Genomic DNA, 288,358 nt, shown 5'->3' with positions numbered 1-288,358 from the left:
CTTTGTTCATGAGCCCATTGGGCAATAACAGGAGTTGCTGGGGAAAGAGGCTGACTGGTATCCATAGAACGGGTCATCTTATCCACTTGATTATTAAAATCTTCCTCTGCTGAAGTCACCCTCTGCTGTGCATTCACATGGGACACAAATATCTTCATGTTTTTAGCCCACTCAGAAATGTCTATCCACATACTTCTTCCCCAGACCTCTTTGTCACCAATTTTCCAATTATGGTCTTTCCAAGTCCCTGACCATCCAGCCAAACCATTAGCAACAGCCCATGAGTCAGTATACAAATGCACCTCTGGCCAGTTTTCCTTCCAAGCAAAATGAACAACCAGGTGCACTGCTCGAAGTTCTGCCCACTGGGAGGATTTCCCCTCACCACTGTCCTTCAAGGACACCCCAGAAAGGGGTTGTAATGCTGCAGTTGTCCACTTTCGGGTGGTACCTGCATATCGTGCTGAACCATCTGTAAACCAGGCCCGAGTTTTCTCTTCCTCAGTCAATTCACTGTAAGGAACTCCCCAAGAGGCCATAGCTCTGGTCTGGGAAAGAGAAGGTAATGTGGCAGCAGGAGTGGAAACCATGGGCATTTGTGCCACTTCTTCATGTAACTTACTTGTGCCTTCAGGACCTGCTCTGGCTCTATCTCGTATATACCATTTCCACTTTACAATAGAGTGCTGCTGTGCACGCCCAACTTTATGGCTTGGTGGGTCAGACAACACCCAACTCATGATAGGCAACTCAGGTCTCATGGTAACTTGGTGGCCCATGGTTAAGCGTTCAGTCTCTACTAAGGCCCAGTAGCAGGCCAAAAGCTGTTTCTCAAAAGGAGAGTAGTTATCTGCAGCAGATGGTAAGGCTTTGCTCCAAAATCCTAAGGGTCTGCGTTGTGATTCTCCTATAGGGGCCTGCCAAAGGCTCCAGACAGCATCTCTATTTGCCACTGACACTTCCAGCACCATTGGATCTGCTGGATCATATGGCCCAAGTGGCAGAGCAGCTTGTGCAGCAGCCTGGACCTGTCGCAGAGCCTCCTCTTGTTCAGGTCCCCACTCAAAATTAGCAGCTTTTCTGGTCACTCGATAAATGGGCCGGAGTAGCACACCCAAATGAAGAATATGTTGTTGCCAAAATCCAAAAAGGCCAACTAGGCATTGTGCCTCTTTTTTGGATGTGGGAGGGGCCAGATGCAGCAATTTATCCTTCACCTTAGAAGGGATATCTCGACATGCCCACACCACTGGACACCTAAAAATTTTACTGAGGTGGAAGGCCCCTGTATTTTTGTTGGATTTATCTCCCATCCTCTGACATGCAAATGCCTTACCAGTAAATCTAGAGTAGTTGCTACTTCTTGCTCACTAGGTCCAATCAACATGATATCATCAATATAATGGACCAGTGTGATGTCTTGTGGGAGGGAGAAACGATCAAGGTCTCTGCGAACAAGATTGTGACATAGGGCTGGAGAGTTGATATACCCCTGAGGTAGGACAGTGAAAGTATATTGCTGACCTTGCCAGCTGAAAGCAAACTGCTTCTGGTGGTCCTTACTAATAGCTATTGAGAAAAAAGCATTTGCCAGATCAATAGCTGCATACCAGGTACCAGGGGATGTATTGATTTGCTCAAGCAATGATACTACATCTGGAACAGTAGCTGCAATTGGAGTTACCACCTGGTTGAGTTTACGATAATCCACTGTCATTCTCCAAGACCCATCTGTTTTCTGCACAGGCCAAATAGGAGAGTTGAAAGGGGATGTGGTGGGAATCACCACCCCTGCATCTTTCAAGTCCTTAAGAGTGGCAGTAATCTCTGCAATCCCTCCAGGAATACGGTATTGCTTTTGATTTACTATTTTGCTTGGTAGGGGCAGTTCTAGTGGCTTCCACTTGGCCTTTCCCACCATAATAGCCCTCACTGCACGAGTTAGAGAACCAACGTGGGGATTCTGCCAGTTGCTCAGTATGTCTATGCCAATTATACATTCTGGAACTGGGGAAATAACTACAGGATGGGTCCGGGGGCCCACTGAACCCACTGTGAGACGGACCTGAGCTAAAACTCCATTGATCACCTGGCCTCCATAAGCCCCCACTCTGACTGGTGGTCCAGAGTGACGTTTTGGGTCCCCTGGAATTAATGTCACTTCTGAACCAGTGTCTAATAATCCCCAAAATATCTGATCATTTCCTTTTCCCCAATGCACAGTTACCCTGGTAAAAGGCCATCGGTCTCCTTGGGGAAGACTTAGAGGAAGGTTAACAGTATAAATTTCTGGCAGTGTAACAGGTTTCTCCCCCATAGGGACCTGGCCTCCCCTTCATTCAAGGGGCTCAGGGTCTGTAAACTGTTTCAAGTCTGGAAATTGGTTAAGGGGCCGTGACTCTGTGTTTTTGTAATTCAGGTTAGACTTCTGTTCCCTTGACCTAGAACTCTTTTGTTTATACAGCTCCAACAAGAATTTAGTAGACTGCCCTTCTATTGTATTTCTAGGCACCCCATGATTTACTAGCCAATGCCACAAATCTCTGCGTGTCATATAATTTTGATGCCTCCTTTGAGTTTGTTGTCTATTATAATACCCACGTCTACCCTGTCTTTGGTGATTAAGTGCTGCCACCTGGCTTCTGCCAACTCGGGATCCTGTCATCCCCATTGTGTTTAAGGATTCCAGCTCAGTGACAGCAGTTCCTACAGTAATATCTGACCTACAGAGAAGTGTAACCACAGAGCTCTTGAGGGATGATGGTGCTAGTCTCACAAATTTATTTCTCACTGTTCTGGTAAAAGGTGCATCCTCTGGACATTCCTGGGGTGTAAGAGCAGGCTTTGCATGATAAATTCACTCTAACATCCCAATCTCTCTAAGCCTCTGGATCCCCTCATCTACATTATACCAGGGCAGTTCTGGCATTTCAACCTCAGGTAATGTTGGCCACCTTTTGATCCATGTTTCAACCAACCACCCAAACAAGCTGTTAACACCTTTTCTAACTGCTCTAGCTATAACATTGAATGCAGAATCTCTGCTTAGTGGGCCCATATCAATAAATTCAGCCTGATCCAGCCTTATATTCCTCCCACCATTATCCCACACTCTTAAAATCCATTGCCACACATATTCCCCTGATTTCTGTCTATATAAATTGGAAAACTCACACAGTTCTTTTGGAGTATAATGTACCTCCTCATGTGTGATACTATGTACCTCACCTTTAGGGGCCTGTTGGGACTTTAGTCTAGTTATAGGTCTAGAAGAAATGAGGGGTGGTGGGGGTGGGTCATGAAAAGAATTAGAAATATCTTCCAAGCCATTTGCTTCAGGGCTTTCATTTGCAGTTTCATCTGGTGAAACAGGATTAATAACTCTAGGGCTAATCCCTTCAGGAGGAGGTTGGGTGGCCAATTCCTCAAGGCAGGTTGGAGGTGGGGCGGCTATGTCCTCAGGGCAGACTATTACAGGGTTATCTAAAGAAGGCTCAGCATGGTCTAGAGTTTCAACCTCACCCCCAACATCATTATCAATCCATATGTCACCATCCCATTTTTCAGGGTCCCACTCCTTTCCAATCAATGCCCTCACTTTAACGGCAGACACCATGCAAGACTGAGATTTCAGTTTACGTTGTAAAGTTGCTACTCTAACAATAAGATTCTGAGTCTGATTTTCAGAGATCTCAAGTCTACGGCTACAGGAAATAAGATTTTCCTTCATGATACTCATAGAAACCTCTACATCTTTCAGACGGCACTTAAGCTTCTCGTTTGAAGCCTTAAGCCCATCCCTTTCACCCTTTAATGTAGACAGTGTATCTAACAACAACCAACCAACATCTCTATAACTCTTATTTCTACAAAACTCTGTAAAGGTGTCAAAAACATTATCCCCCAGAGTCTGGCTTCGTACAAGCGAAGCATTAGGAGAATCGAACGATGACATTTTGACTATCTCCTTTGCCAACTCAGTCCATGGATTGGGAGTGTCATTCTGATTACGGGAATCAGAGTCCTTAGTGTCCCTGAGCCCAGTCAGAGTAGAAAACCATTCATAAAAACCCATTTTTAAGATTCTGTTCCTTAAGAACCACTCCCGGTACCAAGATGTATTAGTTAGGGTTCTCTAGAGAAACAGAATCAACAGGGAACACTTGCAAATATAAAATTTATGAAAGTGTCTCACGTGACCGTAGGAATGCAGAGTCCAAAATCCACAGGGCAGGCTGCGAAGCCGACGACTCCAATGGATGGCCTGGATGAACTCCACAGGAGAGGCTCACCAGCCAAAGCAGGAATGCAACCTGTCTCCTCTGAGTCCTCCTTAAAAGGCTTCCCATGATTGGATTTAGCATCACTAATTGCAGAAGACACTCCCCTTTGGCTGATTACAAATGGAATCAGCTGTGGATGTAGCTGACGTGATCATGACCTAATCCTATGAAATGTCCTCATTGCAACAGACAGGCCAGCACTTGCCCAATCAGATGAACAGGTACCACAACTTGGCCAAGTTGACACCTGTCCCTAACCATGACAGTATATATGAGATAGAGCCGGAGCAGGTCCTGAAGGCACAAGTAAGTTATATGAAGAAGTGGCTCAAATGCCCATGGTCTCCTCTCCTGCCACATTACCTTCTCTTTCCCAGAGCAGAGCTATGGCCTCTTGGGGAGTTCTTTACAGTGAATTGACTGAGGAAGAGAAAACTTGGACCTGGTTTACAGATAGTTCAGCACGATATGCAGGTACTACCCGAAAGTGGACAGCTGCAGCACTACAACCCCTTTCTGGGGTATCCTTGAAGAACAGTGGTGAGGAGAAATCCTCCCAGTGGGCAGAACTTTGAGCAGTGCACCTGGTTATTATTCATTTTGCTTGGAAGGAGAACTGGCCAGAGGTGCGTTTGTATACTGACTCATGGGCTGTTGCTAATGGTTTGGCTGGATGGTCAGGGACATGGAAAGACCATAATTGGAAAATTGGTGACAAAGAGGTCTGGGGAAGAAGTATGTGGATAGACCTTTCTGAGTGGACTAAAAACAATAACATATTTGCGTCCCATGTGAATGCGCACCAGAGGGTGATTTCAGCAGAGGAAGGTTTTAATAAGCAAATGGATAAGATGGCCTGTTCTGTGGATACCAGTCAGCCACTTTCCCCAGCAACTCCTGTCATTGCCCAATGGGCTCATGAACAAAGTGGTCATGGTGGTAGGGATGGAGGTTATGCATGGGCTCAGCAACATGAACTTCCACTCACCAAGGCTGACTTGGCTATAGCCACTGCTGAGTGCCCAATCTGCCAGCAGCAGAGACCCACACTCAGCCCCCTATATGGCACCATTCCCCGAGGTGACCAGCCAGCTACATGGTGTCAGGTTGATTACATTGGACCACTCCCTTCATGGAAGGGGCAGTGATTTGTTCTAACTGGAATAGACACATACTCTGGATATGGGTTTGCTTTCCCTGCACACAATGGTTCTGCCAAAACTACCATCCGTGGGCTTACAGAATGCCTTATCCATCATCATAGCATTCCACACAGCATTGCTTCTGATCAAGGAACACATTTCATAGCAAATGAAGTGCGGGAATGGGCACATGCTCATGGAATTCTCTGGTCTTACCATGTTCACCATCATCCAGAAGCAGCTGGATTGATAGAACGGTGGAATGGCCTTTTGAAAACTCAATTACAGTGCCAACTAGGTGGCAATACCTTGAAGGGCTGGGGTAATGTTCTCTAGGAAGCTGTGTATGCTCTGAATCAGCATCAGCTGTATGGTGCTGTTTCCCCCATAGCCATGGGTCCTGGAACCAAGGGGTGGAAATGGGAGTGGTACCACTCACTATTACCCCTAGTGATCCACTAGGAAAATTTTTGCTTCCCGTCCTTGCAACCCTGAGCTCTGCTGGTCTACAGATTTTAGTTCCAAAAGGGGTAGTGCTTCCACCAAGAGAAACAACAATGATTCCATTGAACTGGAATCTGGTCACTTTGGGCTACTCATGCCCCTGGATCAACAAGCCAGGAAGGGGATTGCATTATTGTCTGGGGTGATTGACGCTGATTATCAGGGGGCAGTAGGACTGCAACTACATAATGGAGGTAAAAAAAAGAGTTTTCTGGGGCGGGCCGCGGTGGCTCAGCGGGCAAAGTGCTTGCCTGCTATGCCGGAGGACCTCGGTTCGATTCCCGGCCCCAGCCCATGTAACAAAAACGGAGAAACAGAATACAAGAAAATGTTTAAAAATGTTTCCCTTTCTTCCTTCCTTCTATCCTTCCTTCCTTCTCTCTGTCTTTCCTTTAAAAAAAAAAAAAAAAAAAAGAGTTTTCTTGGAATACAGGAGATCCCCTAGGGTGTCTTTTAGTACTACCATGCCCTGTGATTAAAATCAATGGAAAACTGCAACAACCCAATCCAGGCAGGACTATCAATGGCTCTGAAACTTCCGGAATGAAAGTTTGGGTCACCCCAACAGGCTAAGAACCACGGCCAGCAGAAGTGTTTGCTGAGGGTAAAGGGAACATGGAATGGGTAGTGGAAGAAGGTAGTGATAAATATGAACTTTGATCATGTGATCAGTTACAGAAAGGAGGACTGTAGTGCTGTTTTTTTTTTCATGTTATCCTATTTAAGTTGTAAGATATCAAGTTTAAGAATGAATATTATCCAAGGATTTGCACCTTATTCTAGAGAGATTTAATGTGTTTCCAGTTATATGCAGGGCAGTTAGGTGAAAGAAAAAATGTGTTTTATTGTTTTTTATTTAAAAATTAGGTATGGTTTAAGGTGGTAGGTATAGCTGTCAAGTTGACGAGGGGTGAACTGTCATGATCAGTTACATGAGTTAACTTGGCCAAGTGGTGGTCCCTGCTTGTCTGGTTGGGCAAGTGCTGGCCTGTCTGTTGCAATGAGGACATTTCATAGAATTAAATCATGATCATGTCAGCTGCGTCCACAGCTGATTCCATTTGTAATTGGCCAAGGGGAGTGTCTTCTGCAATGAGTGATGCTCAGTCTAATCACTGGAAGCCTTTTTAAGGAGGATTCAGAAGAGACAGGTTCTCTTCCTGCTTTGGCTGGTGAGCCTCTCCTGTGGAGTTCATCCAGACCCTCCATCGGAATCGTCAGCTTCACAGTCTTCCCTGCGGATTTTGGACTCTAGTTCCCACGGTTATGTGAGACACTTTTATAAATTTTGTATTTGCAGGTGTTTTCTGTTGATTCTGTTTCTCTAGAGAACCCTAACTAAAACGTCCTTGTGTTTGATGACCTTGGCAGTCTAGGGGAGGTGTGTCCCTCAATTCGAATTCTTCTGTTGTTTTTCTCGCCGCAAGGCTGGGTTTTGTGGTGAGAGATTACAGAGTTTCAGGGCTGGGGCAATATTTTAAAGCTGGCTGCCACCCCTCAGATGGCTGGAAGCTGCTACCCAGGTGGGGAATCCATCCTATCAACCTTAAAACCCCAAGATAACAAACCAGGAGTTTCTACCACCCATCTTCTAAGCCCAGGTGGACTTCCAGCTTTTTGAGGGTGATTGCTTTAGCTCGCTGAGATCTCCACATTAATATTAAACACCACCTCTTTCCCACGTAACGATTCCCATGTCTGAGGGCACGCTTCTGCGTTGTTTCCCATGTGCTCATCAGACACCCCGGGACACTGGACATGGTTCCCACGATGTCACCTCACGACCCATGGGCCAAACAGCAGCTGGATGCTGGCTCACCTAAGAAAGGGTCCCAGCTTAGTTTCGTTCCATTTCAGCAACCAGGTTTGCATCCTGGGACTTAAAGGTGTCTGCAGAGTCACCACACTGGGGCCCCATGGCTCAAAGGGCTTTGCCTTGTGTAGATCAGCACAGCAGAATGCTACACACAAGCTCCTCTTCCCTGGTCTTACTCTCCGGATCAAAGCAGGCACCTTCTAGGTGCTTTCTGTCTTCCTTTTTCCTCCCAGAAGGAGACAGAGGATTTCATTCATCTTTTCATGATGCTTCATTTCACTGACCACCTTGGTTTTATTTGTCTGAGACAGAGACTCTTGGTTTACTGCCACTTTCTCCTTTAATTCTGAGACTCCATGGGTGCTTCCGGAGAGCCCAAGGAGGTTATGGAACATTTAATGCAGAGTCGATTTTCATGCACTTGAATCCTGATGTTGTTTTTGGACCTGGATATCGTGTGTGAGGCGTGGCTGTGGAATGGGAGAGGGTTTCAGTGTGGTCGTGGAGAAGGCGTCAGAATCAAAGGCTTAGGTGCGTAGCCTGTGTTTGCAGTCGCGGCTGAACCACGTGTGAAATGCAGCTTGTGTCTGCTCTCACCCGCTGAGCGCCTTCACAGACTTCTGTTTGAGAACGCGGTCCTGAACGGGCAATACGTTTCCTGTCCTTTGGAAGTGGAGGAGTATTCAGTTATACCAAGCTTAAAGCTGAAGATGGTATTCAAGCCGACTCCAGACCCGCGGAGTGGTGAAAATATGAGGTGGCTTCTGTTTTCTCATTCTCGGAGCCTTTCAGAGAGAGACAATGATAAGCCTTAAGATCAGTAGAAAGAAATTCTGACCAAAGCCTTGGGTTCTGTGGCTTCTTTTGGGGTGTCTCTCCCTAAAGCAGGGGGAAACTGAGTCAGGGCACTGCCAAGTTGCACTTTATCAGAGGAGGTGGTGGTTATGCAGACCCTCATTTGTTGGTTCGGTGTGAGGGCTTTGCAGCCATGGGCACCTCTGGCTTGAGTGGTGATGAGTCATATGTGTCCCCTGGAGCTCAGGGGGACAGCCTCACATTTGCTGGATGCTTAGAATACTAGTTTGGATTCATGGCCTGGGATAGAGGAAAAGGTATGCAATGACCAATCTCCATCAGTCGTCTCTTTTGTGCATGACTCTGTGCCCACCATCATAGGGGAAAAGGGAAGCACAGGAGATGGCACTTCTGTCGGTGAGTTCTCAGTCTCCGGGAGCAGGAACCTTGTGCAGTGATTGCCAGGATGCAGGGCAAAGTTGATAAGCCTTGTGAGCAAGGGCTGAGGGTCACAGAGGAAGCTATGAGTGTAACGTTTCTGATGTGTCTAGATATTGTCTTAAGAGCAAAATGTTTTTTTAAAAAAAACCTCAATATTTGTCAGCAGGATATGATGACACATCCATGCAAAGGTATATTACATCATCATTAAAAAGGAATAAGGTAGATTTATATTTAACAAAATTACCTCCAAGATATATTAGATGAAAAAGAAGGGTGTATGACAATGTATGGTCTCATGTCATATGTATGGAAAGGGATATGCGTGTGTGTATGCTTAAAATGTTTCTGGATGATTTACAAGAAACTGCAAACAATGATTTACCTCTGAGGAGTGGGACCGTTACTTTCCATTTTGTATTGTTCTGGACTATTTTATTCTTTTGAAAACCATGGACATGCGCTATATTTTTTTATTGAAAAAAAATAGTAGTTTATATCTTTTTTTTAAAAAACCTTTTCAATTTTTTGTTTGTTTTCCGGCTTATGAAAGCCTTCTGCACATTGTGGACCTGTCCAACCCCAAGAAAATCTGGAAATTTGTTGAAAAATTCAAGCAGGAACATAAGCGCAGTGTTTTGGTAAGTTCTGTAAACCCAAGTAGAAGATAAATCTCAGGTTTGTACATTTTTCATCTGCCCGGACATGCATGGCATGTATGTTTGTGTTTATACTGACATCTTAAAAAGGCTCTGCTATCATCAGCCCTGTTAATGTAATCCCATTTTTACTCATTTGATTCAAGATGTGACTAGCATGTTGCTTGGATTTGTGGGGAGAGGCAGTGGCTGCCCACTGAGCAGGTATTGTGGGAGAATGAGTGTGTTCCATTTTTCATTAAATGACTCTTTTTTTATATCTGTATTCCTGAGCTCTGTAGATTTGGGAATTGGTGTATTAAAATTAGAGGCTCGGAGAGAAAGATTTAAAACCTAGTCCAAAAGAATACCTGCTGCAGACAAACACATCTTTTAGAAATATGGTCGGTGTGAAACTGCATAGGGAGGTGGGCGGATTCAGGAGGGAATGGGTCTCTGCCCTTCCCAGACATTCCTTCCACTTAGAGCAAAACTGCTTTTCTAGCCAAATAATTTCCAATGTGCTGTCCTTATCAATGACTGGGCTGGAGCTATCGACCACTTGAGAAATGTAGTTCATCCAAATTGAGATGTGTTCTAAGTGTAAAATCCAGGGGATTTTAAAATTTTAGTGTTCAAAAATGATATAAGCTTACCTCCTTTATATATTTGATTAATATTATATTGATTCATATTGAAATGCTATTAATTCGGATAGCTTCAACTAAATGAAAAATACCATTAAATTTAATTTTACCTGTTTCCTTTTGCTTTTGTAATATGGCTACTAGAAAATTTTAAATGGCATACTTCTATTGGACAGCACTGTTCTAGGAGAACTCCCACAGAGCATTTTATTAGGAATTAGGTTACCTGGCCAAGTTTTCTTAATTAAAATCTCTGCACTAAGTGTTGAAAAAGGGATCAGACTGGCTACAGATATGAATTAAGCTGATCTGGATAAGACTAAGGTAAATCAGAACACAGGGTAAAGGATGATACTGTGAATATTTTGAAACTTCAACTTTCTGTGTGAGATTTAAGGGAGAGATGTTCATTTGATGCAAAATTTATATTTTGGGTAGCACATTACCTAATTTAACTGGTGTGGTAAGTTTATTTGAACTCCATAATGATATGAAATCTTGAATAGGGCGTGAGATTTTGTTGGTTTGTACAGGTTAGTGTGATGCCCAGATACATCCCACAGTAATTTGGGCAGAGAATAAAAAAGTATTTGCAAAGTCCCCTTGGGCCCTGGGAAGAGAGGAGGAAATATTCAACTTCTGCGTCTCGGGAATTCCCGATATTCTTGCAAGCAGTGGGGACAACCAATTCAGTAAGCTGAGCCCTTGATCTTGGGGTTTGACCCTATAAAATGTATTCCTGCAAAGGATAGGCAAAGCCTACTTGTAATTATGCCTAACAGTCATCCCGCCACCCCTCAGAGAACCTGTTTTGTTGCTCAGACGTGACCTCTCTCTCTAAGCCAACTCGGCAGGTGAACTCACTGCCCTCCCCCTCTACGTGGGACATGACTCCCAAGGGTGTAAATCTCCCTGACAACGTGGGACAGGACTCCTGGGATGAGCTGCAACCTGGCATCATGAGATAGAGAAAACCTTCTTGAACAAAAGGGGAAGGAGAGAAATGAGACAAAATAAAGTGTCACTGGCTGAGAGATTTCAAACAGAGTTGAGGGGTTATCTTGGAGGTTGTTCTTATACGTTATATAGATATCCCTTTTTAGTTTCTGGTGTATTGGAGTGGCTGGAGAGAAGTACCTGAAACTGTTGAACTGTGTTTCAGTGGCCTTGATTCCTGAAGATGATTGTATAACCTTTACAATGTGGTTGTGTGATTGTGAAAACCTTGTGTCTGATGCTTCTTTTTATCCAGGGTATGGGCAGGTGAGTAAAAAAATAGGCATAAATAAATAAATAAATAATGAGGGGATAAGGAGTCAAGAATTAGGTAGATTAAAATCCCAGTGGTCAATGAGAGGGATGAGTAAGCAGTATGGGATGTGAGAGTGTTTTCATTTTTCTTTTTAATTTATTTTTCTGGAGCAATGCGAATGCTCTAAAAATGATCATGGTGATGAACACGCAACTATGTGATGATACTGTGAGCCATTGATTGTGTGTTATGATTGGACTGTATCTGTGTGAAGATTTCTCAATAAAAATGTTTTTCTTAAAAATCTCTGCCCTGAGGTTTCTGCACAAAAGGCCTTTCCCTGGAAGGACTTTGGAGTGATGGGGCAGCCGAGCAGAGCAGTGGTCACCTTGGGATGTTGGGATACAGCGCCCAGGCTGCCGCTGGTGGTGCTGGAGGTGCGGGGTTTGGAGAAGGGTCCTTTGGCCCTGATATTCTTTCTTTTGACATAGGAACTCCAGTCTTCGGATCAACAGTGCAGGCTGCATGGTCATGAACAGAGAACACTCAGAAGATGAGCTTGAAAAAATTTTGATACCAATACTCTGGATAAGTATAAGCCGTTATCCTTGTTTCTTTTTTTTTTTTTTTTTAGCAAAATAAGCATAGACATAGATGAAATCCTTAATAGAGATTAATTTAACAAACAAACAAACAAATCAAAACAATCATCGATCAACTTTTTGGGTATAATTGCATTTGTTTTAAGTTTTTCCTAAACTTAAAACCCTGTTGCTTTTCATGTTTCTTTTAACATGTGTTAGTGCCAGAAATATCTAATATCATTAAAGCACTTTCTTTCTTAGAAAGCGCAAGGCTTGTATTAGAAAAAAGAGCAAGTTCATCTCAGGTGCAGCGTGCGTATACAAAAACTGCATCCCAGGATGCTCCCAGCCAGGGCTGGGGAAGGCACAACCACCAGCCAAGGAGATGGACCAAGAGCTGTGGAGAAGGACACTTGTGCTACAGCACATGACACAGGGCTCTGGCTCCTGCTTTTATGCCAGGGCAGTGGTTCTCAAACTGTGGTCCCCATTCAGGCACATCAGTATCACCTGGGAATGTCTTAGAAATGGGAATTCTAGGGACCCTCCCCGGAACTACTGAGTCAGGGAGTCTGGGAGGTGGCCCCAGCAATGTGTGTTTTAACAAGCCCTCCAGGGTGATTCTGATGCATGCCAAAGCTTGAAAACCAGTGGGCCAGGCTTTTAATGTGTTTGGATTGCCCCCTTTTAAAACAAGGGATCTGGAGTAAATTCTGTCTCTCTTTCATCTTGGAAATAAAAAACTAAGCTTCTCTGCGGTACCTAGACCCATAATAAAAGTCCTTCCTATATCTCCTAGTAATCTGAACTTTTTAGTGAGGTTCTTTAATTAAGTTTTGTCCTAAGGCACAAGATGTTTGGTGAGGACTCACGTGGGTGTTGGGGTCCTTGAGGACGTTCATTAAATAGCACCCATCTTCCCACCTAAGAAATGGTCAGATCGAGGATCAAGACAGTGGAACAGAAGATGAAAACTCAACTATCACTATGCAATTACTGATAAAGCTAGCTAAAGGGGAGGGCTCAGTGTGGGAGCCAAATGGGTTTCCTGATGTTGAACCCAAGAATTACTCACCCACCATGTGCCAGAGGCTGACCTAGGACAGACAACCGCTACCCTCCACAGGAGAAAGGAGGGAGCAGAGGTGAGCATGCCCGTTGAGTATTCCCACACTTCCCCAAGATGGAGGGAAAGGGGCCAAGGGAGGAGAGGATCACACCAATGGAACACTCTCCATGAGGAGGGAAACATCGAGAGAGGGGGAGAAATCTCTCCCCAGTAGTGAGATGGCGCTTTTTGCAAATACCTGGAGGTTTGCTGTGAAATGTTGCAGTTTTGTACAAAAACGTTCCATCTTCGACTTTGTTTCGTATGCGATATTACTGCTGAAAGTACCTGTTACAGCTTCCTTGGCTGCTCAAGCAAATACCATGCAGTGACTTAGCTCAAACAACAAGAATTTATTAGTTCAGGATTTCGAGGCTGAGAGAAGGTCCAAACCAAGGCGTCATCAAGGTGATGTTTTTTCAGTAAAGACTGGCGTCCTGGGGTCAGCTGCCGGTGATCCTGGGTGCTTGGCTTCTCTATCACATGGCAGTGCACATGACGGCTTCTTTTGGTCTCTCCCTTCTCTTCCAGGTTCCATTGAATTTCAGCTTCTTGCTTCCCATGACTTTTTCTTTCTCTGAATTGCCTCCACTTATAAAGGACTCCAATAATAGGATTAAGACTCATCCTTATTGGGTTGGGCTACACCTTAAGTGAAGTAACCTTATCCTACTTACAATGGATAAAGTTTTTAAGAATGTGTTTTTGGGGGGTTACATACAGCTCCAAACCCACCACACTGCCCAAAATACCAACATATTGGGCCATGTGGAGGTTTTGCTTAAACCCCTCCTGGATGGCAGAGACCCCTAGAGTGTGCCACAGCTGGGCTCCCAAATCCTGGTATAAAATTTGTTGGACTCAGTGCAAAATGCAAATGCAGGAGCACATGGGAAACAGCGCAGGAGCATACCCTCAGATGTGGGAATCTTTATATGGGAAAGAGGTAGCGTTTAATATTAATGTTGAGATCTCAGGGAGCTAAAGCAATCACCCTCAAGAAGCTGGAAGTCCACCTGGGCTTGGCAGAGCTGGGTGGTAGAAACTCTTGGTTTGTTATCTTGGGGTTTTGAGGTTGATGGGGTGAATCCCCCACCTGGACAGCAGCCACCTGAGAGGTAGTGGCCAACTTTAAACTGTTGCCCAGGCCCTGAACCTCTGTAAGTGCTCGCCGTAAAACCTAGAACCCCAGCCCAGCGGTGAGAAAAACAGCAGACAAATTCCAATTGAGGGACACGCTCAATCCAACACCTCCCCCAGACTGCCAGGTCATCAAAAACAAGGGAAACCTGAGAAACTCTCAGGGCCATGAGGAGTCCTGACCACTAACTGCAATGTGGGGTCCTGGATGGGATCCTGGGGCAGAAAAAGGACCTTAGGGGAAAAACCAAGGAAATGTGAATAAAGTACAGACTTGTTCATTACAGTGCATCAACACTGGCTCATTAGTTGTGACCAATATGTCAGACGAATGTAAGATGATATGGAGCCCTTGTTAGAAATCAAGAATTTCAAGACAGCGACAGTAGAGCGTTGAAGCAAGTGGGGGCCCTTTGACACACAGGGCCCTGTGGGAATGCACCGGTGAAGCTGGCCCAGATAACCATCCACCCACCCACTCACCAGCCACCAAAATCCCACTGGGCATTCGCTGCAGGGCACTGGTTAGTGCTTTACATGCATTTAAACTGCATGACCGTGCTATCCTGTTGCAACACAATTCTGCCTCTAACCAGAGTTAGGTCAAGTTCGCTGGTTAAGTGCACACTCCCCACAAAACTGTCCTCACTGCAGATGCCAGCCTCAAATTCACGGTTCCCAGGGCCACCCTCACTTAGGACCAACTGACTCCAACTGCAGGAGTTCCCACCCTGTGCTGGTTTAAAAGGATGCATGCCCCCTAGAAAAGCCATGTTTTAACCAAAATCCTATTTCATAAAGGTGGAAATAATCCCTATTCAATACCGTATGTTTGAAACGGTAATCAGATCATCTCCCTGATGATATGATTTAGTCAAGAGTAGTTGTTAAACTGGATTAGGTGACGACATGTCTCCACCCATTTGGGCGGGTCTTGATGGTTTATTGGAATCCTATAAAAGGGGAAATATTTTGGAGAATGAAAGAGATTCATAAAGAGCAGCACCACAAAGCAAAGAGTCCATGAGCCAGCGACCTTTGGAAATGAAGAAGGAAAACGCCTCCCAGGGAGCTTCATGAAACCAGAAGCCAGGAGAGAAAGCTAGCAGATGACACCGTGTTCGCCATGGGCCCTTCCAGCTGAGAGAGAAGCCCTGACTATGTTCACCATGTGCCTTCTCAAAGGAGAGAGAAACCCTGAACTTCATCGGCCTTCTTGAACCAAGGTATCTTTCCCTGGACGCCTTTGATTGGACATTTCTAAAGATTTGCTTTAATTGAACATTTTTTTGGCCTTAGAACTGTAAACTAGCAACTTATTAAATTCTCCTTTTTAAAAAGCCATCCTGGTGTCTGGTATGTTGCATTCTGGCAGCTAGCAAACTATGTTGCATTCTGGCAGCTAGCAAACTAGAACACACCCCCACTCCCGGATTCAGTAATCTGCTAGGACAATCCACAGAACTCAAGAAAGTGCTATTTCTTCCAATTACGGTTTTATTATAGCAAAAAGGGTACAGATCAGGATGAACCAAAAAACACGCACAGGGAGAGGTCTGGGAGGTCTCCGAAGCAAATCTTCTGCCACCTGCTCACCATGGGGGCAGATCTCATCACCCTTCTGGCACATTGTGGTGAATTACCAATGAGTAAGCTCCCCCGAGCCTCCATGTCCAGAGTTTATGTGGGGTTTTACACAGTGTCAGAGATAAACTGAGGCATTTAAAAAGAATGTTGGAAAACAAGTCTTTTTTTGAAAAGGTTTATTTAGGCAACAAACAAGTTGCAGATTGAGCAGTGGCAACTGAAGGTGGTAGGGAGCTCCTCCCAGGGCATGGAAAGCGGATGCTCCCTATAGGGCAAACACTTAGAAGCAAGCAAGAAAGGGTTCTGACTGGCTGGCATTAAGTTTCCATTTTACATGGTAGGTAGGGGTACAGTCTGACAAAGTGGGAAAGTGGGGAGCAGGTATACATTGATTAGTGTAGTATGCTTGTCTCTCCTGATAAGCTATCTCTCTTGGACCCCAGCTGGTTTATCACCAGGTGTTGCTTATTGGCAGTTTCGTAGGGTGCCTTGCATTGTTCCATTTTCTTGGGAAGCCGCTGTAGGGCCATTACTTTTTGTCTTCTGGGAAATCCTTTCTTGGAAAGGAATCCCTCCATGTAATTCCCAGTGCAGACAGCCATTTTCTTGTACCTAACAGAAAGTGTTGGATTGATTAAGTTGATTGAATCAATGCTTACTTGGTGGGACTCAGTCTCCAGCCATAAGGCAGGCTCAGAGGCCAAACTTTAATCACATGGCTGGTCATTCAGATGCGTCCAGTCCCTACCCTAAGACGCTACAGATGGAGTTGGCCCCACGTATGGCTCATTCATTAGTAGGGGCCATCAGATGTAGTCAGGGACCCACCAGGAATATCGAAGAGACTCCTATTACGGGGGAAGTTCCAGGGATGTAGAGGTTACCCCCAGGAGAGCGGGGAAAAGGCCAGACCTCTTTTTGGAGGCCAAATTCTTTATTCTCCTCCTACCTCCATATTATAGAGGAGGAAACCGAGACTGAGAGAGTTTGCATAATTTGCCCATGGTCAAGCAGGGGGAGCCAGGCTGTGTATCTAAGCCTGTCCACCTCTATAACCCATATTTACACCGGTTCAAATTCTACCAACCACTGACATTTCTTTCCTCAGATGCATCACTGTATCATCATGAAATAAGTGCTCAGGACACACTGCCAGGAGTGACCAGCCATGCCAAGGGAGCTTAAAGGTTTTAGCAGAGCCCAAAGGCTTTAGGTAGTGGAGCTTAAAAAGAGAGCAATCTGGGAATCTTTAAATTAACTGAAAACCTGGGCAGGTATGATCAACTCTAAAGGGTCTGCTGGGGTTATAATGGTATCTCTTCATTTTCATTTCCTCTTTGTGTTCGAAACATTTTATTGATCTTTCCAACCTGTCTGAGAAGCATAATAAATGTTGATCTTTGATATTTATTCATTATCTCCAGGGTGAAAGACACAGTCCAATATACAAAGAGGCACGCCAGCCACGGAGGGGGCAGCTAAATGTGTCTTCGCTTCACAGATGAGGCGATACAGAGAGGTTAAACTGTTGTCATTCTTAGGCGGTCCAGAGCCAAATGAAAAACTCAGACCTCTGTCTGAGCCCTAGGAAGCTGCTGGCTGCCTTTCTAATATGAAACATGTTTTCCCGGCCAGATTATGTAATATGGGATAGGTTGTTTTCTATTTTCTAAGATTCTGTTGGGCCCCTGGAAACCTTTCCAATCCCCCAGCCAAACCTCATAAGTAGGTTTCCAACACTTGGAGGACAGCAAAAACCCCAGTGCTTGCAGTGTCATCAGATCCTAAGGGTTTGGAAGCTGGCAGTTTAGTTAAATGTGAAAGACCTTCCATTCGAGCCCATCCCTGCACACGGTTCTTTGTTGACACATCATAGTACGTGCAGTAAAGTTTGGAAATGAGTCTCCTTAATTCTTTGTAGGGATGGGCTGTGACGTGCAGAGATCTTATCTCCTGACTTTTCATCCCTAGTGAGGAATGAAAACAAGCTGCTTCTGGGTGGATGTGTGCGTCGATGAAGCAATGGAGAACAGATCTTATGATTTTGCTTGATTGCTGTTCTCACCACTGTGTCTGGGATCTTCTCAAATCATATCCATTTTGCCTGTTGGAATTAGATGGCTTTAAGAGCCCGTGAGGAGCGGAGACAGATGGGAAGGGAGGGGAGGCTACGCTCAGTGTCCTGCTGGCAGCCTGCGCCCGCTCGAGCATTAGCAGATTGAAACTCTCACCCTTCCCTTAGCCATTCTCACACCCTGGGACGCAGGGCGATCCTCCCTTCTCCGGGGCAGCTGCATCGTCAGTTAATTGAATGTAATAAATGGAAGTTGATGGTTAGCTCTTTGGCGGAAGATTGGGGAGTTCACCTTGGGTCATTTTGGAAGGTCGTACACCAGCATAAAGTAAACGCTCTATCAGTCAACACTCTGTTCCTTAGAGCTCTCTGCTCACACCCAGTGATAACCGCTGTCCGACACAGGGACCCAAGGTCCAGAAGTACTTAAATAGCGGTAGTAACTGAACACTTTCCGTGTGCCGCAGGCTGTGCCATGTACTTTCTTTTGATTCCCTCATTCAATCGTCACAACTTTATAGATTGGACAGATGAAGAAACCAAGGGTTAGCAGTAGCCTGAAACCAGGATCTGTGTCTCACTTTCCTAAAGAAAAAACAACAACATCATAGCTGGTGCATGTTTAGTGTAGGGTTGTACGAGTCAGCTATTGCTATGTAACAAATAAATTGAGAATCTCAGAGGCTTTTGTTTTTTTTTCTGACACTTCTGTAGGTCAGCTGGGTGGACTGATCTCTAGCTGAGCTCAGCTGGGAGGCTCTAGGCAGCAGGTTGGGCCTGGGGTATGTTGGCGCTCATCCTCCAGGGACTGGCACGCTGGCCAGGGTACGTCCTCATGGGAATGGCAGAAGCCCAAGTGTGCAGGCACATTTCTAGCCTCTGCTTGCTTCGTGTCTGCTAACATCCGATGGACCAAAGCAAATCATATCACCAAGCCCAAAGTCAAAATTCGAGGAGGGGTAGTCTGCCTTGGAGGCAGGGAGGAGGGCATGGATGTTGTCGCATGATAATCAACCATCAGGGTCTATTTTATTACATTCTTATCCTTTAGAAATGAATCATCGGCCTTTGATATGCATGGTAACTATTTATTAACCAAAATATTTCATGGGCACAAGCAGTTGGCTTGTTCAGCCAACATTTATAGAGTGCCTACTGTATGCCAGGTGCAGTTCCATTATGAAGATTCAGAAGGTACAGTGACCCTAGTTTAGGGGGGAGTTAGACACCCAAGCCATTGCAGCAGTCATATGCTAAGTGCCCTCCTCATCCATGAAAGAGATTGGGTTACAAAGAGCGTTACTTCCGAGGTAGAGTATTTCCTTCTGCACCGAATGCGTCTAGTGCCAGATATTCGTATTTATCAATAATCTTTACCCTTAGCTTGACCAAACACCATGTGGCTCCTAAGACCTCCTTTCATCTCCCAAACCTTCATGATTCCCAAGGGGGCACAGTAGTCAGGAAATGGGAGTAATAAAGAAATATTAGCTAACATTGTTCTTTGTGTGTTTGTGTAAAATTTTTATTGTGCTAACATCTGTGCAAAATGAAATGTCCCATTTTGACCACATTCAAGTACACAATTCAGTAAATGTCAATCACATTGTTTTTGAGTTGTATGATATTAATATTGTTGTTGTGGTTTTTTAATATGGGCAGGCACCAAGAAATGAACCTGGCATAGCAGGCAAGAACTCTGCCACTGAGCCACCATTGCCCGCCCACTAATATTGTTTTAACATCCCAATTCTTTAACCAGCAATTGAAGCCCTTTGTCATTGAGCCCCACCCACTTGTCCCAAAATACTTCCCATTAGTTTCCTTACATGGCTCCTCTACAGTCAGCCCCATTATTTTTGGAACCTGTCTCTAGCATTGCTGCCACCGTGATTTTGTCCCTGCTGTTTCCTCTGCCTGGAATGCATTCCCAGCTGGTTGGCTCCTACTTGTCTTTGTGACTCAGCTCTGCACGCCCTCCCTCAGGACATCTTTCATGCACCTTTCCCCACCCGGAGCTCAATCAGGTCTCTCTCAACTCGGTTCCCTCAGTACCCTCTGTGAACTTCTATCATAGCACATTAGAAATCACCTCTTCATAGGTCGGTTTCTTAAATAGAGCATAGATCCTTGAGAGCAAACACTGCTTGGTGCTTAGTAGGAGTTCAATCCATGTTGGTTAAACTGAGCTGATGAGTGGATCAGTCCTCAGGCCAGCTCTCCAGGTATGTGACTGTGTGCAAATTGTGTAAACCTTCCTGAGGTCAGAATAATGATAACTTAGCTTCATAGGATAGGGGTAGGGATTAAAGAAAGAGTTGTAAGCTCAAGAGACATGATTTTTGTGTTCATACAAAAACATGTATGCCAGTGTTTATAGCCATTTATTTATAATTACCCCAAACTGGAAACTACCCAGATGTCCTTCAACTGGTGAATGGATAAACTGAGGTACAGTGGGATGTTGTTTGTCAGTAAAGGAGCAGAGTACTGATATTTCAACCAAGTGGATAAGTCATAAATGCATTGGCGAAAGTAAAGCCATACTCAGAAAGTTACATCTTATATGATTCCATTTCTAAGACATTCTGGGAAAAGCAAGCCTGGAGGGCCTAAGAACAGATGAGTGGTTGGCAGGAGGTGGAGGTGAGGGAGAGTGTGACTTACAAGGGAATATTTAACTAGGAGGGGGTATTTGGGGTAGTGGAACTATTCTGTATCTTGATTATGGGGTCCTACCACAATCTAATGCAGGGAGTTACAAAACGCCAGGCATTTGTCAAAACCCACAGAATGGGATACACAAAAAATGAATTTTACTGTACACAAAACATATTTATAAGAAAAAGAAATAGGAAAAGAAAGCATTGTAACTGTCTCAGCACAAGACAGGTAGTGAGACCATCCATTTCTTAGTGAGAAACAGATTATTTACTACTTGTTTCTTGCCACGCTCCATCTCTGATCAGTGAGCTCCAAGGGGTAGCTGCTGCATCCCCTTCAGCTCTGAGCACACAATAGGGGTCAAAGGGCAGAGGCACCTTCCATGCTGTGTGTGGGGTGGGGGGATCTGCCTGCTGCATGGATAGGGGAGGCCCAAAGGCTGGAGAAGAGGAAAATGGCAATCTTTAGGTCCAGAAGAACCTCCTGGCGTGAGGAACGCATCAGCAATGAGGGGGACCTGTGGCTCCAGAGAGCCAGCTTTCATGTTTCTTGAGCATCCACCTGGCTCTAGGCAAACGTGGGGAGTCGACAGTAGTCACAAAAGACTCACAGCCAGCCCTAGCCTGTGCTCCACACTGGGGGCCGGTGCTCCTTCCCACAGTGCTCTAGAGTCTTCTCTGCACCTCCTCTCCCCTGAGAAGCTGCTCAGGAAGAGAGAGGCAGAGAGAGAGACCCACCACCCAGTATAAGAGGTCTTTCGTTTGGTGTCCTCCCATCTTGGAGTCTGAGCCCAAAATGCCAGCACCCTCCCTTTTCATCAAGCACATAGGGGAACAGTTGAAAGAGTCTATTATCTGCTGATAATAGACTTGGGGTATTGCCAGAGACCCAGCAAGCCCAGTACGGTATCAGCAGCATTCCCACATTCTGGAATAGTCCAATTTCCCTTTTTTTCTCCCAAGCATATTCTCTTTCCATTATTTCACACTCCTTTCTTGGTCCCAGCTCACAGCTAAGCGGATCAACAGATCTCTGCTTATTTGAGCAGGCACTGTGTTAAGACTTTGTGTGTCCAGTAGGGAAGGAGGTATTTATCCAATATAACTTTTTCCTGATCATAAAATGAATGAATGTTCATTTTAGAAAACAAGGAAATAAATAAATATATATACGATAAACTCAAACTTACCTGTATTCCATTGTTAAAATATAACCGCTCTTCCGGGAAGATGGCCAATCAGTTTGCGATTAGCCCTGGTCCATGGAAAATTTAGAGAAGAGTCATGAGGGTGACTGAGGTGGCAATTTGGGAGTGCAGCTGACCTGGGAGAGCCTTCTGCACCACATGCAGCAGCCCTGGTTGCAGAGGCCGAAGAACTGAGAGGCAGAAAGCTGGAGCCTGGCATGGAGGCATGAGCTGCAGAGCCTGCGGAAGTGCACGCATGGGAGCCCGGGACTAGGAAGTAAGCCAGGCAGTGTTTCTTGGGCGTGCTACCATCACCAGTGCAGCCCCGTGACTGGTGACTCACCCCCCACACTGCACACGCCTGAACCCCATCGCCCTCTCCCATTCCCCACGCTCCAGGCGCCCCCACCCCACCAGCCCCCACTGCACATACCTGCCCCTCACCCCAACCCCAAATGCAGCCCAACCCACCTCTCCTACACCCCTCCCAAGCACTACCTCCCCCTCCCTGTTCCCTGCAGCCTGTTGCCAGCACATAAATATTGTGGGCACTAACCGCCATACCTAGGCTACTCCCGGCCCCTGCCCATAGTGTCGCACAGTCTCACCCCACCCTTACTGAGCTCAGCGCATCTGTTTCTGGCACCCCCAGGCCCATGCCCCCAATCAAGTCATTCAGCTCTGGGAACTGCACTTTAGAGCAGTCCTAGAATCACGCATGTGCATGGCCCTCAGCCTTGCTTCCCAGCTCTGAGAAAGTGCTGACCTGCGCAGATGGGTCACATCTGCCCCCAATCCATGAATGTGTGACACCAACCCGCTGCCACAGCTCTATGCATGTGCACAAAGGGTCCCCCAGACTGGTGCACCCACACAGCTACATCCTCCCTGGCTGCTGGGTGGCCACGTTCACAAGCATCAGCATAACATCCCCAACCTGCACCTATACCTGTCCTGAAGCAAATCACCACACTGAGTGCTCCACTCCGTGCTCTGCTCCCTGCTGTACAATCATCCTACAAACACAAGGCCTTAGACTACAGAAAGAAATCAACTCCCAAAGTAAATCAATCAAAATATTTACATGTAACAAAGACAGCAGAAGATCACTAAGCATATCACAATACAGACAGATATAGCCCTGCCAAATGACCAAATTAAAACACCAGAGGAGACACAGACATTATAACAACTAATTAAAGATGTTCATATAACTCTATTTAATAAAATAAGTGGGATAGCAGATGACATAAAGGAGATCAAGCAGACAGTAGAAGAGCACAAAGAGAGATTTAAAAGAATAAATAGAAAAAAAGTAGAAATCACAGAGATTAAAGACCTGTTGACCAAATAAAAAATATAGTAGAGGCACACAACACCAGATTTGAAGAGCCAGAAGAAAGAATAAGTGATATAGAGGACAGGATAATTGACTTCAAAGACTCAAAATAGCAAACGGCAAAAAAGATAGAAAAAATTGAATGGGAACTCAGGGAAATGATAGACAAAGCAAAGTGCATAAATATAAGAATCATTGGTGTCCCAGAGGGAGAAGAGAGCAGTAAAGGGCTTGGAAGAATAGTTAAGGATATGATGGGGGGAAAACTTCTTAACCCTCATAAAGGATATAAATATATAACTAAAAGAAGCACAAAGAACTCCAAACAGAATAAATCTGAATAGGCCTTTCCCAAGGCACATACTAATCAGTCTGTCAAATGTTGAAGAGAAGCAGAAAATCCTGAAAGTGGCAAGAGAAAGACAATCTACTACATACAAGGGAAATAAAATAAGACTAAGTTCAGAATATTCAAATAGCACCCTGGGGGTGAGAAGGCAGTGGTATGATATATTCAAGATCCTGAAAGAGAAAGACTTCTAGCTAAGAATTCTGTACCCAGCCAAACTGTCCTTCAAAATTGAGGGAGAGATTAAAGTTTCCATAGACAAAGAAGTCCTGAAAGAATTTGTCAACAAGAGACTGTCCCTACAAAAGATACTAAAAGGAGTTCTGCTAGCTGAAAAAAAAAAAAAAAAAGACAGGAGAGGGAGGTCTGGAGGAGGGCACAGAATTGAAGAGTATCACTAAGGGTAATTTAAATAATGCAAAGAGAAAGAGGGAAAAGAATATATAGATATGACAAATAAAATAAAGATAAGATGGTGGAATCAAGAAACACGTTTTCAGTAATAACTTTGAATGTTAACCAACTAAACTTACCAGTCAAAAGATGGATTGGCAGAATGGATTAAGAAACATAATCCAGTTATTTGCTGCTTACAAGAGACTCATCCTAGACACAAGGACACAAGCAGAGTGAAAGTGAAAGAATGGAAAAAGATGTTCTACACAAGTTGTAACCAAAAGAAAGCAGGAGTAGCTATACTAATATCGGACAAAATAGACTTTATATGTAAAGACATTGTAAGAGACAAAGAAGGACACTATACACTAATTAAAGGATCAATTCACCAAGAAGATATAACAATCAGAAATGTTTATTCTCCCAAACAAGGAGCTCCAAAGTACATTGGTAAAACTGAAGGGAACGATAGATGTTTCAACAATAATAGAAGGTAACTTCAGTACACCTCTCCTCTCTATAGATAGAACAACCAGACAGAAGATCAACAAGGAAATTGAGAAGTTAAATAACTTGATAAATAAATTAGACCTAACAGACGTATATAGGTCATTGCACCCAAAGCACAAGGTTATACATTCTTCTCTAGTGCTCATGGAACATTCTCCAGGATAACTCATATGCTGGGGCACAAAACAGGTCTTTATAAATTTAAAAATATTTAAATTATTCAAAGCACTTTCTCTGATCACAGTGAGATGAAGCTGAGTCTCAATAGCCATCAAAGAATGAGAACATTCACAAATATGTGGAGATTAAATAATACACTTTTAAACAACCAGTGGGTCAAAGAAGAAATTGCTAGAGAAATCAGCAGCTATCTGGAGATGAATGAAAATAAGAATACAACTTATCAAAACTTATGGGATGTGACAAAGGCTGTGCTGAGAGGGAAATTTATTGCCCTAAATGCCTATATTAAAAAACAAGAAAGGGCAAAAATCAAGGCCGAAACAGCAAATCTGGAGGAACTTGAGAAAGAACAGCAAACTAACCCCAAAGCAAATAGGAGAAGAGAAATAACAAAGAATAAAGCTGAGATAAATAAATGGGAGAACAAAAGAACAATAGAAAGAATCAATAAAACCAAAAGTTGGTTCTTTTAGAAAATAAATAAAATTGATGGGCCACTAGCAAGACTGACAAAGAAAAAAAGAGAGAGGATGCAAATAAACAGAATCAGAAATGAGAAGTGCTGCATTACCACAGAGCCTGAAGAAATAAAAGAAATCATAAGAGGATACTATGAGCAACTATACACCAACAAACTAGGCAACTTAGATGAAATGGACAAATTCCTAGAGATACACAAACAAGTACACTGACTCAAGAAGAAATAGATCTCAACAAACCAACCACAAGTGAAGAGATTCAATTAGTCATCAAAAATTTTCCTACAAAAAAAGCCCAGGGCTAGATGGCTTCACAGGGGAATTTTATCTAACATTCCATAAAGAACTAACACCAATCCTGGTCAAACTTTTCCAAAAAATTGAGGAAAAAGGAACTCTACCTAACTTATTTTATAAAGCTAGTATCATTTTAATACCAAAATTGCATAAAGATGCTATAAGAAAGGAAAACTACAGGCCAATCTCCCTAATGAACATAGATGCAAGAATTCTCAATAAAATATTAGCAAATCGAATCCAACAGCACATTAAAAGAATTATACACCATGACCAAGTGGGGTTTATACCAAGAATACAAAGATGATTCAACACAAGAAAATCAATTAATGTAATACAGCACATTAACAAATCAAAAGGGAAAAATTACATGATCATCTCAATTGATGCTGAGAAAGTATTTGACAAAATTCAGCATGCTTTTCTGATAAAAAGATTACAAAAGATAGGAATCAAAGGTAACCACCTCAATATGATAAAGGGAATATATGAGAAACCAACAGCCAGCATCATACTCAATGGAGCGAGACTGAAAGCTTTCCCCCTAAGATCAGTATAAGATAAGGATGCCCACTGTCACCACTATTGTTCAACATTGTGGTAGAAGTTCTTGCTAGAGCAATCAGGCAGGACAAAGAAATAAAAGGCATCCAAATTGGAAAAGAAGAAGTAAAACTCTCATTATCTGCAGATGATAAGAAACTATACTTGGAAGATCCTGAGAAATCTACAGCAAAGTTACTTGAGTAATAAACAAATCCAGCAAGGTGGCAAGATATAAAATCAGTGTGCAAAAATCAGTAACATTTCTATACACAAGCAATGAGCTAGCTGAGGAGTAAGTTAAGGAAAAAATTCCATTCAAAATAGCAACTAAAAGAATTAAATACTTAGGAATGAACTTAACTAGGGATGTAAAGGAATTGTACACAGGAAACTATATAACATTGCTAAAGTCAAAGGAGATCTACATAGGTAGAAAGACATTCCCCGCTCATGGATAAGTAGGCTAAATATAGTTAAAATGTCAGTTCTCCCCAAATTGATCTAGAGGTTCGACACAGTACCAATCAAAATCCCAAAAACCTACTTTGAAGATTTTGAAAAGCTCACTACCAAATTCACCTGGAAGGGAAAGAGACAACAAATAGCTAAAAGCATCCTAAAAAAGAAGAACGAAGTGGGAGGATTAATACTCCCTGACTTTAAAACCTATTATAAAGTCACAGTGGTCAAAACGGCATGGTACTGGCACAAAGACAGAAACATTGACCAGTGGAATTGAATTGAGAGTGCAGAAATAGACCACCAAATCTATGGTCAACTGATTTTTGACAAGGCCCCCAAACACTCTGAACTGGGACAAAATATTTTTTTCAGTAATTGGGCATGGAAGAACTGCATATCAATAGTCAAGAGAATGAAAGAGGACCCCTATCTTACATCCTACACAAAAATTAACTCAAAATGGATCAAACACCTAAATATAAGAACTAGCACCATAAAGCTTCTAGAAGAAAATGTAGGGAAACATCTTCAAGACCTAGTAATAGGAGGTAGCTTCCTAAACTTTACACCCATAGCACAAGCAACAAAAGAAAAAATAGATAAATGGGAACTCCTGAAAATCAAATGCTTCTGCACTTCAAAAGACTTTGTCAAAGAGGTGAAGAGGCAGCCAACTCAATGGGAGAAAATATTTGGAAATGGCAAGGGTTTGATTTCCTGTACATACAAAGAAATCATACAGCTCAACAACAAAAGAACAAACAATCCAATTATAAAATGGGCAAAAGATATGAATAGGCATTTTTCTGAAGAGCGAATACAGATGGCTCAAAAGCACATGAAGAGATGCTCATTTTCACTGGCTATAAGGGAAATGTAGATCAAGACTACAATGAGATACCACCTCACACCTATAAGAATGACTGCTATTAAACAAACAGGAAACTATAGATGTTGGAGAGGATTTGGAGAAACTGGGCACTGCTGGTGGGAATGTATAATGGTGCAGCCACTATGGAAAACTGTTTGGCAGTTCCTTAGGAAACTAATATCAAGTTGTCCTATGACCCAGCAATAGCACTACTTGGTATATACCCAGAAGAGCTAAAAGCAGCGACACAAACAGCCGTTTGCACACTGACATTCATAGCAGCATTATTCACAGTCGCCAAAAGATGGAAACAAACCAAATGCCCATCAACAGATGAGTGGATCAACAAAATGTACTATATACATATGGAATATTGTGCAGCAGTAAAACAAAATGACATTCTGAAGCACATGACGAGATGGATGAGCCTTGAGGACATAATGCTGAGCGAAATTAGCCAGACACAAAAGGACAGATACTGTATAATTCCACTTTTATGACCAGCATAAAGGTATAATAAGAGGCTGTGGTAGTTAGATTCAGTTGTCAACTTGGCCAGGTGAATGTGCCTAGTTCTGTTACTGTGGACATGAGCCAATGGTACGTGAACCTCATCTGTTGCTGATTACGTCTGCAGTCGGCTAGGAGGTGTGCCTGCTGCAATGAATGATATTTGAGTTAATTGGCTGGTGCTTAAATGAGAGAGCTCAACATAGCACAGCCCAAGCAGCTCAGCATACCTCATCTCAGCACTCGCAGCTCAGCCCAGGTCTTTGGAGATGCAGAAGGAAGTCACCCCAGGGAAAGTTGTTGGAACCCAGAGGCCTGGAGAGAAGGCCAGCAGAGACCATCCTGTGCCTTCCCAAGTAAGAAAGAACCTCAGTTGAAAGTTAGCTGCCTTTCCTCTGAAGAACTAACAAAATGAATCCCCTTTTATTAAAAGTAAATCCGTCTCTGGTGTGTTGCATTCCGGCCCCTAGCAAACTAGAACAGAGGCTTATAATACAGAATATAGGAGACTTAGAGATACATAGAAGCTAGAAACGGGTGAACCGTTAGCTAATGAAGTTTGAACTCCAGTGTAAGGGAATAGATAGAAGCGAAGGTGGTTCTCTAGTGGGTCTAGAAGTAATATTACCATATTGAAGATGAACAAGATGGAAAGGGGTTGTGTAGACCTACGTGTCCCACTGACTCACACTAGAAATATGAATGAGTTCTCATAAGAATTACTTCAAAGATAGGGTTCTTGTATAAAGAGTGTTTAAGTCCAGGGTACAGGGGGAAAACTGCTATTGCCTGCTATGAGCTATGTTCAAAAGGAAACCATCAGCACTACCACAGCAACAGCAGAGGTAAATAATTGGGCGAGGGACAAGAGTTAAAGGAGGTTTAGATTTCCTATTTGGTGAGGGTGTGTTCATTGGTTTTCTGTCTCTTGGGAACAATGAAATTATCTAAAATTGAGAATGTTGATGGACTATGGACTTTGAGCCTTCTACATGATGCCCCATGAATGCAAGTGGCTGAAGGATGCACTGACGGAGAAGTAGATTGGCGAACGATGATGTATATTTATGAATGAAGGCTGTGCTGCTACAAAAAGAACAATGTCGTGAGGCATGCAACGATGTGAATGAACATGTGGGACATTGGTGAGACAAAATAAGACAGAAACAAAAAAACAACAATGGTATGGTCACCTTAAGAAAATGTTTATAAGAAAACAGGGACCTAGCTTGTAAGCTTTTAGAGCAGACACATTAAGTCTGGAGTTATGATTATTATTTTTGGATTTTTGAGAGGCTGTTTTACATATATAACCTGGTATTTAGAGATAGAACAAAGCCGATCAGGTTGGTGTTAAATCAATTCAGAACATAGGGGTAAGGAAGACAGTGTCTATATTTTAGAACCACATATACTCTTTCAGACCTATAGAAGAAAGGTTTATTTGGTCTGGAACTGAAATTTTCTGTAGTGCATAATCTAATTCAACCTATCTGTATAGCTCATTTGAACAACTGCAACACAAGAGGCACAGAATAAAAAAGAGTCCTTTAATCCTGTCTAGACTATTGTAATGCCTGGATACAACCTAGAGTATATCAAGCAGATAAAAAGTATTGGCAAAGTCCCCTGAGGGAAAGGAGAAAGAATATGGAACTATTAAACCTTACTATCAGGGAATCCCCTGATAGTATGTCAAACTTAGGGACACCCAAATCAATAGGCCATGCCCTCAATCAGGAGGCTTAATCTTGTGAAGTTTATGTAGGTGGCAAAGAAGCATGGACTACCTATAGGCTTGCCTAAGAACTACTTCTGGAGGACCTCTGTTGTTGCTCAGATGTGGCATCAGTCTGTCTAAGCCCAACTCTGCAAGTGAAATCATTGCCGTCCCCGTTATGTGGGACATGACATCCATGAGTGAAAGTCTCCTTGGCGATGTGGGAGATGACTCCCAGGGATGAATTCAGACCTGGCACCATAGGATCAACAATTACATCTTGACCAAAGGGGAGATAAGAAGTGTAATTAATAAAGTATCACTGGCAGAAAGAGTTCAAATAGTCGAGAGGCTACTCTGGAGGTGGCTCTTACGCAAGCTTCTGGTAGACCTTGCTACCTATCATAACCTGTCAACCCCCAATGTAGGCCATTCCAGCCAATCCTAAAGAATACCTAGGGCAATATATAAGATTTCAAAAAGCTTCCAGGCACTAGAGTAATTTTCCAGAAACCTACAACCTTCAGATGGGTCCCTGGTCCAGATAAGTCCTGAAACCTAGTCCAGCCTCTCCAGAACATCAGATAGTTCCATCTCCCTACCCCATACTGGTGACAGACCCTTCCAATATCAAAAATTTAGAATTGCTATAGCCCAAACAACCCCAAAGAGAGGTATGGAAAGATCAAAGGTGATGAAGTAATTATGACATAAAGACAGGACTTAACAAATGAAGATGAATGCTGAATCATTAAATTGATACTGCTTTTAATCTCCAGTATTTTAGAGCAGCTAGAAGAAAAAAATCTAAAATTGTGGAATTGTAACCCGTGTCTGAAATATGTTCTACAACTAATTGTGGTGCTGTGCTTTGAAAATCATAGCTTTATATATATATACATATATATATATATATATGCTATTGTTCACAAAAAAAGAAGGGGAAAAAAGTCGATAGTGATGATTAAAAATATTTAAGCCCTCTAACCTCCTATATCCTGGAGCAGCTAGAAGGAAAAATATGAGAGGCTCGTATGGTAGCCCATGACAAATCTATCCTGTAACCACTTTTTTGAAGAGTGCTTTGAAAACCATTGCTTTTTTATTTCTTTGCCTTGTATATATGTTATACTATACAATAAAAAAGGTTTAAAAAAGAAATAAATTGGGCGGGCCATGGTGGCTCAGCAGGCAGAGTCCTTACCTTCCATGCCGGAGACCCAGATTCGATTCCTGGTGCCTGCCCATGCCAAAAAAAAAATAAAAATAAAAATAAAATTAAATAACCATTCCCTCTCTCTCTAAGCCAACTAGGCATGTGAACTCACTGCCCTCCCCTCTATGCAGGACATGATTCCTGGGGGTGTAAATCTTCTTGACAACATGGAACAGGACTGCTAGGATGAGCTGGGACCTGCATCATGCGATTGAGAAAGACTTCTTGACCAAAAGGGGGAAGAGAGAAATGAGACAAAATAAAGTCAGTGGTTGAGAGATTTCAAACAGAGTCAAGAGGTTATCCTGGAGGTTATTTGTATGCATTATATAGATATCCCTTTTTAGTTTATGGTGTATTGAAATTGCTGGAGAGCAGTACCTGAAACTGTTGAGCTGTGTTCCAGTAGCGTTGATTCTTGAAGAGGACTGTATAACTATATAGCTTTTACAATGTGAGTGTGTGATTGTGAAAACCTTGTATCTGATGCTCCTTTTATTCAGGGTATGGGCAGATAAGCAAAAAAAAATGGATGAAAAATAAATAGATAATAAGGGGGATAAGGAGTAAAATAAATGGGGTAGATGGAAATACTAGTGGTCAATGAGAGGGTGGTGGAAGGGGCATGGGATGTACGAGTTTTTTTCTTCTCTCTTTTTATTTCTTTTTCTGGAGCAATGCAAATGTTCTAAAAATGATCATGGTGATGAATACACAACTATATGATGATATTGTGAGCCACTGATTGTAACCATGTATGGATTGTATGTGTATGAAGATTTGTCAGTTAAAAAAAATGTAAAAAAAAAAAAAAAAGAATAAACAAGAGCGTTTTGAAGAAAAACAAAAAAAGAATAACCACTCAACATTTTGGTCTATTTACTCTAAGCCCTTTTTTACGCATTTCTCTTCCTCCCAGTTGAAATCATACTATGTGTGTAGATATATGTATCATCCGAAATCCTGCGTTTTTCCTTTTAACATTAAATTATAAATGTTTTCTCCTATCAATAGACATTGTTTAAAATGCTGTTTAGATCACTGAATATTATATTATACGAATATTGTATTTTTTTTTTTTTTTTTTTTAGAGAGAGGGAGGAAGGGAAGGAAAGACAGAGAGAAGGAAGGAAGGATGGAAGAAAGGGAAACATCTTTAAACATTTTCTTGTTTTATTATATTTTGTTTGTTTGTTTGTTTTTTACATGGGCTGGGGCCGGGAATCGAACCGGGGTCCTCCGGCATGGCAGGCAAGCACTCTTGCCCGCTGAGCCACCGCGGCCCGCCCACGAATATTGTATTTTTAATCTCTTATTGTGGCATATTTAGGTTGTTTCCAAATTCTCACTGTTACAAATGATTCCATGATAAGCATTTTGGTGCATACATTTTTGAGTGCATCCTTGGGTTATTTCCTTATGATGGAATCCTAATAATGAAACCACAGAGGCCTAGTCTAGGCGTGTTTTTTAAGACCTTTGACACATATTACCAAATTGCTAGAAAAATTGCAGGAATTTATATTCCCAGCAGCCATTTAAGTGCTTATTTCTCCACTTCCTCAACAAACTCTGGGTACTTTCATTCTTTTGAACCTTTGCAAAACTGTTAGATGAACTATTATGGCATCTTGTTTTTCTTTGCATTTCTTCGGTTACTGGTGACATTGAACTTTGCAGTCGTGGTTGTTTATTGCACATTTCTATTTCTTTTGTGAATTTCCTGTCCATTTCCTTTTCCCATTTTTCTGTTGAGGTGGTCATCTTTTAAATTGTTGATTTATAAGCCTTCTATGGCACATTTATCACACACGCCTTCCCCCACCCCCAGTTTAGCAAACTTCTAATTTTTTTTCAGGTGTTGGCTGCACAAAAGCTTATATTTTTTGAAGCCACCTGTCTATATTTATTATTAAGACTGATTTCTTCACTTTTATGGGAGAAAATGCCTTATTATTCTAAATATTTACTTTATGATAACGTTTTCCCATATTTAGCTTTTTAATCCATCTGGAAGTTATTTTGACATAAGGCAGGCATAGAGCCTTTCCTTCTTCCTTTCTTATTTGTGAGTAAGCAGTGCCCGGCACCATTTATTGAGTAATCTTCCCTTTCTTTTGGACTTTTGATGCCATCTTTATCATATACTAACTTCTCATGAAGTTGCTTCTCTTTCTGGCCTCTAATCTGTTCAATGGGCCTGAATATTAATGACCATTTGAGAAGGACACTCTTCTAATTATTCACAGTACATTTTAATATCTCTAGGACAAGCCCCCCCACCCCCCCATCACTCTTCTCAATCTTAAGACATTTTAACCCAAAATGCTGATGGGATGAGGAATGGGACAGATCTCAGAAAACAGAGGAGGCTAGTGGGCACTGGTGTCCCTCAAACCACAAGTAGGAGTCCCTCTAGGAGGTCCCTTGGTCCCCAGAAGGACTGGTCAGCCCCCGATGAGATGCTGGCTCTTACATGGCAGTGGGGAGCTCCATCTGGCTCCCCTAAGGAGAGAGGACTTACAATAAGTCCCAAAAGAGATTATTTGCCCGGTGGCTTTTGGTCGTCTCCCAGTCATCAAGGCACAAAAATCCCCCCAAGAGTTGCTACCCTTGGGTCTTGTGTACCTTACCACCCTCCTCCCTGTCCCCAGCCTCTCCCCCTTCCCCCAGCCTCCCCCCTCCCTGGAAGCCATTCCCAGAGCCAGGTCTGACCTGCTGCAGCCCCTCAGGGCAGTGCCAAGCTGTGTGGGCTCTGCAGTTGCTGCTGCCCTTGGCCTCTCAGCCAACGAGCCCTAGCTCCACACCCAAGACACAGTAAATGGGGGACTTCGGCCTGGCCTGTGAGCCCAGCTCCTCTTCTGCAGTGTGGCGAGTGCTTTAGAAGGACTGCCTCTCACGGCGGTTCTGACCAAGCCCTCACTGGGGGAACTAAAAGAACAGATGCCCAATTAAACGCCATCATTGCGAGTCCACCTTTGGGCTCCCCTTCACGGATTCTCAGATGGAGCAGAATTCAGTCATCTCACACCAGAAGCGCTGGCAGCCATCTGCTCAGCCTCCCTGAGGCCGAGACCTTGGGAGAACAGGGAAGTAGGAGCATTTTCTCTGCTGTGAGAGTGATCTGCCCAAAAGACTGGGACCTGGGGGCACCATGCGACTTTGTAGGTGACCAGCGCCCTCCCTGCTCACCTGGTCAGCTATGACCATTCCCATCGCAAAAGAAAAAATATATATATATATAAAAAAAAAGAAACTGCATAGACCCCACCTTAGGGGTCCAGCTTCCCAGGCCACAGGACAGGACTTCAGTTCTGAAATGAGGAGATTGCTGGGCAAGGTGGAAACAGGTGGTCACCTGTCACACACATGTGCGTGCGCACACACACACACACACACAGCTCCACTGTTCTCCTCTCTGGACATCTGAGCATCTTCAAAGAGTTCTCCAGGCCGGCCTCATCCCTCAGTTCCCATGCCCCCTGCAACCCATCTGTTCTGGTTTTCTCCCCGCCCACTGGCCACTCTATTACTGAGGTCATCAGTGACTGTCACATTGCCCAATCCAGAGGCCATGCCTCTGGTCTCATCTTCCCTGACATCTCAGCAGCATCTGGCACAGTTGTTCGCACTCATCTGGGTATCCACCTCAGCAGGGTGGCTCCATCCTGCTTTAAATTTGGGGGCTCCCCTGGGCCCAATCCTGGGCTCTCTCCATTAGGATCTCCTCCCGGCCTGAGGCCCCAGATGCCACCTTGTGCCAGGACTTCCAGCGGCCTCCACCCAGTCCCATTCTCTCTTTTGAGTTCCAAGGCCTTATCACAAATACTTCAAACTCAGCAGGCCCAAGATTGAACCCATCATCTTCCCTCACCCCTGGGCCCCTTCTCTAATCTTCCCCACCCCTACCCCAGTAGGCGATGTTACGGTCCCTTCCCCCTTTCTCATCCTTCCACACCTCCCATATCTACTCCATCTTCACACCATTGCCTTGGCCTCCGTAGAGTCCCATAGCCCTCTTCCCCGTCATAAAAAGTGGACAGAGAATCCTTAAAAACACAGCTTTGTTTTCATGCTGCTGCAAATCGTTCCTGGGCTCCATAAAAGCTCAGGGTTTTAGGCAGGACCCTCAAGGCCTATGCTGGCTTGAAGCTGTGTGTACCCCAGAAAAGGCCATGTTCTTTTATATGTTATTTTGGGGGGGTTGCATGGTCTGGGAATCGAACCCAGGTCTCCCACATGGAAGGCAGGCTTTCTAACCACAAGGCCATGTTCCTCTAATCCATTCTTGTGGGTGCAGACCTATTATGGGGAAGACCTTTGGTTTAGGTTATTTCAATTGAGATGTGACCCGCCCAATTTAAGGTGGGTCTTAATCCTTTACTGGGAGTCCTTTATCAGGGGATAAAAGGCAGAAAAAGTTGAGAGAGCTCAGAGAGAAACTCCCAGAGAAGTTTGGAGAGGGCTTAGAGAGAAAACTCCAGGAGAAGCTGAGAGTGGAAAGCCACAGAGAAGCTCAGAGAGGACCTAACAGAAGCTCAGAGAGGAGGTCACTGGAATCAGAAGCTGAAAGTAAGGAAACCTGGGAGGGAAGGATCAGCAAATGCTGACCATATGCCTTGCTATCTGACAGAGGAACCCCAGATGCCAGCAGTCTGTCTTCAGAGAAGGTATCTTCCTCTTGATGCCTTAATTTGGCCATTTTCATGGTGGCCTTCAAACTAAATTTGTAAGCTAATAAGTCCCCATTGTGAAAACCAAACCCATTTCTGGTATATTGCATTCCAGCAGCTTAGCAAACCAAAGCAAGGCCCCTCCTCACCTTACCCCGATCTGGGCCTTGCTGGTTGGGCCTCAGCCTTCCTGGTTTGTCTCTATTTCCCTTCAGCCCCTCTTTGTACAGGCTGTGCCTGGAGGACACTCCTTCCCTTCCCCCTCCCTCTGACAGCTTCTCTTGTGGCTGAAATGCTGCTTCATCTCTAAGCTGGGCCCAGAATTGGTATAGTTAACCACATCAGGGCCTGTTTCACACCCGTTCATGCTTTATAAACTCTGATAAAGGACTCCAGTAGAGGATTAACTCATCTCAGCTGCTTCCCCAGAGCTGAACCCAGGCTCTGACATTCAGCAGGCCCCTGACAGATATTTGTCAAATGAATGGGGCTGGATGAGGGGATGAATTGAGGTTGAGGGGGGTGGGGAGAACACACTCCCTACTGTCAGGGCCCCAGGCCAGAAAGCCCCATGAGACCCCTGAGGACTGGATGTCCTTCCCTCTGGGACCCTGTTCTGCTGGCTGCCTGAGTCTTTGAGAAAGCCTTGATGTATTGGGAAAGGCTACTTGAGGTGTTTCTGCTACTCTCCAAATGGTACAGGCCAGCACAGAAGTCTGCTTCTTTAAAAGCAATACCAAGGATGGTTCAGTGGTAGAATGTTCCCCTTCCATGCAGAAAACCTGGGTTCAGGATGACCCAGGTTCAATTCCCGGCCATGCATGACCACCCCCCCCCCCCCCCCAAAAAAAAAAAAGCGACACCAGTAACTTCCCAGGGCTAGAGCAATGATTATTTTCTCAGGCAGACAGCACAACAGTGAAAGCACCTAACTGATTGGCTGGTCACCAAAGTGGCTTTAATTCAAGGCAGCTTTGAAGGTTTCTTAATCGCAACCCCTATCAGCTTCCCTCTGCTAAAACTGCAAATTGTAATATATTTTTTCTCATCAAACAACAATTAGTGCTTATTAAAATGTATCCTCTCCAAAACATTGTATAATTTCAGGAGCACTGTGAGTGTACTATTTGGAGGACAGAAAGGTGGTTTTTGCAATGCTTTAAATGTACCGCCAGCTTTCAGCATTACCCCAGCTTGACGCAGTTTTACATCCCTTCTTAATTAGCTTAGAGAGAAAGTTTTACTTCAAGTCCTATACCCATATACTAAAAGTCCTTGCTGCCATATTTGGAAGTCCAACGTAAATTCTCCTCCCAAATCACTTTCTCATAATGAACCTCCATCGACATAATGAGTTCCTTGGAAGGAAGGCATCATCTAAATTAAAAATACTCATGAGTCATAATAATAATGAATTATTTTCCTTGTTACTGGGAGCAGGACTCACCATGGCCAAATATTCCAGTAACTGAAGGTGCCTTCCATACACCTGGGTGTGCCCTCCCCTGAGAGCCCTCACTTGAAAATCTCTCTTTTTTTTTTAAGTCAGAACTCTGAATTCTCCAAACGTCCCTGATCTTCGCTAGGAATCCTTTGGGGAGAGGGACTTAATGAACTGATTTACACTAAGATGAGAATGACTGCCAGCACTGATCAGCCATTTCCTGCCATCCCTGGCCTGTATCTTCCCAGGGACATTTTTATTTTAAAAGGTAGCGGATAAACACAAAAGAACTGATGGACTTTCCAGCTAAGAAAAGCCAAGCGTCTGTGGGATTGTTTGGTTATAAGGAGCAGGAACCCATTTAAGCTGACTTACACACAAATAACTTCTTAACAGGCTACGCTGGCTCCCTCCCGTTACCCAGTGGCAGAAGCGCAGCTGGGCTTAGGAAGGGTCAGGGACGGGGAGGCAGGAGGGTGTCGGGAGCTGGAATAAACTTTGTTTCTTCTGGACTGTTGTCCACAGCCTCTCACCACAACTGCTTTACCCCTCTCCGCCTGCAGGCTCTCTGCTCCCATGCATACAGACCTGAAACGGCTGGGCCCTGAGTCCGCACCCCCTCACTTCAGGGGCCCTGTTTCCATGCTCTGATGGCGAGGGAGCACTTGGCACCCCTTGCTCTGTCTACTCTTCCCACAGGGTCCAGGCCACGTGGACAGGCCCGGGGCCTGGCACGGGGTAACAACTGAGTTACATGGTGATCGTTTTTCAAAAGGGGGCACAGGCCTGCCCCTAAGTAGGCACAGGGCACATCCCCCCAAAGTCCACCTGCCCAGGCCAGGGAAGTTGATGGGGTTTGGGATAAGAGGGTGCCCTTGGCTTGCAGATTAACGGGGGGCATTAGTATGGAGCTGTATGAGCTGAGCGTGGAACTTCTGGCAAGGATCGTCCCAAGGGAAACACAACTTGCAGATGGTGGGGCAAAGGCCAATGTCCTTGGCCTTGCCATTGGTTGGGACTCAGCCAGACCTGGTGATTAAGGAAAAAAGAGACAGGCTCTCTATTTTCCACTCTTGGCGGACTTGCTGCGTGCCTTTGGAGAAGTCACGGAGCCTCTGGGATTCTCTCACTTCCTTTCTTTTACTAGCAGATTATTACAAAAGGATAGATCACATTGTATATTATATATCTAGTCATATTTTTCTGTCATTGCTATTTTAGCAGGTTGTTTTTCTGTTTCTCTTCACTGACCTTAAAAAACATAGACAGAAAACCTAGAATGAGCTGAGAATTAACATCAAGAGACTGAGAGAACCTTCTCGACCAAAAGGGGGAAGAGTAAAATGAGACAAAGTGTCAATGGCTGAGAGATTCCAAACAGAGTCGAGAGGTTATCCTGGAGGTTATTCTTACGCATTAAGTAGATATCACCTTGTTGTTCAAGATGTAGCGGAGAGGCTGGAGGGAACTGCCTGAAAATGTAGAGCTGTGTTCCAGTAGCCATGTTTCTTGATGATGATTGAACAATGATATAGCTCTCACAATGAGACTCTGTGAATGTGAAAACCTTATGTCTGATGCTCCTTTTTGCTACTATATCAACAGAAGAGTAGAACACATGGAATAAAAATAAATAATAGGGGGAACAAATGTTAAAATAAATTCAGTTTGAAATAGTGGTAAATGAAAGCGAGGGGTAAGGGGTATGGTACGTATAGTTTTTTTTTCTCTATTATCATTTTATTTCTTTTCTGTTGTCTTTTTATTTCTTTTTCTAAATCGATGCAAATGTACTCAGAAATGATGAATATGCAACTATGTGATGATGTTAAGAATTGCTGATTGTATATGTAGAATGGAATGATATCTAAATGTTTTGCTTGTTAATTTTTTTTAATTAATAAAAAAAGTTAAAAAAAAAAAACACAACATAGATAGGACGCTCAGAAGGCCAACTTGGAGGTTGGAGGATTATAACTTATTTGTAGCCAGAAAGAGAGCTGTTTCAGTTCCTTTTTGGGGAGAAGAAATGCTTGCTGGGTGTGAATAGTTATGTGTGTTCTTTGGAATAATACAGCGGTGACCTGGGAGGCAAAGAGCGTCCCGAAACGTGATGCTTCAGATCTGCTCCTTTGGGAGGAAGTGGGTTAGGGGAGAAGACAGAGAAGAACTCCTTTCGTGGCACGGGGAAGCAGGAGATTTAAAAAAGATAGAAAAGCACCTGGAAAGCCTGTGGCTGGAAACCAGGCTCTTTCTCTAGGTTTTTTTTTAAAGCATGTATCATCTGAAAGAGAGGATTTGGCTGGGATGAGCTGCCCAGGCACTCTTCCCACAGGGATCAGCGATGTTGACACTGGTTCGGGTGCATTCTCCTGGAGAAGGAGCACCTGGGGGTGGAGGCCAGGCCAGCTAGGTATATAATACACAATGTGATATATCCTATAGCAACAATCTGCTAGTAAAAGAACTGAAATGAGAGAATCGCAGAGCCTCAGTGACTTATCCAAAGTTCACACAGCAAGTCCATAAAGAGTGGAAAACAGAGAGCCCGTCTCTTTTTCTTGAATCACCAGGCCTGGCCGACATATTTATGAAACCCGCCCTGGCAGGCTGATGGGGCAGGTCGCTTTTGGCAGGAGCCCTTTCTGCGTCTCGCAAATTCCATCAGGGACAAAGCCACCAGCGGTGAACACAGAGAAAGTGTGCAAGGCTCCTAGATGGAGCCTTCCAGCTGTTTGAGGCCCAGTGTTCGTGGGACTTTAAAACCCCACGGACAGGAACAAGGCAGGGCCCTCCAAAAACGAGCTGGACCATGTACAGCTGAGAGGGCTGTTTGGGGTGAAAGTCTCGACTCGGACTGGCAAGTGATGATACCACGAGGGAGGGACAGCCATGGCACGCCAATACCTTCTGTGCATTTTCATCTCACTACATGCCCTGTGGTCCTAGGAGTGGGCTCCACAGCTATTTTCTCTGTTCCATACATAAAGGAATGAGGCTGGAAGTGCCACGTTTCGCTCCTCGCAGGTGCCCAGTGAGAAGGCGGCAGAGCTGGGCTCCAGGCCCCCGGCCTTCCCTCAGCAAGGCTGCTTCTGCCAGCGCGGACACTGTGGCCACCTCTCCAGAAAATGCAGGGACCAGAAAGCCCAAAAAGAAAAGAGCCTGGGGCCCTACATTTTGAATCCCTTCCTTGGTGGCCCCTTGCTTTGGGGAAAGGATTTTTTTTTTAAATAGCTTTTCTAGTTTTCTCTTACAAAAGGTGATGGGTACTCATTGTTAAAAAGATAAACCACAATAGCATATGGAGAAAATAGAAATGATAATTCTACCATTCAGAGATAAGAATTTTTGACATTTTCATATACCAAATCTTCCTGGGCATTTTCTCTCCATTTTGACTCATTTCCCCTCACAAAAATGGGATTGTGATTTCCATGCTGCGCTGTCACTCCTCATTCCATATTTTGTAGATATCTTTCCACATCAAATACATTGTGACAATATTTTTTTTGTTCCATTAAAAATGATATATGCATATTTTATGACCGTGGAAATAATCATAAAACAATATGTCGTTGTAAAAGTATTCAAATACAAACAGTATAGAAATGGGAAATATAGAATCCTGCTCTCAAGACATAGCAGTATTCCTAAGTTTCATATTTCATGTTCTTATTTTCCTGTACACAGATGGGGCATAATTAATGCGTGTGTGTGTCTATTTTTGACAACGCATGTGGGCTTATATAGTGCTCTGCAGTTTGCTCCTTCCCTCCGGTGGAACCTCTTTTTCGCCCAGTGCCATCCTTCTCCCAGACGCCGGGTCCTCCAGGCCTGGGGAAAGGACAATCTGACGGGCCTGCAGACCCCCTGGGAGGTCCCCTGACTCCTGCAGCACCGGGGAGCTCGCTTGGCCAACCCTCCTGGGTGCTCTGGGCTTCCGCAGTTCACATATCCTCACGACTGCCCTGACGCCTGCATTGGAGAAGGAAGCTGACCCTGATGGGGTGGGCTGATCTGCAGGATGTTTTGCTCCTGGTGGGATGATGCTAGAGGCCCCAGGCGGGTTGCCCAGGTGTCTGAAGGTGAGGCCGTTCCTTCCTCATGCACCTCGTCGGCCTACCAGTCTTCTGTTGAGCAGCACAAAGCAAAATAGGGATGGCCAGCCCAGAGGGTTTAGAGTAGAAAGCCAGACTGGAAGAGGCCAGGCTGGGAGGCGGCCAGGGCACGCAGGCTGCAGGGGACTCAGGGCTCAGACTGGGGTCCTAGGAGGAGAGGCCTGCCGAGGCCCTTGGACCCAGGAAGCACCTGGAGGCAGCCCTCTCCGGGCCCCTGCCCCTCCCCCCTGCTCCCCTCCTGCCTCTTCCCCTGGCTGCTGCTTGCCCAGAGTCCTGGGGAGGAGCCCAAACCAAACCAGGAGCCCTACAAAGACCCAGCCCTCACTGAGTCTGCAAAGCCTTGGGAAAGGGAGACTTCTGGGGAGCCAGAGGCAGCTGCATGTGCATGCGTGCATTGTGTGTGTGTATGCGTGCGTGTGAGTGTGTGTGTGTGTGTGTGTGTGTGTGTGTGTGTGCGCGCGTGCATGCATTCCCTGGGGCCCGTCCTGCTCAAATGGGAAGGAAAAGACCTGCTGTCTCCTAACGGCTCAAAAAGAGCATAAACCACAAAAAATTAGGAAGAAAACTATTTAGGGTGCTGTCTCTCTAACTGTGGTCAGCCGAGTGTCCCCCGCCCCCAAATATGTCTGTGTCCTACTCCCCAGAGCCTGTGACTATGTGGCCTTTCATAACAAAGGAGGTTGCAGATGGGATTCAGGATCTGGGTGTTGGGGAGGGAATCCTGGACTCGGGAGGAGAGCGGGTCACAATCAGAGAAGGGGATGTGGCGGAGAAGGGGAGGCCAGCGAGCTGGGGCCGCAAGCCAAGCAAAGCTGGCAGCCTCTGGAAGCTGGAGAAGCCAAGGAGCAGATTCTCCCCTAGAGCCTCCAGAAGGAACCAGCTCTGCTGACGTCTTGATTTTGGCCTCATAAGACCCATTTCTGGCTTCTGATTTCCAGAGCTGTACAGTAATAAATCTGTGTTGTTTCAAGCCACTGAGTGTGGTAACCGGTTATAACGTCAATAGGAAACAATCACACTGCTCCAAAGGTAGAGAAGACAACTGGGAGGGGATCGAGCTCTGGTTTGCAAATGTCTGTTCCATCTATTGCAGGTAACAGTCTCCTCAGAGGAAGGCTGGTTTAGAAATTGAACATCAATGACCCACAGTCAGAAATGATGGTGATTAGTGAGACTCTCGTCTAGGCATAAAGTAAGGTAGGAAAGGTGACTTTCCTAGGATGCATCTTATTATTGTCCCACCTGGGAACCTTCCCAAGGAAGTCTGCCTCTGGGATCCCCATCAGTTTGGACCTGAACATTCTCCCTGGCTGAGTGGGGACATCTCTGCTGCATGAGGGCACAGCTCAGCCCGGGCCTTTGGCATGCTCTGGGGAGAAGCTGAAAAGCTGCTGCCTCTCTTCTGGGTGTTTCTTGGACACTCACAGAGAACGGTGGCCGCTGATGACCACACGGAACAGGAGCCCAGCCGGGGAATCCAGCCCTCTGCACAGCCCGGAGGGAAGGAGGGGCTGGGGGGTGGTCAGCCATCTGTCCTCTGCCTGTCCCTGGCTCACTGGCTAGAGAGATGCCACGGGAGCAATGCTCGCTTCCTTGTGGCCTGCACGTTGACTCTGAGGAACCAAAAGGCAGAGGAGTCCAGATGCTACCCCAGATGCTAACAGAAAGGGCAGTCCTATTGCTCCAGGCCATACCTCAGCTTACCAGTTTTTAAATTTTAACGCCTGATGTGTGAACTCCACAGTGGTGGGTCCTGCTCTCCCATTCTCCTGGTTGGACACCCTCCTGGCATCTCAGGCCACCAGGGCCCATCAGCCACCCTGACTTCCGTGGCATGCTTTGCCCCCAGATGGCAGCCCAACCCACTCCCATCCCTGTGTCCTGGCTACACTCCACCAACCCCCAGACCTAATCCTGGTGGATTACTTCTCGTGATTTAAAATCCTGGCATGGGAAAGAGCCATACTTCTTTTTTTTTTTTTTACCAATTTCCCCAGGGACGCTGACACCATACAATCCCTCATTGTATACGAGACTCAGATGGATTTCTTGGCAAAGTATCATCATACTGCCCTAGGATAGGGCAATCAACAGGCCAAATATAGTTGGGGTCTGATTTTAGGGAGGGGATATTTGATGATTTATATTATCTATAAGTGATGTATTCATCATCAACGCATCTCCAATGTTGGCTACACTCTATCTAAGGTAGGAGTTCAAGTTGAACATTTATTGCACACCCACTTGGTGCCAGGCCTGTGCCTGGTGTCCAAAGTACAACAGCAAATGGACAGATGCCACCCCTGCCCTCACTGAGCTTACAACTAGCAAAGAATAGTCATGCCAGTGACTTGAAAACAATGAAGAGCTGGGGGGCTGGGAAGACCCCAGCCACTGTGTCGTGGTCTGTCTCTTCATTCTCACCATGCTTTGTTTGTTGCCTGCTCTTGCCTCCTATGGCAGGGGCAGGATGTAACACTGAGTTATGACAGAATTGACTGGGCAAAAGCCTGTTTCAGGATGTTGGTGAAATCACGGGGACATACTGATCCCAGAGTCCTGGACAAAAACATGGCAAGGGCACCAGAAGCCTGCGTGCCAGCTCCCTTGCCTCAGCCCCAGCAGCACCTTTCTGTCCCTACTTTCCCAGAGGCAGCAGGTGGTTCTGACTGAGCGATGGTCCGAGGGCACTGAGCCATCCAATTCTCTTCAAGGCATGCTGGCTGGGTTGGCACTCCAGGTTCGGGACAGTCTTTAATTTTCACAGTGCTACCTTTCTTCCAAAACTACCTGAGCAGCTACAGGATCCCATCTCCCCAGGAATGTCCTAAAACCTAGTGTAATGAAGACTAACAGATTTCTTCATTTCCATTTAAGCTGGGACACGTTGGGACTAGAAAGGGAGATGCCTTGTCCTTAGAGATAGAGCTTCTGACTCCAGTTTGCCTTCTGCAAAGCCACAGGAGGGGATGGTGCCAGGGTGGGGGCGGGGACATGGGGCTGGGGGGAGCAGGTGGGAAGCCCAATGGGGGCCCCTCCCTCCATTTGTCCCCTTACCTGGACAGCGTCCGAGTCACCGAGGGAACTGGTGAATGCCACCATTCTCACGTCACAGTTGAATGAACAGTGGCGGAGGGGACCAATGGGAGAACTACTGGGGACTTGGGGTCAGGTGCTCCCCAGCTCAGCACCACCCTGGCCTGTGAAAATAATGAGCGCGCCACGGGAAATGGCCATCAGTAGGGAGGCCACCTGGATTATTTGGACGCTCATCCATGTAGCAGTGAAGGTGCGTATGTTCTCTTCCTGACTCTGCCCCGAACCAAGCCCGGGACCCTGACCCCTCACTCTGGCTCTCCACAGCTCTTTTTCCCTCCCCAAACAAGGGGACTGGAAGCAGCGGCAGCAAGAGCACTCAGGGGTGCACAGACAGTTCAGTGGTAGAATTCTCACCTACCATGCAGGAGACCTGGGTTCAATTCCTTTGTGTACTCCAAAAAAAAAAAAAAAAAAAGAGCACTCACCCACTGTCACGGTCACTCAGGTGTCAGACTCTGCTTTCAGTGCCATCCTTGCAGCCCGTTTCCAGATGGGGGAGCAGCGAAGTGTGTCCTGGGCGTGCTTGAGGAAGAAGGCTTTCCCCTGCATTTCTGGACAACCGCTCTCAAGGCCAGAATGGAACTATTTATTAGAAGCCTTCCACTGCGTGTCTCTCTCCTTGGAATGCATCCTAAGAAGTAATAAAAGAAATGAAAAACAAGGCTCTCCCCACAGCACTGGGATGGGGGATGATACTAATAAATGACGGGACATCTGCACAGAAGAATACTGCTCAGCCCTTAAAACCGCCTGCAGCATGTCGTTAAATGAGTGATCAGGTTCCAGTGTAGGAAACGCCTTACAATTTATCTTGTGCACGCACACGCACACACACCTAGGCTGGTGGTCTGCAGTCTCCCCCGGGCCCGGCTTGGGGACTTGGCAGGAATCAGCCTCCAGAGGCCCAGCTCTGAGGAGTCGCCACCTTGCGTCCTAAGCGCACAGGTGACATGCGCAGCTGGGCTCGCCAGAGAGTTGGGCAGGGGTGCCCGGAGTGTGTCTCTTCCGACCCAGGTGGGACACGTGTTCAGTTCTGCCTCCAAGGAGAGGTCCTGGGAAGCCCCCGACAACTCTGACACAATCAGCTTGAGGTTTACAGCACCTGCGTTTATCAGGCACATCACCTGGATTTAACACCTGGGCTCAGGTGTGGCTCTGCCACCTGTGCCCACAGGTTAAAGGGAGCCGACCCGGCCTCTTGGGTGCAGAGGCCCCGCCTGTGAACACCCACCATCTCCAAGGGGTGGGACAGAGGGTTTCAAATTCCTTCTTTCCAGTCATCAAGATTTCCTAATTTATGCAGCAAGCAAGTATTAGCTGTTGAGAGGAAGAAAGTTTATTTTTAATTTAAAAAATGAGGGCCTTCGATGACACGATGCCTTCCCTCTATGCACTCAGCAAGGCTCTTAGATGTTTTATTCTGGTTTATCTTCTTTCCTTAGCTTCACAAGGGAAACTGTTTGGGTTTCCAGTGTGCTCTCAGTTTAGAGACAGTGTGTTCCCTGAGGTCTGTGGGAAAACAAGGTTTAGCGGGCAGCAAGGTCACGTGGCCTCGCCTCCCCCGGGTAGGGGTGGGGGGCGAGGCTCTGCCCAGGGGTGGGGGAGGGGCGAGAGTCGGCGACGATGGCCAGGAGGTGCAGGAGCTGCAGGGGGAGGGAAAGGCACCAGCGCGGGGCAGAGGAAGTAAGAAAACTCTTTCCTATCTCTCCGCAGAGAGGAGACGTGGCTCCTCCTTAAAAAAGAAGAAAATGCTACAACCGTCCAGGAGGGGGATTCGTGTTAGAGCTTGCTAGCCCAGGCAGGAAGTCAGGAGGCGGGGGCCCCAGTATCAGCTCCCAGGTTCTTACGATTTAAGGGGTGGGGGCTCAGCAGAGGCTGCGCGGGTGTCCTGCGCTGGATGGGGACGGGGCTTCCCCGGAAGCCAGCACTGAGGCTCTGGGGGGCAGCACCCGGCACCCAGCAGGCAAAGGACACCCTAGGGGCTTGATGACAAGGTTCTCCGAAACGTGGACATTTAGAGAGGGCGGTTTGTGGTCCCATTCCCTGTTGTGACACATGGAGCTGGTATTAAAAGAAGCTCACCATCCCGAATTCCTCTATTCCCAGTGCTGTCCTGACCGCCGACCCTCCCTCCTGCAGAGGTGGGGTTTCCACCCAGGACGAAGGGCAGCCTGGGTGCTGCAGCCCAGGGTGTGATCACTGTGCCATGGCTCACCCCCTCCCCAGCAGCCACCTCCTCCTTTCTGGTCACACAGCCCACACCCTCTTTTCCTAACCGTGGGGCTGGGGGCAGCATGGGCCCTCCCCACTGTGAATCTGAGTGGACGGGGCTGTCCCTCCTTTTCCGTGGCTACCAGGGGCTCGTTGGAAGGACTGGCCCCTTCACGTGCTGGGATTCACTGAGTCAGGACCCTTTACCTGGTGGGGTTTGTGATGTGCTCGGACCCTGAGTCTGCACTCCCTCAACCCCATATTTCTGCTTCCCTTGCCCCCCATTTATCTTGGGTGCAGAAATCCTGTGATCTTCATGATCCCCATAGGTTGAAGCTCTGGGCAAGGCAGGGTGGGTCTTACCTTAAAGGGGAAAGAAGGTCTCTGAAACTTGCAAAGTCTTTGGGGAATACGGGCTGATAAGAGCAGCCACGTGAGGGCCAGAAGCCCAACTTGGCTTGCTTGCCTTTTTTTCTTTTCCTTTTTCTTTTTTATTGATATATGCTATATATCCACATACTACGTAATCATCCAAAAGTGTATAGTCAATTTTTCACAGTATCATTGTGTAACTGTGCATTTATCATCATAATCGACTTTTCTTTGTGAAAAATAATGTACATACAAAAAGGTAATAAATTTCAAAGCACAACACAGTTAGTCGTAGAACAGATTGCAGAGTTTGGTATGGGTTACAATTCCACAATTTTAGGTTTCTATTTCTAGCTGCTCTAAGGTGCTGGGGGCTAAAAGAATATCAGTATAATGATTCAGCAGTCATACTCATTTGTTAAACCCTACATTCTCTGTGTAATTCCATCATCACCTTTGATCTTTGCCCCATTTCTTAGGGGTATTTGAGCTATGGCCATTCTAACTTATTCATGTTGGAAGGGTCTGTCACTAACATGGGGTAGGGAGATGGAACTATCTGATGTTCTGGAGAAACTGGGCCCTCTAGGTTTCAGGACTGATCTGGTCAAGGGACCCATCTGGAGGTTGTAGGTTTCTGGAAAGTTACCCGACTGCATGGAACCTTTGTAGAATGTTATATAATGCCCTAGTTGTTCTTTCAGCTTGGCAGGATTGCTTGCCTATTTTTGGAAGCATTTATGTGTTACTGGTTCGCGCTCTATCCAGGTAGGAGTCCCAGAGAACAAGCTGGGATGAGGAGGCAGGCGTGAGAGTAGACGTCACTGGGGCCTTCTCTTCCATTCTCTTCCCCCCTGACTGCTTGGGTTGCCGAGCCTCTTCCGCTCCTTCCCACATGTGCCCATCACCAGCCCTGGGTGCCTCTTGCCCGTACCTGAGTGCACCACACTCTCAGCTCCCCCCACCTGAACCTGCATGCTCAGCCACCTGGAGAAGACCTATCCAAACCCCTGGGAAGGCTTAGGCGTCCTCTCCTTGTCCCAATGTGCAGCCCTGATTTGTACGCAGTCCTGGAGGTTGGGGACTCTGCAACACCTCCAGCCCACCCACCCACCCCCAGACTGACAGGACAGACGGGCCCAGCAGCCACAGTTATAGGCTGGCTCCCTGCTGCTCACGCCTGGCTATTTTTTCCTCTCTCTTTCAGACCAGACACCCCTCTCTACACTTAACCCTTGCTAGAACACGCCTCTCTCTGGCTGAAGAGGAGAAACTAAAGGAAATGCTGGAACAGCTGGCTCGGAGCGCAGCAGCCCGTGGGGCCAGACTGCAGAAGGAGAGGGAGGCGGAGAGGACCAGGGGCCGGGAAGTGGTGGCCGCTTGGGCTTCCCCTAACGCCACTGCCACAGTGAGACACCTACAAAAAATGGGGACTTTTATTTAAAAATAACCACTGTGAATAAGTCCACCTTGACCCCCTGCCGCAGGCGCTCTTCCTCTCCAAGTCTCACCTATTTCAGAATGCGGTTCCCTAAAGCTTCTAAGTTGGCCAACACTGTTGACTCGAGGAGGGGAAGGCACATGCTGTCTGCGGGCTCTCTGTCCTCTCTTCCCACTCCTGCAGGTCCAGAGGCTGACCAGTGTCCCTCTGCGTGCCGGGAGGTGGCTCTGCGCTGCCTGGGCCACACCTGTCCCCAGGAACAAAGCAGCATTGAGGGACAGTGAAAATTTACATCTGCTCAAGATTTAGGAGTAGCTTAAATAATGGACCTGGCATTTTTAGGCTACATTTTGAGAACACTTCTAAATCACAACACTTAGAAGTGACTCCAGGAAAAGCTGTAACCAGATAGGGCAGATTTGGAACACAGCTACATCTGTTGTTGATGCTAAAGGTGAAATGACTATAACTTGTCCCTCATAGCCGAGGAAACCCCGACAGCTCGGCCAGGCACGCAGGGCTGTTTCTCTTTGAGGTTTGTCAGCCGAATGCGCCCCCTAAGGAGGGGATTTTTCGGGTGCACCTGCCTAAAAGTTCAGGGCCCCTCAGGGACAGAGAGCTCCCTACACGCTCCACCCAAGGGGATGGTGGCCTTGGCATGGACGGCCACCCCAGCTACGCCACTCACCACCAGTCTGTGCAAATGGGCAGACCACTTGCTTTCTTTTCACATACTCTGTCATCCATAAAATGGATCTCATGTTTTAGAGGCTGTATATGCCTAGAAGTCCTCTTTCCCCTTATTGGGAAAGTTTGTTAACCACAGCCAAAGCTGAGATAGGTGAGAAGTCCTGTTTGTTGTGCTCAGAGCCCGAGTGAAGAGCTACCCACCTCTGTCCCCAGGTGGCAGCTCCCCTTGGGGGCCACGGGGTCACTGCAGGGGTGGCCCAGAGCTTACCCGGCCCCCCCACGGACTGGCCAGAACCCCGAGCATGGTTCCCACATTACAGCTTGCAATGAGGTACGGGACCACAGCCACAGGAAGGTTTTCACAGAGATTTATTTTCAACCGCGGAGGCAGCTCTGCGTGGAGCTCTTCCATGGAGAACGGCTACACGTGCATTTCAGTTAGAGAAGCACAGGGGACAGTCAACAGAGAAGAAACATTCACGACATCCAGCAGCATCTGAACGTACAAGTGGAGACAGGCGTTCTACCTCAGGAGGGAGCTTTTGCTGACTGCCACCTCGGCACACCTGGGAGGGCCAATGCCACGGCTGGCTGGTCTGCCTGGGGAAATCCAGTGGCAGGGAACGAGGCAGAGGCCGGAACTGTGCAGCTAGAACCACCTCTGAGAAATCTGTCCCAGCGTCAAGACTATGACAGTCTCAGCCTGACTCCTTGGAGAAAGAAAGTGACACACCAGTCGCCAGCAGTTTCGGACGTGGCCACAGCCTTTGAGGGACTCTGCAGAATAGCAGAGTCTTGTCCCTGGGGACAGACACGGTGGCATGTGCTAAAGCATGGGCTGGCACCCTCCCTGTCGTCCACTTAAGGAACAGTTTTCATACTCTTCACATAAAGGTTTTCTTTAGCAAAGGGACAGTACACTGAAAAACAAGTCATTTAAAAGCAAGACCAACAGCATAAAACACAAACAGAGTACTCGACCCAGGGCTGCCACCCTTGCAAAGCATTAAAGTGTGTAAGTCAAACACTTTCTTCGCACCATGTCCCCTTTTCATTAGTTATAGCTTACCCTCTCATGCTCCCTGGAGAGCTGAGAAAAAAGGAGGGGAAGAGATGGGAGGTCAGTTCTAGGTCTAATCTTTGAACCAAGCTACAGTTCCCCGATACGGCCTTTCCGAGAAAGATACACTTTTTGACTCATAAAGGTGAACATTTGAGGTATCTGTTTTTAATGAGATAGTCCATAATTAACTTCTACCTTCATCATCGTTTTTGCAACCAAACCTTTTCGAGGTTCTAGATGGAAAAAATCCAGAAGGCAGTTCGCTTGATATGACAGATGCTCTCCTTTATCCGAGTTAGGTGGGCCATGTGGAGGGCCAGTCCCTAGGGTCGGTTCAGGTTGGTCCAATGATGAACAACACTCACGCAATCATGGAATTTCAGGAGAGGAAGGGACCTTAAGAACGGGCATTTAGTTCAACCCTTATTTAAAGTTTTAATCTTCTTAACATCTCCTGTCCAGAAAATTCCCTGGCAGGGTAAATGCAAGGATCTCCTGCCAGTTTTGAACGGATCTAATTTTTAGACAGTACATTCACGTATTAGACCTGGATGTATTGTCATGTAAGAGGTGTCTCTGTGGAAAGGTTGGAGTTTAAAGGCAAAATACAAACTAAGAGTCCTGAGGGGTGCTTAGACATATAGCTCTGGGTTATAGAGCCAAGCTGAAGTTTCCACATCAACAGAGACACTACTAAACTAAGTTATAGATGTATGGTTCTTGGGTACTAAAAGCAAAAAGCAAATGGATATAATAGTAGGAAACAGAAATGGCAAGGGCCCTGCTGTGGGCTGCGGGGCTGCTCTGGCCTCTGCAGAGCCAGGCCTGACTGGCAGGTGGTAGCCCAAGCCCTTTCTCTGGAACCAAGCTGAGAAAAAGCTCTTGGGTCCACTTGGTGACTGCCACTGGGATGAGGGTTTATCACATGGTTGCAAGAACTACCCAAGCCCAGGAAGGAAGTGGAGGGCGGCAGCTGCCTGTGCAGACCCCCAGTTAGTGTCATGCCACAGCTGTCTAGAACAATCTCCTCTGCCAAGGTTCGAGGTCTTTCCTTCTCCAAAGTGGAGCAGCTGAGTCCAGCCACTCTGTCCAATCCTGGATTTCTCTCTAAGTTCTTTCCAGTCAAGGTATGGCATGCGGTAGTCTCCAGCTAAGCACCACCCCTCCAGTGAAGGGCTATGTGCTCAGGAAGTTCAAAAATCAGTTACCTCAGGTTGTTTTCAGGTAATGGTTCTAGGCATTTCCATTTGATATTGGCACAGGCTGCAGGAAAACTGACCCTGAAATGCTGGGTGATGAGACTCTGAGGCCATGGCACACTACACCTTAGAGCAAGGGAGAGTGGGTGCCAGGACCACAGCTGGGGCCCCCGATATTCTTTGGTGACTCCTCAGCACCCCAGCTGCTTCCAGATCCTGGGTCTCTGCGGACGCTGCCTGTGCAGCTGGGGATGTCTTTTCCTTCCCTCCCCTCCTTCCACGCCTTCCTCCTCACCCTGTAACACCCAGCTCAGGAGTCCTACCTCTGCGGACCCTCCTGCCCTCCAGCTGGGCTAGGGGCACCCTGTCTAGCTTCCAGAGAAGGACCGAAGTGCCCCAGCACACTTCCATCGCTTCCTTCACCCCAGGGCCCTGCAATGATCCTCTGGCCAGGCCAGGGAAGGGGCCTTGGAGACCTCAGAACCTCTTAAGTTCAAAGCCTGGTGCACGGTGAGCACCAGAGCCCGGTGGCTAGAATCTCAAGCCTTAGCCAGAGAACTTGATGTTCAAAATGGATTTATTGTCTGTATTTTCCAATCAAGTTCCTAGCTATTCACTTGCACATCAAGAAAAAAATTCAACTTAAACTTATTTTAAAGGAAGGGAAAAATAAAAATGTTTTGACAAAATCCTTTAACATATAAATCTTAGCGAACAAGGTCATTTGCACACAATCAAATTACTATGGAAAGCCAAAGTCAAATGAATTTCATCCAATGAATATTTCTGCCCAGGAAATTTGATACATAGTTTAGAGTTATTCTTTCACTTAAAAGCCAAAATTAAGGACACACTGATTAATGTTAAGCAAAAATAAATTATGCTTTTTAAGCCTGAAGCTCAGAAAACACAATGGTAATGCCCCTTCTGTAAGTAAGGCAAATGCTGTGGGCCCAGAGACCCCCTGAAGGGTGGCCTGCAGACACACCATGGGCAGTCATGGTGCCCCTGGATCTTCACTTAAATCCTGCCACCGGGGTGGTTTGTGAAGGACAGTGAGCAGCTTCTGCTGATGAAGACCTGGCAACAGCTGCCTGATCGCATGGCACCTACTGCGTACCCACAAGGCCAGGGTCCAAAGAAGTGACAAATACACTTGCAAAGAGAGGAAGAAACCTGGTTCTGCGAGACGGCCGTCTCCAGGCTCTGGAAGTCACGCCTCTCGCTCATGCCATTACCAGTTGATGATCAGAAACAACCAGCCCTTGGGAATTCTCCTCTCAGGTCCTTTCGTTTACCCCTCAGTGATCTCTACCCGCCTAGGATGATGGAAGTGTTTTGTGCTTAGAACATTCTGGATCTCTCAAGATCCCTTCCAGTCTTGTGATTCGATGATTCTTGGAACAAGTGAAACAATCAAGTGAGAAACACATTCTAAAAACTGACATGGTTGATTGACTATAAAAGGAGGTAAGATCCTAAGTCTTACTTTAAGACTGCTTTTGCTACAGTGGAAATTTATACCCAGGAAACTGAAGGCTCCAGTGACAGCATTCCTTGAAGAAAAACAGCATGATTGGTTTTGTTCTGCTAAGCAGAGAACAACAATTATGTGTCTGATACGTGCAATTTCGCCACTTTCTCAGCATAGCCACTGAAGGCATGACTTGCCAGAGCTGCTACAGGGTTAAGTTATAGAGCAAAAACATACATACGTAAAGTGCAAATCCAACAGGGTAAAACAAGAACACTGATGAGTTAACCTGGAGAGAAGGAAAGCCAAGTGCTGGTGCCAGTTTCCACTCCTAATGAATGAAGCCTCCAGTTCCATAAAATGCTTGGAAGACAACGAACACTTTTAGCAAACATTTCTCTGTGAATCGCAAAAATGGTGAAGACATCTAATGTAAAACTCAAGAATTCACAGTATTACAAATACACACTTGGTTTGCGGGACTCTTTTCACAAACTTCAAGCCCCCAGGAGAGCTGGGGAGAAGGGAAATGGCAGGCCCGTGGACACCTTGGGCAAGGAAACAGCCGTGCTGGGAAGGTGGTGGCAGGAGCGGGACACAGGTTTTCAGACCAGAGTGACCATGTGCATGCAAGTGACCCAGGGGGACACCAGCTCCCCGAGGAAGGTCTGAGCTCGGGGCCTGCCAGGTGCCTGGTCTACAGGCCAGCCTCCGCGGGTCAGGAAGGGAAAACAGAGCAGCCATTTCTGCTCATTTCCAACATATCATGTCTCTGTTTTTAACCTAATACTCAAGTGGCTACAGTTCCTAGTAATAAACCACACAAGAGATAAATTTGAGTATTTTAAATGCAATTCCCTTTTTAACGCTCTCTCACAGAGCAATCATGCAGAGAAGACAAAAGGCGTTCTAACAGCTCTAACTGATGGCACGCAAGAGTCGTGTGAAAGGGGTCTGCGTGCTGACAAGTGGTAATGGCGCTGTGCAAGTACCCGGCTGTGCCCTCCTGACCCTATGTCCTAGAGTTCCGGTCACCTGGGCCAACCGGGGCTGACACGGAAGGCAGTGGCCCATACCCCACACGAAGTCCAGGCCGTCAGTGTCAGGGGCAGTGCCCGAGTGCGGCTTATAGTGCTTCCCCCGCAGGAAAAAAAAAAAAACAGGGAGGATTTCAATTTCATTCTAATACTACCAATGAAAATGTGCTGTGACGTCACAGTGGGGTCTTGAATCGGGAGGGTCAAGCATCTGGCCCGCTCTCCTGCTTGGCTTCCTTTACCTTGGGGCTCCCAGATTAACGCCCCGACCTGGGCCCCCTCCAGGCGAGGGGTTGAGAGGGGCAGGGGGCACGTAAAGTGCTGAAAATGGGGCAGCCACGCGTTTGCCACTAAATATTGTTTAATCTTATTTTTACAGATGAAAATAGGCTTTTAAAAAGGAGCTTGGTATCCCAAGTTGTCATGACACATGGAACATTTCACTTTATCCAGTTTGATTGGCTTCCCTTAGAAACAGAGTTCTCAGGCTCATTTTCTCACACCCTCTCTTACGTGCAGGACAGCAACGCGGCGTCAGCCCTGGGAGTCTGTCAGTACCTTTAGGACTCAGATTATGTTTTAGTAGGCAGCTGGGCAAAGCGTTCTGAGAACTACATTTGGACACAAACGTCTGACTATTTGGTTTTTAAAGGAAGAAATTCCGGTCATGAGAAATGAGCATGATGACAATCTCACAGTAACAGATACGGTCAAGTTCAGAGGTGAGGTCACGTGGACATCTTAAAGAGCCGTTGCTTGTGAAGCATGTAGGGTTTTGTTTGTGTTTACTATTATGGGTGACGGGGAGCTGAGACATACAAGACCCAGGAGGCTCCAGCCGAGTTCTACATGACCCCCTAGACACGCCGGCCGAAGCTCTGAGTTATAAGAATCTAGTTCTGTGATGACAGCGGGCGGCAGCAGCTTTCTCTCACATTTTTAAATGCAGGAAAGACAGAAAACGGAGGGAGAGACATCGGGCTGGAAAATCCACACAAACAGTTTTCCAAATCTCTCCACCTAAAAACACAATGTAAAGACATTTACTCCGGTAAACAGCGGACGGAGGTGAGAGGAGATGCAGAGAGAAGAGGACAGAGTGACACTGACCACGTGATACATGCTGAAGTGGAGAAAACATGGCAACGACTTTATAATGACCCAAAGACCCTGAACAGATGCTTCCCTCATTTCCCCGACACAAAAAGCAACAAGTAAAATGAAGTGTTGACAAATACAAAAATTAAACACCCTACGCAGATTTTTCAGTATACTCAGTACGACGTAGTGCAGTCAGACTATTTGTATGAACCGTTTGTTAAAAAAATACCTTCTTTGATATTGTATGAATAGATTGAAAGAGTCCCCTTGCAAATGTTCATTCACTAGTTCCCCACTGTACATGTGGGGGATATGAAAATTCATGTAGATTCTTTAGTTTCTCTCTTATTTTTCACATATCTGTTTTACGTTTCCAGTAGTGATTGGATTAGAATCGCCATTTCTTTAGTAAATACTATCTTCTGATTCCTGGGCATGTCATCAAGACACTACTGGAGTCATATCCCACAACTGTGAAAAAGAAAGAGAGGATATGATGAGCTAAAAATAAATTGAACTGAGGCTAAACAGTCTAGAATTGAAATATTCAAGTAAACTGTTTCAGTAAAAGTTAACGAGATACTGAACTAAAATGATTTCTGATCTGTAAAGTAAAAGGAAACAAAATACTTTTCCATCAAAAAAGTCTACATAAAGCGCAAAGCCATGACAACGGTAGCTGGAAATTTTGATCCTGCAAATGGAGAATAAAGAAAGATTAGATCCATCTAAGGGGGAAGGAACCTAACATATGGGTCTCAGGCCTGTGCTGCATCCAGTCTACATATCTCATTTTATCTTCCAAGCGGTTCTACAAGATTGTTTCATTTCACAAGCAGAGGAACCGAGGTCCCAGAGTTTCCTTTAAACCTGCTCAAAGTCAGAGAGGTCTGGCAGCTTTCTAAGGGGGTGACTTTAACCATCTCATCCTGCTGCTGCCTCCAAGGCTGGGCGCAGCGCTGGGTGCACGGGGGTGGGGCGTGTGTCTGCATTGCTCAGGGGACGGCGCAGGTGCAGGCCTCTGTCCGGGGCCTCGGCGGTGGCAGCAGTCCCCTGGGGCCCCGTAGTTCTCACAGAGGCCCTGGACTAATTGGTCTCCCTGGGAAAAGAGCTTGTTTATTACTGGAGTCCCACCTTTCATTCAATTCTCTGTTCAACTGCCATGTCCGTCAGGATGCCTTCTCCAGCAGCACCATCTCCCTCCACTCAACTCTCAGAATATTTGTCTGTATTACTCTTTTGGACGTTGGCACATGTGGCCTATTACTGTTTCCAAGAGTATGCGCCCAGCAGACGGGCTGGTCCTTGCAGGTAACACCCTCTCCGAAATGCTAGCTGCTAACCTCTTGACAAGTCCCGCACGTAACTCTGGGTGCTTCATCACATTTACACAGAGGCCAAGATGGAAAGCCAGGTCCTACCTTAATGACCTTGTCAGTCCCCGATGTCAGCAGCCGGCCCCTGGTGGCGTCGAAGTGCACGTGCACGATGCTGTGTTTGCTGTCGTGGAAGGTGGCCGTGGGCGCACGCCTGGGACGGGCAAAGGAGGAACAACGAGTTCCAGAGGACACCCGGCAGTGACACAGGAAGGGAGATTTAGGGAGTTATTATGCTCTAATACTTGGCCGAAGAAGCTAAAACTGCATCACTGTTAGAAATGCTCAACACATCTACCTTTATTCCCTGACAACCTGCTGTGGATTTAAAAAAAAAAGAAAAGGTGAGAAGGTAAAAGGCATTTGTTGCTCCAATGGAGTCCGTGAAGTTCCCGTGACAAAATTTCTATCCATATTCTCAATAAATCTTAAAAATAAACACCCACAAGATTTTTGTTAAGTTTGATTCTAGAAGAGCTTGCCAGTATAATATTCCACTTCTGCCTGTTTAATTAAAAAACAAAAACATGCTTGTTAAAATGCCTAAGATACTACTAACTAACTGTCCTTCTAAGCAGAAGCTATTCATTCTTTTTCCCCTATTCACTGGTGTAACTGCAGACAAGTTTCCCTTGTAGTATTCTAGAACTGAACAAGTAAAACAAAATATAAACCCACAGTTATTTGTTTTGGATTTTCTAATCCAGGCTTTTTTTTTTTAATAATAAGGCTTGTCAACTCTTATGGGATCCAGAGACACTGCCAATGCCTCCATGAAGATAAGCCAGGAGAAATGGTGACATGGTAAATGGGGACAGAAATAAGGTAAAGGAGGTAGCTGTTCACTAATCAGTTTTCAGGGGCCCCACACCTCTGCAGTGAGCTCTCTGAAGACGGTGGTTTTCTTTCTTTTCTATAGCTAAATCTGTAGGATGGATTTTCAGTATACTGGAGATAATCACTTAAAAATTTTTTAGCATTAAAGACTTAGGCTTAATTTGCAAGTCACTTAGACTCTGGGTCTGAGTTTATCTGTAGAAAGAAGAATTAAATGAGAATATCTCTAAGGCCTCTTCACTCTAATTCAATGAGAGAAGAGCTCCCTTATTAATTTCATCATGTATATTGAGTGGGAAATAAGGAACATAAATGCTTACTTCATGCACGGGCATTCTGATTTATATTTGACAGGAGTAAACAAGAATTCAAAACATAAATTAGGGTTATTTATACTACAAGAGGATTATCTGTTTTATTAATTTCCTAAGAATGTCCATTAAATGTCAGCCACCTCTGATGCATTTTAAAAAATTGTTTTATTTACATGTAGCTTTTATGACACCCATTTAATACTTAACATGATTTTACTATACATAAGGTGCTGGGGTTGGGCGGGAATTGGAGGTTTGGGAGAAGTTTCCTGTGAGACCCTTCTGCAGTAACTAAGAGGGAAACTTGTTCCAGAACATTCCATCTACCTCTGGAGGTGGTTTCCCACTAGCCAACATTGCAGAAATAACCCAGCCCTGCCCCACTTTCTAAAGCATTTCGAGGGGCAGTACTCTAGGCTCCAGGGTGCTAGGCAGGACCAACAAAGCAGCTGGGCAACTGATTTGCCTCACAGGTCAGAGGGCTTAGTTCTTCCAGGAAAATGAAACCTGGAGGCTGTGGGTGAATAAAGAGACCAGCTGGGGCGAGAAAGTGAACTTGGGGCAATTGTGAGTGAATCAGCAGAGAGAAGGTGTGTTCTATGAGCACCTACTGTCAAGCACACACCTGTGTTTTCACCCCTGGGACTGCGGAGAGCACCGAGAGGAGTCTTTAAGCATACTCCCTCTCCTCCTGTCCCAGGAGGTAACGAACCCCTTGTGGAAGAGGGGGGCCTTTACCAATTGCAGAAATGAGGCCCATATCAGATGTGCCTTAACGCTGAGTGCCGCTGTGGGATTCGGTTCTCTCCCTAGCCCAAGAACTCTGCAGACTGCCGAAAACTCACTGTTCGTCTGTGATGGCCTCGTGGCAGCTGTCACAGACTCTCACTGCGAACTCGAAGCCCATGAGCGGGATGGAGGAGCGCTTGGAGCTGCACTTGCCGCACACAGCCTTCCCGCACTTGCGGCAGTGGTGCTAGGGGAGGAGAGAAAACAGGCATTCACCATGGCTCCCACACTGCAGCCTCCCGGGGTAGACTCAGCACCATCAACTTAGGATGAAGAGGATAAACAAGAGTATCCCAGGAAGTTAAGAGGGAAACAGCAGGAGTGTGCTCTCCTGTACTCTGTTTATTCAGAATGTGGATTGTTAGGAAAGAAACCTGACTCTGCTACCTCCCAATGCCCCTGCCTTTCCCCACGTTTGGTCCTCTCCGATTATCATCTCTAGGACTTCAGAGGAACCTCCCAGCCAGCCAGGTTATTCAGGGTTACTGAGGAAGTGCCATCTCCCGAGAGCATACTGCCGGGGAAGGAGAACACAGAGGGAACCTGTTTCAATCCAAAGCCCCCACTCTGGCTAAGCTCTACCTACAGTACCTACCACCATTTGATCTCCTCGGGGAAAACCCAATCACACCAGGAATCTGACTGAAAATGCTAAATAACTACAACTGAGGTGGAGGAGGAAAAGTGAAACAGGGAGAAATAAATACCAAGTATCACCTCATGGTTCGGCACCAATATGAGTTAAGCACAACGGATCTTAAGGCAGATTTCAGTAGGTGCCACTTGAGTTCTCAAGTTGCATCCCTTCCCTGCTGACTGGGGACAAGCCCACTACCGTTTCGTCAGCTGAGTCCAGTAGAGTGAACCACAGTAGATAAAAGGAGTGAAACTGGTATGTGGTCAGGACCCCTGGGTAATGATGTGTACCCTCCACAGTGTACCCCCCAGGGGCATTATTTCTTCTAGGATCATAAAGTTATTTCTACATTATTACATTTTGATTAAGCAACCACATCACCCACCTGTCTCAGGCCTATTTTCTTACTGTCCCACATCTGCTTGAAGTTCCAGAAGAAAGGCTGATCACACTTTTGGCAGGAATCACTGTCCAACCATTCAGGGGTCTTATCAAATAAAGCACACAATGGGTCACAGTGAGACGTTGGGAAGAGCAAACATGAAAACATTAATAATAGTTACTTAAATAAGTAAATGTGCGTAGGCCTGAGAAGGGGAAGTACAGAGTGCTACAGCAAGTGGTATACCAGGAAAGGGGGCTGGAGTACAGGGGGGAGAGGCTGGAGGGGAAGGCAGGTGCCCCAACACACAGGACTGGAGAACTGCCATGAAGATCTATGCCTTTATCTCATATTCTCTTTTCAAAAGCAATTCTATTTCCTCTGCTTATGTACAATTATATATAATGCACATTACACACACGCACAGCCACCTGGAAGGCCCCCATGCTGGTGTGTAGCCAGGGAAGCCACTTGCTCCTTGTTCACTCATGGGAGGGCCCAGCAGGGTTTGGGGTTCTGCTCCTTGCCTCAGGGTCATACAATATTTTAGCTTTGTTTGCTACTTCCCAAATCCATCATGAGCACTCTAAATCATGTCAAAAAGGATTTTTAAAAACTACTCTTTTAAAAATCTGGATAGAATATACATGTAGTGGCCTCCACACATGTGTACGATGAACTCTGGGGGAGTTCATTGTTTGGCAGAGGGAGTTATCTCTTTCTGCATATTGTAGAACTGAAGGAATTCTGAAAATATTATCCAGTCTAGGATTTCCCAAAAGTGAATTAATTAAAGGGAACACTAAGACTCACAGGCTGCTGACTTTGACAGAGGCCTGAGAGCATGTAAGTTTGAGAAATGCTGTAAACAACAACCCCCTCTTGGGAGATTCACAATGAAGAGTAGCATATGAAAAGTTCTAGAAGTCCCGTGACAGCGTCCTTTCTCTGTCGATGTAATCTGTGGTGGTCTGGAGGTGTGTGTGTTCCAGGAAAGCATGTTCTTAAACCTAACCCATTCCTGTGGGCATGAACCATTATAAGCAGGACCTTTTGATGAGGTCACTTCAGTAAAGGTGTAGCCCAAATTAATCAGGGTGGGTCTTAAACCTATCACTAGAGTTCTTTATAAGAGAATGAAATTCAGACAAAGAAGAAGAACAAAAGCCACAGGAAGCAAGAAACTGAAAATCAACAGATCCCGAAGAGAAGGGAGAGACCAAGAGACAGTGCCACGTGGCCTTTCCACATGACAAGCCAAGGACCATGGACACAGGCAGCCAGCTCCAGAATGCCATGGTCTGGGGAAAAAGCACCACCTTGATGTCGCCTTGATTTGGACTTTTTTCTAGCCTCAAACCACGAGCAAATCAATTCCCATTGTTTACTTTGACCCATTTCATGGTGTTTGCTTGAGCAGGCTAGGAAATTAAAATACAGAAGTCCTTTTCTGAGGAATATCTGTGATGGACCAGATTTTATAATCAGATTGGGTTAATCAAGAACTTCTAATGGCCAGAAAAACTGGAATTGGCCCACTAAGCACTTCACATGCTGAAAAAAAAAACATGCTCTTCAGAGAAATGAGGAGACGGCATTAATGTTTGCTTATGGGACAATTTCTCAAATATCAGTATATTACAATTAAAAATGAGGTAGTAATAAATATTTACTGACCCAGAAAATGTTCAGTATGTAATACACTGGGAAAAAGTACTGGGTTATTAAATGGTACACACAACATAAAGTTAGAAAATGTTTGCAAAACAACTGGCAAGAGCTTAATATCTAGAATATACAAAGAACTTGTGCAAATCAGTAAGAAAATGACAAGAAACAGGTGAAAAATGAGCAAAAGATATAAGAGATACGAACATGCAATTCACAGACAGGGAAGCGTGAATGACAAGAAGCTCAAATTCACTGTTAACCAGAGAATACAAATAAAAACGAAATCCTATTTACCCCCATCCCCAGCAGAGCAAAAACCAGGAAGAGGACGGAAGGGGTGAGGGGTGCCAGGAAACTCTCTGTCCTCTGTGCAATGGGCACAGCTGACCAGAAAGCAAAATGGCTGTAATATTTACTAACACTGAGAATGCACCTTTGACTGGCCCCACTGCTGTGACTGCAGGCCCGTGAAATTCTCAGGCAGGTCTGTGAGGGGATGTGGGCACTGGCTGCGGTGGTGGCGGTTGTGGCAACCTAAGTGCCCTCTGCTCACAGAAGAAGAAAAATGTGACAACTATGTACTATGGCACCCAGTGCAGAGGTAGGAAGCACCCCAGCACCCCGAGAAGCAGACAGTAGGATGCGTCGAGCTCAAAAAGGGCCCCGTGGGAAAAGGCGGAAACAGAAAGAGAATCGTGGCACCACAGCGCTGATGTAAAACTGGATACACACATACATATTTTCCAAAGAAGCTACATGTTCAGGATACATATCAAAGGCATCACAGGAGGTATCTATGGGAAGGTAAGTGGGAGAATGGGTCAGAAAAGGGGAAAAAATAAACCAGCATGTGGCATGATTCCACACATATGTGTATATGCAGAGAGAGCCTTGTGGAGGCGTATATGCCAACAGGCTAAGGGTAATATTCTGGGGGAGCGGCGGTGGTGGTATTGTAAGTACTTGACATGTTTCCTTCTTTGTTTTTACAAAGAACACGTATTAATATATATGAGCTGGAGAAAATGGCTTTTATGAAGTGAGTAGACCCAGATTTAAGCTCATGGGAGTCACCACGGTCCTCCCTCCGCCAGCGGAAGTCCTGCCCCGTCGGGACCCGAGGGCGCCCACACTGCTCAGCGGGCACCCGGGAACTCTCCGCCCTCCCACACTCCTGCCTTGATTCCTGGTCTGAAAATGCCAAGACGCTGCTGGTCAGAGCACGTAAGGCCCTGCTGACCTAACTGTGATGCCCCTTCACAAGCGCTCAGCCCTCGCAGGATGTCAGTGGGCTCTGCCGTCTGCTGCAGGCCGGAGTGTCCCCCTGCCTGCTGGGCCTCCGTGGGCACGACTGCACCTCCGGCCCCTCGGAGGGCACGGCCCAGCACGAGCCACTCCAGACACCCATTCACCAAACTGACCCCAGGAGATTGATGTTTATAAAACCTGACACTTGTGAAATGGATAGCGCCATTTCCATGGCTTATTTAAGGCTCCGCATCATTCAAGAAGCTATGAAATCCAGAAACAAATCCGGCATGCCCATCTGTCTGCATGCCAGAGGCATCAGTTAAGCAAGTCAGCACCACTGGCTTCACCTCTGGAAACCACCCAGTGATTTTCCTTTGGGGGCACTGTCCACAACAGGGTGGAGGCTGCCTGCACTGAGAAAAGACCCAGCCGTTCCCCAGTTCCTGGTCTGGTCAGGTGAACCTGGAAGGAGCCAGGCAGACCAGGTGTGACGGCCCCGACTCCCAGCAGGCTGCTCTGCAGAACTCCTCTCAGCACTAAGCCCGTGTTTGGCAAGGAAGGTCTGGCAGCACAACTACAACACGTCATAACTTATCTCCCTGCCTCTCTAATGATGGTGCCATGTGGTACACTGCAAAAGCAATATTCTACAATTCCCCACTTCCTAACAGTAATGATCATTTTAATTAGTTACTAATAGAACTCCCGTGGATTTATGATTTGGGCAAATAAAGCTTTAATCTTCTTAAGCATTTAATTACTGACATTTGAAAAGCATTACTTCGTTGGTAATAGCAACTATTCTGTTGAAATGAGATTGGGGTGAGGACATGGGAAGAAGTTGGGGAATGACTTTTATCTCTTTAAAGTGTTGCCTTCCTACCTAATTCTTGCCACCTGCAAAGAAATAAATTAGAAGAACGTACACTGTTCAAAGGGAGAGTCTACCAATAATAATCCTAGGGAAATGGTTAATTCAAAGTGCTGTGAGAAGGAACACTCAATAGAATATCAGTTATGATCCTCAAAGACTAAAAAGAAAACTTCATTAAAACATGTGACGATAAAACTTAAATATATACCAAAAAAACCTGACAAAGCACATATTTATGTCTGAAGAACTGCTGAGAACATACTTGTAAGCACAAAAGTAATTATTTCAAACATGTGCAATGACACCAAACTAAGGATTCTCAGTCAAATAATGCACCTCACATACTGGCTACTACTTCCTACAAAGGCATAAAACACATGACTTTTCTGCTTTTGTAGGACACTTTCCACCAGAGGGTCAATGGCCTGAAAATAGGCGGTTCCTTTTACTTGCCTATACTTCTGGTGCGAGTAGAGTAACACTGAAAGTCTAAACGGCCGAGTGTCTCAGTCAAAATTCTTATGAAATCATTTCATTTATAACATGCCACTTTGTGAGGGGTGAACAAAAAGAAAGAAAGAAAGAAAGAAACTCCTTTTATGCTATCATTTTTTATTCTGCCTAACACTTATTTCATGACTTAATCATAAAAAAAGTAAGAAAGAGGCAGGAGTGAGGGGAAGTGGAGCTGGAATTGCAGAGCCGAGCCTTGGAGCTGGGGAAGGAGGGACACCCATCCCCTGCCCCAGCCTTGGGGGGACACCTACCTCCTGCCTCTCCACGTCCATGTTCCACACTACGATCCCTCCGTCCCCGCCACACGAGATGAGCTGCCGCGTGTGCTGCGCATACGACAGGGCCTGGACTTTGTCGCTGTCAAAGAGAGCACGGGTCAGCAGCAGTGCAGGAGGGCAAAGGAAATCCAGCAGCATCAACCAGGGCACACACTGCCGCAACCGCCAAGAATCGATCCTACACCGCGGATGTAATTTTCATCATGCGAACAGTCAGCAGAGCATCCAAGATTTAAAATAAGCCAACACGCTGCTTTCTTGTGTTGAGGCCCCAGGAAGAGGCAGTCTTTGTCAGTTTGCAACACGTAAGGGGAAAAGCTGACTGCTTGACCGGCTGTAACATTTCACTGGTTCCTCCCCTGCTTAATTGAATCGTTGACACACGTGCATTTTGTATTTGTTCAAGAGTGATGACTTTACCTTTACAAAAATCATCCTTGAAGAGTTTTGGAGGCCATCCTCTGAGATGCTGCCCACTGGAATTACCTGCGAGAGCCAGGTAAACTGAGTTGCCAAAAGGGTGATTGGAGCCCCAAGCATGCTTTTCTGTTTCTTGATTCCCAGAGTAAATCCAAAGCAGCAAGAGACTTTAAGTCTGCTGCCCTCTATTTCTATTCCCTCTTTACTGCTTTTGCACTTTATTTTTCCTTTTTTTAGTTTGTGCATGGTTGACAAGTTATTCCTTCTGGGGGCAACAAAGATGGGGAATGCAGTTTTATGTTCTGACAGTTTGGTAATCTTTAAACAAAGGATTACAGAGATCTGTTCTCTGTTGTGTGTGAGAGAACAGGGAATCTGGTTTCTTGTTCCTTTTGTTTTTATATTTGTCTATTTTAAGCTCAGCTCAATTAAGAATTTTGCACCCATGGGGAAGGAGAACAGCTCTTTGACATATGGACTGCTGGCGTTTTTGTGTCTCTGTGTTTACTCTTGACCTGTGGCCGACATTGAAGAACTGAAGCTATTAAGCTCTGTGTGTCTGTAATTCAGAAAGGCCTTTACATTTTCTTATGGGATGGATGCTTTCTTATTTCCAGAAGGTATTAGAAAATTAGATTATAGTACCTCCTACATTTAAAGAATTTGTTCTGACTTGGCTTGTAGAGATAAACAGGTGACTATATAAATGAAATATTTCAAAATTTCACAGAAATTAAGGCAATTGTACCTCTAATACTTTCAATGTGCTAGACTTAAAAATAAAATACTTCTTAGAGAAACTGCTAAGTTACTCAGAGACATTTAAGAATCCAAGTTCACAAAATTAAGGTAAGTTTGGCAAATGAGACTAGTATACTAGGTTTTAAAAAATGGCTATGTGTTTTCTCTGATTTGTCAGTGTTTAAGCACAGTACAAGTCTACATTTTATTTTACTTGGGCTTGTTTCTCTTAACCTTATACAGGATAATTAGTCAATCAGCTAATTTTACTACTCCATTATGCATTATATTAAGATTATGAAAAATATAGATTTGCACTCAACTAAACTGAATATCTGACAAACATTTTATATAAACAGTAATTATCTTTTTTAGCTTATCAACTCAAAGGTAACTTCCAAGATCTCAGGGTAACTTAAAACTTACTAATATTTACTTGTGCTAATGACATATAATTATTGAAGACCTGCATAATTTCTAAGTAAGTCAGAATACTGAAACTTTGATTTCAAAGCATAACGTTGTTTATATACATTTCCTTCTTATTTTTATATGCTACACTAAGGGTATAACTTTCAGTCATGTCAATGAACATGCTATTTTACCACTTTAATGAGATGTATCAGTGATTAATTTGCTATAGAAATTTGCGTTATGTGTGTTCGAGAGCTTTGCTAGTCTGATAAAATGTTTAATATGAGAAGTCAACTATTCTCCCTGGTCCCTTGCCAATTTTCTCTGTGAAATACATTTTAGTAACTTTGCTTAGTTACTATAATTAAAATAGGTTAATTAGGTCAGGCACAATAATGACAAAGAAATACACCTGTGTACGTGCTTTTGTTTTTGAAAGCAAGAGTATATTTGTCTTAAAATCATGGTTCTCAAACTTTCTGGTCTCAGGACCCCTTCCTATATACTCTTAAATGGCTAGAGTATGTATTGTTTCTGTTATTTTTGTAATTATCCTCTAAGTTTGAAATTATTTCAAAATAAAAAGCTTAAAAAAAACTTATTTGAGGACACCAAAGAGCTTTAGTATAACTAAGTAATAACTATCAATATTTACTGTGTTTGGAAGGAAAACAGAGAAATTTTAAAGATACAGATTCATTTGAAAATAGCAACAATGAACCCATTGCAATTTAACATAAATAACATATACTTCATGAAAAATAAGTATTTTCCAAAACAAAAATTTTTAAATGAGAAAAATGGCCTTGTTTTGCATTTTTGCAAATCTTTCTTATGTCTGACTGAAGAGACCCAGATACTCTTCTCTCTTTATTGTGTTGTGGCAACACACCTCACGTAGCCTCTGGAAAATTCCACTGTATGCGTCAGAGAGACTGAGACAGAAAAAGGCAATCGTAAAGTCAGTTTGTTCCAGAATATGAAAGAGAAGAAATGAAGGACAAAATTTTGAAATACGAATTTTATTTGCTTTGGTTTATAATCCTTGAATCTGAAAAGAGGCTATGAAATGCATTAAAATTTTGGCAGAATTCCTTTAGTTTTGATGGGCTTCTTTTCTTGGTTTACTGATTAATGCCTTTCACTGCAATATGAAAAGATATGCACAATCGTCTGTGGATCTGCATTGCTAGCAGGGATTCTATCTTACCAGAAGTATTTTCAGTGCTTTATGCTGATTTTTATTAAAATCTTCGATTATTTAAGGAAACAAAAAAGAACATAGACTCCTCACTTATGAAAGAACTAAATTCCTTACAACTGTGTTACTTTCCAGGTTTGTTTTAAAATATTTGATTGTTAGCAACCAAAAGTATCAAATATTTTGAATAAATTTAACGGAGGACACAAAAAACATATACACAGAAAACTACAAGAAATTGCTAAAAGAAATCATGGAAGACCTAAATAAATGGAAAGGCATATCTTGTTCATGGACTGGAACTAAATATGGTTAAAATATCAATTTTACCCAAACTGATTCACAGATTCAGTGCAATATCAACTAAAATCCTAACAACTTACTTTGCAGAAATAGGAAATCCAATAACCAAATTTATTTGGAAGGGCAGCTTACCCTGAATAGCTAAATATATCGTGAGAAAGAAAAATGAAGTGGGAGGTCTCACAGTATCTGACTTTAAAGCATATTATAAACCTACAGTGGTCAAAGCAGCATGGTGCTGGCATAAAGACAGACAAACTGACCAATGGAATTAAAGTAAGTGTTCAGAAAGAGACCCTCTGATCTACGGACTTTGATAAGGTGCTCAAGCCAACCCACGTGGGACAGGGCAGCCTCTTCAGTAAATGGAATTTGGAGAACCGGATATCCATATAGAAAAGAAGGACCCATATCTCATACCCTATACAAATATTAACTCAAATGGATCAAAGACCTAAACATTAGAGCTAAACCCATAAAACTTCCAGAAGAAAATGTAGGGAAATATCTAACAAATCTTGTGGTAGGAGGTAGTTTCCTAGACCTTACACCCAAAGCATGAGCAATTTAAAAAGAAATAAATGGGATTTCCTCAAAATTAAACACTTTGGGCATCAAAGAACTTTGTCAGGAAAGTAAAAAGCAGCCTATGCAATGGGAGACAATATTTGGAAACCATATCTCAGATAATGGTTTAATATATAGAATATATATAGAAATTCTACAACTTGACAACAAAAAGACAGACAACCCAATTTTAAAACGGGCAAAAGATAGGACAGACACTTTTCAGAAGGGGAAAATACAAATGGCTAAAAGGCACATGAAAGATGTTCAACTTCACTGGCTATTAGGGAAATGCAAATTAAAACCACAATGAGATCATCTCACACCTTCTAGAATGGGTATTATAAAAACAAAACAAAACAGAAAATGACAAGTGCTGGAGAGGATGTGGAGAGAGAAGAGCTTTCTTCTCGCTGTTGGTGGGAATGTAGAATGTGTAACTGCTTTGGAAGATAGCATGGTGGTTCTTCAGAAAGCTAAGTATAGAATTGCCATATGATCCAGCAATCCCATTACTAGGTATATAGTCAGAGGAACTGAAGGCAAGATACAAATGGACATTTACATACATTATTCACAACTGTAATATGTGGCATTATTCACAATTGCCAAGATATGGAAACAGTCCAAATGTCCATCAATGGACAAGTGGCTAAACAATCTGTGGTATATACATACAATGGAATATTATGCAGTTGTAAGACAGAATGAAGTTATGAAGCATGTAACAACATGGATGAACCTTGAGGATATTATGCTGAGTGAAATTAACCAGAAACGAAAGGACAAATGCTGTATATCCCCACTAATCTGAACTAACGTCAGTGAGTGAACGTGGAGAGTTAAGTTTAAGCATACATATTATCAGGAGAAAGAAAGAGGGTAGAGATTGAGCACTGGCTGCTGAAGGAGTGCAGAATGTACAACAGGACTGATTGTAAAGATCCAGAAATGGATAGCACAGTACCATCTGATCATAGCACAATAATGTAAGTACACTAAATAAAGCTGAATTTAAGTATGGTTGAGGAAGAAGGGCTAGGGACACATATAAAAACAGAAGGAAAGAGAGGAAAAAGACTGAGACGGTATAATTTAGGAATGCCTAAAGCAGACAATGATGGTGATTACATGTATAAATATAAGAATGTTTTTTCATGAGGGAGAACAAATGAATGTCGACATTGCAAGGTGTTGAAAATGGGCGGTATACAGGAAAAAATATAATGAATGTAAGCTATGGTCTGTAGTTAACAGTAACATTGTAATATGCTCCTGCTCAATGCAACAAAGGTATTAGGCCAAAATTAATGTCAATAAGCAGGGGATATGGGGTACGGGTATAAGATTTTTTGTGGAAGAAAAGGAAATGTCCTCATATAGATTGTGGTTGCAAAGCCATGGCTATACGATTATATTGAGAACCATTGATTTTTTAGTTAGGTTGGAATGCATGATGTGTGAATAAAACTGCTTATAAGTGAAAAGAGAGATACAAGTGCTGGTGAAAATGTAGCGAAAGTGAAGCGCCTATTCACATTGATAGGGAAGCAGAACAGTGGAGCCCCTCTGGGGGCAGTGTTGGGGTTCCACAGGCAGCTGGGGTGGGGGTTGTCATATGATCCTGCAACCCTGTTGCTAGGTATATACTGGGAGGAATTAAGAGTGGGGACAGGAATGGACATTTGTGCACTGGTGTTTATGGTGGCAGAGATTTGCAATGGAGGGAGGCAGAGGAATGGAAGAGGTAACTGTGGTATGTATTCATACAATGGACGACTTAGTAGCTACAAGAAGGAATGAAGTTCTGAGGTACACAACTACATGAATGAACCCTGAGGACAGTATGTTGAATGAAATGTCAGAAACAAAAATACAAATATTATCATGCCTCATTCATACGGACTAACTATGATATACAAACACAGAGAACTGGAATTCGTGAGCATGCATTACCAGCTTGGGGTCAAAGGTTCTTCATTACAAGCTCTTACAGCAGTCAAATCTATTCTGGAGTCGTAACTATTACTCCTAAATTCTGAGATGCTGAGCTATTTGTATATAACCTGGCTCTCTGGAGCTTTGGGTACTTATGTGATACCTGAGACTCAGTTAGAGGTCTGAAGCTATGAAAGCCAGCATTATTCCATACAGCAACTGTGTGTTTAAAAAGTTGAAAAAGTGATCAAACTTCGTCTAGAGAGATGATGAAGCTGATCTGGATAGAAGTAAGACATATCAGAATACAGGGAAAAGGATGATATGGTCTATATTTTAAAACTTCTGTGTGAGACCAAAGGGAGATGTGTTTATTTGTGTAAAATTTTCATTTTGGGTAGCCCATTATCTAATTTATCTTGAATGATCAGTTTATTTGAACACCATAATTACATGGAATCTTGAATAGGGAGTGAGATCTTGTTGATTTGTACAGGTTAGGGTGATGCCCTGATACATCCCAGAGTAATCTGGGCAGAAGATAAAAAAGTATTTGCCAAGTCCCCTTGAAGGACTGGAGAATAAATGTGAAAATATTAAATTTCCCCACCTGGGGGCCAATTGTGTGGCCTCTCTCTCTCTATGCTACTCTGCATGTGAACTACTGCTCTCCCCTTTATGTGGGACTTGACTCCCAGGGGTATAAATCTCCCTGGCAACGTGGGACAAAACTCCAGGGATGAGCCAGGACCTGACATCATTGGAACGAGAAAGCCTTGACCAAAAGGGGAAGAGGGAAATGAGACAAAATAAAGTGCCAGTGGCTGAGAGATTTAAAACGGAGTCGAGAGGTTCTCCTGGAGATTATTCTTACATATTATACAGATATCCCTTTTTAGTTCATGGTATATTGGAGTGGCAGGAGGAAAGTACCTGGAACTGTTGAACTGTGTTCTTGAAGAGGACCGTATAACTATATAGCTTTTACAGTATGACCATGTGACTGTGAAAACCCTGTGGCTTATGCTCTCTTTATCCAAGATATAGAGAGATGTGTAAAAAAAAAAAAAAAAAGATAATGGCGTAGGGGGGAGGGTTAAGGGGTAAAAAAAGAACTTGGGTGGACTTAGAAATCCTAGTGGTCACTGAGAGGGAGTGGTAAGGGGTATGGGATGTATGGGTTTTTTCTTTTTTCTTTTTATTTCTTTTTCTGGAGTGATGCAAATGTTCTAAAAATGATCATGGTGATGAATACACAACTATGTGATGATGTTGTGAGCCACTGATTATATACTTTGGATGGACTGTATGGTGCATTAAGATCTCAATTAAAAATACTTTAAAAATATTTGATTGTTACTTTGCATATATAGAGAGCCAGGTATTTAGTTTCTTGGGCCCTTTGCTCATATCATAATCAAGTACCTAAATCTCCTCTAACAAGTCTTTGGATCTTGCCTTTCCAGACTGAACCCTGTATTTTGAAAAATAAAGTAACACTTCTTTTACATCTGTAACTAGAGAGGTCCTGGAAAATTGCGAAGGTTTGTTCCTTTATCTTATAAAAAGAGAGATGCTATAAGTAATTAGACCTGTTTGATATATTACTCTTATAAGAGCTTCATGGAAGTGCTGTCAGATCAAAGAAATTAGCAGTCTTCTCCAGGTTAAGTCCATACAGGTGAAATGCTGTACAAATACTGCAGAAATTGTATGTTTTATGAGAAGACCCTGGTGATTTGTTGATACCTTAGTTCTATTCTGCTTTTACCTTTAGAGAAAATACTCATCAGAATTCTTTAGGAAATAGGTAGGTAGGATATCCCAATAAAGGATTTTATTCTCCTCCATTCTGATACTATGGATCACAGTAAAAATGAACCATTAAGCCATTAAGTCTCTATAAATCACAGAAAACTTGCCTTACATTGATGTTTGCTTGCAGGTGATGCTAAATGCTCCAGGCCAGAATATGTGATGTCAACAAAGGATAGCTTCCGATTTTCTTGGAGAAGGACTGTAGGTACCCAAAGTTTTAAAATATTGGTATTTCAAAGAGCAGAATTTTAGGCACAGGCTTCTGGGCTGAAATCTCTTAGGCCGTTTTCAAACTGTGCCAATGGACTGAATCAGGACTTCCTAGGATTTCTGGACTCTTTTTAGTCTGGAAGCAGATGGCTTCATGAAAGCAGACTACTAAATCAAGATCCTGAAGAACGAGAACTAATTACATAAAATTGAATGCACTGAAGAGGGAACTTTTATTGTGGGTATTTTTTTTGGAATATTGTGATATTGTTTTAATTGTTTTATTTTCTGGATATATGAGGAAGGCTTTGACTTCTTAAGCTATCTCTAACCTACAATTAAGTAGATTCTGCTCTTATAAGCTAAATTGAAACATTTAAAAATGATACCCAATTCTCACTGATTCTCCCAGAATTCAAAAACTGCTACTTTCAAAACCATTAACTTTTCCTAGCCATATAGTTATTTGTGTAGAGTCACTTAGAATCTACATTCTGTACAACCAATCCCCTACCTGGAAAGTCCTATCTGAGAATGATGGCCCTTGGAACTGATGTCTAGCCACGTGAAAGAACCAAGGCAGACCTGAGACATGGGGCCAGTGCCTACGAAGCCCCCCCACCCCACAGAAAAGCTGGCTGGGTATCTGGTTTGCAGGTCCTGGCCTTACAGAAAGTGAAGAAGGTACCAGGCTAAGAACCTGGCAAATGTTGGAAACCTTGAGGAATTCAATCCAGTTTATAAGCACCCATAGCTGAAATACGGTGGAAGGCTTTGGGGTTTGGTTACCTGGCCATGGGGTAGCAAATAGAGGCTTTCTCAAAACTCCAATCCATTTGTTGTTGAGTACTGAATGGCTCTTGGTTTGCAAAGCAGACCCAAGAAGGCCTGCATGTTGATTCACTCTCCTGCATGATGCAGATGATTAGATCAAACCTAGTCTGTGTGTGATCGGAATAATCTCTGAGGTTACTATGGTCACAGGAGAGGAGCAGGAAGGGCTGTCAGGAGAAATTGTGAGACGCAGAAATGGGTGTCTTTTCGATGGACTGTCAGGTGTCATCTAGGGCACTCTACTGGGTTATGTGATTCTATAGGGGGCTGCACCTTTCAGTATCTTTAACTGAGCTATTTTATAATTCTGTAATTTGTAAACATGCTATTATTACAAATGACTCTTGCAACTAACCCCCAACTCCTGCTCCACCCATGGAAGAAGCTAGTTTTATATCCACTTACAAATTCATTTTAGCGTTCCTGATTGCCTATCGATATATTTGATCTCTGGTTTTCCTTTGAACTGGGTATAACATCTTATTGGTTCTCTTATTAATTAACGACTAGTATAAAGTCTTTGAGTATCCACTTAAAAAAAAAGTCAGTTGTTTTCTCACTATCCTTCCTGTTTATTTCATACTGTTTAAAGTATAGAGTGCCATCATCCCGACACTGAAGGGCAAGAAGGAAAATCCATCTAGTTGTACAGACTCGTAACCCTGAGATTTGAATGACATTTCATTTGTTAAGGCATCTTGATACACATCAATGATCTTGTAAAATTCAAATAAGCCACAGAAGGAAGTGCTTAGCCACTCACAGCTGGCAGCAACATTCAGCAACAAATACATAATTTATGGGACTTCAATACTGTTAATATTTCAACATACAAAGCGGAATTCAGTGATGAATGCTGAATTCCAAGCTTTGTAATAAAGCTGCTCGGGGCCTTCTTGATTTAAAGACTCAAAATATAACCACCTTGTAGTTAAATCTGGGCAAGGGAACATTCCCAGGTTCACAGACTAAAGGTTATAAAGAATGAAAAGATGCCTCTTACTTTTGTTTCATCTGCTGTAGCATTTATAACAGAAAGCATTTCAAAACCGGTTATTATTTCATGGATGAGTGCTCTGTGTACTACACTGCAAATGATCTTACAAGTGCACAAAAACCCCACTTTTCATAACCACCAGGATTTGCCATCTACAAAGACTGCATTTAGTGACATTGCCTCAAGGCCTTTCTTACAAGTCCTGGAGACATGTCTGATCAGGACTGGCTACAGAATTTGAGGAGCCCAACGTAAAACAAAAATATGGGTCCCCTTGCTCAAAAACTATTAAGAATTTCTAGATGGTGACAGCTGAGCATTGAATCAGGCAGGGGGGTGAGGGGGGTGGGGGGTGCTTGCCAGGCTCAGGGTCCTTTGCAACAGCACAGGTCACCTGCCCAGGAGGCTGGTCCAGTGTCTGGTGCTTCTCAATGGAGAAGGGCCAGAAGCCTTTCTCTTCTTTGTTAAAACATCTTCCCACGTGTCAGTTTAGGTCTTTAGTCCCCAGAGAGAAAGAGGGGGATCTTCAATGGATGTCATCTTTCATTTCTCTGATGAAAAGTCCCAGGTTACTTGGTGAAAATCTAATCAGCTCTGTATCTGCTATTGGACAAATTACTTGCTCTCTTGTATTCAGAGTTGCCTCATAAATCTCCCAAATTTTCACAGACAAAGAAAGCTCCTGTTGTGCAATCCACACACGTGAGGTCTCCTGGATACCTGACACCCACTGGCATCGATGCCCAAGGGACCCTAGAAGGGACATGCTTGTCCAGGATCCCAGACCACCGCCTGACTGCAGCCTGACTCAGGGCCCTGTCTGAACACTGGTTTGAGCACCAGAGACCCTGGGGCCAGCTACGATCAAGCACAGCTCTGCCTCTGCGATTCCCTGAGCCCGCTGTGAGTGCACTCTCTGGGCCAACCTCCCAAGTCCTCTGAGCTGTGAGAACCTCTTCATCTTCTGAGATCTATATCAAACTCCCCCACAAAAGCTTCCCAATTTCCAGTAAAACTTACAAGTTGCCCCATCTTTCCCTTGTTTCATACTCTGAATGCAGCTCCATAAGGATTGGAATCATGTTTCCTTACCACTGTTTGTGTCCTAAGGGCCTAATCCAAAGCCTGGGATATAGATGGAGCTCAGCCAGCACCCACTGAAGGAATTACAAATGCAGGCATTTAGGTGTATGTGGCAACTTTTCCACAAGAAATGCTATTAGAGAGAAACAGCTCTCATATGCAAACGCCTGATTTCTGAACCATTACATTTTTATTAGCAAAAATCCTTTGAAGAACAACTGCCATTTATTGGGCCCTTGCTTCTGTGTTGATTATTTTTCATGTGCTATATTATTTGTGTTCTTTGACAGCCTTGGTGGGGGTGGGGCTTCTTTCCAATAGTACCCTTATTTTAGAGATAAGGATCACAGAGGTTAAGTGTCCAAACCAAAGGCCACAGAGCCACTAGCAAAAGGACTGGCTCAAACACAGCTGGCCTGTGTGCCCACCCAATGGCCACTCTATACCGCCCTTCTCTCTTAACAATACGATGAGCCTAGATTCCACGCTCTACAGAAACTCTCATTTCTAATACTGTGATCCATTATGTGCTCAGCTCAATAGCTGGAAATAGGAAAGACCTCTCTTCCTTTCTACCCTACTAGGTCTCTAGTACTGCAGTGAGAAACATACCCAAGTCTCACAGATTTGCAAGGAGAGAAAGATTTCACTCAGCCTCCCTAAAACATGGAAGCTGAAGGCAAGGACTCTACTTTTTCCATATGTAAATGGCTCAATATAAGGATCAAAAGCCCAAATCCCTTCAATGTATGTTCGTTCACTAAGATGCTTTTACCAAAAGGTTTTAAGAAAGCTTACAACAAAAGTCTTATACATGACCAGTGTAGTAAGATAGAAGCCAAGGCCTGGGGTTCTGGAGTGGGGAGGCAAATATGCAAGCCGTGAGTGCCAGGTGCTGGCTGGGATGGAGCCCATGCAGCCCCGAGTCCAGCCTTGGTGGGGTGGGGTGCGGTGGGGAACCCATTGCAGGGACAGCAACAAATCTCCACCTGTGCTTTACACCAAGTTAGCATTACATCAAATTATCAGAAAGTCTTAAAAGCCTAACTAAGCACATCAATTAAGCTACTAGAAAGAAAAATTATGTCATCAAGTTGATAGTATTATATAAGCATAAAAAATAATCTAAAAAGCCCAAATACTACCATTTCACTTGCCAAGATGGGCATGGGACAATAAAGGTTCAGGTTAATGTTTCCCTACTATCCATCAACTAGTAACTGATAACTTTAAAAGTATTTAACTAGTCCCCGGGACTGGAAACCTTTCATACCTTTCTTCGAACAGAGTAGCATGTAATTACATTCCACTTGCTACAGGGAATAAAAACACCAACATGCAGCAAATGCAGATAATACTGCATGGGGCTTTTCCCCTTGAACTTGAAAACATTTTCAGCCACCAACTTCACCTTCTCTACTGCTAAAGCTTTCTCTGCTTTGACAGCATCTCTGCACACCAAATCCAACCAGTTACATACACACAGAAGTTCTGCTGCTGAAGGCTGGAATAAAGACGTGAAGCTGCCTCTCAGTGCCACAGGTGGATACCTGTGAGCCCATGAGAGGTGGTCTCCACCTGTTATGGTCCCTGATTTGGGGCTCTCACCACCATTAGTCATGCTGGGAGATAGAAGGGAAATTAGGACATGTGGGAGGCTATGTGGCAGCCTCTGGCCTCAAGCAGAAACTCTGTGGCTCCTAAAGCAGAAAAGCACTGGGGACATCACAGAACCTGGTGGAAGCCAGGGGTCATTCAATATCCATCTCGGTATCCAGGAGCCAGCAGAGCACCAGGGTGCAGAGAAGGCTCTGAGCGGCGTCTGGTGAACTGAGCTCAGGTTGGGGAGACCTAATTCACCAGCTGGGGTCTCTGAGGATAATATCAAAATATGCTCATCCAAAAAATGATATCTGACCTTCCCCTTTCAGAGGGTTACTGTAAACTTAACCTGAATATGTGTGTGTGTTTGGAAAGCTCTTTGACAAAATATTAGCACTAATGAGATCTAAGCATCCCTGAACCCCGACCTGGCCACCTACCTCCAGGGTGGAGGAGCAGTTGCTGCTGCTGGTTCCTGTACCTTTCTTCCTTTCCTTAGGAATGCAGCTCGCATGACTTCACACCCTGGAGTTCAAATCCACTCTCACAGTGACACCAATCGAAGCTGAGGATGTTCTCCCTGCTGTGTGGTCCTGGACAACCCTTCCCAGGCGGACCCAGGATAAAGAGTCCCTTGTAAGGCTCATTCCATTGCAGAACTTGAATGAAAGCAGAGCCAAGGCCTTCTGCCATTGTAACTGCGTGGAGCCCATTCTGGCGGGCTAACCCTGCTCTCACCAGCCTGCCTGCCTGCCTACCTGAGCAAGTTCTAAGGGTTTGAGCCATCAGGATGGACAGCAAGTATGGTCTGCTCCATTTTCTAAAGGGACAGGGATGTATTTCTTGGGACCTGGAAGACCTATTTGTGTTTTATTTTTCTGGGACTGAGAGATCATATTTAAACATCATAGCCTTTTGTGCCCTTACAACTGCAGGTGTGTGTCTCCCAGGACGTTTTACAAGAGGCCAAGGACTCAACACAGCTGAGCACATTCCTTCACCCTGTGGGTGAAAGCCATGAAAACATGCAAGGGCATGTGGTCCTCATTAACCTCTGTGCAGAAGTGAAGCTGCTAATGTTAAGCTGGAGGTGTCCAATAAATATTACTGAATTTTATTCAAAACTGGCACTTGATTCCTCTGGCTTTCTCTCAGCTCCCCAAAATCTATCCTTAAGGAGGAACAGCCTGATGAGAATCAAGAAGGGGACTCAAAAATATTTGTTGAAGTATAAAATGTGCTGTTTAAGGTTATTATTTCTCCCATTTTCCTTATGCTGCCTGGAAGTGTGAAGCCATGCTTGAACTCAATCTTTGAAATTGTGTAGGCCTCTATGGCTTTATTTTAAGCTTGTTTCCCAAATTTTATTCTTATATTGACCCTTGTTCTAATTCTTACCTTTTATTTATTTGCTGCCATAAAATCTTATGGTTTTTATAAGCCCTCTCAGATCCTCTGTGGAATATAATGGGATAGAAATGAACAAACCCACTTAGGTACAAGATATAAATCAAAGTGGCTGTTATTTGCAACCTGCCATGCTCCTTCCATGCTAGGACCCTGCCACAGAGGCTGGACCACCTTCCTTTGTTCTCTTTTCTCAGAGTTCTTTATAGAAGTACCAGCAGCCTTACTTGTGTCCTTGGAGCTCGATGGCTGTTCCTTTTCTCCCGCCAATGTCCCACATGATGACAGAGTGGTCTGAGCTGCCCGAGAACAGCACTCTCTGGACGGGATCCCAACAAAGAGCAGTCACGCCACCTGAGGGGACAGACACCGCTGGCTTCAGTCACTGAGGAGCAATATTATGCACAGAATAAAAGGAAGGCAAAGGAGCTGGGATCCAGGGCAGTTCCCGGCAGACAATAAATTTTTGGTGAAAGAATAAAATGAATGAGTCTTCAAAGAGAAAAACATCGACACCAAGGAATTAAACTCCCACTCTCTAAAGCATTTTTTACAAAATTTAATGTACCATAAAATCAATTACCATAAAGACCAAAGGGAAATGAAAAAGACAATTAATTGACCTTCGAACAAAAGAAGAATGGAAAATATTGCACTGTTTGGAAATATTAACTGGATTTTCTTAACTGCTGCCTACCTCCTGACCCAACAGCAAAAGATGAGAAGCAATTCAATTTTTTTATTCTTCAACATCAGGTAAATGAGACTACAATATCATAACTTAAATTTTATTTTCTCTCTTTGGGAATTTTAACTGACAGATTCTGGGCTAACTGCTTACATCCTGAAATGTCAGTTTCCTCAACGGTAAAATGGGGTGATGGTAATACTACAACCACAATTGTTAATAACAACAGTATCGTCAACCTAGCCCTTACCTGTGAGCTGCAGCATGCAGGACACGTGTTGGTTCTAGCACTACCCTTACGCAGTGGCCATGAAACATTATGACGGGTTGTCTTCTGCGGAAGTCCCCTTATAAATAGACTCCTTGTGTACTGAGAACAGTAGTAATTCTTCCCATACAAGATGGTCAGAAAGCCTACAAATACTTAAGAATGTCAGAAATGTCTCACTTTTTACATTAATGAAAAATACTGTATTCTGCAAAGAACATAAAATAGCTTACTTGCTGGACTCTGACAGCTTTCTGAGTTAGATTACTAAAAACTTTTAGGGATGTTATAATTGTCTTAGTTTTTTTTTTAGACTTAAAAGGGAAAAAAATCCACCACCATTCTGGATGATGTTTAATTGCTTCTCCCTCTACTCACATACCATCTTGCCTGTGTGTGCGCTCCTGTGGGCGGAAGAATAAATACCACTTTCCCGTGAACACGTGGTTCAGTGCCGGCCCTGCCTCCCGCAGCTCCCTTCTCCTCTCCCTCACCCCCACCCCGACCCCGTGCCTGGTGCAGACAGGCACTCAGCAACAGCTGCTAATGAGTGAAGGAGCAGATGAATGGAAACACAAAAACCTTATTTTATTTTCTTGGTCTACAAATCTTATTTGATACTCTTTCTTATGGCAGACTTGGCCTCCCTTAAAGCCAAATATTTTCTCCCTTTGCACAACTCACTTTCTAGCCCTCATACTAAATCCCATGGTTAGAGCTTCTTCTTCCTCTTTTATTTTTTTTTTTTAAAAAAACAACGCTTCATTATTTGAGAATGCAAAATTTCAAGACACACATTTTATGCTACAACACATATTATTTATTCCCACACAGTACTTCAATGGCTAGCTTTGTCAGATACCTGCAGAAGAGTCAGCTAACTGTCCACCTGAACTCACTCCCTTTCCACATGTGTACTCTTATGCAGCAGCTATGAAACATTATGACGGGTTGTCTTCTGTGGCAGCCCCGTTATAAATGAGACTCCTTGTGTACTGAGAACAGTAGTAATTCTGGAAGGCTGCTGCCTGTAGGGACCACATTTTCCAGGGGGGTGCGTGACCTGTCCTTGGCAGCAGATTGTATGTGGAAGTGACATGCCCCCAGAATGCCTTTTCTGCTCTCTCCTTACACTTCCTCCAAATGGACTAAGACCTGAGAGCATGGGGCAGCCACACTCTGGAAGGAGCCTAGGTTCCTGAATCTCACGTGGAAAAGGGCTGTACACCAGGACACCCTTACCGGGCTATCACCTGTGCAAGTACTAACCTGCTCCTGAGGTAACTGAAATGCAGGGGATTATTTGTTAGACGGGTCAGCATTGCCTTAACTATTACAATGCAATATATATATTTTAAATGCGATGGTGCTGAGATAAACTCACATACCATATAATCATCCAAAGTGTGTAACCAGTGGTTCACAGTATCATCATGTAGTTCTGCATTCATCACCACAATCTATTTTTGAACACTTTCATTACTCCAAAAAAAAAAATACGTATAAGAATAAAAATAAAGATATAAAAAAGAACACCCAAACATCCCATACCACTTAACCCCCCTATTATTTATTTATTTTTTGTCCTTATTTTCTTACTCATCTGTCCATACACTGGATAAAGGGAGTGTCAGCCACAAAGTTTTCACAATCACATGTCACACTGTAAAAGCTATTCAGTTATGCAATGGTTATATAGTTATACAACGGAATATAGTTCAACAGTTTCAGGTTATTTCCTATTAGCTATTCTAATACACTAAAAATTAAAAAGGGATGTCTATATAATGCAATGTATTTAATGGAATATTATGATGATGCTGTTCCAAGAGGAAGGTAAGATCACCAAGAATTATGAGCTTGGATTGCTAATATCGATGCCTAATATTTAAACAGAGTTGGAGAGAACCCTGATTAGAAAAGTGTCGAATCAGCATCCAAAGCAACCCACTAACTGAATAGGCTTTTCCTCCAGAATATATCTAGAATCTGACTACTTCTCATCACCTCTGTTGCTACCATCCTTGTATGAGCCACTGTCAAAAATCTTGCCTGGAAAATTAAAAAATATGACATTTATTTTTCTGGAAAGACTATGGGGGACACAGGTACTCTCACACGTACAGTGTTGATGGGAATGCAAACTGGTAGAATGGGGATAGCCATATCTAACCAAACTATATATGCACTTGGCTCCTGACCCATGATCTCACTCCTAGAAATTTATCCTGATGATATAAGCACCCCCCCCCCCATAACACAGAAATACATATGCACAAGGCTATTTATTTCAGCGTGGTTCAAAACTGCAAAATATTGGGAATAATCAATGCTCATTTAAAAGTGAGTGAATAAATGACAGTACTTCCACACAGTAAAGAACTATGCAGCTATGACAAAGAACAAGGAAGCTTTCTATGAACAGATATGAAGTGATTTCCAGGGTACATTATGAAGAGAGAGAGGCAAAGAACAAAGGAACAAGTACATTATGTCATCTTTCACGTAAGAACAAAGAGTGAATAATAAATCCGTGAGATCGGGTGACTACAGCAGTTGGGTGGGAAGGGGGAAGGATGGGGAGTAGGAATGGCAGACAAGGGACAAAGAGTGACACTTTCCTGAGTACACTTTTTTGTTTGGTTCTGACTTTTGGAACCATGTTAATATTTTACATACTTGTAAATAATTAAAAGCCACAAGGATTTTTTTGGTGCTGGGGGGAAGGGGAGGATAGTAGCCTCCAAATGGAATACAAAACCAAATAACAATAAGAAACAAAAAACCTAGCTGCACTACAAATAAGTGATATAAACACAGCAGCACGGGGAGAGGGAGAACTGACGTAATATTGGAAAATGGTATGTTGACTGTATCCTCTATAGCTAAATATAAAATGATCTGTACACAAACAGTACTCCAGTTAGTTGGTCTACGTTAGCAAATCTGAAACTATTCTGTGTATATCCTAGGATTGAGCAACAAGTAAATACATCGAGGACAATGAGCACTGCGTTTCCCACTACTATAGACAGCAGCTACATGCGAGGAAAGAGAGAAGGTTGGAAGGATCGCTTGGATGTCACGCTGGTGCTAGAGTTGGAAGTGTCAGTATGAAACCATGGTTTCCAATGTACACATAAATAGGTTATGTCTGTCTGAATATCCGCTCTAGCTCTGTCTGCTGAGTTAGGAGCATTGCTAGAACAATGATCCCTATTAACAACTGTGCACATCTAATGTCCAGATTTTGGTTTCTAAATATTATTCTTGAATAAAAAGAAATCAGGGTTCTTGAGGTGGCTGACATCAGGGCTAGGGCAGGGACTGTGCAAGATGCTCAAACAATGATGGAGCCTTCTCAAAAGAACACAGAAACCAGCATGCAAGGGTGTCCAAGGGCCAAATCTAGGACGGTTTGAGCAAAAAAAATAATAGTAATAGACCCGCATCCATAAAAATCAGTAAGAACCTATGAGCCCATGCTAATATACCAATTACATAAATAAATAAATGGAGAAATGAAAGCCTTCCCTTAGAGAAGAATTCCAACCACCAAATGTAGAAGGGATAAAAATAACAGAAAAGTCATTACTTGGAAAACATCACAGTTGTAATTGTTTCTGATAAGAATCATCAATGGATGCTAAAACTATTGGGAGGGAATATGAGTAGAAATAAGATATTTACATACTTTCAAAGTATGTCCCTATAAAAACTAACTACCTACGAAGGTTAGAGACATGCCAGATAGCACCTTAACCAAATGGTCCAAGTTACCACCAGTTACCACCAGGATAACACCCTCCAGATGAAAGGGAACGGGGATGTGATAACCAAAAGCAAGGTGTAACCCTGGGTTGGATTTTGAGCCAGACAAAAGGCTTTAGCGGAACAATTAGAGAACGAGGAATAGGGTCTGTAGATTAGATAAGAGGATTATATCAATGTTGATATCCTGATTTTGGTATTTATACCGTAGTTTTGAAAGATGCTAACATTTGAAGAATCCGGGTGAAGATTATACAGTTCACTCTATAATTTTTGCAATGTTTTCTAAGAGTAAAATTATTTCAAATTAAAATGGAAAAAAAAAAACTGCCTAAGACAATTATAATATCTTCCTATATGATTTCCCTGTTTTCAGTCCTGCTCCTGTTAGCTGGTTCCTATTCAGCAGCCAATGTGATCACTGACACCACAAAGCATTGGGGATATCATGTCCCCCCACAAAAGGCATGTTTCTGTGGGTCCAGGCTCTGACAGCCTCTGCCCTCACTGCGGGGCTTTGCCTCCTTCCCAGGCCCCACCTCACTCATTCTGCTCTAGCTACACTGGCCTTCTTGCATTCCCTGACCAGGCCAGGCTCATTCCCACTTTGGGGGTCTCTGCACTGTTAGCTCTGCCTGTAGTTCTCATTCCCCAGATCACCACTGGCTCATTCTCTCACTTCATCCCTTTCCCTGCTCAAATGTAGTAGGTCACCTCCTTAGAGAGACCTCCTGTGACCATCCTCATCACTCTCCTCCTTACTCTGCTTTATTTTTCTCCAGGGCACAAGAATATTATTACTTATTTGTTGTCTAACACCCCTGTTCTAGTTTGCTAGCTGCCAGAATGCAATAAACCAGAAACGAATGGCTTTTAAAACGGGAATTTAATAAGTTGCTAGTTTACAGTTCTAAGGCTGAGAAAATGTCCCAATTACAAGTCTATAGAAATGTCCAAAGGCATCCAGGCAAAGAGACCTTGATTCAAGAAGGCCGATGAAGGTCAGGGTTTCTCTCTCAGCTGAGAAGGCATATGGTAAACACAGTCAGAGTTTCTCTCATCTGGAAGGGCACACGGTGAACACAGCGTCACCCACTAGCTTCTCTCTTGGCTTCCTGTTTCATGAAGCTCCCTGGGAGGCATTTTCCTTCTTCATCTCCAAAGGTCGCTGGCTCGTGGACTCTCTGCTTCATGGTGCTGCAGCATTCTCTGCTCTCTCCAAATCTCTTTCATTCTCCAAAATGCTTCCTCTTTTATAGGACTCAGAAACTATTCAAGATCCACCCAAATGGGTGGAGACATGTCGTCACCTAATCCAGTCTAACAACTACTCCTGATTAAATCACATCTCCAGGGAAATGATCTGATTACAGTTTCAAACATACAGTATTGAATAGGGATTATTCTGCCTTTATGAAATGGGATTTAGATTAAAACATGGCTTTTCTAGGGGACATACATCTTTTCAAACCAGCACAACCCCAATAGAACACAAGTTCAATGAGGGTCAGGGCTTTGGCTTGTTTCCCATAGTATCCTGAGCACCAAGAACTGTGCCTGGCTTACAGGAGGCACTCAACAAGCATGAACAAACATGCCCGAATGAATGAGAGAGAGTAAAACGGATGCCCCTTGCCTTGTTCTTATCGTGAGATCAGTCCTACGACAGCTCTTTTCCCAGGCTTATGGCCTGCAACTCTTCTACCACTCACACCTTTTAAGGACAGGGAATGCTCACCTCAAGGAGAAGCTCTGAAATGGTCTTGAGTGACTTAGTGTCTAAGGGTCAGATACGAGAAAGGTGATATATGTATGATTTCCCATATTTAACATGTAGAACTTGGGTACCTCTGGTTCTTTAAAGCATTATGTCAGATTTAAAAATGGTGAGCACTGCTGGACAGAATTAGTTGTCTTAATTGGAGGGCTTGTTCATCCTGCCAGGATACAAATGAAAATACTTAAATGGTGATAGGCACCTTTACATTCCCCCCACCAGGACAGACCCCATCCACAAACACTGTCCATGAGAAGCAGCCCCTCTGGTCTTCTCTGCTGGCAGCCATGGGATGCAGGCATGTGATCGGGCCAGTGCATGGGCTCTGGAGCCAGGAGCTAAGCTCACATCCCTTGTGAGGCATGTGACTTGGGCAAGTTGTTTAACTTCTTTGTGCCTCACATATAAAATGGAGATGGTAACAGAATTAAATGGGTTACCACACATGAGCACGTGGAGCAGTGTCTGGCACAAGGAAAGCACGCGATAAATGTTAGCTGTGATTACACTGCATGGGATCTCTACACATCTCTCCAACAGTGTCCTTTGCCAAGTCAGCCTTCAATTAGGCATGCTGTCCCAGCCATCATGAAATGAATTAGGTTTTAGAAATAAAACTGATCTCTAGCTTTCCCACAGCAAATCAGGCTATAAGGGGTTAGACTGTAAAGGGGAATTCCTAGTAACAAAGAGAGTTGGGAAGAAAACAACCAGGTAAATAAATAGAGAGTGAGGGTATATTCATCAGACCTCCCAAGACTCAGAGTGTTACACCTATTCAAGTAAGAGTGGAGGAGATGGAAGGAGAAACTCCAATAGGATGGGATGAGGGAGAGAAGCAAGCCCCATCCCAGCTCTGTAAACGTTCTAACAATGAAGTCTATTAAAGGCTGAAGGTTGGTTTACAAATGGTAAACTATAACATTCAATTCAAATCAATTCAACAAGCCCTTTCAGCATCTCCCACGTGGAAGGGACTGTGCTAGGCTGTGTGGATAGAGTGAAATAAAACTCAGACCCTATGCCATCACAAACGTACAACAATCAGATGATGGGATTATTTGGAGAGTAAGAAGACAATGCACGTTGTTTGGTCATGGGACATAAGGCTACGCCCTCTGCCTGGAGGGCCCATCCTACCTTGTATCACCCAAGTGACTTTGTCTCTCTTCAAGGTGCAGCTCGGGCATCACCTCCTCCAGAAAGCCTTGCCCAACATGCCCATACTAGGCAGGTGCCCCTTCTTGGCATGTCTATCATTACACTCACCCCAGTATACTGAATTTTGTTGGTTTAGAAATCTGTTCCTGTGGTAGGCTTTGGGTTCTGCATCTTTGTACTTTCAGCAGGAGCACAGATCGGTGAAAAGGAGAGTGCTGACCCAAACAGCCTCTTCCTGTCTTAGCAGGCAGGGCTTTCCTGGTGAACAGGAGTCCTCTCTTCCCCGCACTTGTGGCAGCAGGGAAGGACATCCAGTGAGCCTGCATTCTGAACCATGCAGACACACATGCTTCCCACCCTGGTCCCACGCTGAGGGTGTCCTCTCGTCTTCAGTTACTAGGCCATTCCATGAAAGATGGGGGCTATACCAGCCGTGGTTTTCCAATGTCCAGGATATTTTAAACGACAAAAATTATTTCTCCCATTTCATTTCCAATCTGTCCATTTTCTACTCCCCCACAATGTTGCATTTTATGTTTCTCCATGTCTTTGACCTCCACAATGTTCTCCAGAGCAATTTAAAACATAAATGAATTAATTAATAAAAAGACTTTTATAATTATAACGTTTATCTACATTATAATAAAAATGTGTAAGTTATAGAAAATAAGAAAAAAATCAATAATCCAAATCAGTGGAAACATGTAAAAGTTTTAGCCCTCTGATAGCTTCTTCTTAGACTCAGTTTGCTTATTTTCTTGACATTTATGCATATATAATTTTGTCATTTTTTTCACTTTACAGCACAACAAATACATTTTCACCTCACTAGATAATCTCATAAACGTATTTTTAATGGCTGCATAATATCCCATCACATTGCTTAACTCTCAATTTTTTTGTGAGATTGTTATCAATTTTTAACCATTATAAATTTTGCTAAGGTAAATACTTCTATGCAAAAAACTATGCTCATATTTCAGATTTGCTTAGAAAAGATTCCCCAAAGTGAAAGTGAATCAGAACACAGATATTTTTAGGAATTTATAATACATGGCATCAAAATGATTACTGGGCTATTTTTTGGAGAATTTTAGTACATACCTTGCAAAGGCTTAGGACCATGTGGGGTATTACAAAATCAGAGTTGGAAACATCTGGTTTTGTCATTAGCAGGGTATGACTTGTTAACTCACCACGAGTGAGCATGCACCACAGCCATGGAAAGTTAAGAGGTATGGGCTAATACGTGGTAAAAGGAAAACAACTTAAATAAGCCCTCAGAGTGCTTAGTCTCTTGAACAAAATATCTGACTTTTTGGTTACTGTGTCTTACCCCACTTGAAGTGATGAAATTTTTATAAAGTGAAATGTGCTCATCTCTATAACCTTCTTCCTGTGATCCATAAATGTGTGTCCAGTTTTCTACTTGCCGTCTCCCTAGGATGTCTCTCGGACATGCTCAACTAAATGCTCTGGAATATCCTCTCCCAAACCTGCTCTACCTCCAGAATTCCTGATTTCAGTGAATGACATCACCTTCCACCCAAATGTTCAAGACCAAACACTCCAACCCCAGCAACAGCCAGGCACTGCTGACTCCTTTCTCCTAAATAATCCTGAATCTCACCTCTCCCCAGGCCCTGTCTCTCCTAGTCCTAACAGGCATACTCTTTTCCAGAGTCTCCAGCAACAGCCTCCCAAATGGTCTTCCACATCCATTCTTGTTCCATTTAACCCACCACTTGCAGCTGCCACAGTTCTTTGTTGAAATAAAAATCATGTCACTACCCTGCTTAAACTTCTCCACTAGCTTCCCATGGCTTCAGAACAATGCCTGAAGTTCTTAACATTGCCTGTAAGTCTCCCTATCTTACTAGCCACCTGAGCTGTGTGCATTTGCTCACGTTGTCCACTCTGGGCTTCATATCTGTTGTCCTTTAACCTGAACTGTTCCCATGACCTGGGTAACTCTTTCTCCTTAAGGTGAAAATTCAACACCACTTCCTTGGGAAGCAACCCTTTACCTATCTAGCTGAGAAGGGGCCCTTTCGTTATCTGCTTCCAAAGCAACCTCGGATCTGCACATGGCATCTGTAATATTTTGATTAATTATTGATATTTACTGGTTCGATGCTTGTATTCCATGCTGGACTAGTAACTTAGTAAGGGTACAGATGGTACTTCTTTTATTCACTTATGTATCCCAGCATCCATCATATATGGAGCTGATGCCTTATTTTTAAAAATTTAATATCCAACCATGTTAATTGGTTAGGACTGTGTTTTGTTTTCTTTTTTAATTAGAGAAGTTGTGGGTTTTCAGAAAAACCATCTATCAAATACAGGGTTCCTATATACCACTCTATTATTTGTTTTTGTGCTTTTTAAATTGATTTTTAAATTTTTTCTAAAATACCAATAAACACCAAACAAACGCAAACATTCTTAACTTTTGATCATTCCGTTCTATATATATAATCAGTAATTCACAATATTATCACATAGTTGCATATTCATCATCATGATCCTTTCTTGGAACATTTGCATCTATTCAGAAAAAGAAATAAAAAGAAAGCAGAAAAAAATGCTACATACCATACCCCTTCCCCTTCCCCTTCAGTGATCACTAGCATTTCAATCTAAATTAATTTTAACATTTTTGTTCCCATTATTTATTTTTAATCCATATGTTTTACTTGTCTGTTGATAAGGTAGATAAAAGGAGCATCAGACACAAGGTTTTCACAATCACACAGTCACATTGTGAAAGTTGTATCATTATACAGTCATCTTCAAGAACCATGGCTACTGGAACACAGCTCTACATTTTCAGGCACTTTCCTCCAGCCTCTCCATTACATCTTGAATAACAAGGTAATATCTATTTAATGCGTAAGAATAACCTCCAGGAAAACCTTTCAACTCTGTTTGCAATCTCTCAGGCACTGACACTTTATTTTGTCTCATTTCACTCTTCCTCCTTTTGGTCAAGAAGGTTTTCTCAATCCCTGGATGCTGAGTCTCAGCTTATTCTAGGATTTCTGTCCCACGTTGCCAGGAAGGTCCACACCTCTGGGAGTCACGTTCCATGTAGACAGGGGGAGGGTGGGAAGTTTGCTTGTTGTATTGGCTGGAGAGAGAGGCCACAGCTGAGCAAAAAAAGAGGTTCTCTTGGGGATACCACTCTATTATTAACACTTGTGTGGTGTCATATATTTGTCATAATTGATAAAACCACAACTTCATAACTGTACTATTAACTACAGTCCATAGTTTAACAGGATTCACTGTGTTGTGTAGCTCCATAGATTTTTTTTAAATTTTATTCTGATAACATATATACAACCTAAAATTCTGCCTTTTAACCACATTCAATTACATATAATTTGATGCTGTTAATTAGGTTCATAATCTTCTACTACTATCACCACCATCCATTACCAAAATTTTTCCACTACCCCAAAAAGAAACTATACATTTTAAGCCTTAATTCCCTATTCCTATTCCATCCCCTGGTAAACTATATTCTAGATCCTGACTTCATGAGTTTGGTTAATGTGATTAGTTCACATCAGTGAGATCGTACAAATCCATCCTTTCGTGTCTGGCTTATTTCACTCAACATAATGCCTTCAAGGTTCATCCATATTGTTGCATGTATCAGAACTTTACTTTTTATGGTTGAATAATACTCCACTATATGAATACACCATTTTATCTATGCATCTATTGGTTGATGGGCATTTGGGTTGCTTCCATCTTTTGACAATTGTGAATAATGTTGTATGGACATTGGTGTGCAAATATCTGTTTGAGTCCTTGCTTTCAATTTTTTGTTTGTGAGGAGTCTACATTTAGAAGTACAATTGCTGGGTCATATGGTAATTCTATATTCAACTTTCTGAGGAACTGCAAACTGACTACTACAGCAGCTGTACTATTTTACATTCCCACTATCACTGAACGAGGGTTCCTATTTCTCACATCCTAACACTTGTAATTTTGCTTTTTTTTAGTAGTAGTAGTCATTCTAGTGGTTGTGAAATGGTATCTCATTGTGGGTTTTTCGTTTTCTGCTTTATTATAAAGGGGATTTATTAAGTTGCAAGTTACAATTCTAAGGCAGTGAAAATGTCCAAATTAAGGCACTGACAAGAGGATACCCAGGAAAGGCAGCTGGCATCTGGGTTCCTTTATGACATGGGAAGGCACATGGTGACAACTGCTGTCCTTCTCTGCTGGCTTTTGGTTTCAAATGGCTCTCTCAGCCTCTGTTATTTCCTAGGGTGTTTTCCTTCTGCACCTCCAAATGTCTATGTCTGCATCTCCCAAATGTCCCTCTCTTAAAGGAATCCAATAAGCATATTAAGACCCACCTTGAACGGGTGGGGTCACATCTTTACGGAAAAAACTTAATCAAAAGGTTCCACCCAACAACAGGTCTGCCCACATAAGTTGAATTAAAAAAGCATGGTTTTCTGGGGTGCATACCAGTTGCAAACCAGCACATTCCATCCTCTGGACCCCAAAAAGACATGTTTTCCCTCTAAATGCAAAATACATCCATTCCATCACAATATTACAAAAGCCTTCAATCATTTCGTAACAATACAAATACAATACAAAATAAAAAACAGTAAAAATCTCATCAAAATCAGCCATGGGTGTGGTTTGTCCTAAGGCAAAATTCTCCTATTTGTAGACCTCTAAAACTCAGAACAAGTTATCTGCTTCCCATATACAAAGGAGGGAAAGTCAAAAGAGAAACATTCCCATTGCCACAGGGAGAAATTGGAAGGAAAACAGCAGTCACTGGACCCAACTAGTTCTGAAATCCAGCAGGACAAACTCCATTAGGTTTTAAGGTCTGAGAATCATTTATAGAATGATGTGTCCTCCTCCAGGCTTGAGAGAGAGGCAGTCCTTTCCAAGGGCTTACACAACAGTCCTGCTCTCTGTAAACACTGGGGTGAAGGTTGCAACATTGGGGAGTACCGAGGAGACCACCTATTCTTGACCTCACCCTCCTCCAGCACTTGGTGGCACCCAGACACTCCGCCATCTCTGGCACACACTCAGCCTCTTCAGAACAATGGAGTAGCAGCCAGGCTCTCCCCAACCCCTGGGGAATGTGCTTCGCCCTTTCTGAGGCCCGAGGTGACAACATTCTTCCTGAGCAAAGAAGCAAAAGGCCTACATTCTGTCTATAGGGCAAATCATCCTTTCTGCATGGATGGGGGCTGGTGGTGGTTTCCTGTCCCAAGATTTCTTGGCTCCAGACCTTAACTTCCATGGTTCTGTAATCATTGGGGTTTTGATTTGTATTTCCCTAACGATTATTGACTGAGCATTATTTCATGTGCTTTCTGGCCATTTGTATATCCTTTGGAGAAATGTCTATTCAAATCTTCTGCCTATTTTTTAAAAATGGGTTGTTTGACTTGTTGTTGAGTTGAAGTGTTTCTTTACATACTCTGGATATTAAGCCTTTAACAGACATGTGGTTTCCAAATATTTTCTACCATTTTGTAGGTTGTTTACTTTCATAGATAAAGTCTTTGAGGCACAAAAGTTTAAAATTTTGATGGGGTCCCATCTGTCTATTTTTTTGTTTTTGATTGTGCTCTGAGTATGATGTCTAAGACACCATCACTGGACACAAGGTCCGGAAGATGCTTTCTTCTAGGTGTTTTATAGTTCTGGCTCCTATATTTAGGTCTTTGATTTATTTTTACTTGACTTTTGTATATGGTGTGAGGTAGAATTCCTCCTTCATTCTCTTGCAAACAGAGATCCAGTTTTCCCAACAACAGTTGTTGAAAAGATTATTCTTTCCCAATAGAGTGGTCTTTGCCCCCTTGTCAAAAATCAGTTGTCCATAAATGTGAGGGCTGATTTCTGAACTCTCACTTTGATTCTACTGATCCATATGTCTCTCCTTGTGCCAGTACCATGCTGTTTGGATTACTATGGGTTTGTAATAACTTTGAAAATCGAGAAACATGTTTATCCTTGTTTCTCAAGATGTCCAATTTTATCCTTGTTTCTCAAGATGGCTTTGGCTACTTGGGGTCCCTTGCCCTTACATATAAAGTTGATGACTGGCTTTTCCATTCCTACAAAGAAATTTCTTAGAATTGTGTTGAATGTATAAATAGCTTTGAGTAGATTTATAATTTATTGAGACTTTTTTGTGACCTAAGATATAGTCAATCCTGGAGAACGAATTATGTGCACTAAGAATAACATGATTTCTGCTGTTGTGAGGTGAAATGTTCTATAAATGTTTGTTCTGCCTTTTGACTGGAGGTAAAATGTAAACATAAACGACTTTATATTAAAGTCACTCCTGATAATGCAGGATGTTCTGCCATTTTGCTATTTAGGCTTTGTAAATCTTACACTTTTTTTTTTTTTTGTCCCTCAATTCTTCCATTAATGCCTACTTTTGTATTTGAGTTTTTGTAATGTACCATATTGAATATCCCTTCTCATTTCTATCTGAGTATATTTTTCATATATTTTTCTTGTGCTTATCATCAATTTGAAGAACTCCCTTTAGCACTGCCTGTAGGGCACATCTAGTGGTGATGAACTTTCCCAGCTTTTGTTTACCTGGGCATGCCTTGATCTTTCCCACATTGTTGAAATAAAGCCAGGCCAGATATAAAATTCTTGGTTAGCAATTGTTTTCTTCCAGTGCGTTAAGTATTTCTACCCCCTGCACTCTTTCCTCCATGGTTTCTGATGAGAAATAGGCATTTAATCTAATTGGGACTACTTGCACATAACAGGTTGCTTTTTCCTTGCAGCTTCCTAAACTCTCTGCTTGTCCTTTGCATTTCACAGTTTGAACAGTATGTGATGGGGCATATTTTTCTTTAAATTTATCTTGCTTCATGTTTGTGCATATTCACGTCTTTTACTAAGTTCCAGAAGTTCTCTGTCATTATTTCTTTGAACATTCCTTCTGCTTCTTTCTCTTTCTTGAACTTCTGGGATTCTCACAGTCCATTTATTGGGATGCAGAGGTCTCTTAGGCTATTTTCACTTTTTGTAATTCTTTCTTACTTCTGCTCCTCAGCCTGACACATTGCAAATGTCTTGTCTTTTTGAGTCACTGATTCTTTCTTCTGTCAGCTCTAATCTGCCGTTGAACCCCTCCTGGGAAGTTTTCATTTTAACTTATTGTGGTCTTTAACTCCAGTAGTGCTGTTTGGTTCCTTTTTTTTTTTTTTTTTGAAGTGACCCTAACTTCAAGATTTTATTGTCATAACAAAAGATAAATCTTAGAAGTGGATCCTTGGCCCTTTCTATTCTTGTCTCCTTCCAGTTCAAAATATTTACATCTCTTAATAGCCAAAATTCTCTTAGATCTGCAGTTGGGCTCAACGCATTCAATTCTCAGTACAATCTTCTTTGTAGTTTTAACCTTCTTCTGGAAAATTGGCTTAGTCTGCCCACTGTAGCCACTCTGCTTCCTGTTGTAATGCTGCTTTTTCTGGCATAGAGAGAATTCTTGCCGTTCTTGTACTGTGTCACTTGGTAGGGTTGGCACTTGTTGCACTTACAGGAGGTCCAGCAGGTTTTAGGATGCTCACCATGTCTGCCAGAGTGCTAGCAGCCGAAAAAAGCTGTTTGGTTCCTTTTTAAAACTTCTATCTCTTTATTGAGATACTTATTATTCATTCATCGTCTTCCTGATATCTTTGAGTTCTTTCTCTGTATTTTCAATCACCTTCTTGAACATATTGAGTGTTTTCCTGATATCCTTTCTTTCTTTCTCTGTATTTTCCGTCATCTCCTTGAGCATACTGATGATCATTTTTTTAAAAAGTCTTTGTCCAGTATGTCCACAATCTGGTCTTCTTCCGGATTGATATATCCTGATTTTTATCTTCTTTTGGATGGGTCATCATTTCCTGTTTAATTACTTGTCTGTAATCTTTTGTTGCACACTGTACTTTTTAATATTTAAAATGTTAACTCTGGGATTTATTCCCTGATATGTGTGTCTTCGGTTTGTAACCAGCTGGTGATACGACAGAGATTTTCTTGAGTGTCGGGAGCTATTAAAACCAAGCAAATTTAAGCAAAAAGCACATTTAATTGTCTATGCAAATTGGCTCTGCTGGTCTCCATGAGGGTTCAGCCCCACCATCAGGAAGGTCAGCCCAAAAGTGAACATAAAGGACAGGGCGTTCCCTGTCATTTCTGGGCCTGTATCTTGTCCTGGGCTGGTGCATGCTAGTGGCCTCAGGAGTTGTCCTATTTGCAGGAGACTGAATGCCCCCTCTACTTCCCTCTCCTGGGTTTTCAATGCTGGACTTAAAGCAGGTAAGCCTTTGCCTCAGGTGGCTCACCTTAATTGTTTCTTGCAGGGTTTCCATTGTCTCAAGCTGCTTTTGCCTGGAGGATAAATTCAGGGTGGAGGGGGGCTCATACCAAAAGGAGCTTTCCAAGTCAGTCTTTTCCGGGGTGGGGGTGGAGGTGAGGAAGGCCAGCAATCCACAAGGAGAGCTCCGGTTGGTTCTGAACTGCCCTGAGAGGGGGCTGAGGGAGGGGTTAGGAAGGACATAAAAAGCTTCTTCCATGGCTCCCCAAAGCTTCATTTTCTTGATTCAGTGCCTGTGTAGCAAACACAGGTCTTTAGCTATCCTCCCCAGCTCTGAGGAAATGGACATCTCTCAGTCTCCTCAGCTGCTTTTGTTCAGGGTAGTGGGGAAATGGCTGCCCTCACATCTGGGCCCCCAGCAATCCAGTGATCAGGGATTGTACTGCACCCTCCAACCCCAGATCTTGGGAAAATAGATTTTGTTGTCCCTTTCTGGCAATAGCAAGCTATGCCAGGGCCCAGACCCAGCTACTGCCTGCTGGAAGAGTGGGGACTGGGTGACAGTTACACCACAGAGAGAGAAATTTATTAATTAGCAAGCTTTGGCAGGTCTATATTCCTCCTATTTCCAATATGTTCATGCTAATAAATAAATTCTTAGAAGTTAAAAAAAGATTTTATTAGTACTATCAATTTCCAATGGTCATACAGGAACTGTTGAAAAAGTGATCAGGCTTTGAGTAGAGATATGAATGCAGCTTATCTGGACAGGACAAAGGTGTATCAGAATACAGGGTAAAGTAACGTCCATATTTTAAAACTTCAACTTCTGTGTGAGACTAAAGGGAGAGACATTTATTTGGCACAAAATTTATATTTTGGATAGTGCATTTCCTAATTTAACTTGTATTTTCAGTTTAGTTGAACACTATGAGTACATGGAATCTTGAATAGATTTTGTTAGTTTGTCCAGGTTGGTGTGATGCCCCAATGTATCTCAGAGTAATTTGGGCAGTGAATAAAGAAGTATTTGCAAGGTCCCTTTGGGAGACTGGGGAGAAAGGAAGAAATAGTCAACTTCCTCATTTGGAGAATTTATGATAGGCAGCAGAGACAACCAAATCAATAGGCTTAGCTCTTGATATTGGGGTTGGCCCCTATGAAACTTATTCCTGCAAAGGACAGGCTAAGCTTACTTAAAATTAGGCCTAAGAGCCAACCCCAGAGAACCTATTTTGTTGCTCAGATGCGGCCTCTCTCTCTAAGCCAACTCTGCAGGTGGGACATGACTCCCAGGAGTGTAAATCTCCCTGGCAATATGGGACCCAGGTAGCCGGACCCAGTATCAAGGGATCGAGAAGGCCTTCTTGACAAAAGGGGGAAGAAAAAAATGAGACAAAATAAAGTTTCTGTAGCTGAGAGATTTCAAACAGAGTTGAGAGGTTATCCTGGAGGTTATTCCTATGCATTATATAGATATCCCTTTTTAGTTTATGGTGTATTGGAGTGACTAGAGGGAAGTACCCAAATCTGTTGAACTGTGTTCCAGTAGCCTTAACTCCTAAAGAGGACTGTATAACCACATAGCTTTTACAGTGTGACTGTGTGATTGTGAAACCCTTGTGAATGATGCTCCCTTTATCCAGGGTATGGACAGATAAGTAAAAAACTATGGATAAAAAATAAATAACTAAAAAGGGGGACAAAGGGTAAAATAAAGTGGGTAGACTGAAATACTAGTGATCAATAAGAGGTAAGGGGTATGGTATATATGAGTTTTTTCTTTTTATTTCTTTTTCTGGAGAGATGCAAATGTTCAAAAAAATGATCATGGTGATGAATACACAACTATGTGATGACACTGTGAGCCACTGATTGTACACCATGTGCGGAATGTATGTTTGTGAAGATTTCTTGATAAAAAATATTTTTAAAAAAATTCCAATGGTCAATATCTGATTTTTTTCTTCCTTCACTCAAGTCAGTTTATGGCTTTTGATGGAAATGCATCTAATTTCTGCAGAAATAAAAAACTATGCAGAAATAAAACCAGCAGAGGGAGCATAATATTATAAAACTAGTTACTAAATCCCTATGAAATAGTAAATGCCATGTTTTGGCCTCTGGATATGACTCTGGTTAGGCTCATTCCATTAGTAATCCAATAATTTTTATATGAGCTTCTCTACTATATCAGAGAGCAGGAAATGGAGTGATGGGCAGAATGGCTGTATGACTCTACACACACATACCAAGATATGTGTGTTTCTTAGTTTGCATACGGAGTGATGAGACCCCAAGATCACACTTTCATGGATCTGGATTTACTTTAAGGTCTTTGTTGGGGGCAGGGAAGTGAGAAGAGTAAATTAATCATTACAAAAATTCCTTTCCCAGATTTGTGTCTGGATGACTTTGGGATCGCCCAGTACAAAGAATGGGCCTACCACATAGGAAAAGTTTAAAATATTTTTGAATCAGTGTGGAATCTCTTAGATGTTGTGATTCTAGCTCTGAATGAATGAGTTGTGTTGTAGACAGATTAGCGGTGGACAGATTAGAATGATAACTACAACAAGTTAAATGTCTAACATCTACAATATTTGCCTTCATGTTAGTGGCCTTCCTGGGCCATGCTGTCCTGTCTACATCAGAGATATTTCACAATAAAACCAATCAGAACTCAAGGCCTCCCTTTAACCACCACATAGTGAAGGCCTTACTACTGAAGAGTCAAAATACCAGAAGCTGCCTTTGCCTAAACCAATCTGGGAACCTTCCAGTCTGTCACCATACCTCCTAAGCTCACCTCCTAAACACCTGGGAGCATCCACTCCTTGCTTTCCCAAGGCCAGTGCCACATTTCAAGGAACACAGTTTCTTAACTTACCAATTATACCCTCTACTGCCAGATCAATCTTCTAAAATGCGATCAGGGTAAGTTTCCTGCTTAAAACTCTTTCCTGGTTTCTCACTGACGTCTGGATAATATTCAAGTGATCCTTAGTGATCTCAACTGACTCGCCTCCTTTCTGGTTGCCTCCTCACCTCATACCCAATGCTTACTAGCACTTCCCAAGAGAGCATAGCATGCTCTGGCAAGCCATGTCTTGGAGCCGGCTGGTGTTCTCTGAGTTGCTCTTCTCCCTTCTTTTTCATGAACTCATCATTACCTACCCCCAAGGATCTTAGCTAAGAGACACCCCCCACTGACCCATACCCACCCTCTTCCAAGTGGGCTGCCCGCTCCTGTGTCCTCAGAGGGCTTGGCACTTGCTTCTGACTTGGCCCTTGTCTCCACACACTAGGATGAGTGTTTTGTTTTTCCACCTCCTTCTGGGCTGTGAGGAATGTGAGGACAAGGATGAAGTCTTTTATTTTTGAGAACATAGAACATAAAGAGAAGAGGGTTCAGAGCAGAACCCTGGGGACCCTACAAGATCACAGAGAAGATTGAGAACGAGCAGTGAGAGACCCAGAGCGAAAACGGAGAGAGAATGTACCACAGAAGTCAAAGGAGGGCAGCAACAAGCAAGAGGGAATGATTATGGGGTAAAATGCTGCTGAAAGGTTAAATAAGACAAGGTTTAAAATATATCTACTGTGTTTAGAAAATTTCGCAAGCTACTGGTCACACTGGGCAGGAACAGTTTCAGAGGGGTGAGAGAAATCTGACAAACTGCAGGCAGCTGGAAAGACAAGCCAAACTGCAGGGAGCAGGGAAACTGAAGAATTCGAAGCAGCTGGGAAAATGATATGCTTTTAAGAAACACTGCTCTTCAGAGAATAAGATGGAAATTAAACTGCTACAATGGGACATGAGATCGAGGGGTTTTTGTTGTTGCTTTTTTAAATTTTATTTTGTCTTGTTTTTAACAGAGAGTAGAGAGGAGAGAGTCAAGAGGGAAATGACGGAACAACTCTTGGTAAGCCATCCCTGGGGAGGAGTCCGGGAGCAAGGTGCTTTCCACTCTACTGCCAGAAGAATCTCTCAAAATTCCTTTAGTCTTTTCTCTCTAATGCCTTTAGAGGAAGGCCCAGGCTCTTGCACCTGCACTGACAGGGAGTGGGTAGAGAAGTTTGTTTGTTGGAAAAGGTATGTGGGATAAACATGAAATTTTTTAAAAAAGACAAAGAAAAGCATCTATTTTTGCTTCTATTTTTCTGTGAAGGAAGAAGCGGGAGCGGTGACAGGGAAGAAGGTTTGGGGGAGAGTAGCACAGGCCGGAAGGAGCGGGGCAGGTGAGGGGAGCAGGAGTCGCCAAGCACAGGGCCAACCACACGCCTTCCCAAGTCAGGGCTGGAAATGGCTTGCAGTAGGAACCATGGTGTGCAGCGGGATGTGGGGCAGACTAGCAGCCAGGAGCACACAGAGTGAGAGTGAGCCTGAATGTGAGAGGAGGGGCAGTGGGGGGCACATGCTGAGCCTGTAGGGACGCAGGTGGCTGAAGGGATGGACCACTAAATCCAGGCTTCACAGGGAAGGAAGGGGACATGGGGGTGGAGACGAGGGGGAGATGGAAGAATGAGAGTCAGAAGTCTCAGCCCGGGAAACGAGCCAGTAGTGCTAAAGTACAGATTAAGGGAAGTGAAAGATCAGGAGACTCAAGTGGACAAGGGAACAAAGGTGGTGGGCAGTTTTGGGGGCCTCCCAGGTCCAGATGTGGCTGGGATGCAGGTGGCTGAAAAGAGAAATCCAATCAGGAAAGGCCTGGGTTCTACTGGGCCTTCTATGTGTTCCTCCCAAAGGCATAAATAATCAGGATGATCTTTCATGAGTCTAGTTCCCTGGATTCAATTTTTTCTTTACTACATGTTTCTTCCCAACATTCTTTTTTAATTTCCTGTAGGAAATCCCTTATAATCTAGGTATTACCCGATTTGACACCCCATTTTTGCCTTACTTTTGTTCATCTATCATGTCCAAACTTTTAATGTTAACCCTGCTCTAAACTAAAACACGGGTTGGCAGCCTACAGAAGACATGTAAGTCTACATCCATGATGCATTTTGCGCAGAACCATAAAAACAGGCAGTGACTCATTTTCCAGGGTCAAGATTAAACTGAAAAAAATTAAAAACAGAAGGAAGGAAAGTTAAAGAGGACTGTCCACCCTTTTAGCCAGCCAACCTATTCACGATGAACATATTTTTCATTTGATTGCCCTGCAAATGGGACTCTGTTTTGCACATCTTCTCCCTCTAACGATGGCAAGAACAGACTGCAGCAGCTGCTCGTACAGCCTGCTGGGGGTCAAGCGGTTGCCACAGAGGGTTAGACAACGCCTCATTTATGCATGCCCACACTGGCTTCCTCCAGCGGAAAACAACAAACAACCAAATCACCAACATTTTCTAACAGGTCGGTTCTTCCTTGTTTGGATTGGTGTAGGAACATTTTTGACATTCTATCTTACTGAACCATTCTGAACTCAGTTACGGGTATCGTGTGTTATCTTTTGCACAGACTATACACTGCCATTTTCAAAACCTACAAGAAGTTGCTGCAGGTAACATCTCCCTGCCATATCAGCACAAGATGCTTTTGCTTTTCATCCTACCTGTATGTCCTCTGAATGTCGTGACCAGGGTGCAGCTGTCTTGTTCCAGCTTGAGGATCGTTACTTGACCCGAGTGGTCCCCCACAAACACATGCCGGGTTTCAACATCAAATCTGTCATGTAAGCATTAAGGATTATTTCCCCGAATGAATGGAGAGGTTTATCATTTAACTGTAACCAGAAGTGGGAAGTTCCCATGAGGAAAACTTAAACCTATACATGAAAGACACAAAAGTGAACTTAACAAATAGAAAGACAGACCGTATTATTGGATAGGAAGATACAACATGATAAAAAGATCAATTTAATGTAATCCCAATAAAAATATCAGCAGATTTTTTTTTCTAGAGCTAGATATGGTGATTCTGAAGTTCATACAGAAAAATAAATAAGCAGGTGTCCTCCTGCTGATGTTTTCATCGGATTTGGAGGAAATGTGATTAGGAAACAAGTAAAGGACCACGCCAAATGGTACATTACTGATTTTGCAGAGCTTTTGTGAGAACTGGAAGAATAATATCAATTTTTATATAACTCATTAACAATTTCAGATAAATTTTTTTTTTTTTTTGGCATGGGCAGGCACTGGGAATCGAACCCAGGTCTCCAGCATCAGATTAATTTTTTTAAGTTAAACAAATGGCTACCGTTTGCTTCCAACTACCCATTACAACTTGATGTACAAATGGGACACTAATTATCTGTACTTCCAAGTAAGCTGCAGTGAGGGCACCAAGAAAATTCCTATGTTTTAATTATAGTCCCAGCATTATTATGACTAATTACCTGGAGAGTTTTATAATCTGAATGCTTTAATATATTTTCCTAGCTATATTTGAAGGCTTGTAAAGATGGGTAGTAAATTAAACAACTTCACTCTTGGAACTACAGATTAAGACAGCACAAAGTGACTTAGTTTTCCTTTTGATATATTAATAAAAATTTATTCATGTATCTAAATAAATAAATAAGTAAAATAAAAACATAAGCAGGAAGAGTAAACTCTGAAAATAAGAAAAAAACATTTTTTTTTAACTATTGAGAGGGGGATGTTATCCCTATGAGATATTAAAACATATTGCAAAATCTCTAAAATTAAAAGTATTATATTGGTGCATGTATTAGCTAGGGTTCTCTAGAGAAACAGAATCAGCAGGAAATATCTGTAGATATAAAATTTATGAAAGTGGGGTGGGCCATGGTGGCTCAGCAGGTAAGAGTGCTTGCCTGCCATGCCTGAGGACCCAGGTTCGATTCCCGGTGCCTGCCCATGTTAAAAAAAAAAAAGAAAAAAAAATTTATAAAAGTGTCTCACATAACTGTGTGAATGCTGAATCCAAAATCTGTAGGGCAGGCTATGAAGCTGAGGACTCTGATAAATGGTCTGGATGAACTCCACAGGAGAAGCTCACTGTCCAAAGCAGGAAGAGAGCCTGCCTCTTCTGAATCCTCCTTAAAAGCCCCCAAGTGATTAGATTAAACATCACTCATTACAGAAGACACTTCCCTTGGGTGATTATGAATGCAATCAGCTGTGGATGCAGCTGACGTGATCATGATTTAATTCTATGAAATGTCCTCATAGCAATAGACAGGCCAGCACTTGCCTAACCAGACAAACAGCCACCACCACTTGGCCAAGTTGACACAAGAACCTGACCATGACAGTCCACCCCTTGTCAACCTGGCAGCTATACACATCACCTTAAACCATACTTAATCTCAAAAGAGAAAACAATAAAAGACACATTTTTTTCCCTCACTTAACAATAGCAATTGTTCCATGGATAATCGGAAACACATTACATCTCCCCAGAATAAGGTACAACTCCTTGAGTAATATTCATACTTAAACTAAACTTGATATCTTACAGCTTAAATACTATAAAATGAACAAAACAGCATTATAGTTTTTGTTTCTGTAACTTATCACGTGGTCGTACTTCATATTTGTCACTACTTTCTTTCACTACCCATTCCATATTCCCTTTACCCTCAGCAAGCACTTTAGCTGGCCGTGGTTCTTTGCCTGGTGGGGTGACCCAAACCTTCATTCCTTCATTCCTGAAGTTTCACATCCATTGGTAGTCCTGCCTGGATTGGCTTGTTGCAGTTTTCCATTGATTTTAATCACAGGGCATGGTAGTACTAAAAGATGCCCTAGGGGATCTTCTATATTCCAGGAAAACTCTTCTTTACCTCCACTGCGTAGCTACAGTCCTATTTCCCCAGGGTCAACACTCCACCCAGTGAAGTAATCCCTTTCTTGGCTTGCTGCTCCAGAGGTACGTGTAGCCCAAAGTGACCAGGTGGCAGTCTTAGATTCCAGTTCAATGGAATCACTGCTGTCTCTCCTGATGTAAGCTCTCCCCCTTCTGGAACTAAAACCTGTAGACCAGCAGAACTCAGGGTAGCAGGGACAGGAAGCAAAAATTTTCCTAGTGGATCACTAGGAGTAATAGTGAGTGGCACCACACCCATTTCCACCCCTTGGTTCCTGGACCCATGGATCCTGGCTATGGGAGAAACAGCACCATACAGTAGACACTGATTCAGAGCATACACAGCTTCCTGGAGAACATTACCCCAGCCCTGCAAGGTATTGCCACCTAGTCTGCATCATAACTAGGTTTTCAAAAGGCCATTCCAGGTGGTGCGATGCTGGCTCAGTGGCAGAATTCTCACCTGCCATGCCGGAGACCCAGGTTTGATTTCCAGTGCCTGCCCATGGGAAAAAAAAAAGGCCATTTCACCATTCTATCAATCCAGCTGCTTCTGGGTGATGGGGAACATGGTAAGACCAGAAAACTCCATGTACCCATTCCAGCACTTCATTTGCTGTGAAGTGTGTTCCTTGATCAGAAGTAATGCTATGTGGAATACCATGATGATGGATAAGGCATTCTGTAAGTCCACAGATGGTAGTTTTGGTAGAAGCACTGCATGCAGGGAAAACAAATCCATATCCAGAATCGTGTCTATTCCAGTTAGAACAAATTGCTGCCCCTTCCATGAAGGGAGTGGTCCAATGTAATCAATCTGCCACCATGTTGCCGGCTGGTCACCTCAGGGAGTGGTGCCATATCGGGGGCTGCACTCAAGCAGTGGCTGTAGCCAGGCCAGCTTTGGTGAGTGGAAGTACATGTTGCTGAGCCCATACATAACCTCCATCCCTACCACCATGACCACTTTGTTCATGAGCCCAATGGGCAATGACAGGAGTTGCTGGGGAAAAAAGCTGGCTGGTATCCACAGAATGGGTCATCTTATCTACTTGATTATTAAAACCTTCCTCTGCTGAAGTCACCCTCTGGTGTACATTCACATGGGACACAAATATCTTCGTGTTTTTAGCCCGCTCAGAAAGGTTTAACCACATACCTCTTCCCCAGACATCTCTGTCACGAATTTTCCAATTACTTTCTTTCCAATTCCCTGACCTTCCAGCCAAACCATTAGCAACAGCCCATGAGTCAGTATACAAATGCACCTCTGGCCAGTTCTCCTTTCGAGCAAAATGAACAACCAGGTGCATTGCTTGAAGTTCTGTCTGCTGGGAGGATTTTCCCTTAATACTGTCCTTTAGGGACACCACAGAAAGGGGCTGTAGTGCTGCAGCTGTCCACTTTCAGGTGTTACCTGCATATCATGCCAAACCATCTGTAAACCAGGCCCGAGTTTTCCCTTCCTCAGTCAATTCACTGTAAAGAACTCCCCAAGAGGCCATAGCTCTGGTCTAAGAAAGAGAAGGTAACATGGCAGGAGTGGAGACCATGGGCATTTAGGCTACTTCCTCATATAACTTATTTGTGCCTTCAGGACCTGCTCTGGCCCTATTTTGTATATACCATTTTCATTTTATGATGGAGTGCTTGTTGTGCACACCCAACTTTATGGCTTGGTGGGTCAGACAACACCCAGCTCATGATAGGCAACTCAGGTCTCATGGTAACTTGGAGGCCCATGGTTAAGCATTCAGTCTCTACTAAGGCCTAGTAGCAGGCCAAAAGCTGTTTCTCAAAACAGAGGGTAAGGCTTTGCTCCAAAACCCTAAGTGTCTGTGTTGCGATTCTCCCATAGGGAGAATGCTCCAGACAGCATCTCTATTTGCCACTGACACTTCCAGCACCATTGGATCTGCTGGATCATACGGTCCAAGTAGGAAAGCAGCTTGTACAGCAGCCTGGATCTGTCACAGAGCCTCCTCTTGTTCAGGTCCCCACTCAAAATTAGCAGCTTTTCTGGTCACTTGATAAATGGGCTGGAGCAGCACACCCAAATGAGGAATATGTTGTCGCCAAAATCCAAAGAGACCAACGAGGCGTTGTGCCTCTTTTTTGGTTATAGGAGGGGCCAGATATAGCAACTTATCCTTCACCTGAGAAGGGATATCTTGACAGGCCCCATACCACTGGACACCTAGAAATTTTACTGACGTGGACAGCCCCTGCATTTTGTTGGATTTATCTCCCATCCTCTAACATGCAAATGCCTTACCAATAAGTCTAGAGTAGTTGCTACTTCTTGCTCACTAGGTCCAATCAACATGATAACATCAATATAATGGACCAGTGTGATGTCTTGTGGGAGGGAGAAATAAGCAAGGTCCCTGTGGACAAGATTATGACATAGGGTTGGAAAGTTGATATACCCCTGAGATAGGACAGTGAAAGTGTATTGCTGACCTTGCCAGCTGAAAGTAAACTGTTTCTGGTGGTCCTCACTAATAGCTGTTGAGAAAAAAGCATTTGCCAGATCAATAGCTGCATACTAGGTACCAGGGGATGCACTGATTTGCTCAAGCAATGATACCACATCCAGAATAGCAGCTGCAATTGGAGTTAACACCTGGTTGAACTTATGATAATCCACTGTCATCCTCCAAGACCCATATGTTTGATGCACAGGCCAAACAGGAGACTTGAATGGGGATGTGGTGGGAATCACCACCCCTGCATCCTTCAAGTCCTTATGAGTGGGAGTAATCTCTGCAATCCCTCCAGGAATCTGGCATATTGCTTCTGATTTACTATTTTGCTAAGTAGGGGCAGTTCTAGTGGCTTCCACTTGGCCTTTCCTACCATAACAGCCCTTACTTCACAAGTTAAAGATTCAATGTGGCGATTCTGCCAGTTGCTCAATATGTCTATTCCAATTATACATTCTGGAACTCGGGAAATAACTACAAATGAGTCCGGGGGCCCACTGGACCCACTGTGAGATGGACCTGAGCTAAAGCTCCATTTATCACCTGACTTTCATAAGCTCCAACTTTGACTGGTGGACCAGAGAGATGTTTTGGGTCCCCTGGAATTAATATCACTTCTGAACCAGTGTCTAATAATCCTCAAAATATCTGATCATTTCCTTTTCCCCAATGCACAGTTACCCTGGTTGGGGAAAGCTTGGAGGAAGATTAACAGTATAAATTTGTGGCAGTATAACAGGGTCCTATCCCAAAGGGACTTGGCGTCCCCCTCATTCAAGGGGCTCTGGGTCTGTAAACTGTCTCAAGTCTGGAAATTGATTAAGGGGCCATGACTCTGTGTTTTTATAATTCAAGTTAGACTTCTGTTCACTTGACCTAGAACTCTTTTGTTTATATAGCTTGAACAAGAATTTAGTAGACTGCACTTCTATTGTATTTCTAGGCACCCCATGATTTACTAGCCAATGCCAGAAAACTCTGCAAGTCACATAATGTTGACTCCCGCTTTGAGTTTGCTGTCTATTATAATAGCCATGTCTACCCTATCTTTGGCAATTAAGTGCTGCCACCTGGCTTCTGCCAACTCGGGATCCTGTCATCCCCATTGTTTTTAAGGATTCCAGTTCAGTGATAGCAGTTCCCACAGTAATATCTGAACCTACAGAGAAGTGCAACTACAGAGTTCTTCAGGGATGATGGCGCTTGTCTCACAAATTTATTTCTCACTGTTTTGGTAAAAGGTGCTTCCTCTGGACATTCTTGTCGTATAAGAGCAGGCTTTCCATGATAAATCCACTCTAACATTCCAATCTCTCTTAGCCTCTGGATCCCCTCATCTACATTATACCAGGGCAGTTCTGGCATTTCAACCTCAGGTAATGTCAGCCACCTTTTGATCCATATTTCAGCCAAACATCCAAATAAATTCTTTTTTTTTTATTAATTAAAAAAATTAACTAACACAACATTTAGAAATCATTCCATTCTACATATACAATCAGTAATTCTTAATATCATCACATAGATGCATATTCATCATTTCTTAGTACATTTGCACCGATTTAGAAAAAGAAATAGGAAGACAACAGAAAAAGAAATAAAACGATAATAGAGAGAAAATAAATAAGTAAATAAATAATAAATAATAAAAAATAAATTAAAAAACTATACCTCAGATGCAGCTTCATTCAGTGTTTTAACATAATTACATTACAATTAGGTAGTATTGTGCTGTCCATTTCTGAGTTCTTGTATCCAGTCTTGTTGCACAGTCTGTATCCCTTCAGCTCCAATTACCCATTATCTTACTATTTCTATCTCCTGATGGTCTCTGTTACCAATGACATATTCCAAGTTTATTCTTGAATGTCGGTTCACATCAGTGTGACCATACAGTATTTGTCCTTTAGTTTTTGGCTAGTCTCACTCAGCATAATGTTCTCTAGGTCCATCCGTGTTATTATATGCTTCATAAGTTTATTCTGTCTTAAAGCTGCCTAATATTCCATTGTATGTACATACCACAGTTGTTTAGCCACTCGTCTGTTGATGGACATTTTGGCTGTTTCCATCTCTTTGCAATTGTAAATAATGCTCCTATAAACATTGGTGTGCAAATGTCCGTTTGTGTCTTTGCCCTTAAGTCCTTTGAGTAGATACCTAGCAATGGTATTGCTGGGTCGTATGGCAATTCTATATTCAGCTTTTTGAGGAACCGCCAAACTGCCTTCCACAGTGGTTGCACCATTTGACATTCCCACCAACAGTGGATAAGTGTGCCTCTTTCTCCGCATCCTCTCCAGCACTTGTCATTTTCTGTTTTGTTGATAATGGCCATTCTGGTGGGTGTGAGATGATATCTCATTGTGGTTTTGATTTGCATTTCTCTAATGGCCAGGGACATTGAGCATCTCTTCATGTGCCTTTTGGCCATTTGTATTTCCTCTTCTGAGAGGTGTCTGTTCAAGTCTTTTTCCCATTTTGTAATTGGATTGGCTGTCTTTTTGTTGTTGAGTTGAACAATATCTTTATAAATTCTGGATACTAGACCTTTATCTGATATGTCATTTTCAAATATTGTCTCCCATTGTGTAGGCTGTCTTTCTACTTTCTTGATGAAGTTCTTTGATGCACAAAAGTGTTTAATTTTGAGGAGTTCCCATTTATTTATTTCCTTCTTCAGTGCTCTTGCTTTAGGTTTAAGGTCCATAAAACCGCCTCCAATTGTAAGTTTCATAAGATATCTCCCTACATTTTCCTCTAACTGTTTTATGGTCTTAGACCTAATGTTTAGATCTTTGATCCATTTTGAGTTAACTTTTGTATAGGGTGTGAGATACGGGTCCTCTTTCATTCTTTTGCATATGGATATCCAGTTCTCTAGGCACCATTTATTGAAGAGACTGTTCTGTCCCAGGTGAGTTGGCTTGACTGCCTTATCAAAGATCAAATGTCCATAGATGAGAGGGTCTATATCTGAGCACTCTATTCGATTCTATTGGTCGATATATCTATCTTTATGCCAATACCATGCTGTTTTGACCACTGTGGCTTCATAATATGCCTTAAAGTCAGGCAGCGCAAGACCTCCAGCTTCGATTTTTTTCCTCAAGATGTTTTTAGCAATTCGGGGCACCCTGCCCTTCCAGATAAATTTGCTTATTGGTTTTTCTATTTCTGAAAAATAAGTTGTTGGGATTCTGATTGGTATTGCATTGAATCTGTAAATCAATTTAGGTAGGATTGACATCTTAACTATATTTAGTCTTCCAATCCATGAACACGGTATGTCCTTCCATCTATTTAGGTCTTCTGTGATTTCTTTTAGCAGTTTTTTGTAGTTTTCTTTATATAGGTTTTTTGTCTCTTTAGTTAAATTTATTCCTAGGTATTTTATTCTTTTAGTTGCAATTGTAAATGGGATTCGTTTCTTGATTTCCCCCTCAACTTGTTCATTACTAGTGTATAGAAATGCTACAGATTTTTGAATGTTGATCTTGTAACCTGCTACTCTGCTGTACTCATTTATTAGCTCTAGTAGTTTTGTTGTGGATTTTTCCGGGTTTTCGACGTATAGTATCATATCGTCTGCAAACAGTGATAGTTTTACTTCTTCCTTTCCAATTTTGATGCCTTGTATTTCTTTTTCTTGTCTAATTGCTCTGGCTAGAACCTCCAACACGATGTTGAATAACAGTGGTGATAATGGACATCCTTGTCTTGTTCCTGATCTTAGGGGGAAAGTTTTCAATTTTTCCCCATTGAGGATGATATTAGCTGTGGGTTTTTCATATATTCCCTCTATCATTTTAAGGAGGTTCCCTTGTATTCCTATCCTTTGAAGTGTTTTCAACAGGAAAGGATGTTGAATCTTGTCAAATGCCTTCTGTGCATCAATTGAGATGATCATGTGATTTTTCTGCTTTGATTTGTTGATATGGTGTATTACATTAATTGATTTTCTTATGTTGAACCATCCTTGCATACCTGGGATGAATCCTACTTGGTCATGATGTCTAATTCTTTTAATGCATTCCTGGATTCGATTTGCTAGAATTTCGTTGAGGATTTTTGCATCTATATTCATTAGAGAGATTGGTCTGTAGTTTTCTTTTTTTGTAATATCTTTGCCTGGTTTTGGTATGAGGGTGATGTTGGCTTCATAGAATGAATTAGGTAGCTTTCCCTCCACTTCAATTTTTTTGAAGAGTTTGAGCAGGGTTGGTAGTAATTCTTTCTGGAATGTTTGGTAGAATTCACATGTGAAGCCGTCTGGTCCTGGACTTTTCTTTTTCATCCAAATAAATTCTTAATGCCTTTTCTAATCTCTTGAGATATAACACTGAATGCAGAATCTCTGCTTAGTGGGCCTATATCAATAAATTCAGCCTCATCCAGCTTTATATTTCTCCCACCATTATCTCAAACCCTTAAAATCCATTGCCACACATAGTCCCCTGATTTCTGTCTATATTAACTGGAAAATTCACACAGTTCTTTGGGAGTATAACATACCTCCTCATGGGTGATACTTTGTACATCACCTTTTCGGGTCTGTTGCAACTTTAGTCTAGTTAAAGGTCTGGAAGAAATGAGGGTGGTGCTACTCCAACAATAAGATTCTGAGTCTGATTTTTCAAGATCTCAAGATCTACAGCTACAGGAAATAAGATTTTCCTTCAGGACACTCTTACAAACATTTTCATCTGTCAGACAGCACATAAACTTCTCATTTGAAGCCTTAAGCACACTCCTTTCACTCATTAATGTATACAGTGTATATAACAACAAACAGCCAACATCTCTATACCTTCTAGTTCCACAGAACTCCATAAAGGTATCAAAACATTATCCCCCAGAGCCTGGTTTCGTGACTTTGTACAAGTGAAGCATTAGAAGAATTCAATGGTGATATTTTGACTATCTCTTTTGTCAATTCACCCCATGGAATGGCAGTATCATTCTGGCTATGGGAATCAGAGTCCTTAGTGCCTTTGAGTCCAGTCAGAGTAGAAGACCAATCGTAAAAAACCCATTTTTTAAGATTCTGTTTCTTAAGAATCACTCCTGGTACCAAGCTGTATTTGTTAGGTTCTCTAGAGAAACAGAATCAGCAGGAAACATCTGTAGATATACAATTTACAAAAGTGCCTCATGGGAATGTAGGGTCCAAAATCTGTAGGGCAGGTTATAAAGCTGATGATTCCAATGAATGGTCTGGACGAACTCCACAGGAGAGGCTTGCCTGCCTAAGCAGGAAGAGAGTCTGTCTCTTCTGAATCCTCCTTAAAAGGCTTCCAGTGATTACATTAAGCATTACTCATTGCAGGAGACACTCCCCTTGGCTGATTACAAATGCAATCAACTGTGGATACAGCTGAAGTGATCATGATTTAATTCTATGAAATGTCCTCATAGCAACAGACAGGCCAACACTTGCCCAACCAGACCAAAGGGCACCACCACCTTGCCAAGTGACACATGAACCTGACCAGGACAATGCATAAATAGGCAAACAGACCAAAGAAACAGAATCAAAAGTCTAGAAATAGACCCAAAGGCATATAGAAATTTAGTACATGTCTGATAAAGGTAGTTCTTCACATCAGTAAGGAAATGATGGAGTTTTAAAAACTGAATGACGTTAGCACAAACTAGATAGCTATTTGAGAAAAAATTCTATTTGTATATCACATTATATGACAGGAAAATTTCAAAATTAATTAGGGATCTAAATGTAAAAAACGAAAGCATGTAAGCTCTGGATGGGAAAGTTCTTTTATAAGCTTTGAGTAGGAAAAGTTATGACTTAAAAAACAAATATCATATATAAAATTAAAAGACAAAGTGGAAAAACAAATACTTGCAACTTATGCCACAAAGAGCCCAAATCCTCAATATATAAAAGAGCAATCAAGAAGAATAAAGACCACAAACCTAATGGAAAGATGGGCAAAGCATACGGACAGCTCAAGAAGAAAAACACATGATCCTATGCAAAAAAGAGTTCACACAGCAGGCGTGAGCATGATCTCAGAAAGGCCTGCTTCCCTTCCAGGTGGCCTTTGGCTGGCATTCTGGGAACTTCGATTTGGGGAGGTTCCCATCATTAACTGGTAAGAGTGGCCCACGGGGTCTTAGCTGTCAGTATAAACAACACAGTCTAAGCTGAGCACTTGCCTTCCTTCTGGGGGCCGGGAGTTGTGGTCCATTCCAGGCAGAAGATGCCTACATGGATGGTCCCCAACCAAAACCCTAGGCTTTGAGTTGCTAAAGAGATTCCCTCATTGACATTTCATAGGTCACACCTCATAGCTGGGCGAATTAAGTGTGTCCTGAGACTCCACTGGGAGAGGACCTTGGAAGCTCGAGGCTGATTTCCCCTGGACTTTGCCCTATGTACCTTTCCCTTTGTTAATTGTGTTTAGAATCCTTGCACTGTGATAAATCACAGCCATGAATATGCCTATATGAGTTCTATGAGCTCCCTTAGTGAATCACCAAACCTAAGGGTGATTCAACACTGGTCCTTAAAAATATCAAATGATAATCAACCTCACTCATAATAAATGCAAACAAAAACTACACTAGGATAATATTTTTCTCCTACCGGATTGCAAAAACCAAAAGTTTGATAATGATTTTCCAAAGCAAAGCTCTAGGGAAACAGCTAATTTATATATATATATATATATTCCAAAGCAAAGCTGTAGGGAAACAGCTGATTTATATATATATATATTCTTTTCTTTCTTTCTTTTTTTTTTACATGGGCAGGCATCGGGAATCAAACCCGGGTCCTCTGGCATGGCAGGCAAGCATTCTTGCCTGCTGAGCCATCGTGCCCACCCTAATTTTTATATATTGCAGGTTGGAATGCTAAATAATGGCATAACCCTTATGAAAGTGAATATGCCAACAGCATATTTACATATGTGTTTGCCCGTATGCCTAGTAATCCTGCTTCTAGAGATATATTCCAGAGACACACCAACAAAAATATGAAATGACACATGCTTTACCCTGTATTATTTAATAACTAAAGTTTAAAAACAACCCAAAAGTCCATCCCTAGGGAACTTACTGAATTAACTATGGCAAATCCACACAATGGAACAATATAGAGCTGAAAACAAAAAAGAAGAATATTTCCATACACTGACATGGAGTAATTTCCAGGATATATTAATAAATGTGTGTGTGTGTGAGGGGAACAAGGGTACATAATAGTATATATGCTATACTATCTTTTTTGTAAGAAAGGAAGGAAAATATAAATATATACGTGTATGCTCATATTTAGAAAAGAAACAAAGAGGTTGCTATGGAGAGGGAGAAGCAAGGTATAGAAAGCAAAGATGGAAGTGTGGCATGTCTCTTGTTACACAACAGTTTCCACTTGGGAATCTTTTCTTTGTTTTACAAATTCAAAAAAATAAATAAAAAAGACCCCACTCCCCTGCAAGCTGAAAACAAAGTAAAATACATGAAACATGAACCACCCTGTATCAGAGATGTGACATCACCAGACAGTGAGTAGAATTATGTAAAGTGGCTTTAAAACAGAGCATTTTGCACAACTTTGGTGGAATATATACTAAGGAGAAAGAGAACTGCAAAGCAATCTGAAACTATTCATTAGTCTCACAGCTTTTATAATTATACTATTATTATTTTGAAACTATTTAATATACTGAAGGATAGAGCAAATAAGGAATTGTGTTAATGTTTAGAAACAAAGATTTTCAGGGTAAGATGAAAGAATCAAGTACAAAAGTAAAGTAAAAACTCTGTCACGGTAAGTTTGAATTAGAAATATGTGAACTTATGTTTTCTTTAGTTATCTCTGAATGTATTTCCTCATGAAAAGGAACAGCAATCCCAGGACTGGGACAGAGAGGGAACATGATGGATGAGTTTAGGACACGTGACAGAAAGGAAGGAAGATACCAAAGGCTAGTGGGGATGTATTCAAAGGACAAAGGAGCCAATCTGAAGGGGCTCTTATTGGCTGAGGATGGGATAATTTGAGCATTAAAAAAAAAGATTGCAATTTACCGAAATATACTGAATATACCATTTTAAAAAACAACTAAGAGTACACAATGCTGCTCAAAACCACCACCACCACAAAGGTCACTATTGAAGAGGAATCAGGGCACTTAATCTTCACTCTGAAAAGTAACAAAGAGAGAGAATTAAGAATGCATCCTGCTTTTTCTGTATGGATTATAGTTCAGGGTAGACAAATAGCCCTAGTTAATGAGAGAAAGGTCTATTTTATAGAAGAATTCTTACTAATACATGTAGAAAAAATGACGGGATTAGCAAGTGAGCCCTTTGCAGCCCCAAGGGAAGAACTGATTGAAGAAAGAGCATCATGGAAAGCTGACGGGGAACTGTGACTGCGGGAGCAGTTGTGGCCACCTGGACCGCCCACCACCTGGGCAGGGCACACCCCGACATCTCCAGCATCCTGGAGTGGGGCAATATAAAGCCCACCCCCACACAGGAAATGCTCTTACGAAGAAGCCGAATTGGAACTGAATTAAGATTTGAGAGACAACTTTTAATTGACAGGATACATAGAAAGGAGAAGGGGAGGTACTGGAAGAAGTTAAGTGACATCTTGGGGAGGGAAACAGAGAAGTTCAGAATGCAAATGTCTATAGGACAGCAGACCCAGTTCTTTCCATAAGTCAGTGGCATTAAAAAAAAAGAGAAAGAAGGGGGGGGTCACTGTTCTAGATTAAGAAAGACTTAGGAGATGTGACAACCCCAGGCAATGTGTGGCCCTTGCTTGGATACAAACCCACCGCCTAAAGGTGTTTTGAGACAATCAGTGATACTTGGAAATGGATTGCTTATTCAACAATATTAAAGCATGATTATGAATTTTAGGAGTGATAGTAGCATTGTGATTATTGAAAAGAAGTCTATATATTTTAAAAGTGGACAAAGTATGTAAAGGAAATGACACAAGGTCTGGATTTGTTTTTTTGTTTGTTTGTTTTTCTGGATTTGTCCAGCAAAGAGAAAGAGCTAGAAATAGAGAAAGCAAAAAGGGATAGGAGAATCCACAATGGATGTTAGTGATGGCTATGCAAGTGTCCATTATACTATGTTCTCCTGTTTGGTGCATGTTTCACCAATTTTCACAATAAAACATGAAAAAAAAATAAGTCTCAAGAACAAGAGAAAATAGCATTACAGTCTCCTAATAAGTTACCAGATATCTGTAAAACAATATTAACATTTGTAAGAAAAAAAGATCACCTTAAATTTCTCTTGATTATTTGAGGAACACATAATGAAAAAAAAAACAGACGCAATCTGATACCCAGCAGCCTTTACAACTGCAGGTATAATGGTATTCTCTTTTTTCTCTAAAAAAAAATATATGAAGCCAATAAAAGCTTTTGGAGGAGGGCTGAAATAAAATTATGGTACAATCTCAAATCCACAGTGACTGGCATGAAGTGTGACATGAAGAAATAGGAAAATTGAGGCAACCTTAATCGATTCTCAGAACTCTTTACCTGTAGGGGAATAAATCTAAGACATTACCCTGGGGAGGGAGGAGACATTCCAAAATAAAGGGTGATATCCTGGAAATACCTCTAACACAAATAAAACTGTAAAATATAGATTCCCAACTTATTTTGCTGAAACATGAAAAACGTGAACAAAATTTGGTCAAATAACCACACATTGACGGGAGGCTGGATAAAGTATTCTTGAATTTAAAGAACAACAACTCAAGTAGGCGAACAAAAGCATTTCCACTTCCTAACATTTACCTGACATGGTGCCTGTGGGAAATGTCTCAGTTGTGCTGTACCTAGTTGGGCAGAGGGCATGTTCAAGGATTTATAACAGGCACGTGCTGAGGCTGGTTCTGCCAATCAGGACCTTGAGCAAGGAACTCAACCTCTCACATCCCCTCTAAGCCCTGGTTTCCACCCTGTGAAAAGGGAGAATAACAGCTTAGAATAGGAAATGGAATAATGTATACAGAAGCACTTCGTAAACTCTCAGAGACTTTTCTCCTTTCTTCTCTCCTTTTTTCTCCTCCTCTTCCTAACACTGCTGTTATAGTCATTAGGATAATTGGTCACTTAATATTTGACACTTTGGGTCATTAACCAACACAATCAAAGAGTTGGGGGTTATTCAGAATGTGGTCATTTAATTTGTGAACTGGTCAGCCTTTTTGCCTTCCTTTATCTTCCTACTTGAATTTTGGTTGTTCCCATTATATAATCACTTCAGCAAGATGCTTGAAAGAAGCGAAAACTGCTGAATTTAATTTGATTAATTCTGTCACTTGTTGGCATGGATGAAAGAGCGGGTAGAGATGGAAGAGGATGAGTTGGTGGTCTGTGGAGGTCTCTTCTCTCTCTACACTATTAATTTCCACTACAAAGACAAATAGGGGTAATGATATTATTCTGAACATGTTACTGTGTTTCATTAGAGCCTCTTCTTTCCCTCATCATGAATAAAACTGTAAGTGTGCAGAAGGTGGCAGAAAGAAGGAAAGGAGAGTGGTGGATGGGGGAGTGCAAGAGAGTAAATGTGTCTAAGCCTTGACTCAAACATGAACCTCAATGCAGGAGGGGCTACCCATCAGCAATCTGCCTGCCGGCCAGTTCCCAGGAAAAACCTCCCGCCTGGGAGAAGCCATATGGCTCTAGGAAGAGACTTGTCAGGCCATCAGTGCTCAGTGTCAGGAAAACACTGGGGACGGACATGCTCCCAGGAGCCAGGAGCCCTGTGACCCCAAAATGGGAGCTAGAAAGGCAGAGGGCAGAGCTGGTGGAGGTCAGGGTCTGTCCATCTCAGCCTCAGGGCCCGCGGATGGTCATTTGCACCGAACTGGAGTCCAGCTGCTCACTGCACACACACAAAGGCCTCTGACCCCTGGTCACATGGCTCCGTGCTTGTTGAACCCCACGGTGTGGCTAAAGGCAAACAGCTAAAAATGAGGGTGACACTACGACAACTTCAAAAGTCTGTATATTTTGTTTTTGGGTTTTTAGTCTTAGATGTTTTAAAACTTAAGGTTCTTGAGGACAAGAGCTATGTTTCCTTCTCCCCTCTTTGGCTGATTAATACAAGTCCCTTTGGTGGTACAGAAGCCACCGGATTAAGAACAAATTATTGCTATTCATTCTGTCCTGGAGGGACAACGCAGCAGAATGGGGGCACTACAGGAGGTCGAGGCAGAGAACCTGGGTTCTGGTGGCGATTCTCCTCCTCACTAGCTGGGTGGCCTCCAATAGGGCACTTGGCCCTTCTGTGCTTGAGCTGGTTCAGCTGTACACTGAGGGGTCGGCCTGGAAGACTTCAGCTCTAATGCTGTAAAGAAACCATTAACCCCGTGGTAACAGATATCACAAATTTCCGCCCAAGCATTATGCTCATCTGAACCGGCTGAGCATAAACTGGGGAGAGGTTTAGAGGCTCTTTTCATTAAAAAGCTGGGCTGGCACCACTGTCCATTTCTCATCACCCTTGCTTCTGGTCTTCTTGGTCACTTGACATTTCTACAACCTTCCACCGTGGCCACTCTTTGTTCCTTTCCTCTGTCTTTTAGTGAAAATCGGAGGGATATTAGCTTATATGTGCCCAAAAGTACTGCCACATGCCTGCAAAGGAACAGCAAAACAGTCTGTCAGACTGCTGAGCATCAATGCACAAGCATTTTATAAATATGTTCTTTCCTGCTTTCGCTGACAAGAGATGTGTTTCCTTCCACATCCTTGCTAGTCGAATGTGGAGGTTCCAGGCTTTTTTACATGGAGAATTCCAGGGCCCTAGACTCCTGACAGTGGCAGCATCAGCCACAAGCACTTCTTATGTGCTGGAGTCATACAGGCCTGGCCTGCTGAGCTACCCTGCGTTCACAGTGATTCACACTGAGTTTGGGGTCCAGGTGACCTGGGAGATAGGAATGAATATCCTTCTACATACCTTGCAAAAGTCTCAGACCTGGAATCGAGCCTGTGGCACTATTATGCAGAGAACAGCTGACGTGCTCTGGTGCTGCTGTGGCAATCTCTCAACAAGTATTTGTCAGATGAACAGAAATCCTGCGGCTCTCCTTCCAGTCACCAATAAAACTGCTTCCACTCTTACTGTCTAGTATAAACTACTTCCCGTAAAAATCAAAGATGAGGCTTCAGACACCATTTCATCCCCACTCCTCACAGCTCTGTGATTCTTTCTGCCAGTTGAGGATCACAGCTGGGCTGAGTCCTGTCGGACGTCAGGTCTCGTGTCACAGCTGACCCACAGCCTGCCCCCCAGGGTCAATGGTTTCAGGTGACACCACCTCTCCTCACTGCACCTACATAGCACCTTTGATGACTCACGCCTCTGGAGCATCTGCGAACCTCTTAATCACACAGGGCAGCTCAGAAACAAAAACAAACACACGCTTTTCCAGTTTCACAGACCCAAAATTGCCCTGAAAGAAAGCAGTCAGCAGGCAAGCTCCCACCAAGGGGCTTCTATTCAGCAAAGGATACTGCAGGCCCGAGGCCACGGCGCCGGTGCGATGGCCTCCCAGGCGATGCCCACTCTCGGAGCAGTGCCAGGCGAACTGCTTGTCCTGCCCGGTGCTCAGCACCCACTCCAGCTCCAGGACAAACAGGATCATCGTCACTCTGCTCTGATGCGCTGAAAACCAAGAGACAAGCATAAGGCAGGCTGAGGGGCGTCCGAGAAGCATGGTCCACAGGGTACATCCCTCTCCTGTCCTCGCTCCAGGGCAAGCTGGAGAGTGATGACCGTGACACATGTGGGGCAGCACAAAGGAGCTCATCGTGGTGGTGAGCTCCCACAGACGGGCACATCAGAGTCTTTTATATGATTGTTAAAAACTATGTATCTCTGCCCACTGCTCTCTGCCACCCCACCCTGCAACTTTGCAAACAGTGCCCCAGAGAGCTTCCATTGCCTAGGGGTCTGGGCCACCTCCCTCAGATGAGTTAGGGCTGCTGGGCTGCAGTGTCAGATCCAGCCGACCACCTCCCTCAGGTAAGTTAGGGTTGCTGGGCTGCAGCGCCAGATCCAGCCAACCACTGCACAGCACATGAGGAGGGACGGGGGCCAGCTTACTTGAGCTTGAAAGGAAATAAAGCATTATTTTTCTTCTTTTTGGTGGGAGTTGAGCTTATACACCCATACCGAAGTTCTAACAATCAGTTTTCTTTGAAAAATCAAACACTTGGAAAGGAGTACAGGATTATTCCTAAGTGCATATAAACGAAAATGAACACCCTGACGCCCAAGTCTGCATCTATGAGAGCACACTTCCTCGACTGCTTATAGGCAAGGACAACAGCATTCCAGCATGGCACATCACACCTTTTCAGAGTAAGAGACTGACTGTGCCATCTAGTCCATCTCCCATTCTATAGATGGGGACTCTGAGGTAGAATAAGTTGAGTAGTTTGGCCAGGTCACATGGCTCCTCAGTTACCAAATAAAATTAGGTAGGACTTTTACTTTTTTACTACTACACAGTTGCAGGGTGCCATGGGGAGGGGTCCACAGCCACTGACCCGTGAGTGACTGACAAGAAGAAAGGAACACGGATGTGCCGCCCCATGAACCTCACTGAGCTCTGTTGGGCTGGCAGTCTGGTGGGACCCAAAGCACATACCAAGTTATGCATGTGAAGAGGTAGCAGCGAAGACATGAGTTCCCCATTCAGATCATGAAAATAGAGTCTGACAGTACAGTAAGGATGAATGTAACTCCACTGGCAATAACATCATCTGCCAGTTTCTGAGTGCCTAACAAGTGCCAAGTACTTTAAAAACACCCTCGCACTTGACCATCATAACCTCTGCAAAGTGGAAGCCTTCCTCATTTGACAGGCAACCCCAGCCTAGGCCAGATGGTCCTTCTGGACTGGTCACCATACATTACAGCCAGAACCACGTGGAAAACACAGCACAAGCATTCCACTGAAGGCCTGATGTCACAAAACCCAAAATTTAAAGCTTGGAGAATCTAAGGGGATATAGATGCAATAACAATACAACTGATCTACAGTAAATATCTGCCTTTCAGAGATCTCAGGTACCATTAAGGTCAATGCTGTGTCTTTAACCAAAACTTGTGTCTTCCTGGAGAAACTTCCAAAGATCTTGTCATGTTTGTGCCATCACACAAATGAACTCTGCACTGAGCCCAAGGCATCCAGGTCTATTTCAGGTAGAAATGGGGCTCCTTGACCCTGTTCCTCTTTCTCCTGAAGGAGGAAGTCCCAGAGGATAGCACAGTCCTAGAATACAAGGTGAGCTGCTTTCAGGTGCCAGAGGAAGAGACAGAGGCTCAGAAATATTAAATGAAGGTGACATAACCAAGTGACAATGCCAGCTGAAACCTATGTCTCTGATACCAAAGTTGTTTCTCTTTCTCTGTGTCCAACAGCCAATAAAACCTTAAAGAAAATTCTTCCTAAGGTAATGGAATACTTTTATTAATGGAGACCCTTAAAAGACATGCATTTGTAACTAGGCTCAGAAACTCATAGGAAATCTGGGCTTATGATCTGGCCATACTTCTTCCTAGCTGAATGACCCTGTGCAGATTAATAAACCTCTCTGAGCCTCAGTTTCCTGACCTGTAAAAGAGGAAATAACAGCATGTCTCACAGTTTTGCTGTGAGGAAGAGACAAGATAATCCCTTTAAACACTCAGCAAAGGGCTTGGCACAGGGTAAGCCCTCCATGATAAGCAAATTTTATTTAGTTATAACAGGCCTGGTGGGGGGAAGACAAAGACCCAAACCAAAGAAGAGACAGCCCAGACAAGAGACTGGACAATATCAAGGATGTGGAATTCGCTGGTTGGAGATCTGGGGGATACTGCTCCAGGGATTGGTAACAGCAAATTAAAAAACTGACCTGGGGGCGGTGCATTGGTGGCTCAGTGGTAGAATACTTACCTGCCATGCCAGAGAGCCAGGTTCAATTCCCAGAGCCTGCCCATGCCAGAAAAACTGGCCTGGAAAATAAATACAATAGCTACTTGAGATCTACTAGGCCTTTAATTTTGCTAAAGAAGAGACCTGGCAAGTTCTGTCAGAAGACAAATAAAACCACATAAGGAGCTGTGACTGAGGACGGATTTCTGACCAGGAAGAAGAAATCAAAGCCAGGCAATATATGGACAACATGGCCACATAATACTTGTTTGTGTTTGGTTTATGTGATATAAGAGGTCACAGAGTACAGAGGGAACACCACAGCCTCTCCCAGTTGAAATCACAGTTCCATCACTTACTGCTGGGTGACTGGATAAGCCATTTAGCCTCTCTGTGCCTTAGTTTTCACAACTGTAAAATGGGAATAAAATGGTATGAAAATAAGGACAAAAATACCTCACAGAGTTGTTGTAGGGAGTGAATGTGTTAACATACATACATATATAAAACAGTATTGGCACATAATAAGTACAACATAAGAGCTAGCTATAGTCATAATTACCTTTGAGTTTATTAAATCTAAGGAGAGCATGCTAGAAATAATAAGACACATATTGTAGATTCTGGGCAAGTGATTTTAAATTTCCTTAAAATGTTTTAAAATTACAAAGTGGCAAAATGAGAACTGAAGAAAAGATCAATCAAGAAAGAAGAATATTTTTATGGTTAGGTTTATGTGTCAACTCAGCCAACTGGTGGTACCTGTTTGTCTGGTTGGGCAAGTGCTGGTCTGTCTGTTGCAATGAGGACATTTCATAGAACTAAATCATGACCACATCAGGTGCATCCACAGCTGATTCCATTTGTAATCAGCCAAGGGGCGTGTCTTCTGCAATGAGTAATGCTTAATCTGATCACTGGAAGTTTTTTAGGGGGGAGACAGGCTCTCTTCCTGCTTCAGCTGGTGAGCCTCTCCTGTGGAGTTCATCCAGACCCTCCATCGGAATCGTCGGCTTCACAGCTTGTCCTGCGGATCTTGGACTCTGTATTCCATGGTTATGTGAGACACTTTTATAAATTTTATATTTGCAAGTGTTTCCTGTTGATTCTGTTTCTCTATAGAACCCTAATACAAATATAAAGTAAATAATAAAACCACCCCCCTTCTCCCCCCGAGGGTGCAGTGTGTGGAGAGGAATATTGTTACAGTTTTCTGTACATTTTTCCCACCTTCGCTTTTTTTTTTTTCTATGCTGTATGGCGGGGGTCACATTTCATTCTTTTTCCATGTGAGTATTCCCTTACTGCAGCACCATTTGTTGAATTTTTGTTTATTAGCGTTTTTATTTGTTTGTTTTTATTTATTTGTTTGTTTGTTTTCGGAAATGCATCGGCTAGGAATTGAACCCAGGTCTCCTGCATGGCAAGTGAGAATTTTACCACTGAACTACTTGTGCACCGCCCCCCCCACCCAACCTTCATTTTTAATGCACATGGACTCACACATGTCAATGTGGTTAAGCCTTCTAAGAAAAGCTGCACTAACATTCTTTAAATAATACTGTGAACTTGCTTCTTCATGTCAGTACTTATAAAACAGCACATATAGACCTAACACATTCTTTGGAAGGGTCATACTGCTTTGTAAACTATATTCAGGGGTTGGCAAACTATGGCCGTGGGTTAAATCTGGATGGCCATGTGTCTAAAAGTTGGAGTGGCTTTTACAGATGAACATATGCAATCAATTTGATGACAAGAAACATAAAGTTTGAACCCCAATTAAACAAAATGTTATTTCTTAAAATCCAATTCATTCTTCTCATTCGTAGTCCAGTAAAACAACAAAAAAAGTTGTTCTCAGATACTGTACTTTAAATTTCACCAATAAAAAGTGTGTAGAAAATTGTTTTCTCTCTTGTATAAATTACTACATAATTTCCTTGATTTTGTTTGTTGACCCACAGAGTTCAAAACATTTACTATTTGACTTGCATTATAAACCACAATTTATTTAACCACTTCCAATTTATGGACACTAGCATGTCTCCAACATTTTGCTATTACTAAAAATTACTACAGTATCCCCGACATGGGACATGGTTCCCAGGGGTGTAAGTATCCCTGGCCAGGTGGGACATGACTTGAGGGATGAGGCAGGCCCTGGCATCATGGGATTGAGAAAGCCTTCTTTAATAAAAGGGAAAGAGAAATGAAAAAATTTAGAAATGGACAGCACATTTCTGTGTCTGACTGTAGAACAATAATACAAGTACACTGAATGAAGATGAATCTGAGTATGGCTAAGGGAGAAGGGCTGGGTAGCATGTAGACACAAGAAAGAAAGAAAGAGGATAAAGACAGACAGTGTAGTTTAGGAATGCTTAGAGTGGACAATGATGGGGATTAAATGAACAAATATAAGAATGTTTTTGCATGAGAAGAGAACAAGTGAATGTTAACACTGCAAGGTGCTAAAAATGGCACGTATACAGGTAAAAATACAATCAGTGTGAGCTAGGGTCTACAGTCAACACTAACATTGTAATATACTTCCACTGAATGTAACAAAGGCATTATGCCAAAACTAAATGTCAACACATGGGGAATATGGGGGAGGGGTACGGATTATTTTGCTGAAGAAAAGGAAATGTCTGCATATAGATTATGTTAGCAAAGGCATGGATGTTTACTTAGGTTAGATTGTATGATGTGTGAGTAAAACTCTAATAATGGGCAAGAGGTCAGGTTCCAGGAAGATTGTGGAATAGGATAGGTCATGTTCACCCCTGCTCCAAGGAACAGCTATAGAAGTGACAGAAAAATGACTGGGAGAGCGACCCAGGGTGTCAGTGGCCTGTGAGGGCCTTCTACACCACACAGGGAAGTCTTGGTTGAAAAAGCAGAAGAATTGAGACGCAGAGAACTGGAGACCGTCCAGCTGGTGCAAACGTCCTAATGCGCCCCTTTCCAAACAGAAGCCCAGAGGCCTCGGGAGTGCAAGATGGGGAGATGGACACAAGGAAGGAAGTCATGCCCTGTTCCTTGAAAGTGCTATCCTAAATGCGTGCTGCCCCAGCCCTGTGACCTGTGACACTGTTCACACCCCACAAACCTGAACCCCATCACCAGCCCACCCACCGGCTCTATGCACCCCTGCCCCGACCCGCCTCCTCATACATCCCGCCTGACACCCCCGCCCCACGCAAGTGCACAAGCCTGTCCCAGCCTGACCCATGTCTCCTGCCTAAGTGCATAGTCTGGCCTTGGCCCTCCTGAGACCCACGAACCCACGTCCAGCCCCTCAACCCCCACCATCCCACCCCCGCCCTGGCAGGCAGTATCCTGCGCATCCAGGCTGCAGGCGCTCACCTTCATACCTGGGCCACATCTGCACTCAGCCCATACAGTCACTCAACCCTGCCCGGCCCCTCCTGGGCTCTGCGCACATGCACATCAGCATCTGTCCCCACAGACACATGCACGGATATGCACCCACTCACACCGTGAACCCTCAGCTCTGCGCAAACGCTGACCTGTGCATCCAGGTCACACCTGTCCCCAGCCCAAGCAGGCTCAGTCCTGCTCCACTGCCCCTGAGCTCTGCACACATGCACATGTGGGCCCTGCCCCCCAGACCCACATGCACCAGGACCCTGCCTCACAGACCCATATGCAGGACAGCCATATCCATCCCACCAAGCACCCATGTATCCATGCACTGACCTCTTGACCCCTTCACCCTACCCCACCCTTGTCCCTCCCCACAACACAAGTGTCCTTCTCCCACAAATGGCAGATCCTCTTGTGTGTATCAGTGCCACATAGACTCTGCCCTGCACAACTGTGCACCCCTACAACCCCTCACCCGGCACCTGTGCAGCTACACCAGGGTCCTGACATCACCCATCCCTGACATATCCTGCAACTTATGCAGCCTGTGCCCCAACCCTACACACTTGTGCATCTGCATCCTGACCCCACTGGACTCCACCCCAAATTCTGTGCCCTGTACCCCACACCCTGATACCCATGACCCACACACTCCACATGCCTACCTGCATCCTGCTCACACACTAGTCCCAGCACAACCACACAGCCCCACACCCTACCTCTGTGTCCCCAACGCTGCACCCTGCTCCTGTGCTCCAAGGCTTGACTGAGCTGCACCTCACCCCCACAGCCCCTACAATGCACATCACAACCCCACAGCCTGCACCCCACACTCACAGGCACCAGCATAGCACACCCAACCCATGCACATACCTGCACATAACCTGTTACCACACTGCTGTGCCCTCCCCACATTACGAATCCTGTTGCACACACATCCTGCAAATACAAAGCTTTAGATTACTGAAGGAAATAAAATTCCAAAGTAACCCTAACAAGATATTTACATGCCATGAAGACAACAGAAGATCACTAACCATATAAAGATGCAGAGAGATATAATCTAGTCTAATGACCAAATTAAAACACTGGAGGAGACACAGACTTTGGAAGAACTAATCAAAGATGTTCATATAACTACTAAATAAAATAAATGGGATGGCTAATTACATAAAGGAGATCAAGTAGACACTAGAAAAGCATAAAGAGGACTTTGAAACAATAACTAGAAAAATAGCCAGATATCAGAGATTAGAGATGCTGTAGACCAAATAAAAAATACACTAGAGCAGATTTGAAGACACAGGAGAAAGAATAAGCAAATTAGAGGACGGGACAAATGATTTTGAACGCACAAAAGAGCAAATGACAAAAAAGATGGAAAAATTTGAATCGGATCACAGGGAAATGATGGACAAAACAAAGAGCACAAATATAAGAATCACTGGTGTCCCAGAAGAAGAGAAGAGGGCTAGGAAGATTAGTTGAGGATATAATGAGGAAAAGATCCCAATATTTATAAAAGACAAAAATATGCAAATCAAATAAGTCTAACGAACTCCAAATAGAATATATACCAGTAGGCCTACCTCAAAACACAGACTAATTGGCCTGTCAAATGTTAAAGAGAAGCAGAAAATCCTGAAAGTGGCAAGAGAAAAACAACCTACTACATATAAGGGAAATCACATAAGACTGAGTTCAAACTACCCAACTGGAACCATGAAGGTGAGAAGGCAGTGCTATGATATATTTAATATCCTGAAAGAGAAAGACTTCCAGCCAAGAATTCTGTACCCAGCAAAACTGACCTTCAAAAAAGAGGGAGAAGATAGGCCATGGTGGCTCAGCAGGCAGAGTTCTCACCTGCCAGGCCAGAGGCCCAGGTTCGATTCCCAGTGCCTGCCCATGAAAGAAAAAGAAAACTTGAGGGAGAGATTAAAATTTTTACAGACAAACAAAGGCTGAGAGATATCTGAACAAGAAACCAGCTCTACAAGAAATACTAAAGGGAGTTCTGCCAACAGAAAAAAAAGACAGGAGAGAGAGGTCAGACGACGGCACAGAACTGAAGAGTACCAGTAAGGGTAACTTAAAGGATAAAAAGAAGAGGGAAAAGAATATATAGGTTTGACAAATACAATCCAAAGGGTAAGACATGTATTCAAGAAATGTCTTTACAGTAATAACTTTGAATGCTAACAGACTAAACTTACCAATTAAAAGATACAGATTGGCAGAATGGATTAAGAAATATAATCCAGCTATATGCACTTTTCAATAGACTCATTTCAGACACAAGGATATAAACAGCTTGAAAGTGAAAGGATGGAAAAAGATGTTCCATGCAAATTGTAACCAAAAAAAAGCAGGAGTAGCTATACCAATATCAAACAAAATAGACTTTAAATGTAAAGACATCATAAGAGACAAAGAAGGACACTATGTATTAGTAAAAGGGAAAATTAACCAAGAAAAAAAAATAAATGTCTACGCTCCCAATCAAGGAGTTCCAAAGTACATGAGACAGAATTACAAAACTGAAGGGAGCAATAGATGTTTTAACAATAATAGTAGGAGACTTCAATACAACCACTGATTGATGCTCCTCTATAGACAGAACAACCAGACAGATGATCAACAAGGAAACAGAGAACTTAAACAATTTGACAAATGAATTAGACCTAACAGACATATATAGGTCATTGCACCCCAAACACTAGGATATACGGTCTTCTCTAGTGGTCATGGAACAACCTCCAGTTTAGATCATATACTGGGACACAAAACAGGTCTTTATAAACTTAAACACATTGAAATTATTCAAAGTACTTTCTCTAATCACAATGGAATGAAGCTGGATCTCAATAACCATCAAAGAATGAGAACATTCACAAATATATGGAGATTAAATAACACACTCTTAAATAATGAGTGGGTCAAAGAAGGAATTGCTAGAGGAATCAGTAGCTACCTGGAGATGAACAAAATCGAGAATACAACATATCAGAACTTATGGGAAGCAGCAAAGGCTATGTGGAGAGGGAAATTTATTGCCCTAAATGCATATATTAAAAACAAGAAAGAGCAAAAATCAAGTGCTTAACTGCTCACCTAAAGGAACCTGAGAAAGAATAGCAAACTAACAGCAAAGCAAATAGAAGAAAAGAAATAACAAAGATTAAAGCAGAGTTAAATCAATGGGAAAACAAAAGAACAATAGAAAGAATCAATAAAAGCAAATGTTGGTTCTTTGAGAAACTCAATAAAATCGATGAACCACTGGCAAGGCTGTCAAAGAAAAAAAAGGAAAGGATGCAAATAAAATCAGAAATGAGAGGGGTGGTCATTACCACAGACCCTGAAGAAACAAAAAAACTCCCAAGAGGATACTATGAACAACTATATGCCAATAAATTAGACAACTCAGACAAAATGGAAAATTCCTGGAAATACACAAATGAGCTACCCTGACTCAGGAAGAAATAGAAGAGCTCAACAAACCAATCACAAGTAAAGAGATTCAATCAGTCATCAAAAATCTTCCTACAAAGAAAAGCCCAGGGCCAGATGGCTTCATAGGGGAAGTTTACCAAACATTCCACAAAGAACTAACACCGATCCTGCTCAACCTTTTCTGAAAAACTGAGTAAAAAGGAACACTACCTAACTCATTTTACAAAGCTAATATGACCTTAGTACCAAAACTGGGTAAAGACGCTAAAAGAAAGGAAAACTACAGACCAATCTCTCTCATGAACAATAGATGCAAAAATTCTCAACTAAATATTAGAAAATTGAATCCAACAGCACATTAAAAAGAATTATACACTACGACCAAGTGGGGATTATACCAGGAATGCAACAATTGTTCAACACAAGAAAATCAACTGATATAATACAGCACATTTACAAATCAAAAGGGAAAAATCGCATCATCTTGATTGATGCTGAAAAAGCATTTGACAAAATTCAACATCCTTTACTGATGAAAAACACTTCAAAAGGTAGGAATCAAAGGTAAATATGATAAAAGGCATATATGAAAAACCCATAGCCAGCACTGTACTCAATGAAGAGACTGAAATATTTCCCCCTAAGATCAGGAACGAGACAAGGATGCCCCTGTCATCACTACTATTCAACACTGTACTAAAAGTTCTAGCTAGAGGACTGATCTTCGACAAGGTCCACAAATCCACTGAACTGGACAAATAACCTTTTCAATAAATGGGCATGGGAGAACTGGGTATCAATAGCTAAAAGAATGAAAGAGGAACCTTACCTTACACCCCATACAAAAATTAACTCAAAATGAATCAAACACGTAAATATAAAACTCAGTATCATAAAACTCTAGAAGAGAATGTACAGAAACATCTTCAGGACCTAGTAATAGGCAGGCGTTTCATAAACTTTACACCCAATGTGCAAGCAACAAAAGAAAAAAATAGATAAATGGGAGCCCCTCAAAATCAAATGCTTTTGTGCCTCAAAAGACTTTGTCAAAAAAGTGAAGAGGCAGCCAACTCAATGGGAGAAGATATTTGGAAATCACGTATTGGATAAAAGTTTGGTACCCTATATACATAAAATCATACAACTCAACAACAAAAGAACAAACAACCCAATTATAAAATAAGCTAAAGAGATGAATTTGCATTTTTTCCACAGAGCAAAAAACCGATGGCTAAAAAATACATGAAGAGATGCTCATTTTCATCAGCTATATGGGAAATGCAGCTCAAGAGTACAAAGAGATACCACCTCACACCTATAAAAATAGCTGCTATTAAACAAACAGGAAATTATAAATGTTGGAGAGGATGTGGAGAAATTGGAACACTTATTTATGCCCTGCTGGTGAGAATGTATGATGGTACAGCTGCAATGGAAAACAGTCTGACAGTCCCTCAGAAAACTAAATAACAAGGTGCCCTATGACCTGGTGTATTAGTTAGGGTTCTCCAGAGAAACAGAACCAACAGGGAACACTTGCAAATATAAAATTTATGAAAGTGTCTCACGTGACCGTAGGAACGCAGAGTCCAAAATCCACAGGGCAGGCTGTGAAGCCGATGACTCCAATGGATGGCCTGGATGAACCCCACAGGAGAGGCTCACCAGCCAAAGCAGGAATGCAACCTGTCTCCTCTGAGTCCTCCTTAAAAGGCTTCCCATGATTGGATTTAGCATCACTAATTGCAGAAGACACTCCCCTTTGGCTGATTACAAATGGAATCAGCTGTGGATGTAGCTGACGTGATCATGACCTAATCCTATGAAATGTCCTCATTGCAACAGACAGGCCAGCGCTTGCCCAATCAGATGAACAGGTACCACAACTTGGCCAAGTTGACACCTGTCCCTAACCATGACAGTCCACCCCTTGTCAACTTGGCACATATATATATATATATATCACATTAGACCATACTTAATTTCCAAATGAAAACAAATAAGCACACATTTTTTCTTTTACCTGACAATACTCAACTGTCCTGCATATAACTGGAAACACATTAAATCTCTCCAGAATAGCGTGCAAATCCTTGGGCAACATGCATTCTTAAACTTGATATCTTACAACTTAATAGTATAACACAAACAAAACAGCATTACAGTCCTCGTTTCTGTAACTGATCACGTGGTCGAAGTTCATATTTATCACTACCTTCTTCCACTACCCATTCCATGTTTCCTTTCCCCTCAGCAAGCACTTCAGCTGGCCGTGGTTCTTTGCCTGGTGGGGTGACCCAAACCTTCATTCCTGAAGTCTCAGAGCCATTAGTGGTCCTGCCTGGATTGTGTTGTTGCAGTTTTCCATTGATTTTAATCACAGGGCATGGCAGTACTAATAGACGCCCCAGGGGATCTCCTATATTCCAAGAAAACTCTTCTTTACCTCCATTCTGTAGTTGCAGTCCTACTTCCTTCTGATAGTCAGGGTCAATTACCCCAGACAATAATGTAATCCCCTTCTTGGTGTGTTGATCCAGAGGCATAAGTAGCCCAAAGTGGCCAGGTGGCAATCTTAACTTCCAGTTCAGTGGTATCACTGTTGTTTCTCCTGGAAAAAGCACACCCCGTTTTGGAACTAAAACCTGTAGACCAGCAGAACTCAGGGTAGCAGGGACAGGAAGCAAAAATTTTCCTAGTGGATCACTAGGAGTAATAGTGAGTGGCACCACACCCATTTCCACCCCTTGGTTCCTGGACCCATGGATCCTGGCTATGGGAGAAACAGCACCATACAGCGGACGCTGATTCAGAGCATACACAGCTTCCTGGAGAACACTACCCCAGCCTTTCAAGTTTTTGCCACCTAGTTGGCACCGTAATTGAGTTTTCAAAAGGCCATTCCACCGTTCTATCAATCCAGCTGCTTCTGGATGATGGGGAACATGGTAAGACCAGAGAATTCCATGAGCATGTGCCCATTCCCGCATTTCATTCGCTGTGAAGTGTGTTCCTTGATCCGAAGCAATGCTATGTGGAATACCATGACGATGGATAAGGCATTCTGTAAGCCCACGGATAGTAGTTTTGGCAGAAGCATTGCGTGCAGGGAAAGCAAACCCATATCCAGAGTATGTGTCTATTCCAGTTAGAACAAATCACTGCCCCTTCCATGAAGGGAGTGGTCCAATGTAATCAACCTGCCACCATGTAGCTGGCTGGTCATCTCGGGGAATGGTGCCATATCGGGGGCTGAGTGTGGGTCTCTGCTGCTGGCAGATTGGGCACTCAGCAGTGGCTGTAGCCAGGTCAGCCTTGGTGAGTGGAAGTCCATGTTGCTGAGCCCATGCATAACCTCCATCCCTACCACCATGACCACTTTGTTCATGAGCCCATTGGGCAATAACAGGAGTTGCTGGGGAAAGAGGCTGACTGGTATCCATAGAACGGGTCATCTTATCCACTTGATTATTAAAATCTTCCTCTGCTGAAGTCACCCTCTGGTGTGCATTCACATGGGACACAAATATCTTCATGTTTTTAGCCCACTCAGAAAGGTCTATCCACATACTTCTTCCCCAGACCTCTTTGTCACCAATTTTCCAATTATGGTCTTTCCAAGTCCCTGACCATCCAGCCAAACCATTAGCAACAGCCCATGAGTCAGTATACAAACGCACCTCTGGCCAGTTTTTCTTCCAAGCAAAATGAACAACCAGGTGCACTGCTCGAAGTTCTGCCCACTGGGAGGATTTCCCCTCACCACTGTCCTTCAAGGACACCCCAGAAAGGGGTTGTAATGCTGCAGCTGTCCACTTTCGGGTGGTACCTGCATATCGTGCTGAACCATCTGTAAACCAGGCCCGAGTTTTCTCTTCCTCAGTCAATTCACTGTAAGGAACTCCCCAAGAGGCCATAGCTCTGGTCTGGGAAAGAGAAGGTAATGTGGCAGCAGGAGTGGAAACCATGGGCATCTGTGCCACTTCTTCATGTAACTTACTTGTGCCTTCAGGACCTGCTCTGGCTCTATCTCGTATATACCATTTCCACTTTATAATAGAGTGCTGCTGTGCACGCCCAACTTTATGGCTTGGTGGGTCAGACAACACCCAACTCATGATAGGCAACTCAGGTCTCATGGTAACTTGGTGGCCCATGGTTAAGCGTTCAGTCTCTACTAAGGCCCAGTAGCAGGCCAAAAGCTGTTTCTCAAAAGGAGAGTAGTTATCTGCAGCAGATGGTAAGGCTTTGCTCCAAAATCCTAAGGGTCTGCGTTGTGATTCTCCTATTGGGGCCTGCCAAAGGCTCCAGACAGCATCTCTATTTGCCACTGACACTTCCAGCACCATTGGATCTGCTAGATCATATGGCCCAAGTGGCAGAGCAGCTTGCACAGCAGCCTGGACCTGTCGCAGAGCCTCCTCTTGTTCAGGTCCCCACTCAAAATTAGCAGCTTTTCTGGTCACTCGATAAATGGGCCGGAGTAGCACACCCAAATGAGGAATATGTTGTCGCCAAAATCCAAAAAGACCCACTAGGCGTTGTGCCTCTTTTTTGGTTGTGGGAGGGGCCAGATGCAGCAATTTATCCTTCACCTTAGAAGGGATATCTCGACATGCCCCACACCACTGGACACCTAGAAATTTTACTGAGGTGGAAGGCCCCTGTATTTTTGTTGGATTTATCTCCCATCCTCTGACACGCAAATGCCTTACCAGTAAATCTAGAGTAGTTGCTACTTCTTGCTCACTAGGTCCAATCAACATGATATCATCAATATAATGGACCAGTGTGATGTCTTGTGGGAGGGAGAAACGATCAAGGTCTCTGCGAACAAGATTATGACATAGGGCTGGAGAGTTGATATACCCCTGAGGTAGGACAGTGAAAGTATATTGCTGACCTTGCCAGCTGAAAGCAAACTGTTTCTGGTGGTCCTTACTAATAGCTATTGAGAAAAAAGCATTTGCCAGATCAACAGGTGCATACCAGGTACCAGGGGATGTATTGATTTTCTCAAGCAATGATACTACATCTGGAACAGCAGCTGCAATTGGAGTTACCACCTGGTTGAGTTTACGATAATCCACTGTCATTCTCCAAGACCCATCTGTTTTCTGCACAGGCCAAATAGGAGAGCTGAATGGGGATGTGGTGGGAATCACCACCCCTGCATCTTTCAGGTCCTTAAGAGTGGCAGTAATCTCTGCAATCCCTCCAGGAATACGGTATTGCTTTTGATTTACTATTTTGCTTGGTAGGGGCAGTTCTAGTGGCTTCCACTTGGCCTTTCCCACCATAATAGCCCTCACTGCACGAGTTAGAGAACCAACGTGGGGATTCTGCCAGTTGCTCAGTATGTCTATGCCAATTATACATTCCAGAACTGGGGAAATAACTACAGGATGGGTCCGGGGGCCCACTGGACCCACTGTGAGACGGACCTGAGCTAAAACTCCATTGATCACCTGGCCTCCATAAGCCCCCACTCTGACTGGTGGTCCAGAGTGACGTTTTGGGTCCCCTGGAATTAATGTCACTTCTGAACCAGTGTCTAATAATCCCCGAAATATCTGATCATTTCCTTTTCCCCAATGCACAGTTACCCTGGTAAAAGGCCGTCGGTCTCCTTGGGGAAGACTTAGAGGAAGGTCAACGGTATAAATTTGTGGCAGTGTAACAGGTTTCTTCCCCATAGGGACCTGGCCTCCCCTTCATTCAAGGGGCTCAGGGTCTGTAAACTGTTTCAAGTCTGGAAATTGATTAAGGGGCCGTGACTCTGTGTTTTTGTAATTCAGGTTAGACTTCTGTTCCCTTGACCTAGAACTCTTTTGTTTATACAGCTCCAACAAGAATTTAGTAGACTGCCCTTCTATTGTATTTCTAGGCACCCCATGATTTACTAGCCAATGCCACAAATCTCTGCGTGTCATATAATTTTGATGCCTCCTTTGAGTTTGTTGTCTATTATAATACCCGCGTCTACCCTGTCTTTGGTGATTAAGTGCTGCCACCTGGCTTCTGCCAACTCGGGATCCTGTCATCCCCATTGTGTTTAAGGATTCCAGCTCAGTGACAGCAGTTCCTACAGTAATATCTGACCTACAGAGAAGTGCAACCACAGAGCTCTTGAGGGATGATGGTGCTAGTCTCACAAACTTATTTCTCCCTGTTCTGGTAAAAGGTGCATCCTCTGGACATTCCTGGGGTGTAAGAGCAGGCTTTGCATGATAAATCCACTCTAACATCCCAATCTCTCTAAGCCTCTGGATCCCCTCATCTACATTATACCAGGGCAGTTCTGGCATTTCAACCTCAGGTAATGTTGGCCACCTTTTGATCCATGTTTCAACCAACCACCCAAACAAGCTGTTAACACCTTTTCTAACTGCTCTAGCTATAACATTGAATGCAGAATCTCTGCTTAGTGGGCCCATATCAATAAATTCAGCCTGATCCAGCCTTATATTCCTCCCACCATTATCCCACACTCTTAAAATCCATTGCCACACATATTCCCCTGATTTCTGTCTATATAAATTGGAAAACTCACACAGTTCTTTTGGAGTATAACGTACCTCCTCATGTGTGATACTCTGTACCTCACCTTTAGGGGCCTGTTGGGACTTTAGTCTAGTTATAGGTCTAGAAGAAATGAGGGGTGGTGGGGGTGGGTCATGAAAAGAATTAGAAATATCTTCCAAGCCATTTGCTTCAGGGCGGTCATTTGCAGTTTCATCTGGTGAAACAGGATTAATAACTCTAGGGTTAATCCCTTCAGGAGGAGGTTGGGTGGCCAATTCCTCAAGGCAGGCTGGAGGTGGGGCGGCTATGTCCTCAGGGCAGACTATTACAGGGTTATCTAAAGAAGGCTCAGCATGGTCTAGGGTTTCAACCTCACCCCCAACATCATTATCAATCCATATGTCACCATCCCATTTTTCAGGGTCCCACTCCTTTCCAATCAATGCCTTCACTTTAACGGCAGACACCATGCAAGACTGAGATTTCAGTTTACGTTGTAAAGTTGCTACTCTAACAATAAGATTCTGAGTCTGATTTTCAGAGATCTCAAGTCTACGGCTACAGGAAATAAAATTTTCCTTCAGGATACTCATAGAAACCTCTACATCTTTCAGACGGCACTTAAGCTTCTTGTTTGAAGCCTTAAGCCCATCCCTTTCACCCTTTAATGTAGACAGTGTATCTAACAACAACCAACCAACATCTCTATAACTCTTATTCCTACAAAACTCTGTAAAGGTGTCAAAAACATTATCCCCCAGAGTCTGGCTTCGTACAAGCGAAGCATTAGGAGAATCGAAAGATGATATTTTGACTATCTCCTTTGCCAACTCAGTCCATGGATTGGGAGTGTCATTCTGATTACGGGAATCAGAGTCCTTAGTGTCTCTGAGCCCAGTCAGAGTAGAAAACCATTCATAAAAACCCATTTTTAAGATTCTGTTCCTTAAGAACCACTCCTGGTACCAAGATGTATTAGTTAGGGTTCTCTAGAGAAACAGAACCAACAGGGAACACTTGCAAATATAAAATTTATGAAAGTGTCTCACGTGACCGTAGGAACGCAGAGTCCAAAATCCACAGGGCAGGCTGTGAAGCCGATGACTCCAATGGATGGCCTGGATGAACTCCACAGGAGAGGCTCACCAGCCAAAGCAGGAATGAAACCTGTCTCCTCCGAGTCCTCCTTAAAAGGCTTCCCATGATTGGATTTAGCATCACTAATTGCAGAAGACACTCCCCTTTGGCTGATTACAAATGGAATCAGCTGTGGATGTAGCTGACGTGATCATGACCTAATCCTATGAAATGTCCTCATTGCAACAGACAGGCCAGCGCTTGCCCAATCAGATGAACAGGTACCACAACTTGGCCAAGTTGACACCTGTCCCTAACCATGACACCTGGCAATACCACTACTCAGTATATATCCAGAACAGATGAAAGAAGTGACACAGAAACAGACATTTGCACACCGATGTTCACAGCAGCATTATTCCCAATCACCAAAAATGGAAACAATCCAAGTGCCCATTGACAGACGAGTGGATTAACAAAATGTGGTATATACATATGATGGAATATTATACAGCATTAAGATGAAATGACATCCTGAAGCACATGACAAGAACCTTGAGGACATAATGCTGAGTGAAATAAGCCAGACACAAAAGGATAGATACTGAATGATTTTGCTTTTATGACCATAGTAAAGGTAAAGTCAGAGGTTTATAATAAAGAATGTAGGGTACAGAAATAAACGGAAGCTAGAGATTTGTGAACAGTTAACTAATGAGGTTTAATTTAAATGTAAGAGAGTAGATAGAAGTGAGGGCAATTCATTATTGGGTCTATAAGTAATAATGCCATATTGAAGGTGAACATGATTGAAAGCAGTTGAATAGTGCCATGTGTTCCATCGATTAACACTGCAAATATAAGTAAGTTCTTGCATGAACTACTTCAAAGGCATGAATCTTGTACAAAGAGTGTATAATCTTGTACAGAAGACATGGGGTATAGAGGGGAAACTGCTATTGCATGCTACGGGGTATGTTTAACAGGAAAACATCAACAGTACCACAGCAATACTAGGCGTAAATAATGGGGGTGAGGGACAAGAATTAAGGGGAAGACTAGATCTTCTATTTGGTGGGGTGTGCTTATCAGTTGTTTTTTCTCTTGGGAGAATTGAAATTGTCTAAAATTTAGAGGGTTGATGAACTGTTGACTTTGGACATTATACATGATACTTAATGGATGGAGTTAGCTGAAGGATACACTGACTGATAAGGAGAATGGTGAATGGTGGGTGTATACATATGATCAAATATTGTGCTGCTCCAGAAAGGAATGAAGGTGTGAGGCATGCAATGTTGGGAATGAACCTGTATTGTGTGAACACTTATAAGAAAACTGGGGCCTAGATTGTAAGCTTTTATAGCAGTCACATTTAGTCCGGAGCAGTACTGTCATTTCAAGATTGTGTGAAGCTGTGCTATAAATGTATAACCTGGTATTTCCGTGGAACTTTTGATACCTGTATGACACTTAAGACTCAGAACTGGAGTTCTGCAGTTCTGAAGGTCAGCATTGCCACATGCAACAGCCACTAAAGAAACTGAAAAAGAAATCATGCTTCAATTAGAGATAAGAACGAAGCCGATCAGGCCAGGATTAAGGTATTTCAGAATACAGGGGTAAAGCAGTCATTGACTGTATTTTAGAACTTCACCTACTCTAATGAGACCAAAGGGAGGAAGGTTTATTTTCTCAAGAACCTAAATTTTCTGTGGCACATAATCTAACTCAACCTGCCTGGATAGATCATTTAAACAACCCAAACACAGGGAGCCCAGAATGGGAATGAGGGCTTATAATCCTGTATAGTTTAATGTAATGCCAGGATACATTCTAGAGTATGTCAAACAGATAATCAAAAAGTATTGGTCAAGTCCCTTGAGGGATAGGAGGAAAAATATGGAACTATTAACCATGGGGAAAACTGCTGAGACTGACTCAAACATTAGGGTCTCCCAAGTCTGTAGGCCCTTGATCTTGAGGCTTACTATTATACAGCTTACTTATATAGCTAAGAAGCTTAGCCTACCTACAGTTACACCTAAGCGTTACTTCCAGAGGACCTCTTTTGTTGCTCAGACCTGGCTTCTGTGTCGCTAAGTCCAACTCTGCAAGTGAAATCATTACCCTCCCCTATGTGAGAAATGACATCCAGGGGTGAAAGCCTTCCTGGCAGCATGGAATCGACAACACCATTCTTACCAAAAGGGGGGAAAGAAGTGTAACAGAACAAGATATCAGTGGCTAAGAGTTCAAATAGAGTCAAGAAGAGACACTAGAAGTCACTCTTACACAAGCTGCAGTTAGACATTGCTACCTATCATAGTTTGCCAAACCTCAGCCAAAACCATTTCTGCCAATCCTAAAAACATCTAGGGCTTTATCTGAGATTCTACGAAGGTTCCATGCACAATGATTACTTTCCAGAAACCTACAACCTCCAGATGGATTCATAGGCCAGATAAACCCTGAAACGAAAAGGGCCAATCTCTTCATAACATCAACTAGTTTCATCAACCTATCCCGCAGTATCGACAGCTCCTAGGTGAATGAACCTTGAGGACAGTATGTTGAATGAAATGTCGAAAACAAAAAGACATGCTTCATTCATATAGATAATCATAATATACAAACTCAGAGAACTGAAGTCAACAGCATGGGTTATCAGGTTGGGACCTATAGTAAAGGGTCCTAGACTGTAAGCTCTTACAGCAGTCAAATCTATTCAGGAGTTGTAACTGTTAATTTTAAATTCTGAGATATTGAGCTATTTGTATATAACCTGGTTGCTCCCTGAAACTTCGGGTACTTATGTGATATCTGAGACTCAGAGTTAGAGCTCTGAAACTATGAAGGTCAGTATTACCCCATACAGCAAATGTCAAAAAAAAGTGGAAAAAGTGATCAGACTTAGACTATAGATATGAATGCAGCTGATCTGGATAGCACTAAGGTAAATCAGAATACAGCATCAAGGATGATATGGTCCATATTTTAAAACTTCAACTTCTGTGTGAGACAAAGGGAGAGATGTTTATTTGGTACAAAATTTACATTCTGGGTAGCGCTTTATCTAATTTAACTTCTTTGGTCTGTTTATTTGAACACCATAATTATATGGAATCTTGAATAGGGCATGAGAGCTTGTTGGTTTGTACAGTTCAGTGTAATGCTCTGATATATCCCAGAGTAATCTGGACAGAGAATAAAAAAGTATTTGAAAAGTTCCCTTGGTGGACTGGGGAGAAAGGAGGAAATATTAAACTTCCCCATCAGGGGAATTCCTGATATGCTCACAAGCAGTGAGGACAACCAATTCAACAGGCTGAGCCCTCGATCTTGGGTTTCACCCCTATAAAACTTATTCCTGCAAAGAGACGCTAAGTCGACTTATAATTAAAAGCCACCCCCAGAGAACCTGTAGTTGATCAGATGTGGCCCCTATCTCTAAGTCAATTCAACAGGTGAACCCACTACCCACCCCTCTGTGGGACATGACTCCATGGGTGTAAATCTCCCTGGCAACGTGAGACAGAACTCCTGGGATGAGTCAGGACTCCGCATCATGGGATTGAGAAAGCCCTGACCAAAGGCAGGAGAGAAATGAGACAAAATAAAGTTTCAGTGGCTGAGAGATTTCAAACAGAGTCAAGAGGTTATCTTTAAGGTTATTCTTATGCACTATATACGATATCCCTTTTTAGCTTATGGTTCATGGGAATGGTTAGAGGGAAGTACCTGAAACTGTTGAGCATGTTCCAGTAGCCTTGATTCCTGAAGACAACTGTATAACTATATAGCTTTCACAATGTGACCATGTGATTGTGAAAACCTTATATCTGATCCTCTTTTATCCAAGGTATGGATGGATAGATGAAAAAAAAATAAGGAAAAATAAATAAATAAATAATAAGGGATAGGAGGTAAAGAAAAATTGGGTAGATTGAAATATTAGTAGTCAATGAGAGGGAGGGGGAAGGGATATGGGATGCATGAGCTTTTTCTTTTTTCTTTGTATTTATTTTTCTGGAGTGATGCAAATGTTCTCAAAATGATCATGGTGATGAATACACAACTATGTGATGATATTGTGAGTCATTGACCACGCACTATGGATGGACTGCATGTGTGTGAAGATTTCTCATTTTGGAGGCTACTCTTATGCAAGTTTGAATCCAGTTTGAATCTGTGGTAGACCCCAGAAAAGCCATGTCCTTTAATAATCATTCAGTATGGCTGGGTGGGAGCATTTTGATTGTTCCCATGGAGATGTGACCCACCCAACTGTGGGTGGTAACTTTTGATCAGATAGCTTTCATGGAGTTACGGCTCCACCCATTAATCCTTTAAAAGAGGAAACATTTTGGAGAGAGTCCCTTTGGTAGAGCCACGAGAAAGCCAGCAGATGCTGCCATGTTCGCCATGTGCCCTCCCAGCAGAGAGAGAAATGCTGAACATCATCGGCCTTCTTGAACCAAGGTATCTTTCCCTGGATGCCTTAAATTGGACATTTCTATAAACTTGTTTTAAATGGGACATTTTCTCAGCCTTAGAACTGTAAACTATCAACTTATTAAATTCCCCTTTTTAAGAGCCATTTTGTTTCTGGTATACTGCATTCTGGCAGCTTTGGCAGACTAAGATAGCAAGCTTTCATCCAGATATTACAAATTGTCATAGTATGCCAAGCTCCAACCAACAGCATCCTTGAAAACTCTAAAGAATACCCTGGGTTCTATGTAAGACTCTATGAAAGTTTTACCTATTAAATTTATTTTTTCAGAAACATAAAGCCTCCAGATGCCTCCTCTGCCAGATAAGCCCTGAAATTCAGACATACCAGTCTCTCCAAGAGCATCAACTAGTTTCATTCCTCTACCCCATAATGTCAACAACCCTCTACAGCAAGAAGAAGCTAAAATGGTCACTGCCCAGATATCACTGAAGATTGAGACAATGATCAAATGTGAGGGAGGAGTTGTAACTGAGATGTTAGGATTTAGCAAATGATTATGACTACTGTATCATTATACAGATTTTTTTTTTAATTCCTACTATATTAGAATAGACAGAAGGAAATACCTGAAATTGATGAACTGTAAATTGAGCAGCCTTGATCTTTCATAATGATTGCTTAACTATATAGCTTTCATCTTGTGACTGACACCCCCTTTACCCAGTGTACGGGTTAGGAATATGGGGAAAAATATCCCTAGGTAAACAATGGACAACAGGTATAGTACTATTTTAATAATATTTTATTTATTGTTACAAATGTACCTACTATTAAATAAAATAGCAAAATTACAAAAAAAGTGCTATATTATCAACTGTAACAAATGTTTCACACCAATGCAAATGTTGGTGGTGGGTAGGTGTAAGGGAATCCTGTATTTTATGCATGATTGTTCTTTAAACCAACAACTTCTCATAAAAAAATTTTTAATAGAAAAAAATATATGCATTACTACAGCAAACATCTCTGAACACATGCCCTTGCGACTTGAAGAAAAATTTTGTTTCTGGAGGACAGATTACCTGAAAGAAAGTGCCAGATTAAAGGGATACATATTTAATCCACCTAGAATTTATTCTTAGTAATCATGTGAAATAGGCATCTAATATTACTGTTCTTCCCAAATGGACAGCCAATTCTCCAACGTTTTGAGTAATTCTTCCTTACCCAATAGTCTGAAATGACTTATTTTCAAATGGTAAATAGTAATATTTACTCAGTTATATTTCCGGACTCTCTAACTGAATTCAATGTCTATTCTCGCACCAGCACCATGATGTTGAATTACTGTAGCTTCATGGTTATTTGGACACTTAGACAGGCACTTAAATATTACATCTAAGATTTCTTTTTGCGATTTTAGAGCATTTACTTTTCAACACTACAGAGACAAACACTTTCAAGGGTTTTTTGTTAAACTTTTTCTTCTGGTATTCACCTAAAAACATTTTGAACAATGACTGTTCTAGTTTGCTGGCTGCTGGAATGCAACACACCAGAGATGGACTGGCTTTTAATAAAAGGGGATTTATTTCGTTAGCTCTTCAGAGGAAAGGCAGCTAGCTTCCAACTGAGGTTCTTTCTTATGTGGGAAGGCTCAGGGTGATCTCTGCTGGCCTTCTCTCCAGGCCTCTGGATTCCAACAACTTTCCCCGGGGTGATTCCTTTCTTCATCTCCAAGGGCCTGGGCTGAGCTGCGAGTGCTGAGATGAAGTATGCTGAGCTGCGTGGGCTGTGCTATGTTGAGTCTCTCATTTAAGCACCAGCCAATTAAATTAAACATCATTCATTGAGGCAGGCATGCCTCCTAGCTGACTGCAGATGTAATGAGCAACAGATGGCCACAGCAACAGAACTAGGCACCATCACCTGGCCAAGTTGACATCTGAACCTAACTACCACAATGACTTTTCCATTTCATACATTATCTACTGACCTCCTCTAATGCAAGATGAGGACAAAGCTCTCCCACATACTTGCCACCATCCATCCAGCAGTACACACACTTCCCCTCCCTCTAATCTTCCCAACTAAATTATATCAGTTTTCAGTAATTTTTTATTAGGACTATATAAATATTGTTCATAGTTGAGGCATGCAGTACAGGCATTCCGTGGAGATACTGCAGGAATACCACAATAAAGCAAGCCACACAAATTTTTTCGTTCCCCAATGCATACAAAAGTTATGTTTACCCTATTATGTGTGCAATAGCATTATATTTAAAAAGCAATGTGCATATGCAGACACAAAGTGAGTGCAGGGTTGCCACAAACCCTCAATTTGTAAAAAACGTGACCTCTACAAAGCACAATAAAATGAGGTTAGCTTGTATATCTTAATTATATTTTCTTCCCTGTATAAACTTATTTTTTTCCTGAAGTTAATAACTACCTTATTTTCATTTCATTGGCTTAGCTTACTGTGTACAAAAACAATCTCAAATTTGCTAATAGAGTTTAAAACTCCTCCCAATATGGTCAACACATTTGGGCTTTTCTGTTATTTTTTCCCTATCTCTATAAAACCTGTCCATTTTCCTGCTCCAATCTAGACTAGCTGTTTGCTAAGGCCTGCTGATAGCTTCCTGGAAATTACTTTTCCTCCCTTTTATACCCTGTAAACAAGATTTAACATTTTCCCTTTTAATGTTTATTTTTGCAATTTAGGAGGAATGCTAAGAGGTAAAATTTTTAAAACCTTGGCATGTCTGAAAATATCTTTATCAATTTTTCCCTCACACTTGATATTCTGACTATACACAGGATTCAGAATTGAAATTAATTTCCCATCAAAAATCTGAAATCACTCTTCCACTCTTACATGGTTTCCAGTAAGAAAGCCCTATAGCTCCCTGTTTTATTCCCTCTGGAAGCTTTTAGAATTTTTTCTTTATACTTGGTGCACAGGAATATCACAATAGTCTGCGTTGTGCAGGGTTTTCATTCACTAGGCTGGGCGTTTGGAGCACTTTCAATCTAGAAACTCAGAGCCTTTATCCCTAGGAAACCTGGCTAGAAGAGAAGTGCTGATAGGGCACTCTTCCCTTTCTCTTCATCGTCGGGAAAACTATTCCATCTTCAATCATTAAATCTGGTATTGGCTGTATATTTTTGTAGATGCCCTTTATCAGGCCAAGGAAGTTTCCTTCTATTCCTAGTTTGCCGAGTTCTAAAAATCAGGAATGGATGCTACATTTTGTCAAATGCCCTTTCTGTGTCTATAAAGATGATTATATGGTTTTCTTTTATATTGGCCTGTAAGTTTTCTTTCCTTGTACTGTCTGTGTCTAGTTTTAGTATCACTGTAATGTTGGCTTAACAGAATGAGTTGGAAAGCATTCCAGTTCTTTAATTATCCAGAAGAGTTTATGTAGCATTGGTATGGTTTCCTCCTTGAATGTTTGGTAAAATTCACCAATAATTATCTGGGCCTGGATAGGTGGGAAGGTTTTTTTTTTTTGCATGGGCAGGCACTGGGAATCAAGGCCGGGTCTCCAACAAGGCAGGTGAGAACTCTGCCTGCTGAGCCACCATGGCCCATCCTGTGGAAAGGTTTTAACCATAATAAACATGGTGGCATTCGGCCTATCTCTTTTTTTTTTTTTCTATTTCTTTTTGAGTGATCTTTGGTAGTTTGTGTCTTCCAAGGATTTGTTCATTTCCTCCAAGTTGTCAAATTTATTTAACCCTAAGAATATTCCTTAGGGTTCCTTAAATACTCCTAGAATCTGCAGTGATGTCACTTCTCTCATTTCTGATACGGCAATTTGTGCCTTTTTTTTTTTCCTGGTTAGAGATTTATCACTTTTATTCATCTGCTCAAAAACCAGCTTTTGGTTTCATTGATTTTCTCTATTATTTCTGCTTTCTATTTCATGAGTTTCTATGATTTTTTCTTTCTTCTGCTTAGTTTGGTTTGCATCTGTTCTTTTTTTTCTGATTTCTTAAAGTGAAAGCTGAGGTTACCACACTCTCTTCCATTATTGGTGTTTATTGCTATAAATTTTCCCTCCGAATTGCTGTAGCAGCATTCCATAAATTCTGATATGGTGTGTTTTCATTCTCATTCAGTTCAAAACACTTTCAAGTTTCTCTTTTGATTTCTTCCTTGACCCATGGATTACAGAGGAGTGTGTTATCTAGCTGCCAAATATTTGGGGATTTGTCAGAGACCATTGCTAATGATTTCTTCTTCAATGTTATTTTAGTCAAAGTGAATACTTAATGTATGGCTTGAACCCTTTTAAATATATTGAGAGCTGTGGTAAGGCCCAGAAGATGGTCTATTTTGTTAAATGTTCTGTGTGCACTTGAAAAGAATGTGTATTCTGCTTTGGTTGGATGGAGCATTCTGTAGGTGTCATTAGGGTGAATGGGCTCACCATGTTGTTGATTTTCTGCCTACCTGTTCTACCAACTATTGGTGTGTTCAATTAACTATTGAGAGAAGGGTATTACAGTCTCTGATTACAACTGTAGATGTGTATTTTCCCTGAGTTCAATCAGGTTTTGCTTCATGTAGTCTGAAGCTATGTTCTTAGGTGCACAAATACTTGGGATTGTTACGCCCTCTTGGCGGACTGACTCCTTTAGCATCTTTATCCCTGGTGATAATGTTTGCTCTGAAAGCTACTTTGATATTGATATAGCCACTTCAGCTTTCTTTTAATTCGTGTTCATATGGGATCTCTTCTTCCAACCTTTTGCTTTTAACCTATTTGTATTATATTTTATTTCAAAAACATTTGCTGTAAGCAATTTAAATATAGGGTTTGCTTTTTCACCCAATCTGTCAAAAAAGGCCTTTGAATTGGCCTTAGACCATTTGCCTTTTTTCCTATGTGCTCAACTTTTATTAAGGAGATGTGGCAGGATTATGATGTCAAATACACAATGTAATTATGAAATGACCATTTCATAATTTGAAATCACAGCCATTTTGTAACCATTATATGGGCCATTTTAAAACGTTTTAATTGCATGAAAAATACTGATTCAAAACTGAAAACACACACAATGGCATTTCCTTTTATATATGGTTTTAATGCCACCTTCTTCCCATTTACATTTAATATGATTATTGATTCTGTTAAGTTTAAATCTATATCTTTGTATTTGTTTTCTAATTTTCCCATCTGCTCTCTGTTTCTTTTTCTTTTTATCCTGTCTTTTTTTCTTTTAATTGAGACTTATTTTATTCCAGTTTATCTTCTTGGTTGACTTACCAGTTGTAACTTTTTGATTTGGTATTTTTAGGGTTGCTTTAGGGTTTACAGCAAACGCTTTTAACTTATCATAGTTATCCCTTCAAGTGATATTATAGCGCTTCATTTATAGTGTAAGAATTTTACAACAGTCTACTTTTCTCCCCTCCAAATCTTCTGCACTATTGTTGATATGTAGTTTAACTTTAAATATGTTATAAGCCCCATGCTACACTGTCATTATTACTAGTTAAAAAGCCAAATGTCTTTTAAAGAGATTGAAATAATAATCTAAAAATCTATACGTAATATTACAATATTGAAGGTGAACATGTTAGAAAGGGGTTGTATAGACCTATGTGTCCCACTAGTTAACACTACAAATATAAATAAGTTCTTGCATGAAAAAAAAATTTTAAAGCTGCCATTTCTGGTGCTCTTCATTCCTTTGTATACATCCCTATTTTCCTCTGTATTGTTTTCCTTCTTCCTGAAAGACTTCCTTTAACATTTCTTTTAGTGCAGGTCTATGGATATTGAATTCTTTCAGCTCTTGTATGTATGAAAAGTCTTTGATTTACCTTCATCTTTGCAAGATATTTTTGCTGTGTTTAGAAATCTATGTTTTTTGTTTTAATTTTCATAAAAGATGTGGCTCCTCTGAGAGGAAATCCATCAACTATTTCACCAATTCATTTGTGTCTAGTCTATTTACCCACTGATTTTAAAATTTCATTGACTATTTTTCATACCTCAAAGTTCTATTTGATTCTTTTAAAAACCTGCCTGTTAGCTTTTCAGCTTTTCAAATGTCCTTCTGGCTTCTACACTTTCTCTGATTTCTTTAATTATTTAAAATATTATGCTATGGTCTCCTTCAGACAGTTAACTATTATCTGGAATCCATGGCATTCTAACCCTCCTGTCGGTGGTATTTGCTGATATTCACTTACGGTTGATTGATTCCTTTAAAAATTTTTAAAAATTACAAATTCATCTTAGGCAGGGCTTGTTTTTATTGTAGGGTTTTTGTGTGATCTATCTTTTTGAAGACAGCATCTATATTTATTTCTAGCAGGTACCTGAGTGGTATCACTAGCCCAAGACAAAGTTTTCATAATTTCTTAACTTGGAAGTTCCAGCACCACATGAGAGATTTAAATTTGGATTCCAAGCCCAGAAGATTTGAGTCAGGGTTTTAATTTATCTTGGGGAGACTTTTCCCCTCCAAACAGAGTTGGGGCCAGGAATAAATTTCTCTGACGTCTTCTGGGCCTATGGGTGGAGGGGTTCTAGTCCTCTCCTTCTCGCAGGGTGATAACCCTTTATGAGTTTCAGCTCTCTATGAATATCTTGGTTGTAATTTCCTGCCTCACTTAGTCCCTAGGCCTCATCTCTTGTCCCCAGGTATATATTCATACATCAGTGTCCAGTCCCCAGGACTGCCACAGTATCAGGTCACAGGTATGGCACCCTGTTAGTTCTTTCCTTGCTTCTGGCTTCCTCTTGTTCCCCTCATGAATTTAATCTTATATTAAAAAGAACAACCACAAAAAGTATCATTTTATCATCACATTTAAGTGTTTATGGTGAAAGGTTTTTACAGTAGTCTAGCATGTGCTGGTTTGAAATTGTTATGCACCCCAGAAAAGCCATGCTTCTCTAATCCATTCTAGTGGGGGCAGACCTGTTACGGATGGAGCCTTTTTGATTCAGTTGTTTCCATGGAGATGTGACCTACCGAAATCAAGGTGGGTCTTACCCCTTTACTGGAGTCCTTTAAGAAAGCTTATAGAGAGAGAGCGCTCAGAAAAAGAAAATGCCCCAGGAAAAACTAGAAGAACCTACAGGAGCTGAGAGAGCTATTTTGAAACCAACCCAGGAGAGAAGGGCTGGCAGAGATGTGATCAGCCTTTCTTCAGTGAAGGTATCCTCTTGTTGCTGCCTTTATTAGGACATTTTTATGGCCTTAGAACTGTAAATCTGTAACCTAATAAATCCTCTTTGTAAAAGCCAATCCATTTCTGGTATATTGCATTCTGGCAGCATTAGCAAACCGAAACAATTCCTTTCTAGATAAAATGGAAATACGTGGGCTATAATTCGTTAAAGTCAGATGTGCATAAAATTGGCTGGACATGTGAGAGCCAAGGCCTCTAGAGGCAGAGTGGCTTCTGGTGGGAATGCCCATTATCTGTGCAACCTCGAGGCCAAGGATTACCTTTAACAGAGACTTGGGGAAGACCTATTCTATGCTTATGCATTTAGGGTAATAAAGATGAGTTTTCAAAATATCTTGATAGCCTGAAATGAGGGGCTAAGTAAAAAGAGACAGTGAATTACAGAGCATGAAGACCAGCAATTAGACTAAAAAGACCGTCAAGAAACAGCTTCAGTAGTAGAGGAGACACAGCTCACAAATACCTAACTGAAAACTGGTGAGGAATGTAGAGTTCATTGCCCGACGTAAGCCAACAGTGTAAAGTGGCTGTCAGAAGTTTAGCCTTTACATTAGCAGGACAGTGCCCAGGAGAGGAAGGGAATATTATTTTGTACTTATCAGACTGTATGTATGCCTCAGTTATTGATTGCTGTGTATTACCCCAAACCTCAGGGCTTAACACAGTAATCAATTATTATCTCACAGTTTCTGTGGCTACAGAAACTCAGAGTAGCTTAGCTGGCACAGACCTTAGCCTCTGCCTCGAAGTCTCTCAGGCTGCAGGCAGGTGCTGTGACCTCATCTGCAGGCTCCTAGGGGGAGAGTCTGCCCACCTCTGCTGCACCCAGGAGTCAGGTCCCACTGGCTAGGACTGGTGTCTCCCTTGGGGCTCTTCACCACAGGGGCCTCTCCGCAAGGCAGATCACATGGCAGCTGGCTTTTACCAGAGGGCAATCGAGAGAGCGAGAGCGAACGCACAAGACAGAAGCCCTGGTCTCTCTGTAAGCTCCCCTCAGAAGCGATGCCTGTCACTTGCCACATTCTAGGTTCGGCCCATTCTCCAGGGAGGGATGTGAATCCCGGGGGTGGAGACCACCAGAGGCCACCTCAGATGCTGCCCACCTCAGTGTGCCACACTGCTACGTGGCCCAAAAGGTACGGATATCTAAGATGTGTGACCAAGACACTCAGAAAATCTTCTCAAAAGCTGAACCTCTTGTCACATGAAGGGGGAAGTGGCAAAGTTTAAGATGGAAACGAGAAGGGGAAAAAAGACAGCAAATGAAAGGAGAAAGGGAAGGGGTCATGGGTGGGAACTTTCATGCTGTTTTTAAATACTAAAAAGGTTGTCATGTGTAAAAGAGATTGCATTTAGTCTTTGTAGCTCAAACAGGCTGAGCAAAGGCCAAAAGGAACCATTCTAACACCTATCCCATGATATTTTAATGGCCTGTTTACCTGTCTGTATCCTCTGTATTCTATAAACAGCCTATAAGCAGAAGCTGTACATATCCTGTTCACCATTATAATCCTCAGCTATTGGTACAGAAAAGACACAGAATAAGGATCTGATGAGTGATGTGTGAAAAAAACTAAAAAATAAAGCTACAGGAAAATGAATTATGGCTTAAAATCCAAAAATAAAGAACTTTCAATGCTTAAAATTTTCAAAAATCAGAATGTATTGCTATGTCTCTGGAGATTCAAAGAGAGGCTTGATGGTCACTCAGAGATGAAAGAGGTCAAGGGATCTGATGGCATGACCTCCAGGTATCTAACGTGCACCTCCTTTATTTTGGCCCATGGCGCTGCTGTTCTTGACAGATATCCCCTGCAGAAGCTGCTCCTAAGCCACACTGTGAAAATGGCTATGGTACATGGCCACTGTCCACGGTGCTCGAAACCCTTCATTCTTTCCCAGACACAATATGAATACTCTCGGCAGCTTAAAACATTTAACCACATATGAAATGAACTCCATGTGAAGCAGGTGACAACACTGGACCCCTTCCTGTCCCTGCTGCACTGTCCAGAAGCAGCGTAGGGCAGAGAGACGCCCAAGCCAAGGGCGAGGGAGTCACACCAGCCTGGTTCCAGTTCCAAAGGCAGGTCACCCAGCCTCTGGGGCCCTCAGCTTCTTAACCCAGAATCATGGAATGCTACTCACTTCCAAGAGTTGCTCTCTTTTTCCCTCCAGACTACTGTAAAGTAAGTATTCCCCTATGGGAGCACTTACTTTCTTCAAGTATTTTAAGAAATATTTTAAATCTAGGTAAATGAAAACACTGCTCTTATTTCCTACCTTGATAGTTTTTCACTGGAGTCATCTTGTTGTAATCTTCTGACAAAAGAAACTCCTACAAAAGAAAAGAAAATTAATAAGCAAAACAAATAATTTCAGCAAATAATGCTGTTTCAGTAAATCAGATTGTATAAAACAAACATCTTCACAGAATTACATCTAACATTAGTACTTTGCCAATCGATTTTTGTACCTCTTTAGAAGTAGCAATCATAATTATAATCCAATACAATTATCATAAATTACCTTACAATATTTAAGTTGGCTCTTTGAGTTGGCTCTTGTGTGTGTATAGTGAGAAGAGAACTGGACCAAGTTCAGAGTCCGGACACTGCCAATTTTGACAATAAACCTGATTCAAACAATTTTTTTCTCAATGGTGCCACAGCTGAAAATGTGTGAGGCTCTGCTGGTAAGCAAGTGGATAGCGATTCACTACTAGAGAAATAAATTAGGTACTTTAAGGTTCTGTTTCTAACATCAGTACTTTATTCTCATTTTCTTATTCACTGTGAGCGTCTCAGGATTTCAGTTTATTCATCCCCGTACCCCGAGGGCACCTGGCATAGCAGGGAATCAATAAACACTCATCAGATGGGCACGTGGAAGGCATCTCCCGATCCGATGAGATTAGTTGGGGTGTCAAAGTTACCCCCCAAAGTCAGTTTCTGTGGAGCCTGTTTTATATATTCTTGGTGGAGACATATGAAAGGTAAGAGTAAGCATGTCTTTCACCTGTGCATCTATGTACACAGTGACACAGATGTACAAGCCAGTTGGTCCCTATATGCCCTAGTCAGATTTTAAGTCATTTAGAACCAAATGCAAAATATCATATATACTTAAGAGAGTAGGTTGTCAAACATAAAGAAAATTGCAGAGTATAGTAAATTGATGCCTTCAGCTGAGCTTGACAACAAAACAACAGACCCTTTCAAAACTTACAGACATCCAGAATTATTTTTTGATGACTTGAAAAAAGGAAGGTGAGTAGAGACAGACAACTGTACTCCTTACTTGTCTTGGTGTCTACTGAATTCATAGTTAATGTAATTTTTAAAAAGAAAATAATTCTCTTCTGTTTCTGTGACAGATGCCACAAAAGTCCAGTACAAGGTGACAAGAGGGAAGATACAAGGCAGCTAAGTTTCCTGGTTATCCCCTTTTCTACCCCGTCCTCCCCTCTTAAGAAGCTTCTCCACACATGAACTTTCTCTACATGATTTTCTCAGTGATAACATTAATCAACCTGTCACTTTTTAATTCATGTCATGTCTTCAAGGAGTGATACCACAGCGTGTCTCATTTCTGATGAGCTGGCTCACATCTGAAGAGAACAGACTATTCTGTAATGAAGTGAAGTAGCCTGGAAAGCACACACACATCTAAATGGGGATGATTCACCGTCACTCTCAGTCCAGGCCAGGGGAACGTGGTCCCGAGCCCTGCTGTTCGGATGCCCCACATGCCTTGGCATGCACACAGGATAAGTTCATTCAAGACAGCTGTTAGTCAGTCAAGCATTTACAGAGTACAGATACTTCATGCTATTTTCAATATCCTGAAATATCGGGCAAAGGTATCACAAATCCTTTGGGAACGAGGCAGGGCATAAAATAACACAGGCCTGCATTCTGGATTTAACACATGCTCGAAAAGTAACTACCATTCATCGTAAAATCATCCCATGTGTGAACTTTATTGGGAGGTGAAGCACTGGCAGTGGGAGCGAGGAAGGGAAGGATGGGAGGCGCGTCCGGCTGGCCCGGGGTCCACGCCAAAGCCCGGTTGGTGGATTCAGTGCACAGTAGTCCCTGGACAGCAGTCCCCAGGTGCCGCACTCTGGGAGGCGAGGGAGGGGCATGGCTGCACACAGCATCTGCCTTTCTCTCCCACCTCCCCTTGCACGGGGGTCTTGGGCCCATGGGGATTTAGCTGCCCCTCCTGGGCTGTGCAGCCACTAGGAAAGTCAGCTCTTAGGCCCAGCAGTGCTGGCTTCATAGAACGCAGGAAGCAGCCAAGGAATCAGGGTGGAAGCAGCAGCTGAGAGTCTGGGAGATGAGAAAACTCAAGGCTGTCTGCGACAGTACCTATGTAAGGCGTCCTGTGCAGATCCTTGCCCCTTCTGACTACTGTGTCTGTAATTTTCCTACTGACAGGTAGGCTTCTTTGGTTATCAGGGAGAATAATCCTTTGTCTAACTTGTGAACTGCCTTATTTTCTCTAAGAATATTCCGCCCTTGGATTTTACTTATGGAATCTTCAGCAGTAATGATAATTTTCACATTTTAATAAGAAAAAAGATACCATGGCATTCTGAGTTACAACTGTATTAATATTTAAATGGGAAGGAGTGATATTTTAATGATATGATATCTTCCATGAGGAATACACTCAGGTCTTTTTTTTTTTTGCACATGAATATCAAGAATATCTTTATTAATAATATCCCAAATTTTTAATGACCACCAAGATAAACATTTTGTGACAGTCATTTTAATAATGTCAAAGTGAATCTATCAAGGAAACACCAAAGATTATAAACATGTGTCGAAAAACAGAGCACCAAAATATATGTAGAAAAAAAACTGACAGAATCGAAGGGAGTGATATAGATTCCACAATAGTAGATGGAAACCTCAGTTTCCTAAGTACAAGAATAGATAGAACAACCATACGAAAGCTAAAAATGGAAAGGAAAATAATAATAAAAACAAAATAAGATAAAAAAAGAAAAAAGAAACAAAAACATTTTTTTTAAAAAAGCTCAGTCAAGAAAAAGAGGTCCTGCACAGTCCTGCTTACAAACCCGACCCAGCAGAATACGCATTCCTCTCCCCAGGTGGGCACTCCCCAGGTCAGAGTACACACAACCCCACAACACAGGTCAAAACACTGCAATCCTCAGTACCTTCTTTCATCAGAATGGAGCAAAACTAGAAATCAGCAGCAAAAAGGCAACCAGAAAACTCACAAACATGTGGAAACCAAAACACAGCACTCTTAAATAACCAATGGGTTACCAAATAAATCGCAAGGACCTTTAGAAAACACATTAAAACAAACGGAAATGAACACACAACACGCCAATGCCCATAGGATGCAACGCAAACATTGCTCACAGAGAAATCAATAGCCATAAACACCGACGCCAATAAAGGATAACCACCTCAAATCAATAACATAATTTTACACCTGAAGGAACTGGAAAATGAAGAGCAAACTAAACGGTATCCCAACATATTAGATAACTGAGACAAAATTCCAGAAACACAGCAAGTCTTTTTTTTTTTAATAATATTTACTCTTAAAAATTTACTGTTCTGAAAAAAAAAGTTGTAGTGGGTATTAAACAGCAGATATTTTAGGTGATTGTGTATTATATCTTTAAAGCAGTTTTGTTGAGATATATATTCACACACCATACAACCCACCCAAAGTGTACAATCAGTGGCTTTTAGGATAATCACAGAGTTGGGCATTCATCACCACAATCGATTTTAGAGCATTTTCATTACTCCAAGAAGAAAAACCCCATGCCCCTTAGCAGCCACCTCTCACTCCCTCTATTCTTCCCCAGCCCTACATAACCACTAATCTAATTCCCGTCTCTATAGATTTACTTATAGTTACTTTTTATACAAATGGAATCATACCAGATGTAGTACTTGTATCTGGTTTCTTTCAATTAGCATAATTAAAAAAATTTTTTTTAATTAGAAGAGTTGTAGGTTTTACATAAAAGTCATGTAAAACCTTCAACAATCCCATATACCCCCATATTGTTAATGCTTTCCATTAGTGTGATACCTTTGTTACAATTAATGAAAAAAATATTAAAATATAACTGTTAACTGTAGTTCGTAGTTTGCATTAGGCATATTTTTTCCCATCTACCACCCTTGAAGTACCGATGTAAATTTGTTATGGTTCATGAAAGAGCAGTCTTATATTTCTACAATTAACCAGTCATTGTCCACAACAGGGTTCGCTGTGTTTTACTCCCATGTTTTATCCTCTAGCTTTCCCTCCAGTAACACATTCGACCCATACACACATAATTCAGCACTGTTAATTACACCACAACAATGTGCTATCACCACCATTATCCATTTCCGAAATTTACAATCAACTAATTAGAAATTCTGCCCAAATTAAGCATCAACTCCCCATTTTTTAACCCCATTCTGTCTCCTGGTAATCCATTAATTCTATGAGTTTCCTTATTATAATTAGTTCATCCCAGTGAGATCATACAATATTTGTCCTTTTTTCACTCAGCATATTGCCCTCCAGATTCATCCATGTGTCACATGTGTCAGGACTTCATTCCTTCTTACAGCTGAATAATTTTCCATTGTATGTGTGTATCTTATTTTGTTTATCTATTCACAGGCTTGCTTCCATCTTCTTGGCAACTGTGAATATAGTGCTGTGAACACTGGTGTCCAAATGTCTTTGAGTCCTCACCTTCAGTTGTTCTGAGTATATACTTGGTAGCAGGATTGCTGGATCACAAAGCAATCCTACAGTTACCTTCCTGAGGAACCGCCCCTGGTCTTCCACTGTGGCTGCACCATTTTACATTTCCACCAGCAGCGAATAGGTGCTCCTGTTTGTCCACATCCTCTCCAATACTTACAGTTTTCTATTTGTTTAATACCGGCCATTTTAGTAGGCATGAAATATCTCATTGTGGTTTGGATTTGCATTCCCCCTATCAGTTAGTGATGTCAAGCATCACTTTAATACACTTTCAGCCATCTGTATTTCCTCTCTGGAAAAGTATCTACTGGAGTCCTTTGCCCCCCTTTTCTTTGGAGGGGGGGGGGGAGCGCTGCATGGCCTGAGAGGCGGACCTGGGTCTCCTGCATGAATGGCAAGCATTCTACCACTGAACCACTTTCTGCCCATTTTTAAATTAGGTTGTTTGTCTTTTTATTGTTGGGTTGTAGGATTTCTTTATATATTCTGGGTATCAAACCCTTATTGTGAATGCGGCTTCCAAATATTTTCTTCCATTGAGTAGTCTTTTCACTTTCTTGACAAAGTTCTTTGAAGCACAAGTTTTTAATTGTGAGAAAGTCCCATTCATCTACTTTTTCCTTCACTGCTCATGCTTTGGGTGTAATAAACTCAGGTCTTTGAATAAAATTTTTATCATTTTCTTTATAGTGATCATGTATCTAACCTGTTAAATTAATTCCTAAGCATCTTATATATTTTCATTAGTTTGAATGGGATTTTTTTCCCACTTCAATTTCTGATTTACTGCTCACACATCTAATATATACATGTCTCAGTATGCTATGTAGTACTTAGTAGGATGTTTGTTGTGGCCTTGACAAACATCCTTGTCCATGTTTAGGTAATTACTTCTATTTTAATTTTATCTTGAATTTTTACTAGAACTAACTGCTGAATTGAATTAATTTTTTGGGTACCCGTTATACAAAATTCTTTTTTAATCTTCAATTTACTAATGTAATGAATTATTCTGGTACATTTCCTAATTTTGACCCATTCTTGATTCCAGAAATTCCAGCTTGTCATGGTATATTCTTCCTTAAACATATTACTGGACACAATATGCTAATATTTTAGAAGAACTTTTATATCCATATTTTTAAGGTGTTACTGGCTTATAATGTCCCATTTTGGTGCTACTTCATTGGGTTTTGGTTTAAAGATAGCAAAGCACAGTAAGCGCTACAGCACTGATGCCAAATTGTCAAGTTTAAACCTGCTAAAACTCATGCTAGTTGTATGATCTTGGACATTTGCTTAAGATCTCTAGGCCTCAGTTTCTCCCCTGAAATAGCCTCAGGCAACTGTTGTGAAGAATGACTCAATATTTATAAAGCACTTACAATAGAACCTAGTACATAGTGAGTACTCTGTGAGAGTTAACTTCTAGAATAAGCTGAACAACTCTAATTGAAGATTAGAGAAAACTGGTAGGAAGCCACATGCACCTAGGGCATTATATAAGATTCTATAAAGGTTCCATGCACTAGAGTAACTTTCCTGGAACCTACAACCTCCAGATGGGTTCCCAGACTAGATAAATCCTGAACCCTAGATAGCCCAGCCTCTCCAGAACATCAGCTACTTCCATCTCCTTACCCCATATTATCCACAGCCCCTTCCAACATGAAAAAGTTAGAATGGCCATAGCCCAAATACCACTAAAGAGTAGGAGAAATATCAAAGGTGATGGTGGAGTTATACAGAGAAGGTAGGGTTTAACAAATGAGTATGACTGCTGAATCATTATATTGATATTTCTTTTAGTATCCAGTATCTTAGAACAGCTAGAAGTAAAAACCTAAAATTGTGGAAGTGTAACCCATACCAAACTCTGAAATCTGTTCTATAACCAGTTGTTGCACTGCGCTTTGAAATTTATTGCTTGTTTGTATATATGTTATTTTTCCCAAAACAGAAAAAAGAAGTCGATTGTGATGATAAAAAAAAAAGACATTTATTCCTCCTAGCCTCCAATGTTATAGAGCAGCTAGAAGGAAAAACCCGAGATGATGGTATGGTAGCCCATGACAAACTCTGGGATCTGTCCTGTAACTACGTGTTGAAGAGTGCTTTGAAAATGATTGCTTTTTTCCTTCTTTGCTTTGTATATATGTTGTATCATAGTATTTAAAAAGTTAAATATATATATATATATATCCCACTACTAATACCCAAGGTCTCCAGTCAGATTCCATGGTGAATATATGTTATATCACATTCTATTCCACAAGCGTAGTTTCTTGTGAGATTGCAGGGTTAGGATTGATTCTTTCTGTAAAGACTAGCTTCTTGCGAACGGCCTCCTTCATTGGTAAATGTTTGGATATTTCATTAGATTCCATGAAGAGGGAAGGGGAAACATGCTTTAAATCAGTAATTTTGCTCTCCTATGATGTACAGTTTTGCAACCTCTGGGTCCTGTTGGCCTCATAGTAAAGTACTGTGTCATTCATCCTGATAAGCACCCCATCAATTGTCAAGAGAAACCATAAAAGCAGGAAAAAGCTAGAAGGCATTACTCTAATTTTCACACTCAGGCTTGAAATTCCATGATCTTGAAGTTCATCCTCAAACAGGAGAACTTCAAGAAATGTAATCTGTTCTCTGGCTTTCAGTTTCTCTGTATCTACATGATTTGTTGCAGGTACAACTTTTAACTGAAGTGATTCTCCAAGTAATGTTCCTTCATGATCTGTTGTACAGGTCCAATTGTATGGCTTAATAACATCCTTTGAATATTCACCTTCCCTCCTGCTTTCCTGACACTCTTCAGCCCAGGCTACTTCGGGCACTCCTTGGTAGTTGTTTACACATCTTAAGGCTTCTGCAGCACTGAACTCAATCCCAAAGCCAGAGCCACGCTGGATTCTTAAAATGCTGTTTCCTAACACCATTTCAGAGAAGGATGGCATATACGATTCATCAGCTAACTTCTCCACATCCGCTGACTTCATGACGTGGGTCTTGGCGTGTCAGCTTCCATGACCCGAGAGGGAAGTCCTGGCGGCTGCTTGGAGGCCAAAGGTCATCACGGCAGAGATGGGCCCAAGAGGCCAGAGAACAGGCTGGAGAGGAGGCGGCAGTGGGCACCAGTGCCTCAGCATGGCTTGGGTCCAGGCCCCTCGGCTTCTGAGCCCTTATCAGCACTCTGTTCCCCTCTTCTTGAGCCAAATTTGTTCACTCATGTTTCGTTATAAAATCATCTGTTTCTTTTATATTTTCAAATATACTACTGTGGAACTGACGTGATATTCTCCTATGATTCCTTAACTCCCTTTCAAACAAAATCAGCTTTGCCACAAGGCTTGTTTTGAAATTGTGAATGGGAGGTTACAACGTGTCTGACGTAGCAGGGAACAATCTGAGTATAGCGAATCTCATGTTTGCTTACACAAGATTTCATTCTCCAGGAACACTAGTTGAAGAAAGAAAACTGAAGCCAGTTAATGAAGTCATGTAGAAAGTTTAAAACACATGCACATGCACACCTCAGGTACTGACCAGCCCCTCGGTGTCCGATGTGTGCCCCGTGTCCTGTGGAGAGCCACAGCCACCCAGGCCGGGGTCACAAAGGCTTTCAGATGACCTCCTTCCCCCGCTTCACACTAACTCACAGCCACAACCCTGCTGAGGCCACTGCAGATCTTTTCAAGGTGAACTGCCCCACTGAGCTCAATGATGTTAGTGAATTTCCCAACCATTTAACATATGCAAAAACTGTGCTACCGGGTGATACAGTGGTGGTTCAGTGGCAGAGTTCTTGCCTGCCCTGCCGGGTTCAATTCCGGGAGCCTGCCCATGCCAAAAAAAAACCCCAAAAACCAAAAAACTGCACTACCATTTTTATGAATGACCTATTTTATTTTTTATGTGTCACTGACAAAGTCTTTGAGTGTTATGGCCCTAACTCCATTTTTCCCATAAGCCCAGTGGGTTTTACTGTGCAGTTTTACATTGCAGTGTTTTCTTAGGCCTAATATTATACGCTTTTAATTTTTTATCTTTTTTCCATAATGAGACTTGCCCGGAATTCATTTTATCAGTACTTTCTAAAACCCAGCTTTGGGCTTTATTTATTGTCCTTTCGAATGGTTTGTTTACTCTTTCTCTAATTTCAGAATTGATTTTTATAATTTTCTTTTCCAACCATCTTTAATTTATTTTATTAATTTTCTTTTTTTGTGTGTGGCAGTTTTAGGTGAAACTGAACACTCAGGTTCACATATTTAATTATTTATCTTCAAATAACATTTGAAGGTACAATCCTCTAAGCAGAGCTTTGACTGTATGTATTCTATAGGTTTTGATATGAAGTGGTTCTCCTTTAAAATAATCTCATCATGTGTCTATATTGTCTTACATAAGAATATATATATATATCTTCCTAACACCTAAATTATTTATGTATTGATTTTGTCTTTAAACTAGATTATTTAGAAAAATCCCTGAATTGATAAGCAATTATATATGGCTCTCTTTATTACTAATAGCTCATTTTATTGGCTTAAAGCCAGAAAATACATAACATTTTTACTTTTTAGAATTTCATAAGATTTTCTTTATGGTCAAGATACTGATTTTGTAAATGTTCTGAAGATATACAATAAAAAAATGTATTTTATCCAGCATACAAGGTTCTCTATCAATTTTTATTTGTACAGATATAAATTTCAATGAAATTTAACGGTACTTTTCAAATATTCTACATTCTTATTTTTTGTCTCCTTGACTTCTGAATTCTGAAATGAGTATATTAAAGACATGCTTTATTTTCATGTTAATTATCTTGATATTAAAAGGAATATACTTTGTAGGTTTGTCCAGAGTGATGCCCCGATAAATCCCAGACTGATCTGAGCAATGAATAAAAAAATATTTGCAAAGTCCCCTTGGGGGAATGCTGAGAAAGGGGGAAAATTCAACTTCCCCAAGTGGAGAATTCTTCATATTCTCACAAGCAGTGGGGACAATCAAAGCAATAGGCTGAGCCCCCAATCTTGGGGTTTGTTCATATGAAACTTACCCCCACAAAAGATAGGTCAAGCCTACTTAAAATTAGGCCCAAGAAACAGAGTTCAGCAGGAGTTAGAAACAGGGTAAGACAATGGGTAATTGAAGCTGAAGGGATACAGACTGTGCAACAGGACTAGATACAAAAACTCAAAAATGGACAGCACAATAATACCTAATTGTAAAGTAATCATGTCAAAACACTGAATGAAGCTGCATCTGAGCTATAGGTTTTTGTTTTTTTTTTTTTGTTTTGTTTTGATTTTACTATTATTACTTTTATTTTTTTCTCTATATTAACATTCTATATCTTTTTCGGTTATGTTGCTAGTTCTTCTAAACCAATGCAAATGTACTAAGAAATGATGATCATGCATCTATGTGATGATGTTAAGAATTAATGATTGCATGTGTAGAATGGTATGATCTCTAAATGTTGGGTTAATTTCTTTTTTTCCGTTAATTAAAAAAAAAAAAAAGAGAAGGGATAATTGGAGATGAAGGGATACAGACTGTACAACGGGACTGGATATAAAAACTCAGAAATGGACAGCACAATACTACCCAATTGTAATGCAATTATGTTAAAACACTGAATGAAGCTGCATGTGAGGTATAGGTTTTTTGTTTTTGTTTTTTTTGTTTTTTTTTCTTTCTATTATTGTTTTAATTCTTATTCTGTTGTCTTTTTATTTCTTTTTCTAAATCGATGCAAATGTACTAAGAAATGATGAATATGCAACTATGTGATGTTATTAAGAATTACTGATTGTACATGTAGATTGGAATGATTTCTAATTGTTTTGTTAATTCTTTTTTTAATTAATAAAAAAAAAATGGCTAGAAAAAAAAAAAAAAAAATTAGGCCCAAGAGTCACCCCCAAGAGAATCTCTTTAGTTGTTAAGATGTAGCCTCTCTCTCTCAGCCAACAGGACATGCAAATTCACTGTCCTCCCCCTCTCAACATGGGACATGACTCCCAGGGTGTGGACCTTCCTGGCAATGGGGGACAGAAACCCTAGATTGAGCTGGGACTCAGCATCAAGGATTGAGAAAACCTTCTTGACCAAAAGGGGGAAGAGCGAAATGAGACAAAATAAAGTGTTAATAGCTGAGAGATTCCAAACAGAGTCAAGAGGTTATCCTGGAGGTTATTCTTATGCATTATATAGATACCACCTTTTTAGTTAAGGTGTTATGGAGAGGCTGGAGGGAATTGCCTGAAAAGGTAGAGCTGTTTTCCAGTAGCCATGTTTCTTGAAGATGATTGTATAATGATACAGCTTTTGCAATGTGACTATGTGGTTGTGAAAAGCTTGTGACAAATGCTCCTTTTATCTACCTTATCGACAGAAGAGTAAAACATATGGATTAAAAACAAATAAATAATAGGGGGAACAAAAAAAAGGAATATGCTTATTGTAGTTAAATAAAAACTATGAGAAAATATTAAGAAGGAAATTTAAATTGTCTACAATGCTACCAACTCGTGATGAGTATTAATATTTTGATTATTTCCATTTTCAGTATGCAAACACATAGAACTGGAATAGTTTTACCATTTAACTACCATCTTCCATGTCATTAAATCGTCTCTGAAAAACAGGCTCTTTAATGGCTATATAATATTCCTTTGGAAGGCTATATAGGATTTTATCTAATTAGTTTCTGCCTGCTGGATTTTTAAGACAGATTTTTTATTATTATAAAATAATGAGAACATATTTAAAACCATACCTTTGTTTTTTATTTTCCTTGGCTGCTTTCCTAGAAATGAAATTACTGTTACAAAGGCATAAATATTTTTAAAGCTCTGGATATATATTATCAACATTTTTTCTAAATCATTTGTACCAAGCTATGTGCCCTCCTTGTTAATGCACCAGAGTTTCCATTTCACTAAGGTCTGGATAAGAATAGAATTTTTTAAATGTTAACATTTTAACAAGTTTATTAGCCTTGACTGTTTCACCTTATGTGACTTCTCTGCTCTCTATGGGCTTTTACTGTTTTTCTTATCTATGTGTTCATGCTTGTCATGCAGGGAGGACATGATGCTTTCTCTGTACTGCTTTAAGCAAGTATTTCCCCTACTTATTGTTTTCTTTTAACCTGTGTTTGTATAGTTTTTACACGCAGAGAAGTTTCAAGTTTTATGTAGTCAAATTTTATCTTCTTTTGTGATTCCCATTCTTTGAAGTTTACAACATTCTTCTCTGAAGTCACTGTTTAGAGAAGTCTACTGTATTTACCTCCAGCTTTTGGTTTTTCTTTTTAAAGGTTTTACTTTGTACACTTAAAGCTATTTAAAGCTCCTGGAATTTATTTTGGTATAACACATGAGTTGAGGATTAACATTGATCTTTTTCTTAAAAGCAAGCCAACTGCTTCAACTGCTTCAGGTGAAGAACTTCTCCCATCCACAAGTGATCTGTAGCGTCTTCACATGTGATTGAGGCTGTCTGGGGTATCTAACTCTGCTGCTCTATTAACCTACTTTTCTACTCCTGTGCCACAACCAAAATGATTCAATTACGGCAGATGTAAAGCATGTGTTAATGTGTGTTAAGACAGAGGCTATCTGTCCTCTGGTGCTGGGGGTTCTGTGAAATGCAGGAAGTGAGAGAACAGAAGAGTGCAGCATGGTGCTGGGGCCTCAGCTGCAGTCTCGTGAGCACAGACAGGCTGCGTTTCCGGTTGAGACCACAGTTTTCTTTCTGCATCTGCCTCTATAAAACGTAAGTTGGTCTAAAGCTGAAATCTTGTTTGGAGATCTGGTATTGGTAAACTCCTCATTCGATATTTCTGTACAAAATCCATTTCTTCATCTGCTTTAGAGACGTTTAAGAGATTGTCAAATACATTACTTAGTGTCTCAATGATTAAGTTACTTGAGGGCGACTAATACAAAATTCAATGTTAGGAAAATATTACTACTTTAAAAATAGCTTCCTTTTTAGTATACACTTTCAAAAATAATGGTGTCTCCTTTTGCTTTGGCTACCAATAAATTGAGAATCAAATTCAAGTCTCAAGCACAGAAACTGAGTTTATAATCTGCCATACTTGGATTATCCTATGTTTTACTTAGGCTGTTATTTGCAAGGAACACAAGCTTCTACAGAAAGACAGGATTTATTATTGAGAGACAAACGGGAGAGCTAATGGCCATCTAAACTGCACTAGCCACCCTCTGTCTGTCTGCCTGTCTCTGCCTCTCAGGGCTTCTCCTCTGATATCTCTGCTTTTTCTGTAAGTGCAGCCACTGTCTCTTCTCGATGAACTGTCCTCTTCAGACCACCACCTTCTGTCCCCTCATAACCGGAGCTCCAGGGGCCCTCGCAGTCCGTCAGCCTTCTCTCCATGGCCCTCTGCTTCCCTGCCTGCCTACGGGAGCGGCTCTCCCTGCTTCCAGCGCAGTTCCCGGGCGGGCATCTCATCTGTTCTGCACCTCTCTTCCCACAAGGCCCCACACAGTCCACAGGAGGGCCCTCGCCAGTCCTCAGGCCAGGTATCCAGGCTGAATTCAGTCAATGGAGACTAAAAGAAAACGGAGTTAGGACAGACTGTACAAAACACGGCCACTGCATCTTTCTGTCAGGCCTGGGGCATGCAGTTCTGTCACCACGGAAGGGGAGAAGGGGCGGCAGACACTGCGCCTTGATTCCCAGTTTTTATTTTCACTTTTATTGTACTGTACGTATTCTTTCTGAAATCAGAACATAATGAACAGAATACCCATGATGACAAACAGTACAAAACAATTTTACAGACGTTAACTCTCTCTCTCTTTTTTTTTTTTGACATGTGCAGGTTTGGGAATCAAACCCCAGTCTCCTGCATCGCAGGTGAGAATTCTACCACTGAGCTACCCTTGCACCTCCCTGAAGTTAACTCTCTTTTGAGGGTCATTAAAAATATATATTTTTATTGATAAATCTAAGCATACGAACATTCTTAACATACAAACATTCCATCCATGGTGTACAATCAATGGCTCACAATACCATCACATAGTTATGCATTCATGACTGGGATAATTTTTTATAACATTTGCATCACTCCAGAAAAAGAAGGAAAAAGAACAAAGAAAAAACTCATAAATACCACATTCCTTACCCACCCCCCACTGACCACTATGACACATTTAATCTTTGTCCCCCTCATTATTTGTTTATTTTTTATCTATTTTTTTTACTCATCTGTCTATATCCTAGATAAAAGGAGCATCAGACACAAGGTTTTCATAATCTCACAGTCACATTGTAAAAGCTATATCACTGTACAATCATCTTTAAGAAACAAGGCTACTGGACAGCTCTACAGTTTCAGGTACTTCTTGAGGGTCATTTTTAAATTATAAAATTACAATGCTTTAAAATCATTGAGAAATGCAGAAATTTGCAAAGAAGAGCAAGGGCTTCTACACAGAGATTTAAATGAGGGAAAACATCTTTATTTCCTAGTCCCTTTAAAGATGTGAAAAGACTAAATGACCCATGGAGTTTCTCTCGTATCCATGGAGTTATCATTTGACCTCTTTCAACCAGCTGTAGATTATTCTTTCTGTCTGGACTCGCTCCCCATCTGTGCTGTTACTTGTCTTTCTAAGCAAGGTCATGAAAACTCAAATACCATAAGAATAATGCTAAGAAAAGACCCTCTGAGATTCCAATGCCTACTACTTAGGGCTATCTCCACATTTTAGCAGTCAGTGACCTGGAACTTGTGCTACAACTTTTTTTTTTCTTCACCCCTAAACTTTCTTGTTTAAATCAGCAGTTTTCAAACTTTTTGATCTCAGTTTCCCTCTACTCCTAAAGATTACTGAGGACTCCAAAGAGCTTTTGTTTACATAGGTTATAGCTATCGATACTTATCATTTTAGGAATTAACAGAGAATTTAAACAATATTTATTAAGTCATAAAAAGAACAATAATAAATGTATTATATATTAATACAAATAACATTTTTGTGAAAATTACTATATTTTATAAAATGAAAGAAATTTAGTGAAAAGAGTGGCATTGTTTTACATTTTTGCAAATCTCATTAATGTCTGGTTCAATAGAATATAGCTGGCTGCCCCTATCTGCTTTTGCATTCAATCTTCTCACTTGTTTGAGAACAGAGTGAAAAAGCCAAATAACATCTTAGTATTAAGAGGAAGGTCATTTGACCTCACAGATCACAGCATGAAAACTACTGCGTGCTTCACCTGACTTTTGGCTTTGATTAGTCTTCATTTCAGATTCTGCCAGTTTGCCTGTAGAGTTCAAAGTACTGTTCCAGTTTGTTTAAAATTATGAAAAGAGGCTTTGCTGACTACTGACAATGGAATCTTCTCTGCACAAAAGAGCTAACAGGGTAGGTGTCTTTTTTCCTTTTGTCAAATGTCTAACGACCCTAATCTTTTCTGACCACATGCATTTTAAGAAGTGGGAGGAAGACATGCTTCAACTACAAAACCCCAGCCTCAGTTCCAACCTCTGTAAGAAATCATATTTCTAGTCATATTTCTAAGAAGACTAATATACGCCACAATATACAGAAGCATCTGGCACAAGAGAAAAGATAATTGGGGTTTACATAACAACAGCAGCTCTTAACCTCTCCAGATTCAAAATAATCAAGCAAGAAGGGGTACACTCTTGGTCAAATTCACTTTTACAAATTCTTGTTCAAATTCAGGTCTACACATAAAGCACACAAAACAAAGCACTTTCAATTTACACATGTAAACTGCTTAATTGTCTGGCTGCTCCCCCATCCTGGTTTGCCTGTCATCTTTTTTTTACATCAACAGCAATGTTTTTGTATTTTCCTATTCCCAGTCTCCTAACTTTGACTACAAGGAATTAGATGCAGTTGGTTTTTCAATAATTTCTCTCCCAAGAGGATGGAAGGGTGAGGGTAAAAGAAACAATAAAGAAAGGCAGGTGTAGATGCAATGATTTCCAAGACCATCTCTCTGGCAAATTTCAGAATCTTCAGGTATTAAGAACACCTTATTATGAATACTTCTTGGAAGGTATTCAGTGAATGGGGATTACCTGTCCAGCACCAGACCCCAAACCTGGATATTGATAATATCACACAAAGAAAGCCGCTGACATTTTCTGTAACCCTGCACGGACAGTGAAAGGGATTGTAAATTTTAAACAACACTTATAAACAATAAAAATTCTGCTGTAAAAAAAAAAATTCTGCTGTGACATTAAACAGTAAACGACATGAGAAATCAGTTCACATAAAGTCATCTACTTTATTAAGTATTAAGCCAATATTTAATTTTTGAATGGAAAAAAAGCCTGAAACTTTTAAGAAAATTATTCTGAACTTTAAAAAAGCTCATGCTGCAATTAAAAATTACTCCCAGTTGATGCAAAAGAAACAATAAACAAAGGCAGGTGTAGACACAATGACTTCTCTGGCAAATTTCAGTATCTTAAGATATGAATTAAGAATACCTTAATATTATGCTGACAACTACTGCTCTTACTTGAGAAAGCAGTTATTGAGAGAAATTTGGGTCTCTGGCCAACAGGTTTTGGACTTCCTGGAATCTTAGAGTCTGTAAGGAGCCTTAGAGGTTGCCCATTTCAATGATTACTTTTTAAAGAAAGCAAAGTCCTGAGAAACTAAGCGACTTGTTCAGGGCCATAGACTTACTCGGTTGCCCAGCCTGGGCCCACAACAAGGGCCTGTCTCATGATTTTTAATCCACTGATCTTTCAACACACACAAACCTCAGAGTCCTTCAAAAGGAAACTGAAACCCAGGAGAACAGCTTGTGGAATTTCTATGAGCAAAGGAAAACAGTACACTGCGCAGAGAATACAGATGACAGTTAATTATAACAAACATGAAAAACAGATAAATACAAGCACCAGAGACACCTGCATCACTATCCCTGACACCCAATTCTGAGCCCTAGAGCAGGAATAAATATGTCCCGCCACCCGCCAGCAGGCCAGACGCCAGCTGGGAACAGCAGGCACCCATGTGTAGGTGGAACAAAACAGTGGCCCCGGAGCTACCTTCCCCCTACCCATCTCCTAATAGTTAGTCTTCATATCCTTACTGTCCTTTCTGAGCCCGTGCCCTTCCCGACACGCTTCCACCCAGCCTACCCTTAGCCTTAACACTGGCCTGCACTGCTGCGCCTCCCGGCCTTTCCTCTCACCTCTCGCTTTCCCAGGAAAACCGTTCCCTTGCCCCACTCTCCATCATTTCTCAAAACCTATCCTGCTAGGCAAGGTTGAATGGTCCACTTTCGTATATTCACTTCAGACAGAAGGGATGTTTCCATCTCTAAACTTCAATGTACTGTAGCTCTTTTATGCCACTGAGCGTAATCTGTATTAAATCTGTGGTCAGTTATTTTATCTTTTCTTGATTGCAAGTTGATTTTACATTGAAAAGAATGAGGGTTTTTTTTTTCCTTAATACATGTCCACCACTTTTCCCGATGCACCATGCATGAGAGGCAATCGATAAATATTTGTGAATAAAGGAAGACTCATTCCTTGTTTTTTAAAAATCAAGATTTTAATTGCACTACTGTTATAAACACTCCTGCTTCAGAGCCTGCACTGACTGCCTCCACTCTTAAAAATATCAGCATGCCTCTTTCCCCAAACTTCAAGGCCTCTACCCAAAGAACACTTCCTCCTAACTTCCAGGAGTTATCCTCAGTGAGGTTTGCCCTGTCCATCCTTTCAACACCTGCAACCTAGTCCCTCTGCTCCATTCCTACCTGCAGCACCTTCTACACAGCGCTGCTTCTCCTCCATAAAGCCCATCACCTCCCTCACCATCCGTGCTGGTTGGAAAGGATGCATGGACCCTAGAAAAGCCATGTTTTAATCAAAATCCCATTTCGCAAAGGCAGAATAATCCCTATTCAATACTGTATGTTTGAATCTGTAAATAGATCATCTCTCTGGAGATGTGATTTAATCAAGAGTGGTTGTTAACCTGGATTAGGGAAGATGTGTCTCCACCCATTTGGGTGGGTCTTGATTGGTTTACTGGAGTCCTATAAAAGAGGAAACATTTTGGAGAAGGAGAGATTTGGAGAGAGCAGAGAATGCTGCAGCACCACAAAGCAGAGCATCCACAAGCCAGCGACCTTTGGAGATGAAGAAGGAAAATGCCTCCCAGGGACCTTCATGAAACCAGAAGCCAGAAGAGAAAGCTAGCAGATGACGCCGTGCTCGCCATGTACCTTCCACTTGAGAGAGAAACCCTGAACTTCATCAGCCTTCCTGAACCAAGGTTTCTTTCCCCGGGTGCCTTTGATTGGACATTTCTATAGACTCGTTTTAATTGGGAGTCTATAGACATTCAGCCTTAGAACTGTAAACTACCAACTTATTAAATTCCCCCTTTTAAAGGCCATTCTGTTTCTGGTATACCACATTCCGGCAGCTAGCAGACTAGAACACCATCTAACAAATATAACTTATATTTCTTCTTTATATAGCTTTCTAAATGTCATGTACACAAAGGGAGGGGTTTGTTGGGTGGGAAGGGAGAGTCAATTTTGTTCACTATGCATCCCAAGCACCTACAAAACTGCCTGGCACATAGTAGGGACTCAATATAACTCAATATATATTTGTTAAAAGAAAAGAATAAAAGTGTTATTTTAAGTAACATTAATTTACATACAGTAGCTCTCCACTAATATGCTTTCAAATTATAATAAAACAATAATCTATACAGTATAACATACAAACATACAGGTATAATATTTTTTTAGTGACAGCTGCAGTAAATAAGTATGATGTCTATTAGTTTGTTTTCATTTGGAGAAACCATCAGGATGATATAACAATTTGCTCATCAATAGTAAGCTTGCAAATAGAAACTGGATTTCTCTACTTGGGGTTCAAAGCTAGCCACAGAAGGTTTGAATGAAAGTATGTGAGATTACCAAACATTCAAATAACAAAAAAAAAAAAAAAAAAAAAGGAAGTCAGCCTAATTATTAAAATATTATTTTCCTTATCAAGTCCAACAAATAGAAGAGCATATTTTTCTTTGGACTCAAATTTCAGGACAAGCCAATGTTTTACTTCCTAGGACAACAGGAAAACAATATAATGTGTTGCCTTTTTTATGTTAACTTTTTCTAACCATGGTCTTTGTGCTAAATGCTTATTTATCATTCTCTGGTTTTAAATTCACGCATTTTCAATCCTTAAACATTATTCAAACAAACAAATATGTACACAGTAAGCAATAAACAAAAAAAAGAAAGCAAATATTAACACATAAAACCTAGTTTCAATAGCTGAAAATGGTGCACACAAGAAACAAGCTGGTTTAAAAATTATTTTTTAGTCTTTAAATGAAGTGGCAAATAATTGCTTAAAAATAATACTAAACTGCAGGGCTTCATTCCCAGTCCATGCACTTCCACCCCCCACCCCACCCCCCCAAGAAAAGAAAAATTTAATGGATGGTGCTGCAATAACAGGATAGTTGCATGGAAAGAGAATGAACTGTGACCCCTGCCATACAGCATACAAAAAATAAATAAATAGTGCTAAAGTGAAAATAGATTTTAATTTCAGATAAAATTATTAACCTTAACAAAATGTAAATAAAAATTCTTGAAATGAGCAGAATTTCTGCTATGGAAATAACTACCACTTACTGAGTGCCAAGGCGTTTTTTTTTTTTTTTTTTTTTGCATGGGCAAGCACCGGGAATTGAACGCCATTGAGACACCATTGCCCACCCACCAAGGCCGTGTGATAAGTTACCTCATGTAATCCTCCCAGAGAGGCACATATTATTATCCCCAGTCCACAAGGAGGAAGTTGAGGTAGATGCCAAGTCAGTCGTCTCATCAGGGGCTATGCATATGAAAGGGGATGGAGCTAGAAGCAAAGTCCATACTGCCACCACACAGCGTCCTTACCCAGCTTTTGACAGCAAAGTGTTTACAATGATTTCTCCCATGAATTCTGAGTAGCTCTAACTGATAAAGGCAGGGAAGAGGCTAAAACAACTGCTTCCTCCACAGCAGAGAGCTGTTATGAAACAAGGGATTTCATAAGGTTGAGGAGAGGATAAGAATGAAGGCTAAAGAACTTCTGGATGGAAACACAGGTGAAACCAGAGTGGTTTGCATTCATTCAAAAAATATTATCAAAGTTCTAACTTGTACAAGGCTGTCAAGTATTGGAGATATATTGAAGATGCTAATGAATAAAATGTTTCCTGCTTTCAAGTTGCTCAGGCCAGTGGGAGGGAAAAAAAACAAGGCAATGAACACCTAAGTAATGCCTCCTATTTATTAGGCACTTTTAGGTACCATATATGTATTATCTGGCTTAAAGCACAATAGTGTAAATGAAATATACATGCAAACTGATAATTGTTGCATAAATATTAATGCAGAAATCTGAACTAAGTGCTATGACAATGAACTCTTCAGTAGAGCAGGCTTCTCATAAGAATGGATTTGGGGGTCTTTCGGTACAGAAATTCACAGACAAACAGGAATAGATAACAACAGAATATGGTATTGGGACAGTGGGAATCAGCAATTTTGCACAGGAAGCTTTGCAAGATGTTTACTGTAGTCTTCCTGAGGCTGGGACTAAATTGAACAGACAAGATGTTTGATGCTTTGGAAAGTGGGGAAGCAGCTAGTGAACTTTATTCTCCTCTCTCAGAAGTAACAGAAATTAATGACGCTCTTGCAGAAAATCTAGGACTTGTCAATTAATCTTGTTAAGATGGCTGCCTGATCAAGGTGATGCTGAGTAACCTTTCAGAACCTGATGAATCAATGGGTAAAGAAGCATTTGAGAAATACATAAAATCTACAAGAAGTGAAAATGGAATCCCTAAATAAATTAGTCTGAAACAAGTTAGTCTAGTAATATTTGAAATTACTGGTGGATAGAGATTTGTTATAGCAATGTTTAGCAATACCAAGAGGAAAACAGAAACTAGTCGTTCCAACTATGCTACTGAAAGCAAATGCCCAGATAAGTACTATCTCAATACTGCAATATATCGTGATTGCTGGTGCTATTTTCATACCATGAAGCAAAAGCCTGGCAGAAAATAAGAAATCGTTTAACAATAAACATCCAACCTCTCCCTTAAAAAAAAAAAAGGATGGGTTTGGGCTTTTTGATTAATTCTTCAAGGCAAAGAGGAGTTCCTTGGGGGAAGCAGAGAGCAGGAGGGGTGCACCTACTCTTGGCAGACGAGCCTCGGTGGGCATGGTAGGAAAGGCAGAAATAACGGGCTCTGCGCTAACCCTTCAGGAAGGTGGCAGTTTGGGTGGCATAATCACTGTAGAATTTTAGATAGATGATGACAGCATAGCTGGAGGACACTACAGACCGCAGAAAGTGGGCCCAGTTGGGAGCTTTTTGCAACACTTTATACAAATAAGTCAAGAGAATGAAATGCAAAAAGTAATAGTGAGAACAGACAAAAGAGAGAGAGAATCGGGAGGCAGTTCTGCAGGCCAGTCAACAGGCCTGGGACTGAATCCCATGAAGGGGAGAGAGAATGTGGATCTATGGCAACCTGTGTTTCTGGTTGGGGCCACTTCGTGATGCCATTTACTAAAGGAACACAGGAGAAAGAGCATATTTGGGGGGAAAAATAATGATTAATTATTCCTTGTCTTTTATACAAAGTGGAGAGCTGGAGCCCGGTTCTCCTAGTGGCTCTAAATTATAAAAAGTCTTCGAGACTCTCAGACAGCGATGCCAAGTAAGCAGCTGGAGTCTGGACCTATTCTGTCCCATATCCTTGGGAACTGCAGTTGCAGGATAATTAAGCCACGGGGGTAGACTGCCAAGAAAGCATATTCAGTAGGAGGGTGACCCTTAGGGGCTACTATGGGAGAGCCTGGAAAGAAGCCAGGTTTACTAAATTTCAAAAACCACATCAAAATCCTAACTATTGTAGCACCCAACCCACTGAAAGGTGTGTTTCCAGCTCCTTCTGCTCCTCCTCAGGCACAGGCTGAGGAGTATGCTCTCATGTTTGACTTGTCTCCAAACCAGGAAGACTGTTGGACTTGGGTGATTGCTGCTGATGGAAAGCTGAGCTGCGCTTTGTGCCAACACAGTTAATAGTCTTCTCGCAACTGGGTAATCTGTTCCAGTGATTTTAAATGTGAATCCTGATAGTTTTCTTTCAGCACCAAATGAATATGTAGTTACAAAAATGTAGCGATCGCTGCTCACTGAGAGAAGAGTTATCCTGCCACCTGCAGCAGGGTAGAACTGAAGGTGAGGTGGTGTTGGAACCTGCATACAAGGTGTGATGCTGGAGGGGCCTGTACTTGGGATGCAGAAACAATTCTGGGTTACATCCACACTGGGTCACTGCAGCATCCAACTGCAGTGTGGAACCCCAGCACTGCACCCCGTGACCAGGGCAGACCCAATGCCACTCCCCTCCCAGCACACACCGGCTTTAAGCCCGCCAGGGCAGCCTTTCTTCAAGGCTGTCTCAGCTCACAGAGTAGGTGCAGAAGCAACTGGTGGCCACAATTCAGCAACCACAGTGGCTATAAAAGAATTATACTGGTTGGCTTTAGTGGGTTCTCAAGCTTTACAGTAAAAGAATAAATGCTGGCGGGCCGCGGTGGCTCAGCGGGCAAAAGTGCTTGCCTGCCATGCCGGAGGACCCCGGTTCGATTCCCGGCCCCAGCCCATGTAAAAAAAAAAAAAAAAACAAACAAACAAAAAATAATAAAATAAAAAAAAATGCTTTAAAAAAATAAAAAAAAAAAGAATAAATGCTAGATGACTCTTTGGGGGATGTATTTTCTGACTCTGCTGCTGTCAAGAAACTCTGAAGAGGAATGCCTTCAAAGGAGAGCAACATGGAAATGCCACACCAGTCCACCTGGGTGCAGAACACGGCAATCTAAATGACAATGACAGGAGAACCGGGCTCAGCTCTGTGGCTTGTATCTAAGACAAACTCAAGGGATCATCAGCAAAATACATGTGCCCTCAAAGAATATGCTCAAATGTCTGGATGGAAATGGTTAAAAAAAGACTTGCGATACCAATAAGACAGATTCTTATTGTTGAAAAAGGTGTACAGGCTATGAACCAGTGATTGTATACTTCGGATGGTCTATATGATATGTGACTATATCTCAATAAAACTACATTTAAAAAAAAGTCTGCAAGACTACACACAGTTTGCTGAATACTGGCCTATAAAATCCAAATTCCTAAAATGAACAGAAAGCAACATGGGAAAGCAACCTCTTCTCTCAGTCCAGCAATGTCAGGGTGGCTCACGATGAGAAAGCTGCTACATCTTCTTCAATGGCCCACTCAAGGCATCTCCCATAATCTCACACTACTACAGCCTGACCCTTTGCTGGAAGGTGATTAAGGAAAACAGCACAGCTTGGCTCAGAAACCCTTTTGTAGAAAAAACAGTGTTAGGCCACTTTTTTTTTTTTTTATATTACAAGTGAGTTACTGTGATGAACAAAGATCGAAGGTGGGACCAGAAATAAGGTGAATCAGTCTAAGAAGTATGCATGAAAGACACTTTCTCCCCTTGGAACAGAATCCATGTGACACTGATTTCTAACTAGGGCTTCCTGGTGACGCTAATAGAAGATAGTGCTGCCAGTGATGTTGAGGGGAACTCATCTCTCCAGGGCATTTAATACAGACAGGCACTGTTCTGAGAGCTTCATCTGTACTGCATCAGGGAATCCTCACAACACCTATGACATGAGTCTAATTATCATCCCCATTTTACAGAGAAAGACACAGAGGCCCAGGATCACACAACTTGTACATGGTACAGCTAGAATTTGACTCAGCCAGTCTGTTCCAGGGCCTGTGCTCTTCAGCTCTAGATACTGTCAGCTTGGGAGGCTGTAATCATTCACTCACTCACTCATTTTATAACACTCTTCAGTACTTTTTTCTACATAGGAATCGACACCCAGCCATTTCCTTCCTGAAGACATGTGCTGTGTTGATGTGGCCAAGGAAAAAGAACCAGCTCCTGATATAGTAATTCAATTCCTTATGCAGCCAACCTCTATGGGCAGATAACTCACAATTCACAGACATTGTACTGGGTGCAATGTGGGATATAACAGAGTCAAGCAGCCGGTCACTGCCTCGTGGAGCCTATGCTGAATAGACATAAGATATTCATTAACCTAATAATCACGCACGCCACAACTGTGACACCTGCAACCCAGGAGGGGAACTCCGGGTTTTGGTCACTTAAAAATGTCAGTTGGCTTTAGCAAAGCAGATCTTCTGTAACCACAACCAGAGCTGCCTGGGTAGACTGATGGGACAGAAGTCAGATAGAATGGTTTGAGTCGAGACCTGAATGTGTTTAATAGTCTTCAGGAACGATCCAGATGAGGAGAGATTACCAGGAAATAAAAAGACATAGGGGAAGTAACCTGGATTATAACATAATGCTGACTTAGTTTCCAGGGCAGCTGACAGACACCATCCAATAGGCTGGCCTAAACAACAGAAATTCGTTGACTCGTGGTTTCGGAGGCTTGGAAGACCAACCTCAAGGCGCTGGCAGAGCTGGCCTTCTCCTGCATCTGTAGCATTCCAGCCATCCTCCTTCATACGGCTCCATAGAAGCGCCTTGTGTCTGTTCTGATTACTGCTGACTTCTGGGACTTTTAGCTTCTTTTGTCTGTCTGTGCCCAAATTTCCTTTGCTTGTAGGGACTACAGTCACGGACTAAGGCCCACCCTGACTCAATCTGGCCTCATATAAACAGGATCTTCGAAGATCCTATTCACAAGCGAGTCCACACCTTACCTAATGATAACATCGTCAAAGGTCCCATTTACAAATGGGTCCACACCTACAGGAACACGGATTAAGACTTGAACGTACCTTTATGGGGGACATAATTCAATCTTTAACACTCTTTTATACAGGAATCTATACCCAGCCATTTCCCTCCTGAAGACATGTGCTGCATTGATGTGGCCAAGGGAAAAGAACCACGCCTGATATAGTAATTCAGTTCCCTATGAAGCCAACCTTTATGGGTAGGTAACTCCTGTAGATAGTGTATGAATTATTCAATCCACCACTGACTCCATTGAATCTCCTCAGCACCCAATTTAAAATACAGGGTAATCTGGGTGTTCTCTATGTAGTCACGCTACAGAGTCAGTCTAAAAGTTGGATCATGAAGGCCTTCAAAGGGGATGAAAATACAACCATGTGATGATATTGTGAGTCATTAATTATATACCAAGAATGGAATGTTCATATGTTAAGAATGTTCATGTTTGTACGTTATGTTTGTCAATAAAAATATTTTTTTAAAAAATTGCCTGTGAGGCAGGCCACGGTGGTTCAGTGGCAGAGTTCTTACCTGCCATGCCAGAGACCTAGGTTTGATTCCCAGTGCCTGCCTATATATAAAAAAAATTGCCTGTGAAAATGGCAAAGAAATGAAAAAGAAAAAAGCCTTCAAAAATTCATAATTGCAATGGAAGTGCTCTAAATAATCTAGGATCAAAGAAGCAGATAGCTTTGGTACCTGCCTTGACTACTGCTTGACTAAGTTTTTAGATAACATGTAGGTACTGAGTAAAAGATGACAGGGATACCTGTGCAATGACATAATTAGCAGGGATCAGCTTTGTTCTTCAGTGTTTCCAAAAAGGTCTCTGATTCACACAAGTGCTAAAGGCACTTTAATTCCCACAATAAATACAGTAACTCCTAGATGAAACCAACTTCATTGAATTATATTCCGTGAATAAATAGTAAACCGTGGTGCCTCAGCACTGCAGGAGGCGTTTTCTACTAAGCATAGCCCCATATATATACACACACACACACACACACACACACACACACACACACACACATATACATATACATACATATACACTTTTTTTTAGTTCATTGTAACTCATTAGCCTTAGCTCAGAAGAAAATGACTCCCAACCATTCTGTAAACTACTCATACTGGAAAGTCCAGTGCCATAGAACGATGAAACAACTTAGATAAACTTTTGTGGTAGAAACCTGAGAGAATGAGAGAAATCTTAAGCTCCTGTAAATAACAGTGGGCTTTATGTAATAGTTTCAAAGAAGGAGGCCATTTAAATTCCAGGTTCACATTCCTCTGATGCAGTAAAATATGGGACTTCCTGAAACTTGCTTCAATTCCATACTCTGTTGATCTCAAATCAGAACATTCATCATAGACTGTAACACACCAGATATCCTGAAAAGCAGGGAAATTCCAGAAGCAACAGCAATCCTGAACTAAATGTACAGATCATGGGACCCATCATGATGTGATAACTGGGAAGTGGCTCTAGCACTGCTGTTCCTGAGCTGATCAAGGTGAGGTTTTTCGGAAGACTTTCTCCCCACAGGAGTAGTCCGACTGTACGATGAACTTGGGTACCACTGAACTGCTTTATTCCTGGGCTACTTGTCATTGCTGCGGCCTCACCATTGGGGTTTAATCCCTAAGGGCTCATTATAACCAACAGTAAATAATCAACCTATCCAAAACACCATTAAATTAAATACTCAAATTCTCCATTTTTAACCCTTTCTAAGCAAAGGCTAGATGCATGGCATAACACTAGCTTCCCAATAAACTCACAAGTCATTAATGAATATGCGAGGGTAATACCTTGCAGTTGGGCTGCCCTAGCTGTGTAAAGAAATCGGCCTGATACACTATGAAGTAAACTTGCCCAGGGTTCAGGGAAGTCTCAGGGCTGCCTTGAAGTGTGACCTCCTCAACATATCACTTAATCTAGGGAGGGTTGTATTAGATGAAGAACTAAGGTCCTTTTCAATTCTAATATTTTCTTATCATTCCCCAAAGAATTTTGGGTCGTCTTTCTTTAGTATCTTTGGATACTTTGAAGAAATATACCTTGTCACATCATTTAGGAATGATGTGACAAGGTATATTTAGGAATGCCTTCCTAAAGGCATCATTTTGTGTACATTCATAAAGTTTTTCCTAATCAACTGTTAGAGAAATACTGAACAAATTCCTAGGTACTGATAAGCTGTAACTGGTAATGACTCATCCTGCTCTCACGACAACGTATGAGAACTGTTACGTACCTTGTACTTTCTGAATATAATAAAACAGTTGGAATTCTAGATCATGGTTTTGGGTTATAAAAATAATGGATTCTAATTATAATATTTTCAGAAATGTAATTTTTTCCTTTTTATTTGGAAAAGTAATATGCTCTCTCAGAGAAACTACATTCCTCTCTAAGCTGTAGGCCTTCTGAAGTAGGGACACTTTGCTTCCCTGTTATTACAAGAAAGAACTCTCTGCCTTCAAGAATGATTCGGATGGCCTCTGATGCATGAGGTTTTGCTAAGACATATGCCGTTGGGAATTCCATCATGTGAAGCAATTTCAGAACACACAAATAGGACATACCGTTAGTTAAATAGATGATAGAGTGCTGTCACTCTTAAAAGGGTGTTATTTAATTTGCAAAATGTGAATCTCTAAATAATGATAAATGATGTGACAAGGTATATTTCTTCAATAATTCCCAAAGTTTATCAAACTTCCAATCTTGGATGAAAAAGAGATAATGAAAGACTTATTAACAGCATAGCTTAGGATCCCACAAACTGTCAGGAACACATTATATTTCTGTTTTCTGTTTTGGTTTCTTTATTTGGCTGTTTAATGTATCTCTAAGTGTGAATTTCAGGAAGCAGAGTACAGACATCAAACTTTTCTACATGCCCAAATCACTCACTTCAATACAAAATCTGCTCAAATTGTCAAATGTTGAGAGTATATTTAACCTTCTGGCTGCTATTCAACATTACTAAGGATCCTGATGAAATGAGTTGAATGCCTTCTTTCCTTCATTCAACAAACATTTCACAAAGCATCTACAGTGGCCCAGAAACTCAGCTAAGATACAAAACTGGAGACATGGTCTCTGTCCTTTCCTCTACAGTAGAGGAAAAAGACCCATAAAGAAATGAGGCCACATGCCCAGGGTTACTATGGAAGCAAAGAGAATGATCAACTACCCCAAGGACTGTCAATAGGCACATCAGGAAGAAATTCCTGTTAAAGTGGTTAAACCTGCAAAAGTGGTTCTCAGATGGCAGTTCGAGGTGAGAAGAAAGCCTAGGCTTCAAGGCACATAGAATGGACTGTGTCTTTGCTAGGTAAGCTGGAGAAGGTATATAAACTTTCTGGGCTTTGTTTCCTTATGTGAGAAATCACAGGCTTATTATAGGATACATGTCATAGGATTATTGTGGAGCCAGAATGAACTGATGTAAGTAAAGGACCAAGCAGAGTGTCCGGCATATAGTAGGTGCCAAATAAATGCTTAGTTTGCTTTCCTTTTTTTCATTCTCTCAGCCTATTGAACTAACAGCAACGTATCCTATATGATTATAATAACCATAAAAACCACGAAAGTAACAACAATAAATCCAAATGCAGTCAATATCATTTATTTTCATATAATAATCATACCCTGAATCTAGCCATTATGTAGATCAACCTGTCCTCTCATCCCAACCAATCATATATATCAGATTAATCTACTTAGAGCAATCCATCTTCTCATTCTAATCACATACATGAGATTAATCTATGCAGATCAATCCATCCTCTCTTTCAAACACATACATACACATGAGATTAATCTTCCTGGAACACAGTCTTAATACCTGGGTACCTATTCAAAAAGATCTTCAATTATTATGCATTTATCTTGGTAAGATTTTAATTAAACATTTGGCTCCCTAACTGTTTTGATGAAGAAGAAAAAAGAAGACATTTATAAATATGAGCGTATACACATCTTTATGACTCTCCTACAGCCATTTCAGTAGTGGTGGTGAAAAATAAAAGCTTAATGGAAATTCTTCAATCTCTGTGTTGGCATTTCCTCACCAGTTACTCCTATTCAATATAGAAGAGAGTCTTGGGGAGCAGGGTGTATTGTGTGAGGAACCTTTGCATACAGCTAACTACGCAACTATCTTTTCACTTTAAAGCCCGCTTAATCCCCTTCCCAAACTGGCTGACTCATTTCCCTCCAAGCACTCCTTGCCCTTTTTTGCCTCCAAGGTTGTTCCTTGTCATACGTTCTGCCTGAAATAACTTACCTTCCTGTCTTTATCTAATCAAAGCTTAGCCAGTCTTCCAAATCCAGCTCAAGTCCAGTATCCACGGAGCTCTCCAGACTCTCCTCTGACCACACAGCCTTGTTAACATCACACTTGTTGCTGTCTCACTCTTGCACTGCCACTTTTGCTGTTAATTATTTACTCTGTGTTACTTCTTTCCCAACTTTATTTTTCAAGTTCTGGATTATAAACTCTGAGGCCAAGAGCCAGCCGTTAGAATTGAGCACAATCTCTCACATATAGTAGATGTTTAAAAATTTGCCGGCTGGCTAGAATATATGAGGCTCAAGATTGAAAATGTTAAACTCCTGCTTCAGCATGAATAACAGGAAAATCTTACTGACTTCCTTCAATATTACAATGGAAGACATTTCTGAAAACTCAAGATGAATTAAACTGTTAGCATAACTCTCTCCCTTACAGAAGTAATTCTGTCCTGAAAACATTTTGAATAGCAATAGAATTGTATAAATTAAGTATTTAGAATTCAAACAGATGCTTATTATAATCAGTTCTACAGAAAATAAAGAATAGTGCTGGCACTTTAGCCAACAACTTATTTAACAAATTATTCACTGAGTCTTTACAGTTTGTAAAGGTAGGACACTAGGCCTACTGAGGACAGGAGATGAAGAAAAGACTGGCCTGGTCCCCAGTAGCCAACATATTAATGGAGGCTTCAGACTTGAAAAATTTTTTACAAATTGAAAATTAAAGGAGCAATACAATATAATTAAAGTCCTGAGTAACATGCTTGATTAATTTCAATTGGTGAAGCTCAGGGACCATCTGCAGAAGAGATGGAAAAGAAAACCTCTGGCAGAGGCCTGGACGGTAATGAGGAGTCCAGCAAGCCAAGAAGACAGAAGGCCAAGATGATCTCTAGCTTATGAGATCAGAAAGGACAAAAGGCAGGTGCATGAAAACGTCCCCTTTCACGCTGTCCTTGGCTTCCCTCAGTAGGAGTCCTCTCTTACTACTCCAGGAAAAAATAAAAGGCCATTCCTCTCCTACATCTCAAAACTTAACTTGGTCTCTGTCTGTCCTCCTATCTCAAAAGAGGTCTTCCTGTTCTTTCCCAAAGCTTAACTGTTCTGGACCCCTTTGTTGCCCATCAGACCTTGTCCTCTCTCTTCTTCTTTCCCTTTGTGGTCAAATTTTGGAAAAAGTCTATATTTATTATCTCTCCTTCATCTCTAATCCACTACTCAGTTACATAAGGTTAACCACTGTCAACCTTTCACACTACCACTTTAAAAATAAAACAGAATACCAATTCATTTTCTGATTTCACTTTCTCTATTTTAAAATAAGTTAACGATGATTCTTCCTAAACGTTATTTACTATGTTCAGGGAACAGAGAAAATACAAGCTCTGAATAAGATGTCTCTCATTTCTCTAGAAGGTAAACTACTAAAAAGCTGAGACTCTATAAAAGTATTTTCTGGAGAATTCCGAACCTCAAACAATGCTAAGGCTAAATGCTACCCCTCCCCTAATCTAGAGTCCTTTATAATTCTTCAGATGATAAGAGGAAGGATACTGAATTTATTTTCTGCAGCAGCACAAAGGAGGGACTTTAAGGAAACCAAGTCACAGTGGCCAGGTCCTCAATCTTTTTCAGATGACAGGGCTGAAGTAAGGTACACTACCTGGTCACTGTGCCAACACACCTAAGAGGCATCTGAGGCCAGTCCTGATTTACAGTCCATTTTCCTGGCAGTTTCACTTACCAAAGTAACAATGGCTAGGAAAGTTTCTCCTCTTCTTCACAATCAACAGCCAGAACTCTACATAACTTAGCTTACTCATCTTTCTGCCTTCAAAGCCAAACTTATCAGCAACCCGTTTACTATCGACGTTGCTTTCAGAAAAGCAAAGAACCACCTCCATGTTAGGTTTTCTAAACCAAACTTCTTCCACAGGCAGTGAGTGTGATGCACACTGTTCCATGAACTGTTGGAAAACAAATGGACCTCAGCTGATCCTTTCATATTTCTTGAGTAATGAGCACTTCAGCTCATTCAACAATCCAACTCCCTTTACCTTTTAAAAATACATTTACCTCACCTACTCCCTTCTTTTAAAAATGACTCTCCTTAAAGTACCAAAGATCTATGTCATAAACTTGTCTTCCTATGAAACAGAGTTTATAGACCAACCAAACGTTTTAGGTATCACAGGAGTTCCATAAATATTTGCCAATTAATTGATTCATATATAAGGATATTATTATACTTCTTTAAGGTCACCAAATATGTTCTGACTAAAAGAATCAATGGAAAATTTCAGGCCCGCCAACCCTACCACTGGAAGGGGTCGGAGGGAAGAGTACACGTGTGGAAGCCCAGGGTCCATATGCCTATATGTTTACATTCACATGTTTAAATAGCAATTTAAACTATTAAATACCATATGGTTTATTCTCCAATTTTGGCAAATATGCTTCCAACTATCTGGAAGGCCAGGCTCAAATTTAGAATTTGCAGACACCTTGCAGCACCACACCGCAGTGCGGGGACCTAACATCTCTGACTCCCTGGCTCCGCTCCACACCTGGAGGGGCCTTGCACACAGGTGTGCATTTCCCGGCCGTTCCAACTGCTTCGCCCAGCCCAACCCTCAGGCATCAGGGTACACTCACTCGTGACTTATTCTGCCCTCCTAACGACAGACCCGAGGAAAAGGGCCAAGCAGGTGCTGGAAGCAAGCTCCGGGCTGTTTGGGGAAGGGAATTCCAGAGTCCAGCTCCCCAGAACATGGGGTGATGGGGGTGAGGGGTTGGGCCAGGCACCTACAGTAGGTCCTTAGAACCTTTGCTCTGCTGGAAAGTGGAGCCAGCGAGGGCCCTCCAGTCATGGGTCCCAAAGAGGGTCCCTCTTGCCCAGGCCTAAAGGCAGCATTGGATAATTTACCAAGTGGAGGATTTACCGGATTGGCCTTGTTTCTAGTTTATATTCGAAATGAAAACAAATATGCAAAAAGATTGAATAAGTAGGTAGAGAAAACCCAAAATTCCTATCTGTAATCCCTTCAGTTTCCTCAACATCTATAGTCAAAGGCTCTAATATTTATCAGGATCTACCTTCCAGGCTGAATCTAGACTCTGTGCTTTCTTTACATAGACACCCAAATTTACAGAATTCTATTCACAGCTGGAGGGAGTTGGGAAGGCAAAGAAGAGTAACAGGAGGAAAGGAAGGAGGAGAGCGCCCAGCAACGCAGACAGGACCAGACATGCAGACGGAGAAGCAGGCGTGTGCTCTGTGCTCGGTGCCTCATGCGGTGAAGCTCACCACACCATGACCAAGCCTCTGCCCAAAACCGCTGGCGTCACCACTTGTCTCAGTGCCACCCAGGTGCACGGAGCTCATTCCCACACCTAGCCACACCCCTGCCCCAGCCGAGGACACAGGGGAAGTCAAGACGAGCCCTGTCGGCGCTTAAGGCAAGACTGAGGTCAGCTCTCCCTACACAGATCTGCACCTCCCCATGACTTCCCGCACTACCATTTCCACTTTGCTCAGCAAGAAGAAAATAAACTTGTTAACTTGAAAAAAACGAGTAATTCTCATCACATTCCATATACGTACTTCACAGGGAGGGAAGCATTTTGACTGGAGATCTTATTTATGTGTACTTACTGAGATTGTACCATTGTCTAGACCTACGGACAGTCTTCTTGTTTCCGGGTTAAAAGACATGCATGAACATGGAGCTGAAAGAAATGAACATGTTGATGAAATTAACAAAACGATGATTCTCTTCAATTCAGGAGTGCCTAACTTAGCAAAAAGTGTGTGGCTATTTTTTCCCCACTATCTTCTGAGGAAACAGTTTATTAAAGTTCCACTTGCCAAAAACTAAAAAATGGTCATTTTATACCCAACCCCTAGTTTTTCTGTTTTCCTTTTAATAAATACAACAAATAAGGTATTTTCAAACTTGGGCAAGTTCCAAGGGACTTGTCTCAGTGACCCTGACAGTATGAATTCTCCGTTTTCTTGACTAGATTAGTAATTCTTTGTGCTGTGTAATCCATCTGTCAGCAGCCTTTCTCTTCCCTTCAGACCCCATATCTCTAATGGAAATAAGCTATCCTTCTGAACTAGGGAAGTAAAAGAAAGATCATTTTATCCTCTACACACACACATACACACACTAAGAGTGAAATCTACTTTTTGATTCAGAAGTGATTTGGGGCATGGGAACTTAACGAGAGTCTTTTACTCTTGGCAGCCAAGAAGACAGGCTGGAGGCTGCTGATTGCTGCTGATGAGGACTGGTCTCAAACTAAAAGAGCACCAACCAGACACAGGGCCAGGCACCGCAGGGGTAGATGAGTAAGTCAGCACACACAGCCCTGGACCGGGACTCCCTGCTCCACACAGCCAACCACACGCCTGAGCCTAAGTCAATTCAGTACGCTCGGCGGACACAGGCAGTCAAACAAGCGCTCACTAAGCAGTAGCTTCTGGGTGCCTCCCTGTTCGCTATACACCTGCTCCGAGGAGAGGGGTCTTCTGACGGTTTATCCCACGCTGAAACAATTATTCTAAGGAGGTCAACACAACTCTTAACTGTCTCCCTCATCTTCACAGCGGCCCTGTAGATCACAGATCTCTCTGCATCAAAATGAGTATCCAATACTTTCATTCCTAATTTTCACTGTTAAGATTACATGTCTTACCCAAGATCCCGCAGGAAAAGAAGAAGTTGGAGGAGGTTCAAGCAAACATATAACTCAAACACACAGTACTATCTTCAATCAACTTAGATCATCTTTAAATTACAAAAGTTTTATTGACAGAACCACTTCATAAACACAAGCTTACTGACATGCTTCTCTACAAAAAGACTGTGGAAAAGAAAAGATCTTCTCAACTACAGAAAGTATTAATTTTCAGTCATAGTGCATCAAAAAGATAGAAACATACAAACAAAAATGTTCCTAAAAACATTCCACCAGTACAGCAGAATAGCTTCTTTCTGTTTGGACGCAAACTAAAACTAGATCCCCAAAAGTACACTGTGGAAAAAAGCAATCAAATTGTTATTTAATGTACTGTCCTAAAAAAAGTGAGCCTTACTTGCCCTTGGCCTATAAACCATGTTGGCACAATTTCTACACAGATGCTAAGATCCTGGGTCTTATAATCCCATAACATGTGTGCAGAATTAAAATTTAATGATTTCATGGCTAATTCTCATGGTAGGTGAAAATAGCAAAAGAAAAATAATAGCTGCATTCTGATTATAACCATGTAAAGTACATACACATATAAATATATTCATGGAAAAAACAAACATCATTCTTGGGTTTGAGTGACAAGATTATGAGTTATTATTAGCATTCTAATTTTTTTAAATCTTATTATTCTGCTGTTCCCGTTAAAATTAATTTTAAATATCTAATGATTTATTATGATGTAGGCATGAACATAGGAACCAAAACTTGACTGCAGCCCAAAGGGCAACAGACCAGCCAAGACAAACCAAATCATTTAGTTGTTTGCCTGACCATCAAAAGTATTTTGTATGTGATATCCTCCAAAATTCAAATCCAGTTATACAATATTTTGAAAACTCACTGCTTTATTAACATAATTTTAAAAGGCTTTACACAACACTGAACAGCTACCTGTAAATCTACATTTCTTTTAGCACATTTACTTATATTTGCTATTCTTTAAATAAAAATACAGAACACTTATTATGTGCCAGGCATGTGATACAATGCTGTATAAGTTCTTAGTGTTGCTCTCAAGAAATGTACACATTGTGGTGCCATTTATATAAAGAAACTTAAAAACTCTGTCCCAATTTTACCTCCCTGGCTCAAATACTCATGATTATTATAGCAAGAAACACTACCAGAATTCAAAAGCAAAAGGCCTCTCCTATGAAGGACCCTAAAGAAAAGAAATTCCATATATACTCTCCTGTTCTGTAACCCATAAACCTGAAACAAGATGGTGCTAGAGAGGGGGGAATGCAAGAGCTGTAAGCACTGGCTCCCTGTGCCCCCAAAGGTACAACCCGCCCTTCAAAGAGGCCTTAGGGGACAATACGAGACAAACCCGGTGTGTGTGCGTGTGTGCACACGTACGTGTGTGTGCACGTGTACCTGAGTCCTGTGAGACTCCTCACACCATTTCCTGTCTCAGGCTGTTTACCCACAGGCCCTGCAGGGCCAAAGAGGCAGGGAGTGGATTCAAAAAACTACTGGTCCTTGTATTTGTTGTCACAGTAAATGAAGTCCCAGTTATGAGGGAGGTGGGAGTGGAAGTAGAGAGACTGATCCAGAAATCCTCTTAATTTCAACTCCCCAGTAACAAACTAAAGCACCTTCTGAGAGACTAGAACTGTGGCCCACACAAAATGGTCCCTAGCCATGAAAGACAAGTGTCAAGTAACTCTGTTTCAAATGCTGTAAAATTGATCATTTGTAAGGCAGTAAAGAAATGATTGATCTCTCTGATGGCTGAAAGTGCAGGTCAGAGACAAACAGCCTGGTGCTCTGTTCTCTTTGGAAAAAAAAAGTGCTTTTTCCAAAGGGCTTACAAAGTGGCTGACCAGAGCTCTAACTCACAATACAGCTCTTCTCTAAGGACCTCCTCTATCAACCTGCACCCCTGAATTCTAAATGAAATAAACACAGCACAACCCAAAATCTGAAGCTATATTTACTCCCCCCCTTTAACATTTCCCATGAGAAAGGATAGCGACCCCGGGTGAGCTTGGGGTGGCTGGGGTGGCGAAGGCCCTTCGCGCGGATGGTGCTGCGTGTGGTCTGGGGGCGCCAAGGCCTCGCCCTTGGTCTCGCTGCCGTTACACTCTAACTGGCCATCTTTCTCTCCTCCAACGTTTCTACTAAAGCCAAGGATAGAAGGACTACGTCTTCTCACTAAGATAATGTAAGAACTCATGTTCCCTGCTGTATGAATGAGATCTACCCTCTGCATTTTGTGCCTCAGACTGATGAGTGTCAAAAGTATATTTGGCGACATTTTTGGAAGCAAGACAATGAAAGGTACAAACAAGAAAGAAAGGAAATTTGCGCAGTGTCTATGGGTAACGGGGAAATAGTATTCTCTTATATTAGTAACAGCACTTTAGACCCTGATGGCCTGTCAGTCTCACCTTTGAAATCAAATGCGTCAATAAAATTGTGTGTGTGAAATATAAATCTTTGTAATTTAAGGCAGGTATTCAGTTTAAGTTTCAGAGAAACTAAAATTAAGATCCCAGCCCATACACTTTCCAAACAAACAAATGAAAATTAAAAAACAAACAAAAATTCAGCAAATGGTGCTGCAATAAGGAGATACTCACAGGGAAAAAGAATGAAATACAACCCCCACCACACAGCATACAAATAAATAAAATAAAGAGAAGCCTCAGAATGAGTGATTATATTATGGAACATGTCAAAGCAGGGAAAGCTGAGGGATGTGAGCCCGACACAAAGGGGACCCAAGAGAACATCATCTATCTCAACAGTTAATAAATAAGTGAATTTGAGAGAAACTGACTGTGTACTTCTAAATACGTTTATTCCACAGGGGGTGTCTAGAAAAACACTCTTCTTGCTTTTAAAAATATATTTCAGAGGAAGCATTCTGAGATATTTTTATATAGGGAAAGGTTTCCTCATTTCTACACCTAAAATTCTTTGATTTTATGCCTAATTTATTTTGTGTCCTTTGCTGACCGGTTGAACTTTGCTCAAATAAACACACATTTCATTGAAGCTTAAGCTGTGGATTTCAATCACACTGACTGCTTTACAATGCTAAAGGCATTATTTGGCAGGAGACACTAATCTTCCTCATGGGATGTTCTGGTTGGAACTTGAAAACTAAATAAACAACGGCATTTCCATGAACAAAGCCTCAAGTGTTGAAAGCATCCCAGTGAAGTTAAATGTCAGGACCCAGGATGGCAGGAGCTGGCTTCTAGGGAGCAGTCCACCACCCCCAAGCAAAGACTCAGTTCACAGACACACTTTATTCAGCTCCATGTGCCGCAGGATAGTAATTGTTAGTCTGCAGTATTTAACCCACGTTTTATGCTATTAAACACACCTATATTTAGGGCTTCAATTGCTTGGCAGTAAAAATATTTTTCATTTAAATCAGATATTTTGTGCACTACTAAAATTAATCATTTTGTTTTCTTTTAATCTTGTCTGAAAAACACCAGCAAAACTACAGTGAATTTAGCAGTAGTCACTTTTTGTCCTTTAGAAACTTTAGAGAGGTTTCAAGTTATAGTGAAGTGACCTAGCCACAGTAAATTTTAATATGGTCAGATGAAAACCAAACAATATGCTAGATAAATGCTGTAATTATTCAGATAATTAATAACGAGTATCCTTAATTTGGAAAATCTTTGTTTCCCTTCATTTCCTTTAAAAATTAAAAGTTCCTCTGGAATCTTTTCTTCTTGGTGAATATAGACTTAAACAGCCGCATTACATTGTTATTTTCAAAATGACAAATAGTAAAAACAGTAAATTGTCTTAATACATGGTTCTTTAATATAACGTATACCAAATAAAGAAGCCAGCAAATGGAGCCTTCTACAACTAGGAACCAGAGTTCCCCAAAGATACCCGGAAATAAGGAATAAATTAAAATTACAAAGTGAGCATTTCTCAATTATACACATATTCCCCAATCTGCCTACAAACTCTCTCCAGTTTATGATAAGGCTTAAAAGTCACCCAAACAATCACTACACCTTATAAGAATAGAACTGCAAGTTCATTATTTTAAATTAGTTTTATACTACTAATCTAACCATATGGAAGTTTGCCCCAACACTCATCCCCCAATAAGTTCAACAGAAGAGGTAGGACAAGCACATGAAACATCCCCAATGTCTTATCTATTAAAATCCTGAAAATGAACATTTGCAATTTAAAATACAGAACTCATTCTCATCCCAGATATGAAGCATATGAACATACTAATCAACCTAATTTTCTAAATCTTCAATTACAAGTTATCTGTTGCCTTAAGATACCGACCTAACAAATGAGGAATAGGAACCACTCTGCCACAACTTCATAAATTGGGCAAGTTTCCCTGGTAACTCTGGGTCAGCATCAGCAATGACAGCATATGCTGCTGAAATGCCAAGAACCTGAAAATATTTTACAGGATAGCTATTTGATATGTCAGATAATCAAAATATTTTTGCAAATTTGAGAACAGAGAAATTGGGCAGTTTGTTAGGCTTCAAAGCTGAGAAAATGTAACTTTCAGACATGACTCAGCAAATTGGTAACAAAAATGGAAATCTAATCCTAGTTTCTCAGCCAAACACAAGCTATTTTGAATACTCCAAACTTAAACAATGCATATTTTGGAGCAAATTAAATATAAACAATGTATTTCTTAACTAAAATAATTTGTTTTATGTACTTCCCACCACACTTCAAAAAGAAGTTGAAACAGCCTAAAAAGCAGGTACAATAAAACTAAACAAGACTAAGGAAAAAATAGATAAAAACAGAGAAAGAAAAAAAAAACTAAAATAAAGATGTGCTGGGAAACATGACAGGTTCAATGGTTCACATCCATAACGGCCAAGTACCATTTCCTTAGAGCTTATCTTTCCAACCTTTCTCAGTTCATAATGCATACAGAAAAGCAAATCTGTACAGCCCCTGGAGTAGACGGAAGAGACTGCTAGAGCCAGAAATGAGTGGATCTCCCCCGGCCAGCTAAGGGGATCAGTTCTCAGGGCCTATAATCCATCTGGACTGCACTGGTAGGCTGGAAATTCCTGCTTTAGAGAAATTAAAGGCACTCCTGACCCTCACATCTGAAGACTATTCCCACATAGGGGACACTGGGTGTCACGGTAGACATCTACTTCAAAAACAGCCGGACAGCCTTTCCTGCACACATCTGTGTAAGCAGGAGCACCAGGCACGAAAGCAGCTTTGCCCGGGGCTAATGTGAAGGGGGAAACTCAGAATACAGACCAATGACTAGCATTTCCCTGTGCCCACCACAAATAAACTGCCTTTCCCTCAACTGGGCTTTTGTTAAAACCTGAGACACAGGCAGTTCAAAGTGATGGTTTTCAGTGAAAGCCTGACTTCCTATACCTTCAAAGTGAACTGAGAGGTTAGGGGCTATCTCTGTGTGACAACTGAAGTCCCCAACCAAAACGTCAGCCTGGGTAAATGCCATCCCACCAGGCCAAGGCAGAGAGCTGAAAAAAATATGTCTCCCCTTACTGCTTGGTAGGCACACCCATTTATTTCTAATCACCTCTGAAATAGCATCTTCTGTTTGACTTGTGTTTGGTTCACTGCTTAGGGGACAAACTCATCAACACTTAAGAGCCAAAGTAAATTCCACCTGCCCGCTCTGGCAACAACAAAACCCACAGAGGCTCTCCAACCCTCCAACCCGTGGCACTTCCTGAGGCTCGGGCTCTGTAAGCCTTCTATTCACTCTGTCTTTGGCAGCCAAGCTGATCTGCCTATTCTCCACACCCAAGGGGAAAAGTTGGCAGTAATGGCCCAGGCCCGATACCTAATACTTTAATAGGGTAAGAAAGATCTCAAACACCTGCCACCCGGGCTCCTGCTTTAGATTTCTCTCCTCCTTCCCTTTGTGTGACCTCATGAATGGCAAACCTAGTTGGTAAAGTAAATCTAAAATAACTCAGCCATGAAAACAGGAATGCCTATGTTTTTTTGTGTGTGTTTCTTCTCTGTTGTGTGATGCAAACGAGGTAGCTGAAAGCATCTATTACAGAAGCCTGGAATAAATAATCACACTTATAGCTGCAATTGAAACTCCAACCCTGCACCCTCAGGAAGGCCCCTCTCCAGCCTCCAAGCTCAAGAAGGGTCCCAAGTGGGTCGATGTGCATTGATACTGTCACAAGCAATTAGCAGCTCCTACAGGAGGGACCTCAAGAGGATATTATCTTTTCTGAAAGACTATTCGATAAGGAAATGCTCTTATTCCTTACTCATCCATAGAAATCAACTTGGAGGAAATTATAAAAGTCGGCAACCACCCCAAAGCCTCTACAGATCCCGGTCAGGGTTTAAGAGGACTTGCCCTCAGGGACCTTCCTGCCCAGGCTCCCATTCCTCACGCCTCGATGACCCCCAAGCCTCCGGGGGGGCACACGGTTACGTCTGCCCTCCCCACCAGACTGTAAACGCCATCAAGGCAAGGGCCAACAGCTGCATTTAACCACTATCTCCTTAGTGAGTCCCACAGTGTGTGGTATGGAGGAAGCACGCTAACATCCATTGCACAAACTGTCCAAAGAGGCTAAAGGCAAACGAAGTATTACTGTCTGCCTTCCCTCTTTGCGTGCCTTCACCGTGGCCAATTTTCGGCGCCAATGGGCCATGGCTCAGCCCCTTCTCTTTAAAGGCCATAAGGACACAGGAGAAACCGAATGCAAAGGAATCAGGAAGTGACAACCCAGCTAGGCTTGGCCAAATTCCTGCTGGTACAAGCCACCAACCCACTTGAGTCACAAATGGCCATATTCACCTGGACAGGGACATACATCTTCAACCACAAGGCAACAGCAGCACCTCGCTTCTGGGGCATTATGGGGGACGAGGGGAGCCATCGGGCTCCCTCTCCCACGGCAGCCAGGTGAGTCTACCTGCAGGTCAGCTCCACCGTTTCTGCGAGCACAGTCGCCCCACGTGCTGGGATTTGCGTGTTCCTAACACAGCAAACTGAGGCTAGCGTCTCCTACTCCAATTCTAAATTCCTGGGAAAATCGGCCTTCACTTAGGCAAGTCAGCTTTTCTCCTACGCCTTCCGGCAGAGGGAGTAGAGAGATCTCAGAGAAGGGGTGAGACTCCCCCAAAGCAGCACGTGTGTGCTTGACGATGATGGCCGCTCCCTCTCCCTCTGCCTTTCAGACAGTCTCCCTGCCACCAGACTCAGCCTCTTCACCTAACCAACCCCCTCTCCTCCTCTATTAAACTTCACATTCTTCTCAAAGCTACAAAACAGCTACTCTTTTGTCCAGAACACCAAAGGGGCTATATTTAAAAGTTATTTTAATAGACAAAATAAACAAAAGGCTACATTTTAAATGCTCAGGATATTTTGTGTTTTCTTCTGGACTAGAATACTGCTTATGATATACTACCATAAACAGAGTATTGTCACATCTCTGACTTGTGGTGTCCACCCTGTCACCTCCAGATATACTGTACTTTTTCACTTGTTTTTAACTATGACTTTAGGATAATACCAAGTAACCTCTTAACAAAACACCTCTCAGGAGAAAGGATTACTGAACAGCCCTTGGAAACTCAAAGCGATTTCTTGATCTCTGACAGAAAATATAGCTTATTTCCTTATGTATTAAGAGTCTACCTCTTCACAAGTTCAAAAAAAAGGCTTCAGTTTTTACTCAGGAAACCTTTTGCAAAGTCATCTGAATGCATGAGATTCTGAATCACAAAAATTTATGACCAATTGTGAAGTGCATGGCCTTTTTTTTTTTTAAACCTTCTCCGTGGTAGCAGAGCCACCCACCAAGGAAAGATTAAGTAAACATCTAGATATATGTACCTGGTTCGTTTGCAAATCCCTTACCTGCAAACGGTAGCTGCTCAGTAAACGCTACCTGACTAGAACGTGTGCTTATGTCCACACGTTTACAAACCCACACAATACACTGCATGAGCTTTACATGTGTGTATATACACCCACATGTGCAGAGATCTGCATGGTGGCCCTAGTGTCATTTAAGGTGACTTAAATATGCATTCAAATCAGCTGGGGATCTTGTTGAAGCGCAGTAGGTCTGCGGTGGAACCCAATCTTTGCATTTCTAATAAGACCTGCGAGATGCTGATGCTGCTGGCCCACAAATCACACTGTGAGTAGCAAAGTACCACCTTTCTTACTCCCTTTAGTAAAACGCTATTGGTAAAGTATATGCATAATTATAGGGTACTTCTCAAAGCTCATGTTCTATTATTAGGTAGAGAATGATACATGTTCTTAGGGAAACTCAACTTTATCCTCAGCCTCTTGCAATTCCTTTGGTATGTATTTACTGATCACCTATACCAGGAGCAGGAGCCAAAACAACCTTTAGTTTGTACACAGCTTAAACTCTTACATTCTCAGTGTTGTCCACATAAAGTGAGCATTAGAGAACGACACCAAAATATGTACGTGTGTGTGTGTGTGTGTGTGTGTGTGTGTGTGTGTGTGTGTGTGTGTGTATCCAGGGAAGGGGGGAAGCAGTTGCTGAGGACCCCGTGCCTTCCATGAGGTCCCTATTAGAAGCCCCACTCCCTATCATCCCACTCAGGTCTGCCCAGCCTTGGGGGCTGCAACCCTCTGGAGCCAACTTCAACTTGCTGGAACTGAGCTCTTTTCTCAGCTCTTCCTGTTACAAACTGGGTCAAGTTTGATGAAGAAGCAAAACCAAAGATATAACTGGTTACTTCAATGAAAAATCAGGAGGAAAAAATCAGAGAATTCTTGTGCTTTTCCATTTACCTAAACCTTCATCTCTGCCACATCTTAAAAGGAAAGCTCACCTATATCATATGTTGGTGTCCCTGTTGGCAGACCAGGTTGAGGGAAGCATTTAAGGACTCGAAATTACAAGAAGTGTCTTAATCACATGTACAGTTTAGCATGAATCCATTTGGTTATATACTCTGACATGTAATTTCCAAACTGGGGTGATTGTATCAAGGGTCAGGGTGCACATTTCAGCAAGTCTGAGCCTAACACCAAGCCTGGGCGATTTTCCTTGAGTGTCAATTTTAATTAAGATTGAAGGGTGGGGGTTAAGGAAATGTTTACTAATACAACTGAGAAAGGAATTTAAATAATTACTTTATATTAAAGTAAACATGGAATAGGATGCCCAAACTACATTCATTTTAAAGATAAAATACTAGACCTTTTAAAAAGAAATTTTCTGTTTTGGAGAGTATGGCAGCTTGAGTTATGTACCCCATAAAAAACATGTTCTTAATCCTAAACCCTTTCCTGTACTGTGCACTCATTATAAATAGGACCTTCTGAAGACACTGTTTTAGTTCTGGTGTGGTCAGCTGAATAGGGATGGGTCTTAGTCCTGTTAATGGAGGCCTTATAAGGAGAAAGTCACGGGGAGGGGTCAGAAGCCAGGAAGTTAGCGGGATCACGAAGAGAGGACACTGCCACGGGAAACGGGACTGGAAAAGCCAAGCCAAGGCTTGCCGATCCGGGAGGAAGCAAGCCCTTCAGCCTTCAAAACCATGAGCCAGTAAATTACTGTCAGCAAGCCACCCTATCATGTGGTATTTGTCCTAGCAGCCAGGACACTAAGACAGAGGGGCAGCTCCTATCTGTCTGCAGGGAAACTTCTGCCAGTGGGACAGGCTGAGAATCACTCGTAACTTTTTTTTTCTTTTTAAGTATATTTGGAAGATCTGTTATTTAATATGAGTGCAAAGATATATTTCTCAGCTAAGATCTTGGGAGAAATGACATTGACTTCTAATTAGAACTTTTCAATCCTAAGCAAATCCTTTTGAGAACTGAATGTTCAATGCTGAATGTCACGAATTTGGATAAATGATATAGCAATAATGCAAGAACAAATTTACTTCACAAATGTAATCACTGGGAAAAATTCTGAATTGTCTAGGAAGTATTTTACAAAAAAACTTAAACAAAAACTTGGAAAAGAGGGAGACTGCTGCAATCAGAGCATCTATGTGCCGTGGCCCATCTTCCATTTATCTTATTCAGAAACTATGAATATGTAGTCAGTTTCAGCACAATTTCCTTATTTTACATACTGAAAGCTTTAGAAAATCTAAAATGATTTAGTACAGTGGTTCCCATTATAATGATAATCCCATCCCTTGGTCTTCCCTATCCAAGAAGAAAATATAGGGAAGGCAATCTGGGAAGGAAGGGAGCTTGGGATGCATTTCTGGTTTCTTAATACAGGGATCCAGATACTTACACGGCATGATGTGGTATATGCTTGGCCAGTATTGTCCACTGTCTCTCTTTAGCCACACACGAACTGTCCTACAATGGAAGAAAACGTGGGCATTAAATCACAGTATTTTTAGTCATGGGAAGATGCTGACACACCGAAATCAAGACTCTTAATCATATATATGCCTCTCTAAATATCTCTTACTCCTTAAATTTAAGGTTTCCATAGGTTTAGAATTACATATGACTCTCTAAATATGATCCACTATATAACAGTGATAGTGTTTGGGAAATTAATTATTATTATTGTTCTTTGTTGCTGTTGTTCTGTCTTTTCAAATATGTGACCTTTGCCCTAGTCTGCTGGAAGCACCCATTTGCCTGGGGAGAAAACAGGTGTTACTTAGCACAACTAGTATAGCTCGTTTAAAAATAAAATAAATAAATAAAAAGTAGGGTTTAAACCCAATTTCCCATGAAGCCTTCTCTGGTTCCCCACTTGTCCCTAGCACCCCGGGGCAGAAACAATCACTCCTCATCGATGGCCTCTGCACAGTTCCTATTTCATACTGGCTCCGACAGAGATTCGATGCTCTTTTCACTCACTAATACGTCAGTTCATTCTAAAGAGGAAACTCATCCCTTTTTCTCTAACCACTCCGCCCTCCCCGCATCAATGACAAATACATATTGCACTGAATCAGCCTTCTCTTGTCATGAACAAGTTCTTTTTCCAGCAAATGCTAGTACGACGATCTAGTATTAGAGCAGGAGTCGGTGGAGACAGTGCCTGGAGTTGGGGCAGCAGCTTTAACCATGATGTGATGAGCCTGAGGACAAGCGCGCACCTGCTGAGGGCAGAGAGAAGGAGCCATTGACATCACTGCCTGTCACCAGCCCTCAGACTCTCTTCACCTTGGTCATGAGACCAGGGAGAGGAGTGACAGGGACAGCCCTTAGGTTGTGCATCTGTCCACCTGCATGGACGATGCCGTCCCTTACTAAGGGGAGGTACACCGGAACAGCACCAGATGTGGGGTGAGAATCCCAAGTTCAGCTTTGAACATCTGGGTCTCAAGTGTCCAGGATACCCAAGAGTTCCTAATTAATGGAAGATGAGAACTATAATCAGAACCTGTTTCTTGAAGATCTGTGAGGCTTAAATGGAGGCTCTCGACACAGTGCCCAGCACATAGCAAGCACTTGGTAACTGTCAACTGTTATTATTATTGTCACCATCATCACTGCTGTTTCATAAACGCATTAACCAGCCACAGCTTGGGAGTATTCAAGACCAAACACTCTTCCTGTTTTGCCAACTTAACTGAAAATTGTAATCCTTGATGCAGGGATTTCGCACTCAACCTACAAAGGTGTCCTGCAAATTACCTACCCAAGCCTTGATGCATTTATTTAACATGCAGCGAGTGGGCTCTACTATGTACTATGTTCCAAGTGCGTGCAGGTGCTCGGCCTTGACAGACTAATAAACACAACAGCGCGTGGGAAAAGCTATGTGCTATTTCACATCAACAGTTTGTAGGAAAAGCTATGCGCTATTTCACATCAACAGCGCGTGGGAAAAGCTATGCACTATTTCACATGCAGTAAGGCCAGGGAGGAGGGACACTCATCCGTGGAGAAGGGGAGGCAGCCAGGAAGGTGTCCCAGAGGAGGTGCTGGGTCTTGAAAGGTGGCGTTTTCTATTGCTGCACTTTATTTATGTCCTTCACGCCACTTACCACAATCTGGAATCTATCTACCTATCTGTGTGTTTATCATCTAGTTTATCCTGCTAGAAGATAAGCTTAGGAGAATAAGGAACATTTCTGTAGAAATTATAGCCCCCCAAACACTTTACTCCATCCTTACAAGAGCCCTATGATAAACAAAGCATCACTTCAGAGATGAAAATCTAAGGCCCAGAGTGTTTACGTGATTTGCCTGAGCTAAGGACTGGATGCAAGCACTCTGAATTCTGTTCTCTCTTTATTAAATGCCTTTCCTATACCAATATGCACTGAGAGCAACCGAGAAACTCTGAAATCAAAATTAAACTCACATAAGAATATTTGTTCTTATTTTTTAGTAGGCACAAAAGCAGTTTTTAGAAAAGGTACTGCTTCATAGAGGTCAAAAGTCTAATTTGGATAGCTGGGAATTTCCGAGATCAATGGAAATACTACTCTACCAAGCGAAGAAGTACTAATTTTTCTTAAAGTTATATTAAAAAGCAACTTGAAAAGCTCTTAACAGAAAAAAAAAAAATTTGAGGGGGGAAAAGGGCTTTTAAGAAAATAATCCTGAGTGTAACAATCAGGCTTTGGCCAGTAGAGGTCAGTGTACTGGAGAAGAAAACAGCCGGACTCGCGGAAATGCAGGGAAACTGTCCGTTTGCCTTCCATACGCAGCCGGTGCACAGGCAGCCCAGAGGGGGCCTCAGCTCCCTTGGCCTCTTGCTCTCCCCTCAAGCCTCAGCACCAGGTGGGGGCAAACAGCTGGGGGGAAAGAGATGTGCACCTCAAAAGTTCACAAGATGAATCACCTGCAGGGGACCTCGGTCCAGCAGCCAGGCTATTTTGAAAACAAAATATGCTTATTCTATATGGGATAAGGCTGCTCACGTTTCAACAGGTAAACATTACTTCTAGCTTAGCCCTTATTCCTCAAATCTAAGAAAAAAGTTTTGTTTCTTTTTAATTTCAAACAATTGTTAGCAAAATAATGGTATTTACCGTAACTCCACTATTACCTGTTTACAGTTTAAGCCGTAAATAAAATCAGAGAAGGGACCACATTTTATCACACCTGACATCTGCTCCCACACCAAGTACCCAGTCAGGTCCAAAACTGGTGCTGTCTGCGAAAGATCAAAACCATCAGTGAGAAATCCCTCCCTACAGGAAGTTCTGTGATTTCACCTCTACCGAGGATTTGTGCAGAAATGCAAAGAAATTGGGTTGGTCTACAGAAATCTGTAAACTGGAGTGGGGTGAGACGTGAAGGGAATATAGACCCTTAACACTACAGCCCCAGGCCTGCTCCCACCCTAACAAAGACAGCAACAGGCATTCCCACCCTGCCTCTTGTCCCCCGTCCCTCCCTGCAAAGAACCGAATCAGCGCCTGACTCAGGCACCGCCTTATGGGATGGGTGTGACCTCCTCAAAGTGCAGCTTTCAGTCTAGCAGCCAGTAGGGTCATGCCAGTGGGGAGCAAGCATTTAATCAAGCAGGACTCAGATGCTTTCTTCATTTGAGAAAGCAAATATTTTAGTTTGTCTTTGATTTTCTTGTTTTGAACTGTGTTGATACAATAAGCTTATGGTAGAGTTTCATCAGACACAAATGCTGAACTTACCATCCATCTACCCATCCATCCATCTGTCTATCTGCCCATCATCCTATCCAGACAAAGTATACCCTTTGTTCTATATTTCAGCAATCTTCAAAAGTCTGCTTCCACTGATGGAGGCCAATGGACTACAGGGGTTGGAACAACTTGGATTTGCCATGGCAGCTCATCTAGAAGTTAAGGAATTCTGCCCCACAAGTACACTTCTACTTGTGTATTGACTTGTTGATTCATCGATTCATTAGACAAACGTTTATTAAACACCTACTAGGACTAGTGCGTGAGATATACTGGAACCACAAAGACAGACAAGTGCCCCATCTGTTCCTTGGAAGTTCATCATCTACTCGGCTGGGCAAGATGGGTGTAGCAGAACATTATACCACAGCAAGGTAACAGCAGAGGTATATGAACACCTGGCACAACTAACTGACTATGGCGCCGGGGACGGGGCAATGTCAAGTGACTGATGAGTAGGCCTTTGGCAGAGGAAAAGGAGTTAAGAGAGTGGGAGCATGTTCCTAACAGAAGCAGCAGCATATGCTGCAGAGGGAGGCAAAAATAGGCAGGGACGGGAGCAAGGTGGGGCCCCAGGAGAGACAAGCCTGGACAGAGGAGCAGGTACGCTGGCCTCCCAAGCCTTGGTAAAGAGTTTGGGTTAAACTTTAAGGACAATGGGAGCTGGATGTTTTGGGGAAGACTGGAAGAGAAGGAGCCAGTTTGGAGGCTGAGGGCATTAAACCAGACAAAAAAAGATGAGGGCCTCGAAGAGAGAAGGGGACAGATTTTAGAGCCTTTGGGAGGTACAATTATCTGAACTGGGGGGCAGACTGGATGTGGGGTGCGGTAAGGCAGCAATTAGTGCTTTTGTGGAAGGCGATGCTGAGTTCATTTTGAACACCCTTGAGTCTGGGGAAGATCCAGCCAGGACTGTGGTGGAAGAACTGCCTACCTGGAATCCAAGGGTGGGACCTGAGCTACACATTCAGACTTGGGGGTCAAACCACATAAGGGGTATAAAGAGAAGATCTGCAAAGACCTTTCAGTGAGCAACCAAGGAGGTAAAGGGAAAATCCTTTCTTGCTTCTCAGACACAGCATGTGTTCTGATTTTTTGGTCCAGAAAATAAGGTCATTATCAACATACTAGGAGCTGAACCAAATTCACAGGGAAATCGTGCCTACAATTAAAAGCCATCTATATAGGTCATTCTTCTGAGAAAGAGAGGGAAGACTGGGGGTGGCGGCCAACAGTATACCACAGGTTGCTAAGCTACTGAATAAAATAAGACGGGGCGTCTACCCATGTTGAAATCCAGGCTTTTAAAAATGTGCCCTAGAATGATGCAACCTTCATTAGTTACCATAGCAATGTGCTTCATTTCCCAGGGGACAATTGTTATTTTTGCTACTACTGAAGTAACTTGGGGAGGGTGGGAGGGCACTGTGAATATTTTTCTAATGGATCATAAACCGAAACATCAATACAAACAAAGGAAGGAAGCCTCTAGCGATCTGAAAACTAACTGAAAAACTTTGAGCAGTGGGATTCTGTCAATGTCTTTTTGGAGTTTTTACAGTGATCTGTTTATAGAGGGACTATGCCTCTAATACAGAGAATGTTGCAGAAATTCTGAGACGACATATCTGAAAAGTCTACTTCTCTATAGTTATTAGACTTCTTGCGATTATTAATCATAAAAAGTTTAAGTTCCCACTGCGTGCAGTGAGTCCCATATAGTTAATAAACTGAAGCAAATCTTCTAGGAGACAGAGAATGCATGAGCTGTGGGGAAGGAGTCAAGGCCACTATGGGTTGCAGACTCGGCCGGGCGCTGACCTCTGGTCTCAGCCAAGAGACTCAGTTGTTCACTTCCAAGAGCCTGCTACATCCAACTTAAACGACTCTGCTGAATCACAGACACAGTATTTTTTTTTTTTTAGCACATAGCTGGAGCAACCTAGCAATTGGTGGCTGGAAAAGAGGCGTGGCTGCTTTATAGTGCCACACCCCGGGAAGTGCTGGTGCTTTGCAGCAGGGCTCTTCAGCATGCAGGCTTATCAAAGCCATCTCCTCTCCGCTAACTTTCTGGTCACCTCTCTCAAGCCAAAGGCTGTGAAAGCCAGAGTATTTGATAATTTAAAAAACAGACAAAGCAAAAACAATTAAGTGGTAATATCTTCAGGGTTTTTAAATCTATAAAATGATGTTTCAAAATTAGGTTAAGGGTGGTACGATGGTGGCTCAGTGGCAGAATTCACACCTGCCATGCCGGAGACCCGGGTTCAATTCCCGGTGCCTGCCCATGCAAAAAGACAAGTAAATAAAATAAAATTAGATTAAGCGCGACCTTTTTTTCTTGACACACAAAGACAAAATATACGGAATTGTCTTTCTCAGTGGGTCAGAAGCAAGAGCTCCCAAGTGGTCTTACTTCTAGATAGTTTCATTATTAATAAACACTATTTTGCATTTGCAAATGACAGCCTTGTATTCTGCACATTTCTGTTCAAGCACAGCCTCAGATGTGAGTTTGACTCTGCCAGTCTCGGTCCCTCTCACCGTGTTACATGCACACTCGCCTTCCACATAAGCATCAGCTCCCCTAGGAAGCCTTGGATGCCTCAGGAAGAGTAAGCTCCAGGATCGTCCTGTCCTCTACCCAGGTAAGGACATGACACATCATCCTGTCAAGGGTGGTGCACAAGTCCACGCCCCATCGGATGATGAATTCCTTGGTGACTTTTAAAATTTTCATCTCTGGATATTTTTATCTTTGATTTTTGAAAGTATCTATCTACAATGCTTTCCTTTTTTAATATACACAGTTCTTGGCATAAAGGAGGTGCTTTGAAAAGGTCAAGCAAAAACAAAACAGAATGAAAAAAGAATGGGAAAGAAAGACGAGAAGAGAAAAACGCGCACACTTTCTGGGTGCAGTGCGGAGGAGTGACCAGAGAGAAGCAGAAGAGTGCAACATTAGCATCGGCAAGGCCAGCTGCTCTTAGCCGGCCTCCCTCACAGGCAAAGGAAGCATGACAGCAAGCCTTGAAATGTCAGACTGAGCTATTTAACAGGATGATGTATGTCACTATCTCCTGTTAAGGGGAAAAGTAAGGGGACGGGTCTGTGTTACCCACTCACCCTGTTCCCACCACCTGCAGTGGGGGCAGGCGCACAAGCACAGCTCAACGGGCACTTAATGAAATTGCACCCTTGGGGAGCAGTGATTCAGGACACCCTTGTGGCCACCACTGTGCATGTATGGATGAGATGACTGCTCTCCTCCAGCACAGCCACATGCAGCAAAATGGATTTTACACCTCAAAATGCAGCAAAGTGGGCAGGCCACGTGGCTCAGCAGGCAGAGTTCTTGCCTACCATGCCAGAGACCCAGGTTTGATTCCCGGGGCCTGCCCATACGAAAAAATAATAATAATGCAGCAAAGTGACCAGCTCTCTAAAACTGCAGACTTCTCAGGGCTGCCAGATAAGCAGCTAGAAAAGACAGCGGTAGGCAAACGGGCCTGGAGCAGGTCTGATGAGGCATCTTGGCTCAGAATATGCCCAGGATGGAAGGGCTAAAATTCAGCATTCAAATCCGCTTGAACTTCGGGTTTAGAGAAATCAGTCTTGGCATTTTGTAAAAGAAGGAACAAAGGAGAGTCTCTGAGCCATGTACGCATGAGTAACGGGATGCTTCCAAAAGATTGCTCTGGCAGGAGTAGGCGAGTTGACTGATAAAAGAGAAAAACTAACGGCTGCAGGGCATGTTGGGAGCCTACTTTAGTGAAAGAGGTGTTAGAATACAGAAGCCACAAGACAGCAGAGGGGAAGAAGTAAACCCTAGATGCATTTCTAAGAAGCAAGCAAGGGAAGAAAAAGAAGCCAAAGGTGGCTAACATGTCCAGTCTGGACAGCCAGACTGATGGTGGAGGGGATGGTGACAGATGCCATTAGCCCATATTTAAAAGTAAGGAAAGGTGTCAAAACGTCAAATCACTTTTCTTGGAAAAACTGGAAAACCTCATTGATTTCCAGCTATGTTGCAGAATAATCACTCTGAAACATCTCCTCGACTCAAACAACCAAAATTCTTAGTAAAACGGAATAAGAATTTGTTTTGTTACTATTGCTCTTCTTTTAAAACATCAGATACCCTAGACTCTAGGTAATAATGGAGCATCCAAGAGTTTCTGTTGAACCCTGCAGTACTTGAATGTCCATTTTAATGCTACCTTGGGCAGAATATATAGAAGAAAAAGCCTAGAGTCCTGGCCAAGAAAGGGAATCTAGTAAGAGCACCAAATGCTAAATCCCTCAGTTTAAGAGTGTCTAAGAAATACAACCCAAGACAGAAAGGAAAGTACAGGGTACTAGGGGGAGGGGGAGGAGGTAGGGAATGGGGAGTTAATGCCTAAAGCATACAGATTTCTGTTTGGGGTGATGGAAAAGTTTTGATAATGGATGGTGGTGATGGTATTACAATACTGTGAATGTATTTAACACCACTGAGTTGTACAACTGTATATGGGTAAAATGGGCAATGTTCTGTTATATATATGTACCACAATAGAAATTTTAAAAAGAAATCCTGCCATGCAGAATGGGACAGCAAGTAAATTTTTCTGGGTAAAGGAGGTTAAAAAAAAAAAATCTAGCTGTCCTCTACAGGCTGACCGTCATGAAGATCTGGTAGAAATTTATCCTACTTGCATCATATTAAAAGCCTCAAGCAGAAAATTGAATATTAAGTAGTCTTAGATGTATTATGCCCTCAGGCCACCAGTAGAAGCAAAATCAAATGTAGTATTATGGAAGTACTCAACTTCAAGTACACTTAAAAGAATTTCCCCAGATGAAGGTCTAATGAAAATGATTAATTTCGGATATCAGATCATGATAAAAAAAATCTCAAACACACAAGGAGTGAGGATCAGCAAAAAAAAAAAGATTACAAAGAGGGACCCACAAGACTTCAGATACTAAAATCATCAGAAACAGAATATACCATAACTACATTTAATGTTTCAAGAGTAAAAGAAAAGCTTTAAATATATGGACTGAGAAGAAGGTACTATAAATAATGACCAGGGAGACTGGAAAAAGAAACAAATGAAAAATATAATATTATCAAAATCAAAATCTCAATTGACAAATAAAGCATATTAAACACAGTTGAAAAGAGGATTTATAAACTGGAAAATAAATTTTAAAAACCCATAATACAATCCTCAGAGACAAAGTATGGAAAATATGAAAGGTAAAAAACATGAAAAGATAGAATAAAAAGATTGGGCTGAGAAAGTCTAAGATATGTATAACTGGAGTTCCAGAAGGATTAATAGAAGGAATGGGAAAAGATGCAATAGCTGAAGAGATAATACCTTAGACTCATACAAAACTTTTGAAAGACATTAATTCTTACCTAAAGACAAAAGGAGTTTGAAAATTAGTGTAGGTCAGGCAAAAATTATCATTTCTTTAACTAGATGAAATGAGCAGACTGTGATGAGGGCTGTAACTCAGCTTTGCTCCCATTTTCCTGATATTCTGGAACTTCAGACAAAAAAGATCTCTAGGAATGCATGTGGGTCTTATGAATCCAGTCATATACATCATTGGCTTCAGAACCATTTTCTTTGCTCTCCATGGTCTTATAAGAAACATGCCATGCACATTTCTCAATACCACCCCTTACATTTCAATGGTGACTGGGAATGCTCCATGAGTAAGATGAATATGAGGTAGTCAGAATATGGTTGGGGGAAATAACTTCCACTAGCAAAATTAAATACAGCAGGGAAGGATAGGGCAGAAAACAGAAAATCCATCCAGGCCTGCCCGCCCCTCCTCCTTACAAATTGCCCTAAGGTAAGCAAAACAGAGGCATCCTTAACCCTAGTGAATGTGTGATGGTGGCAGAAGTCTATGGAAATTCAATAATCTGATGAAAATTACACAGGACGATGCTGAAGAAGTTACATCAAAACCCAATTACCTTAAAATACAGTATGTAAGCCTTGTTTAGATACTGCTTTGAATAAGTCAACTATAAAAAGACATGTTCAAATTAGGGAAATCTGAACATGTTAAATAATATTTTTATATTATCACTTTAATTCTGAGTGACAATAGCATTGTAGGATGCAGAACAAGTTTTCTTTTATAAATGCATATGGAGGAATTAACAAGAGAAATGACTAAAATGATACAAATGATCTGAAATTCATTTAAGGTGAATCCCACCACTTGTACCCAACAAGGCTGGAGAGAAGAGATATACGAAACAAGACTGGTAGGATGTTGATGACTTTTGAAGCTGGGTGATGGGTACATCTCTATTTTTGTGTTTTGTGTATATTTGGAGTTGTCCACAATAAATTGTTGTTTTTAAGAAATCTCAGTGTCTTGATTCCTATCAACAACTGTGGGTAACTTATATAACAAAGAGGCCGCGGTATCCTTTCGTAATACTGAGAGATGATGTATACAGAAACAATAATAGATATTAATTAAAGCAGTATTAAACATGCTTGTCATCTACTTGGCAATTTCAATTGGTTTAATATTCCCATAACCTCTGTTGTAATTAATACAGAGTTCACAAATGAAATCCTTTATTTCTAGAGAATAGATACAACAACTTCCAGGTCTAGAAAATGGATGAAAAACCTCGAATAGGTTATGCTTTAAAAAGTTTGCAAGTAATTAATGTACTATGGTCATTTCTGCTGCTATTCAGATGAGGTTGCCTAGCCTGGAATTGTCATCTTACAGAATGAGAAATTCAGTTCTGATAACTTAGTGTACGTAAGATGATGATGTGGTCCGTGTAAGAAATACCAGGGTTGATCATGATGTACTAAGGAGATGCAGTGTTTTATTTTCCTTTGACCTGTTAGGAATACAATAACTTGTACCCTGATTTGTTGCACAACACATCTTTGCAAAGTTAATGAATTTAAATAAATTAGTTGGAAACTTTAAACAAAAAAAAGTTTGCAATGAGGCAAATTTATCTATCACATGCTGAAATGTTAAGAAATTGGTACATAGCATCTTAATGATCCTACCGGAAATTGTTTAAAAGTATTCATGAACTCAAACAGTCTCAATAAACAGATTATACAGATTATGCTAGAATATGGTAATAATAAAGGAGACAATAGTATCTAGGTCATTCTGAAGTTAGTAGAGTGGATGAAATACCTATTTTCTGCAGTGCTTAAATTTATTTCATTATGAGATTAAATTCTAGAATTTGGAAAGCTCTAAATGGCATAAAAGAATTCAGCTTTCGTATTAATCCACATTATTTCTAACACGCTTCTATTCTCCTTTATGACACAGAGACAAGTACTGAGTTTCTAGGCAGAATCATAAAAGCCCTTACAATCTGGCCTAATTTTAAAAAAGTAACTATGACTAAAGATTCCTCACAAATTTAAATGAATCTCAAATGCTTTGTGTTAGTACAAAGGAAGTTGAAGCAGTAAAACTAAAAATTCAGTGATATTACACCTTTACCCTGCTAAGCCAAATAAACATCCAACAGCCCTGTACATTTTTACTTGATACAGAATGGGCAATTTTTTGTGAATGACTGAAAAATCTCATGTTATCTTGAAAAGGCCATAGTATCTAAATATCCTTGTCCCCAGGTAATCAACCTTTCTTCCTGTGGGTTTGTGAGATACATAATGTATACTCATGAATGTTAATAAATCCCATAAATCAAAATTGCATCAACTTTTCTTCCAGAATGAACTTTTCCACATAAACTTCCACAGAACTGTGCATCACTGTTCCTTTTGGGATCAAAGTGTACCTGGGTGTAACATAAAAAGTGGAGATGAATCCACAATAGCAAAATTTCTTCATGCTGTTTGGAAGAAAGTCTGTTACCAAAGTTAATTCCTCATAACTTGACCTCTCCTGAAAAACATGCATGATTTTAAGCTGTGCCAACAGAAAAGTTTACATTTAAATTCATTAAATGCACAGAGAAGGCAGAGAAACAGAACCTTTGACTTAACATTCAACCCTTAGTAAAGTTTTTGGGAGAGAACTGGGGTGAAAGTAACAGCTGCAAATAAATTACTTTCTGAAGTTCTCTTCAAGAATTTGTTAAATTGCAAAATGATTCTGAATTTCAGAATCCTGAGCTCAGGTTGACATACCACGAAGGCCTCTACCAAAGGTCCTTCTGTAAAGCAAGTGTGATATGCACATCACTGCTCTCTGTAATGTTCAGCCATTATCAAGTAAAGCCCTGCAAAAATAAAAGTCTGAAAGACCTAGCAGTCCTCAATATTTTTCACTAGTCAACATTCTTCCAAGGAGTTATGTATGTAATAAAATGAATGAAATCAGCATTTCCTGACGCACAGGGCATGGCTTTTCATGAATGGGTACTATATGCGTCGATGGATTAACTCTCTGATCTTATTTTAATACGTTTTTCTTTGTCTTTGAGGAACTACACTAAACAGATGCTTAATGACTTAACTCTATAATCATTTACATTAATCCATTTAAGAGTTTGGAGAAATGCACTGACTTGCGACTAACTTGGGTATACTAAATTCACCAAACTCGACAGTCACTGGATAAATAATGTAAATTTACTTCTTCTGTGCAGGAGGTTGCTAACCCCTGTCAACTGTACCTCCTCAAGGTAACTAAAATCTTCCCTTTCTTGCTACCTACATTCCATAACCTCATTGATCTGCCTCCTATTTCACCCTCCTCTGATCTCCTGTCCACCCAGCCACTGAGCCATCTTTCTAAAATACAAACCTAACTGGGTCACACACTTCAGAGATTTGGGGATCAAGCCTAACCCCACCGTCTACCAGGCCTCCAGCATGTGGCCTCTGTCTGCTTCTCTTGCCCACCCACCCCAGGTGCCCCATGAAGTCCATACTCCGCCTAACTCCCCTTAGTTCTCTAACTCTGGAGCTGCCAAACCTTTGGATTCCACAGGTCAGAAAAAAAAATAATAAAAGTAAATAAATCCAGCCAACACAACAAGCAAACTCACTGCCCTCCCCCGTCTACGTGGGACATGACTCCCAGGGGTATAGACCTTCCTGGCAACGTGGGACAGAAATTCTAGAATGAGCTGAGACTCAGAATCAAGGGATTGAGAAAACCTTCTCAACCACAAGGAGGAAGAGTGAAATGAGACAAAATAAAGTATCAATGGCTGAGAGATTCCAAACAGAGTCGAGAGGTTATCCTGGAGGTTATTCTTACGCATTAAATAGATATTACCTTGTTATTCAAGATGTAATGAAGAGGCTGGAGGGAAGTGCCTGAAAATGTAGAGCTGTGTTCCAGTAGCCATGGTTCTTGAGGATGATTGTATAATGATGTAGCTTTCACAATGTGACTGTGTGATTGTGAAAACCTTGTGTCTGATACTCCTTTTATCTACCTTATCAACAGACGAGTAAAACATACAGAATAAAAATAAATAATAGGGGGAACAAATGTTAAAATAAATTTAGATTGAAATGCTAGTGGTCAATGAAAAGGAGGGTAAAGGGGTATGGTATGTATGAATTTTTTCTGTTGCCTTTTTATTTCTTTTTCTGAATCGAGGCAAATGTTCTAAGAAATGATCATGATATGAATATGCAACTATGTGATGATACTGTGAATTACTGATTATATATGTAACTTATGAATGATCATAAGTTAAGAATGTTTGTGTTTATTTTTTTAATTTAAAAATTAATAAAAAAAGAAAAAAAAGTAAATAAATAAATAAATGAAAACTAAAAGGGTAGGGAGCTAGGTACACACTGGGTGGCCAACCCCCTTTTTGCCAAAGGAGAAAAAAAACATTTCAAACAAACCACACTATAGTGTACCTGCACAATCACTTCACAAAAAATGAGGAGGGATATGATCTGAGAATTTCAAAACTGGAACAATTTACTTTTAGCAATAAAAAGCTCATATTGCCCTGATTATTTTTAGATTTCACTGCAGAATGATGAAACTGTTCCATGAACTCATTCAACAAAACCACTGCCCAACCTCATCATCCCTCTATGTTCCTGCACGTGCTGGGCCAATGCTGAAGCATCAGATTCTTCCCCCAGCCCCTTCTTTTACCTGCTAAATAGCGCTCATCCTTCAAGATTCACCTCACAGGGTGGGCCTTTCCAAACTTGAACGTGCATAAGAATAAGCTGGGGATCTTGTTAAAGGCAGATTCTGGTTACAAAGATTTTGTACTATATTTCTTAAAGAAATTTTAAGATTTTAGGTTTCATATTGTATTAGTTAGGATTCTCTAAAGAAACAGAATTAACAGGGAACACTCGCAAATATAAAATGTATAAAAGTGTCTCACGTGACTGCGGGAACGCACAGTCCAAAATCCGCAGGGCAGGCTGTGAAGCCGACGATTCTGATGGAGGGTCTGGATGAACTCCACAGGAGAGGCTCACCGGCCGAAGCAGGAAGAGAGCCTGTCTCTTCTGAATCCTCCTTAAAAGGCTTCCAGTGATTAGACTGAGCATCACTCATTGCAGAAGACACTTCCCTTGGCTGATTACAAACGAAATCATCTGTGGATGCAGCTGATGTGATCATGATTTAATTCTATGAAATGTCCTCATTGCAACAGACAGGCCAGCACTTGCCCAACCAAACAGGTATCACCACTTGGCCAATTTGACACATGAACCTGACCATGACACACATGTAAGTCTATAATCCTGGGCTTGATCCGTTAATTTTTGCGTGTGGTATGAGGGACGAACTGAAGTTCATTTTGTTGCATATGGATATCCAATTGTGCCAGCACCATTTGTTGAAAAGCTTATCCTTTCTCCACTGAACTGCCTTTGCTCCTTTGTTGAAAATCAATTGACCATGGTTGTGTGGGTCTCATTCTGGCTCTCTCTTCTGGTCCATGGATCCATTTGTCTAGGCCAAGCTATCTTGTATACATCTTGATGGCTCATGATCGAAGGAATGCATTTTTGACAGCTCATGATCCAAGGAAGACCTAGAATATCCGGGACCTCCTTGATATTCCTCCGTGTTTACCTTCTCTTGCTGTATCTTATCCTTTGTCTTTATGAAAGCTTTAAGTAAGTACACTTTGTGAAGTCTTGTGAGTCCTTTCAACTAACTGACTGGGGTAAAGACTTACAATGATTTTGCTTTCTGTAATTAAGAAGGCTTATCTTACACAAAGTCAAGAAGATCTGGCTGCTTTCCATTCTGCCTAAATGGGAGAAGCTCACTTTCCTCTTTGCCTTCACTGCTACAACTACCACTATCCAAGTTACAATGACGACTGCCTACAGGTCTCAGTTTTTATAATAACCAGTTAACTTTGCTCAAGAATACCAACATAATTGTAAAATGGGGAACTGATTAGTCCAAAGCATGTTGGCAAGTCCAAGTGTGTGTGTCAGTGTATAAGTGCAAGTGTACATGTGGGGATGGGAGTGACAAAAGGAGCAGAAGCTCACTGTCACATCAACTTGAAAATAGGTTCAACTCAGCAAAAACCAAACTCTTCTGAGAAGCATCACCAACTGCCTAACAGGCAATTGCTGGGCTTCCTGGTACATAGAGCAGATGCAGATGAGCAGCCAGGACCAACACCAAAGAAACTAGATGAAACAGTGGGCATCCCTTCCATACACAGAGCTAAGCCAGATTACAAGGCTGGTAGGCACATCTATATTCTGAAAAGGGAATTATGCTCTGTACCAGCCTAGGTACAAAGACACCAGATGAGAAATGGAGTGTGGCAACATGATTAAAGCATCTTTCAGCTGAGAAAGATTTTAGACAACAATGGAAGCATTTTGAGCATTCGTTATGGCAGACACTATGTGTCACTTCTTTCATTTTCACAAAAGTTCTGTAAGGGAGATGCTGTTTTCTTTTCCATATTGGAAGTGAGGAAGTGGAGTGTGGAGACGCTAACTTGTCCACAGACCCCAGCCTGGCAAGAGAGAGAGTGAGGAACTAACTCCAGGCAGTTTGATTTGAAAGCCCAGGACTCAGCATTCGACTAATTCGGACATGGATGGAGGAGGCCTGGTGAAGACTCAATATTAAATATCAGAAGACAGGAAGCCAAGGTGAACAGCTTCCAGGCACCAAGAGCACCTAGTACAGTGGAGCCTTGGGTCTGGATTGAGCACTCCTAATTTATGCCTCAAGGCACCTAGGACAAAAACAAAAACCAAACAAACAAAAAAACCCTGCTGCTCTGTGAAATCCTCTCAATTACACAAAGCTGCTGTTCTCCACAGGCTCATAACTTGTCTCTCAGCTCCTCTTATGTAACCTTTAAAAAAGGGTTAGGGATACCATTCAGGCCTTCTACATACTGCCCTATCCTCTTTTCCAAATCTGAGCTTGGTCAGTGTGCCTGAAATCAACTTAATCCAACTGTACCACACCAATCGCTTTGACTGGCACATAGCATTTTAGCAGAAAAGTCCTTGCTCTTCTCATCTCTTGGTGTTGAACACAGGAGAAAACAGGCAGCCTTTTCCGAATTTAACTGGACATTGACAAAACCCTAGTTAACCCTAACCTAGATTCATGATTTTTCAAGTCTTTGCCTAGTACTAGAAGTACTACTTTTCCTCCATTTTGAAAAGTATTGAGTACTTAACCACAAACCAGGACTAGTACTAAAAAAAACACAAAGAGGGGAGAAAATGGAGTTATCAGGCCTCACTGAGCCTAGAGAGAGGGTTTCACCCAGAGGTTGGCAAGATTACACTATGAGTTCCTGGTGGTATAATTCATAGAATTAAAGTCACAAACTAGTATGTGCTTGGATAAGGGAGAAAAATCATGAAAGAGGAGACTCCTTATGGTGTGTTTATCTCCGACTTTGGAAGCTGTATTAAAAAATAAAAAGTCTGCTTTGCATAACGAAGGAGATCTTAAAATGCAATAATAATAACTAATATTCACTGAGCAGTTACACTGAGCAAGGATGTTTTAGCTACTGCATGAGAATTACCTGATTAAATCTTCACAGTGGTCCCATAAATTGGCATCATCACTGTGCCCATTTTAGAGACAATGCAATCAGGGTAGGGAAGAAGTAAAGGAACCAGAATTCAAACCCAGGCAGCCTGTCTCCAAGCCCAGCACTCTTAACAATTAACCTGTCCTACACTCAAATACCAAGGCACAATACCAGACTAAACAAACTGACCAGTGGAACAGAACTGGAAGTCCAGAAACAGACTCAAGCAAATATACAAATCAGCATACCAAAAAGTTACTTCACATCATGAGGGGAAAGGTAAGTTATATAGTTAAAGCTGCTGCTCTAATTACTAAATTATTTGACCAAAAAGAAAAAGTAGATCCTTACCTCCCACCATGGAAATAAATTTCAGGTGGTTTAAATAATTACAAGTAGGTGCTGGAACCAAAATGATGCATTTGACTTCCACCCCTCATCACTTCTTGTTAAATGGGTCCAATGAACTTAATGGGAAAAATTATCCACCATCAGCTGGTCCCTTGACAAGGGCTCCATCCACAAACCTGAGCTCTTGGGGAAAGCCAGCAAGAGGAGGCCTAGGAACCAGCCAAGAGCGTGGAGAACCAGAGCACAACAACAAAACAACAGCCGCCCTTCAGTTACTGAGCACCAGGCACTCTGGTGCTTTAAGCCTGCACTGGGGAGAACAGTGCCCCCCATGAGGACCTCAGAATGTAACATTTTGGAAATGGGGTCTCTGCAGATGTCAGCCATAAAGATGCAGTCACACTGGATCACGGTGGGCTGTAAATCTAATAACTGGTGTCCTTACAGGAAGGCCACAGGAAGATCTTCAGCAGGGATATGCAGGGCAGACAGAGGGGAGTGATGCAGCTCCAAGCCAAGGAATGCCAAGGACTTCCGACAGACCATCAGAAAAGGAAGAGAAGGAAGAGACAAGAAGGAGTCTCCCTAGATTCTCCAGATGAAGCACAGCCCTGCCAATACCTTGACTTCAATCTCAGAGTCTCCACAGCTGTGAGTAGAAAATGTCTGCTGTTTTAAGCTTCCAAGTTTGTGGCAATTTGTAACGACAGCCCCGGGAAACTAAGATGAAGCCTTATCAGATTCCAATATTATCATACATGCAAGAAAATGGTACTCCAGGACTTAAACACGATGCCCAACATTATACAGCTAATCAGAATTAAAGGCAGGATTGGAACACAGAGCTGTCATATGAGTTTAAACTCCTAACCACTCCCCTACACGCAGAGACAAGTCCACGAGGTCCTCTCTTTAGAGTCTACAGACAGCTCATGCATGGGAGCAGATGCTACAGGTGAGGCCAGTGCTGCAGGAGTCTTGCTGGGGTGGCTGTGGGGACCAGGCAACCATGGAGGGGAAGGGAAACTAGCCAGGCAGCCTTGGAGTCACCACAGGCAGGCACAAAAGGGAGACTGTTTCTGGATAAAAGGGAATTCTGCCCTGCAGTTATCTCCCAGGGCCTGAGGCTCCATTCCCACCCCATGCACACTACTGGAACTCTAAGATACCAATGAGAAATTTACAATAAACCTAACTTTTTTCCCTACTTTGCCCGGAATGAAAAGAACTGAACAACGCCCCACACAATCTCTGATGAAGCACATTTCAGTTACCAGTTCTGAGCAAACTAGATCTTTTTTGGCTGATGAGGGAACAGAGAGGCTAGCAAACTAAACATGAGAAAAGACTCAGTATTTTAAAAGATGTGGGACAATCTGAATAATTTGAGTAATACAAGGCACAAGATAAACTTTAGAAATTTTTTAATTTACATTCTCAGTGAGATTCAGAAAGACACTGTGTCACTGATAAAAATGTTAGTACAATGAAAAGGAGCAACGGGAAATAGTATTTGAAGGTAAAAAGCAAAATTGGTGGCCTATAAAACAGAGGCAATGAAAAGCAGACAGGCTACTGTAGAAAATCAAACTGGTGTCTAAGAAGACTTGCTGGATAAAATCGCCCCAAAACAGGACAATATTGAAAAATTGGGAATTATTATTTAAAAGGTAACACAGGAATGACAGTTCCAAAAGATAAACTATATGTCCCAAATAGGAAACAGAAGGGTGATATAACAATTAAGGAGGAGTAATAATTAATTAAATAATAGAAAAAAGAAACATGTCTTTAAAATTTCAGACCGCAACTATTCTCTCAGGGCTTGGGAGAATTAATTATAAAACAAACACATCCCAGGAGAATTTCTGACTTTGGGGGAGAAAAAAAATATCCAGTAGACATCCATATCTTCACTAAGAAAAAAAAAGTATGAATTGAACAGACAGCTGGCTTCTAATGTGCAATACTAGCTGCTAAAAGACAACAGAGTAAGATTTATAGGACTCTGGAAAGGAAAAGAATGAGATCTAAGAAAGTACATTTAGCTAAATTATTAATACAGTAATTATCACTATTATAAAGCAGAAAAATATATTAATAGACATAGAAGGATTACTTTCCACACACTCTTTATGTGAAAAAAATTCTTAAAGAATGACAGACAATTAATTGAAAAAATAAATTAGAATAAAGAGCTCAAGAAAGTCAAACAGAGATGTATATATATACAGAGATATAGAAGAAATGGCTGTGAGCAAAAAAGGTAGCAAAACTAGAGTTGTCTAACTGTAAATTTCAGAAAGGATGCTTGAAGGAACATAATATAAAAATTTCTAATTATTTCAAAAAAATTTAGCAGGGAAGGGGAAAGAAGGAAGAAAAGAAACATGCTGGAGTGCTCCTATGGCTTAACCGGAACTCTGGAGATGGGCTCCAGAACTTGAACAATCAAGTTCAAATTTTAAATGTACCCCTACTTAGAACAAAAATTGGGCAACCTCCAAATCATAAAGAGAACTGTTTTATAATTAAAAAAAAAAAGGCAAAGCTTGATACATAGAGCAAAAACAAAACTCAGCAAAAACAAACAATAAGGAGGCATAATATGTGGAAAACCTAACACAAGAAGTCAAGGGTAAAACCAAACACTCAGCACTGATGTGTTAAGTACCTCTAAAGAGAGGAACATTCAAGAAGTGTAAGAGAAAAGCACCACTCAGGCTCCTGGGTTATTAAAGGAGGCATACCAAGAGTGCCAGGCCAATATGCATATTGATGATAAAGTGTAATAAAGACAGAAAGGACACTGCAAGCACTAGGGAGAACCAAACAGGGTAAGGAGAGAGGGAGGGAGGGAGGGAGGGAGGGAAGGCAGGCAGGGAGAGGAAGAGAGAGAAAGAAAAAAAGAAAAATATTCACTAAAATAAATGTGGTTTTTTTTTAAGTTTTTTAAAAGGAAATTCTCAGAGGTACCTTGACATGTATAATCTTTGACCCAGAAATTTCACTTCTAGAAATTTATTCTACATTTACATGTAAAAGCAAGAAATTCCACACGGGAATAATAACTAATAAATTAAGGATAGTTTTCTCTGTTTAGGACAATTTGGGTTACAAATAACAGAATACCCAACTAAAATGATTTCAACAAAAATGTCTAATTTAGACAAAAGGAGTAAAAGGGAGGAGTTCCAGGATGATTGAGCAGTTCAAATATTTCATTAGTGGCTGAGAGTCTTTCCATACTCCGCCAACCAATCACCCTTAGTGAGCAGGAAACAGCAGGGTAGGTACAAGGTTTAGAAGATACAAGGTGTAGTATATATAAAATTATCGTTTAACACAAAAGAGACAAAGGAAAACAAAGACAATGTTAATAGTTTTTTGCCTCTTCTCCTTCATAAGCGTCTTTGTACTTTCTATATTTTTTCTGAAAATGTAGTATGGATATAAACCAAAAAAAGGAAAGGAACTAAAAGAGAAGTGTTAAAAAAATAAAAAATGAAAAGAAAAGAAAGAAAGGGTTCAATAATCTCTTTGCCATACAAGTACTTACTTTCTCCTTGCTTTCTATTAAAATTCTTTCAAGTTGATTTCTTGTGCATCTGAGTTTTGTAATTCTCTTACTAAACACACATACAGTTGTTTTGTACAAAAGGTAAACTCACGATGTTGTTAATGATTAAGTATAGCAGAACACTGTACAGCACTTAACAGTTCATAAAGCATTCTCACATGCCTTTATTTTATTATTTACTACAGTCCTATAGGCAAAAGAGGAGTCTGTAGTGGAGAGAACTTGAAGCTTCAATCACTTATAGACTCTCCCAAAGTCACATGAAACTGGGAAACTCAAATCCAGATATTGACCCAAATAGTATGCCCTTTTCCTGCACCATATTTAATAGAGATACATCTGAAACAAATTCATGGTTATATTGCATTAATTTCCAAGGGGCTCAAATTCTTTTAGATATTTAATTGCTTGCAGTCACCCTCAGTGCTCCTGAGTCTACTTGTAGACCAAACCACAGCAAGTTCAGAGAAACCTACCCTATCCATTTAGGGGGTGTCTCAGAGGCTTTCACAATCCTTCCCCACATGGAGAGAAAGTCGGGACAGCTGGAGGGACTTCCCATGGGAAGAAGACATTTATCCACTAGTCTCTCAATCATCTTCCAAGACTGTCTTCTCCATGTTTTAAAACTAAAAACAGAATTTCAATTTCAAAGCTGAAGAGGAACTGAGGAATAATCTACTCAAACTCCTCATTTCATCCAGAAGGAAACTGTCAGTGCACAGTTTAAAACAATCAAAAGAGATCAAAGTTATAAACTCTATCTTCTTTCTACGACTTGCCACAGGTATTTACGGAGAGTGGGGAAAGACCCAGGTCTTATTTTATTGAAGAACTTACACTCTTAAGACAAATGTGGGCCTCATTTCCTCACTCATTTCAGAGGCAGAGATTCCAAGTGAAATCCTACAATGTTCATTTGCCCTCAGTATCTGCCCTCTCCCGGGTCCTCCTTGGAGGCCACTGGTGTGGAGTGAGGGGGCCACACGCAGCTGCAAGGGTGCTCGGGGCCATGCTACTGCAATAGAAGAGGTCGCCAAAAATTCCTGCCTGGACTTATTCAAAAACTAATAAACAATGCATGACGGTATTAAAATGATCGAACAGAACTGACTGGCTGGAGTGCCAAATGTTAAATGCTGCATCGAGTGAACATCCCCTCCACTGATAGATAGTGCTTTCCTTTGCAGAGGTGCTGGCTGCATCTCACTTCTGTCCCGGCAGCACCCACCCTCCTCTGGGACTGGCACACGCCAGGCTGGCTAATCCTGGCCTAAGTCCCCGTTACCTTACACGGCCTCAGGAGGAGCTTCACTTAGCACTCAAGTCAGAGATACTTAGTCCATCAACAGCTGCCATTTTTGCAATGAACTTCTGAACCACTCCAAATTGAGGAATATTTTTAATCGATAGTTATTAAGAACATGTATCGAATTTTCATGGTAATTACCTTGAGGTAGAGTAGGACAATTTCACTTTATCATAAATATCCATTTTTTTAACAGATGTATTACTTTTAAGATGAACAGATGCATTTTTTTTTTCTCTTTTAGTACATATCTGGGGCTTAAAGGACTGTTACATTCCTTCCAGCTTTAAAATGAGGCAAATTAAAATTCAAGAAATGTAAGGTACAGTTCTGCACTCCAAAGGTCTACACAGATAGATGCTGCCCATGTGTGCTAGTAACTGAGGAGGCGCCTCATCAAACTGATACTAGGAATGTGGGGGCTGAAACGCTGTTCCATTGGGATATACTGGACCAGACACTGCCAGAGACAGTTTGAAGCTACGTGCCCAGGACCCTCCCACTTCTCATCGCCTGTGCCCCCTTCCTCCTGCTGGGAGCCTCCATTGCTCTCCTGCCAGGACTACTAACTGGCCCTCCAGCCTCTGTACCTAGCCAGCCCTCACACAGGTGTCCATACTACTTCAACATAAATTAAATGTCATCACCGCTGCTCAAAACCCCACAGTGGCTCCTCATCTTACCAGAATAAAACTCAGCGTGGCCCACAGGCCGATGGCTTCTTTCCCCTGGTGATGCCCGGCCTGGCTCCATCTCTCAGCACTCTTTGCTGCCCTCTCTGCCCGGCTGCACTGGCCTCTCTGCTGAAAGCCAGGACTGTTCCTGCCACAGGGCCTCTGTCCTGGCTGCTCCCTCTGCCTAGAAGACACACCCCAGACAGGCCCATGGCTAGCCTTGCTCTCCACAAACATCCTCATCCTCTCAGTGGGGACCGCCCTGACCACCCCACCTGCTTCCCCAATCCATCCAGCTATCCTGCTGGGTGGATTTTTCCAGGGAGTTCATCACCTTCTATTTACTTTTATAATCCTTCTTATTTCTCCCAACAAGATAAAGATCCCTGCCATGTTTTGTTGACTAATATCATCCTCAGTGTCTAGAAGACAACCTGGTGCAAAGCCAAAGGGTCAGCTAATAGTCACTGAACATATACTGAATCAAAGTAAAGGAAGCAGAGAAGGAGGCAGCCTGGTAATGTCACCTCAAGATCCTAGCACGCAAAAGTCTCAGCATTCCCAGTGATGGAGTGAACCCGAAGACATGAATCGGGAGTCACAAAATGTGCAAGAGCCACAGATCATACCGCAGTTTTGGGGATGGAACCACAAGTAACCAGTCAGAGCTAGACAGTGAGAGCATCTCAGATCAAATCAGAACCCCAACAGCCCCAAGAAAAGTGTGTGTCTCTGATTAAACCACTCAGCGTCACCAATCTGGTCTTTCTTTAATCCTCCATCCTTTACCATATCATCTCAAAACAGAATCCAATCACCTCAAAGACAGCTCTTGAAAGGAATGTTGGGCAATAGCAGAACACAGCCTAATTACGTTTCTTTATCCTGTCCCTTTATTTTAATAACTTGGTGGGATGGAAGAGGAGTCCTTAAAAAAAGGACCCACCCTATGAAAGAACTGCCTGTTATGAATGAAATAACCACAAGATTGGGACAGGAACCAAAAAAAAAATCCAGAATTCCTAGGGGGAATAAAGAAGATGGAAATAAGGTCATTTCCAAACATTTGTGGGATTGCATCCTGACACACAGTACAAGGGAGAGATGGGTGGTATTCAGTGATGAGGAAAGGAGGAGGTCTGAAAGATCTAAACCACAAACATCTGTTGAGAGGCTATTGTGCAAAAAACAAAAAAATAGCAACACCAACACCCAAGGAAAATCACAGGTGGCTCCTGAAAAATGAGGGGGGAGGGAGGATAAAAAAAAGAATTATCGAGCTCGGAGGCAGGAATTCAGGGGCTTGAACTGATTCCTTCAATCTTCACAGCAACCCCTATGAATTAGACATGAGAACTGTCCCCATTAAGAGATGAGGACAGTAAAGGGCAGGACTCTCTCTCCTCCCAGCCGTCCTCCAACTGTCTAGGAGGACCTGACCCTGCAGCCAGTATGTTCCCGGCACGAGTATAAGTAGTGCTCGCCACCACCTCACAGGTGTCCCGCCCTGGACTCTAAACTATGCCTTCCCCACTCTTAGCCCACCTACCATAACGTTGCACTTAATTATTTTATAACTAGCTACTATAGCTACACTGAATGCTGAGCTTTCTGAAAACAGGAACTGTGTTATCCTTGCGTTTTCATGCTCAAAACTCAGCCCTGTGTCTGGCATAGTGTTAAAAAATGTTTGATAAATGAATTAATGTTATCCTGAAATCCCCACTGGTTAACTTTCATTTTACAGATGGATCTGCCGTCTTCCAAGATCAGAACTTGAAGCTTGCAAGACTCTCCAGTAGCACTGCGACAGTCAACGGAACTAGAGAAAGAGTCAGCGGTCTACGAGATGCAATAAAAGTAGCTGCACAAGTATAGTCATTGAAACCCCAGCACGCCTCCACAGGAGACAGTGGCTGGGACAGAATGTATGTGGGCTCATAAATATTTGGACAGAGTCTCAAGACTGCAATAAAGAACAATAAGAAAAACAAAGAAATGACTTAAAGGAAAGGGGACTCAAAACGCAGAGAGGGATGGCAGGATCCATTTCAACATTTTTTTAAAATTCAAATGTTGTCTTTAGGGATGAAAATATTGCAAAGCTCCGTAGTGTCAGCATATGGCCTCCTAGAATGAATCATCAGGCAAATGTGCTTTGGGTTAATCATGTGCCTTTGTGAGAAGGGAAATAATAATGACCCCCAATTTCAGTGCAATAAACCTAAAATGCAATGTTTAACCTGAAGCTAAACAATCTGCCTGTCTTACTCGCTCGCACACTCACACATACACTCTATCTCTCTACATTAAGCTAAACTGAGCAAAAATATTAAACAAAATGAAGAAATTAAAGGATTGATGGAAGAATGGTTCTAGTTGCTTTAAAATAGCAACTCCCACTGCAGTACCACCTGGGACAGCCTCAGAGCAACGCTGAAGCTTGCGGGTGTGAATCCTCCACCCCATGCTTGAGTGCACATCTTTGTAAGAGGTGGCCACTTCAGAGCCAGCCTGCTCTCCACATTCTTCTAGTGGAGACCCCAAAAGGCCCAATCTGGCCAGCCTCCACACTGCCGACTTTCCGACATTCTAACTTCCATGCCCCAAGCAGAGGTGGCTGTACTTGACTGCTGGTACATTACATGGCCTGCAGTTGTGCAACACATGAAGGCCCTATGGATCTTCAAAAGAGTCTTACTGCTTCAGGGCCTGCTGTTTCCCACATCAACACTGCCCTGAAATTTGCAGAGACTTAATGGAGACAGTAGTTTGGAATCTATCACCCCATTTTATCAAAGGTGCCCACTGGCCTAGACAAGGTTCCTGTTATAGCAGGCATGCCAAGGAAAGAAACAAAGAAGAGGAAAACGGGATTTTGCTGCAAGAATCCCAGGCTTTCTCCAGAAAAAAACGTGTTTTTCTAAATCCCTTTAACTTCAATAAACCTATCAAAGCCAATTGGACTTGATCATGACGTAAGGTATAAGGGAAGCTCTAATGTGACAGGATGAGAGAAAACAGAAGCAGAGAGCCAGAGGCAGGAGAGGATGCGGGTAAGAGTGGTGTTTCAGGTTCTGTTCTAGGGGAAGTATGCTACACGGGGTGAGGGAAATAGTGGGGCAGGGGGGCTCCTGCCAGGCTTCCCCTTTAGGACCCTGGGAAAAGACTTCCTCACGGCCACGCCACCCCCAAAGCAACACCAAAGCAACCTCAGTATGACACCAAAGCAGACCATGGCTAGAGGTGACCGCTCCTTTGTAGCCCTGACTTTTGATTCCACAAGACACAGAAAACCCAAGTAAGCCAGGAATGGGATGGCAGTGAGCAGAGGAGAGAAGGGAGCTGGGCTGAGAGCTGCAGGAGGGCCTTGGGCCCACAGGCTACGGTGACCCCATGGCCAAGAGCGGGATGAAGGATATGGCAGAGACCCAGAAAGCACACATGCCACAAGAGCCACGTGAAGTGGAGCCTGCCTGGGGCACCGCAGGGCACGGCCACACTGCAACAGGGCTATCGCTTCTCAGCAAACTCCAGTCCAGGCTGCAGGCCAGAGAACTGCTGCAGCAGATCCAACAGGGACTCAGGGGTCACCAACTGGATCTACGGACCCCAGCCACCCACTCCCCTCTGCAGCCTCCCAAGCTGCCACTGCCCCACCTCGCCTGGATACCATCTTGGTGGGAAACATGGAGAGGAACAAGAGCATGTCACAGTTTTTAAAAATGTCATTTACCCCAAAGCTATTGAAATTGTTCCATGAGGCTAACTTTACTAGACTGAACCAAATTTTAGCTGCTCTCCCCCACCTCTGCCATGTAACCGAGAAATCAGGATTTAAGGGGTGATTTTGATTACTGAATCATTATACAGATATTCCTTTTTGCTTTCTGGAATACTGGAGTAGACAGAGAGAAATTCCTGAAATCTCTAAATTGTAATCCAGCTGCCTTGATCTCTGATAATGATTGCATAGCCCTTATCTTCTGCTCCTATGATCATAAAAAAACGTGTGATTAACTTTCATTTGTACCCAGTTATCCAGTTTTTCAACTTTAGAGTCTTCTAATCACTAAAGACAGCCCCTAATGCTTGTTAATGAAGGGCCTTGGGTCCACCTAGAACTAACCCACCCCAAGTCCCAAATTATCTTGATGACCGAGACTGGATCCAACATAAAACCTGCCCATCTCTTTCTCTAATAAAACTATCAGAATTACCGGCGTTCAGGGAGACAGATTTTGGGCCGATAGACCATCTGCTCACCTACCAGGCACCTAGTAATAAATTCTCTCTTTCCATGGCCTTTGTCCAGCAGCACCCACATTCCCATACTGGGATGGGACACGTAAGATCAGCCAAGATTACCAGAAAACAAGGAGCCATTCTCTCCGCCTGCATGTTCTACAGGTGACCACTGCTCCTTCTTCTTACTCTGATGGCCCACAGTATGAGATGTGGGAGAATGAGGAGAACAGTCCCCTATCATATTTGAAGCACCTAGAGCCGCTATTTAGTTTTGAAACGGGCATGAGAGGAGGGGGCGGTGGTGATCACAAAAAACCTTCTGGAGTTCTTTATCTGTCTGACTTTAGAGGTGGAAGAAGTAGGTCTTGTGAGGGATGAGAGAAAAGAAGTAGCTGAGAGAGAAAGGAAAGTCAAGGAAAAGAAACAGCGGCACCGTTTGTCTTTCTCTACTTTGAGCTCTGCAACAGTGGCCTCTTTAGAGCAGCAAAAGGCATCACCTACTTTGTTTCCTCTTCTCGCCTAGCCAGAGCTGGATGGCGTCCTGCAGCCTTGGGACTGCTGCTGCTGGGTGAGAGGGACGGGAACCGGTCCCAGTTCTAGCCCCGCCTCCAGGATTCACCATGGTGACAGGGAGGGAGGCGGTACTCCAAGCCCTTGCTGTCCCACTTGGCAAGACTCCCCTCATCTAGAACTATGATGTTCTGTGTCCACGGAAATTCTAGCCATACGCCATGAGAAGACAGGTAAGTGGCTGCGGGCGGATGGTGTGCACCAACAATGAGGGTTTGGGGTGGCAGCCTGAGTGATAGGAACGGGCGGGTTCACGTAATACTAGCGTTCCCGTAATAGACGGGCTGTACTGAAATCAATTAGGAAACCCCTCTAATGTCCACTAATCAATTTTAAGATCCATTAATTATTTAATTATTTGTAGATCATAATGTCCAAATCAGGGAATATGAGCACCATGTGACTGAATCCACTCCTCCCATTCATCCACTCACTCTCACAGCCATTCATTTAACTAACTTTTCTGATAGCATATTATGTGGCACTACTGTGGGTATAGAGTGAAACGAGGTTCAGTCCCTGCCCTCAAGAAGCTCAGAGGCTACTAGCAGAGACAGACTGGTCATGCACCATTCGTAGATTCTCAATTTCTTACCAATATCTCTGCTAGTAGCATCAGAAATGAGACCATCTGTCCGCCTGGAGCAAACATCTAAGGAGGTAACAAATGTAATAGCACAATGCTGGCATACAGTCAGTGCTCACAAAAATGTTAATTCTCTTTCCTACAATCTCTTAACTGACACTCTCAAGGAACTGCTGCCAAAATACAGCACTAAACTCAGGGGGACTGAGGCTAACAAGAGACAAAATTCTGTTGAATTCATAAAAAATGTTTGCCACTTATACATAAGAGGCATCTCAAATGTTGGCATTAAATTATATTTCTACATCAACAAAGGTATGACTGCTCTCTTCATAGGAGTTTGGTTTCTGCTGTCAGACTGAGGTTGATGAACAATGGCAGGTTAAATTAACAGTAAATAGAAACAAACACATGAGCAGCTGCATCTTTTACAAACATGTCAAAGTATAGCAAAAGCTTAATGGCTTTTTCTATTTAACAACTAGAGAAATAAGAAAAATAAAACCAATGAACAAGTCAGCATGGAGAATACAAGGCCTGGAAAATTAGCCCACATCTCCAATAAACTAGGTTACAAAAGCATTTCTTCAGATTTCTTGAGATTGACCTCCCCTTTCCATTGAAGTGTCAAGGATTGCCTACCTCCTCTTGAATCCTGAGAGAACGGTTTGTCTGTCTTATAGATCTCCCACCCCAAGGAATCTAAGGCCCTGAAATGTCCACTCATCTATGGAAAATGGAATAGAACTTATGGTCAAGAGCCACATCCCTGGGGACACACAGTGAGGTCAAAAAGACTTGAGATTGAAGATATACAACTATATAGCTTTTATAGTATGACCATGTGATTGTGAAAAACTTGTGGCTGATGCTCCCTTTTTCCAGGGTGTGGACAGATGAGTGAAAAAACAAGGACTAAATAAATAAATAACAAGGAGGGTAAGAAGTAAAAAAAAAAAAAAAAAAAAAAAGGATAAATTGCAACACTAGTCATCAATGAGAGGGCATAGTAAAGGGTATACGGATGGGTCTTTTCTATTTTCTTTTTTTTTTTTCTGGAGTGATACAAACGTTCTAAAAATGATCATGGTGATGAATACATAACTACGTGATGATACTGTGAGCCACTAATTGTATACTTCAGATGGGCTGTATGGTACATGAAGATAACTCAATAAAAATATTAAAAAAAAAAAAAGAGTAGGATTATGGTGAAAGGAAGAAAGGAGATCAGAGAGGGTAGAGGCGTTTCACCACACTCAGGTGGGAGCTGTCATCACAATAAGTAAGCCCTTGGACTCGAGGTGTACAGGAGACTGTCTAAAAAGATTTCCTTGCTGGTAATGGAAAGGACCTTTCTACTCAGCTAAACCTTACAGGACAGAAAAGGCGAAACTGCTAGGAAATGCACTTGATAGCTAGCAGAAATAGGAATTTATCATTAAAGGCATTAAAACGTCATTAAGAATTTTGTAAAAATACATGGAATGAAGCTGAATATGAGAATGACAGAGGGAGGAGGGCTGGGGCACATATGACACCAGAAGGAAAGATAGACCATAAAGACTGAGATGGTATAATCTAGGAATGCCTAGAGTGTACAATGATAATGACTAAGTGTACAAATTAAAAAATGGTTTTGCATGAGGAAGATCAAAGGAATGTCAATACTGCAGGGTGTTGAAAATAGATAGTCATTCACATTTTAAAACTTCAACTTCTGTGTGAGACTAAAGCAAGAAATGTTTATTTGGTACAAAATTCATATTTTCACTAGTGCATTTCCTAATTTAATGTATATGGACAGTTTAACTAAACACCATAAATACATGGAACCTTGAATAGGGCATGAGAATTTGTAGGTTTGTCCAGTTCAGAGTGATCCCCTGATAAATCCCAGAGTGATTTGAACTGTGAATAAAGAAGTATTTGCAAAGTCCCCTGGGGGAATGGTGAGAAAGAGGGAAAATTCAACTTCCCCTTTGGAGAATTCCTGATATTCTCACAAACAGTGGGGACAACCACATCAATAGGTCGAGCCCTCGATCTTGGGGTTTGTTCCTATGAAACTTACCCCAAAAAAAGATAGGCTAAGCCTACTTAAATTTAGGCCTAAGAGTCACCCCCAGAGAATGTCTTTCATTGCTCAGATGTGACCTATCTCTCTCTCAGTCAACATGGCAAGTGAACTCATTGCCCTCCCCCTCTCTGTGTGGGACATGACTCCTAGGGGTGTGGACCTTCCTGGCAACGTGGGACAGAAATCCTAGAATGAGCTGGGACTCAACATCAAGGGATTGAGAAAGCTTTTCTTGACTAAAAGGTGGAAGAGAGAAATGAAACAAAATAAAGTGTCAGTGGCTGAGAGATTTCAAACAAAGTCAAGAGGTTATCCTGGAGGTTATCCTTACACATTATATAGATATCCCCTTTTTAGTTTATGGTGTATTAAAGTGGCTACAGGGAAGTACCTGAAACTGTAGGTAGAGCTGTGTCCCAGCAGCCATGTTTCTTGAAGATGATTGTGTAATGATTTAGCTTTCGCAATGTGACTGTGTGATTGTGAAAACCTTGTGTCTGATGTTCCTTTTATCTATGGTATGGATAGATGAGAAAAAAATATGGATAAAATAAAACAAATAATAGGGGGAACAAAGGTTAAAATTAATTCAGTAGATTGAAATATTAGTGGTCAATGAAAGGGAGTAGTAAGGGGTTTGGCATGTATGAGTTTTTTCTTTCTTTTGCTGGAGAGATGCAAATGTCCAAAAAAAAATGATCAGGGTGATGAATACACAACTATATGAATGATATTGTGAGCCACTGATTGTAACCATGTCAAGAATGCTCATATGTCAAGAATGATTGTATGTCAAGAATGTTGTATATAAGTTCATTGTTTATAATAAAAATATTTTTTAAAAAAAGTTTTGTAAAAATATATGGAAAACGCCACAGAAATTTCCTTTTTAATAAGCACTTTCTTCACAGTTAGAGTGACAAAATTACAGGGGAAATTTTTTAAATATTTAAGAAACGTTTTCACAAAAGTTTACTTCCAAATTATCTACGTACAAACTGTTTTATCTTTTACAGATTTAGTGTAATGACATGAACTCAACAAAAACCTGTTGATTAAAAAAATATGCACAGCATCTCATGTATTTTTTAAGATATTCATCTAGCTTGGTGAAAGTTACTATCTCTATAAAAATAAAAACACTTATCACATGCCAACTCGGTGCAGGTGCTGTTCTAGGAGCGTTACAGGTGATAACTCGTCCTGCGGCACCCCTTCGAGATGCTGTGACAGCTATTAGGCACCCCTTCGAGATGTTGTAATAGTTATTAAGGCCTCGTAAATATCCTGATTTGATTCTCCTCTTTCTAAGCACATGAGGGACGGCACTTTCCAGACTCTTAGATCAAGCATGTCCACATGACTTGCTTTGGCTGTGAAGCCTAATGGAAATGATGCACATCTCTTCTGGGAAGAGTTTTTAAAAACCAGTGTACAATCTGCCAAAACCCTTCCCTCCGTCATGGTGGCTGGCAATGCCCAAGATGCTGTGGCCTGTGTTTGCCCACCAGCAATGTGAGTAGAGTCCCAGAGTACTCCCCACAGGCATGGCCCATAAGGGAGAAATAAACCTCTGTGATTTAAACCACTGGCGTGTATTGGGGCTGCTTGTTACTGCAGTATAACCTAGCCCATCCTAATGGGTACAAATGAGTCCTGGGTAGTTCAAAGAGAGCACAGCATTCCTTTTCAAATACACTAGAATACAGATTGTTCACTTATCCCGACTGTTTTCTCCCTACCACATCATATGTTCCACCACCACTCCCAGAAAACAAGTCAGAAAAACCACTTCAGCATTTTAAGAATCACAAATTTATGTATTTCTTTTTTTTAAATTCTGCTTTGTAAAAGTCTTCATTGGTTAAAAAAAGATAATCCCTCCTTGCAATACAGAAAACTACACACACACACGTACACACATAATTCACCCTTGCAAAAAACACAAAATACCTAAGTATAAAAAGCGAAAATCACCAGACTTCCTACTTCAATTCTCTTTTATGCATACAGATTTTTCCCCAAGGGGAGAGATACCACAAAAGTAGCATACTCAGTGCTTTGCAACCTGCTTAACTTTAATGGTCCAGACATTTTTCCCATTAAAATTGCATTGTTTATATATACATAATTTATTTAACCATTTCCCTACTGATGAACACTTACCTGGCTCCAGGTATTTAATTGCAATGAAAGAATGAATACCTTGTAAAATCATATTAATATTTCTAAAAAATTATCCCAAGAAATGGGCCTGCTGAGTCAAAGGATATACACACTTTAAATTTTGATAGGTAATGCCAAAATGTCTGTTGTAGTTTGCTAGCTGCCAGAATGCAATATACTAGAAACAGAATGGCTTTTAAAAAGGGGAATTTAATAAGTTGCTAGTTTACAGTTCTAAGGCCGAGAATATGTCCCAATTAAAACAAGTCTATAGAAATGTCCAATCAAAGGCATCCAGGGAAAGATACCTTGGTTCAAGAAGGCCGATGAAGTTCAGGGTTTCTCTATCAGCTGGAAGGGCATATGGTGAACACAGTGTCATCTGCTAGCTTTCTCTCCTGGTTTTCTGTTTCATGAAGCATCCCAGGAGGCGCTTTTCTTTATCTCCAAAGGTCGCTGGCTGGTGGCCTCTGCTTCTCGTGGCTATGTTGTTCTGCTTTGCTCTCTCTGAATCTCCTTCATTCTCCAAATGTTTCCTCTTTTATAGGACTCCAGAAACTTCTCAAGACCCACCCAAATGGGTGGAGACATGTTGTCACCTAATCCAGTTTAACAGCCACTCTTAATTAAATCACATCAACCAGGGAGATGATCTGATTACAGTTTCAAACATACAGTATTGAATAGGGATTATTTTGCCTTTATGAAATGGGATTTAGATTAAAACATGGCTTTTCTAGGGGGCATACTTCCTTTCAAACCAGCACACTGTTCTCAACAATGATGTTTCTATTTACAGTATGACCAATACTATATGAAAGGGCCTTTTCTCCTTAGATCCTGACAAAACTAGATATCATTTTTTTAAAACATTTGCCAAGCTGGGAACCAAACAATGGTTCTTCACTGTTTCTTTTAATTTGCATTACTTTGTTTTTTTTTCCAACTTTTTTTGGCCACCTATATTATTTCTCTTCTGAGAAACATCTGCCTGTACATGTATTTTGTTTTTTAAGTGGATTGAATTATTATTTATTTGCAGAGGCTCTTTATTATATTAAGACTTTTAATTTATGTTGCAAATAAATCTCCTAGCCTTCATTGCTGAATGCTTTTAATATGCCAATTAAAAATAAAAAAGTGATTAAATTTGTCAATATTTCCCTTTATAATTCCTGAGTTTCAAGTTTTATTCTTTAAATTAATTGCCAGCTTAATAGGTCATTGTGGGAAGACTTCCACAAAGAACACAAGAAATTCTGGGTTTTCAGCTCTTTAAATCCCCCTGCACCAGCTATTTTATGTGACCTATGTCACTTACATTCTAAGACTGAAATAAGACAGTGCATCCAAAAGCAACCAGCACAGCCTCCAGACTGCAGTAGGCTTTCAATCAAGTTCATTTATTTTATTTCTCCTAAGTCCAAAAGACACATAAATTTTATCAAAACATTTTCCAGTAGAATTCCATTTGTGTTCAGGGTGACCTGGTGCCCAACCCAAGCAACCACATTTCCCAGCGTCATGAATAGCAAGGGCTGGCAGCACGACATAGTTGTGCTGGATGAGAGGGGAGCGGAAGTCACTGAACTGGGCTTCCAGGAAGCTCTCCGAAAGAGAACAGGCGCAATTGGCATATGCCTTTTGCCATCTGCCCTCTCCCATCCCCTGCCTGGAAAGCAGATGCAAAGCTGGCTGGAGTGCAGCTATCCTGAAACCTGGAAGTGATGAGATCACTAAGGGTTAAGGAGCAGAAAGGCAGAAGCAGTTTGGGTCTGATGGTGTTTTGTACACCTTGGCCAACCCTGGAGTGCCTACCTCTGAATTACCTGGTGCTAGAAGAAAATGACCCCTTTATTACTTGTTTGAGACACTATTAATGAGTCAGGTTTCTGCTAATTGCAACAGGATGGAACATCTAAATTCTAAGTCATGGTTCACCCAACATTTTCATATAGATTCTAAAACACACTTCATTTTCATGGCTACAGATGTACTCTTGAAGCTCTGCTTGTGTGAAGGGCAAGTTCTCCACTCATAGATATATTTATAATTTCAAAAGGAGAAACAAATCATTAAGCATCTCAAACAGAAATCCAAGGGTATCCTTTAGGAGAAGTCAGTAATCAGTGTCATACATGCCACCTCTGCTAATCTCAGTGTTAAATCACCCTCATCAGGACAGCATATGGCTCGTTTTATTTGTGAAATAAAATTTTAGGGACCAAAGGTGTTTCAATGAAAGATATAGCCCATATAAGATAAAATTTTTATTTTTATTATTAAGTAATTCCCAAGGATCTAGGCCCACTTCTAAATTTAAATGGAATCAGGAATTAAGGAAATATTCTAGCACGGGTCAACCAGTGGTAGAATACTCACCTGCCATGCCCAGCCCCCCAAAAAATTCTAGAAGGGGCCCAGTGATAGTCCTACCACTGACCAATATCATATTCTTCAATTACTTCACTAGAGAGGGAAAAAACAGTAAGGGAACTATTTAATCACTCTACTACTGGGGTGAATGGTCTCAAAACGTGGGTTCTATTTCAGTCCTATCACTTCAGCTAGTCAGCCAAACCTCCAACTTGAAGGCGAACGGGCTGCAGGAGGGGCAGGCTCTGCCTGCAGCGTGGGAAAGAGCGGTGGGAGGCACAGGCTCTAAGCTTCGGGAGACCAGGGACTGCCTTACTCATCTTCGCTGCTGCATTTTCATCAGCCACCTCTGCCTCCACAAAGAATAATTTTCTTTTCAAAAATACCCTCCCTCATCAAAGTACCTTTCACATGGCATTAAATATTTTTGAATTGAATTCTTTAACTATGAATAAACTACTGTACTCAGCCTGAATCACTCTTGGAATGTGCTACAAGCTCCTGATCACAATCTCTTTACCCTCTGCCTGTGAGAAGGCGCGGTGGGAAGAGGTGGAACACAGAGGAGAAAGTAAACAAAGGAGGGCAGTGAAAGGACATCAATTACACAAACACCCCTACCCGATCCATACTGACAACACAAACAGCTTGGGAGGCCACAAGTAAAGCCCCTTTTCCATCCAGTCTGGTGGGTCATTCACTTGTTATTTTAATTCCTTCCTGTGCAAATGGATATCACCTCAGATTAATTCAAAGGCACAGTTAACAAACTTTTTGAAATATATATCCACAAAACAATTTTTAAAAGTATCTTAGTTTAAAAGGACTTTGTTCAAATTGTTAATCTGTAAACAAAGTCCTAATTTGACGGTCAAGAAGAAAAGTTTAGGTAACCATTACTCATAAGAATTTCAAAGCCATATGTCACAGGTGACCAACCAGCAAGTAATGAGGAACTGTCTAAAATGTTCTTCAAACACAGCTACCTAAATTTCCACTTCCCTCCCAAATAGAGAGGTCACACTGTTTATAAAGAAGCTACACGGTGGAATGTGGAGACCACTATACTGGGACCAGAATTATGCTTTAATTCTCCTGGCTTTAGGAAAATTAGATGGGAGCATACCATCTAACAATGATCATTTCATTTAAATAAAGCTCTTTGAATCTCAGTCTCCTTGTCTGAAACTGGCGATATCATACCAGTATCAGTTAGGCTGCTTTCAACTGGAACAAGAAAAATTTGTTCTCTGGTAACAAGAAGTCAAGCAGCGATATTTCCTTTAGTCTTTAGTATCTTAGAGCAGCTGAACGTAAAAACCTAAAATTGTGGAACTGTACCCCATACCAAACTCTGAAACCTGTTCTACAACTAATTGATATTATATGCTTTGAAACTTATTGCTTTTTTTGTATACATGCTATTTTTCACACAAAAAAGTTGACTGTGATTTAAAAAAAAAATGTATCTCATGGCAATCCCCGATGGCATTTAAGCTCCATGTCTCCCAACTGAACTCATTTTTCCAAGGGAAACCACCTTAAATACAGTATTTTTCATTCATTTGTAAGGCCCTTGGTTTGTTAGGATCTTCTCCACAATTTTCATTAAAGGGTATATGTGCTGCCAAAAGAAAAACAAAAAGAAGTCAAGCAGTAGGGCAGCTCCAGTGTTGGTTAACTTGGTAGCTTGATCACATTATCAAGGAGCCTGGTTCTTTCCATCTTCCTCTTATGCCATCTTCAACAAATTGGCCCATCTTCTGTCTTCTTAGTCTCAAGACTGCCACAACAGCTCCAGGTGGTCATATCCGGATGTGACAACGGGCAGAAAAACAGTGGTTGTTTCTTCCTTGGGTATCCCTTTTCAAAAGGAAGGAAACTTTCCAGATGTATCTGCCTTCCCTACAGCCAGCAAACTTCCCCTCTCCTATCACTGGCCAGAACTAGGCCAAAAGCCTGTTCCTAAACCAATCCCTGGCAAAGCGAATGAATTAATTACAATAGGATTAAACTAACCGGGATTAACCCTGAGCCCTGGAGGGTAGGAATGGAACACCTGGACAAAATCAGGTCTTCATTCAAAGAAAGAATGAAGTAGCCAACTGGCCAAGTAACCAACAGTGTTGAGAATCCAATTATTTCACAATATTGTATGAAGATTGACTGACAAAGTACAAAAAAAGCTGTAAATTATAAAATGCTTTATAGATCTAAGAGATTATTATTCATTTAAGGAAATACCATGAGGAAACATGGTACCCCAAAATCTCAATGATGAAATAGAATCATTGAAAACAAAGGATAGTCTTTTTTAAAAAATCTAAGTAGTCAACTATAATGATCACCATCCAAATCACAATAATAAAATGTGAGGTTTTGAACTATTATGAACATATGCATTTTTCAAATACATGAAGATTGATGATATGAAGCAGGATCAATAGGCTTTACAGCTGATAGATACTTCCATTCTACAGTCAACAAACATTTTCTGAGGCGCTTACTATGTACCAGGCACTAGTCTAATACTGGGCACATCAGCAGCGCAAACAAAACAAAATCATCAACCTGCACAAGTATTTCTGCAAGCAAGCATTCTTTTATTTATTTATTTATTTATTTATTTTTGCATGGGCAGGCACCGGGAACCAAACCCAGGTCTCTGGTATGGCAGGTGAGAACTGTGCCACTGAGCCACCGTTGCCCTCTGCAAGCAAGCACTCTTAATCATCAACATATGTTGAACTCAAATGATCAGAACATATGACTTATTTAATTAATTACAAATCTTTGGTTTCTGTTTATTTCTCCTACTTTCCCACACCAAATCATGGATCTAAAAAACAAATTGACAATGCTAACCAACAGAGCAAAGAGTTAACCAGATCCCTCTGTTACTGTTTTTTCCCAAAGCTGGATGACTGCCAAAAAGTGTAGCCACGTTTCAGCTATCATTTCTGAAAATGATACTGCAAAGGACATAGCTAAAATAATGTCAACAGCTCTAGTCTAAAAATAAGCAAATACACAGAAAATACACATAACCAGAGATTCCTAAGAACAAACCCCAATGGATCTGTTTTCCATGATTATCTTCCATTTATAGATGTAGACGTGACATCATTCTTTTATCTGGTCATCTTACAAGTAATTGTTACATTCCTATCAATACTTATCAAACAGGATAAATAACATTACTGGATGCCAAAAGGGCTTTGTTTTCTTGCTCTTCGTATCTCCAAAAACAGAGTTAAGCAACATCAAAGAGTCACACACAAGCACAAATTAGAAATGGGAATGAAATGTATGGACTCATGTATGTATTTATCACCTGGATTCTGGTTAGGAGAATCTTCTCTAGTAATTTCATACAATAAATACATAATACTTACGCACATTTATTTGGAAGCAAACCTAAATTTCCTAAACAAAGGAATTTCAGCAGGGCTTTATAAAGATTCACTTTGTTTAACTCCTTTAGAAATACTCAAGGTCATATGAACTTTCCTCTTTTTATTCAAAAATACACATGATTTCCCCTATGATCTGTCTGCAAGTGGAAGACAGTCTGGAAGCATTACTTGGTATTGACAGAGCTACTTAGTGCGTACTCTTTCCTTAAACTTTCAGTTTTAACTTTTTATTCACTCCCCAAATCCTTGAAACTTCACATTAATAAAAATCATCAATGAAAAGAATTAGAGAGTTGGCTACCAGGCCAAAGAAAGCCAAATGAGTTTGGGGGCAAAAAGCAAAGATGGCACACTGCGGAATCCAGCCTGGAGGACTTACACAGTTAGAAACTCTGAGATAAGGGATGCTGTCTTTCCACCCATGCAGACCCATCCCCAAGCCTTCATTACCCCAACCCCAGAACATTTCACGGAGCAGGAATTCTACTTGTCATTTTTAGTGATACCCTCTGGACTTAAGTATGAGTTATAAAAAAAAAAAAAAAAAAAAAGACAAGAATTATGTGTGTCTAGGATTCAATTCCATCTTCGACCCAATCAGCACTGAACAAACAGGACTCCTTTGGGGAGTTTACCAAACAGAACAATCTGGACCTCCAAGGCTTGCTCTGAATCAACTCTCCTAGGAACTTCCCTTAGAATCAATTTCACTCTTAAAGAAGAAGATTGGGCGGCCTAATGTACCATATAATGATAAATAAAGTACATATCTAACACTCAGCACATTGAGGCAATCTTTCTGAGTGCATTTTCAAGGCAACAGGCAAGTGCCTTTTAAACACTTTTTTCTTTTAATCACTTTTATGGTAGTCTTTCTAAAATACTTAACATTAAACATAAATTAATTTGTCCTTTTTTGGGGAGCGGGGTGATGGTGGTTCATAGTCCGGGAACTGACATGGGTCTCCTGCATGGCGAGCATTTTAGCATTATCTCCTTTTGTTTTTAAATGATTTCAAAACAGATCTCCTCAAGAGCTATAATCTCACACAGAGGGGTGCTTGCTCTAACATTAAATGCTCTAAACTTTCATTTTGCTTTTGGTTATTTTACCCACTTTCTATAATTCTTCCAAAGTCAGCTGTCAATTTTTTTATTCCATTAATATGAAAAAAGTCTCTTCATAGTTCTAACATGTTGAGAGCTAAGAAGCCAGATGACAAAGTTTGTTAGTGTTCTACCATATAAAACAGCAGTAAATAAAAGTCAGAACGCATTTAGGGGTCAACCTCTTGGGGTAGATCAGGAAGGTCACATGAGGTCCTTCTGGGGTGCCAGCAACATTCAATTTCTTGACATGGGTGGTGACTACATGAGGGCTCATTGTATACTAATGCACTTAACTATGCACTCATGTATTACATGCATTTCTCCAGGCTGTATTTCATAAAAGTTAAAAGACAAAAGTCACAGACAAAAAGTTAAACAGAAAGATACACCCTGTACCTACTCACACCTCGGTACCCATACACATTTGAACACATGTACACACACATGGCAATATCCATTCAACTAGCAATCCCATTGCTTGAAATTATATTTGTAGATGATAGCCCACTGTAGAACATAATTTGATTCAACATTGTTTGAATCAAACCCTGGAAACAGCCTAATGTCTCCTGATAAGGAGATGGCAAAATAAATTATGGTACAGAGGGTGGCAGATCAATTTATTCTGACATGAAAATACGTCCAAGAATCTATTTAATTAAATAAGCAAGTTGCAAAACAAAATATGCACATCTGGGACAATCTTATTTGAACAAAAGTAAAGAATGAATGAGCCTATTTCTGAAAAAAATGCATAAGAAACTATCAACAGAGGTAACCTATAGGATGTAGGAGTAATTGATAAGGAAAATAGGGGACTTGACTCTCCCCACCCTTTCATTCTATTTGGATTCTAACCAACAAGCATGTACTGCTTTAAGGTAATAAAATAAAATAAGTGTATTAGTTTCCTATTTGCTGCAATAAATTACCTCAAACTTGGTGGTTTAAAACAACACAAGTTTACTCTCTTGCAGTTTTGGAGCTCAGCAGTCTGAAATGAGTCTTATGAGGCTAAATCCAAGGTGCCAGCAGAGCTGGTTCCTTCTAAAGGCTCAGGGAGAGATGCTGCTCCTGGCCTTCTGCAGCTCCAGAGGCTGTTGGCTTTCCTTGGCTTGTGGCCACATCACTCCAATCTCTGCCTCCATTTTCACAAGCCCTTTTCCTCTCTAACCTTCCTGCTGCCCTTGTAATTACACTGTCCACCCTCCCCCTGCCGTGATAAACTTCCCAGCTCACATCTGCAAAGTCCCTTTTATGATTTAAGGTGACAAAGCTACAGGTTCCAGGAATTAAGACACAGACATCTGGCGGTTGGGGGAATGTGTGATTACGTCCACCACAAGTCCAGCCAAGCTGTTCTAAGAAGCTGCCTCTAGGGTCTGAGATGTGGGGGAGGGGAATGAGGAAGCACTTTCACTCCTACATTTCTGTATTACTTTAGCTTCTTCCCTCAAATATATACTATTATTTTAATTAAAAACCCAAACGACATATAGAGTATTTCAATCCTAATTGCCATCGATTATATGATACACCATTATTTACATGTGAAGGAAAGGAAAAAATGCTGCTAATTAAACTGTGATTTCCCACTCATTATAATATTGTGGTGGGCTATTTACAAAAAATGTCCTCAGAAATCCCTCCCATCCTAAGAAACATGCCCCTTTGCAAGGTGACCTTGCTGACCCTCTCATCAGGGCAAGGAATCACTTTTCTACTCCTGTACCCCGGGCTTGGCCGGTAACTTGTTTTGGCTAAAGGGGCACTAGAGCACACATGACTCCAGCATACGCTTAAAAAGTGCTTCCATCCTGTGACTGCACTGTCTCTCCTGCTGCTGGGAACTCTCTGCCATGCGACAAGCCCAGGCAGAAAGAGACTCTGTGGCCATGTCAGCTGCCCCATTACACTCATTATTGTGTAAATAATGACTGTTGATTTAAGCCACTAACTAATCCAGAGTTCAGAGGTATTAAAAGGTGGGAAAAAATGTAGATCTCAGAATCAATGAAATACAGTGTGTTATAATAACAGTGTATACTTAGGTGCCTCAAGGGTATTTCTAGGAGGAAAGTATACACATTTTATTGAATAAGGTTTTCATACCACATTTTGGCCGTCACACGTTACTTTTGCTCATTTTCAGGTTTCAGTTATATTTCATATGTTAAAGTCATTGAATAAATGATCTCTGGGAATGCAAGGACACTGCTTTCTGCCAGAGACTACTAAAGCAAGGGAAATTATCTTGTCCATTTAATGGGAAAGAAATTCAACCTCTAGAATCACATAGTGAGAATTATTGTCATTTAGTTAGACATTGTGAATCATAAGTTAAGAGTGACAACGCTGGCAAATATCTTTTGATTGTAGGATATGAAACCAGTGTTTTTTGATTGTAGGATATGAAACCAGTGTTTTTTGATTGTAGGATATGAAACCAGTGTTTACTACATTTGCAATTTTGTAACCAAACTTATTCCAAATACCAGAGAGGTGCTAATTATTTCTTAGTACAATACAGTGTTCATAAGCATGTTGGGACTTCCCTGGTCATATCCTATTGACAGAAACAAGATATATTTTGTTAAAAAAAGATCAAAGCTTTTTTCCACAATTTTAGGTTCCATAATTTTAGGTTTTCCTTCTGGCTGCTCCAAGACACTGGAGACTAAAAGAAATATCTTTTATGATTCAGCACTCATACTCATCTGTTAAATCCTACCTTTTCTGTTATAACTCCATCTTTTCCTTTGATCCTTCCCCCAATCGTTAGGAGTAATTTGGTCTATGCCCATTCTAACTTTTTCATGTTGGAAAGGGCTGTCAATAATAAAGGGGATGGAATGAGCTGGTGTTCCGGAGAGGCTGGCCCCTCTGGATTTTAGGACTTATCTGGCCTAGGAATCCATCTGGAGTTACAGCTTTCTGGAAAGTAATCATAGTGCATGGAACCTTTGCAATATCTCAGATAGAACACTAGGTGCTCTTGAGGGTTGTCTGGTATTGTTTTGGTTGGGGTTTGGTAAATACAATATCTAGCTGAAACCTGCATAAGAATAGCCTGCAGAACAGCCTCTCCACTCTATCTGAACTCTCTCGGCCACTGACATCTTATTTTGTTAAGCTTCTTTTCCCCCTTTTGGTCAGGAAGGCATTGTCGATCCCATGATGCCAGGGTCAGGCTCATCCCTGGGAGTCATCTCCCGTGCTGCTAGCAAGACTTTCACCCCCGGATGTCTGTGATGCATTCTTAAAATGACTTAACTTCTCTCTGAGAGAAGTCACACGGCGGCTAAGTGGAGGAGCTGAGATTTAACCCAGGCCTACTCGGCTTTTTTCATCACCTCTGGTTGTCTCCACTTTGTGCATTTTTTATTTACAGTGAGAAGAGGAATTTCAAGCTGTGCTATGACGGAAGAAGAGTACAAGCTCACAGAGCGGCTGGTGAACATAGTCCTCCTGAAAGCAGCTCATGAGACAAAAGGCTGTGAAAGGCTCTTCCCTGTTTCCCAAAAGGTCTGCGACCATTAGTCCCCCATGAGAACATTTTCAATGGCTCCTGCCATTTATTCTCTGGAATGCACCCCATGCCCCTAGCATCTTCCTTAATAGTCTAGTGTGGACTGATCACTCATGAATTCAATTAGTCTAACCTTTACTTAAACTTATTTCTGTAAGGTTCTGGAGAGGCTGGCCCTGAGTTCCATGAGAATGACTACGTACAGAAAACTTCTCATTCACACCAAAATTATTTTCTTTACATTCTAAACAAGGTACCCTTTAGTTTTAACAATATGTGTTTGCTGAAAATTCTCCATGTCTGTACACTCCACATTCACTACAATTCTATTACTTAATACTGAATTCCACAGTCTCATGACAAATTCTTAAAAACAATACGTAACACCTACTGATTGTTTACTAGGCATCAAGCCTGGTAACTAGCTCTTTATATGAATTACATTCCTTAATCCTCATAATCTTGAGATAAATCCGATTAGCATGCCCACTTTACAGATAGTGAAACACAGGTCCAGAAAAGTGTATGTCTGTGTACTAATCATGCAATATTACACAGCTGGTAAGTGGTGCAAAAAAGCTCAGCTCCCCTCCAATAAACTTACCCTTAAGTATCCTTAAGTGTCCTTAAGTGGACACTGGCCAACTCAGAACTCCAGGATCCACTAGCTTGCTCAGCATCCACATCTTTGAGGCCTTCCCTAATCAACACTGTGACTGTAAGCCTCCCCACTATTCTCTCCAAGCATGCTGCTCCCCCTCCTCCCTTTTCACTCTACCTGTTTTCCCTGCGTTATCACGCCTATCCCCATTCCTTCACCAACCTCCATTTCTCAGAGTGGGAACTGAGTTAAGAAATGACACCGCAGGGACTCAAACTTGACAGTAACCCTTGCATGAATGCTGTGTGTGCGTGCTTCATTTCAGAAACCACCATCACTTAGTTCAACCCTGAACTCCACTTCCCACTTCATGCTCCTTCCCTGCTCTAGCTGTACTGTTCAACAGAGCTGGGTGCAGTGATGAAAATGCTCACTAACCTGCACCATCTGATACTGTAGCCACTAGCTGCTGTGGTTTCTGAGCACGTAAAATGTGGCTAGTGCCACTGAGGAAGCTTCTACTTCATCTCACTTTAATTATTTTTCCCTGTGTGTCTGGCAGCTACCACACTGCACGCTACAGTTCTTTCGTCCTGAGGTCTCTCCTGTTCCCAAGTCCTGACATTCATGAGGCTCCGTCCGTCACATCCCTCTGTCCCTGGGTTCTAGGAGTTAACCTGTAGGCTCATAAGAAACCCCTTTCCTTAGTTTTTTGGGTCATTTCTATTTCCTAACTAAAGTCTATTTCCTGACTACTAAAATGGCCTCTCCTCACAAGCTCTGTTTTAATGGTGATAAGATCATAGGGACACGTACCTCTCAACATATTCAGTGAAGAATAGGGGTCAGAAATCTGAGGGAAGATTGAGGAAATATCTTTTCTGGCTGGAAATTCCCAATACATATTATAAATTGACATGTGTTACTTTCAAAAGAAATTAATATTTTATAAAGCACACAAAAATCTGGCTGCAGTCTGAATTATATTTTATTTGGTTGTAGAGTTTAAGAAAAAAATTGCACTAATTTTAAAAATGGTAAAATCTGGATTTAGAGCATTTTTGGAAAAATCCAGTGATCTGAACACAGTGGGCCTGCATTCCCACATGGCAGGCATCTGGTAGAGTAGAAAATCAGTGACCCTCTTTCACTAGACAACACTCTCCAGTTTGTCACAAGCCCCACTACTCCTTCTTGTGCCTCTGACACCAACACCTGACCCAGTTACACTCAATAATTCTCAAAGTTGGCTGCTTCACTCATTTATGCTACCTGCCTCATGCCTATGCCCAAGTGTGGTGGTTTGGAGCTGTACGTACCCTAGCAAAGCATATTCTTAAACTTTACTCATTCCTGTGGATGTGAACCCTTGTAAATAGGACCTTTTGATGAGGTTACTTCAGACAAGGTGCGACCAGGATGGGTCTTTATCCTTTTAATGAAAGCCTTATAGGGAAGGTCAGAGATAGACAGAAAAACCCACAGAGGGGAAAAAAAAAAAAAAGCCACAGAGGAAGCAGCCAGAAACTGAAAGTCAATGGAACCCAGAAGAGAAGAGAGTCCAGGAGAGGTCACCACGTGCACTGCCATGGGACAGAGGAGGCCAGGACCAAGGACCATGGGCAGCCAGCCCCAGAACACCAGTCTTCAGAAAGAAAGCATCGCCTTGATCATATATTGATTTGGACTTCTCCTAGCCTCAAAACCATGAGCTGATATATTCCTATGGTTAAACCAACCCATTGCCTGATATTTCCTTGAGCAACAAGGAAACTTAAACACTATGTGAGTCCACCATGTGAATCTGTGACCCTAATATAGCTTTACAAAGAATATCCATTTTTTTCATTCAGTTGTTATCACAACCCTAAGAAGAAGGTTTACCAGGGGCTCCAACTGCTCCTAGTCCCAAAGGCCACTACCCCAACAGGCAATGACTGCTGAACACAACACTAACTCATTACAGCCACAGGGGCTTCTGCTCCAGATATTCCGGAGTAGCAATACTGGTAGAGCGGAGCACTTCCATTTCCCGACTGGCCACCACTGGGAAGAATCTTCTCCAGTTCTATAAGTCTGCCCGCCTGAAACAACTGCTCACATCCCATTCTGGGTGCTCCTGCTTAAGCACATCACACGCTTTGTTATGTCCCTGTGCTGGTCTGAATTTGTGGTGGACCCCAGAAAAGCCAGGTCCTTTAATCCTCATTCAGTATTGCTAGCTAGGAGCTTTTTGTTTGTTTCTATGGAGAAATGACTCATCTGATTGTGGGTATTAACTTTTGATTAGAGGGAGATGTGACTCTATCCATTCCAGGTGGGCCTTGACTGGAATCCTTTAAGAGGAAACATTTTGGAGAGTCCCTTTTTTAGGGTGACAAGAGAGTCAGCAACCTTTGGAGATGAAGAAGGAGAATGCCCCTGGGGGAGCTTCATGAAGCAAGAGGCCTGGAGAGAAAGCTAGCAGATGTCACCATGTTCACCACGTGTCTTTCCAGTTGAGAGAGAAACCCTGAACTTCATCGGCGTTCTTGAACCAAAGTATCTTTCCCTGGTGCCTTAGATTGGACATTTTTATAGCCTTGCTTTAATTTGGACACTTTCACAGGCTTAGAACTGAAAACTAGCAACCTATTAAATTCCCCTTTCTAAAAAGCCATTCTGTCTCTGTTATATTGCATTCTGGCAGCTAGCAAACTAGAACAGTTCCCAAATCCATATTGTAGCATCCATCATGAGACCGGGCACCAGACCAAAGACCTTCTACCCCACAGCAAACCGAAGATGAAAACCTTAGAAAGAGACTCCTACTTATATGTCAGCATATTTCCCAATAGAATTTCACAGGATAGGAATGTTCCAGACTCCCTTGAAATAGTGTTGTTTCCACCATTTTGATCACTAGCCTTTTACAGGAAAGACCAATAAAAGGAAGCATAATTTTAAAGTTCCTTTTATAGTTTCTGCCCATTTTTCCAAGGTGATGAGTAGTGACAGAGGATCAAAACAACATAATATATACTTTTCGACCGTTTGGGGCTTATCATGGCTTTATCTACTGCCATTTTGGAACAAAGTTTGATGAGGAATTGGATGAAATGGATATAAAAGGGGTGATTTTGACAGTTTGGGTTTTCATATACCTTTGCTTTTGTTCAATTTCTATTCGTAATTGGGGGAGGGGGGTAAAGATGGAGCCAAAAAAACAGCAGTAGCAAAGAAGTGTAGATTAAAATGTTCAGTTAAGGCATGAACTACCAGCATTAATAGAAAGGGCATAAAACCTAAACTAAAGCTATACTGTATTCCTCAATTTGAAGACGGCTTGCAGAAAAAGTTAGAAAAGTGAGACTTAGGTGGAAAACTCTTTTTTAATTATCTTGTCTAATGTACATATTACCTGATTCTACATGAGATGCAAATGACTCAAAAGCCTTTCCTGTTCTATAGTCATATTTAATCATTCCATTTGTGGCACTCCCATTTGTTGTACTGAGTCTTACATGAAATTTCCAGTGAGAGCATAGATCATTATATTTTTCCTTTTAATAATTCCTATTCATTCATTTAAAATGAATAGGTTGTATACACTTAAATTTTAAATGGATATTTTGAACCTCTGGTTTGGTTTTAGATACCATTTAAGAATCCATATTCTGGCGAGGGCAGTGTTCTAGAATTTTATGTTGCAACCCTGAATTCATTTTGAAGTCCTCATTATCATCATTCTCCCCACCAGTCATTAACTGTAAACCTAAAATGCACGGAAGGGTGTCTTGTTGTCTGCAGAGAAGCTCTGAATTCAAAGGTAAGGATGAAATAGAGGACACGGAGAATAACCATATTTAGACTTCATGAAACTTAAACTGAACTCTGACTCATAGCAGACATTAAAAAAAACAACAAACATCTATTTGCTTAAACTATTCAGTTTAATCTGTAACTTCCACAGCAGGTTAGAGGGGGGAGTGTTCCATGCACCCTTAAAGTAAGAGAAGAGTTCAAGAGGAAACGGATTTTAAGGACAGGCATAGTTCTGAGAGGAAATCCAAAGTATATGCTTTAAAAAATCATTATTATTTAGTTTATAAATAATTCTGACAGTTCTGAGATAATAAAAGATAAAGGTTCATTTTTGGGGGGATAGGATTCTGGTCATAGGGGATATATTAAATATCCACTACCAAATCAAGATGTTTAAACTTGTTTTATATGAAAAAGTACTTTAATTATTGTAACATGATATAACTCCCCAGAGAAAATAAGGTTTTGATTATGTAGAAATTACAGCTTTCATTTTTGTATAAATTTAGGGTTTCTGTGTATACAGTAGGCAAATATATGTATGTATATGTTATGCAACATTTCTTTTACCGATCTGATATTTGCGGAAAAATACTCTGTATTAAAGGAAAATAAGAAAGAGCATTAAACTTCTTTCAGAGGAAAAAAAAATTGGTAGAAAATACACTGCAAGTTTAGAAGCATGCAGTGCATGCACACTTACAAATTCTTCTGACAGTTTAATGGTCTGGCATCTAAATAAGAACAGCAAAAGAACTGACTGCTGTTGGTTCATAAAGGCTACTGAGAGCTGGCAAACTTTCCAGTATTTTTATTTGCCAAGTTAACTGATGACCTTTTGGGGAATCCATGGCCAAAGCACACAAGAGCCCCAAGCCTTGATCCATGAACCCAAGAAATCGCAGGTTCCCAGATTCAAGGATTTTTATTACAGCAGTAAGTTCAACCTGGGAACCCTCCAAGCAGCGAAGGCAATCCAGGAATGCAAGCCAAAGGGGAAGAGTTGGGGGTACAGGGAAGAGTTATAATTAGTTTTACAGGTCCCCAAATTCAAATGGAACCAATCAGGAGACAGAGCTACTCCCAAGCGTAAAGACAACATTGGCACAAAGCAGTTCCCCCAAGCCAAGGTACTCGTCGAGGAGCCTACTAGTTATTTTTCTCCCCAATATCCAAACTGTTCAAATATCAATGTGCTCAGCTAAAAAAGCAATTGCTTTAAATATGTGAATGAAGGAATACAGCTTGGTGGTTGTGTGGCACAGTTATGACCAGATGCGAGGCTGAAGGAGAAAGAGCCATCTTCAACCATGGGACCATAGGATGAACGCCACATGCTGGGGATGGCAGAGCAGGAAGTGATAAGGACCACCTACCTCCAGATGTGTTCTTACATGAGAAACATTAAACGCTGTTGGTTAGGCCCTAACTGATACAGGCTCCAAGCAGCCTACAAGGTCTTCTTTTCTCAAAGACCTCATTGAACAACAAAAAACACACAGTCCTTCCTGACATAACCCAAAGTCCTAGCTATAATTTTGTAGTTCCGGTACTTAGAGCCACAAGGGTGTAAAAGGGATGCCTACCCTCTTCCTACTTAATTCGTAAGGTCATTTATTGATTGGTTGGTTGATATGCTAGGGATTTTCCTCTAAAAAACCAAGTTTGGCCTGTTGTGATTTCCATGGAGGCTCCATCCTCCTCCTTGCACATCTTCCTCAACAGAGCTTCGAAGGGAGGTGAGCTGATAGAGTGAGGTTAAAAGGAAAGGCTGTGGAATCTAGCAAACCAGGTGCACAACCCCACTTGACCATTCCCTGACTGCATCCATTTCCTTATCTTTAAAACAAGAATAAATAACCTCATGAAATCCAGTTGAAGATTTAATAAGAAAGGGTTTCACATAGTTCTGGCACATGGTACACATTCAGTAAATGTTTTTAACTAGTGTTAATTCTATTAATATCTTCAAGGCTTCTCAGCCTCCTCCTTGAGATAGGAAATATACTGCATATGCCCATATGTGCTTGGCAGTCTGTTTCATATTATTTTATGCATTTCATTTTGTTAAACATATAGTGAAATGCAATTTAGTAAGTTCATCCCTCAAGAAAAAAAATCCATGAAGACATGTTTCAATATGGAGTTTAGAAAATATGGTGAGTAGCTGGGGTCTACTCATTAACAATGAAACGTGTGGAGCGAACAATGGCTTTTGCTCAGCACATATTCACAGTGAAGGACCTACTCACCCCACACCATACATTCACTGTAGGAAAATGGCAGTAAACATGTCAAATCAGCAAATGAAGCAATGAGGAGGAAATGGATCCAGGAACCAGTCAAGTGCCAAATGCAGATTTCAAGGAAAACAGCAATGAAGGTTATGACAAAAGCAAAAGTTCATTACTCAGTTGCCACTAGAGCAACCAACAACACATCCGGCTGTGAAGGCATGGGCTTGGCTCGCCCATACCACCCCAGCAGCGGGCACCTGTTCAAGTGTTTACTTTTCAACTCTTTCTTAGATGGTCCCCTTCCCCTTCTCATCTACAGGACTCAGCAGTGACCCCCACATTCCTACAACATGACCCCACTTCTGGCCACATCCCCACAACAATAAGTCCCTTCCCAAGGGCTTCTGGAACTGGGAATGACATCAATTTCTCCCTGAGCTTGAAGACAATAGGTTATAAAATTTGGGAACAGCTGGGAACCATGTTCTACCATGTGGTCTAAGTAAGAAACAAAGGAAACCAGACCAAGCAAGGGAAGACAGAGAAATAGAAAAGGAGCAGGGAGAAGAGACTTCCTGTTCCCCAGTTCGTCCCAGGCTCTAGTTCTATTCCTATGGCCCAAAGGCACCTCTGTCCTTGGATTCTCCAAGAGACTTCAGCCTCCTGCCAAGAAATGCCAGATCGATGTCTGTTCACTGTTCCAAAGAAACCTAAGAGACTCAATGAGATTACAGTGACTTCCTCCCTCACTGTAAACTATAGACAACACAAACCTATACTGTTCCAATTTCTGTCTTGCATTCAAAAACAGAGTGCCTCCCAAGTTCTAAGTCCAGCGCTAGAGACTTTGAGAAACACAGATAAGGATCCCAGAGCAGAAAACAAAAAATTTCCACACGTGATGGGGTGCATTAATAAACACAAAAAGAAAGTGCCCATGGAACACAGCAATCAGAGAGGGCTCCCAGGGGAAGCCATGTCCAAGCATTGTTGATCCCTAGACCAGTTTTCACAGCTGCACAACCAGAAATGCTCAGATCCCCAAGTCCTACCAGTTTTCTGTTCACAAAATATTAAAACGCTTTTCTCAGTATACTCTTCTGAATTTTACATATACATGTACTATCTATTTAAAAACATACTTATCTTTTAAGTGTAATTGCTATGAAAATGTCTATTTTCATTCAAATTCAGAATTTCAGTTACGTACAGAGAGTGGAGGGGAAGGCATTATAAATATTATTACTTTTTTTTATCTTAAAACTTACTTTTTACTAAAATTATTTAATTCTCAAGTTCCGGCAATCTCTTAGCTAAATTCCATTTCAAGTAATAAAATATTTCAGCCCTTTTGATACCATCCTCTCTGCAAGTCCATCCAGTATTTGTCAACAGCATTTGCCTTATTTTTCCGGTTTCCCACTATTTAAGTACGGATTAATAGGCAACAAAAGCCACAGACAGATCGACTTTTAAAGTAAAGGTTTTGGAGAAATAAGCAGTGCCAGGCATTGAAAACACTGAATACAGCAGCATCCCCAAAGGACACTCTTGATATCTGTGTAATACAAAAGCTGCTCAGTGCTCATCCCAGCAATTACTTAGCAGGCGGACATGGAAAAGGGCCTAGCCCAAACCTAAACGCTTCACTTACCGCCAAAGGCACTTTAAAAAGGGCCACCCTGGTCCCAGCGCTAGTGGAAGCTACTGAGAAGATCGCAGTAATCTCAAGAAATTGATCTTCTGTTCACTCATCAGCAAATCAACAATTCAGATTGATTCTTCAGGTCAGAATATTGATCAGAATATTGACACTGATTTATACTTCCAGATGCACGCAACTGGTTGAGATTCATCTAATAATTATAAATTAGTAAAAAAGAAGATAAAGCAATATTGACACTGATTTATACTTCCAGATGCACGCAATTGGTTGAGATTCATCTAATAATTATAAATTAGTAAAAAAGAAGATAAAGCATCTTTTAAAAGAAAACAAAAAATAAAAACAAGGAGGAAAAATGACCACACCCTGGAGAAACATGATCTCCTTACAGACAAGCCATACATCCCTGAAGATGTTCAAGAAAATTCCAGAAAATGGATTAATGCCAAGAACCCCCCCTTTCCCCATATGATTTATATAAGACTCTAGGATGCCCCTTGTTTACCTACAACAAGCTATTATACTCTCTAAATTGCTGTTCTTTGCCTAACGAATTATTTCCTGAACTGCTTATCCCACCCCCATTCCCCAATTATGAGGAACAAAATGCTTGTTAACCAAATTTTGGTTAAGTGTCTCTCCTGCCTCCAGACTCCTGAACTTTAAGGGCGCCTCCCAGAAAACAGGCTGCTTCAGCATAAAATAACCTCAAATCTATACCAACCTTTCCTCCCACTTCACTACCGGGGGTTTTTGCTAACTCTGGCGGTGCCTGCAGCCCTTAGGGTCAGAACATTCTCCAAGTGCAGAGGCCCCTCCCTCTATACAATTCATTGTGGCCATTTTTCTCACCCCACCCCCTCCGGCCTCACAATAAACCTTTTGAATAAAGACTCTCCCTACCAAGTCTAGATTTGTTTTTCATTTGACAATACTAAAACAGATTCCTGAGATTCTGACAGCGAGGCATGGGAAGCTTGTTTTCTATGGGGTGGAACTGATGCAATAAAATATTAATCCCGAGCTACAGGATAAAAAGCAATAATGTTAAGCTTTTAAATATTATATTCACCTACTTTTAAAATGAAACAACCAAACTCTCCAAATACAAAAAGGTGTATTTCATGTATTCATGTTCTATACTATGACCAGTTAAATGATAACAACTCCTAACATATATATTGGACCCCATGGTATATAAAGTACTTTTACATATATTATGTATGTCATTTAAAACCATGAGAAATCAATTTCAGATAAGAATGGAAGAAGCTAAGTGACTTTCCAAAGTTCACAAAACTAGTGTTGAGAAGTGTGAGCGTACTTTCCAGAAGCATGAGCGTATTGAAAAAGAGTGGGGAGAAAACGAGAGGAGAAAAGAAAGGGAAGAGAAATGCATGGATTGATTGATTCAAAGACTAGGAAGGACAAAGAATTAATGAGCGCAAGATGTAGTCATTACAGAGTTAGAAAAACAGAGTCTGGAAGAAGGGGAAATAATAAAGGGACAATCGTGGAGAGGTGACCAGTGCCTGGCCCTTGGCAAATGAGGCCATTTAACCCTCAGAATTACTTATGAGGGGGGTATTATTTGAAGCCCCATTTTAGAGCTGAGACAGTTTAGAAACCGTGACATGGCTTGCCTGAGATCACACAGCCAGTAAGTGGCAAAGTTGAGAGTCCAATCCAAGCCTCCCTGGCTCCAGACTGAGATGGAGGGAGAGGTAAAAACCGCGCCTACTTTCTGGGGCCCACTGTTACTTAGATATTCGCCATCGACTATATCAGCATCTGTTAGAAAAGTTAGGAAAACATGTGCTTCCTCCCTTCTGACCCCACGTTTATTTCGTAGAAACATGGGCTTCTTGGATATCTTTCTAGTTCCCTTTTTCAATTCTCCTAAGTATCAAAAAAAGCCCTAAAGGGGAACTAGTACCTTTTAGATTTTAGAGGAAGACAGGACAGCTCACTGGATCTTGTGCTGCTTTCCGGCCAGCGGGCAGCATGGGCTTAAGGCTGCCTCAGACGCCACTATTCCAAGCAGGCAAAGCAGCGGCAGGGGTGCTTCCTCCCTTCCTCCAGCTCAGGGCTGGGGGCAGCTACATCTTCCTTACGTCAAGAAAGGGTGGCAACCTAGATTTTTATGTAAAATCCAGATTTTTCTTTCCTAGGAGAAATTGTAGGTTTATAAAAGGAAGTCCAGATTTTTAAACCTTGGCTGCTAATTAAAAACTTCTAAAAATACTATTTGTGGACCACCCAAACTCTGTCCTGAGGGTTGCCAGTTTATTATCCCCAGGCTTTCAGTTGAGGACGTCTGAGCTAGAGCTTCACACCTCTAGTGGAAGACAAGGGAGATAACTGCCTACCCTCTAGGCCAGTGGGGACAATGGACTCACCATCTCAGGTCAAGAAGACAAACGGAGAAAGAGAGACCTGTAAATAACTTTTTTTTTAGCCCTAAAACCTTATTTCTTTTTTACTAAAGTTTTTTAATTCTCAAATTGTGACAACTCCTGGCTACATTCCATTTCAAGTAACAAAATGCTTCAGCCCCTTTGATCCCATCCTCTCTGCAAGTCCTTCTATTTGCCACCAACATTCACTTCACTTTTCCAGTTTCCCACTTAAGTCTTCACTATTTAGGCGTGGATTACTACGCAACAAAAGCCAAAGACAGATCAACTTTTAAAGTAAAGGTTTTGGAGAAATAAGCGGTGCTGGGCATTGAAAACACTGACTACAGAATCATCCCCAAAGGACAATCTTGATATCTGTGCAATGTAAAAGCTGCTCATTGCTCATTCATCCTTCATGCTCCAGAATGGGATTCCAGCAATTACTTAGCAGTAGGACATTGAAAAGGGCCTAGATCCAAATCTAAAAGTTTCATTTACAGCCAAAAGCACTTTAAAAAGGATCATTCTGGTCCCAGTGTCTAGTGGAAGCTACTGAAAAGATCACAGTATTCTCAAGAAACTGACCTTCTGTTTGCTTATTAACAAATTAATAGTTTGGATTGGTCCTTCTGGGTCTCCTGACCACTGATCTTCAGGGCCCAAGTTTGGGACGTGGCAGTAAAAGGAGGACAGAGTGAACCCCATCCTTATATATCTAGAGAAGAGATAATGGGGCTCAGAACTATATGAAAAAAAAAATTAAGTCCAATAACTCAACCATTGTGTATCCAAGGTGATGCTTAAAATAGTCAAGCCTTAATGGAACCATAGCAACAGGAAAAGTTTACCTACCTAAAGACATGTTTTTGAGGAGCAGTTGGTGAATGAACATTACACTTAAAAGGTCATAAACGAAAAATAAAACTAACTTTTCTGAGAACTGCCTATGCGCCCAGCACTATGCCAGATGCTGTGTGAACACCATCTCACGTATACCTCCCAACAACCCTAGGAAATCATTATTCCCAATTGATAAAATCAGAAACTGAGATACTGAAATCTTAGGGTTTGGGAAAGTGCCAATCAGGTTGAGCCAAATGATTCCTTTCACATTAACTCACTGACCTGGCTGGAGAGACATGGTACTATTATTGTAGAGACACATGATGGCAAGCTGTCAAGAACATATCATTGACTACAATAATTAAAAATGTACAGCAGGTATTAGAAGTGGCAAAAAGATCCCTAAAACACAACAGAGCTGTAGTAGGCCCTGCTGATTATGAGAATTTAATTAGGTGATAAAGTTTCAGAAATAAATACAAAAGAAAACACAAGGACCATTCAATAAATGGTGTTGAAATTTACACTCTAGAATCTATACCACCCAATGAAATAATTTCCAGATAAATCAAAAAGTTATTTTTTCATCAAACTATAGAACTAGGATGAAAGAAAACAATATCCAACAAATCTCTGGGAAGAGAATGACATTCAAAAACAGGGAGTGAGGGAAGAAACTGTAATTATAAAAAACAAAAGACAGAAGGCTAGATTAAAAAGCAAATGCTTTCTATGTAAAAAATAAAAAAGACAAACAACAGAGTATTTGTTGTCCAGAGGGGATATCTCTAGACATGTAACAGGCACAGGGTTACTATCTTACTTTATAGAGAATATATGTACAAGAAATTGTTAAGAAGGACCAGGAGACTTCATTGGATAAATGAATGAAGGACAGGAACAGATAAATCAAAACAGGAAAAATAAACAAGCAAATAAAAAATATTCACTCCTAGGCAAAAAAGAAAAGTAGCAATAGAGTGCCATTATTTATCAATTAAATGATTAAGAATTTTTAAATAATAATATTCATAGCTGAACAGGTGTGGCAAAAACTAGTAGTCTCATATGTCACTGTTAAATGTTATAAAATGGCACAGACCTCTTGGAAAGCAGTGTGGCAATTTTCATCTCGCAATCTTTCCTAAAGAAATAATCCAAAAATCTGGGGGAAAATAACTACATGTACAAAAACGTTCATTGTGATATCTACAGAATAAAAATTGGGAATAATGTAAATAGTCAAAAACAGGAGATGGATAAATCACGAAGTACCAACTACACCGTGGGTATACAATATGGATAAATTACTACGTACCCAATACCTTGAGAGCAGGATATGTCTTGCTCATAATAGGTGATCCAGTGCCAAGTAAAAGCATTAAATAAATATGAGTGAATTCTGAAGGAAAGGAAAAATACACAGCCATTTAAAGTGACGGTTAACGACAAGGTGCAATATTATGGAACAATATTAAATGGGGGCAAGAATATAAAATCATATGATAATAATCCTATTTTTGCAAGCTCCATTAGAAAAACTGCTAGAAGGAAATATGTTGAATGGTAACAGTAGCGTTAAGAAGTTTAGGAGCAATTAGTCTTTACTGTGTTTATGTTACCTTTATTTAAAATACACCTTTAAAATGTAAACACACTCCAGAGGGGTTATTATTACTATTACTTTAAATTCAAGGTGATTCTCAGAAACTGGGGAAAAGATTTTTAAAAATTTAAGAATAGAAATTACATAAATCCCAAACAGCTCCACATCGTAGGTAAATCTGTCTAGCTAAAAAGAAAAGCACAGTCAGACAGGTTAGCAAACAACATTCATAATTTAGATAAGGTGCATCATTTCTGAGTCCTAACTGGGTAATATGTGAACACATCACAGGCAGTTAAAAGTAGCCAGCTACTCAAACAGTTTGCTGCATTCCTAGGTTTTTCTGAACTGGCTCTGAGTTGAATGGGTTATTTCCCATTCAATAGAAGTTATTTCCTTACTTAGGGAGGCTTCCAGTTAGAATGGGTCAATTCTGTGGTCACACTGGGAATTCAGAAAAGGCAGGGCAGGCCAAGGATGGGGAATGCAGGGGTAGGCTGGTGGGGGCCCCTGAGTTGAACTAGAAAACCAAACCTCCACAGAGAGAAAGAGGGTAGAACACTTCAACAGTTCCTCTAAAGCACTGCATTTCAAATGGTTGTTTGCAACCCATTAGTGGGGCATGAAATCAATTTAATGGGTCACAACCAGGATTTTATAAAGGTTAACACAGAACAGAAAATATCAACATGCCCATCACATAGCAAGGACACCCTTTTAGAAAACTTTTGTTTCAGTTACACGTGTGCATGAGTGAAAGTATGAGAGTCTCAGGTAGCAAGGCTAAATAAATTTCTTACTATGACTAATGACCACACAAGTTTCAAAAGCACTGCTCTAAACAACCCAGGCCCTGAGCTGAGTGCCAACAAACCAACAAGAGTATGGTCCAGGACTTGAAAGCAAAGGATTCATCTAGAAGTAGGAATGTAGTGAATCCAGTTCGACCAGATATTAGGCACCAATACAAAACAAATTCCTCTTCAAAGTTTCACCCAAAAACAAATCATCAGCACCGTTGAGAGGCTCCAGAAAGCATGACTTTACAGCCACATCCCAGAGACTGAGGGTCCCCCACAAGCCCGGCTGCTCCTCCTCACTGCACACTCCCCAACACGAGATTTTGGGGTGATGTGTCTGCAGAGACTCTGCACTCATCCAGGCAGGCCATGTGGGCACATCCCAGGGCCAGCTGGAGCCGGAGCCAGGGCTGCAACGTTCCAACCCTCCTGTGCCAGAGGAAGAAAGCTGAAGCTTAATGTGATGAAATGCCCAAGGTCAAGGCAAGGCAGAGCTTAGATTTGGTAAATCTAAAAGCCTGAGCTTTTTTACCCAGATCTCTTGAATAAAAGGCAACAAGAGCACAAAGTAGCACTCCATGCCTCAAGACAAGTGGACTACTTTTATTACTATTTTATAGGCTTATTTATTTGTTTCTCACACCTCTGAATTAATTTTTACCAATGATTTAATGAAGCATTTCGATGAGGCGGTCACCCACACTTGGAAAAAAAGGAAGAGTTAAGGCCTGTCCAAGTTGCACAAGGGAAGTTATTTTTTCTGTATTTTGCTGGGTTAATTGTGGATCTCTCCTTGGAAGACCTATGAATAAAGAAATAAACAATGTTGCCTCTTTTTATTCTTTCTACTCTGAAAACAAGAGCTTGGCTTGATGACCATTTTCTTTTCAAGTTAAGTGTTTTCTGTTATATAATTTAAGTTAGTGTTAAAGACATCATTAGATCACTACTGGAAAAAAATATTTAAATCACAATTTACTTATTGATTTCTAATTGTGTAATCGAGAAATTAGGATTTAAGGAATGATTTTGATTACTGAATCATATTCCTTTTTGCTTTCTGGTATAGTGGAGTAGACAGAGGGAAATACCTGAAATCCCTAAACTATAATTCAGCTGCCCTGATACTGAAATGACTGTAAAAGCCCTTATCTTGTGCCTTTGTGACTGACTGTAAGAGCTGTTACTCCCTTTATCTGGTCATTTTCTTGTAGGGCAAAGACCCTAAAACTAATGAAGAATTTGAAGTCAGCCATTAACTAGTTTCAGTCCCTCACATTTGCAAATCGTATCAGCTATACTCTGCTACTGAAAGATAATTTGTCTCCCTTCCTTTTGGCTTATACCTTTAGTAAATGAAATGATAGCTCTCTGCCTCCACTCCCTTCTGATTACATTTGGAAATGATACTGATATTGACATTGAAATGATAACGATACCACTGGCTCCTTTTCTGCTTAGAACTTGCTATTTGAAATTGTAATGACCTCATCTCTCCTTGCTAAAATCCATAAAAACCTTGAACCCCCTAAACTTGGGGAGACAGATTTTGGGCCGATAGGCCACCCACTCTCCTACTAAATACCTAGTAATAAACTCTTTCTCACTTTGCAACCCCAGTGTCTCAGGAATTGGTTATTGAAAGCATCAGGCAAAAGAATCCATGGCCTTTGTCTGGTAACAACTACCACTAAATATTTTAATTTCCAAAAAAATTATTTTTAATGACATCAGATGATTCTCAAACACAAACAAAAACTGTCTCGCGCTCAGAGCAAAATGCAAAGTGAAAACAGATAACCAGGGAAAGATGCTGTTCAAGTGAAAAGTAGTATCTCTTTTTTAAAGGCTTTGATTTTGCTTACTTGGAAAGGTTATGCTCTAAAGTCCCTTCCAGCTACTGATACTCTATGTTGGTCACCTACTTTTTTCAAAGTAAGTTTTACTCAAGTTTGAGGTATAAGCTCACTGGTCAAGACTGTACAATCCAACAATTACTCACTTTAGGAGTCAGAACTGCCACTCTAATATTTTCCATAACGTTGTAATATCCAAATAATAATACCCTGAGCAAGCTCTCAGAAGTGCTGGACAGAATCTAGTTTGCCTGTTTACATGAAGGAGAAAATTCAGAACCATCAGGAGCTTTGGGGCTCTTGAAGCTAAGCGAAGCCCCCTCTAGGAAGTCTCCTTGAATGAGCCGGGAGAGCTTCTTCTTAAAAGTCGATCTGTATTCTGACTTCGGGGGGCATAGAGGGACTGGATTCCAGACTGGTATGAAGACGGTCTCATGTCTGGAATTCAGCATAAAGGTCTAATTTTCATCAACCATAGGGGGCATGCCCCCTTTGGGGCCCTGAAACCAGTAGTTCCTACCACTAGGTTATAATTTCCAAGTGTGTAGTTGAAAGTTTCAGGCTATTAAATAGAGACTTGACACACTCAAAAATTAGCTAAGATGGGTTCTAATTTTGCTGACTTTGGAGACCTCATTCCTGTAAGTCCTCATCTTTCAGAACTATGCTTGTACGATGGGAAAAACTTTGGTTTGCATTTCTTTACAATGTTTTGAGACAAAGTTGTTCTAAACACGTGGCTCATAAAACTCCATCAGAGGTGCACGGGTGGATCAGTGGAAGAATGCTCGCCTTCCTGGACCACACACCCCTTAAAAAAACAAAACAAAACCTCCATCAAGAGCTCAACTGAACTGATCAAAGATCTAATTATTAACGAAACGAATGGTTGAAACCAGAGAACTAAGGAACAGTAATTTCACAATGAGAAGAATCGGTGGTAAATGAACCAATAGCATAAATATGTATAAGATGAAATAAACCTTAACATATCTTTTCAGGAAAGAGTTAAGTAGTCATGGCTATTTAGGATGTAGTAATTCAGAGTTGGGAAAAAAGGGCTAAGAGATTTTTTTAAAAATCCATCTACTCCCCACCCCCATCCTACACTGTATTGTTACAAAACACAAGGGTTAAGCATCTCTCAGGCTCAATTGATCTATCTTAGCTCACCAAAGCTCACTTCCTAAGGCTCATTCCATTTCAAACACATGATTGATCAGCCACTGCTTAATGCTTAATTTATTCAATGGCCACAGACTGCATATTTCCTAAATTCTAGGTGCTGGAGATCAGATCTCTTTATATCAAGATAAAAATCTGACTCATGGGTTTGACCCTCAGAGAACCCAGCTGTGTTGCATAAACTGGTCTTCACAGAGTCAGAACATAAGAAGGTATTCCTCACATCCTTCTCCACTGCACCCTCCGGTGTTTTTATCCAGAAAAGAATCCTGAATTCTACCCAGAGAGCTGGGTAATTTTCACACTACCAGAGTCACTCCCTAGGTACAGAGATGTTCCACTTTCTGTCAAGCGTGACCCTTACTTAGAACAGAACAGAGCGCTCATGGACGAGTGGAGGGAGGACTGCTCGCTGCCCGGGCACCACTCATGCTGAATTCGCTTTTCTGGGCAACGATAGTGTTCTGTTAACTCGTATGCACATTACTATCAAATCAAAATAAAGTCTTGAAGCCTTTTTTATTTTTTAACATATGTTGTTATGAGACCACATCTCTTCTTCCATTTTGGACATGTAGCTGGTTTTCAGGCTTAGCCGCAGGATTTCACATATGTTGTCTTATTATTCAGCTCATGAATTCAGCCTGTTGGGAGCTTCTCAGATTCTGAGTCAGGCTTTTCCCAGACAGATCTGTATCATCCAGGGTTTTCTCCAAATCTGAGAAATATCCCATGTCATGACCCAGAGAGCTGGAGACTTGAGAGTGGAAAGCACAAGTGGAGAGATTTACTTTAAGAGATTAATTTTATTGTAACCAAAACAGGGATGAGAGAAATGAAACAAAATAAACTTTCAGTAGCTGAGAGATTTCAAACAGTTGAGAGGTATTCTGGAGGTTATTCTTACGCATTACACAGATATCCCTTCTTAGTTTAGGGTGCATTGGAGTGGCTGGAGGGAAGTACCTGAAACTGTTGAGCTGTGTCCCAGTAGCCTTGATTCTTGAAGACAATTGTATAACTACATAGCTTTTACAATATGACTGTATGATTGTGAAAACCTTGTGTCTTATGCTTTTATTCAGTGTATGGACAGATCAGTAAAAATATAAGGATTAAAAATAAACAAATACTAGGAGGGGATAAAGGGTTAAAAAAAAATGGAAAAAATAAAATGAAGCCAATCTAGCTGGGACTAAAGTAAATCAGAATACAGGGTAAAGGATAACAGTGTCTGTAATTTAGAATTTCACCTACTACATGAAAACAAAGGAAAAGAGCTTTATTTTGCCCCAAATCCAAATTTTATGTAGCACACAGTTGTACTCAATCTGCCTGTATAGTTCATTTAAACAACACAAACACATCGAGCCCAGAATGGGAACTAGAGCTTGTAATTCTGAATAGCTCAATGTAATACCTAGATACATTCCAAAGTATGTTAGACAGATAATTTAAAAGTATTGGCAAAGTCCCTTGAGAAAAAATATGGACCTATTAAACTTTTCCACCTAGGAAATCCCTGATACTGTCTCAAACATTAGGGCCTCCCAAGTTAATAGGCCAAGTGCCTCATCTTGATGCTTGCTCTTATGAAACTTATTTCTGTAGTGGAAAAGCTCAGCCTACCTATAATTATGCCTATGAGTTATTTCTGGAGGACCTCTTTTGTTGCTCAGATGTGATCTCTCTCTCTCTCTCTCTCTCTCAGCCCAACTCTGTAAGCAAAATCATTATCCTCCCCACTATGTGGGACATGATGTCCAGGGGTTTGAGTTTCCCTGGCAACATGGGACATGACTTCCAGGGATGAGCCTCTCCCTGACACAGTGGGTTCGACAATGCCTTCCTAACCAAAACGGGGGAAGAAATGAAACAAAATAAGGTATCAGTGGCTAAGAGAGTTTAAATAGAGTGGAGAGGCTATTCTGGAGGCTACTCTTACGCAAGCTTCAGCTAGATATTGCAAACTGCCATGGTTCACCAAACCCCAACCAACATCATTCCTGCTAACTCTACAGAATATTCATGGTTCTCTATTTGTGATCCTACAAAAATTGCATGCACAGTTTACTTTTCAGAAACCTAAAATCTTCAGATGGTTCCTAGGCCAGATAAGTCCTAAAACCCAGAGATGCAAGTCTCTCCAAGAATATCACCAGTTCTATCCCCCATCCCATACTGCTGACATACCTTTTCAACATGAAACAGTGAGAATGGGCATAGCCCAAATATTCCTAAAGACTGGGAGAAGGATCAAAGGAGAAGGATGAGTTATAACAGGGATGTTAGGATTTAACAAATGAGTATGACTGCTGAGTCATTATACTGATATTTCTTTTTTGTGTCCAGTGTCTTAGAGCAGCTAGAAGGAAAAATCTGAAATTGTGGAACTATAACCCATAAAAAACTTTGAAATCTGTTCTATAGCTACTTGTTAAAATGTACTTTGAAATGTATTGCGTTTTGTATATATGTTATATGTCACGATAAACAATGTTAGAAAAAGGGTGGGCCACGGTGGCTCAGCAGGCAAGAATGCTCACCTGCCATGCCAGAGGACCCAGGTTCGATTCCCAGTGCCTGCCCATGTGAAAAAAAAAAAAAAAGTTAGAAAAAAAGAGACTCATTTTAAGTGCTTCAGCTTCTTTTTCCAGGAACAGCATATCCTGAACAATCTTACCTTCAGGAGGCATTAGAAGTCACTCACAAATACTCTACTTTTTCTTCTGGGGACAGGGTAGGATCCCACAACCTCCTTCCCACCCCTGAAGCTGGGTGCAGCCATGTAATTTGCTTTGGCCAATGAAATGTGGGCCAAAATGACAGGTGTCACTTCTGCACAGAAGCCTTTAAAAGCCAGTGTGCAATTTGTCATGTGTCTACAGCTTCCGCTGTCTAGAGTGCCACACGTGTGGATAAGTAAGCTTAAATTAATTAAAACTAAATGGAATTTACTGTTTAGTCCTTCAGTCACCTGGGCCACTTTTCAAGTGCTCCACTGCCACATCAGATCACTAGCTGCCAGTCTGGACAGCACAGACCGAGGATATGCCGTCCCAAGGGACCCTGACAAGCCAAGCCCCCTTCCAACCCGCTTTGAATACAAAAGCAAATCAAGAGATGAACTTAGGTTTGATTAAACCACTGGGATGAGGTGGTCATTTGCGATGACAGGACAACCCAGCATATCCGGCCTGCCATACTAAGGAAACTCTAGCATGTTTGGCTACTTTCTCTCATCATACAATCAGACTTCTCTTCCCATCTTCGTGACCACTGCCTCCATTTACACAATTTACTTATCTAACCAGCATTTATGGCGTGCCTACTCTGTGTCAGGCATGCCCTAAGCACTGGGTATACAGCAGCGAACCAGGCAAAGCCCTTGCCCTCCAGGGCCCTGTGTTCTACCGCAGAAGCCAGACAGTAAAGGACAGAAATAAATATCATTTTGGATGGTGATAAGTGGTAGGAGAAAATAAAACAAGATAAGAAGAAGGGGATCAGGAAACACGCCCCCAAGGAGGAAGTGGTCCAGCAGACACCTGAACAAGGAGAAGGGGGGCGTCACACCAATATCAGGGAGAGGAGCACCAAGGCTCAGCAACAGGCCCTGGGGCAGAAACGAACCTGGTGGACTGGACAACAGCCAGGCCAGCGTGACTACAGCGGAACAAGCCTAGTGCAATCATCTCCTCTCCGGATTATTACTACCACATCATAACATGCGCCTTGCATTGCTGGCCACCTCCAGCTTATCCTCACTGCCATCCATTCCCTGTGACAGTACCAAGACTTTCTGCTTAAAAACCTCGATCTCATCAAGTCACTGCACTGCCATGCACCATCCATCCATAAGCCAAGCTCCGTTACAATCCAGCCCCTCCCTACAGCCTCATTCACTAGTACCTCCATTCCAGCACCACTCCGAGTTAAAAGAGACCTGGGCTCTAACCTCAGCACTGATATGCACTAGCCACATATCTCAAGAAAGTTACTCTGACCCTCAGTTTTTCCATATGTAAATTATAACTACCACTCCGCTATTTCTTGGGGAAATTGAGCGATGAATTTATGGCATATAAAGCACCTAGCACATGACCTGATACTTGGCAATTTTATGTTTTATTTAAAAGCACATTTATAACCGGGCGGGCCACGGTGGCTCAGCAGGCAAGAATGCTTGCCTGCCATGCCATGTAAAAAAAAAAAAAAAAACAAATTTATAACCTACAAGACTCTAGCCTAAAAGCTTTACAAATATTAATTCACTTCATTTTCAGAATGGCACTTTGAGGTAAGTAATTCTTATTTTCATTTGTAAAATAAGGAAACTAAAGTGTAAAGAAATTACACTGTGAGATTAGATAGTCATTCAGGTAGTAAGTGGCAGGGCTGAGTTTTGAACTTGAGCAGACTAGTTTCAGAGTCTATACTCTTAACGAGTTATGGTACTTTTCGGTGAAGGAGAGTTCTCTTTTCCCCTCCATCTAGAATGCCCTTTCTCTCCTCTACCCTATCTTTTTCACATGAAGGGCCTACTCATTCTGCAAAATCAATCTAGAAGAGGGCAGGCCACGGGGGCTCAGCAGGCAGAGTTCTCACCTGCCATGCCAGAGACCCGGGGTTCGATTTCCGGTGCCTGCCCATGCAAAAAATAAAAAATTAAAAAAAAAAACAATCTAGAAGAGAGTTCCTCCATCTTCTTCTCTAGCCACCACGAGTAAAGGAACTTCTCTTCTGCAACCCCAGAGGATACTGTCTGTACCTGTTTCAGCACACAATTTCCCATAACTAATAGTAACTCTAATTAGTCGAGTTACTAAAACTCTGTGTGAATGCTAAAACTGTGGACTTGCGATAAGATATGTATATAAAGGTCTAACAAAGATAAAGGTCTGAATGGGCCTGGAGCAAGGTCCCTCCTGGCCTTCGTGGCTTGGAGAAGAGGCTGCCACTGGACAAGGGAGCCAGGTAAGCTGCAGGCCAGACATCATCAGTCTTGACCAAGATAGAGTTGAGATTATCCAGGTCTGAGCACCTAAGTAGGGAACATAAAATGGCAACCACTCAAAGGCAGTCCAGAAGCTAGGAAATGAGAAACCCAAAGTACTCAAGTTGGGCATGTGCTATGGAGTTCAAGCATAACTACAACCAGAGTAAAGAGAGACTCACACAATGCCTGGGAGTCCTGGGAACAAGATCTGTATGATGCTAGCACCTGAAGTCTATACTCACAAGCCTGATTGTTTTGATGTTCCCTGTGGAATTGAGTAAAGTTTCAGTCTTTCTTTTTTTTTTTTATTAATTAACGGAAAAAAAGAAATTTACCCAACATTTAGAAATCATAACATTCTACATATGCAATCAGTAATTCTTAACATCATCACATAGATGCATGATCATCGTTTCTTAGTACATTTGCATCGGTTTAGGAGAACTAGCAACACAACAGAAAAAGATATAGAATGTTAAATAGAGAAAAAAAATAAAAGTAATAATAATAGTAAAAAAAAAAAACCTATAGCTCAGATGCAGCTTCATTCAGTGTTTTAACATGATTACTGTACAATTAGGTATTATTGTGCTGTCCATTTTTGAGTTTTTGTATCTAGTCCTGTTGCACAGTCTGTATCCCTTCAGCTCCAATTACCCATTATCTTACCCTGTTTCTAACTCCTGCTGGACTCTGTTACCAATGACATATTCCAAGTTTATTCTCAAATGTCCGTTCACATCAGTGGACCATACAGTATTTGTCCTTTAGTTTTTGGCTAGACTCACTCAGCATAATGTTCTCCAGGTTCAGTCTTTCTTAACTGTGCTAGGATGAACTGAGGGAGAGAGTTTTTATCCATTCTTGAGCCTGAAGATTACTAAGAGCAGCCTGAGGGTGAAATTGCTTAAAATTTAGGGGCCAACGAAGGGTATGGAAGCGAGCACTTTTTCCCACTGGAAAATCGGTTTCAATACTAATTTTTGGAGGATGTGATTTTGTTTTATTAAATGGCATTCCTCTAAAACTCCCCCTCTTCCCACCCACTAATTTGTGAGCATCTTCAGAGCAGGGACCTTATAATTTTCATAAATGTAGTGTGCACATATGCCTGAAACCCAGCAGGAACTGAAATGCTTGTTGATCGAATGAATAAGCAATGCATTGACTTTCACAGCTGTAAGACAGCTTAAAGGTCCCCAGTCCAATCCCTTTCCCACAGGTATATATTTGTACATATAAGGCTTTCACAGACAGTCACAAAATTCATTCAACAAATATCTACTAAATGTCTACAAGAGTTAAGATACTATGCTTTAAAAAAAAAAGATGCCACATTTCCAGGTCAAAAACAGATCAGTGACTGATAAAGGAATGTTTTTTGAGGGCCTACTGCGTGCCAAGCATCATGCTAGGTTTAAAAAAGCTACAATGGATAAGACAGACACAGCTTCTTAGGGACTAACAGAAGGGACTAGAAATGAACATGAAGTCCCTATAATACTGCTTACAAGAGAAAATGTTAAGAATGCTCAAAGGTATGGATTACAGGGGGTCAGAGGTCGAAAAGGGAATCAAGGGTTTTATAAGAACTTAGGGGACCCTGCCATTCAGGGAAGGGGAATTTCTGTGGTTTAACCTTACAAGTCAGGAATGAAGATTACCGGTTCCTAACAGAAACAATTAACGGTAATGGCTTTGCAGTTTTTGAAGAAAATCAATATTCTACCTTCATATCTTTAGCATTATGTCAAGAGACACTTTGACATTGGATTCTGAAAGGCAAGAATGCAGATCAATTCTCTTTTAGTGAAAACCATAACAGAGACTAGCTCTAAATCACAAAGCTACTTTTGCATTTGAGGAGCAACACAGACTTACTGACTCAGTAATATTAAGTATAGGTAAATAATCACTTCGTGCTTACTGCAGGCCTTATTTCAAGTAACTCTCTATAACAAAACAATTTATATCACTTACACTGTAAAGTGGGAAAGTGAAAATTAAAAGACAGCTAAGCACTGCATTTTTTGGTCCTGTAAGCAAACGAAATTTCTTTCTGTTTCTTTTATATAACCTACTTCAACATCTCCAAATAGTGTGAAATACATTCCCACTAAAGCTGTTTCCTTTCATGTCAATGTGCTAGAATGGCATATTGTCCTCATATGTAAAATGAAGCTGTTAGAACAAGTAACCTCTAAGATTATTTCAGCTCTAAAGAAAACTACAAAAACTTACGTCTCCTCCCAAACCACCAACCAATGCAAAGAATTTCCAAACTAATAAATTTAGTTTTGGTTCAACTGAACTTACTCATGAATTTCCTAGGGCAGTTACGTTGAGCAGGTTCATCTCTCACAGTTAGAAACTGGGAAAGTGACATCTATAGACATAATCCTTTAAAAACAATTCTGTAACAACGAATTTCGATAACAGATCCTTTAAAAGATTTTGCCTCCTCTGGAAAAATAAACTCATAAGGATTCTCTGTGAATTTCATAAGATCCCTGCATCCACGTATTCAGTTTCAGTCATGGGTTTCTTCTGCTAGTGGCAGCCTGCTTGCCACTGGTGTAGGTTTACAATGTTTTCCATTCGATCCGCAGAGGCAGTGAAGCAAGCACTATCTGCCCATTTGTAGGGAATAAGATGCAGACAAGACTACGTCACTGATATACTCGCCAGAGTTATATTGAAGAAGTTAGGATATGAGCAGATCTATCAGGCAAATTTTTTGAGGCCACGCTGTACGCAAAGTGCTGAAATGACTGTAGAGACAGCAGTAAATACTTTGTTGCTTTACCGCTGCAATGTTAGGAGCCAGAATGGAAGAATTCCCTACCTCAGCAGGATGTGAACTGACCTCAAGAAAACCTTAACTACTGTTTAAACGTGAAAGACTCTTCTCGTGTAGCTCTCTCCGTATGTCAGAATGCTAGCTGACAGCAAAATAATTCCAGGTAAATTATCATGACTGCTGCGCTCGGGCGGCATTTCTCTGGAAATTAATATCGTCAACCTTCTTTCTGCATACTAAAGCTAAAGCCAAAACGCTATTGTCTAAAAAATACGGAAAAATATTGAAGGGAGAACTAGCTCCGTTTCTGCAAATTAAGCAAAATAGGGTAAAAGAAAGGAAGCAGGCAAAGGGAAGGAACTCAAGACCTATTTGCAGTACTGGTCCCTGGCATGTTCTAGGCGCTTCCCCTTGAGTACCAAGAGCTAAGAAAGAAGGCGGGAGGCGCAGAGAAGGCACCACATACAAGCCCAAAGTTAGTTTTTTCACAACTTGAAGCATTCCTTGAATTTAGGGTAAGATGCCCAGGAAATCAGGACTCGGTGTGAAGGTCTGGGAGTAGGGAGTGGCCTTTACTTTCTGGGCTTGGAGCCCCGAGAACTGGACCAGAGCCCACCCGAGCTCACGGAGTCGAGCTCGCAGCCCGGCTCAGGGCACTGCCCCGCGCGCACACCTGAGGCCCGTGGCTCCTCCCGCCCCGCCCCACGACAAGGTGCAGTGACCTGGGGGCCGCCGCCCGGCGCCACCGAGATGCGCCTCCTCATCCTACCTGGGAAGCCCGCCCAGAGCCAGCGCCGAGGCACCGCCCGGCGCGCGGGGCACCGAGGTACAGCCGGGGCGCGCGGCCGGAGCCGGGACGCTGGGCGCAGGGGCTCAGCCGAGGCGCGGGGCCAGAGCCGCAGCGCGGGCGCGGGGTCCGTACCTGTCCTCCGAGACGCTGATGACGCCCTCCTCCTTGGGCACGATCACGGCCATATTCACCACCTCCTGGGACCCCTCGACCCGCTGCAGCAGGATGGGCTTGCGGGTCAGCGGCTGGGGCTGGATCTCGGCCGCCATCGGAGGAGGGGGCGCGCCGCTGGGCCGGGCTGGGACGGGGTCGCGGGCTGGCCAGAGCGGGGCGCCAGGAACCGGCGGTCATAGCCCGGCCGCAGCACCCGGGAACGGCTTTGCGCTCCCAGCTCCTAGAACCAAACCGCCACGGCTGGGGCAGAGACTGGGGCACCACCCCCGGAGGAGGGGGCGGGCAGCCGGGGAGGGCGGGGCCGGAGGGGCGGGGCTCGCCGCAGGGGGCGGGCGCTGCTGGGCGCCCGGGCGGCTTCACTTCCGGGACGGCGGCGGGGGAAGAGGCGGGGGAAGAGGCGGGGGAAGAGGCGGGGCTCGGGCGGCTCGGTACGCATGCGTCAGCCTACTGACCCACTTCCGCCTGTTCTGCCCTAAAGCACTCGCGTCTCAGCCGAGCTGCCGTTCGGGCCCATGTGCTTCGCATCCTCTCCGCCTCTTCCTATGTTGGCTACTTCTACCCTCTTTTTAGTCTCCCGTGAACGCGCTTGCCAAAGGCCCAGCCCCCTTTGTATTCCCTGAAAAATGGGTGGAGGTGGGGCGGGAAATAACGTGCCTTGTCAAGGCCGGAAAGAGGAGAGACCCACGAGGAAGAAGCTGAAGCCTTTGTGCCTAGACTGGGCATGCGCGCGAGCTACCTGCCTTTAGCGGCGTGACAGCCCCGCACGGCAGGAGGCGGGGCTACTCCCAGCGTGCCTCGGGACCGCAACTGGATGGCTGCCCGCGGGCTCCTGGGAGCTGTAGTTTTTCCAACCTGCGCTCCCTTGTCCTGGAATGACCTGGCGCCAACTCGGCGGCTCAGGGGCGATCGATGCAAGCAAGGCCGACTGGTCTCCACGGTGGAGAACCGAGGGGCAGTCCCCGGCTGAACAAGCCGTCGCCACTCCCTTGGTTCAGGCTGATGCCCAGCGGGAAAAGAACGCCTCTCACAGGAGCGTCTTTGATGGAGCTTAGAGGTGGGAAGCGAGCAGGTCGATCCGTGTTGTCGGCTTAGAGGGCTCGGTTCCTCGCGCAAGGTCACGCAGGTGTTGGTGCTCAAGCACGCCTACCCCGCACTTGAACCCGACTCCCCTTGGTTCTGGACCCTCCCTCTTTCCTTTCCCCAGTTATCCAACTTTTTCAGTTTGCCCCAGAGAGAATGGAATTATTGTGATTAAATGATGGAACGAATGTTAGGGGCCCGGCCTGGTTTGTGGAGTGTTAATGTGTGACACCCGCACTCCCAAGCTACCAGGCTAGCTGATAAATAGCTATCGTCTATGTGGTGTGACTGGGCTGGCAGGGCACTAGAGGTTAGAAAAATCATACTCGGAGGTGGCCGAAGACTGGTAGGGTTTGTGTGCAAGCTTTCTGCAGACAAGGCAGTATAGTGCAGCAAACCTGGCTCAAAGCATGTAGCGCAGCTCCTTGCCACCTCCCATCTTTGCAGAAATTCTCTAAGGATCTAGATAAAGGGATTCAGATACTTTCAGCTGTGAGACCTAGAGCAAGGCATTCCACAGTCCTCTAGCCTCAGACTCCCTGTTTATTAAATGGGGAAGATAACACCTACCTTCCTGGTAGGTGAAGGCCTATAAATTATATATTTTAAATTCCTTCACAACAGGTCCTCTAAGTTCTGCTGGGACGTTCGGTTGTCAGCAAGATATCTTTCCAGGGAGCATCTTATCACCCCCTGAAAGGCACAGAGGATGTAGCAATTGGCTCCCTTCACCCCAGGCCTTATGGTAATTAGAACCCCGGTGGGGTCCCCACAGCTGTGAGCTAATCACAGACTTGAAAAAACAGATCTCTTAATTCTCAAGATGCTCACAGATGGTTAGACACAGATAAAAGGACCGGCAATGACAGTACCATAATGATGTCAAGAACTGCAATGGGGGAACCCAAGGAGCTGAGGGAATGCATGAGAAATGGGGTCAGAGACATTGTGCAGGAAAAGCCATGTAAAAGAAGTGTCCTCTCAACAGAGTCTTGAAGGATGAGCAAGTTACATTGGTTTAAAGAGTATTGGGGGAAGGGGTGGACTCAAGGACCTGGAGGCCAGCACATAGCATGGCTGTTAGGGAAGTGAGAGAAGCTCAGTACAGCTGAAGCAGCCTAGTGAAGCTTACAGCAGAGAGGTGAGATGCAAACATTACAGGACCTGGATATGGAGTCTTGGCCCAATGTACCTTGTGACTGGTAGGAAAGGCTACCCTCTGGGCACCAGCCATCTCATCCTCAGGTGGATGGGCACTCAAGAAAACCGTCAATTACAATACTTGAGGAGGTACTTGAAATGCAGTGATACTCAGAGACCCTCAGCTGAGTCTGGCTGGGAAGTCTGGTAAGGTTTTCTGAAGGAGGAACTCATCTGAAGTCAGGGAATGGTTAGTACAGGCAGAGAAACAGCATGTGCAAGTTGGAGAAGGCCTGGCCTCTTTTGGAAACCTCAGGTAGTTGGAGGGCAAAGTCAGAAGGTTGGGCTAGAAATAAGGGCAGGAGCCAGGGCCAGGGCCAGGAAAGTCTAGAGAGCCATGCTTGGGAGCTTAAGTTTCAGCCTTTGTGTAATCAGAAACTGTGGTATCCTCAAACCATACCTCTACTGGGCCCAGGGTAAGGTCAGTTTCCTGGAATGATACAGGAGACATTGTTGGAAAGGGTGAGAAATGACAGCTAATAATTATAGAGCATCCGCTGTGTAGCACATACTGGATCACTTAATGCTCACTATTGTATATGTTGGGACCTTTGGCTGCAGGTAACAAAACTCAACTGGCAATAAAAAGAAAGGGAGGAATGTTGTTGGCTTATGCCACCAAAAGTCAGAGAGCTGAAGTGCCTTCCCTGAAGTCACACAGGCAACAGAAAGAAGATATAATTCGTCTGTCTCTCTACCTAAACTCCAAGTTCTTATATTCAAATATTCCCACCCCAAATATTCTTTGACCTCATGGGAGACATCCAGTCCACTAACCATTATACTTTTCATTCTCCAATGTAGTAATAAGATTAGATGTAACAGTATGTAATAAGTATAAAACAATGTCCAGCACCACCTCACCACTATACAGGGTTTGCAATTATGTCATTATTATTATCATTTATCCTCTCCCTGTTCTCTCTCCTCTCCTTTCACAGCTACGTTTCCATAGTCCATCATCGTAAGTATCTCTTGTAAACACCCTTAGTTTCCTTGCCCCTCTCTCATCCTTGGCAGGCAAAACCCCAGTGCAAGTATTCCAACTTTTCACCCACTCCATACGTGCTTTGAATTTTGTGAGAAAATTGCACAAACATGCCAATTGGTCTCACTTGAGAGACACAACTACATTTCTCAAGTAAGTCTCCTATCTCTCTTCATACTTTAGTGACAGAATAGAAGCAATCAGATGGAGACTCTCTCACCTTCATGCCATCAATCTACCAGCCTTCCAGCATCGCTGACCACTCTCTCTGGCTTTATTCTGTTACCATGGAAGAAGGGTCTGTGCCTCTATTAAAGGCCAGAATAAGTAGACTCCATCCTCTTTCCTCATTAAGGTTTCCATTCCTGCACTTGTCCCCTCTCTAACTTGTACTATTTCTTCCCTCTTTACTGGATCTTTCCCATTGGTATGACAACCCAGTGTTACAAATGAAACAAAACACGCAACTCTCCTGGCTGCAATCCCCTTCTGGCCATAGCTGAAAGAATTTCTCTATTCTTCTCAGTGAAACTTCTCCAATGAGTTATCTAGATTCACAATCCCCATGTCCTCATTTCCCATTCTCTCTTCAGTTCATCCTAAGAACCACTCCATTGGAAAGGCTCTTGACAAGGTCAGAGCAGCCTTCATCTTGCCCAATCCAGTGGTCATTTCTTCACCCTCATTTCAATCTGTTTCATGGCATTCAACATAATTGGTCACATTTCTTTCCTTGAAACACTTCTTTTTAGCTTCCATGAGACATTTTCTCAGTTTTCCTCCCAAGACATTTGCAGTCCTCAATGGCATGTCCTTCTAGATTTGACCCCTCAACTTTCGAGTGCTCTGTAATTTAGTCTTGGGCCTCCTTCTTTATCCATTTTCTTTCTAGATGATTTAATCTAGTTCCATGATTGTATTAGTTCCCTACTGCTGCTATAACAACCTATCACAAATTTGGTGGCTTAAATTAGGATGTGGGCCTATTTGGGGAGCCATTATCCAGCCTCCCACAATGGTTTTAAATACCATCCATATGCTCCTGACTCCCAAATTATTATTTCTGCCCTTACCTTGTCCTGAATTCCTGATTCATAGACCTAATGCCTGATCCACTTTGTCACTTAACTGTCGATAGACATTCCAAGCATAGCATGGCCAACACAGAACTCTAGATTTGGTTCCCAAACAGTATTAAGTCTAACCCATCATTTACCCAGTTGTCCAAAACTAAGTTCCTAGGAGTCATCCTTGATTGTTCTTTCCTCACAACTCACAGCCAAACCATTAGCAACTCCTATCAGCTCCACTTCCAGAGTATATCTTAAATTTTCTGCTTAATACCGTCTCCACTCTACTCCAAATCATTCTTATCTCTGGCCTCTACTACCACAGTAGCCTAACTGGTATCGCTTCTTATTCCGTTGAACTCTTTCCCCCACCTCATATGACCCATTTTATTGCAATAGCCAGAGTAAATTTTAAAAATATGAACTACTTCATGTTATTCCCCTGCTTAAAACTCATCAGTGGCTTACCACTACACTTAAAATAAAAGGCCTCTCCAACCTCACCTCTCTTCCTGTGCAGTGCTCTTTCAGTCCTGGCTTGGAAAGTCCTCAGAGGCACCAAGTTCCTTCCTGCTGGGGACCTTTGCACCAGCTATATTTGCCACCTAGCTAGTTCCTCTCATCATTCAGACCTCAGTTTCCATGTTGGCTGCTTAAAGAATCTTACCCTACTTCTCCATAACACTTGAAATTAGCCCACCTCTCCACAACATTTAATGTCATATCACCCTGTTTTATTCTCTTCACGGTACATACCTGTACCCAAAGTAATCTTATCTATTTCTTAGTCTCCCTTCACTAGTATAGAAGCAGGACAGAGGGACTTTATCTGTCTATAGACTATTGTATTCCTTGAACAGTCCCTGGCCCATTAGGAGGCATGCTATAAGAATTTGTTGAATAAATGTATTAAAAAGAGAGGCAGATTCAGATTTGTTTAAATTAATTCCATTAGAACATAGTGGAAACACTAGAAGCTGGAATTTGTCCTACTTCCTGGGATGGAGCATTCCTTTGGAGAACACACCCAACTGCAGACCGATGGTGATGCAAGTGTGGTAAGGCCACTGGTAAGTAATAGATGTCCAAGAGAAAGGCCTAGTATGAGATAAATGATGTGTGCTAAAAGACCAGTGAAAGCAAGGTAAAGTTTATGCACCGTAGTTCCTAAACTTTTTAGTTCACAGATCCCCTTAAGAATCGGATGAACGTGGATCTTCCAGGGGTGGAGAGGCATATACACATGTGAAAAATGGATTTGACAGGCAATTTCAGAAGGCTCCTAACTGTCAGAAGCCCGGATTGTGGACTTTTCACCTGCTCTAGGGACATTCAAGATTGCTCAGCCTTACTCCCCTCCCCCAAGAAGGGGCTTTCTAAAGGGAATCGAGAGAGAAAGGAGTAGGCCTATAGTAACAAAATGGTTCTCTGACTCTTTTGTTCATATACACCCTTTGAAAACTAGTATTCTCTTGCAATTTTCAGTATAAGTGTACGTGTTTCACAAAGTCTGAGTTTGAATATCCTGTAAATATTAACATTTATTGTAAATGTTTTTATGTTTGAGAATCTTTTACTGACTCCCCATACAGCTTACATGAAACACAAAATATACACAAATTAATTTTTTATAATTTCTTAAAATCTGCTAAGGCCATAAAAGCTCTAGTATAAAATTTCCTTTTAGATTAACTGATCATTACAATTATTAGGACAAAATAGATCAAAACAATATAAATATATTATGAATTTATATAAATAATTATAAACCAAAGTAATATTTTAATTGATTATTTTTATTGAGGATGAGCAAGGGTAGGTATTTATATTTCTATGTATCTATGGATAAATAATGATTTATTGATAGAATTAAGCAGGATTCAGAATCAATTCTTTTCCTGTATTTTACTTTGTAGATGTAAGGGATAAGAAACCTCATGCATAAAATAAATAGATGGGAATGAAGGGAGTTTTGTTATAGCAATGCTGCTGAATTCTTTGAAATCTTGCTGAGTTACATGTCAGAAATCACATAGTTGGAGAAAATATTTGCAAATCATATATCTGGAAAAGGACTTGTAACTAGAATATGTAAAGATCTATTAGAACTCCATAATAAAAAAGACAACCCAAATGAACAAAGGCTCTAAATAGACATTTCTCCAGAGTCATTTCTCCAAAGAAGGTACTCAAATGACCGATAAACACATAAAAAGATATTCCACATCATTTGCTGTCAAGGAAATGTAGCTCAAAGCCACAATGAGATATCACTTCACAACCACAAAGGTGGTTACAATAATAAAAAAATAATGAGATGATGGTATGGTAGCCCATGACAAACTCTGGGATCTGTCCTGTAACTACTTGTTGAAGAGTGCTTTGAAAATGATTGCTTTTTTCCTTCTTTGCTTTGTATATGTTATATTATACAATTTAAAAAGTTAAAAAAAAAGATAAATGTTGACGAGGATATGGTGAAATCAGAACCCTTATACACTGTTAGTGGGATTATAAAATAGGGTAGCCTCTTTGGAAAACAGTCTGAAGGTTCCTAGAAAAGAAAAAAAAGTTTATCACATTGTCGTCTATCATCGGCATTGTTTGAGGACTGACTGACAAATTATATTAGATCTCTATCAATTTTATTGGAAGCAAAGGATTGCTAAAGCTACCAGAATGTAATATAGCAGAAATGGGTTGGCTTTTTTTTTTTTTTTTTTTCTGCCTGGGAATCGAACCCTGGTCTCCAGCATGGCAGGCAAGAATTCTGCCTGCTGAGCCACCATCACACCACCCCGGGTTGGCTTTTTAACAGTAGGGATTTATTAGGTTACAAGTTACAGTTCTAAGGCCATGAAAATATCCAAATTAAGGTGCCAACAAGAGGACACCGTCTCTGAAGAAAAGCTGCCGGTATCTGGGGTCCCTCTGTCACATGGGAAGGCCTGTGGCCATCTCTGCCAAGCCTTCTTTCCTGGGTTTTGCTGCTCTGAAGGTCTGGTTCCTTCAGCTTCTGTATGTCCTTGTTTGTTTCTCCCTGGGCTTTTCTCGCCAAGCTCTCTGGGTGTTACTTTGTTGTTTTTATTTTGTTTGTTTGTTTTTTTGTTTTTTTTCTGTCTTCTATCCTCATAAAAGAACTCCAGTAAAGGATTAAGACCCACCTTTAATTGAGTGGGTCACATGTCAATTGAAACAACCTAATCAAAAGGTCTCACCCACAGAGGTCTGCCCCCACAGGAATGGACTAAAAGAACATGGCCTTGTCTTGGGGACATAACAGCTTCGAACCAGCACGCCACCTGACTTGTGAAAGGAATTTTACATTGTCATTAAAGTATTTTATTTTCTCAATTTCTGGGAAGTATACAAACACATGACTATTTTACCTGTCACTCTTTCACTTAAAGACATTTCGTTTAACCCTGTATACTAAAAAGGAATTGAGAACATTTAAATGTATTTTGTTCAAATGTTAGAGCTGCAGCTTTTTATGAAAAGAGTCTGCTATAAAGCCTAATTATCAAGGTCAGTCCTTTTGTCAAATCCATCAGGCAATCATATTTACTTTCTGTCAGAAAAAAATTCTGACTTCATTCTTCTATTCAAATAAGTATTAATATGCATTTGGAGAGATATTGTAAAAATATAATGGAATGCATCTTATAAGATGGATTACTTTATGTAGTCAAGATTTAAATAATGTAACAGAGCTAACATGATTAATTATCCATTTGTAATAACTTATAAAAACAAATAGTAAACTGATATGCATTTCTTATAATTTAATTCAGTATAATGTGTGGCTTGATTTATACATTTTTGTGAAGCAAGAAAAGTGATAAAAGGTATAATATGATATTCCTTCAAAAATTTAATGTATGTGTATTCAGTAAGTTTGTGTGTTTGTGTGTGTGTGTATATGTCTGTTGAACTCTGGTGTTGAACTTTTGAGAACAGTTAAATAAGAATCAAATATAAAAATCATAAATAACTCCATTAATTTGGTTACGAATCATAACCCAAAATTTCTTACGTATTTAATGAAAGTGGGAGATATATATTCCTTAAAAGTAATTGGTCTGCGCCTAGCATATAATTTAATATTTTGTTAATCGGAAGTAGAAAATCATAAACATTTTAAAAATAAAAGTAGATGGAAATTGATTATAAATGAGTGACGTTTCATGCACCTTGATGATAGGTTCTAGGTACCTTACCAATTGGCAGTAACTGAATCCAAAAAAATGTAAGTTCCAAAGTGCTTGGAAAATTTGGTTTTACTAGAAAATCTTCTGATTGCCCCGAAAAGACTCAGAGTCACTACTTTTATTTACTTTGACTTCACTAAGGTCTTTTTCTTTCCAGTTAATGATCCATGCTAGGGATGAGTTTTGAACAGAGCTGAAAGAACTGCTTACATTTAAAATACATGAGAAAGCTGTTTAGGTCATCCAGTATTTCTTACTGCAGTCCTCTTGCCTTTGCTTTCAGGTGCTGCCTTCCAGAACGATGCATTCTTTGACAAAAGACAAAGACTGGAGACAGGCAGGAGAGGCAAAGTCATTAAATAAAAATGCCATTTCTCCCACCTACCACCCACCTTGTGTTTAAATTCAAAACATCCTAGGAGGAGCCAAGGTATCTTTATATTTCGCTCTTAATAGAAATACTTAGAAGACAAGGAACACCAGAAAGACTTACATACTAAGTGTTCTTATTAACTGTTAAGATTTACCCCAAAACCAGTGTTTTGAAGTATCTTTTTGTTGTTGTCCAGAAGGGCTTGTTTTGTTTACCCCAAATCCATACTAAGTTTTGGGATGGGAAACTGATATGAAAAAATAGGAGACTGTCTGATATAAATATAGGCACATCCTCATGTGAATTGATTTGAGAAAAAAGTGTAAAATTAAGGATCTAGACATGGATACCCTTACAATTATTCATGTCCATGTACCACTTTAAAAGTTTTCATGGAACAGAGTTCCACAGGTTGCCAATGGACCCAGAAAAGGGGCTGCCACTCTAGCAGGGGATGGAGCTTTTACATAGAGGTAGGATGGAAGGGATTATTTTTAATAACTAGGCTATCTTTGGAAGGCCAACTAAGGAGCAGGGTGAGACCAGAAAAAAAAAAGAGCCCAGAGAATAGACTAAAGCCCTTTCTAGTTTGTTAGCAGCATGCATTTTTCAGGCATGTCCTCAGCAATGTAGACTGGCAGTAGGAGTCCAGGCTGGGGATCCTGAGTCCTCAGGAGACTCCTACACAGCAGCGACGGAGGCACTGACAGTATTGGAGACCCAGAGAGCCAATCAGTCAGCAAAGGGGACATCTGCAGATAGGCAGCTAACTACACACCAACCTGGCCGGTTGATGATGCGCAGTCATTTGGTCAAGTAAGCGCTGGTCTGATGGTTACTGTGAGGATATTTCGTGGATTTAAATCCTTAATCAGCTGATTGCATCTATGGCTGATTGCATCGACAATCAGCAAAGGAGAATGCCTTCAGCAGTGAGAGAATTCTCCTAATCCAATCAGTTGAGGGCCTTCAAGGGAGCATGGAGGATTACAGCAGTCAGAAAGAAGAATTTCTATCCCTTCTTCAGCCAGCCACCTTCTCCTGGAGAATTCACCATCACTGTCAGGTTTTCAATTTGCAGGCCTGCCCTACCAAATTCAGACTTGCTGATCTCCACGTTTTTGTGAGCCAATCCCTATAATAAATCTCTTAATATTTACCCATCAGTTCTGTTTTTCTGGAGAGCCTTGACTGGTACATATGGTAATTCTATATTTAACTTTTTGAGTAACTGCCATGCTGTTTTCCACGATGGCTGCACCATTTTACATTTCCAGGGAACTTTTTGACAATGCAGATTCCCTGACTCTATCCTTGAATTACTAAATTGGCTTGTTGAGAGCTTGGCCTGAGAATCTGAGTTTTCCAGGTGATTCTAATGTAGGTGCCTATATTAGTCAGGATTCTCTAGAGAACCAGAACCAACAGGAGATATCTGTAAATATGAGATTTATAAAGGTGTCTCATGTAACCATGGGAATGGAAGAGTCCAAAATCTGCGGGGCAGGCTGTGAAGCTGGCAGCTCTGATGAAGGGTCCAGATAAACTCCACAGGAGAGGCTTGCTGGCTGAAGAAGCAGTGAAAAAGTCTCTATTCTTCCTTAAAGGCTTTCAGCTGATTGAATTAACTCCTTGTGGGAGCCACACCTTCGTTGATCACAGATGTTCTCAACCACAGATGCGATCAAATGACAGATGATTTAACCAGCCTTCTGGTTTATCAACCAGCCATGAAATATCCCTGCAGGAATGGTCAGGCCAGTGCTTGCCTGACTGGGCATCATCACTTGGCCAAGCTGATACCAGAACCTCCCCATCGCAATGGTCCTCAATGCCTTATCTAATCTGGTACTCACAGAGCTCGAACTAAAAATCTGAAAGGAGGCTACAAGGAAGAGTGACTAGCACCCATGCAGGACAGGGCCTGTCCATTTCCCAGGTTACCCATTTCCCAGTGTGATGATCTAGCCAGCCTACTGGCCTTTCCACAGTTAGCATTGAGTGTTTTCATCCAGAGCAGGGGGATTTTTCTGGGAGCCGACTTGTGACCTTTCCTATAATCACCTGTGTTAAAGCAGGCACAGGTTTTTGTAAGACTTTTCCCTTAGTCTTCCTTTCCACCTCCCCAGCTCTCCCCACTCCTCTCTATACAGCCCAGGCGAGCAGCAAATCAATAGGTCTCCTTGTTCACAAAGGACTGAAGCAAGGCTCGTCTATATTTCAAAGTAAAATCACTGTCTGGCAATTTTCTGCAGGGGAAGATGAAGTGTGAGTGAGAAACAGCTTTAGGGAAATGGTAACAGTTATGGTGAAATAGAGAAAGAACAGAGGGAAGAAGGGAGTTTATGTTTCTGTTCCTTTTTTTCTTTTCCTCTTTATCAATAACTTTCATGCCACCCTAGACCTGCCCAAACACCAGCCCTGCACTGGGCTGAAATCACATGAGAGGCAGAGAATGTAACTAACAAGTTTTGATCCTCAGAAGTCAGAGTGCAGGGAAATCCCAAGTGCATTTGATCAAGAGGAAAATGGTGAATCTCAAAAATGTTTGTTGCTGAAAACACAAATGAAAAAAAAATTGACTCCTCAGTTTGCCATTTGCTTTAATGTCCTGGCTGCTGTCGCAAATACCATACAACAGGTTGGCCTGAACAACAGGGATTTATTGGCTCAAGGTTTTGAGGCTAGGAGCAGTCCAAAATCAAGGTGTCAACAAGGTGATGCTTTCTCCCTGAAGACTGTGGCATTTTGGGGGCTGCCTGCTGGCAATCCTGAGTCCTTGGCTTTTCTATCCCAGGACAATGCACCTGGCAGCATCTTCTTTCTCTTACTGATTCAGTTGACTTCCAGCTTCTGGCTGCTCCCTGTGGCTTTTCTCTCTGTCCAATTTCCTTTGCTCATAAGGACTTCAGCCATATTGGATTAAGTACCACCCTCATTCAGTTTAATGACATCCCCAAACCTCCTGTTTACAAATGGGTTCACACCTCCAGGACCAAGGGCTAGGACCTAAATGTCCCTTTTTGGGGTGGACATGCTTCAATCCCAATGCCATGCATGGGTCTTACATCTACTAGAGTCCTTGGTTTAGCTCCAGGAGACTCAGACTTGCTCATAACTCCATAGACACTAGCTTCATTCATTCCTCCTTGCAGAAAATATTTGTTCAGCATGTGCTCTGTACCAGGGAGTGAGCTTGGTGCTGGATATGATTAACTCTCTTTTGAAATCAAGGGCAGAGCTCGATACAGCTCATATCTTGATTTTCTCATTAGAGAGCCATTGGCTCTAGGGCACAATAAGCAAGTAGAGAAGAGGAGGTGGTGTGACAAGCATTTAGTTTAAAAATAAAGGTCAGCACTATGCTCGGGTTCAGTTGCACAATTATATGGTCAGTTCTGCTGTAAATCTTCTGCATCAAATAATGTTTAATAGAATGTATGAAGGAATTAAATGGGACCTACGGGGAATGAATATTACCCAGAACTGATATAAAATAGTGGAATGTTACATGTGTGTGTGTGTGTGTGAGAGAGAAATGCATTGCCATTTCAGGCAAAGTGATTTATTCAATCGGAAGAGGCAGTCCCAAACTCACATACAGCTAACGTTGCTTTACTAAGGAATGGCCATTCGTATCTTGCAGCAACTTTTGGGGATGACATATTTTTGTACAAGTGCCTGCTGTCAGCTCAATTTTCCACCTAAAATTGCATACATGAGTAAGCTAAATGATTCTGTTAACAAAGAACAAGATAATCTTCACTCTCAGGGACCTTGACCCAAGGTCGGTGGTTATGAAAATTCTGATGCTGTCACTGGAGTCCTGGTCAACTGACATCTGAAACTCTTCGGATATACCTTTGACACTGCTAAAAACTTTTCACAGCTGTCAAGAATCAACCCAACCATCTTGCACATGAACCAGCTGTCATTATATAGGCTTAAGGCCTCATTGACATGGTCTTAGGAAGAGCACTTCTCATCCTCAGAATCTATATTGTGAGCTGGTTTTAAGCAGAGACAGAGCTTTGCTCTGCTGCTGTGTGCCCCCAGTGTCCGACACGGTGCCAGGCCTGAAGAGGGAGAAGAGTACTTACAAGTGGGAAGAGTAATTGAAACTTATGTCTTTGTAGAACAGTTTCCTGTAAAATGGAGCAGATAAGTGCCGCATGTTCATTTTTCTCCTAGCAATAAAATTTACTTGGCAGCTAATACTGGAGACCAAAAAAGAGCAGCTTCGTGGAATAAAACAAATATTTGCTATCGAAGATGCCTCCTCTTGAGTAAAATTGGTTAATATCAGGTTAATTACTTTCAAGAGCGGCAGATACCATGGGAAAAGGCTCCTGTGCCAGTGGACTCAGTGGCATTCAGTGGGAATATAGAACAAATTGAAATTCTGGAGAGAAACAGGAAGAAGTCATGATGTACTGGTTACCCAAATAGTATCACCCACACTCAGATGTCCGTCATCACAACCCTGGAGAATTTAATGGGCCTCTAAAACATACATCTTTACTTAAATATAAAATCATAAAGAACTTATACAATGGTGGGCTAGGTATTTTTTTAAAAAACTGATTCCGTTTGGGGGGTGTTGCAAAAGGAGCTGGAAACTACACCCTTGGATGAAACAGTGGAGTTCTCTGGCTTGCTTACCCCATCCTTGTTCCATCTGAGCCATCCTTCTCATTGTTACAGGAATAGCCTTCTAAAACTTCTGACCGTGGCTTAAAACCTTCTAGAGCTGTCCATACCTCTCGAATAGAACCCAAATACTTAGGCTTGGCAGACTAGGTCCTTCATGTTCTGACCCAAGCCTACCTGTACAGTCCCATTTCCTACTCTCTACCCTCAAACCCTGTGTCAACGATGCCATGTCAGGTAGAATGATTTTAGTTACAAGCAACAACAAAAAATTCAACTTGATCTTTTAGACAATGAAGGGAAGTCTAGCAGTCATTAATCTCTGGTCAGAGTTTGGACAGATCATGGTCTCCCCTTCTCAGCAATTCCTTAGCTCTGTGTGACATCTTTGTTACCTCCCCTTGGGATAACAGAATGGAAACCACAGCTCTGCAGTTTGCCTGTTTCCTCTTCCACATCCAACAACAGGGAGCACATCTCTTCCTCCAACAATCTATCCAGAGACCTGGGCTTCTTTCTGGTTGGATATATCCAGCCCTGAACTGGTATCTCCGAGGAATGTGGCTGATCTGGAGTGTATGTCTCTCTGAGAACCAACTGTGGTGAGGAAACGGATTATATCTATTGGCTAAGGCCAATCAGGGCCTATCCCTGGTGTTGGAAGTGAGGTTGATCATACCTCACCTCATGGCTGCCAATCTGGTGAGAGAATGGATGCTGAATAATCATCTTCAGAATCTAAATGACTTGGGATACTCTAAGCCTTTCTTTCTGTGAAACACCTCTCTGCCTCTTCCTGTATTGCTTTTTCCCCCTTCATCTTTCTGGCAAACTCTTGTTCTTCCCACAATCCCAGCTCAAGCATCTCATCTTCTGTCAAGCCTTTTGGGATTCTCTACCCAAACTAGAGTGACTCTCCCTTCCAGGTGCCTTTCTTAAACTCAACACAGACATAAATCATCATCTTATCCCATTGTTCATCAATTATTTGTTGAATAGATTTGTCTCCCCTGTTAGAAGATAAATTCCTTGAGGACAGAAACTTTATCTTATGCATCTTTATCCCCAGCAAATATGAAATGACCAGAGCACATATGAGCATCCCTTGAATAAATTCTGGGTCTTATTAATTGTACTGGAGTTTTGATCACCAAGTTGTATGCTCTGCGTGGAGGTGTGGCCTCTTCTGATGTCATCAACTCAAGAAACAGGCAGGTCCTTAAAAAAGGTGAATGGAAACTGGAGCGTAGATATTTGGGAGATGAAATTCCTGCCTCTCTCTGGTCTTGGCCCTCTGGGTCTGGATATAGAGGGATCTCAGGGCCTTTGAGGGTGCTGGGCATTCACAGTCGCTAATGCTGCCCTTTATATGGCAATATAAAGGCAGTTCAGGAACCAGGTAAGGAAGCTACCCCATGGAAAGCTCAGACTGGAAACTGGGCCAACCTAATTATGTGTTCTGCTCCGTGTTTATATTACCTTTATTATTTCTATGGGAAAAGGGGGACCATGCTCTCTATACTAGTTCCTCTCGCCTCACAGCTCCAAGAAAAGAATATCACCTTTTACCTTTCCTCAACTCACAGTTTCTGCAGGAGTCTAGAGTTAAGCATTCCCCCAAATGAAGTAAGATTATGATCATTATCAATAAATTTCCAACACACGTACCCTTGGTAGGGTGTATGCAGCAGAGAAACATAGGAAGCAGTTGGGAAATTTCTGGGAAGCTGTTAACGAATTAACAGGTGAGAAGTGCTCTAAAGTAACAGCACTGAAGATAATAGTGTGAAAACTTGGGGGGCCTTGGGATTCAAAAACATGCACGGCATTAGTTCTTGTCATTGAGTTGCAAAAGCAGCCGAAGACAGGCTCCGTGACCTTAGTGGAGTCACATACAAATGCAATAACTCGAGACTTTTAATAAGTGTAAGGTAGTACGGTATAAATTCTACATTGGTGATGCACAGTAGCAGCAGCATTACTGAACTGGTCACTCGGAGCTGATCAGCGTGGAATGTATGAGTCAGGGGAAGCTCATGAAGGAGTGAGTCACAGGTTTTGAACAAGAGGCTGACTCGATGTGGATGGTTCTCGAAAAATCTTATCTTAGCAACTGTGTAGAAACAGGATGAACTGAGGTGGGGAGAATATAAAGCAGGGAAACCAGGTAGGAGGCAGGAATCCAGATGAGGTGGTGGGAACCCAGACGAGTGTGTGGGCTGTGAAGCAGAGCCGGAAAGGAAGAGAGGGGGCAGCTTGGTGCATGGCCTAACAGAGTAGGCTTTGCAGACAAACTGACTTGGGCTCCATTCCTGGCTCCACCATTGATTTGCTGTGTTATTTGGGAAACAAACCTACCTGCTCTCAATCCACTACTTCATCTATGAAGTGCAGGAAATAATCAGACACTCGTGGGTGTTGGTCATCTTTGCTACCCAGTGTCTGAAACTCCTTCCTAATGTGACTGAATCCCAGGGGGAGTAAGAAGCCACCCGAGGGTGCCTGTTGTTCTGCCTGCCTGTGGCAGCGAGGGTGCAGGCATGGGCTCTGAGCAAGTTGGTGTTCACCCACCTTTCTGTCCTTGGAATCTTGGGATGGTGATGCAAAGGCCCAGGGGTTGGTGTGAGAATCTCCAGGGCCATTGAGGAGGGAAGGAGCCCCCAGAGGCATGGTGGGGAGTGTCCAGGAAATCATTGAATTCCACCTGAAGCCAGCCCCCCACATTCCTGTCGAGTCTGTGAGTCAATCCCTTTTCTGTTTGAGTTAGCTGCTGTTTGGTTTGCCACCAAGAATCCTGACCAGAACACTGCCTCCCGGGGTGTTTTAGAGGATTGAATGGGACTGTGTATAGAAAGCTTTCAGCCCCAGATCTGACACAGGTAAATGCTTATTAAATGGTGGATTTAAGAAACAAAAGAAAGAAAGGGCCTGTGACAGAATAGCCACAGGCTTTGGCAAGTGATTAGATGTGGAAGAAGAATAAAAGGTGAAGTAACTCTAAGTTTGCACATTTGCCTCTAACAAGAATGTGGAGCAGGGAGAGGGGCTGCCTGCTTGAAGGGGACTAGACAGATGCGGCAAATGCACTGCACTGACCTCTCAGCGTGGCAACTGCTACCACGATGTTTTGCCTGCATGACAAAGTCTCAGCTAGTCGGCCTGGCCTAAGGAGACCCTGCATAACTCTGTCCCAACTTGCCTTTCCAGGCTCCATTCTTGCCACTCCCTGCAAAGCCTCCAGTGCTGCTTGGTATTCCAGAAACACAGCGTGTTCGCTTGAGCATCTCTTGCTTTTGTGCCCTGCGTTCTTCTCCGTGCCTGAAATGGCCCTCTCAACCTCCCTTTACTTCAACTCCACATTTATGACTTGGTTTACCTATCTTCTCCTCCATGTAGCAACCCCACTTCTACCCCCCCCTCCATCTCCTTCCAGGAAGAGGTTCTCACTCCCTCTCCCCCAGGACCCCCACAAAACTCAGCTCATGTCCCTACGATGGGACATATCAAATCACACTATTTTAACCATCTCTTTACCTCTCACCCCTTCAGGACCCTCCATCATCTTCAGGAAGTATAGTTTGGTCATCCAATAATATTACCTGGCACGCAGATGGCACTTTTTCACATGCATCTCATTGAATACCCGGAATATTTCTTTCTATATTTGCTCAGAGATAAGAGGGTACGACTGTAAGATGAACGCTTATTCAACATTCATGCACAGGCGCTGGTCTTGTTAATTTTTTCACTTACTAGCTCCCAAAGGGCAGAGTCCTGCTTGGACTCCCTGTGTACCAACAGGATTTTGCAGGAATCAGTGTTTCTAATCCGGTGTTTGGGATCCTTTGTTTAGCATGCTGACAAGGCAGGGGCTGGAGACCCTGGACACAAGGGGCCAGGCCAGGGGACTCTGCTGGGCCTTTCTGTAAACACCTTTTCAGCTCTGGCCCCTTTAATTCAACCAACTCGCCTTTCCCAAATTAAAAGAAGTGTTTCTCTCTGTATTTCCCCAAGTTAGGCTTAAGCACAAGTTTCCAGAGGAAGGCAGCCATGGGGCCAAAATTTATTTAGCTTTATCCCCCTTTGCCCTCAGACTCTATTCTTTTTTATTTTCTTAGGAAGATTTTAGAGATTTCATTTTTTACTTATTTTTGACAACAAGTATATTTATGTTTCCCAAAATTCAAAATGTATGCAGTGAAAAATCTTCACCCCACCCTCACACCCAAGCCATTTAGCTTCTCTCCTCTTGGACAACCAAAGCTAATACTTTCTTATACATTCTTCCAAAGGTATTTTATGCCTATACTGAAATATATTTTTCTCTTCCTCTTTTTGACACAAAAAGGTAGTTCTGCAACTTACCTTTTTCCATAAACAATATATCTTGTGGATCTTTCAATATCAGTATATATCTATAAGCATCTTTTCTCCTGGCTGCATGTTATTCCATTGCATGGGTGAACTGTAATCTATAAAGCCAGACCTCTATTGATGGAGCTTTTGGATTTTTCAAATTGTGTTTTCACAAACAATTCAGCAGTTCTTTTAAACGTCCCCTCAGACTTCCTACCAGCTTCTGCCTTCCTCATGCTCAAAAACTCCTGTCTGTCTTATCTCACAGAGAAGACATTAGGTAGAAATTCCATCAAATGTCAGCCTTGCATTCACCTTGTGTTTTGGACTCCTTCAATACCAAAGAGCATGCAGTTCTCAGAATGTGCCATGTTCTCTCTTTCCTTTGTATCTTTCTATATGATGGACCCCTCCTGTCATCTTCGGTTCTCCTATGAGGCTTTTGCTAATTTTTCAAACCCAAGTTAGATATCACTCCAGGGGGAGTTCACCAGTCACTGCTCTTTGCTGTGTGTTAACTTGCTCCTGTTCCATTGTTGTATGCATTATGCGGATTTGAAATTTGTTTACAAGCCTGTGTCCCCATATGTCTGTGAGCGCCTCGAGAGCTAATTCATATCAGCATGGCCAGTACTTACTTCTCAGAGTCTGGTGAGAGAAGCTCCTCAATAAATATTTGTTGAATAAATGAATAAGCAATGTGGAGGTGATGTCAGTAGACTCTGTAATGATGACTGGTACTCTCAAAACAGTAGAACCAGTCTTCAGTGTTGCACAGTGTAGTAGAAACAGCATTGGGCCAGTGTTTTGGTTTGTTAAAGCTGCTGAAATGCAATATAATAGAAATGGGTTGGCTTTTACAATGGGGATTTATTAAGTTACAATTTATGGTTCTTAGGCTGTGGAAATGTCCAATTCAATGCATCAACAGGATGATACCTGGACTCTGACGATGGGCTGCCGGTACCTGGAGCCCCTCTGTCACACGGAAAGGCGCATGGCAACGTCTGCGGCTCCTTCTCTTCCAGGCTTCATTGCTTCTGCATCTGGCTTCTCTGTCTGTGGCTTTTTCTTTAAACTTCTCTGTATGTTTCTCAGAATTTCATCTCTTGGCTTCTGTATGTGTTTTATTCTCTTATAAAGAACTCCTACAAGAGGATCAGGTAAAGGTGGGACGCATCTCAATCAAAATCACCTACTCCAAAGGTCCACCCACAATAGGGCTGTGCTCACAGGAATGGGTTAAAAGGACATGGCCTTTTCTGGGGTACATCACAGCTTCCAACTAACACAGACTGGAAACCAAGAGACCCCAATTCTAGTCCAGGAAAGCAGGGGACTTTGCCCATATGTTCCTCAATGCCCAGAAGAAGCCCTGGCTCTTAATTAGTGCTAAGTAAGAAAGAGGCTTTGGTTTTTGCTTGGATTTGAATCTGTTAAAGATAACCTTCATTTCAAATAGTCTGCGCAGGAGAAAGCTAGAACCAGATGGCACATGAGAGAAGATACCTAATACCCAGCCCTGGGTAAGTTATCATAAGGCCAGTGCATTTATTAACAGCATGCATTGGACAAATTCCAATGATTGATTTTTTTATATATTCATCATCATGATCGTTTCTTAGAACATTTGCATCAATTCAGAAAAGAAAACAGAAAAAAATTCATACATACCATACCCCTACCCCTCCCTTTCATTGATCACTAGCATTTCACTCTACTAAATTTATTTTAACATTTGTTCCTCATTATTTATTTATTTTAATCCATATGTTTTACTCATCTGTCCATAAGGTAGATAAAAGGAGCATCAAGGTTTTCACAATCACACAGTCACATTGCGAAAGCTTATATCATTATACAATCATTTTCAAGAAGCATGGCTACTGGAACACAGCTCTACATTTTCAGGCAGTTCCCTCCAGCATCTCCATTACACCTTAACTAGAAAGGCGATATCTATATAATGTGTAAGAATAACCTCCAACTCTATTTGGAATCTCTTAGCCATTGACACTTTATTTTGTCTCATTTCACTTTTCCCTGTTTTGGTCAAGAAGGTTTTCTCAATGCCTTGATGCTGAATCCCAGCTCATTGTAGGATTTCTGTCCCACATGCCAGGAAGGTCTCATGGGAGTCATGTCCCATGTAGAGAGGGGGAGGGCAGTGAGTTTGCTTGTCGTGATGGCTGAGAGAGAGAGGCCACATCTGAGCAACAAAAGAGGTTCTTTTGGGCCCAATTTTAAGTAGGTTTATCCCAACCTTTGCAGGGTTAAGTTTCATATGAACAAACCCCAAGATTGGAGGCTCAGTCTATTGCTTTGGTTGTCCCCACTGCATGTGAGAATATCAAGAATTCTCCACTTGCGGAAATCGAATTTTCCCCCTTTCTCACCACTCCCTGAAGGGGACTTTGCAAATACTTTTTTTATTCACTGTTCAAATCACTCTGAGATTTGTCGGAGCATCCCTGGACAAACCTACAAAATCTCATGCCCTATTCAAGGTTCCATGTACTATGGTGTTCAGTTAAGCTGTCCACATAAGTTATTTTAGGAAATGCACTCGTCAAAATATAAATTTTGTACTAAATAAACATTTTTTGCTTTAGCCTCACACATAAGTTAAAGTTTTAAAATATTAATTACCACCAGCAATTGACTTTTTACAAATCTATTTTATAGATTAAATCAATGCATTTGCTGCAGTCACAGGTCTTCCAAGCTTAGGGATAGTCACGTGTTTAACCTGGGAAATGAAACAAAAAGCTTGCCCGTAATATTGGGGGGCTCTTGGCTCCTCCTCTGTGAACACCAAAGAGAGCACTGGTAGGACAAGCAGAGGTGGAGCCCCTAGAGATTTCCACTGACATGAGGCCTTTATCCCACTGGCCTGCCTTCTAACAGGGCTCTTTGTTGCTCTCCTGCCATCGTCAGAATGAAGCTATTCTTCTGTCCTCTCTTCCTTGTCTTACTGAATAGTGGTAACACATACAGTATTTCGAATTCCCCATCATTTCTAAATGGGATGATTCTTTCATCCCAACACTTGCCATAAAAACCACCTCACCCACAGATCGTTTCCCAACCAAGATTGAGTCAAGGTTTTCTATTTATTATTTTTATTGTCACCATGTTCAGAAAATATTTATCAATTGATTACATGCACATTTTGCCATTAAATAGCTCTGTTCCCTTGGACAAATTTCATTTAACTTTCCTTGGCCTCATTATCCTCATATATTATTGAGCTTGGTAAAAGCGTGTTTTTCTCATTATTTTGAATGGTTTACACCTGTTTGTCAAACAAAGTCTTGGGTAGAACCCAATGCATAGAATAAAAAACAGGAATTGCTCTGGAGGAAACAGGACTGAAACCCTGAGACCCCTGGCTTCACCTCCTAAACACCCACCCCTACAATTAAAAAAACCACTGGACTAGATGATCATATAAATACATTACCTCCCAGACTTGCAAGGAAACTTCTAGTCACTTTGGCTCAGAGATTCTCAACCCTTAGCCTCATGAAATACACATTAAATTGTATGAAGGTATATTAACCCAAGATCAGGCCACCCAGGTATATTAAAATGTGAAGTTTCTCTGGTTTTTGAACAGTATCACACAAACTCAACCAATGTCAATTGATTATTTCCTGCTAAGCAGAACTGGAAATTATGTATGTCTTGATTAATTAAAAACGATAACACGGACAAGTTACTAACAAATAAATTTTCAGTGGGTGGGAAATAAAAGGAATCCCCAGTGAGGGAAAAATTAGACATCATGATGAATTCCACATTCTTTTTCATACCAATAAGATAAGCCAGGGAAAGATTCGATGGCTTGCCTGAGCCCCCACAGCTTACTCAGTAATGGAGTCTGCAGCAGGATGCATGAACTTGACATTTCTAACCAGTGCTCTTTCTCTGACCACGTTTCATTTCTCTAAGGCGAGAGTGGTACCTTTACGTGCCTGGAATTCCAGTCACACTGCCACAGCATGACAGAAAATCCTCATTATCCTGGCATTTATTACCTGAGTCCCTGAAGTCTGATGTTGTGTACAACAGGAAAAATCATCACAGCCTAGAAATGTTTGCTTATCAAATGACTGCTTAGAAAACGAATTCCCACTCAAATATCTATCCCCATTAAAAGTTAGCATCTTCCTCTCCTTGTAGGATCTACTTCTCTGTCAGATGTCTAGCTGATTACTGTTTTTGTTTTTAATACACATGCAACAATACACAATGCGAATGGATCACAAAGTGAAATTGCAAAAGATACAGGATTTCACAAGGTTGATAAAAAGCATAGTCAAGATTTGACCATAGTGAAAGAAGGGGAAAGATGTAGGTGATGCCTGAGAGATGAGAAAGGGCCAGATAAGGGAGTTTTCATTCCACTTGTGATGGGAAAATCTTTGGAGGCCTTTAAGCAAGGAAGGAAAATGATCAATTTGATCCCTAAAATTTTCATTTTTAAATTTGCTGTTTCAGTTTGCAAAAGTTGCTGAATGCAATATACCAGAAATGAATTGGCTTTTATAAAGGGGATACGTTAAATTACAAGTTTCAAACTAAGGCTGTGAACTTGCCCAAATTAAGGTGCCAACAAGAGAATACCTTCTTGGAGGAAAGGCAGCTGGCATTTGGTTCCCCTGTCATATGGTGTCTCGGTTTGCTAAAGCTGCTGGAATGCAATATACCAGAAATGAGTTAGCTTTTACAAAAGAGATTTATTCAGTTACAAATTTACATTTCTAAGGCCATAAAATGTCCAAAGTAAGGCACCCAGAGAAAGATACCTAGCCTCTGAAGAAAGACCACCAGTCAACTCAGCAAGTGAACTCACTGCCCTCCCCGCTATGTGGGACATGACTCCCAGGGGTGAAAATCTCCCTGGCAACATGGGACCTGACTTCTGGGGATGAGCCTGGACCTGGCATCATGGGATTGAGAAATCCTTCTGGGCCAAAAGGGAGAAGAGAGAAATGACAAAAAATTGTTTCAGTGGCTGAGAGATTTCAGAGTTGGCTAGTTATCCTGGAGGTTATTCTTATGCATTATATAGATATTCCTTTTTAGTTTACTGTGTATTGGAGTGGCTGGAGGGAAGTACCTGAAACTGTTGAGCTGTGTTCCAATAGCCTTGATTCTTGAAGAGAACTGTATAACTATATAACTTTTACAATGTGACTGTGTGATTGTGAAAATCTTGTGCCTGATGCTCCTTTTATCCAGGGTATGGACAGATGAGTAAAAAAAATGTAAGGATAAAAAAAGAAATAATAATAGTGGGAGATAAAGGGTAAAAATTGGGTAGATTGAAATACTGTGGGTCAATGAGAGGGAGGGATAAGAAGTATGGGAGATATGAGGTCTTTCTTTTTTTCTTTTTATTTTTTTTCTGGAGTGATGCAAATGTTCTAAAAATGATCATAATGAAGAATACACAACTATGCGATGATATTGTGAGCCACTAATTGTATAATATGGTTGAACTGTATGTGTGTGGATATTTCTTAATAAAAATATTTTTTTTTAAATTGATTTTGAAACTCTCTCCAAAAGAATTTCCCATTCTTTTCCTCAATAGGTAAAGGAGTAATAGAATCTTATCTGTATTTCAGCAGATGTTTGTCAGTAGCAGGAAAGGCAGAATTTTAAGGATTAGAGGCCATAATGATCCCGAGGGCAAGAAGAGAGGAAGCCTGGTCTCCCTGGAGAGGGCGAGTTTGGAGGAACTGGACAAGGGACACACACTGCAGAGAGAGACTGGCTGGAGCTTGGGCAGCAAGGGAAAAGGTTTCTGTCTGGGGCAGCTAGGTGGGGTTGCACCTTAGCTTCCGCATCTGTGAAATAGGAATAACAACAGTACCTACCCCACAGGGCTGTTTTGGGACTAAATATGTTAACGCTTGCAAAGCCCTGAGAAATGCATCGAGCACAGGTAAGCACTCAGCGTATGTAATGTCACTGTTATTATTATTAGCTGAGATGAAAGACAAGCGACATCTGAAGGGAAAATCAGGAGGAAAAAATGGTCTCCATTTACTACAGATGTATTACAGTGAACTAATCTCCAAATGGAGGGGAGACCAATTGAAAATGCCCAGCACATGTGAAAGGGGTAGAGCCACAAACAGAATGACAACCACTGACAGAGCAAAGAAGCACTGGTATTAAACTGGAATCAAATCCCAGCTCTGATATCTAATATATACGTAGCTTTGGCTAAGTTCTCAGGGCTACTATGCAGCTTAAAATAAGGCAACATATTCCACATTCAACAGTTCACATTCAAAGTGCTTCTTCCTTCACCCTTTTACGTGGCAGGCACCATATGACAGACACTAATGCAATTTCCTTCTTATAACTCTAAGGTGTTATGATTTACAAAGCTCAAGAAATTAATCTTCTAATCATATTAAGGATCGTTTAGAAAGATTAATAACAGCCAAATGCTATACTTTGGCTGGATCAAAGCAGAACTAATGTTTAAAAGTGTTTTTAACTTTTGGTTGAGGAGTTACTTTTCCTAAATTAAATAAATTAATGCATGTAAATAGTATATAAAAACTTACCTCACTCCTCTGGTACCAAAATCTGTTTCGGTCTGCTAAAGCTGCCGAGTGCAATAATATCAGAAGAGAATTGGGTTCGTTTTTTTTCTTTTTTTTTTTTACATGGGCAGGCACCAGGAATCAAACTTGGATCTCCAGCATGGCAGGCGAGAACTTGGCATGGCCCACCCGAGGATTGGCTTGTATAGGGGAGATTCATGAAGTTACCAGTTACGATTCTAAGGCCATGAAAATGTCTAAATTAAGGCACCAACAAGGCACCTTTCCTTTCTCAGAGGAAAGGCAGCTGGCATCTGGATTCCGCTGTCACATGGGAAAGCACACGACGATATCTGCTGTCCTTCTCCCCCAGCTTCTGAGTTCAAGCGGCTCTCTCAGATTCTGGCATCTCTAAGGGCGTTTTGCTTCTGCAAATCCGAAAATCTGTGTCTTGGTTTCGTCTGTCTGGTCTCTGTGTTGACTCTGAGCTCTTTCTACGGTTTCTGCCTTTTATTCTCCTCATAGAGAGCGCTAGTCAAGGGATTAAGACCCACCTTCAATGGGCAGGGTCATATCTTCTTGGGAAACAAACTAATCTAAAGGTCCCACCCAACATTAGGTTTGGGCCCACGAGATAGAATTAGAAGAACCTGACTTTTCTGGGGTACATAACATTTTCACACCAGCACACACAAAAATACAAATATGATCTTGAAATATCACTTGCATGATTCTGCTACCCCATAGATGCATCTCCGTATGTATGAAATGAAGCACATACCAGGTTGTTATTCATTGTTGCATTATTTGCAATAGCAAAAGATTGGAAACCAGGACCTGATGGCAAACACCAACGGAAGGGAACTGGTTAAAGAAACAATGGCATGCTATGTATTGGTATAGAAAGAGCTTTAGGACATATTGGTAAGTGGAAAACAGCAAGATATAGGACAATGTGTATGGTAAGCTATCTTTTGTGTAATAAGCTGTGAGGAAACATATTTGTATTTGCTTGTATTTGCCTTAGAAACCTTAGAAGGATTAAAAACAAAAAAGATACCAATAGAAGGGATTACTGTTTAAGGGTTAAGATAAGAAGTGCAGGAATTGGTCCAGGATTTCTCCAAGTTTATATTTTGAACCACAGAACTCCTCAACCATGGAAATGCCGTGTTGTAAAATTAACACATTAAAAGACAGAATCCACTTTGTCTTTCTAATTGTGCAAAATACACTGAAATATCCTTTCGTCTTCATCTAAAGTATTAAAACACCTTTACTAAATCCCTTAAAAGACTTTATAAGGGGTTGAACAATTGACATGGTTTACGGGAAAACATTGGGTGTCTTATCAATACAGAAACCATCAAAATTAAATTAGCTATTATAAAACATTCAGACTTTATTTTCAAGTCTGGGATAGCTTAACCTGGGATGAAGTAAAGTTTTTCTCTGCACTTCCTAAAACCTTAGCTCTTCTATGAAGAATGGTTTAAAATGAAACACATTACCGTCAGTAGGGCATTAGGGAGTCTGAGCTAAAATGCTTAAGAGGACAAACTCTTTTATTTATTTCGAGTAGCATTCACTTGTGGAAGAACAAACTTTTATATATTAAAGAAGTCCAGAATAAGAATATCTTTGCCAGTTGATCTGATACCAGAAAGGCTCTAAAAATTACAAAAATGTCATTTATTAAAAATTACGTTAGATTTTTCTCCAGTACAGAGGCATCAGCACAGATTTGAGTTTACCGTAAAGTTATGAAAGAAGTCCCTCAATAAAGACAAAGAAAATTAAAAAAAAAAAAAATCCCTTTAACTGCTGTGTGGAGAATGGATTGTAGGGGCATAAGAGTAGAAGTTCACCATGCAGGCAGCTACTGAAGTAGTTCAGGCAAGTAATGATGTGCTGGGCTCTGGGAGGTAGCAGTGGAGATGGTGAGAAGTAGCTGGTTCAAGGATGTGTCTTACTTTGCCAACTACTATGACAAATACTACACAGTGGGTTGGCTTGAACAACAGGAATTTATTGTCTCACAATTTTGAAAACCGGAATTCCAAAGTCAAGGTCTTGATAGGGCATGCTTTCTCTCAGAGCCTGAGGCATGCTGGGGCTGGCTGCCAGCAATCCTTATCCTTGGCTTTTCTATCACATGGCCATGCCCACGGTGGCCTCTCTTGGCTTCTGTTCCAGGTTCCATTCATGTCTGGCTGCTCCCTGTGGTTTTCTCCTCCTAGGCCTTCCCGACAAGGCCTTTAGTAATAGGATTAAGACCCATACATGAGCTGGGCCACACCCTAACCAAAGTAATCTCATCTAAAGGTCCTATTTACAAGGGTTCATACCCACGGGAATGGGCCAGGTTCGAGAACATGGGGTTCTCGAGCCCATCTGGGGTACAGAGCCCATCACAATTGCCTTTTGTACTTTGCACATATCTTGCACACATTTGTGTAAGAGAAAAAATTCTGTTAGGTCTCTCTGGCTGCACATGTTTTTGGCTTTTGCAGGGAGCTGTCTTTTGCTCATTATAACTGGTCTCTGAATGCAATTCAATGAGAGGGATAAAAGTTTCGATCCCATTATCCTAGAATTTATTTCCATTCCTTAAAGAACTATAACAACAGGAAGCCTCATTTCAGGCAGGGCATTCTTGGAAGAAACAAGGAATGAATAATAAAATAAAATAGCCAGTTCAGCAGCAGTCTTTCAGAATTTCCCAATAGGAACAGTGTGGCTGCATCCAAAAACCTTGGCCTTTGATGCAGCGTTCATTTATCACACACCTAAGAACCCCCATACCATAGATCCTTTCTGCTAATTCGTTTCCATCATGGTAATTTGTTTAGCCTTCACATTTTGAGATTGTGTATGACCATTAGTAAGGATTTTTAAATGGCACTGTGGATACAGAAGTTCACAAAGAATGGTCAGGCTTTCCTTTCTCCTTTCATAGTTAATTAGCTATAGTGCAGTCCATGGCAGCATTTAGAAGATTTTTTTCATAGCATTGACTTGCCTAATGTATACTTCGGAAAAATTTGATCACAAAGACAATCTGTCTTCAGAATTCTCTTCTCTTTTCTAATGATTGTGTCTCCATTTATTCGTTTTTCAATTTTTGAATATTGTCATTCTTTGTTAAAAATCATCTTTATTACATAATTGTGTAAAAATGGAAATGAGACACATGAAAAAGAAAAACCATCCATAATCCTACCACTGGATGTCATCGGTAGCTTGTTTACTTGCAGACTTTGCCAAAATAGTATGTATAGCATTAATCATTTATTAAAAAAAGGTCATAAATAATAGGGGGAACAAATGTTAAAACAAATTGAGTAGATTGAAATACTAGTGATCAATGAAAGGGAGTGGTAAAGGGTGCAGAAAATAGATAAGGGGAACAAAGGTTAAAATATATTGGGTAGATGGAAAAACTAATGGTCAGTGAGGGGGGAGTAAGGGGTATGGCATATATGAACTTTTTCTTTTTTCTCTTTGTTTCTTTTTCTGGAGTGATGCAAATTTCTAAAAAATGATCATGGTGATGAATACACTACTATGTGATGATATTGTGAGCCATTGATTGTATACCATGTATGGAATGTTTGTATGTTAAGAATGTTCATGTTTGTATGTTGTGTTGGTCTGTCAATTAAAAAAAAGTCATGCCATTTTATAATTTAATTTACCAATATGGAATAAGTATTGTCTATGTCAATAAGCACATATTTAAAATATAATGTAATAGGTATATGATATTTTATAGTGTGGGAATAACAAAAGTTAATCAATACCTTACTGTTAAACATTTATATTAGTTCTGTTTTAAAAAAAATTCTAAACAATGCTTTAGTGGACATCCTTGCAAATAAATCTTTGTGCAAATTATTGGTTATTTCCCCTGGACACATTCTTAGAAGTGGACTCTCTAGATCAGAAAGTCTATGTGTTTTGCTAGCTATCAGAATGCAACATACCAGAAACCGAATGGCTTTTTAAAAAGGGGAATTTAATTAGTTGCTAGTTTACAGTTCTAAGGCTGAGAAAATGTCCCTGTTAAAACAAGTCTATAGAAATGTCCTATCTAAGACATCCAGGGAAGATACCTTGGTTCAGGGAAGGCCAACAAAGTTCAGGGTTTCTCTCTCAAGTGGAAGGGCACATGGTGAACACGGTGTCATCTGCTAGCTTCCTCTCCTGGGTTCCTGTTTCATGAAGTTCCTCAGGAGGCATTTTCCTTCTTCATCTCCAAAGGTCACTGGTTGGTGGACTCTGCTTCTCATGGCTATGTCATTCTGCTCTGCTCTCTCTAAATCTCTTTCTTTCTCCAAAATGTTTCCCCTTTTACAGGATTCTAGTAAACTAATCAAGACACACCCAAATGGGTGGGACATGTCTCCACCTAATCAGCTTGACAACCACTCTTGATTAAATCACACCTCGAAGGAGATGATCTAGTTACAGTTTCAAACATGCAATACTGAATGGGGATTAGAAGAAATGGCTGCCTTTACAAAATGGGATTAGGATTAAAACATGGCTTTTCTAGGGTACGTGCATCATTTCAAACCAACACACTATGCATATTTAAGATTTGTCTAAACACATATCACTCAACTATTTCAATTCACACTCCCAGGGGCAGTGTTTGTCCTCGCATCCTTGTCACACAGAGTATATCATTCTTTTTCATCTTTGCTAATCTAATAGTTCAAGAATAAGGTCTTGTATTTCTTTTACTTCTAATGAGTCTGAATTTTTAAAAACGTTTTTTGACCATGTATGTTGATCCCTTTGTGACCTACCTATTCATGTGCTCTGAACATGAAATATTGGGTTCTAATATTTCTCTTATTTCAGTTAGTTTTTAAAATATACATTTTAGTGGGTTTTAGTATATTCAGAAGATTATACAATCATCAATCATCACCACTAACTTCTTTTAGAACATTTTCATCACCCTGAAAAGAAAATCTGACAAAAAGAAACCTCATACTCATTAGCAGTCCGCTCCCCATCCTCTCCTCCCCCAGCCCCTGGCAACCACGAGTTTACTTTCTCTATATATGGATTTGCCTTTCTGGACATTTCATATGGATGGACTCATACAATATATGACTGTTTGTGTCTGGCTTCTTTCGCTTGCATGACATTTTCAAGGTTTATCTGTGTTGACTCATGTGTCAAAACTTCTTCCTTTTAAGTGCTGAATAAGATTATGTTGTATGGGTATATTACAGTTTCTTTATCCA

The 288,358-nt window shown here is 41.8% G+C and overlaps 1 protein-coding gene, 1 long non-coding RNA gene and 1 pseudogene across 2 annotated transcripts; 1 reads left to right on the top strand and 2 right to left on the bottom strand.

Moving 5' to 3' along the window:
* Positions 1–54,677: 54,677 nt before the first annotated feature.
* On the bottom strand, positions 54,678–258,882 carry WDFY2 (WD repeat and FYVE domain containing 2). Its single transcript, XM_077158122.1, has 12 exons — positions 258,559–258,882; positions 190,485–190,552; positions 179,135–179,208; positions 146,761–146,815; positions 115,927–116,077; positions 98,686–98,798; positions 77,349–77,475; positions 63,560–63,665; positions 59,000–59,101; positions 58,034–58,164; positions 56,083–56,191; positions 54,678–55,132 (listed from the first exon to the last, which is right to left on the bottom strand). The coding sequence occupies exons 1-12, from the start codon at positions 258,693–258,695 to the stop codon at positions 55,103–55,105; spliced, it is 1,203 nt and encodes a 400-aa protein (XP_077014237.1). The 5' UTR covers positions 258,696–258,882; the 3' UTR covers positions 54,678–55,102.
* On the bottom strand, positions 151,010–164,122 carry LOC143679403 (TIP41-like protein pseudogene; annotated as a pseudogene).
* On the top strand, positions 258,510–267,656 carry LOC143681259 (uncharacterized). Its single transcript, XR_013174498.1, has 4 exons — positions 258,510–258,663; positions 260,305–260,425; positions 263,894–264,008; positions 267,433–267,656. It is a non-coding gene; the product is annotated as an uncharacterized LOC143681259 (long non-coding RNA).
* Positions 267,657–288,358: the final 20,702 nt, after the last annotated feature.

The sequence above is a fragment of the Tamandua tetradactyla genome, chromosome 4, assembly GCF_023851605.1.
Source record: "Tamandua tetradactyla isolate mTamTet1 chromosome 4, mTamTet1.pri, whole genome shotgun sequence".
Lineage (NCBI taxonomy): Eukaryota > Metazoa > Chordata > Mammalia > Pilosa > Myrmecophagidae > Tamandua > Tamandua tetradactyla.
This window is presented reverse-complemented; position numbering and strand designations above follow the sequence as displayed.

Excerpts from the sequence above, each read along its gene's own strand:
- WDFY2 (XM_077158122.1), bottom strand. The coding sequence starts at position 258,695 with ATGGCGGCCGAGATCCAGCCCCAGCCGCTGACCCGCAAGCCCATCCTG. Across the intron at positions 146,816-179,134 it reads TAGACAATGGTACAATCTCA|GAGTTTCTTTTGTCAGAAGA; the intron begins GTAAGTACACAT and ends TTTCTTTTGTAG. Across the intron at positions 98,799-115,926 it reads GCCGTGGCCTCGGGCCTGCA|ATTTGATGTTGAAACCCGGC; the intron begins GTATCCTTTGCT and ends CTTACATGACAG.